The 288358-nt window shown below is 39.2% G+C and overlaps 1 protein-coding gene and 1 long non-coding RNA gene across 2 annotated transcripts; both read left to right on the plus strand.

The window, feature by feature from the left end:
- The first annotated feature begins 8658 nt into the window (after positions 1 to 8658).
- LOC143155930 (uncharacterized) lies at positions 8659 to 29668 on the plus strand. The gene is made up of 5 exons (XR_012994507.1): positions 8659 to 8801; positions 10073 to 10232; positions 11278 to 11357; positions 11457 to 11625; positions 29214 to 29668. It is a non-coding gene; the product is annotated as an uncharacterized LOC143155930 (long non-coding RNA).
- Positions 29669 to 43841: 14173 nt separating this feature from the next.
- ANOS1 (anosmin 1) lies at positions 43842 to 201075 on the plus strand. The gene is made up of 14 exons (XM_076357908.1): positions 43842 to 44153; positions 75575 to 75622; positions 134696 to 134758; positions 137753 to 137975; positions 143941 to 144125; positions 150646 to 150775; positions 160395 to 160597; positions 163391 to 163538; positions 168438 to 168590; positions 188238 to 188332; positions 190549 to 190720; positions 191970 to 192190; positions 194940 to 195081; positions 195778 to 201075. The coding sequence occupies exons 1-14, from the start codon at positions 43953 to 43955 to the stop codon at positions 195834 to 195836; spliced, it is 2043 nt and encodes a 680-aa protein (XP_076214023.1). The 5' UTR covers positions 43842 to 43952; the 3' UTR covers positions 195837 to 201075.
- Positions 201076 to 288358: the final 87283 nt, after the last annotated feature.

The raw sequence follows: 288358 nt of genomic DNA on the forward strand, positions 1-288358 counted from the left end.
CAGTAAAATTTTGCACTTCTTTAAGAGAACTGCAGCTCATTTCTCAATCGGTTGGGATGTGCCACAGAAAAAACGCAGCCTCTGTGTGTGTGCAGTTAAATGGCTTCAAACTGTATTTCTTGACATTTTGTTGGCTGATAAGAAGATACACCTAAGAATAAAATGCACATATGGGACATTTATTTGTCATACCATCCCTGACAAGTGAAATTTCCCATTAGACTATAAATACAGAACAGCTGTGAAAACCTAGACAACTTATTATAAGCAAGTATAGGCTGAACTAGAAAATGAAAAGCAGTTATTTTGGAAATTAAGTCTTAAGGCTCTAAATAACCTCATAGAAAATTTAATGAAGTTCTTTGTACTAATGTTTTTCTAAAATGAGAAATATAGATTTTTTTTTTTTTTAGTGGTACTGGTGTCTTCAAACTTCATCTTTTTTAATCATTCATTAGACAGAAAAGACAATCAGCAGTAAGACATGTTAATTATCTTACACTGATGTATGTTCAAATGTGAGATCAGATCATTCCTAAACATTTAAAGTATTCTTGTAAGCAGCATGCAAGTTGTAACATGGTTTTCATGGTTTTGGCCATGTCAAAATACAGAGGTTAAAAAAATGTTTAGATAAAATCTGCTGCCTGTGACACAATATTAATCAAGACACTTATTCTAAAGTTTACTAGATTATGTGACTGTTTGTCCTATGCAAACACAATGGAAGGTATATATCAAACATTTTATAACCAAGTTACAGTGCAGCACACTCTATTAAACAAGTTGCTTGGAAGTAGGATTTTAGAAGCTTTTCTTTTCAAAATATAGCTTCCGTATAAAAAATTAGATGGAAGCTTTATGTAGTCATCTTATGTCAACAGAGAGGGATATATTTCAGGCACTGAAATCAATGTAATTCCTCAGGCGCATACTACAGAATAATTTAACACAACTGGTGGTCTGTGCTTAAGAAAAGCCAAACACTGGAGCAGCAGGGATTCTGCAGGTCAGGAAACAGCGTGGGAAAACCTGCTGGTACTATGGATGGCGTCCTCATTTCAGTGAACAGCAATTTTAAACAGTCTCTTAAAGTCATCAGTTAATACAGAAAACCTTTCAGATGAATTTTCACTTCAGTCAGTCAGCAGCAAAGATGAGAGATAATGGTTTACTTTGTCTCTCACCTTAAGTAATTTGTGATTTCTAGTGCTAGTGTACCAGGATATATAACAGCATCTGAATACTTAAGAAGCAAAATGTGTAGAAATCTTTTTTATTAATAAAGATCTGCAGTGATAGGTCATGTTCTTAACAATGCTAGAATTAACTTTTTATCACCATAACAATTATAAAAAATTGGCTTTGAAGCTGTGTTAATTTTTAGATTCTTTGCAGTCAAATTGCATAAAATGGGAAGTTAACATTTTATGTCCTTCAGTGTGAAAATTAATTAAATACATTTTAAATCAGTAATTATGGTAGCTTGGTCTGATTAACATGAGTTAAAGCAAGCCAGAGATTATGTTAATCACATTAAATACCGAAAGTATAATTTTGGTTACAGGTAGAAATATTTCAGAAACTGATAGAAAAGCGTTGAATAGCCTGCCTTAAGAATTTCTATGGAAATGTGCTAATTTTTCATATACGTTTTCACCTTCCCCTTCAATATCCAGACAGAAGAAGCTTTCCTCTTCTCTTCTCTACCTCTGCTCGTTTAAAAAGCATGTCATCACAATAGGGGCAAAAGCTGATAATCAAAAGAAAACAGGAGAAATAAAGGAAGACATTCTACTCCTGTTTCACTACAATAGCGATCTCTTACCTTGCATCTTTATTAGCAGAGATCTACAAATTCTCTTCAGATCTGTGGCTTGAACCCAGGAAGTTAGAAGGCCTTTATCCTTTTCAGTAAGTCCAAGCCTGGGTCTAATATGTCAAACTAACATTGAAACATAGCACCACATTATCTTTACCCGGTAATATGATTAATAGACAAAACCCTTCTTTTTGACTGTACTTTTTTTGGATGGCAGGTTTAGTCTGAATCTCTAAAATAACATATATAGTTGACTCAAACTATCCCCCAGGGCTGTCTCTACTCTTGCCAGAATTTGACATTTATAAGTTTATGTAAGGTCATCTTTCTCCACAGGCTAAGAATTACAGCAACGTCAATTTTCCTGCTTAACAAAGCCAGTTCCCAAAAGGGCAAGCAACTACAGGATCCAATTGCTTTCATATCATTTCCAAAAACCTGAGAGAGAGCAAAGAGAGGATGAGATTTAATAATACCTCACATTTATCCAGGAATTTAAAATTCTGAAATTATTTTATCTGTGAAGAATGATGATGCGTATCAGTGCTTTTAGTAAGCATAGACTGGTCAAAGGACTGAGCTAACACTGAAGTCAATGGAAAAAACCCATACATGAGCTAAGGGACTTACCCAAGGTCACAATCAAGTCTGCTGTAGTGACAGCAATCAAGTGTATGTTGATGGAGGACAGTGCTGTGTGCCTAGAAAAGAAAGGTATTTTCCCCATTTCAGGGCTCTGCAGTTCATTACCCACAAGGCACTGTACGAAGTTCTGATGCATCTCCATTCTCATTCTGCCAACAACTGGAGGGACTAATTTTCTCTGGCATTTGTTTTTACAGTACACTCCGCCCCCCCCCCCCCCCCCCCCCCCCGGCTTAATAGCAGTATACAGTGTTTGAAATTTTCCACTACAGTTAGTTTGAATCTTTAAGAGTCCAAATGCAATTCACTTCTGTGTAAAAAAAACACCTTTTGTTTCTTTCAGTTGGATTTATGCCATTGTTAACACCTTCCTCCTCCCTCTTTTTTTTTCCCCTCCTTCCGACTTAAGATTAAATTTAAAAAAAGACCCAACCAAAGAACTTTGTACAACAATAATTCTTTGTTTCTTTGTACAACAATATTTTTTTATTTCTTTTTGCCTTGATTTATTATTAAACTGTCACTTTCCTCTTTTTATTTGCAATAGTATGTTGGGTTTTTTTACTTGGCACAACAACATGGTAGCTTTTCAGTTTTAGAGTATATACAACAGTGTTGTAGTTCCTTATGCTGTAGGAAATCTTGACTTGTACATGATCCACACTTGCAACTCCCAGTTCCTCCTGATCTATTTCCCTTGAGTATTGCTGTTTCCTAGCACAGAACCGCATAAAATACTGCTCTGTTCTGTGCTACAATCTTATTTATAAACTATCTTTCCTACCACTAAAATCAAAGAAAAAAAACCCAGCAAAAACCCCACCAGATTTGCATGAGGCAAAAGCCCTGATGGACATGGATGTAGAGGGTTTTTTACCTACATTTTATCTTGTTCTCAGAATGTTGACTCCCTAACTTCCACATAGAGGAAAAACTATAATCTTCAGTTATTTTTAAACAAGAGAAAACTTCTCATGTAACTCTCTTATAAATTGAATCTGCCTATGAGCGTGTATGATTAGGTGAGCAAACATGGTATTGACACTCCAACAGGACCACCTTACCTTCTTTGTTTTCAGTTATGCCCTTGCTTTACTTCTTTTCCTACTCTGATCAGCTGCCTGTGTTTTCCAGGTGGTCCTTCAGCTCTCAGTGCTTTTGAATCCCTAATACTGTAGTAGCAGTGATGCCAATCCATACCACACAAGGTGTTTGCCATGGTGTGTGCTATGATCCCTGCCTCTGGTTATCTGGATGGGGGAAATGATCAGAGCGCTCCATACCGCTTCATATTTACATTTTTTCCTGCGGAAACCAAAACGTGTAAGTGCTCTTAGCTTCACCAGTTAAGATATAATCCAACATAACTGTGCTATAAAGCTAAGTTAAACATGACCAGTTTTGCTTTAACTCCTGAAGGAGAGCAACTACCAGTATCACGTTGAACCTACAGTCCACCAGTTCTATCAGAGCCACAGAGTTCATCTTAAGACATTTAAAATCTTTTTGACCAGGGGCATCATACAGAAATGCACCTATCCCATCATACAAGGTTTTCACCTGGAGAACCTTAGCAAGTAGGGAGGATAAGCCCCAACTTCACTCCCTTAAATTATCCTCAAATCAACTCCTATATAGTCTACTTGTAGATCTTCTGGGTAACTCTTTCCAGGTTAGGCCACTTAAATCACTCTCTTGCATTGTTGTAAAGTATCTCACAGCAGTTCCCAACACTGACTTGTGCCCAAAGCAAGCCTTCCCCTTCCACTCAAATCAAGCAGCAACCTGGTTTCTTATTCATTGGCACTAACTTCCTTTCTCAGGTAAAATACAGCTTCTGCTCTTCTGGAGCACAGTCCTACACCTGGAGACATCCCTAAGAAGGCACAGGTGAACTCCCTTGAACGGTTAACCTGCCTTCTGATGTTTCTGTGGTGTGCTAACGAAATTTCTATGACTCGTGCACACATTATTGGTCTATTTGCAATTTTCAGTCTTTTACTATGTGGGATATGGGACACTTCAAACATTAAATATGTCATATGTTTGATGTAAAAACATGAAGGGATAACTTCTACTACACACTGCACTTTTTTTACATACCACAATTGAGATATGCAGATATTAACAAAAATATATTTCAATCATTCCACTTATTATATATGAAATCGACACAATCTACATTTTTTAGGAAAAAAATTAAACTGCTATACTTAACATCACTATTACCTAAATGATTCATTAGAAGTTTTAATGATGGAAAATTTTAAGTAGAATCTGACTGGAAGCCAAACAAACAGAATCAAATCCACAAAAACACCACACAAAACACCATCACAAAAAAGTGAATCTTCAGTGACAACTATATTTAGAGTTACTTAACGCTTGCTTTCTTGATATTGTGTACCACAAATTCTAATGTAGCACTAAGTCAAGGGCTTGTCAAAAGTCTGTATCAGATCCACATACCCTTACAAAAATAATAAAATCAGCCCATTTGACACTATGTATTTTTCACAATATTTAGAAACTTTGTAATATATACCTGTCCTTAGTCCAAATTACTTAACATAAATATCCAGCTGTATTATCTGGACCATTGTTAAGAAAAAAAGTTTAAAAACCCCTCAGCTCACACAGTGAACCTCTGAGGTAAACAACACTGTTCACACTTGTAAATTCATTAATGATGATGGTAGTTGTAGGTATGCAAAGCAGTATTAGTTTCATCTGTTCATCGGCACATATTCATATAGATACTGGAGAGTGTATGAAGTATGCAGTGAGGAAAACAACAACTCTTGTACCTCAATCTCGGTACAGTTTTGCTATGTAGCTATGCTACCATTTTTGTCTACAGGGAAGCTGCAAGTCGTGTGCTTTCCTCGTGGTGCAGTTTTGAGAACTAAAGGGGTGAATGAGGAGGAAATGGGAAAAGTTAGGTGGTCTTTCAGAGTCTGTTCCCTAGGTTTGCTGACAATCCCCCATATAAATCACACACTAGTGCCAAAATGGAAAGCTGACATCATTTTATATCAAAGACAGCTGTCTTTGCTCCTCAGGTATTTAGAAGATGGTTCTGAGAGACACCTAAAATAATCTGTAAGGGAGATTTGCTTCGAATAAGAAAACTCCAGATATTTCACTTGCAGAAATAATATTCTAATTTCTCTTAGAATCACACAATCATAGAATAGTTTGGGTTGGAAGGGACCTCTAAAGGTCATCTAGTCCAACCCCCCCTGCCGTGGGCAGGGACATCTTCAACTAGATCAGGTTGCTCAGAGCCCCCTCCAACCTGACCTGGAATGTTTCCAGGGATGGGGCATCCACCACCTCTCTGGGCAACCTCTTCCAGTGCTTCACCACCCTCAGCGTAAAAAATTTCTTCCTTATATCTAGTCTAACTCTACCTCCCTTTAGTTTAAAGCCATTCCCCCTTGTCCTGTCGCAACAGGCCCTGCTAAAGAGTTTGCCACCAAACTTACGCAACAGTGTCTTCTTTGGACTCCGAACCTTCAAACACATACTGGATCACCATCTCAAAGAAATTTTTTTTCTCTCAGGGTGGCGTTTTTGGCCTTTCTCCTTTCTTGCTTTAAAGTAGGTCTTCTCAGCAGGAACTGTGATTAACAGGGTTAAATTAATGAAGTGGAAAAGTACAGCTGATCCAAAATGGACACAGTCATTGGCTCAGTTGGTAACCTGGAGAAACTTATTTAGAGGGGGAAAAATGGGAAAATAAAAAAAAAAATGTTAAAGCTTTCTGAACCTTCTGAAGATAGCGAACTGACTGTTTCTCTCAGTGTACTTTACTGAATAGGTAAAACTAGCAAATGTTATTTGTTACCTGTAGTTGTGACGCAGCCCTGCTGATTCTTATTTGCATGTGTATCTGTATATTAACAGGGCTAATCCAGTATTTTGTTTGGCTGCATGGTATTTGCTTTATTTTGTTGAGATGTCAATAGACATACAGTAAGATGATAGAGAAAAAACAAGAATGAATGCCCCAACTCATGAAAGACCCTGAATGAGACACTGTGGATGTTTGTTTCTGGCATGACCGAAGCAGAACCCTGTAGTGGAACTCCTGAGTATCTTTATCATCCTTTCATTTCAACAATACTGTTACTATCTGCTTTCCAGTGATACAGTCAGTGACTTTTATAGATTCACCTACAGCTGACTTTTAGCAGTGTAAAATGATTGAACTGAGGATCAACTCTATAAGCTCCCTATCATCTCCCTTTGTAATTTCCTAAGTATTAAAAATAGATAAAAAGAAGAGGGTGTTCAAGGGGTCAAAAATGAAATGGTTTCTGTTTTCAATATCTACAATAAGAATAATTTTCATAATTGGAAACCCATGAGTTAGAAAAACTTGAAATGGAATCAGGGTTTACTCATTGTTGTCAGCATGCCACTAAAATGCTGTGGGATGATAAAGGAATTTAGTTACTGGCCTGCTGCTGTAAATGGAAGCAATGAAACATTGATTTTTTATGAAGGAAAAGAGAAAAGTTTTCTTCTTTATTAGGGAGCTATGAAGTGTAGTCACTGTTTGAAATGTGCAAGGAAATGCATGGCAATGACAAACCATCTATATCCTTTTAATGCACATCATGAAAAAATATTTGATGGATAAACTATATGGAGAGCATTAAAGTGGTATTTGTGTTGAATTTCTAAACTCTTACTTTGAATAAGCTTTGGTTACATTGTAAATACATAAAATACTTTAAAATATAAAGTATGTAATATAAAGGCATTAACATTCTTTTGACCAATATGATTTTGTTTTCATTATTAAAATAGCTTACGTGATGGTGATCAATACACAAGAGAAAAGGGAAACAACAGTTACGAAATATGTAAGTCTTTTGGTTTTAGGATAGAAAGAGGAGGAAAGCGGTGAGGTTGAAAATAATCAGTTACAGAAAGAAAAGAGAAATTTCAACCTAAAAAGAATTCTTCTGGCACAAATACTTTGAAAATATAGAAAATATTAAACTATACTTGACAACACTTTTCAACTTGCTGCAGAAGCTGACTCTGAGTGTTTCCATAGGACTCAGAAGCTTCTGGTCCTAATAAAACAAAAAAGAAATACTCATTTAAAGAAGTTTACCACAAAAATTCTCCCTATACTCTCCAACACAATCTGTATGAATTGAGAGCTGAGGGTTTAGAGACAAAAATGTCTTGGAGTCTAAATGTTCAGTCAGAAAAAAACTTCATAAACATAAAAGTTCATAACGTAAAACTTCATAAAACTTCATTTCACCTTTGGGATTATGCTTCCATTAAGGTTGCTGTTTCCTATTCACTCTTTCATTCACTCATTCATTCATCATGTTATAATGAGCTACTTCTGTGGAGTAATATGAACGTCTCTTCTCTTAATCTGCCCTGTGATAGAAAAAACAGAAGGAAAATAACTCTGTATAATGCAATCCATTTTCAGTATTTTCTTCTACTACCATCCTTCTCCCATCTTACTTGAATTTCATAAGAGAAAAGAAACACAACAGCTGCATTCCCCTCATCTTGATGTCCTGGCAGTTTCAGACCAGTGGAAAACTTTGCAAACTGCTCAGTTTTACATTAGCTCTAAGGGACATGATGACTCCAAAGTTATTTTGGCTACAAGAGGCAATGCCTATAAGAAACAAAAGACAGAATAGACAGTGGAGACTGAATATAGTTTCTTAAAAAAGATTAAGTTGAGCAACTCCGGTGTGACAGTAGAGGGTGTACTGAACTAATCATTCCCATTCTGCAGCTTGTCTGGGGTATCAGAGCCCACAGTTCAGAGCTGTAGGACGTTAAAGCAAAACCCCAAGAAAACAGAAAAAGAACAGCAATGAGTGGGGCTAAGGCTGTAGATTACGTAGTTAGGAGACATTAGTTATAATTATGCATTGAGTATTATTACTCTCCAATCAACTACAGACAAGAACTGCTAAAAATTGCATTAAGGCATATAAAAGCTTTACATAACATGGACCTGTTCCCACTTCAATTCAATTCAAATGTGCCCCATCAACTCGAGTGCGTTTTAGAGCATGCCTGCCCTACTATAAAATGATTCAGAGAAAGCACAAACTAGATTCTGATGTCTACATCCTGCAGATATTTTAACAGCTTTGCTTTAATTCTTTTTTTCTTACATTGAAGACCACAAAACCACAAAACATGTGCTTGGATATGCCTAACTACATATGGAGTGAAACAGCTCAGAAAGCCAAAGACACGTCAATATGGACTCTTCTGAAATTTAATTAACAAGTGCTTAAATTCTGCAAGCTGCAGGCAGATAACAATGGAATTGGTAAGTTTGCATCACTGATTCGAGTAGCTCAAAGACTGTATGAATTAGGTGCCATTGCTTACAACAGACTGAGGCAGACCTTGCTGCAAGCCAACACTCTTCATAGAGAGTGAGATATATTTCCTGCTGCCATGAATATCTACAGAATTTTGGATTTGCTTTTCCTTTCTTATTAGTAGTACTAAGCTAGGTCTTAACGCCTTTGTACATTATTCATCTGCTATCAAGGATTTTGCCCTGAGACGTTATTTCACCCTGTGCAACCTTTTCTCTTGTAACCACTGCTTTAATTCCTGTTACCTTTGCAGAGGTATTAATGTGCTGTTAATGTAGTTAACTGTTAACACTAGTTCTTCCTCATTTTCACTACAGAATATTAATGCAGTTCAAGGGAAAACTGATTTAATAGCATTAGGCATTTTGGGAATGTAGAAATAATTGAAGGACAAAATAACTTAAAAAATGGATCTGGAGTGCATGGGTAATTAATACAAGACTTTTTTTTTTGCATCTGGGAGAAGGATTGGTGATGAGAATGTCATTGCAGTTTATGTATTAGTAAATTCCAGTTTTCCTCTGGCTGAGGGGAATCGTTGCTTTTCACAAAAATGATGAACAGTTAAATCAAGTAAGGAGATAATAGATACGAAGATATTTCAACACTCGGTTCATATCTCCCTATTATTTTTGGCAATAACTGCTTCTATAACTAGGGACACTTGCAAAGTGTTATATAAAGGAGTATAGGAACATTTTCTTATTTTAGTTTCCATGGCCCTTGGATTCCACTGAAGGCTTGTTAATTCCTAGAAGTTTAAGGAGGACTAAAATTCTCTGAAAATACCAACACACAGGCCAAATTTTTTCCACTAATGTCAATGAGAGATTTTGTTCAACATCTTGAAATCCCAAGGCCCTTGGAAGGTCCATACTTACCAACAAGCTGACAGCATTCATTATTCTAAATATGTCTGTCAATCTGAAACTTCTGATAAGAAGTGAATTCCTCAGTCTTGAAATCCATGTGGCAGGATCCATTCAATAGGTACAATCTATGCTTGAGTTCCAGTTCAATTCAGAGTAAATTTTTCCACATACACGGTCATGAAGGAAGGATGTGGTTTACTTCATTCTGTAATTACCTTGAAAGTCTATTTTTTCAAACACAGCTAGCTTGGTTATCATTTCCTTCATGATGTTCATCAGTATTTCTCATTTAAGCAGATTCAGTGTCTCATAATTTTGTGTTATCATTTGCATTTCATTCTCAGGTGTTTCTAATCTAGTTTTTGCAGAAGACAGAACCTTCTCGAAAGCTTATATGTCTTCAGAGGTTTTTCCCAATTTAACTGGCAGGAAGTCTTTAGGAGCTGAGGTTGTGGAAAGAGAACTGGCTGCTGCATTGCTGAATCTATCCTGGGACTCCTTTAGGTCTGTTTGCTTTGAAATTCTAATTGTTATCTAATATTTTTTCAGTTACCAGTTTTGTTCAGTCACAAATTAGGATCTGAGATGTGTTGGAGCAAGAATAATTTTTTACTTACATTTCACTGAATCCAGATGATAACAATTCATAAATGAAAGAAAATAACAAAAATGAAGAAAAAAAAAGTTAAAATGTTGCCTGTGAAAAAAGGGGTTTCATTATATGCAAATTATTTTCATTCTACCTACAAATAACAAATAGAAACACTGTGAAATGAGACACACAAAAAACATTATAAAATATTTAAATTTTACGTATGAATTGTATCAGTTGTAACCTTGAGGTAATACAACAACAACAACAATAATAATAATAACAGTAACAATTCCGTTTTGCCTCATGTTTTAAATCTTTCAGAGAAAATAATTTAGGGAAAATTCCAATCTAAAATGTATAACATGATCTAAATAAAAGCTGCTCCAGCAAGTGAAATTGTGGGCTCAAGCATCACTTTTACAACATATAGCTGAAGATGGCAAGGGCATCCAAGTTTGAACGGTACGGATGAAGATTAGGCTGAGGCTTATGATATAGCCTCTGATATGGCCTATATGATATATTGTATATATAGTATAGCCTATGATAAATATATTTATCTACCTATATATTCCTGCAGAAATACATGACTGCACAGTGTCACATCTTACTACCTTAAAGGTAAAACACGGAGAATGTAACAGTTTACATGTATCTGTTTAAAATCCACTCTTGGTTTTAAATGGGCAATGATGTTAAAAACATCGTGTTCTGCTGAGACATTAGGAGGGACCAGCGTATACATATGATTCAATGAGAGAATTGTCATGACCTTTTAGACTAACCAAGTTTGGGGGGGGTGGATGAATTACTGCTAAAAGCACCTAGTGCATCTAAATGTTTCGTGTGTTACCATTAAAATATAAAGTTGTGCTTTTTCTCTTTTCTGACACTTATTTCAAGCATATGTGATTCTAAACTTTCTAAGTCACATCTATTGGTTACATACTGCAGGCCCAGCTGCTCTGTACATATGGATTAAATTATATATTGGGACACCGGTCAGATCTTAACTGTGATGTGATGATCATCAGGTGGGTTTTACCCTTCTTGAGCACAAAGGCCTGAAGTATGCATTAAACCATAAAAATCCTGTTTAGAGTAGCGTTAAAGGTCTGATATATTCCCAGCAGTATTCAAGAAGATGAAAGCTGAAGCTGTTGATGACCAGAAATTATCGTGAAAGTGGAATCCTTACTTTCCAAAAGCAGTATCTTAGAAGAAAATCTGACAAACTCACTGCTAAGAATGGACCTCATAAACTTCATGAACTTCATACGTTAGCAGTTCCATGGATAGCAGGTACTTACATATAATTTGTTTGCCATGTTGTGAAATAATCCTGTGAACATTATTTTTAAATTCTTAATTGTAACTATTTACGAATTGATTTTATATTTTATTGAAAGAGATTGTTTCCTGTCATAATTTTGATGAAGAATAATTTCTGATTTTTTTAAAGAAAATATGTTTTCCCTGAAAGATTTGTTGGTTCTGTTTTTTCTCACAGAAAGATATCATTAATGTCACTGGAGTCAAAATTTGTACAGAGGGGAAATAGTTTTTATGAGACCGATTATATAGCTAGAAAAAAAAACACAAAGGAAAGCTCTTACACATTCAAACCTTTATTCAGAATTTTTTATTTTGTTACATTATTATTTGTCACTTCAGTCTTCTAAACAAATCTTGGTTTTTGTTTGCTCTTAGCTAAAATTTATATTTTATTTCTCAGTGACCAAAAAAAATCTAACCTCACAGCATTTATGCCATCAATCTTCCTTTTTATTGCTGTAAATTCATTGATATCGATGTTATTTTACTCAGTTCTTTTATCTTTATGTTTTTGTTCCTTTTTTTCTGTTCCATAATATTGCAAAATATGCTCAATATTAGAACTTTTATAAAGAGTAAAGTTACCCTCATCCATTTTTCAACAACAAAAATGTCTAACGCCACAGATTTTTTAAAATTCTCTGGTCACAATTATCCTGGAACTGGCTTGGGTCTATGGAACTATTCAAATCAGAGAAGAAATATGAATTAATCTGAATTTAGTTTCAGTGGAAGTAGGCTGATGGTGGTCTTTCATATTAGAGAGAGGGAAAAATTGTCATTTTGTAAAACTTAAAGATTGGAAGAGGAAACAATAGGAAACCCATTTGTTTCCACCAAGGGATATTTTGATACTTTTTGGGCCTCAGTCTGTTCACTGCTAGCTCACTTAACTTTAGTATTGCCAGAAATTTATGGCTTCACAAACTTAAAATCTTAAACTTAGGCTACACAAATAAGTGTATTAAAAACTTCCCTCTCCCCCCCCCGGTGAAATCAGAGAAGAAAATACTTGGTAAAACACCCAAAAAGCAAACCCACCCATTTCAGCACACATCTAGAGAATGAGTGATCAAAGATTGTTTACACATTAACTTACTTAGTCATTTCTTCTTACTGCTTATTTTTACACAATCTGTTCTGTTTAAGGCATTAGCAAAATAAGCATTTACAATATTTAATAGTTTGTTTTCTCTTGGATTAGATGTCACCAAATGTAATTTACATCTTTTCCAACATATGTACGATGATAAATTTTAGTCTGTGCACTACTACTTTAAGCTATTCATGCAAAACTGTCCAGCATTTTATATCATCCTTACTAATAAGTAGACTAATGCATCAGCTGCACATCTGTGGCCTGCAAAGAATATAATTTTGGTGAGCCTTCAATGTTTTACAAATCAGAGCTCTGTGAAAGGAAATTCATTCTTCACTTGAGATATTCTTGAAGAACCTATAGATCTATTTTGAAAACCTATGAGATACTTGTACTTACAGTAAAACTTATTTTACTGTTCATACCCACTTAGGTGTGGCTTTGTTGACTATTGTAACGGTTGTCTCAGAAATGCCTGCTGCTTTGTTACATAAAGATAAGGCCAACCCCTTATCAAGTATGAAGTGCATTTGTGGACTGAAACTTCCTGAAAAGATGAGAAAAGGACCACCTCTTTAGCAATTACATCTTCTAAGAGTGTAGTTCGTCTAAGCAGTGATTATCATAGCATGTTAATCCAGGCCAAATATGATCTGATATGATCTATGTTAATATATAGAAGTCATAAAACAACTTCATTCTAAGTGGCCTACAGCTGCATCATGCTTTGTAAGTACATACGTCCTAAAGTTACTGTAATTGGGTATGTATTTCTTGTTGCTCAGTTTGTCTAACTCATAAAGGTCATGACTCAAGTTGTTTGGCAGAATGACATTTGGAGGGAAAAGCAAGTGTTTGTTATGGAAAGCAGAACCAGATAAACAGGAATATAGAAGAAAGCACTAAATGTCAAGCACTTCAACACCATGCCACTTCGCATGTTTTTTATGTTAAAGTATTTACATACAAATTCGAAACATAGTTTGGAGAAGTGGCTCAACAGTAGATAAAGAAATAAGGTGTAATTTAAAAATAAATATTGGAGAAGAGTCTACATTTACTTTCATTACATGAGAAGACCTAAAACACAGAATGGATGTTACCAGTGACAGGGGGAGAAGAGGAGAGAAAAGAGGGTTTACCCCACCTCCCGTTCCCGTGCCAGGACGTTAGCACTTTGCTAATACAGCAGGAAGTGCAGCACCAAGGTTTTTTTTCTGTTTCCTCAACCCTATGCATCACAGCCAAGGAAACAGAGAGATGAGATGCTGCACAGTCACCAGAAGATGTGTTTTGTGTGATTGCAGCCCAGCGCTGTAAATTCACACCTCCCCACCGTGAACTGTTATGAGGAGAGAAGGGCTGAAGATCTCCTTTTATATTAGGTCTGAGCCTATCCCATACACAGCATACACTGCATGGGAGAATGCGAAGTCCTCTGCACAAAAGCCCTGATATAATACAGTGGAGCTAGAGGAGGCTTCCAAATCAAAGCACCTAGTATGCTCTAAGTGGCATATTACAGAGCAATTAAAATTTTTTTTAGTAATAATATTATAAGCTTGACTTTGTATTAACTGAATCTGAAGTGTATAATCCCGGTTCCACTGGCAGCAATATGAATTTCATCATTGACTTTACTGAGGCTAGATTTCAGCTGTTGCACAGTGACTTGCTGAACCCATGATGATTTGCACCAGTTGAGGATTTGGCCCAGATTTGCTGAGCACTGCTAGGCTTCGCACTATGGACATTTGTCCACTGGGGATAAGGTTAACCATCAGCTTGCTTTACAGGCTAAACAATATCCATCAAAAGGTCAGAACTCCCTGTCAGGACCAGCCCTAGGTGGATTTCAGAGACTGCTGTAAAAGTACCTTAATGAAATGCAGACGACAATATAGTAACCCATAAGCCACTTTACAGAAAAGGAGAATATATGACTTTCATAGTGAAGAACATACGATAGATTATTCTTTCCTCCATTATTGTTGTGTCTTTTCTTTTTTTAATAGTTACAGACATAACTTTGAACATTACTTCATTTAGTTTTGAGGCCAGATTTTAATAGTAACTGTATGAGATACAGTCACAGACCCTTTGTACAGATGATTTGATACCAAATAGATTCAGCATTTCTTTTAATAATTCAGCCTGACCTTTGGATAAAACTCGATCAGCACTTAGAAGTACAGTACATTTTTATCACTCAGAACAACCAACTGGAGTAGGATGACAAAAATTTTCCTCAAATACCATGGGTTCGCTCTCTTACTAGGAATCTTAGTTTCCTTGTCCAGAATATCTCCAATCCATTAAATGTGAGACTTCCAGCTCTTGCCACATGCCTTCTTCCTTCACTTGAACCATCGTTTGCAGACGACACCAAGTTGGGCAGGAGTGTTGATCTGCTCAAGGGTAGGAAGGCTCTGCAGAGGGACCTGGACAGGCTGGATCGAGGGGCCGAGGCCAACTGTATGAGGTTCAACAAGGCCAAGTGCCGGGTCCTGCACTTCGGCCACAACAACCCCATGCAACGCTACAGGCTTGGGGAAGAGTGGCTGGAAAGCTGCCCGGTACAAAAGGACCTGGGGGTGCTGGTTGACAGTTGGCTGAACATGAGCCGGCAGTGTGCCCAGGTGGCCAAGAAGGCCATTGGCATCCTGGCCTGTATCAGAAATAGTGTGGCCAGCAGGAGTAGGGCAGTGATCGTGCCCCTGTACTCGGCCCTGGTGAGGCCGCACCTCGAATACTGTGTTCAGTTTTGGGCCCCTCACTACAAGAAGGACATTGAGGTGCTGGAGTGCGTCCAGAGAAGGGCAACAAGGCTGGTGAAGGGTCTGAAGAACAAGTCCTATGAGGAGCGGCTGAGGGAACTGGGGTTGTTTAGCCTGGAGAAAAGGAGGCTCAGGGGAGACCTTACGGCACTCTACAACTCCCTGAAAGGAGGTTGTAGTGAGGTGGGTGTCGGTCTCTTCTCCCAAGTAACGAGTGATGGGACGAGAGGAAATGGCCTCAAGTTGTGCCAGGGGAGGTTTAGATTGGACATGAGGAAAAATTTCTTTACTGAAGGAGTGGTTAAACATTGGAACAGGCTGCCCAGGGAAGTGGTTGAGTCCCCATCCCTGGAGGTATTTAAAAGACGTGTAGATGAGGCGCTTAGGGACATGGTTTAGTGGGCATGGTGGTGTTGGGTTGATGGTTGGACTCGATGATCTTAGAGGTCTTTTCCAACCTTAATGATTCTATAAAGAATTGTGTGCAGCTATGCAGGAACGGCACTTCATTTCTGATAGTCTGCATTGCCTATGGCATTGTAGAATTTGCTCCATTTATCCTGTGAAGGGCATGACAATCATGCTTTACCTAACTTCTTATCTATTACAAAAAACTTTTTAAAAAGATGGTTCTCATACTTTGTTGTTCGTGGTCTTCTGGCTCTAATTGAATTATGAGTTGAAGACCAAATGTCATAGCTGGAAGCATTTAAGTGTGAGGCTGTCAAAGAGAAAACACTCTTTTCAGGGGACATTACTTCAGTAATCTCCCACATGTCTTTTCTGCCTTACCAGAGAACATTGTACCCAACCATAGTAGTCCCAACTGTCCAGGTAAGACATTTTCCAGGCCTTCCCGCAGGCGCCAGGAGCCTCCAAGGCCAGCTGCACCCACAGCCTCAAAGGAGAGACCGAGGGTTGTTGTTACTTGTGTTGTATTTACACAGCATCTGAAAATGCCTCTGGGCACTGCAGCTCCCGTTCTGGCACCCTCCCAAAGCTCACTAACTGCGAGAGAGGCAGGATTTGTTGCACAGCGTCTGCATTAAAAGTGCTCCTTCTCTGTACGCGCCAGATGAGCTCCATTTAATAAATCAGAGAATCTGAATATACTTTCTTATTAGAACAAAGGACAAAAGGTACCCAACAATGCAAACCATCTCATTTCATGAAACTATCGAGTGCATACCGTAGCTCTAAAATATCAAAAGTAATGAAGAAAAACACTAGGTAGAATCAATGCATATTTGTAAGTTAATTTTGGGCTCCAGTGTGCCTCTGTAGGAAATGCAGTTGTCCGAATTGAAATAAAATGCCAGTGATCACCATTCAAAAGTCTGGCTTTACTCCAAAGCATTGTGGCAGCAGCGGTATTGTTATTCTGCATTTGCAGCATAGGGAAACTTTGCAGAATCTTCAATGCCATTGCAAAGGCTGACTTTTAATGGGTATTTCGATAACAGAACAGAAAATTATGTATACACCAGGAAAAACAGAAGGGATAGTAACGTTAGAGGAAGGAAGTGAAAAACATCATAAATATTTGCAAAGGTAGATCAGAAAGAGTGCTTGAGTATTTAACTATGATATGCAGCTTCTTTGCACAATGTATGTTAGAGGAAAGATTGACAAAAGGAAAAATATTAATCCAGAATATAGGCACTATGCGTAGGTTTAAAGGATTATTATGAGTAGATCTATTAACCTGGCTGGAAAGGAATATAAAATACGGCATGAAATAGCGGGAAATAGCATGTGGTGGAGTGCTCTGAAAGAAACATGAAGAGATCAATTATCACCATACCCGCGACAAAATTTACAGAACAAGAGCATAACTATATTAGGTAATTCTTACATCATTATTTTATATTGAAGTATATAAAGCTGGAAAGCTAGATGTTGGCTATAACAAAAGAATAAAGGACTGTGCCACATCAAAAACTTTTCTTTTCCATTTGACAGGAAATTTCACTTGACATGCAGAAAGCACTGATGGGTATGAATAATTAGACCAGAAAACTTGGAGTACAAAAAGCAAAACTTTAATTCTAATGCTTTAAATTGGTTTGAATCTCATGATATGGCTATGATAGCCTTAACATATAATATTGTTTCCATTAGAAGATACTGAGTCCTTCTGAAAGCAAAATCCACGGGCATTCCTAAATACTGCAGAAGCCTGTTTCAAAGTCATGGCGTCTTAATGTAATCGATGGCAGCATTAGCAATGTTATCTTTGACACTCCAGGTAATAAGATAAGTAATCAACAGATTAATAGTTTTTACACATATTTCTCAGAAGGGCTTAACAGGGTAAAGAAATATTATTGTCCTTGTGCAAACAGCAATCCAAAGCACAGAAAGAACATCAGATCTGATTATGGTCGCACAGTAAATCTGAAGCATAGCTGGGAACAGAGCACGAGGTTACTAACTCCCAGCCTGGGACTCTAACTGCATAAAAACATAACCGTTGGCTGAGATCATATTACTAAGCTACACTGTACTGAGAGCATCGGAATAGTAGCCATCAGACAACCATTATATTTGTACAACACTTGGATTTATAGGATCTGGTCTAAATCTTCTTTATGGACTTGAAATAGAGTGAAGTTAGTGGAGTCTCAGTGGAGCCTGTGAAAGTGCCATTAGATCAGAACATAGCAGGGAACCATGACATGTATGCTTGAGGTAAAACACAGCTTTCTGAAGTAGTATAGGATGAAGGCATAATTTGTTGCAGAATGAATTCTCTGAGAGAACATTTTGATTGCTTGAAATGATTCCAAAAAAGCAAAGCTTTTTCTTCTGTGGTAAAAACAAAAATCCTGCCATAGAGCTTTCACTAAGAATTTCACTATTGTTTGTTATATAATTTAACCTTTGGCACGCTTTAATATCATGCTCTTTGACGCTCTTCTCCTGTGATAGTCAGGCAAAAGTTACATAGCATTGCAGCAAAACAGAAAAGGCCTTGAAACCAACACCAAATCCTTATATGTACTCATTTCAAGCCTAAAATTCCACTTCAGTATGCAGAACCTCTCAGACTGCACCTGCAGTCTAATGGAAAAAAAACAGGCTATAGCAGGTTCAGTCAAGGTTATACCAAATATGTTTTGATCAAGCGGTAGATGACACCAAGCTGAGTGGTATAGTTGATATGCTTGAGGGAAGGGATGCCATCCAGAGGGACCTTGACAGGCTTGAGAAGTGGGCCAATGAAGTTCAACTAGGTCAGAGCAAACACCAGCATCAGTACAGATGGGGTGATGAGTGGATTGAGAGCAGCCCTGCAGAGAAGGACTTGGGTATACTGGTGGATGAAAAATTGGACAAGAGCTGTGTATTGGGTTTGCGTGGCAAGGTTTTGGTAGCAGGGGGGGATGCAGGAGTGGCTTCTGTGAGAAGATGCCAGAAGCTTCGCCCATATCCGACAGAGCCAGTACCAGCTGGCTCCAAGACGGACCCACCGCTGGCCAAGGCTGAGCCAATCAGTGACGGTGATAGCACCTCTGTGATAACATATTTAAGAAGGGGAACCTTCTTAACCTGTGCAACACCAGCAGTAGTCAGAAGAGAGGAGTGAGAATATGTGAGAGAAACAACTCTGCAGATACAAAGGTCAGTGAAGAAGGAGAGGGAGGAGGTGCTCCAGGCGCTGGAGCAGAGATTCCCCTGCAGCCCGTGGTGAAGACCATGGTGAGGCAGGCTGTCCCCCTGCAGCCCATGGAGGTCCATGGTGGAGCAGATATCCACCTGCAGCCCATGGAGGACCCCACGCCAGAGCAGGTGGATGAGCCCGAAGGAGGCTATGTCCCCGTGGGAAGCCCACAGGCTCCTGAAAGGACCTGTGAACCCATAGAGAGAGGAGCACAGGCTGGAGCAGGTTTGCTGGCAGGACTTGTGACCCTGTGAGGTTCCACGCTGGAGCAGTCTGTTCCTGAAGGACTAAACCCCATGGAAAGGACCCATGCTGGAGCAGTTCATGAAGAACTGCAGCCCATGGGAAGGACTCAACGTTGGAGAAGTTCGTGGAGGACTGTCTCCCATGGGAGGGACCCCACGTTGGAGCAGGGGAAGAGTGTGAGGAGGAAGGAGTGGCAGAGACAATGCATGATGAACTGACCGCAACCCCCATTCCCCATCCCCCTGTGCTGCTCGGGGGGGAGGAGGTAGAGAGTTCAGGAGTGAAGTTGAGCCCAGGAAGAAGGAGGGGTGGGGGGAAGGTGTTTTAAGATTTGTTTTTATTTCTCATTATCCTACTCTGACCTTTGATTGGCAATAAATTTAATTTCCCCAAGTTGAGTCTGTTTTGCCTGTGACAGTAATTGGTGAGTGATCTCTCTGTCCTTATCTTGACCCATGAGCCTTTCGTTGTATTTTCTCTTCCCTGTTCAGCTGAGGAGGGGTAGTGATAGAGTGGCTTTGGTGGGCACCTGGCATCCAGCCAAGGTTAACCCACCACAAACTGGCAATGTGTGATGCAACACAGAAGGTCAGCTGTATCCTGGGCTGCATCAAACGAAGCGTGACCAGCAGGTCGAGGGAGGTGATTCTCCCCCTCTACTCCGCTCTTGTGAGACCCTACCTGGAGTTACTGCATCCAGCTCTGGGGTGCCCAGCATAAGAAAGACATGGACCTGTTAGAGTGGATCCAGAGGAGGGCCATGAAAATGAACAGAAAACTGGAATACTTCTTCTCTGAAAAAAGGCTGAGAGGACTGGAGTGGTTCAGCCTGGAGGAAAGAAGGCACCGGGGAGACCTTATTGCGACCTTTCAATATATAAAGGGGACTTATAAGAAAGATGCAGAGAGACTTTTTGCTGAGGCCTGTAGTGACAGGACAAGGGGCAACGGCTTTAAACTGGAAGAGGGTAGGTTTAGATTGGCCATAAGGATTACAATGAGGGTGGTGAGACACTGGAAGAATTTTCCCAGACAATTTGTGGATGCTCCAGTATTGGAAGTGTTCAAAGTCAGGTTGGATGGGGCTTTGAGCAACCCAATCTCATGAAAGATGTCCCCAGGGCAGGGGGGCTGGACTAGATGGTCTTTAAAGGTCCCTTGAAACCCAAACCATTCTCTGGTTCTATGAAGTGGTGACTGTATCACCACCAGAAAACTAACAGAGCAGCGTGGCCCTTCTTTGAGTTTCTGGAACGCATTTCAATAAACTGATGCTAGGATTTAGGCAGAAATTATGTCACAGATCTTGTTCATCATCTGTTTCTTGAGAAAATGGCTTATTCTACTGCCCCCTCCGCTATACTTTTTACCACTTGTACATTGCAGTTCCTAGCTCTTCATATTAATCAGCTTGCCATAAGTAGCTTACAAGAAAGAATCTTTGTTCCAATTTTTTTCACTGTAAATCTGTCACCTTTCTCAATACTATCACACTGAAGTAAGTAGAGCCAGGAACCCATGAATGCACATATTAATTCATAAAACCCAACCACGCTAATTATGAAGTATGAATTATGCAGCAAATGGTGTAGCCCAATTCCCTATTTGTTATATGAAATCTCAATATACTTCTAAGATAAAATGCTTAAAATGAATTTCATCTTTAAAGCATCATTTTAGACTCTAAAGTCATATTGAAAGTTGTGAATGAAGGCTGACTGCTTTTTAAAAAAATTATGATACCATTATAATTATAAACAAATTTCTGGATTTAAAATTTTGTAATTTCTTGCTAAAATAATTAAAGCAATAAAGTAAAAATGTAAACCTCCCACTGTTTTGAACATTTTCAGTTTCTTACTAGGATGGAATGACATCTTGGTTAACTGACACTTTTGAATTAACATAATTCATCAGAAATGGAACCATAAGGCGCGTGGGCTGGATTTTTAATATAGTTTTTAGTAAGGACTCAAGTAAAAATAAGTAGCATTTTTGTTTAGCTTTTTGCAGATGAAATCATTGAAGATCTGAAGTTTTAGAGTTTTAGATGGTTGTTTCACATCTTTGTGTTCTGCACACGAAAGTCAGAAAGTCTAGTTGTTGAATACTATTTTGTAATTTTTTGAAGTATGGAGTTTGACATAGAAATATAGGATAGGAAAGGACTTGTTAATTGACTTCCTTATTTTCATTCTTTACATTAAATATATAAAATGTATTTAAAAAGCAGGAAAAAATGTTCAATATAAATGATTATCCTGTAGTGGGAATGTGGTGGGTTGACCTTGGGTAGCTGCCAGACACCCACCCAGCTGCTCCCTCACTCCCTCTCCTTAGTAGGACAGGGGAGTAAATAAGATTAAAAAAGCTCGTGGGTGGAGATAAAGACAAGGATATCACTTACCAATTAGCATCACAAGCAAAACAGACAGCTAGGGGAAAATTAATTTAATTTATTGCCAATTAAAAGTTGAACTGGATGGTGAGAAACAAAGGCAGAAAATACAACACGCTCCCCCCCAGCCACCTTTTTTCCTCAGACTCAACTTCAGTCCCTCATTCCCAACCCCTCGACCTCCTCCCTCACCAAGTGGTCCAGGGGGGATGGGGAATGGGGGATTGTGGTCAGCCTATAACGGTTCCTCTCTGCTGCTCCTTCCCCCTCATACTTTTCCCCTGTTCCAGCATGGGTCCTGTCCATGGGCTGCAGTCCTTCAGGATAAACGTGCTCCAGCATTGGGTCCTCCATGGGCTGCAGCATGAAGATCTGCTCCCACACGGTCTCTTACAGGCTACGGGGGAATCTGCTCCAGTGCCTGGAGCATCTGCTTCCCCTCCTTCTTCTCTGACCTTGCTGTTTGCAGGATTATTTCTCATGCTTTTTTTTCCTCGTTCCTCACTGCTGTGCAGTGTTTTGTTCTTTCTTAAATATGCTTTCCCAGAGGCACCACCAGCTTGGCTAATGGCCTCAGCTGTGTCCTCTGGTAAGTCCATTGCAGAGCCAGCTGGAAACAGCTGTGTCCAGCAAGGGGCAGCCCCTGATCTCTTCTCACAGAGGCCACCCCTGTAGCTCCCTTCCCACTACCAAAACCTTGCGACCTACACGCAATACACACTCATATTGGAAGGATGCCCTTATATCTCCTACTTAAACATGAAGAAATGCCAGATTTCTGCCATAATTTAGTGTGGCTCCTATTATATGACAGATTATTGAGGGCAAAGTGCTGTCTCACAAAAATATTTGTTAATCTATTGTGGGAGCAGGTGGAATTTAGGTTCCTGCAGATGAATAAGTGGAGCATTTTTTTTTTTTGTTCCATGACCACAGCAGTTACTCAGGCATCAGCTCAGCTGAAGAAGTTTGAAACACACGTTTCCACCCCTCTTGGTGGGGAGGACAGATAAGGAGCATAACCTGGTCTGAACTGTTGAGGGACAGGGGCTCTCCATGCCTCCTATTGAAAATGCACCACTTCCCAAAGAAGACGTCAGTTTTCCATTTGACAGAGAGCTAGAACAAAATAACTTAGCCTGGTATTAGGACATTCCTTCTGGGCAACTGCACCCTTGCATTCTCACCTGTTCTCCTCGACTTGATTATGAAATATGTGTATGGTTCTGAATCCAAGACTCTTTTCTCTTGAATGCCTAATTCAGAGACTTGGTGACCTTGTTATTTCTTCAGCCTCAAAATCAAAAATGCTTTTGTACAGAAGAGCCTTCCACAGGAGAGAGGGTGATTTCTGCCTATCCTAAGCTATATGATACAAACCTTTTTGCAGGGAAGAAGAAAAGTGGATTTTGATGTTAGTCATCAAAACCTCTGATGTGTAAAATGTATTCTGTGTTCAGCATTGGTTACTGGTGAGCTCAGGTATCTACCTACAGTATGCTGGTAGCTCTGAATTTCATATTGTGGTAGCTAACTCTACCTGGACTTCATGTATGAGGTGCCTAAAACTCAGTTGTTGCAACTCAGCCTCACAGTGGTGCTTGAAGGTAAGAAACCTATTTTAAAACTACTCTTCTGCCATGTTTGAAGCAAACACTTGAATCCACATTGTTTAAATCCTGAAAGACCACTCCAGTCACTAATCTACTGGATGTTCTCTTTCTTTTCTCCTGGATCTGTGGTATTTTGTATAAATGATGAACTGTTAATTGCAGCAGAAAGTTTCATCTGTCTCTCTTAAATTCTAAAGAAATGCCCTCATCACTTAACTGTAGCACTTAAACCTCCATGATTTCTTCTTTGACCACATGAAGATTTAATTCATTTATAGAGACAATTCAACAGCAGATATTAAGTGATTGTCTTGAATATCCAACATACATTTAAGATACAGGTATGCTGGCCTAAGCAGCTCTCAAACAAGATAAATTAAATAATTACTGCTTTGAGAAACTTCCTAGAATTAAGGCACCCAAACTCTGGAAATATTAGAGGAAAGGAAATTTTGTGCAATTCTGCTGTCAAGAAGATAGGTCTGTATAGGATTGGTGACATCTAACAATGATTGATGTGTTTCAAGAGATCAAAATGTTCTAGTTGCCAAAGTTGGAAGTTGAGTAACTAAGACTTTGTGACTCTAGTCTTTGTCAAAACATATGCAGGGTGGTATAAAACTTCCTTAAAAGTGTGTAACATTTATCTACTGCTGCCACAAGAGATGGCTAATTTTTTGGACATTTTAGAACTTTTTATCAGGGTATATCCTCCTAATGCTTCTAAATAAATGGCTATATTACAACTTTTTTTCAGTACGTTCTGCCTAACTACTCTTCCCCTCAAATACTTACATCATTCGGATGCTAGGATAAAAGAAAGAATTATCAGACTTCTGTTTGTCATCTAGTCTGCATGCCAGGTAATTGACATCACTTGCAGTGTTGTAATCTCAGACTCCTTCCTCTTTAACACTTGCTAAAAATTTTCTTTTTCTCATATATGCCCTATATAAATCAGGTTTATCTAACAAAAATGGGTGTATTCAGTCTTACTAAGGCCACCTCCGAAGCTTAAGGAAGTTGGAAAAGATCTGTTTTTCCCAGGTAGAATTATAATTTGGTCTAACTGAAGAGAACAATGAAAACAACTGGACTTTCAAAAAAAAAAAAAGACCTCAGGAAGGAGGGAGTGAAAAAGTGTACTAATAGGAATGCTTCAGGAAAAACAGAAAAAAGAGGATGGCATTGTTATGATCTGCAAGTACGTAAAATGCTTCTGAAATGAAGAAAGAAATAATCAGTTCTCTGTGCCTAGAGAGGATGGAAAAAGAATTACTGGGCTTGAAATACAGCCAGGAAGATTTAAGATAGATATTAAGTAAAATTTTCTAATGACATGGATCATGATGCACTAGAACAGATTGCCTGAAGAGCTTTTGGAGTTTCAGTCATTGGAAGTCTCTAAGAACAGGTTAGGTAAACATCTATCAGAGTTGACAGGTACAGTTGATTTTGCCTGCGGGCAAAAGCATAGAGCAGATGACCTCCTGAGGTCTCTTTCAGCCTATTTGTCTCTGATTCTGTGATAGGGAATGATTTAGTCTACAAGTACCCTCATGACTTCAATAGGGGTATTTATAGAAGAAAGTACTCTTCAAAAAGACATTTGCAGAGATGTCAATATTTTTCTGAGAGTAAGTAGGTATGCATAAAACGAGTAGAGCTCCTGGCTGAAAATGTCATCCACAACTTTTTTCTGATCAAAAAAATCACATATTACATAGATTTTCTCAAGACTACAGATAACAGTTGGATTTGAATTTTCAAGAAGGTGTGCATGGAGAGCCACATTGCCTCCCTCAGCATTATAAGTAACCAAGATACTGAAACATATTTAAATGTCTCTCTTCTATATGCTCTACAGGATATGATTTTTGTAGAGCTAATTGCTTTAGTACTGGGCACTTAACTGACACTGAGGAGATGGTATATCTTTGCCTGACTAACTGCCCCATACCTCATCTGTATGGTTATTATAAGGAACTCAGCATACTTTAAGTGTGAGTAATCTGACCAAATATCTGCAGTTACAGACATTTTCACATCTACATATGAGACTTCCTTTGGAGTCAGTGGAGAGGAGCAGGCATTCAGCACATTGTTCAGCTGACTTATTTTTGATGTCTCCTTTAAGATGAGGTGATTTGTGCCCTGGAAGTACTTATTTATTTCCACTGACTATGAAGAAAACAAGAAGTGAGCAGTTGAAAAGTGGACATCTGTATTAAACAGATAAGTAAATGAGTATCACTCTTCCTTGGATGGATTTTGACATTATATATAATCACTTTGTAGTCTTTCGCATACTTTTCCCTCACACAGCTTCTGTGGAATAGGAAGAGCTGTTGGCTTCTTTCTGAAGATGTGGAAGTGAAGCACAGGACATTTAAGAGACTTGCCCAAGGTGACACTAGAAAATTCAACAGAAGAGAGGCCTGAATCTAAGTTTGTGAAGTCTCTGACTGCGTTCCACTGGATTTTCCTTCTTTTTAAATAGCAAAAATTATTTTTTGTAACAAAGCATGTGTTTCTAAGACAGTCATCATCACAGGCCTGTCAGTCTTGCCACTCTTGACTTTATCTCCCCAAATAAACACTGATTTCCTTAGCTAGATTATTAAATGAAAAAAAATTAAATTTGCTGTGTGTGAGCAGGGGTGAGAAGTCTTTCTATTAGGATGCTGCAAAGTATTCGAGAATTACATATTAGAAAATGGTCTGGTGGTACAAGGATGGCAAATCTGCAAAAATACAAATCTTCATAATGAGCATAAACTTGCAAGCATCCATATGGTAAAACATTTTTTTTTTCTGACTTGGAAATGAATAAATTATCTTCCAGGGCTAAAATACATACGTACACACACTTGTATTCAAGTACTATGTGTGTATTCATACTTAAATGATATATATAAGCATATCTTATTTTTCATTAGTTTGATCCAAGGATGCATCAAACTGTTTTCTTCAGAATGCCTAGCAAAAGGGAAACAGAAGTATGGAATACTAGAGCTGATAAATGCCTAGTGCTTGAAATATTTTTTGATCAAGAAGAATTGCCAAGCAAATTCATATGGGGAAAATCATGGTTTATCTTCAGCTATGTGGCAAGTGGTACCATTCCTACCAGAGAAGGTACCAAAGAAGAATAAGCTCTAAGAAAGTATTTTAGAATCTAACTTTTCACTAAATTTAATAGGCCTTATGTCCACAGTTTTGCCATGAATATTTGAGGTAAAATCCTGATCTCATTTGCGCTGAATAACAACAATCCCTTGGTGTGAACAAAAGAAACATTTCCTTCTTGGTTCAGATGGGGATTGGAGCTCTAGAAGCTAGTGTCTGAAATGTATATTTAGTGCTTGAAATGGAGAGATGGGAAGGGAAAGGAGGAAAGAAAGAAGAGAGTAGAGAAAACAACTTTTCCACAGTGTAGAAAAAACATGCAATGAAGAATCTTTAGGACTCACAGAAGTACGTTGTGAAACACAGTAAAGCCCTAGCTTCTTTTCCAGCTCCCATGGTATTATCTCCAAAAGTATGTCTGCGTACAGCCAGCTCTTACATTAAATTCAGTACTCTTACATTGGGAATAAATCTCACATGGGCTAATATACCCTGCTTCTCAATACACAGACTTCAAAGAGCATCAGGTGTAAGTCCCCTGGTAATTCTGATCGTCTAATGTTTACTATGTACCTTGGGCAAGGTGAAAAGATCTTGTAAAGTGTGAAGAAGTACAAATCAGAAATATTATTGAACTTTTCTGAATAATCTAGAAAATGTTACTGGTAAGGTTCTTAGAAATCCTATTTAGACTTGGCATAGTTGGTTTTAAACTGTCCAGCACAGGAACCTCCAGATCAGGGATAATGCTGGCAATGACAAGAAGTGGCTACAATGCACAGATTATTTTTTCTTACTGATATGGGTGAAACCATACGTACATTAGCAGCAATATTCTGTTCCGACTATAAAATCTTACCCAATAAAATTAGTCAGAAAAGTGGCTATATGCAAATACTAATTCATCTTTTCAGCAAAACTGAAGACAGAGGACCAAGGAAAACTGAATTAAGCTTCCTCATGTTAGTACTTCTGGGGACACATATGGGCTTTAGCACAGGCTGGAACAAGCCCTTAGTGAAGTGCAGATGGTGCCTCTGTGATGTGGTCTTTAAATGCATTACGCAATGATTACAGCTCCTAATTTTTCTTCTAATACAACATATGTGAACCTTTTATGTATTCTCAGTGGGCTAAGCAAAACTATGTTCTCCTGGTAAACTTCATGCAGAAGTCCTCCACAGAGGAGGAAACTTGTTCTCTTCTGTACAGAACAACAAACTTACAGCAGAATATTATTTTCCATAAAAGTAATCATTTAAGAATAAATGTATAGAATACTGGTCTTCCTTGAACAGACCTGTTTTCAGTTATCTGGGCTAAAATACAACTAATTTAATTTGTAAGCTTTTTCCTAAAGTAAGATAAGATGGAATTCTAAAATATCTATACTTAAAGTCCAGTTCTTGTTGATAAATACTATGGTAAGTGTAAAATGGTAAAATCAATACGGGTTCAAAGAAATATATCAATAAATGTAAGGATAGCAGCAAACAACACAGATGAAATTCATATTTTTGTTTCATTTCTGCAGATTCTTCCTATGATACAGAAATTTTAAACAGATTTGCAGACAATAACATTATTTCATTTTTCAATGTAAGTTTTCTGCACAGCAATTCTTAGCTCTTTTATGTATTATACATGCCAGATTATGTGGCAAGAGGAGACCCTGCAGCATGTGACTCTGCACAGGCCACATGGCTGGTCTGCAGGAAGTGGGACCCAGTGGTTGGTGTTCTGCATCATCAGCTGTATTGAAAATTGAAGCACTATATGCATGTTGCTTTAGAGCTACGCTAACAAAATCCTGCATTTCATTACTACCTCCACCTTCATATCATGAGGTTTACTTTGTCGTTCTTTTTTATAATTCTGGTTAAATGTACTGTTCAGTGTATTTAAATATCTTTTGCAAGGCTTTATCTTTACCTTATTATTCTACCCCTACTCTTTCTATCACCAATTAAAATCAATCCTTCTTTTTTTTTTGGTACCAATTTCTCTTTTTATATCCACTACAATTTTGAAGGTAGTTTTACTCTAAGAATCCTGGGATGTTGTTTGCAACCTTTTCTTCTTTGCTTTGCCTGCAAATTCCAGATAGAGTTTGCTCTTCTGAATTAATGTGCATGGCTCTTATAAAGTCCTTAAACTCTCAATCCAGTCATTGTCTCTGATTGGTTCCCATAATTCCTTAAAGTTTGCCCTTTCAAAATCAAAATCCTTACTTACAGACATACTTTTGTTTATCCTACTGTTTCATTTAAACTGGATCAGCTAGGGATCGTTAGATTCAAGGTTGTTTTCTGCAGAAGGCTTTTTTATAATGTGACTCTATTGTTGTCATGTACTTCCTATTACATCCATGTCTTATAATTTCTATTAAAAAGTAGTTATTGAAGATTAAGGACAACTACTGTGCAAAGGAATTTTAGATATTAATATATTACATGCCATAAAGCCCCATCTAAAACCAATGGTATTAAAATCACAAGTTCAAGCATTCCAAAACAGGAATTACAATGCAAAATCTAAATTATCTTGACAATTGATTGTGCCCATTTCACATGTACATCCTGTTAAGGTATTTAGTTATGTGATCAAATCTCACTTACGTTTTCCACAGGATTTCTTCCTCAGGTGAAAAAAACATGAAGATGATGTCTACATCATCATACAGCTGTCTACTTCTATTGGAAATACATATACCCCAATTTTGAAAGAGCTGAATCCTTCACCCAAACCTTTACACAAATGTATCACAAGAATGGCAGAAATACTCTAGCCTCACAGGTAGTTTGGGGCTACACTGGTAGGTGTTTCTCATGACAACTAAGGACCATACAGACCATTACAGCTCAAGTTTCTGTGTATTTAGGACAGTCTCCCTACAGTTTCTTTTATCTCAAAATGAAAGCACATTCCAAGTACTCTGAATGTGACTCTTGAAGTCTTCCTTCAACAGTGACAAAACGGTACCATTATTTAGCAGTTGCATAGATTTTTCATCTGTCCATTTCCCAGAAGTTTTTGGAGATGGAAGATTTAGGCAATATAGAATAAAATGGCATGGCTGCATATGTAATAAATACACTACTCCAATTTGATTACTTTAAAATAAAAATCTTTCCTCAGATGGAAGAAGAGGAGCAACCTTTTTCTTTTATAGTCTGATCCTACCACTCACTTTCACATTGAATTAGGTTATTTGGGGTAATTTGCTCAGTTCTGAGAAAAGAATCTTTAGTAAAATCAATGGGCTTTTAGGATGGTTTAAGTCTTCTAAACTGTTACGCAGCACTTTATCACGATGTCATTTGTCACTAGGAAATGACCTTGCTTCCTCAAAGTAATGAAATTTTATTTTAGGAGGGTGAACAGTCTCACCCTTGTGATGATGAGACAATAAAGAAGGTGGGCAAACTCCATAATTAGAGAGCTCTAAAAAACTATAATGTTCATGAAGGGGTTTACTGCTGTCAGAACACACAGGTTGAATTCAGATTTGTTATTTTGTCAGGAATGCCCTGGGCTAAAAGGACTGAAATGGAAAAGAAGACGATGTCATTTCTAATAAACAGAAAACACTGATTTTTTTTATTTGTAAAAATTAAGTACTATTCTTTGTATCCTGCCTTACAGAGCAACAGAGAAACTACAGTATTTTCTCATTATTTTATTTCTAATGGCCATGAAATACTATATTTTAAGAAAGCCACAGTCTGCTTTTTGCTTTTTCTCCCCCCCCCCCCCCCCCCCCGTTACCATGACAACCATAGAATTTTGGTACAGATAAAAGATGTGACAAGGACATTATCTTTCTTCTTTTAAAGTCTTCATGGCAATATAGATGATCAGACAGGCATTATTAAACAAGGCTGAGCATTATACAAGTGTGAAAGCTACACAAATGACTTGAGGAGGTCAAGAAGAATGGTGTTTCCTGTCAAGACCATGATAGAGAACAACACAGCTATTCGTCATTGCAGTAACAAACATTAAAACTGTGATTTGTTTTTTTGCGGGGATGGGGGGAAGGATATTTTCGGCGAGGGTGAATGGACTTGATACAAGTGGGAAAGGGTATACAAGGAACAGCGCAACATCAAGACCGGTTTAATACCAGTCCAACCTCTCAATTGAATTAGAGAAGTTTAAAGAGTAGCACAAAAAGCAAACATTCTCTGAGGATCCATATCTTGCTAAGATCACCAAGACATCAGAGACATGCACCCTTTTTTCTAGATATTAAAACTATTAAACAGCTTTTGACAAGAGTGAGGACAGACTTTTTCAATTCTTGGCATTTGAATTCAAATCAAAAATGCAGCACTTCAAAAAAGGGTTTAATTCTGATTTGGAACTAAAACTAAACTTTAAAAAAGTCTTCTGGAAACAGAAATGTTGAAAATGTCTCACTTTGGGGTGATTTTTGCTTAGCTAAAATAAAACAAACTAGGAATATTTTTTTTGTTAATTTGGTGGATTTGCAAAATTTATACTATGTGTTATTTTTATAATTACTAGTTAGTTCATGGCATATCATCATCAGCATATTCACCTATAGCACTACTACTGGCATGTGACAGTAAGAAAAAATACTGAAATATTTCATTAGTCTTAAAATCAATACCAACAACTGATTTTGGCACATTTGGAACACTGCTCTTTTTTTTTTTCTTGTATCAAAAGGCTTCATTACAAACACAAACAGGAGATGTGTTAATGTAAGTATCAAACTGTTTCACTTTTTCTTTTCAAAGCATTCCTTACCTGAGAGAATTTTAATTACAATTACATCTTTTAAAAACGTTTCCATTCTATATTAAAAACGTGTTTTCAATGACAAACATTTAGATGGGAGAATTCTGATCAGTTCACTGTAAATAACTATTTGGGTTCCTTATTTAACTTGTGTGTGGAGTGGCATCAACTGTGCACAAAAAGTACGTTGGAATGTATATTGTGGGAGAGCCACCACACTGTATCACTATTTCACTATTAAGCTACGACTACTTCAAACTCTGAACTAAATTTTCAGAGTTTTTGTGAAAAAATTAGTTTTTTTTCTCTTAGCCAAGAGAAAATGGGCAGTTCCTATAACTACTAGTTCTTGCTAGTGAAAGCCTGATGAGTACCCAGTATCATAAATACATAAACTGATACTGGGCAAGTTGCCAAACTTCATCTGCTCAGTGACATTTGTAAACACAAATCAGACAAATCAACTATGTTGCTTAAGATACACAGTTCAACATTAGCCTTGGAGGTAATCAGAAGGAATTCTGCTTACTAGTGTAGGGGATAGATTAGTCCACATTTTGACAGACTCATTTTGCTTGTCTAGCTAAGCCATAATTAATTACTTCTTTTAGCCAAATTAGACCATCACGGCCTGGATGTCTGAACAACTAGATGGTAAAAAGCTAGTTGGATGGTGTCCTGGTTTCGGCTGGGATAAAGTTAATTTCCTTCCTAGTAGCTGGTACAGTGCTGTGTTTTGGATTTAGCATGAGAATAATGTTGATAACACACCGATGTTTTAGGTGTTGCTAAGCAGTGTTTATACTAAGTCAAGGACTTCTCAGCTTCCCATGCTCTACTGACCGAGAAGGCTGGAGGTGCACAAGAAGCTGGGAGGGGGCACAGCCAGGACAGCTGACCCCAACTGGCCAAAGGGATATCCCATACCATGTGACGTCATGCTCAGTATATAAACTGGGGGGAGTTGGCCAGGGGGTGGTGACCACTGCTCGGGGACTGGCTGGGCATCAGTCGGCGGGTGGTGAGCAATTGCATTGTGCATCACTTGTTTTGCATATTCTTTTATCATCATTATTATTATTATTATTTTCCTTTTCTGTCCTATTAAACTGTCTTTATCTCAACCCACGAATTCTGCTTTTTTTTTTCCCAAGTCTCTCCCCCATCCCACTGGCGGGGGGGGAGTGAGTGAGCGAACGGCTGCGTGGTGTTTAGCTGCCTGCAGGGATAAACCACAACAGATGAGCAGGGTCAGAGAGTGGTGGCTAGTGGGTAGCACTCTACGTGGATGCCTGTGACAAGTGGATACCACAGGGGTCTGCACTGGGACCTGTCAGGTTTAACATCTTTATCAGTGATCTGGAGGTGGTAATGGAGTGCACTCTTGTCAAGTTTGCAGATGACTTCAAACTGGGGAGAAAGTAAATATGCTGGAGGGAAGGGCTGCCATCCAAAGGGACCCAGGCAGGCAGGAGGAAGGGGCCAACAGGAACCTCATGAAATAAAATAAGAATTGCACCTGAAAAGGAAGAATCCCAGGCACCGATACATGCTGAGGACTGATGGACTGGCACAGTTCACTGAAGTATTTTCTTATAAAGACATCATATTTGCAGGCATGGGAAGGCCCATATTAGTACTGATAGCCCCATTTGCGTTGTCTGGTTGGTCATATCCTCCTAAGCTTTGGCACTGCAGGGAGTGATGTAACTGTCACCAGCCTTCTCTGCTCTTCTGAGCGGCACAAGGAACAGCACCATTCTGGAATTTATTGCCAAGTGAACAGAGGCAAACAAAGCAACTTACCTGGGGTCATTCAATACTCTCATGAGTTTCCACATATGTGCCTGTCTGCACATGCAAAAGCACAGGTACATACTTTACCATTTTTAGTACAATTAATAAAAGATTGGGGATAAAGGCAAATATATTGCTATGGATTTTCATTCTATTCGTTTCAAAATTAATTAACCTTGAAGAGAGAACTGTGAACAATAGAATTCCGAACTAGTCTGTATTTTAAATCTTAACATTTGCAACACAGAGCAGGAAAATCCATAAAAACAAATTTGCAGGTTCAGCTTCTTCTTAATTGTTGTCATTTTTCATTCTATCACTTTCGGTGTTATTTTAGGTTGAAGGACACGGTGCACGAACAACAACCTCTCGAGCACATCAAAAGGTTTCAGCTTAATTCAAGGGAACACAGAATGTTTTTATACACCATGCCTTACCTTTAGCTATTTTTTGTACAAAAATGTTATTGTAGACATTGAACAGGAATATTAAGACTTCATAGTTACTAGCTAGATATATTTATAAAGGATCAATTCATTAGGTTGTAGTTCTGTCTTCCTGAATGCTGTTTTCTTAAATATTTTGCAAATCTTAAAGGATATATGATATTAAAATTATGCAGTGATATGAGTTGAGAAGAACTGGTATGTGTTGTGTAACAGGCTGGATAGTTGCTTAAGATAGAGGCTAATTAAAAAGAATTATTACAATTGTGCCACATATTCCTTTCAGACTCGGCACACATTGGTTGACTCTTTGTACAGCCTAGCCCAAGAGGGCCTTCACCTTGATAGGTCTGCCTCTCCTTGGCAAAAGCAACAATGGCAACTATGGCAGCAAATGAAATTAATAAATGCATGAAAACACTTTTCATACACATATACAAAGCAAATCTGACATTGTCTTTTGAGGCGATTACAAATCTGATTGGCAAAGACAATGTCAAAAGTGTGTCACGGCTTATTATTATGTGACTTTCTAACTAAAATTTTACATTCAGCAATAATAAATGTAAAAAAAGTAAAAATAAAGAAAAGTGTTATCCAGATTGGAAAAAAAAAAATCTTGATATCTATACCATCTCAAAAACTAATTGTAAATGGGAAATCATTACAGAAATTAATGAGTTCAGTGCTGTCTGTTCTTGACTCGGTGTTACTTAGTTTGTGTATTGGTAATCTAGAAACAAATAATAAAATCACTTCTTATGAAGTTTCCATATGACATGATTATTGACTTAAGTGATAAATAATATACAGAGAATTCTGAATCAGTAATCTGAATTCATTTTTAAACATCATGCATTTTAATGCTGCTGTATGCAAGATTGTACATCTAGGAACACAGAAAGTAGGTCACACTCACAAGACACAAAAATGGTTCTTGGAAAGCCTGTATCTGTGAAAGCCTTTGGGGTCTGGTGAGTAACCAACTGAACATGAGCTCCCAATGTAATACAGTGACTAAGACTAATGTAGCTCTTAACTATATAAGGTGAAGACAAATAAGACAGACTATAGATATATTACATCTGTATGGTATTATTGACACCATTGTTAGAATACCATGTCCAATCCTAAGGTATACACCTCAAGGTTGGAAAGTTTCTGAAAAAAACCAGAAGGTTTACAAAATCTGCAATACAGCAAAACTTCACAAAGAAATCTCAGTCTGGTTAATTTATAAAAGAATTTAATTGTGGTCTGCAAGTAACCTCCCCTTATATCCCAGATTTATCTTCAGATGGATCTTGATCTATATTCGGGTGGATTTCAACATGAAAGGCAGTCTTCATTTATCCAAAAGGTGGGAAAAAGTTCAATGTCTAAACACTGCAGTCAGGCTAGAACTAAGGTACCCATTTTTAAAGTAAGACAACCACAAAAAAAATTCCCAAAAGATGTGTTGATTTCTACATTGTTTTCTCTCCTGATACAAAGAGTGGGTGCCTGTTTAAAAACATGCTCTAGTGCAATCAGAAGATAAGTACGGGATATACAAAACACAAGACAAAGAATTATGGTCTGTTTGAAGCAAGAAATCAGACCAAATGACTGGAGTGACAAGAGGCAGCTGGGAACATGCCAGTAAGATATATTTTTATTGGAAAACTTATTTCTGCAAACTAGTTGAAGACACAGATTTGGAGCGAGTGAGGCCTTGGCTTTGCCCTATTCTATGCGACCCTGATGAAGATGAGAGTCCCTGGGAGGAAATAAGTACGTTCATTCAGCTAATAGCATTGTTTGCCTCTGACCTTTCTTTATGAGTGTCTCAAGTTCAATATGTTCATAATTTGTCTCGTTTTGTCTCCTTTCTTTAGTGTTGTGGACAAAACCTCATTCAGGAGTATCATTTGGGCACCATCTTTGATTCTAAGGCTTTCATCTCCACATCTTGAAAATATAAGTTTGTTTAAATCTGCATTCTTTGGCATAATGTCTCTAATATTCAGTCCTTTCTATCCATTCATGCAGCTAAACTCTTAACCATTTCCATCCTAAACCCTGTGACTTCTTTTCTCTGCTCTTGATATAGTAGCAAATTTTCATCAACAACAAAGCAAAGGGTGCTTTCCCAGCCTCCTGTTTTAGTCATCTCTTCTCTTTGTATTTCTGAATTTGCTTCTCTTCCGCATTGCATTAAGACACAGAACATTAGGTTCTAGTTCAACATTGAAAAATCCAATCCTTCTTACAATCAACTGATGATGTCGGCATTTATTTTTGATTTCTTACATTTTAAAATAAGCACCCTCATGCTTTCTGTTATGTTTCTTCTTATGTTTGGGAAGAGCGCCCAGTGAATCTCTCTGCTTCAAACCCCTTCTCAGACCTCATTGCTCTTGTGTTTCTTACACACGCAATGAAGCCTACCACATAGCTCAAAATTACCTACTTGGTTTCCTGCATTTCCCCAGCAATCTTTGGATAGGCATCTGTTGTCTCTTGCTTTACACACAGATGATGAGATTTTTGGAAGGATGAACCATTATTTCATCCTGCCTTCCACTGTGACTGCTAACTGCACTACTAATATTCCTACTACCTACTACTGATTTCCCTTGTACAAGAGAAAACAGTGACTCAGAAAATTCCTATTGATTTGCTCCTGGGAGAAAGTATTATTATAAGGACTGCAATTCTACACCTACGAATAAAGAATACCAGCTATATGAGACACAGAGATAGATTTCTGGATTTTACTCACAGGCTTGAGTTAGGACTGTGCAAAATCCTGAAAAGGAGTTTGAGAAAGTCATTAACTTCAGGGGTCCCATGTGGAAGGAATGCTATAGGCCATCTATAAGAGCCCAGGGAAAAAAGAGTTACTGTGCGGCCCTTACCACAGGAACAGAGTTGTAGTTGGTCCTTGAAGGAATGTTCAAAGCCATAAGAAAGTCTATTTCATCCTCCCATTCACAGGCATGAATGTTTGTCCACAGATGGCATAATTTCTGGCACAAATTCATTCTTTCAATGTCAGTTCTGGATTCCATTGTTTTACTTGCAGAAAGAAAGATTTTGTGGAAGCATCTTTCAAAATCACTTCATTTTCCATGGTAAATGCTTTCAGCTTCCCTTGAGCAGCAGCAAACTACAGCAGACACAGGCTGGATTCAAAGCTCAGACATAAAACTGAAGACCAGTATCTAGCAGAGTTCTAGTTATTGCAGTTTCTTTGGTGGACTGCTGCTAGCAAGAAATCACAATCATGAAAACGCAGGTAAGCCAGCCATCTCCCAAACCTTCGTAAGTCTATAAGTACAGTTAAAATAGATTAAAAATATATCTAATATTACGTCTAAATTATTGTGTATATCATACAGATTACCTTCCCTGTGTATGTCCTGAATACTAGTGAACTAAACATGCAGTGTAGGTGGGACATGTAATAATCTCTTTAATTCCTGGCCATGAATTCACTAACAAAATAGACTACTGCTCTTCAAAAAGCCCATATAGTTCAAATATAAGTTGCACAGCCGCATTAAATAAGTGCTTCTGAAAAAATACGTGCACACTTCAGTGAAGACAATAGCAAGCAATTAGTTTTCAAGGTAAACATTTAATGATTTTCTATTTAGCTTTCTTTATTGGGAAATGCACTTGAAAATACATTTGTTTGTTCAAATTACTGTATTGTTCAAAACACAGAATGAACAACTGAGGTTGGAAGGGACCTCTGGAGGTCATCTGGTCCAACTGCCCTGCTCAAGCAGGGACACCTACAGCCAGTTGCCCAGGACCAGGTCCAGACAGCTTTTGAGTATCTCCAAGGATGGAGACGCCACTACCTCTCTGGGCAACCTGTGCCAGTGCTCAGTCACCCTCACAGGAAAAAAAGTGTTTCCTGATGTTCAGAGGGAACCTCCAGAGTTTCAGTTTGTGCCCATTGCCTCTCGTCCTGTCACTGGGCACCACTGAGAAGAGCCTGGCTCCATCTTCTTTGCACCCTCCCTCCAGGTATTTATATACATTAATGAGATCCCCCCTCAGTCTTCTCTTCTGTAGGCTAAACAGTTTCGGCGCTCTCAGCCTTTCTGCATAGGAGAGATGCTCCAGTTCCGTCACCATCTTCAAGGCCCTTCACTGGACTCTCTCCAGTATGTCCTTGTCACTCTTGTACTGAGGAGGCCCAGAACTGGACACAGTACTCCAGCTGTGGCCTCACCAGTGCTGAGCAGAGGGAAAGGATCACCTCCCTCGACCTGCTGGCGATGCTTTGCCCAATGCAGACCAGGATACCGTTAGCCGCCTTTGCTGCAAAAGCACATTGCAGGCTCACGTTCAACTCGGTGTCCACCCAGGTCCTTTTCTGACAAGCTGCTTTCCAGATGGGTGGCCCCCAGCATACATTGGTGCATGGGGTTATTCCTCCCCAGGTGCAGGACTTTGCACTTCCCCTTGTTGAACTTCATGAGGTGCCTGTCAGCCCATTTCTCCAGCCTGTCGAGGTCACTCTGGATGGCAGCATGACCCACTGGCGTATCAGCCACTCCTCCCTGCTTTACGTCGTCGGGAAACTTGCTGAGGTTATACTCTGCCCCATCAACCAGGTCATTAATGAAGATGTTAAACAGGACTGGAGCCAGTATTGACCCCTGGGGCACACTGCTAGTCACTGGCCTCCAACAAGTCTTTGCACCGCTGATCACCACACTCTGGGCCTGGCCATTCAGCCAGTTTTCAATCCACCTCACTGTCTGCTCATCCAGCCCGTACATCAATAGCTTCTCTATGAGGATCACATGGCAGACACTGTCAAAGGCCCTACTGAAGTCCAGGTAGACAACATCCACAGCTCTCCCCTTGTCTACCAGGCCAGTTACTTCATCATAGAAGGTTATCAAGTTGGTCAAGCAAGACTTCCCCTTGGTGTAGCCATGTTGACTACTCCTGATGATTTTCCTTAATATACATGAGGAAAAATTTCTTTACTGAAAGAGTGGTTAAACATTGGAACAGGCTGCCCAGGGAAGTGGTTGAGTCCCCATCCCTGGAAGTATTTAAAAGACGTGTAGATGTGGCACTTAGGGACATGGTTTAGTGGGCATGGTGGTATTGGGTCGACGGTTGGACTCGATGATCTTAGAGGTCTTTTCCAACCTTAATGATTCTATGATTCTATGATTCTATGGAAATCTGTTTCTGGATTATCTGCTCCATCACCTTCCCAGGGATGGAGGTGAGGCTGACCGCCCTGTAGTTCCCTGGATCCTCCTTCTTTCCCTTCCTGAAGATAGGAGTGACATTTGCTTTCCTCCAGTCTTGGGCCACTTCTCCCAATGGCCGTGATCGATCAAAGATTATCAAGAGTAGCCTCACAATGACATCTGCCAGCTCCCTCAGCACTCGTGGGTGCATCCCATCAGGGCCCATGGACTTAGGTATGTGCAGTTTGCTTACGTATTCCCTTACCTGATCCTCTTCCAACAAAGCTACATCTTCCTTGCTCCAACCCTTCCCCCTGGTCTCCGGGACCTGGCATTCCTGAAGGCTGGCCTTATTAATAAAGTCTGAGGCAAAGGCAGCCATCAGTACCTCAGCCTTTTCCATGTCCTGTGTAACCAGGTCCCCTGTCTTGTTGAGCAGTGAGCTTCCCCAGTCTTCCTTTTGTCTCCCATGTACTTATAGAAGCCCTTCTTGTTGTCCTTGATGTCCCTGGCCGGATTCAATTCCATTTGGGCTTTAGCTTTCCTAACTTCATCCCTGGACGCTCAGACAATGTTTCTGTATTCCTCCCAGTTTACCAGTCGTTGCTTCTACCCTCTATGCTTTCTTTTTGTGTTTGAGTATTGCTAGGAGCTCCTTGTTCATCCACACAGGCCTCCTGGCATTTTTGCCTGACTTCCTATTCACTGGGATGGACTGCTCCTGAGCTTGGAGGCGGTGATCCTTGAATATTAATCAGCTTTCTTGGACCCTCCTTCCCTCCAAGGCCTTATCCCACGGGACTCTTCCAAGCAGATCTTTGAAGAGGGCAAAGTCTGCTCTCCTGAAGTCCCGGGTTGTGAGCTTGTTTTTCACCCTCCTCCTTGCCCTCAAGATTCTGAACTTCACCATCTCATGGCCTCTGCCGCCCAGGCTGGCTTTGAACTTCACATCCCCAACGAGCCGCTCTGTGTTGGCATGAAGTCTAGCAGATCACCTCTCCTTGTTGGCTCTTCTATCACTCAGAGGAGGAAGTTATCAACAATGCACTCCAGGAACCTCCTGGATTGCTTATGCCCAGCTGTTGTCCCTCCAGCTGATATTGGGGTGGTTGAAGTCCCTCATGAGGACCCAGGCCTGCGAACATGAGGCTGCTCCCATCTGTCTGTAGAGGGCCTCATCCACCTGTTTCTCCTGGCCGGGTGGCCTATAGCAGACACCCACTATAATGTCATCTTTACCTGTCCTCTCTTTAATCCTAACCCTTAAGCGCTCAGTTGGCTCCTCATCCATCCCCAGGCAGAGCTCCATGCGTTCCAGCTGTTCTCTCACATAAAGGGCAACTCCCCCTCCTCTTTTTCTCACCCTGTCCTTCCTAAAGGGCCTGTATTCTTCCATTGCAACACTCCAGTCATAGGAGCCATCCCACCATGTCTCCATGATCCTGACAAGATTGTAGCCCTGCAGTTGCACACAGATCTCTGACTCATCATGTTTATTCCCCATACTGCCTCTATTACTGTGCAGGCACTTCAGAGCGGCACCCCAGCATGTTGAGTTCCTGGAAAGGGTTTGGGGGATTATGTTGTACCCAGAGTTATAATAATTTTTGACACAACATAATTAAAGCTGATGATTTAATATAATAAACTAAATCAGTGAGCTAGAATACAGTGGTTTGCATGAAAACAATAAATATTTTTAACATTAACAATATCTCCTTTATTTGTTTACCTGAAACTAGAACCTAATGTTGGTAATTCCCTTTAGAATAAGAAGTAATTAGTTATGATGCCGTCATCTTAATTTAAAATCGATTAAAACCAACTCATTAAACAGAAAGAAATCAGTACAGAGCCCAGTAGCTCTCACCTCACAAAACCAGCATGTGGCGCTGTCTCCTGTAAAAAAGACAGCTCCGAGTTTCACAAAGCGGGTCTTCAAAAAAGCACATTTTTACATTGTCAGACTGCTCTGAAGCACAGGCAGGAAAATAATCCCCGTATTTTTAACATAAGACCAATACTCTGCATTTGCAAGAAATTATTGGTACCAATTCTACTACTTCTAATACCCAAAGATTATTTAATGTCATTTATTGACCAAAAAAAAAAGTCAGTGAGCAAAACATACAAATGTATCTATATTATGTGGTCATGGACAATGATGATCTTTAAAGATTGGTTGGATTGTGTATATCATTTATTTCCAAATTTCTGTATTCTGTAACCAATTTATTAACGTCTTTAAAACGAGTGTATTTACAAACGTGTGTATCTTGTCTTTTGGTCTATCGGATATTTAGCCCATAGTGGGTTTTAATTACCTACTAAATTCTTGAGCTACTGAGCCTGTTTCTTAATCTCCGTGTAAGGGAACAGGACCTGTGTGAATACAGTTTTACTGGAACTGAACAGCCGGTCTTTTGTGTGCTAACCAAGTCAGCCCTCACTAAAAAGGAATCCACCGACTACGCTGATGATCTCTGTAACCACGACCTTTCAAACAAAAGCAACTGAATAAACTGTATTTGCAAACTTTTAAATTATTAAGGGCTCTGTGCCCTTTGCTGCCAGACTTTATAAAACAAAAGAAACAGGAATTGTACCCTTTTACTTAAAGCTGGGGTTTGTAATGTACAACGTAAATTGCATTAGTAGTAACATGGAGGGGATATATCTGTAGAACCATCTGCCCTCTCTAGATTTGCATCTGATTTACAGATAGTTACATATTTTTTCAGGCAGTTTTTATTATCTGCTAAAATATGGCAAAAGTTGAAAGCATTTGGTGTACCTGTAAACACTATGAATCAGTGAAGCAATTTTCTTTTCCTGCCTCAAGGCAAAAAAGGTTGCAAAATTTTTAGTCAAGGCTTAAAAAAACCTATTTGAAAGTTACTCAGTTAGAAACTGGGAAGTCCTGAACTTAGTATCGAGGCCTGAATGGGCTCACCACTGTTTGTCACAATATTGCTAGGTCTGTGCATTTATTTCTGTGCTGTTTTATAATGTTTTTTTTTTTTTCTTTTTAAATCCAGAGGTGCTGGATTAGGCGAAGTAACTGGTTCTCTAGTGGCGAGAAATCAGTCAGAATTGGGAACAGCATTTCTGAGCCACTTACGGCCTCTGCTCACTGCGAGAGGTAGGTACTCACTCCAGCTCCAAAGACGAGGAAGACTTCTGGAGGTGTAGCTGAGACGGTCTTCCTTGCCTAACCGGGGCACTTCCAAAATAGCCGGCAGAGTACGCTTACACAGTGCAATCAGCGGGGCAACTTCTGTGCCAGGACATGGCAGGTGACCTCGTCTGCTGGCAACTGTGCTCCCTCAAGCATGGAAGGGCACGCATACTGTCATTTCGATTTGTTAACACCCGCAGGAGCGAATCTAGCCTACTGGCTTCTTTCAAGTGAAGATTTCTGGTCAGCTGACAAGAGACACTGTAAGCTGCAAAGTAATAGCTAAACTAAAATTTGTCTCGCTATTGTATTTGTACGTTACCAATACTTGTGAGAAGAACTCTCTTCTCTTTTTAATCTGTGCCTTTTGTGGTAAGCTAGTAAAATTATAGCTAGAATCTAAAGCTAGAATTTAACTACTGATTTATTAGTTTGGATGTAGCAAACCTTCTTATACTTTGATTTTCTGATATATATGGGTGTATGCATATAGTCCGGTAAGAATGACATTGGGGAATATGCTTTATTTCACATTTGTGTACACAAGAATATCCATAAAGAGAGGAATTATAGCTATGTAAAATTAGTACAAGCCAGACTGGTCGAAGACCTTGCTGTCTTTTGATGAGATTTTAGGTGACTTTCCTAATGACCACTTAACTGATGCTAAGACTTGTTCCAGTAAAGAAGAATCCTGCAGCCTGTTTAATATAGGCTTTGATAACCACATTAAACTACTACTTAGAGTAGTAACTAATCTAGCATTAACTCCTGAAACGGCCTACAGACTACATATTTCAGCTCATACAACCTTGGGATTTTCAAGTTCAGGAGGCTCAATCCACAGGCTCCAGTGAGAAAAGATCCACTTGCTCTTTCTAGTAGCACATACTTGCAACGGGAGGAGTCCATACAGCGTGCGCATGGAGAGGAATGTAGTACGTAACCTCTGTGCTACATACTGCGGCATGCACTCCCAGCCCTGGAACTGAAGGCGCAGAGAGAAAGGACGCTAGGCTGATGTATACTGTATGGTAGCCATTTTAAAGCTCAAGGCGCTGTTTTAATTTTGCAGCTATTACCCTGAGGTATTTGGACTAACGACTTGTAGATTTTCATTTTTAAGTAACTCTTCAGAGGAGCCTTTATGAGTTTCACCTTGGGACAAATGCTCACCGCAGTGTTTCTCTGTAAGAACCACAGAGTTTCAAAAACTAATTTCCTTGCATTCTTGCCTCCCCGTCCTTTTTTTTTTTAAAATAATAAATAAAAGAGCCTAACGCAGAGAAGGCTTTAAGGACCGGCCCCTCAGCAGGGCTGCCGATATACAAAGCCACGGGCGGGCTGCGCCGGTCCCCTCCGGCAGCGCAAGGGCCGGCGGCGCGGTGTGACCGGGCTGAGCCAGGCCGCCGCGCCCGGCCCCGCGCGGACAGCGGGCCGGGCCCGACGCCGCCGGCTTGCCGGCCCGGCGCTAACGGCCGGTTACCGACGGCCGGGCAGGTCGGGCGCGGGCCGCGGGCCCCCGGCGCCCAGCTCTGCGCCAGCGGGGCGGGACCCCCACCCCGCCCGCGTGTGTGTGAGGACAGGGCGAGCGGCTCCGCGGGCCGCCGCCCGCCCCGGTGCCCCACAGGTGGCGGCGTGCGGCGAGGGCCCCGGCGGCCAGCGGCCGCCCCGCCGGGCCGACCTGCCCGCGGCCACACGGCCCGCCCGCCCCGCCACTGGCGCTCGGCGCAGCCAATGGCGCGGCCGCTGTCAGCCTCGGCCCGCCCGCTGCCGGGCGGGGGAGGGCTGTGGGCCGGGGCGGGCGTGAGGAGAGTTGAATGATTGAACTTTCTTGTGTAGTTTCTGCGGCGCGGAGGTGTCCGTCCCCAGCGCAGCCCGGCACCAGCCCGCCGAGCGGGAGCTTACCCCGGCGCCTGCCGCCCCCCGCAGCGCCCGGCCGCCCCTCTGCCCTCCTCTCCCGCAGAGCGATGGCTCGGAGGGCGCCCGGCGCGTCCCTCGCCCTGCTCCTCTGGGTAACGGCCGCCTGCGGCAGCCCCGCCGGGCCGGGGGCCGGCGCCGCCGCCGCCGCCGCCCGCAGGCAGGACGAGGCTTTCTCCACCGCCAGATGCACCTCCAGGTGCCTGAGCCTCCAGATCACCCGCATCTCCGCCTTCTTCAAGCATTTCCAGGTAGGGGCACGGCGCCGCGCAGGGGGGCCCCGCCGCCGGCCCGCTGCTGCCGCCCGGCCCGCCCGGCGGGTGGGCGTCCCTCGGCACCGGCACCGGCGCGGCGGGCGCGGGGTGGGGGCGGAAGGGACGGCCGGGGCCGGAGCGCCTCTAGGCAAACTTGGGGGGCCGTTTCCCCGAGGGATGGCGGGCGCGTTGCGGGTGCCGCCGCCGACACCTGGAGGCGGCGGACAGGTGGGCAGGGCCCCGCGGCAGCGCCGAGACCCGCCGGTGCGTGTGGGTGCCGGCCGGGCTCCCCGCGTGGCTGGTCGCCGGGAGGAGGCGGCGGATCGTGGGGCTCCCGGCCCGCCACACGCTTGTCAGCTGCTCGCCGGCCGGCTGGGCGGCGGGGCTGAGCCCGCGGCGGGGCGAGGCGGGGGCACCGCTCTGCCCCGGCTCCTCGCAGGTGCTTGGCGCGCCCTGCCGCTGCCTCTGGCACGGCGGGACGGGCCCCGGCCGCTGCCTCCGGCGATGTCCGAGACTGTGGGGCGGGCGGGGCGGCCGCGGCACGGTGCTCCCGGGCCGGGGGTGCGCTTGTGCTTCCGAGCAGCGGGCGGTGCTGGGGCGATCCCGCGGGGCTCCGCCTGCCTGCGGGCCGGGCGAGTCGTTGCGCCCTGCCGCCCGCGGGTGCCTCGCTTCTCCAGCCTGGTGGGAAAGTTTGAGCTTATTTTTTAAGACCGATGATCGGGAACGTGTAATACTTAGTTCCGACCTCCTGGAAGGTGAGGGTGGGGTGACGCTTTTTTTTGAGAAACAGAGGGGCACGTCTCTGGCTAACGGGAGCGGGGAAATGGGGATGAAGTGGGGGGAAATGGGGTGGAAGCGGCGGGAGACCTGCGGAGTGTAAAACGAAATGAGGGAGAGTGAGCCCCGAAGGCGACTGCGCTGGCAGCGGTGCGGGAGGTGGTGTGACAGCAGCGGGTGTCTGCCCGTCCTTTCCCTTCTTCCAGTTACACACGCACCTTTCCCTTCTCCCGTCCCCGCCTGTGCTACACTGTGCAAGTATTAAACCGAGTCGACTCCATCCAAATTATGGAAGCCCTTCTGAACTGCTAGCCCTTCTCCCTCCCTAGCCCCCAAGCCCCTTTTGGAAAGGGTTGGCCAGCCCGGTGTGAAGGGAGCCACCTCCACCTTTCGGGATGGCACGTCTCTGCAGCGCGCAGGGGACCAAGCCGGGAGCGCGCCGCTCGCTTGCCCGGTGCTTTCCTGTCAATGAGAAACTGGAACCGCTTGGACAGATGTTTTGGGTAAAGCAGCGTTCAGGGCTCAGGTGTTGGCACAAAAGGCTGCTGTGAGAGACAGTTAAGGACAACCCGATTTAAAAGGAAGTCAGCGTGAAAGGAAGGCTTAGTGCGTTCGTTTCAACGGCTGCAGGAGGTGTTCGGTGCCTGCACCCGGCTTTGGGCTAGGCTCTTTAGAGAGCGGGGGTGCACCCCGAGGCGGGTGGGGAAGGCGCTGCCCTGCCCTGCCCTGCCCGCCCCGGCGCTGCCCGCGGCCCCGCCAGCTGCCGGCGGGCGGCGGGCGGGGCCGCCCCGGGCGAGGCTTCTTCCGCGGCTCCGCTGGGGCCGGGGGCGGCGGAGCGCTCGCTGTCAACGTGGTCTCCGCTTCACGGGATGGCTTGAAAGGAGGGTACCCATTAAAATAGTTCATTATCTTGGAAGGGGATTAGTATTTTTTATTGCGTTGTCAGGCGGTTGTAACTTACTTGCTTTACAGTTTCAGTGGCTAAAGAGGCAGTTTAGATCAAGCCAATTCCTGGTGAAAGGCTTTTTTTGTGTTTCCTTGGCAAGATTTCTTTTCCGACGTAAAACTGCTGACAGAATGCACATTGCCAAACAATAGTGATTACGTTTTAATTAGCCAGTGTGAAATAGGCTGCAAATTACTCAGTTAGGACTTGATAACTGGCTGGTTTTTTGTTATCAGTTGAAAATGTCGGAGTTCTAACACCAACCTGGTAAAGCACACGGTAATTGATCTAAATTACCAGGGATTAAACTCCTGGTAGACATGAAACGACTGTAACGTTTGGACGATAAAGTGCTCTCGTTTATAAAAGTTAAGCTTTCCATTGTTTTTCAATGAAGGAAAGGAGGAGAGTTTTAGAGTGCACCGAGCATCCAGTGTTCTCACAGGAGACTGATAATACACAGTGGACTGTAGGACATGCAGGTCTGGGCCATATTATTCCATGAGGGCTAAAGGATACCGTCCTCCTTTCATCCCCCTCTCTTCTCCCTCCTTCTAAACACCACCACCACTCCCCCCCCTCCTTTCATCTCAACTGGTAGCAATTTCTGGAGATCTTTTCATTTCGGAGATGCCCACTTATCTTGTAATCTGACTCAACCTTTGAAGCGAACTGAACACTAGCTCGTCCCAACTGGCGCAGGAAGGAACTCCAGTGTCTCCTGCTTAGGACAAGAATTGAAAGAAGACTGACCCACTCATTTCCCAGCCCTGCTTTAGGTACAGCCTCAGCGGTGGCGGTCGGGGAGACAGCAGCTGGATGTTTCATGGGAGGTGGACTCGCCAATACTTCAGAGGGAGTTCATTTCACGTAGTTCATGGTACCAAAACCACATCACTAGCAACCTTTTACAGGGAATGAGGGCCAAGATGTATGAACAGGAAATCAGGATTAATTCTATACCTCCTGGCTCCCTTGTTTGAATGCCAACTGATATTTTTCAAATTTCCAAAATGCTCACAAGAGATTTTCATTCATTTTCCCCCACGGAGAGTTTTCGCCCATTTTTCTTTATCATCCCTATTTGTGAAAGGGTCAAGAGAAGTATTATTTTTAAAAAAAAAGACTATTTGTTAATTTACATTTGGGAAGTAATTCTAAGCCCATTTTAAAGGTGCATTCTCAGTAGGAAATTATTTTAACCTATGCACAGGTCATATAATTTTTATTTTTTTTTTCCATGTAGGCTATTTATGTGGGCTAGAAGAAGAATTAGTCACCTAAATCAAAAGTCTGTGATCTTCAGAACGCCTGTGGAAGAGGCACAGATGCCTGCTTTTTGCTATAAAATTCCCATGGCCAGGGGAGTTTTCCAGTTTTGGGAGTGTTGGGGAATTCTGGGTAGAGATTACACCAAAGGACATTTGGGATCAATATGAGAGATATCGCACCACATGGGTCTTATAGCCCAATGAAATATGTACGTTTTATATCTGTCTATGGCCTACCTACAGGCCAGGAAGTTTCACACAGAACATGCTGGCACAAAGTCCTTTCCTAAAAAAGCAAACAAACAAAAAATGTAAGCAGAATGGGTCATAATGGTTTCTTCTTTTATATACCAGCATATTAATTACATACACATCTACAGTAGAGAATGATGTTCAATCTATGAATGAAGGGACTCCAACATATCTCTTCTGTCTTCCTGGAGTTGAGCTTTAGCTTGCTTTGGACTTTTGCAGATGAGAGAAAACGTTTTTATCCCAACTGTGTAACTTGGGCCACTGGACAGCACTGAATGAAGCATTCATTGGCCTGTGACCAGAAGGAGTAGGGAAAAGAGAACACGGCTCTCTACCCTAATGTTAAGGATACTCGCTTTTAGCTATTTGGGGTGTTGAGACCGGGGTTGTACAATGACTGGTATATAACATGTATAAGGGAGTAATTGGAGCATTACTGGAATCCATCCATGCTCCTGGGTGACTGCATTGACAAGTAGAGTTCCTACTGCTGTGCTTTGTTTCTGGCAAAATTCTCTGCAAATCACTTGAACGTGGGACAATGCCGAGTGTTCTTCCAGCAAGCAAGAACATGACAATCAAGTGGCCTGCCTACAGTGGAGAAGATGTAGATTTGAACCTGATAGTCCTGTATCATAATCAGTGTTGTACCCATTGGGCTGTTGTCTAAAAGAGCATGTCTCTGTGTTAGTGACGAACCCAAAAACTGCCCTTAGAAGAAGGGAAGGGAGATTCCTCCTGTATTTTGGAAGGAAAGGAAGGGTTAAGGGTGCCTGGCTCGACAAGATTGTGAATCCTGTGTGGAAGAAAGCACACTGGTTTAGGGACTGAGGTTGTAGAGAAAGGTGATGTCATTGGATACATTCTTTCCCTCAACATTTTCACATTACGGCAGTTCCCTTCTCAGCGTTTTAGGGGATGTACAGGAAAAAGTCAGGGATTCTAACTTGATGTACCCAAAGTTTTTTTTTATGAATCTAGCTTTATAGTAACCTAGTACAGTAGCTAAAACCCTCATGAAAATGAGGTCACAGTTACTGCACAAGTTTTTGTGTTCCTGAGAAAGGTATGGGTATAAATAGGGACGATGTATAGCTAGCTGGAAAAGAGGCCTGAATACTCAGCTTAGTTTAGCTAGAGCTTTTCTGTATAACCTACCTGTTTTAGTGGAGTGAGACTAAATTCCTTGCATTGCTGTCTATGGGTGTAGCCTTTCCCATCTGTGATATTAGTTGTGGATGAACTCATTCCATTTTGGGGAGGCGGGCATGGCAGTGACCTTTAGCTTTCTATTTTCAAGTTGAGTGAAAACACAGTTTGGATTTTAACCTCTACTGCCAGCCATGTGAGCCGTGTTCAGAAAACAGCATGATTAAAAGCTTTCTTTGTGAATGAGAGCTTGAACATCAGTGTAAGCATATAGGCTAAATGTACAGCATAAAAATGGTATGGAGAGCAGTGTCTACTTGGACCTGTGAACTCATGGATCTTTTGTCTTAGTTGCCATCTGTTACAGACCTCTCAAGTGACTTCCAGCTTAATATGTGCAACTTGACAAGTTAGCTAAAGTAGAGGAGGTGTCAATCTTCTTTACTGGGTCAGAAGCTAAGAGGGTGGTAGAACATGCCAGAGGATGGAAGAATGGCGGCAGCAGGAGGTTGGCGGTAGTTGCCAGTCAGACTGACCGGCCGTGTTTGCTGTATGGCGTCACAGGAACAGAGAGGGGCCGCAGCCACATGCTCTCAGAGTGACAGAGTAGTTAAGGCTGGATGGCACCTCTTGGCAACCTGTTCTAGTGTTCAACCACCCTCACAGTAAAAAAAAAAGTGTTTTCTTATGTTCAGATGGAATTTCCCGTGTTTCAGTTTTCCCCCCTTGCCTCTTGTCCTGTTTCTGGGCACCACTGAGAAGAGCCTGGCTCCATCTTCTTTACTCCCTCTCATCAGATATTTATAAACATTGATGAGAACCCCCTGACCTTTTTCTGTTCCAGGCTAAACAATCCCAGTTCTTTCAACCTCTTCTCATATGAGACATGCTACAATCCCTTAATCTTAGTGGCCCTTTGCTGTACTTGCTCCACTAAGTCCATGTCTCTCACGTACTGGGGAGCCCAGCACTGGACCCAGCTTTCCAGATGCAGAGGAGTGACTAGTACAGAGAATAGGAGTAATTACATTTCAAAGATACAATGCATGCTAAATATTGGTACTCACTTCTAAGTTCATTTTCACTATTTACATTTTTCTTACATTAGTTTATATATGGACATTTATGGTTGTCAACGCATTAGAAACAAAATGCTAATGCTAAATCCAGTCCGATTTTTTTTTACCCGTATTTTTAGATACTGGTACATCTCACTGTGGTTTTCTTTTTTTTTTTTTTCCCCCTGGTGTTTGGGTAGTGCTCAATAGTAAATTGAATCTTAGCAAATCCATTTCTTTATTCTTAAGAGAGAAATCCAGGTACATTTGGGACGTATACATAGAGTGTGATCCAGAATTGTGATTGCTGCTTGAATAGGCTCATGAAATATTGCTTTAAACTTGTTCAGATGGATACTGTTTAAAAGCATATCAGCAACAGTGTGGATGAGCTTGGTCACATAGGGGTTCTGTATTCATACCTAAGGTAACTTCTTTGAGTAGCGGGTGAATTACAGTTGAAACTTTTGATACAGTGTAGACATCCCTCAAGCGGTAAGCCAGTTTCATGATATATGAAGGGAAATTATTGAGAGATTTCCTCTCGTAAGTGTGATTTAGTATAGGTCTAATAGTAATGTACTAGGAATTAGTACTTAGGAATTAGTACTAAGCTAGATCAGCTGAGGCTAACTCAAAATTGTTTTTGAAAGGATGGAAAAATGTTCTTTTAGGCTAATAGATCTATATGTTGCATAATGTTTAATAGCTGTAAGAGGGAACAGTAAGGCCTTAAAAGTTTGTTACATTGAATGACTGATAACTATATGGTGGTAGGAAGTTGTTTTCACTGCTATTTTTTCACTGTTATAGATGGCCTGTCAGGACAACTGAAGTTTCTGAGGAAAAACAGGCAATTCTTTTAAATAAATAATGAAAGGTTCTCAGATTTTATATCTGCAAGCAAATAGTGTGCAAGTGACTACCTCTAGATACCCAATACCAGATTTTACCTACAAGTCAGGCAGCTAGTTGTCTCAATGCCAGCACATCTGCCTTCAAATTGCTTGTAACTCCAAAGTGACTGCACCTGCAAAGATCTGCAATTGATTCCAGATGTAGGTCAGGCTGTAGGCTAGGCTGAGAGTCTAGGGTGCATGTGCTTCTTTGTGCTCTGCTGTAGAGAAGATGGAGATTGTGAAGAAACCATTTATTGTAACTGTCTTGAATAATTCCAAAACCCTAAATTACTTTTCATGAAATCTTTCGAAAAGATATGTAGTACTTTTGTAATGAGATGTAGTAGGTATGTAGTGTGTTATTCCTGGAATGTTTCAGTTCCAATGGATAGGCTGCCCAGGCGCCGAGTTTGCTTGGATCTTTTGGGACATGTTCACAATCTTCTCTACATGTTACTACTTAGGAAATGTGTGCCATCTGCTTGTGTTGCCGTTTCAGTTCTCATCTCCTTTCCAAAAATAGTCCTTGTGTTAAATAATTCTGACTTTCATATGTCTCATAAAGCACACTGCTGTTAATTTCTTTCCACAGAGAAATTTAAACATTTTTCATTACTTTATGATTTTCTCAAAACTTGTTAAAATTCCCAATCATTCTTCTGTTTTTATTGTTCATATGGCGTATGATCTGGATAATTTTTCTGGCATTTGGTGTGCTCTTATTATTGAGGTCTGCTGTTGTGAACAAGAGGTGCACAGATCTTCTAACATCTTATGTAAAAACTTTGAAGACGAAAGGTTCATTTTGAATAATGATGGTTGCATCTAAGTGAAAACACCAGCATTATTCACCATATTGTGGAATTGAGCCACAGTTAGTCTTTGCAGTTGTATCCTGGTCTGGTATGAACCTCCCTGATTTCAGTGGGAGCTATGCTCACTTTCTTATAACCAAACTCAAATCTCTTTGGCATCAGTGAAGGCTTGCACAGTTGATATGAATGCAGGGGTTACAGACCCTGGTCATTTTTTTCCAGCAGTTTTCATTACTCAGATTTGGGACCTTAACCTTGACCGTTGCTTTCCAAAATTAGAATGTTTGGCTGTGCCTCAAGTGTAAGTTTTAAATACACATCAAATGAACTGTATGAAAATATAAACGAATGGTGAGTAATTGTACTGAACAATAAGAGTTGCCAAGATACTTTTCTCGCATTTTACCTGTGGATGCTTACATATTAGAAAAAAATTCTTTATGCCATTTTGCTCTTGTTCATAAAATTAAAATTGCTGTTAATTTGGTAAATGTGCCTGATACCAAATGCAATAAAACCAATAGGCATGTTACTAATATGTTTTGAGGCAGAGGTTTTATGTATAGAAAATATTGGCAAAGCATAGTTTCAATGTCACAGGCATGTGTTGGGGAGGGGGAGGAGATGTTGCTTTTGAAAAGCATTAGAAAACTTTTGAAAGAAAAACACTGGGAGTTCTAAAATGTAAATCCTTTTTCCATTTGAACATATATCCTCTTACTACAGAGTGAAAGGTTATAAGCTAGGTAGTGTTCATGTTAAAACTATTATTAAAACATTATTCATTGTCTGCATATGGGTTGTCTCTGTGATTAACTAGTGCTCTGAACTGTATTTAAATGTGCTTGGTTTAGTAAGTGTCCTATAAGGAAAAAAAACCCCAATACATTTCTGACACAGCTTGAAAACTGGACTGATTTCCCAGATGCTGAACATTTGTCATTTTGCAAAGGGCAAACTTCTTAAGACTGGGTGCTGAATTTATGTGTGTCTACAAATGGAGATTATTATTCACAAGCTGGTCTACATCTCCATTGGCTATTCTGTGTGAATTTTTGCTTTCTGTGATTATCTGGATTTCAGTACATATCCAACTTCTGTAAACAGGAAAAGAAAGTGCTGTTATTTAGCATCCATATTTTTAAAGATCGAAAATACAATTAATGACCGAGTATCAGGAATATGATACAGAAGAAAGACACATTCATATTAATATTAAGTAGTCAGCGCCTAGCAAATGTAAACCTTGCACCAAAAAAGCACTAGGGGTTTACACCAAGAATCTTCATTTTTTGACCTTTCCCACAGCTGAGCCTTATAAGGCCTTATATTTCAAAAACCTTTGAAGTCCATGAAAAGCCTTCTGTTGATTTCAGCTGGATCAGGTCCATGTACGAACACTAGGTCCATGCAGCCCTTGTCAACAAAGAAGAGTGCTGTGAACTTGGTATCCCAACTCTAGTTGTATCCCTTTTTTAGTCTTTTAATGTCCAAGAGATCACAGGACACGAAGACGGAGAACTGGGGGTGTTGAAAGGTAAGTGGACCCTTTAAACTTGAAAGTAGAGTACTGTGCCTTTCATCTCTGATTTAAAAGAATCACACATTCATTTCCATCCACCAAAAAGAATATCAGATATTTCCAGATTTGGGGAACAACCCCAGCCCGAAGTTTTTATCAAATTTCCCTTGACTTCTGTGAACCATATTTTCGTCAATGTGTCTCTAGACTGTCAAAGAGGTATGACATCAAAGTTAGGTAAAAATACTCATGTATGGAAAATATAATACAGGAAAATACATGCATCTTTCACCAGAAAAAAACCCTGTGGCTTATTATACCTCTATGGACACTGCATGTTTTGCTTTGTTTTTTCTTGGTCTGTATGTTACATTATGTTCCTTTACAACAGAAGTGACTTGACTTAAGCTTGCAAAGGGAGCGACTCCTCTAGTAAGGAGCTGAGATTCCTGAGGTAGGCACGGCTCCAGAACTTGCAGGAGAAGCAAAAGAAGAGACAGAGAGTCTCAGAAGGGAGAAAGTTGGAGATAGGTGACCTCCAGCAGGCACACGGTGCTGGGAAGAGAAATTGTCTAGGAGTAGAGGGGACTGTAGATTTTACTGTGACACAATTAATTGAAACTAAGGCTGGAAACAGAGAACAGACGCAATGGGCGTAGGAAGAGTTTTCTGTAAATATTTTTTATTTCTGTTCTTTCTCAGCTGCATGGAGTTTTACTTGGTTTAAAAAGGTTAATTTTTCTTGTTTGTAGTTTAGTAAAAATGTGGTTTGAAAATCCTTTTGTCTTCATTGGAAAGTCCAGTTACAGGTAAAACTTCTAAGAAAATTCACCACAAAGTTCTAGCTAATTTGTGGTCCTGTCATGTATACCAATGCAGGCAAATAAACATTAAGTTTGTTCTAGACCAGAGGTGCTCAAGTGTGCAGCCTGTCCAGGTAATGCTGCTGACCTGTAGCTGGCTTCTTTTCAGCTTGTTTTCATTCATTTCTTTCCTAAAAGTAACTTGGGAGTCTAGAGGCAGTTTATGGGCTGAGGGTGTCCTGGTGATGGGAGCTTGCTCCTCATTTCTGTCTTTGCTAAAGACTTTAACCACATTGATGGATTGTGAGAAAAGAGGGACAAAGGAACAGGCTACTTTGGCTTTCTGAACAATTCCTGCTTTCCAAACATTACGAACATATGCTCTGGAGAGTTCTCAACCAGAAATATGTTAGGGTGATGGCAGCCTCCTCTCTTGAGTCAATACTGTGATTTACTTATATGTATTCTGAATGAAATAGTAATCCCAGTTCTTCAGGAAAAGCTTTGAATCTTGTTATGCATGTGTTCTGTGCATTTTCAGAAGTGCTGGATTTACTGTATTGCACATATATAGTAAAGTTTGGTCATGTGATGAGAGAAGAGCTGTACATATGTTTTATTCCTATACAGTAGAGATAGTGCAGTGGCCTCCCCAGGCAGTATGTTGGGCACCATCTAGTACAAGCATGTTGTCTTTCAAGTCAGAAGTTTGACAAACTGCTGCCACTGTAATTGCTCAAGTGGTCACAACTCAGATTGCAAACATAGCTGAGGTAGTGAAGACTTTGTCTCTTCTGCCTGTGAGGGTTGCAATCCAGCTGCTGTGGATCCTGTAATAAGATAATATGAGGGAAATAATAAGATTGCTTCAGAACAAATGTCTTCTGTCCAGAGAGTCAGAGGTTGAGGTTGATGGTGAAGATTGGGCGAGAATAACGTACTGATTTAATCCAGTGCAAACATAGTTCAACCTTCCTTGCCATGCTTATAAGAATTTATAAGCGTAGTTCTGTTTTTTGGGTTTTTTTTTTTTTTTTTTTATGGATTACTCTTTAGAGGAGTTTTCTTCACATTAACTTATATTAAAAAAAAGAACACAAGTAATCACAGTTCACATACATGAACATGGTTTCTCATCTTGTGATTTAGGCCATAGATCTAGGGCTATACATCATTTGTGGTTAGTTGATAATGCTTTTTAACTGTTAATGATTTCTTTGTACTACTGGAACATTCCAGTCAGGCCTCAGGGCATTTTTGGACCTAGACACTATAAATTAATTTCTTAACCTCAGTTGCTGGAAGACTTTGGGTTTTGTTAGAATTTAGTACATGGATGACCAGATACGTGAGGCAGCAAATAGTTGAATGCTGAGGAAGGGGTGATAACAATAATATTAATAATAATGTGTCCTAATACAGTGACTGTTTGTAAATTTTTTTCAGAATTTGTGTTTCTACACAGAAACTAGTTCAACATGGTGTTTGTTTTTTGTGGTTTTTTTTTTTTTTTTTTTTTTCCAATTAGGTGATAGTTATAGCTCCTTTGAAAACAATGAAATCACATTACTGTGTAACTACAGCTAGACAATAATGAATCACATTGTTACCTGACCCCATTTTTCTTAGTCACAAAGAGTGTATAATATGTTGACATTTGATTCATATCTAGCAATTTTGGGAAGGGAATTGGAACTAGGAGAGCTTGAGACTTTCCTCTGTTTTGAGATTTCTTTCTATGCAGCTATGAACTGAGAGATCATGAATTAGCCAAACAATGGTCAGTCTGGATCTGCAGTAGGTGGAAGGAACATTTGGGGTTAGACAAACTGACACAAAGAGGTAAAAATCATCCAATTAATGAGCTGTGTGTCACTCTTCATATAGTACTTAGTAGCAGCTATGGGACATGTTTGTCAGAATAAATAAGGAAAGAAGATGTAGATTTTTGCAGCTAGCAGCTTATTGTTGGATTTTTTCTTTGAGTTAAAAAATTGAATAAACAGTGTGAAAGACAGCAGGCTTTTGGTAAATTTCATGCATTTTCTATCCAATGGATCCTCATTGACCAAGTGGAGTAGGAATGCATTCGACGCTACACATGCAGCATATTAGCTGATCTTGTAAAAGATTTAGTTTAGTCATAGAACCACACAAATATACATTTGAGCACTGGACAGCACCAAAGCTGTAATTACAGTGGCGATAAATGTGCAACAGCAAATAATAATTATTTCAATCCTCTTTCCAGTGTTCAAAACCTTCCTTTTCTTAAGTAGAAGAAAAGAGCAGCAATGCGGACTAACCTTGAAAGTTAAGCCTATCCTCAGCCATTTTCCAAATTGTAGAAAGGAATGAACATTTAGAGTTTCCTAAAGAATATGCTGGCTGCCTTTGATTTGGGATAGAAAGCATGACTCACAGGTAGTTTTAAAGACTAAAAAGCTTTACACATTAATGTAGTGTAAGCTCATATTGTTTTCTTTAGCTGGAAATCTTTCACCCTTCTGACTGATACTTCTCAGTTCTCCCATTTATATGATTATAGTTTAATACAGGATTTTTCTGGAGCTTTCGTTGCTGGCCTGAGTCTTATATCCCTACAGTTGATAATAATGTATCCAGTGGTTTCAATGGAAATAAGCTTAGGCCAGTGCAAATGTACTGGAAATGTCTGTTCAGAATTTATAGACAAAACCAAGAAAATTCCCAGTATGCTGTTTAAAGACAATTAACTTGAATTCGTTAAATACCATCTTACTGCATCTTGACATCATCCTTTACAATTCAGAGTGGTAGTAAATGATACTGTGCCATTAGGACAAAGTAAAACTGAATTGCCTGTTATTTGCCAGATGCAAAGCACCTTGTCTTCAAATTAAGATATTTTTAGAACAGATTCCTTCAGATGGTAAGGGAAGGTAGAAGCAATTTTTGATGTAACCAGAACTGAGTACCACTAAAGACAGTAAATAAATATTTTTTTAAAAAAATGAGATATTGCCCAGTTACTGCTTGTTACTCTATGTATCCAGGTGCCCTCAGGGATTCCAAAGCATCCCTGTAAGTTTCATCAACAGGCTTGACTTATCCTCTTAATATAGCAGCAGATGTCAAATTTTCATGCCCCTAAGATGCTTACTCATACCTAGTAGATCCATCTGGTATAGATCAAGCCTCAGTCAAGTTGTTCTCATCCATGACCTTCCCACTGAGAAAACAAATCAAGCAGAGCTCCTCAGTCCAATAAAAAAGAAACTTGAATATTATCAACGTATTTGTAGTACCACAACCCACTTCACTTCACTGTCTTTCTTAATTGCTTTACACAGGTGAGAAGGCTGGTAAAATGGAAAGAAACATTATAATTGGGATAGAGTTCCTGGAGCGTGCCACCAGTATCTGAGACTTTCCAAAGATGGAACAACTGAAATATATGTTAGTTCTGCAAAAATAGACGATTTAAGAAAGAGAAACAAAATTTTAATATAAAAAGCTTGCTGATAATTGAAGATGTTGACAACTGGTATTAACCTCAGCTGCCCACATTTTATGAGCTTAAGGCTATACATTATAATGTTTTTCTTTTGTGACTGTTGATTTAGATCAAAGATCTAAAAGAAAATTCTAGGCTTCAGAACTTGTGTGATCCTTGCAGTGGAATTATGTGAAAATTCCATATCCAATTGTTACGTTAACTGGAGGTTTTATGATACTGTGGCTTGGGTAGGGACTTAGGCTGAGCTTTGACACCTGTCATATTACAAGCCTTTCAATAACTTCAATGCAAATTAACCTGTCTTAATTTTTAACTCTTTCACCTGATGCCAGAAATGTCTGAAACGTAATGGACCTGTCAGGAAATGATTGCTCTGCATAACAGCTATATCTCTGGTAACCAGACGTGTTAATGACAAATGCTTCAGTCCTGCCTTGAAGAGAGATTTATTTTCTTTTTATGGTATGTCTTCATTAGCTAGTTATCAGACTGTATTCTAGAAAGCTGGCACATGAAAGGCTTTTATATTTGTGGAAAGTTTTATGACAATATGATGAGGCAACGTAAATCTTCCACTGAAGATTGTTACTGTAGAAAGATCCAGTTAATATCCCTGTAGCTCGAACTGTATAAGTAGTTTTAGTATGTTATATCTTTCTCAAATAATAGAATTTCATGTTGATTCCTCTCATCTGTCCTTTCACAGTCTTAGGTTGGTTGCAGCGTGGTCTAGAAGACTGGACTGCAGCAATTTTCCTGTGTAATATATGTTTCTTGTGGCATACAGTTCTTAACAAACTGGAAAAAGCTCGTAAGAAAAATGGAAGAAATGGATTGTTTCTATTGTAACCTGCATTAACAGGCTGGCCCTTCTCTCAGGAATATACTATTGGTGTTGCAGGGCTGAAGGATCCCAGCTAGGATCAGGTTAGCAGGCATATTAAATTTCAAGTGGAAAGGGAAAGACTCACCCACCCTTCTGTGTGCTCCTTCACTTGATGACTGTTTTCCATCCATTGTCAACACACTGTCATTGCAGCCTTTGCTGTTCTGGGAGCTGTTGCAGTTCCTTAAAATAGGATGGGAGTAAAAATGTGGTCTGGAGAGAAATATGAACGGGGTTTACAGGTCTGGGAGCTGAGGAAAGAGAGCAGCACAGTGCTGAAGTCAAGGAAAGGGGGCCACAACTACCTCTTTGTTACGTGATACAATTAGGAGGAGGACATTCAATACGTGATGTGATATATAGTACCTGACCAGTACGCAACTGGCATCCGCCAGTCTTTATTATTGGCTTAATGTGGCAGTCCTGTGTGGTGGCTTTCTGCAGAAGTGAGAACTGGGTTGGAAGGGACAGGCCGAGGGCCAAACCAATAGGGGCAATGGAGAGAAGAGTGTTAACTTCCTCGGTGTGATTTGTTGTTGGGTTGTGTTTTAGAGATGAGACAATAAAGTTGAGGGCTAATGAAACTGTACCTATTACATCTTGTCTGTCTTTCTGTAATGTCTACGATGAAGGCAGATGTATGGAAAGACTGTAGCAATTAAAATGTGTCTGGGAAAAAAGACTTCTTCCTGAAATGCTGCTTTAACTGTTGTGGTGAAAGCTTTTTTTGTGTGGCTGACATATGTTTCTTTGAATTAGTGCTTTCTGAATGTATGTTAACAATATTGTGCTGTTTTTTTGTTCAGATTGAAAATAGGCTGTTCTGTTTATGAGTCCAAGGGTCATTTTGATTTGGGCAGTTCTTTAATTCCTGAATGACCACAGAACCCTTTTGCAAACGTTTCTAGGAATTCCCAGGTCTGGTGAGGTGCACTTCACTCACTGAGCCAGGTCTTCTATGGAAAAAGGAAAAAATCCCCAAAGACTGTTTTAAACAACTGTTAGAGCTCCAAGGACTGTGTTAATTTTGACACTTGTTGCTTTTGAGAGCTTTGCTATGCACTTCAATAATTCTTCTAAAATAGGATTTTTGTATAAAAAACTTTATTTATAAATATGAATGGGTCTGTAGAACTACCAATGTATAATTATAGTCAAATATTAGACTGCATATTTCATCTGTAGGATCATTATTTGTGCTGTTTTTTACTGCTGAGATTACACTTTTCTGCATGCTTTTACAATATTAAAAGAACTTGGGATAGTGAGACTAAGTATTTATATTGGCAATGATGTTTACTGAGCTTGTTGCCTTTCACAGATCAAAGAGGAGAAATTTTATAGTAATATATCAAGACAATTGGAATAAGATAGGGGCTATTTGTCACAAATATTTTCTGTTGAGAAAGGTACTGCATGGAATTTATTAATTTGTTTGTTTCTTTTTCTTTTAAAGGGAAATGAAAATATATGTATCGGTCAGCTTGTGGTGGATATGGCTGCTACTACTGCTTGAAATATTTAGTATCCTGTAAACTAATAACACATGCCAAAGAGAAAGGAAATATTCCTGAAATTTATCATGTGAATTTCATGCAATTATATTGGAAATATCTAGTATGTTAAGTACAAGAGTGTGAGCATAAAATTTGATGGTGCCTGATATTGAGTCATAATAACATGGGTGCTGAAGAGCTGTTAAGTTTTAAGGGCAGGTGTGTACACATACTCTTGCCAAAGACACAAGTGTAGTATGTGATGGTGTCCCTCCCATACATACCGGAACAGAATAGGAGAAAATACAGTAAAACATCACATGGCTGGTATGTAGTACAATGCATTTAGCAGTTCTGTAATCAGAAATGATTCCATGACAATGCAACCTGCATGGAGTTTCCTGTGTTCATATATAGTTAGACTATTTATAGTGGACATTTTAGATGATCTAAAAATGTGTGGTTGTTGTTTTTTTTTTTTTAATGCTTAGTTTTGTAAGGACATGAGACACCAGAACCCTACGTGTTTTGCAAGTCCAGAAAGCTGCCCTGAAGGGCCCTGAAACAGTGTGGCTTCTGAGGGAAATCTAGTCTAGTAGGAAGCACTGAAATACTACTCTTGTGTGTTTGTGGGAGATGTTAGAAGTGTCTGAGGTGCATCTACATATTAGTGTTTTAATGTGGATCAGTTTATTTTTAGGGTGAATCTCCTGAGCATCATGATCATCTTTTGTTTCACACAATGGACCAGCCTGAGAGTTCATGCAGTGGATTTCTTCTGGATGAACATGACTGGAAGAGATGATCCAGGGGGACCTAATGTGCTTTAGCAACTAATGGGCATCGTGTCCATGGGACCAGGCTAGAACTAGTTGAAGGAAAAGGGAAAGGGGAAGTTGGCATATGTGTAGTGCAGACATCAAGTCTACCAACACCAGTTGTTTTGCTCAACAGATGTGCTCCTGTGGTTCACACAACTTCCTAGTGTGGAGACACCCTGGGGTGTTTGTAGCTGATTCTGGAATGATCAGCTGGTAGGCAGTGCAGGCAGGAGCAGGCGAATGCAGCCTGTGGTAAATGTACCACATCACATGCTGTTGGGAATCACCCAACTAACCAATAATGTTATAATTATACAGAATAGTAATATGGACTATAATTTTCAGTTATAAAGTCAAATCAGGATTAAAAGCAGCATGCACGCATTTCTGAAGTCTGGAATATTACTATTTTTGGTAAATCAGTTGTGTTTTTTTGAGTACACTAAAATAGGTCATGTATGTCTACATTTATATTGTATTTTGCGTAAGTAAACATTACATTTTTAGAATGTATTTTGTTCTTTTCGGTGTTAATTTCCCAGTGGGCTACATTTCTGTCACATCCTTGAGCCGGCATATACTTTTATTGTCTCATTATTTCATTTGTATAGCAAATCTACTTTATGACATGACAAAAAAGGCACATTAGCATTTTGGAAGGGTGGGGGTTTTGAAATAGAGCCTACAAACAAATAGTCGCCAAGCCACCTTTTGCTTCCCATATTAATGCTATTAGATTAGTTTCTGTTCACTTCAGCTGGAATACTTAACCTTAAGAAATGTGTGCAGGATTTGGCCCAAAGTATATGCCTTAGTGTGAGATTCCATATTTAATTTTAATATCTTCAAGTTAGTGTCAGTGTATTTAATTCCTCCTAATGCCTAGTGAAGTGAAGTTTATTTCATCTGGATTCTTTTACAGATTGATAGAAACTTCTGCTGAGTAGAATAAGACCTCAGTTGAGATCAGTCTTAGAAGTGGTAAGAGTGAAGTCTGTGAAACCACAAGAAGGCAGTCATAACTCACAAGTGCGGTGGAGACACAAGGATTCCTGTGGCTCATTTGTTTTTACAGCTTGTGTTTATCTAGTAGTTCCTCTATCCATTTGAGAAGACAGTGCTGTAAAAAGAGAAAAGGTGTTCCATACTTGAGATGCAAATTTAATCCGAGCAATACGTAGTCTCTATTTTCAAAACTACTCATCTCTTGCTGCTTCATTGGTAATGATCTTTGGATTTTGATGACTGTCTTTCTAGGAACCTACTACTGATGACAGCCAGAGAACGAATACTGTTGTGTCTCACAATTTAGGTGATGGTTGCTGATTTTACTTAATTTCTTTTGTAATTACTCTGATCTTAATGTTTTTTCTGTGTTTTCATTTTGGTGCATGTAAAGTTGTGGCTTTAAATATTTCAGTGTAAACTCTAATGAAAACAGTCTGTAATAGAAAGGAGGGTTGAAGATGACTTTGCATGAACTGTTTAGGAAATATCAATGCAAGGTTTAGGTCAATGCAGTTCTATTTGTACCCATTCATCTACAGGAGGTCCCGCCATATCATTGTGATAGGAGTTAGCACATTACAGGTGATGGCAACGTTAGTGTAAATCTGAAAGAAAACCTGACTAAGACTTTCTAAAAATTATTTGTGATATGCATTTTCTGGTGTTAAATCCAGATGTTTAAAATTAGACTGCAGTGTTAGTCACGCTGTTACCAATGAGAATTTAATTTTTGTTTATATTTACAAACTGCAGTTATGGCACCAGAATGAATTGTTAGGCTGATCAGTTTTATAACTATTTCTTATGTTCAGTCACCTCTTTAACTTAATTACTTTGGGTTAACCAGTAACCAACATTTACTTGTCTACAGTTTAAACATCTGTGGTATAGAAATGGCTTCTGCTAACGAGGATGTACATTTGATTTAGCTGTGAGGGATCACAGTGGCTAGTTACAGTAACAGAACTCCAGATGTATGTTCCAAAATGTGTTCCTCCCTTTGGCTTCCTTTTCAGAATACTGTTCCTCAGTTAATTTTTTTTATTAAAACGGTTGCATGTACTTGTAAGATGGCAGAGGAAATATATGTACATGGTTAAGCTTAATGCTGTATTTCTACATAAGTTTTTATATAACACGCTTGTCATAAAGTTATCCAAGTGTCTGACGGTAATATATTAAACAATGTGACTAATACCCTTTAAATACTGTTTGTTCTCTTACCTTTTCTCCCATTAGAGTCCTATGCAGTGATTTTTTTGTTTGTTTTGGTAGGTTTGATATGCTTTGTTGTTTTGCCTGGTTTGGGTGATCTTTATTTGGTTTTGTTGTTGAAATTTTGCTTTGTGCTGTTGTTAACTAGAGCAAAGTCTAAGGACGTTTCTTATGCATCGGGAAAAAATGAAGATGTTGTTATAGACCCCAAAGCACAGTCTCCTGCTGTCAGGCTCAGTGAGGGCTGGCTGCTCCCAGGGGACGGGGAGCCAGGGGCTGAGGGTCACCCTGTCGCAGGCCGTTGCCTCTCCAAGGGGAGCAGCCCCACAGGGCGGGCAGAGCTGGGTGCTGGTTAACAGGGTCATCAACAGCCCCAGGTAGGGCAAGTGATGAGCCAGGGTCAGGGGCAGACAGGGGTAACTGTGGGATGAGCGGGTTCACGGTGAGCTGGGTGAAGAACTGGCTGGAGGGCAGGGCTCAAAGGGTTGTAGTGAATGAGGCTTCGTCTGGCTGGCAACCAGTGACCAGCGGTGTTCCTCAGGGCTCAACTCTAGGGCCAGTTCTGTTCAATATACTTATCAACGATCTGGATGCAGGAGTTGAACGCACCATTAGCAAGTTTGCTGACGATACCAAACTGGGAGGTGCTGTTGACTGTCTTGAGGGACAGGAGGCCTTGCAGAGGGATCTAGAGAGATTGGAGCACTGGGCAGTGATTATTGGCAAGAAATTTAACAAGTTGAAATGCCGGATTCTGCACCTAGGATGGAGTAACGCTGGGCACAAGTATAACTTGGGAGAGGAGTGGCTGGAGAGCAGCCCTGCAGAAAGGAGCTGGGGGTGCTGGTCGACAGCAGGCTCAATACGAGTCAGCAGTGTGCCCTGGCAGCCAAGAGGGCAAACCACATCCTGGGGTGCATCAAACACAGCATAACCAGCCGGCCAAAAGAGGTGATTATCCCGCTGTATTCAGCGTTGGTGCGGCCTCGCCTTGAGTCCTGTGTGCAGTTCTGGGCCCCACAATTTAAGAAGGATGCGAAGGTCCTCGAATGCGTCCAGAGGAGGGCAACAAAGCTGGTGAAAGGGCTGGAAGGCATGTCCTGTGAGGAGCGGCTAAGGACTGTGGGCTTGTCTAGTTTGGAGAGAAGGAGGCTGAGGGGTGACCTCATTGCTCTCTACAGCTTCCCGAGGAGGGGACGTGGAGAGGGAGGTGCTGATCTCTTCTCCCTGGGATCCAGTGACAGGACGTGTGGGAATGGTTCAAAGCTGCGCCGGGGAGGTTTGGACATTAGGAAGCATTTCTTAACCGAGAGGGTGGTCAAACACTGTAACAGGCTTCCTAGAGAGGTGGTCGATGCCCCAAGCCTGTCAGTGCTTAAGAGGCATTTGGACAATGCTCTTAATAACATGCTTTAACTTTTGGTCAGCCCTGGAGTGGTCAGGCAGTTGGACTAGGTGATCATTGTAGGTCCCTACAGGGACCAGAGACAGGGCTGGAGACGAGGCCTCAGCAAGGGGTCCCAGGTCCAGCCATGAGATGGGGCCAGAGACAAGCTACAGGGTACACCCAGGAGATGAGCTGCCTTACAGCATGTGAGATGTCCATCCAGGAGGCAGGGCCAGAGACAGGCACAGCTACAGCATAGCTCACGGAAGGACTGATGGCCCCAGCTGGGCTGTAATGGTACTTCTGGGCTCATGGGCAGGAGGTGAGGGTGGAGAGCCCAGGTGAGGCAGGTCAGGGCTGTTAAGGCCTACTCATGTCTTCAGGGCCCTGACACCTGCACACACAAAATTGAAACATGTGACAAAGGTGAAAATATCAGCTAACTTCTCTGGAGGAATCCAAAGTATAAACTGAAAGTTAAGGATTTTTGAAAAACAATGAAAAAAAATGAAGCTATTATGTTACTGTATAAATTATGCCATGATCCAGTTTGAACACTGCATGCTGTTGCTGTCCTTCCTTCTCAGAAAGGTATAGTAGAAGTAGGAAAATTACAGAGAAGAGTAACAAGAAAGACCAAAAATATGGAATGAGCTTTTAGTTGCTCATCCAGTTCTTACACTTTCGCTTCAGTAACCGTTTTTTGCCACTCTTGGATACATGACATTGGGCTATCTGGAATTTGTTTCAGTTCTCTATGACCGCTATAAAACATTTAGGTATGAACTGTTAGGTTGTGTGATAAAAGCTTGTCTGCAGACCCATGAAAGAGCTCAGAGAGGTGATGGCAGGTGGGGGATCCCAAATCACACCCTGCCCGGCTGCTCCCAGGCCCACCACAGGAGCCATCAGCCCATCAGAGGCCCATCTCCACAAGGCCAGGGGAGCACAGAGTCCTGAAGGCAGACAGGAGCCCAGATTAAGGACGCAGAGGGAAGGACAGCTTGTCCCAGGAGAGCCTAAGCCCCACTGTCCAGCCATGGGACCCATCAAGGTGAATCAAAGCCAGATCCCCTTTTGGACTGAGGGGAGATGCCACCTGGGGTATGGGACACATTATGGGGTGCAGAGGAAGAGCATTTTGGGATTGCACAGGATTTATTATGGGGAGATAAAGGGATAAGGGGATAAAAAGGTCTGGATGTGTGTAAATAGGTGATATGCTTGTCTGGCCATGCCCTGCTCCTGACCAGCACAGTCTGTCCTATCTTATTAAATTCCACTTCTAACTCTTTTCCTGGCTGAAAGGCATCTATTCTGTGTGTGCATGTGTGTGCACGCGCGTGTGTGTGTATGTATGGCGACTTGAGTGCCAGCAACCAGAGTCAGACGCCGGGGCAGAAGCCCGTGTGTCCATGGTGCCAGCGGCTGGAGCGAGCGAAGGTCTGGGTGCTGGCAGCTGGCTGGGACCATTGGCCAGAAGGCCTGTGTGCTGAGAGCCGGTGACTGGAGGGACTGGAGTGAGTGAAACCAAGCGCCAGCGCCTGGCGTGGGATTGTGGGTCACAGGGGCCTATGTGTCTGTGGTGCCAGCAGCTGGACCGAGTGTGGGTGAGTGTGTGAGCACTAGTGAAGAGCCAGCTAGACAAGCCCACGGGTAGGTGAGGTGGCCTGGGAGCTGGGTATGAGTGTTTGCCTCCAGGGGTGAGGGGACGGTAGGTTGGCTACTGCAGGACCAGGGGAGTCCTGACCAGCTCTGGGTGTGTCACAGTGTGTCTCTAAGGGCAAGACCACAGGGGGCTTGGCTACTGGGGGCCGGAGTAACCCCCCCAACTGCAGCGGGGTTGGCTACTGGAGTCCCAGTCTGCTTTGTCAGTGTGTGTGAGATGGGCTGTACCAGCAGCTGTAGTGGGGCTGTGTCCTTGGGAGCTTGTATCCAGGTGCTAGCAACTGGGGAGACTGGGATCCAGGGGCACCTACTGGGCAGTACCACTTTTTCTGCAGTATGTGACGATGTTTTATATTAGCTGGAACTTCCTAGTAGTAATTAGGGTTGTCACATGGTTTAATATAGCTTAGAGTTGATGAAAGCGTGACTAACCAAGGTCTGATCATGTTCTATCAGAATGGGATGAAATATCCCAATCGAATACAATGGAAACTGCTGCTATACATGCAAACACCATTCCTGTTTATCTAAGTATCAGAAATGGTCTTGCTCAATAACATTCAATTTATGATTTGTTGATGCTTGCTTTATTCAGTTTCTTTCCTTATTAGAACTATTATAAGGCAACAGAAATCCCTTACTAAGGAATTAATTATTTCCTTAAGACATAATTTACAATGAAATAAGAAACTTTATAAAAGGAACAAAATGTATGCTTTTCAGTTGTTTGTATGTCCTTCCTGTCTTCTCTGGATGGAAGCCAAGGAACCAGGATATTTCTGGGATTCTGTTGTATTTTATGGGTGTTTTAGTCTCATACTGATCCTCTTCTATCCATGGCTTCTCCAGTGGATGGTCTTCAAACTTGCCATACATTGGACAAGCATGTAGAAGTGAAGACGCTAAAAATATATTTGCATAAATTGTCCTTGAAGGAGCAGTCGTTTCCCAGAGGTGGACCTCATCATTGGGCTTTGTGACCTTGCTTGTTCACTGTCTAACTCCATCTATCTCCTGTTCCTTTCTACAGAGTGGTTCAGTTTTGCTGGCCACATTTCAGTCTTCACTCTAGACTGTTGCTAAGAGTCATTTCAAAATGCATAAGGGCTTAAATTTGCTCTAGCTTGGTGAAAGACTTCTGGGGCAAGTGTTCAAGCTGTTGTATAAAAGGGTATTGTCTTTTCTTTTTTCTGCCATTTTTTCAAAGAAAAATGTGTTCCGGTTATTTATATGTAAAAGGATAACTAAATACCAGAGCCCAGGAGAGGTGGGACTGTGGTTCCCCTGTCCATACATCTACTGCAAGTTCATGTTTAATCTCAAGAGAAAAGCTTTGAGAAACAAATTTTTCTTTGGCATTTCCTATCCGCTGGGCTTGGTATCTCACCCCTCTAAGTGTACAGGCTTTTCTGAAATTCATTCCTAGGTGCATGCTTTGGTATTTGGGAACTGGAAAGCCTAGTTTGAATTTGTTGATTCCATTCTACACCTTAATTCCACACTTTAGAGTTGGGCCTGGGGACACACAGCACTGCCATAGATAAGTCCCTATATTAATTTGTGACTTAGTGAGCATGCAGGAAATGTATGTCAGGCACAGTATAAATTATATTTTACCATTACATATAATTTCATGCTGTTGAGATTTTTGAAAGGTTAAGGAAGATGTTGGGAACCTGTCTCTTTAAATTCATCATTGCAGCAGCTATTGATTTGTCTACTCAAATGCTCTGTTTCATGTCAGTGGGTACTGTTATTTGAAGGACTTATTTCTATGCTTTTTTGTCATTTTGAAAGAATTGGTGAGGTCGTCAGGAGAGGCCACTTCTGAGAGATAATGGTTTCACTCAAAAGTGAATTGAAGATTGGGCAGGGGAGAAAAGACTTCCAAAACTGATAATAGGTATACAGGTATTGTCATAGCAGATTAAATGGCTAGTTCATTTTTCACAGCTGATCTCTGGCATTTCAAAAGCAGAGTTGTATCTCCTAACATAATTATGGATAGAGATGAAAATGAAGGAAATTTTTTTTTTTTTTTTTGCCATTGCCCCAATGAAATTTCAGTTTTTACTTGCTTGTGAAGGTTATTATTTTTTTTTCCCTGGGGCACACTGTAGATAGATGAAGATTGATTCTTCATTGCCTCTCTACATGCATTTTTTTCTTACAAGAGATGCTGCACAACTTTTCTTTTTTCAAGGCATAAGAGGGCACAGAACACAGATGTTCCTATCTTAACTGTTTAGGCCCAAGGACATTTGTGGTTTACCAGAGGAAAGCAAGCGTGCACATATACTTGCTGAAATGAAGCCTAGTAAGACTGATTAGAGATGCCAATTTATCAGTTTCATTGAAAATACTTGTGGCTTGTATTTTCATGAAAAATTTGAATGATAAATCTTGTAATATTTGTCTGATTTTTTTTTTCCTTTTCCTTTTTTTTTTTTTCCCCCTCCTGTCTTTGCTTTTGTAAACTCTCGCCTTATACATGTCAAACAGTCCTGGTCTTTGAAGATCTGATTCTGTTTGTCTACAGTTTCCTTTCTGGCACACTGAAAGCATGTGGGGCTCAGGTGGTGGCCTGAGTTCCTGTTGTCTCCATCTACTGTGTGACGTTGGGGACTGTTTTAGTCTTGTCTGCCTGGCATCTTTCATATGACGTGTCAGTGTTGGGAAGATAGAATATTTGGAGTTTGCCCCATTGAGCACAGTTTCTTCTCCTCTTCAGTATACAGACTAAGATACTTTAAGGTTGCCCTGAAGGTACACTGGTGGAAGGCTTATAGATGGGCAGAAACAGTGGTATTTAACTCGTCCTTGAGGCCATTTCTGCACAGCAGACTTAAGCCACCACTAAAGACAAAGTCAAAACTCTCATTGGCATAAGTCAGATCAGGATTGGGTTTGAAGAAAAACAGACTTGAGGGAACTGAGGATGTAATCTGGGAGCATGTAAAATGCTACAGATAAACCACAAATTTCTGATAGTTTGAAATTACAGTTTCAGCCAGATACACTAGATTAAAAGCAGGAAAAAAAATCACAGCTGAACGTCTGTGTAACTTAGATTAACCATTTGCTAAGATGCAGAATGGAGGAGAGCATTCATTTAGCATTCCTGCTTCCTGCTGGTTGACAGCCGGCTGAACATGAGCCGGCAGTGTGCCCAGGCGGCCAAGAAGGCCACAGGCATCCTGGCCTGTATCAGAAATAGTGTGGCCAGCAGGAGCAGGGAAGTGATCGTGCCCCTGTACTCGGCACTGGTGAGGCCGCACCTCGAATACTGTGTTCAGTTTTGGGCCCCTCACTACAAAAAGGACGTTGAGGTGCTGGAGCGTGTCCAGAGAAGGGTAATGAAGCTGGTGAAGGGTCTAGGGAGCAAGTCCTGTGAGGAGCGGCTGAGGGAACTGGGGTTGTTTAGCCTGGAGAAAAGGAGGCTGAGGGGAGACCTCATCGCTCTCTACAACTACCTGAAAGGAGGTTGTAGTGAGGTGGGTGTCGGTCTCTTCTCCCAAGTAACAAGCGATAGGACGAGAGGAAATGGCCTCAAGTTGTGCCAGGGGAGGTTTAGATTGGATGTAAGGAAAAATTTCTTTACTGAAAGAGTGGTGAAACATTGGAACAGGCTGCCCAGGGAAGTGGTGGAGTCCCCATCCCTGGAAGTATTTAAAAGACGAGTAGATGAGGCGCTTAGGGACATGGTTTAGTGGGCATGGTGGTGTTGGGTTGACGGTTGGACTCGATGATCTTAGAGGTCTTTTCCAACCTCAATGATTCTATGATTCTATGATTCTGATACCCTGTTGTTCAAAGGAAGCCTGTAGAATTTGCTCTTTCACCTTGTACAATGAAAGATCATTCACATCGTGTTAGTTTGTATGAAGTTGAAGTTGCTAAACAATACTTTTATGTTTTGCTAAACTTACTTCTTAATTCAAGTGGTAATAGTTTTCAGTAGAAAAATGAAAACATTTGTAGACATTAAAATTATGAAGTAGAAAAGCCACATATCTGGACATTTATGGCGTTACTGTCTCAAGTAACAGATATAATTCAAAAGCAGGAGTGCTTTTTCTAGTTCAGTGGAAAGCAGCAGCATAACTGAAACAAAGCGGTGAGCTGCTACTAATCTGTTATTGCAATCAGCTACCTCTGTCACATTTTATATGAAGAAGAAAGGGGGAAAAAATTGAAAATAGCACATAAAATATTGTTTTAACATTACTGCTGGCTAGATCTGTAAATGGAAATAATAAATCCTCATACAACATTGAGGATAACACTAAAGTATTCCCACTAGCATATGTTATTTACAGCTGTTCTAAAGTTTTATTTCTTCTATTTATGTCTCTCTCTTTTTGAAGGGGTTGGAGCTGACATGTTGCTCATAAGTAACTATTTTTACGCTAGCAAATCTCAGTTTTAGCTAAATTCTACAGTAATGGCAGATAAAAATGGTATTATAAAGTCAAATAATGGTTGCATTGTAATCTGCTGGGAAGATAAGACAAAATAAATGTTCATAAAATACTGAAATTAAATTGTATGAACTAAAATTCTTAAATTACTCCTAAATAAGCTTACAAGTGGAAAGGAGTGCATATGTCTTTACATTTATCATCCCCAGAGCTCCTTAGGTAATGCAGAAATAGAAATTTTTAGCAGTACAGCTCATATGCAAAAAACCCAAACCCACTATATAAAAGTTTCTGAAATTCAGATTAAAAGTTGAGGGGAAAGCATAAGTATAATTTGCATTAGTTTGGTTCTTAAAGTACAAGAGTAACAAACAAGTTCAATGCTTTAGTTTCAGTTCCTGAATTTCCCAAGGTATCTAATCCAAATCTGTGTTACTGACTTCTCTTTGCATTGTATCAGATTCAAAATATGCTTAATGGTCAAAATGAAGGCGGCAGTGATTTATCTTGCGTGGCTGAAACATACAAGTTTGTAGCCTAGTTACCTTATCCTCTGTCTTTTTGTCTTTCCTGCTAACAAAAGCTTAAGAAAAATTTGGAAGGTGATTCTGAATTGTCCTTGGAAGTGACTTGCCATTGGTATTTTTACAGAACCATGTTAGTGAGCTGTGCTCATCTCTTTAAGTACAGAAAGGACGTGCCCTCAGCTAGATGACTGATATAACCAAAATTTTTTTTCTCCTACTGATCTTGGAGTAGATCTGTGTGTTTTTTGGTTTTTTTTTAATTCAGTTGGTCCATCAGTGCATAGAAAAGTGTGCTTAGCTTGAAGCACAAGTAGCAACAATGTCCTGTTGACATTGTTAGAAGAATTTGCATTTAGGTTATAAGCAGATTTATGTTCTTTGCTGTATGAAGGCTTTAGCTTCCACAAACTATCTGATGGGAACATGTGAGTCAAAATCCATACTGTTTCTGTCCTTTTACTTGCTGTGCTTTCTGGTCCTTTTGGTGTACAGCATTTTGGATAAAAAGGATTCTGGTCTTTTTTGTTACATTTTTGTGTTGGGGCCAAGCTCCTGTGACAGCTGGAAAGATTTTTGGAACAATTTCAGGAGAGCAGACTTTGCCCTCTTCAAAGATCTACTTGGAAGAGTCCCGTGGGATAAGGCCTTGGAGGGAAGGAGGGCCCAAGAAAACTGGTTAATATTCAAGGATCACCGCCTCCAAGCTCAGGAGCAGTCCATCCCAGTGAATAGGAAGTCAGGCAAAAATGCCAGGAGGCCTGTGTGGATGAACAAGGAGCTCCTAGCAATACTCAAACACAAAAAGAAAGCATACAGAGGGTAGAAGCAACGACTGGTAAACTGGGAGGAATACAGAAACATTGTCTGAGCGTCCAGGGATGAAGTTAGGAAAGCTAAAGCCCAAATGGAATTGAATCCGGCCAGGGACATCAAGGACAACAAGAAGGGCTTCTATAAGTACATGGGAGACAAAAGGAAGACTGGGGAAGCTCACTGCTCAACGAGACAGGGGTCCTGGTTACACAGGACATGGAAAAAGCTGAGGTACTGATGGCTGCCTTTGCCTCAGACTTTATTAATAAGGCCAGCCTTCAGGAATGCCAGGTCCCAGAGACCAGGGGGAAGGGTTGGAGCAAGGAAGATGTAGCTTTGTTGGAAGAGGATCAGGTAAGGGAATACGTAAGCAAACTGCACATACCTAAGTCCATGGGCCCTGATGGGATGCACCCACGAGTGCTGAGGGAGCTGGCAGATGTCATTGTGAGGCTACTCTTGATAATCTTTGATCGATCACGGCCATTGGGAGAAGTGGCCCAAGACTGGAGGAAAGCAAATGTCACTCCTATCTTCAGGAAGGGAAAGAAGGAGGATCCAGGGAACTACAGGGTGGTCAGCCTCACCTCCATCCCTGGGAAGGTGATAGAGCAGCTAATCCAGAAATAGATTTCCAGGCACATTAAGGACAAGAAAATCATCAGGAGTAGTCAACATGGCTACACTAAAGGGAAGTCTTGCTTGACCAACTTGATAACCTTCTATGATGAAGTAACTGGCCTGGTAGACAAGGGGAGAGCTATGGATGTTGTCTACCTGGACTGTCTACCTGGACTTCAGTAGGGCCTTTGACAGTATCTGCCATATGATCCTCATAGAGAAGCTATTGATGTACGGGCCGGATGAGCAGACAGTGAGGTGGATTGAAAACTGGCTGAATGGCCAGGCCCAGAGTGTGGTGATCAGCGGTGCAAAGACTTGTTGGAGGCCAGTGACTAGCAGTGTGCCCCAGGGGTCAATACTGGGTCCAGTCCTGTTTAACATCCTCATTAATGACCTGGTTGATGGGGCAGAGTGTACCCTCAGCAAGTTTCCCGACGACGTAAAGCAGGGAGGAGTGGCTGATACGCCAGTGGGTCGTGCTGCCGTCCAGAGTGACCTCGACAGGCTGGAGAAATGGGCTGACAGGCACCTCATGAAGTTCAACAAGGGGAAGTGCAAAGTCCTGCACCTGGGGAGGAATAACCCCATGCACCAATGTATGCTGGGGGCCACCCATCTGGAAAGCAGCTTGTCAGAAAAGGACCTGGGTGGACACCGAGTTGAACATGAGCCCGCAATGTGCTTTTGCAGCAAAGGCGGCTAACGGTATCCTGGTCTGCATTGGGCAAAGCATTGCCAGCAGGTCGAGGGAGGTGATCCTTTCCCTCTGCTCAGCACTGGTGAGGCCACAGCTGGAGTACTGTGTCCAGTTCTGGGCCTCCTCAGTACAAGAGTGACAAGGACATACTGGAGAGAGTCCAGTGAAGGGCCTTGAAGATGGTGACGGAACTGGAGCATCTCTCCTATGCAGAAAGGCTGAGAGCGCCGAAACTGTTTAGCCTACAGAAGAGAAGACTGAGGGGGGATCTCATTAATGTATATAAATACCTGGAGGGAGGGTGCAAAGAAGATGGAGCCAGGCTCTTCTCAGTGGTGCCCAGTGACAGGACGAGAGGCAATGGGCACAAACTGAAACTCTGGAGGTTCCCTCTGAACATCAGGAAACACTTTTTTTCCTGTGAGGGTGACTGAGCACTGGCACAGGTTGCCCAGAGAGGTAGTGGCGTCTCCATCCTTGGAGATACTCAAAAGCTGTCTGGACCTGGTCCTGGGCAACTGGCTGTAGGTGTCCCTGCTTGAGCAGGGCAGTTGGACCAGATGACCTCCAGAGGTCCCTTCCAACCTCAGTTGTTCTGTGAGTGTGTGACTTGAACAATATTTATAGTCATAGAATTGTAGAATCATAGAATGGTTTGGGTTGGAACGGGCCTTTAAAGATCATCTAGTCCAACCCCTCTGCCTTGGGAAGAGACATCTTTCACTCAATCAGGTTGCTTAAAGCCCCATCCAACCTGACTTTGAACACTTCCAATAATGGGGCATCCACTTCTCTGGGCAACCTGTTCCAGTGTCCGCCACCCTTATTGTAAACAGTTTCCTTCTACGTCCACTCTATATCTATCCTCTTTCAGTTTAAAACTGTTGCCCCTTATCCTGTCACTACAGGCCTTGGTAAGAAGTTTTTCTCTGTCCTTCTTGTAAGCCCCCTTCATATATTGAAAGGCTGCAATAAGTGTCCCTGGAGCCTTCTCTTCTCCAGGCTGAACAACCCCACCTGTCTCAGCCTTTCTTCAGAAGAGAGGTGTTCCAGCCCTCTGATCACTTTGGCGGCCCTCCTCTGGACCTGCTCTAACAGGTCCATGACTTTCTTGTACAGGTGACCCTAGAGCTCGATGCAGTACTCCAGGGGGGTTTCACAAGAGTGGAGTAGAGGGGGACTATCACTTCCCTTGACCTACTGGCCACATCTTAGGAGCTTGAGTGAAGGGGTGGCTACATACTTGTTTGAAGACATGCACAAACATGATCTCCTCAAACATATGCTAAGAGGGATCCAGCTTGAAAGCATAGGCTTCACAGCTGTGGTAGCAAGCCACTGTATTCAAGCTTATAAGCTTTGCTGAGATCAGAACAGAGTACTGCTGTTTTGAGAAACTGGTCTAGTTGGCTTAGTTACAGTGCATGCTGTTGTATCTATTTCTGCTTCTTAATTGTAGTTGTTGTACATCCAGAGAAGAATTTTGGCTTTGTCTGTGTGATTTGATACATAAAAAGTTATGTATATATATAATTTCATTATTTGAATATCTCCTTATTAAAACAATTAAAAAAAAAAAAAGAAGAAAGTGTAGTCCTCTAGTCCTTTACATTCTGGCCTTCCTGAATTCCTCTTCCCTGGAGACTGATTTCCAGGTCTGTAGTCAGTGCCAAAGGTGAAGGCATAGTACAATCACATTAATCCATCCCTGTGGAAATACCTTGCCTAATTCATATGAAAGGACATCCTATTACTCCCTCATAGACTCACCATTGTAGTCAGATTGTGAACAACAAGTTTACCAGAATCTTCATCTGTTCTGTTTCCAGAGTATGAGCTTATAAATTATGGAAGAAATACATATATATATATATTTTTTTTTTTTTCCCCTAAGTGCAGGAACATGCACTATGTGTTGCAAAGTTTTACCCCATTTCTTGTGTTCAGTCCACAGAGTCACCTAGATCTTCTTGATGTTGTTTTGATCTTCCACTATACAGAAAGTGAATCAATATTTTGTCTCATCTGTTAACCCCACAAACATGCACTTCTGTTTCCTGAGCTGTGTTTTGTTACTGAGAAATATTGTTTCCAAAGTTGACCCTTCAGAAGCTCCTCTAGTAGAACAGCAGGTTGCTGTTTGTCCCTGTGCCAGTTTCGTATTTATCTTTTCCTTTTTCTTTTTATTTTTCTTTTATCTTTTAAGATATTTATATTTATCTTTTCCTTTTCCTTTTTCCTTTTCATGTTCTCTTTTCCTTTAGCTTAAATTATTATTTTGCATGTGATACTGTATTGGTTATTTTACTGCAGTCAAGACAAATGAGAGCTACAGTGTTTCCTGATCTGGGAAAAGCACTTTATTATCAAAAATATAAAATAAAACTGGCATGGGTGACTTTTGATAAACTCATGTTGCATTTAGTTGATTTTTCCATTTACTTCAAGGCTGTTCATTATCTTTCCTTGATAATTTAAGTATTGTGCAATATTGAAATGTGGTTAATGTGCTTTCCGTTCCTGAATCACTACAGATCCCTATAAATTTCTTAAATACAAGTATTACCTTTGTTTGCTGCCTAGCAAGTCTAGATAGTAAGTGTTTACAAAGATGGACTAAAAGGTGACTTCAGTTTTCCGCCAGCCTTGCCTGATGAAATGCTTTCTTAACTTTCCTCTGGTCACTTCACACTTGCCTGAGCCTTTTACTCAACAGAAGGGAGTTGGAGTCAGGATTGGTTGTGACACAACATCATTCTCTAAGCAGCACTGGAAGGTGAATTCTGATTAAGTCTGTTAGGGTGATCCTGTCTAGTCTTAAAGAAATATTAATATTCATGTATTTTTTCTTTGTCTTTCAGAACAATGGGTCACTTGCTTGGTGCCAGAATCATAAACAGTGTTCAAAGGTATGTCCTTTTTTTTCCCCCCCTCTCATTTAAGTTACCTATATTCTTTCAATCTCTTGTCTGTAGATTAAGTGCTTTTCATCTTAGCCTGTTTTCAGAAGCATCTGTTTATATTTTATTTGGAAACCTCAACCTATAATAAAATAGCCAAAATTAAAACTGAGTGATTTACTCTTTCAGGACAAAGGAATCATGTTTGAGGATAAGTATCAAGCTTAGTTAAACCAATATAATTCTGTGGTTATCAACACCTGGCTAAAATCTGGTGCATCATTTGTGTTCTTTCAGTATTTGTCATCATAAGAGAGTAAAAATGTCAATCACTTTAAAGTCTTCCTCCAATAGCACTGAAGTGTGCCAACATTCAACTTTTCATTCCGTCTGGGTATTTAATTTTTAGCCTGACACTGATACAAATCCCGGTGGCTCTACTGATGCCCTGTCCTATCCTAGCACTTTAACCCTGAAAGCCTAGAGGGTAAGTGAGCTGATTGTCAACTGATTCTCCTGTGCAAGAGTCTTTCTATGGTACCTGGATAGAAGCAATAATGATTTGGGAGCTTTGGCTGGTCAAAGTGGAATTACATACTCTAGTGCTGACTGTTCGTAAACGTCATGGAAGACGCATCCATTGGAAATTTACCTGAAAATGGTGAAGGTAGTATTTTTGTCTAATCTTCCTGAAAATGTATTTCTACAATAACTTAGGTTTTTTAACGTCAATATTTATTCTTCATTCTGTGGAGGTTGTACTGCAAATGGGATTAAATCTAAGTAGCATTGTTCTGTGTTGTTTTAATAATGTAAACTATGTAAATGCTGGTGCTAACGCTTTATTTTTACACATGACAATTTCTTCTTTAAATTTAAAGAGTGAGATTACTGGTTCACTGATCTAGTTTCCATTTAAATGAATGGGATTGGAAATGAAACAGTCAATAACAAAGTTGATTGCTTTTGTCAGTATTAAAACCGCAGTATAACAACGTCAGTATAAGAAGAGAGTGGAACAATTCCTATTAGCTGTGCCATGCTGCTAAAGGTTGCAATTCTGCAATGAAATCTTATGATTCTTAAAAAAAACCCAAACAAAAAGAGGTGCAGAGAATGTGGCTCATGGTAACTGAAGTGCCTTTTAAGGAAAGTGTGGGGGTCTTGCCCAGCACCACAGTGGTCCTGATGTAATTTTCTTTTTTATTCATTTATGAAGCCTGCTGTGGTATCTAATCTGAAAGGTTTTCCAGTGGTTTGTGTCCACCCTACAAAGAAGAAATCATACAATAAAAGTTGTCCAGATTTTAAAGCAAGGCAAAGTTTATAGGAACATCTCTCTGAGTCACTCCCAAGTTCATAGAATCCACTTTAGATGGATATAAGGTATTATGAATTTAAGGTTTACCTTAAGATTGTATTAGTCTCTTGAAATTAGTGTAAGAATGCTACAAATTAATATTATTTTATAATACAAAATGCAAGAACATTTTAAGTTTTAAATTACTTAACATATACTTTACAGTCATGTTACCTTATGTTTTCATTCTTTCTTAGGAAGGTAATACATTTTCCTTAAGAAAGCAGCTTTGCCATATTTAGAAAAAGAAATAAATATAAACTTGGTCAAATTGTTAGCAGAGCTGAACATTAGCAGAATGTTCTCTTGTTTCAGGCACGCTTTGGTTTTCTGTGTTTTGCAATGCAAAGTCAAACAATTGTGTTACCTAACTGAAACTTTCAAAGCAGTGCAGGGGATTGAGTTAACCTTTTAAAAATGCAAATTCCTTTCACTGCTTGTCAGCACCTCAGCGGAGGAGTTTTATGTGTGATTCTGCTAAATATCTGAGATGACATTTTTTCTAAAGGATTCTCCCAGGGTCCACCTTTATTTTATGGCTGTGGTGTTTAGTGATACAGCTTTTTGAGGTGATTTGTGATAAAGTGCAGATGACAGCAAACATCCAGCTACTTTGTTAGTGGGGAGACTTTGAAACACAGAAGCACCTTTTGTTGGCACAAGTATTTGCATCTGATACACAGTGGAGAAATTTTATTTGGAAGTTGCATCGATGTATCAGACAGTAGCTGATACAGCAATGAAAGATGATGTAGTTAATTTAGTAACTTTTCTATTATTTTACTCTTTCATAGAACAATTTATAAGGTGGAAAAGGTACAGTGTAGTCCATCTTCTTGTAAACATAACCAGTCCCAATTTTATTTTTTTCATCCCAAGGACAGACAGTAGCCTGTAAAAGTAGAAGTCCTGGATGGGAGATGGAGCTATGGAGAAGAAAAAATCATCATAAAGCATCCAATACAGGGCTTTTGCATGTGTTTTCTCCTCATTGCAAACACCTTTGATGTCTGTTTTGGCTTCAGTTTGCCTAGAACTGAACCGGCAAAAAGCCATTCTAAAGTCTCTGTCCATTATTCTCTGAGAGTAAGATCAATCTGGCATAAAATTCTGTTGAAATTTTGTGGCCACAATTTTGTACATGGAATAACTGGGAAAAATATCATAATACTAGCATACAATGGAAATTATTTTTTCCCTCATGGAAGCCTGTGGTCTTTATATTTAAGGATACTACTGTAGTTGAAGATAGCTGTTGGTAAGATATTGTTCAAGTTCGTTTGGTCAGTGCAGTACCTCTAAAGTTAATTCAAGCTATTATACCATTGCCCTCTAATACAAGTGTAGACAATAACTGTTAGTTTGAAGATGAATACCTTTGAGAACTACTAATTTTTCAAAGAGCTGCAAATCTAATGAACTAAAATGGTTTTAGCTCTCACAGGAACAGTTGTAGATCACTACCTACATCCCAAACGGCTATTTATTTTTGTTATTTTAATGGAGCAAGTGACAAAATCATGACTGTGAGCAGCAAAATATGCACCAATGATTTTATATGTAATTTAATTTAATAAGATCTCTCCAGAGGTCTATTTTACAAGATAAAACACAAGAGAGCTCTTGAATGCTTGCCCTGTTTTAACATGAGGTGCGTAATTTCAATATGTTAAAAATACTCTATTGTAATTAGGACAGCTATAGGATCGTTAAATAAATTGCCATTTTTAGTTGCAGTAGTTATTTATTCACTGCCATCATGCACTTCTACTTGTCTGCTTGTACAGAGTTGAAGCAGACTGAGGGCTTTTTTGGGATCCTGTCAATTGCCCGGTTGGCTTCCACTGCGAATATGAGTATTGAGGTAAAATTGGCACTGGAGTCAATGGAGTTTGCTGTGAACTTCTTTGGAAATAGATTTGAAACCAAATTTTTTTGTCTAACTTTGTCCATAGCTCTATTGTTTTGTTTGAGCTTATGCTCTTCATACTAATTTATAGTTTTGTCTTTCTTTTTTCTTATGTTTTGCTCTTTTTCTGCTGTGTTCATTCTTCTCATTACTACTTTATGGTGGGTATTTGGTTTTCTTTTTTTTTTTTTTTTTTTAAATCTCGTGGTCTCAAATTGAATGGAACACCACCCCCACCACCCCCTTTTTTTTTTTTTTGGCCCTCTAATTACAGTAGATATCTGGTGTGTTTCAATTTCTTATAGTCCCTACAAAAATATACTTTGTCACTGAAGTTTATTTTAAGGTTTAGTCATTTTTCTACAACTTATCCAGGAGAAAAGTGTTTGGTATTGTTGGTTAAAATTAAAATGCTTGAGAATGATTGTAGACACAAACTAATGCATTTTTATGTGACAGCATCCGTATGTTGTTTATATATTGATAAAAACAGTGAATATTGATCCAGTAACTATTGTGTCCTGAAATTGGTTCTTTTAATCTTAATATATTAAGCATGAAGCTGAGTCTTGAAAACTTGGTGGGTTTTTTTTTGGAAATCAGAGGAATAGAATAGAATAATTTCAGTTGGAAGGGACCTACAACGATCACCTAGTCCAACTGCCTGACCACTTCAGGGCTGACCAAAAGTTAAAGCATGTTATTAAGAGCACTGTCCAAATGCCTCTTAAGCACTGACAGGCTTGGGGCATCGACCACCTCTCTAGGAAGCCTGTTACAGTGTTTGACCACCCTCTCGGTTAAGAAATGCTTCCTAATGCCCAGTCTAAACCTCCCCTGGTGCAGCTTTGAACCATTCCCACACGTCCTGTCACTGGATCCCAGGGAGAAGAGCTCAGCACCTCCCTCTCCACGTCTTCTCCTCGGGAAGCTGTAGAGAGCAATGAGGTCGCCCCCAGCCTCCTTCTCTCTATACTAGACAAGCCCACAGTCCTTAGCCGCTCCTCACAGGACATGCCTTCTAGCCCTTTCACCAGCTTTGTTGCCCTCCTCTGGACGCATTCGAGGACCTTCGCATCCTTCTTAAATTGTGGGGCCCAGAACTACACATAGGACTCAAGGCGAGGCCGCACCAACGCTGAATACAGTGGGATAATCACCTCTTTTGGCCGGCTGGTTATGCTGTGTTTGATGCACCCCAGGATGTGGTTTGCCCCCTTGGCTGCCAGGGCACACTGCTGACTCGTATTGAGCCTGCTGTCGAGCAGCACCCCCAGATCCCTTTCTGCAGGGCTGCTCTCCAGCCACTCCTCTCCCAAGTTATACTTGTGCCCAGCGTTACTCCATCCTAGGTGCAGAATCCGGCATTTCAACTTGTTAAATTTCTTGCCAATAATCACTGCCCAGTGCTCCAATCTCTCTAGATCCCTCTGCAAGGCCTCCTGTCCCTCAAGACAGTCAACAGCACCTCCCAGTTTGGTATCGTCAGCAAACTTGCTAATGGTGCGTTCAACTCCTGCATCCAGATCGTTGATAAGTATATTGAACAGAACTGGCCCTAGAGTTGAGCCCTGAGGAACACCGCTGGTCACTGGTTGCCAGCCAGACGAAGCCTCATTCACTACAACCCTTTGAGCCCTGCCCTCCAGCCAGTTCTTCACCCAGCTCACCGTTAACCCGCTCATCCCACAGTTAGACAACTTGTCCAGAAGGATGCTGTGAGGGACAGTATCAAAAGCCTTACTAAAATCCAGAAAAACTCTATCCACCGCCTTCCCCTCATCCACTAGGCGGGTGACCTTATCATAGAAGGATATCAAATTAGTTAAACAGGACTTTCCCTTTGTGAACCCATGCTGACTGTGCCTGATGATTACATTATTCTTTAAATGCCTTTCGATAGTACCCAGTATGATCTTCTCCATAATTTTTCCAGGCACTAAGGTTAGACTAACAGGTCTGTAGCTTCCTGGGTCTTCCCTCACGCCCTTCTTGAAAATTGGAATAACGTTGGCTAGCTTCCAGTTAGCAGGGACCTCCCTAGACTCCCAGTACCTTTGGTAGATGATCGAGAGGGGTCCTGCTGTAACATTCACTAGCTCCTTCAGCACTCTAGGATGAATCCCATCAGGCCCCATGGACTTGTGAACATTCAGCTGATACAGCTGGTCCCTCAGAGTTTCAGTGTCCACAAATGGAAAGTTACTGTTCCCACACTCGTGGTCATCTGACTCAGAGGACCCAGCAGCCTAAGATCTATCAGTATTATTAAAGACTGAGGCAAAAAAAGCATTGAATGCCTCTGCCTTTTCTTCATCCCTATTTGTCAGGTGACCGTCTTCAACATGTATCGGTCCAATGTTTTTTTTAGACTATTCACAAATAACAAGTCTAGGAGGGCATCTTTCCTAGTTGGCTCACTGAGTACTTGTGACAAGAAGTTATCTCCCACAAACTTCAAGAATTTCTCAGACCTTCTCATCACAGCAGTGTGATATTCCCAGTTGATGTCTGGGAAGTTGAAATCTCCCATAAGGACAAGGGCTACCAATCCAGAAATTTCTCCTAATTGCCTATAAAATGACTCATCAGTGCTTACATTCTGTCTGGGCGATCAGTAGTAGACACCCACCACAACATGGCCTTTGTTTTCCATCCCCCCTAATCCCCACCCAGAGGCTCTTAACCACATCATCACTAACTGTAAGGGCTATCCCTTACGTATAGTGTGACACCTCCACCTCACCTGCCCTGCCTATCGCCCCTGAACAGCCTGTAGCCCTCCATCCCAGCACTCCAATCGTGGGACTCATTCCACCAAGTCTCACTAATACCAATGATATCGTAGCTCTGGGAGCTGACCAACGCTTCCAGTTCATCCTGTTTATTTCTCATACTGCATGTGTTGGTGTACAAGCATTTCAGATATGTTCCTGAGCCCTCCGTGCTCCCAGGAGCAGCGTAAATGTTGCCACTAGCATTGCGACCCTCATTAGGATTGACACTACATAATATAGAACTTACTTTATGTCTTGAGGTTCCATTCAAATTTGGCTAGATAACGAAAGTTAAAATTTAGCATTTATTTTCTTTTACTTTATCAGTAGATTACTGGAAGCCTGTCAGACTTGCTGAGTAACGCAAAGGTGGGCTTATAAACAACAGCATGAGAAAGTGGAGCTGCGAAGTGGAGGGACTGAGAAAAAGCAAAATGGGCTGGTATGGCTGGGCTCAGTATTTCTTGACACACAATCATTGGACCATCACCTGGATCTCAGTCATCTCTACTCATTCCTGGACACTACATGGATCAAAAGCTTATTTGGGGAGGGAACCAGACAAGTAGACACTCCCTTCTTTTCTTCCACATACATGACTACATAAAACCCCAGCTCCTGTAGCCAACAGCTGGCCCAGCAGAGAAATGCAAAGTAGAAACTCTGCAAAATGTATTGTCCAGTTAAAACTGGAATCTGATAGGATCCAGTATACTTATGCAAGTTGGACTTAAGTCTTGCATCATAGCAAAGTGTTTGGCTCTCATATTGCAATTAAAAATATTTTCATGCCTATCATCAGTAGGCTGTCTTTAAAAACAAAAATAAATAATATTTTGACATGGTTTACATGTGTAGGTATGCAAATAAAATCTACTTTGGGCTTATTCCTTCTTTTCCTCTCTGATTAGTCATATTTTCTATGATATCTCATACTCTGAGTTACCTAAGTAATTATTTTAAAGCATTTTGAGATACAGGTTATATACATGAAGAAGTTCTGTCTGTAACGTATTGATCTCATCTAACATATTATAATCTAATCTGTTATTTCAGTTTAAAGAATTCAACTTGTTTGCAACACAGGTAGTCAATTGGCTTTGATACACATTTGTAACCCTTGTTAATACTGGAAAAGTTCCCTCTAAATGACAACGTGTAGAAAAAAACTTCATCTTTTTTATTTTTTAGTGTAATGGCAGCTGCTAGGGAGGGAAGGGTAGGATAGGTCAGTGTTTAAAATCCTGTTGGTTGAATATACAGAGTGTCTAAACCAGAACGTCTAGTTCTGCTGTTGAAATATTCGTGACACTTTGTAAGAGATTTGTTTATCATTTGTTAAAGTGATAGGTCTCAGAACATTTTTCCTTTTTCTTTTCGAAGAGATATTTTATAAATAAAAGTCACATAATGAAATCTGTGTGGATTCTAGCTCTTTCTGCAAGCATAATTCTCATTGACATTAATGAGAAATTCTGAGTAGAGAGATGTACGTTCAGTGTTGAGAGAAGAATTTTGCCCAGATATGGTTGTTATTAGATTTGTGTTTTCTGGAGCTGATCTTATACATCTTTACTCGCAATTCCCAATGTTCATGAGGGTAGAAAATAGTATTCTTGTTTTTATCCTATGTACAGATGTTGTTATCTGGCAATTTCATGATATTGCTTCTTAAAATGAAATACAGTTTACTTAGTGGGTTCAGGAGAAAAGCAGAAAACATCCACCCATTTTCACAACTGTATTTTTTTCTTTTGCATATTAACCCACTGGCTCTATACATATACTGACTGCATGCAGATGAAGGGTCTGTTTCAATCCTCTTGTATACTTTGACCAGTAACTTCCCCTTTATGTAATCCACTTGAACTAAAGCATTACAGTAGCCATTAAATTTGTTGATCAACCTCCCACTAACAGCTATGTGTGGGTTAAGGTACTACCTGATGTGTGAAACACTATTAGAGTCTGGCCCAATAAAATAGTCTGCAAGGACGACTCAAGTACTTCAAGGATAACAATGTCGCACTGGAGGTTTGCTCTTTTTGTATAATGGCAATAAACTGTTTTATGTTGTGTTTTGAATTCCCTCACTGACTTCACCTTTGCTATTGGATTTAACTTTCAAATCTTTACGTAATTCTTGTTTAAAACTTTGCCTCTCCTTAACTTATCCTCCGAAAATCTTCATATGGTATTTTGCCACTTTCTCTCCACTAGTGTCACTATTCTGTATGCCCATCTACCTGTTTCTTACAAATCTACCAAAGAATCAGTGAATTGTTCAGGTTGGAAGGAACCTCTTGAGATCTTCTGGTGCAAGCCCCCTACTCAGGCAGGGTCAGCTAGAGCAGGTTGTCCAGAGCCACATCCAGTTGGGTTTTGAGTATCTCCAGAGATGAAGACCACAACCTCTCTGGGCAACCTGTTCCAGTGTTTGACCACCTGTGCAGTAAAAATGTTTTTGTATTTCCTGTTTTTTAATTTGTGCCCATTGCCTCTTGTCTGGTCCGTGGGCATGACTGAGAAGAGCCTGGCTCCCTCTTCTTCATTGCTTCCTATTAGGTATTTGTAAACAAGGGTAAGATCCCCCTGAACATTCTTCTCTCCAGGCTAAACAGTCCCAGCTCTCTGAGCTTCTCCATGTATGGCAGATGCTCCAGTTCCTTAATTATATTCGTGGCTCTATGTTTTCTTCTTCTCTACTTTGCTTTCTAAGCCCCAAATGACTCCTGCCTACTGTCATTCACAAAGCTCCTGTCCGGTCCTTAAAATCCCACTGCCTTCTGTTGTCTTATTAACAGCGAATCTTCCTAAACTGTATGTAAATGCATGGCATCTGCTGTTCCTGCTCCGTTTTGCCAGTTTGCTTTTACAGTGTGAGCTCCATAGTGCCGAGGAAGTACTTCGAAGCATTGAGCTCATAACAGGTGCTTCCCTATAAAAACAACAGTAAGAGTGAAACACTGGTGAGAGTAACATGAAATGACAAAGCGCCCTACATTGATGCCTCAGTCGCCGAGTCGAGCAGCTCCGGTGCTGGCAGTATCTGCAGCAGAGCGCCCTAGCGCGGTGTACAGGTGGGTTTCCTGAACCAGGGGAACCTCAGGGGGAGCTGAGAGAGCTGCCAGGAGCCCGCAGCTCACCTGACAGTGGCTGATGAGACTTGGGTGGGGCCAGGAGCAACGGCAGCCAAGCCCCCTCCGCCCCACGCATAAAAGAAGCCCTTAGGGAGTGCTAGCGACCAGGAGTGCCGCCAGCAGGGTGGGCGAACAGGGCATGGTGGTGCATCAGCGAGGGCGTTGTATGGCAGCTTGTGCGGCAGTTCGCATGGAAGGGTGTGCAGGAAGGGCGCTGAAGCTCTGCCAGCTTGACCAGGGAGCAATGGTATCCACCTGGCAGAAAGCCATGGCCTCTCTAAGCTCTGCACCCACCACGACTGACGCAGTTGCCCAGTCAGAGCTGTGGTGGGAACATGCTGCCAGCCAGGTGTCAGGCTGCAGGGTGTGCCCTGCTCTTACGCCAGCACCGGAGGGCAGCAGTGAGCACACCTGTGGGAGGTGCGCCCAGGGAGAGGAACTCATCCGCTTAGTGACAGAGCTCCAGAAGGAGGTGGGTAGGCTGAGGAGCATCAGGGAGAGCAAGAGAGAGATAGATTACTGGAACCACACCCTACTTTCCCTGAGATAGGCTGAACAGGCAGACAGGACGCGTGAGATGGAGGATTCCCTATCCTCTCTCTGCCTGTCTGAACACAGTAACTTAAGGGATAGGGGGCAATGGTGACAAGTTCCTGCCTGGCGCAGCAGGTGCGTCTCCTCTGTGACTACCCCACCTTCCCAGGTGCCCTTGCATAAGGGCACAGGGCTCTGCAACTGGAACAATAACGAGGACGATGGTTCATCTAGCTTGGAGGGGTCGCCGAGGTCAAGTCGTCCTACGCCCTGCGTCAAAACTGCTTCCATAAAGAAAAAAGACAGGTCATTGTCATAGGAGACTCTCTCCTGAAGGGAACAGAAGGCCCAGTATGCGGACAGGACCCACTTCTTAGGGAAGTCTGCTGCCTCCCTGGGGCCTGGGTTAAAGATGTGAAGAGAAAACTTCCTACCCTGGTACAGCCCTCAGATTATTATCCATTATTGATTTTTCATGTAGGCAGCGATGAAGTTGCAACAAGAAGTCTAAGGGCAATCAAGAGAGACTTCAGGGCCTTGGGGTGACTGGTTAAGAGATCAGGAGCACAAGCAGTGTTCTCCTCTATCCTTCCAGTTGCAGGGAATGATGAGGGAAGAAACAGGAAGAGCCAGCAGATCAATAGCTGGCTCCGAGCCTGGTGTCACTGGCAGAATTTTGGGTTTTTTGATCATAGGTCGGTCTACATGACACCAGGCCTGCTGGTGACAGAGAGGGTACACCTGTCTCAAAGGAGAAAAAGGATCTTTGCACAGGAGTTAACAGGGCTCATTGAAAGAGCTTTAAACTAGATTTGAAGGGGGAAAGGGAGAAAGCCAGGCTCTCTAGGGATAAGCCTGGGGGTGGCACACCAGTGTTTGAGGGACGGTGTGCTAGCGAGGTCCTTTGGTCTGCCATCTCAGTGGAGGTAGGGGATGGAGATCCATGTGGCAGCAAAGACACAAGGGTTATGGATGTATTAGAAACTATGGAAACACCCGACAATGGTCACGTAGGAATTAGGGTTTCTCCCCCCAGAAAGGTGGCGGGATCAGTAGCCCAACTGAAGTATATCTACACCAATGCACGCAGCATGGGCAACAAACAGGAGGAGTTGGAAGCCATTGTGCAGCTGGAAAACTATGATATATAATTGCCATCATGGAAACACGGTGGGATGACTCGCACAACTGGAGTGCTGCGATGGATGGCTATAAACTCTTCAGAAGGGATAGGCAAAGAAGGAGAGGCGGTGGGGTAGCCCTGTATGTTAGGGAGTGTTTTGATTGTCTAGAGCTTAATGATGGTGATGATAGGCTTGTTTATGGGTAAGAATCAGGGGGAAGGCCAGTAAGGCAGCTATCATGGTGGGAGTCTGTTATAGACCACCCAACCAGGATGAAGAGATGGATGAAATATTCTATAAGCAGCTGGGAGAAGTCTCACAATCGCTAGCCCTTGTTCTCATGGGGGACTTCAACTTACCAGATGTCTGCTGGAAACACAATACAGCAGAGAGGAAACAGTCCAAGAGGTTCCTGGAGTGTGTGGAAGATAGCTTCCTGACACAGCTGTTGAGTGAGCCAACTAGGGAAGGCACTCCGCTGGACCTGTTGTTTGTGAACAGAGAAGGACTTGTGGGTGATGTGGTTGGAGGCTGTCTTGGGCATAGCAATCACAAAATGGTAGAGTTTTCGATTCTTGGAGAAGTAAGGAGCGGAGTCAGCAGAACTGCTACCTTGGACTTCTGGAGGGCAGACTTTAGCCTGTTTGGGAGACTGGTTGACAGAGTCCCTTGGGAGGCAGTCCTGAAGGGCAAAGGAGTCCAGGAAGGATGGACATTCTTCAAGAAGGAAATCTTAAAGGTGCAATAGCAGGCCATCCCCATGTACCGAAAGACGAGCTGGTGGTGAAGACCAGCCTGGCTGAACAGAGAGCTTTGGCTGGAACTCAGGAAAGAAAGGAGAGTTTATGACCTTTGGAAGAAGGGGCAGGCAACTCAGGAGGACTACAAGGACGTCGTGAGGTTATGCAGGGAGAAAATTAGAAGGGCCAAAGCCCAACTAGAACTTAATCTGGCTACTGCCGTGAAAGACAATAAAAGATGTTTCTATAAATACATTAGCAACAAAAGGAGGGCTAAGGAGAATCCCCGTCCTTTATTGGATGTGGGGGGAAACAGTGACAAAGGATGAGGAAAAGGCTGAGCTACTTAATGCCTTCTTTGCCTCAGTCTTTAATAGTAAGACTAGTTGTTCTCGGGGTACCCAGCCCCCTGAGCTGGAAGACAGGGACAGGGAGCAGAATGAAGCCCCCATAATCCAAGGGGAAATGGTTAGCGACCTGCTACATCACTTAGGCACAAGTCTGTGGGGCCAGATGGGATCCACCCAAGGGTACTGAGGGAGCTGGAGGAAGTGCTCACCAAGTCCTTTATCAGCAGTCCTGCCTAACCAGGGAGATCCCAGTTGACTGGAGGTTAGTAAATGTGACGCCTGTCTACAAGAAGGGCCAGAAGGAGGATCTGGGGAACTACAGGCCTGTCAGTCTGACCTCGGTGCTGGGGAAGGTTATAGAGCAGATCAGCTTGAGTGCCATCATGCGGCACGTACAGGACAACCAGGTGATCGGGCCCAGTCAGCATGGGTTTATGAAAGGCAGGTCCTGCTTGACTAACCTGATCTCCTTCTGTGACAAGATGACCTGCTTAGTGGATGAGGGAAAGGCTGTGGATGTGGTCTACCTAGACTTCAGTAAAGTCTTTGACACCATTTCCCACAGCGTTCTCCTGGAGAAACTGGCTGCTCGTGGCTTGGACAGGCATACTCTTCGCTGCGTAAAAAACTGGCTGGATGGCCCAACCCAAAGAGTTGTGGTGAATGGAGTTAACTCCAGTTGGCAGCTGGTCACAAGTGGTGTTCCCCAGGGCTCAGTATTGGGGCCAGTTCTGTTTAATATCTTTATCGATGATCTGGATGAGGGGATCAAGTGCACCCTCAGTAAATTTGCAGACGACACCAAGATGGGCAGGAGTGTTGATCTGCTCGAGGGTAGGAAGGCTCTGCAGAGGGATCTGGACAGGCTGGATCAATGGGCCACGGCCAATTGTATGAGGTTCAACAAGGCCAAGTGCTGGGTCCTACACTTTGGCCACAACAACCCCATGCAGCGCTACAGGCTTGGGGAAGAGTGGCTGGAAAGCTGCCTGGCAGGAAAGGACCTGGGGGTGTTGGTCGACAGCTGGCTGAACATGAGCCGGCAGTGTGCCCAGGTGGCCAAGAAGGCCACTGGCATCCTGGCCTGTATCAGAAATCGTGTGGCCAGCAGGAGTAGGGAAGTGATCGTGCCCCTGTACTCGGCCCTGGTGAGGCCGCACCTCGAATACTGTGTTCAGTTTTGGGCCCCTCACTACAAGAAGGACGTTGAGGTGCTGGAGCATGTCCAGAGAAGGGCAACGAAGCTGGTGAAGGGTCTAGAGAACAAGTCCTGTGAGGAGCGGCTGAGGGAACTGGGGTTGTTTAGCCTGGAGAAAAGGAGGCTGAGGGGGGGAGACCTTATCGCTCTCTCCAACTACCTGAAAGGAGGTTGTAGTGAGGTGGGCGTTGGTCTCTTCTCCCAAGTAACAAGCGATAGGACGAGAGGAAATGGCCTCAAGTTGTGCCAGGGGAGGTTTAGATTGGATATTAGGAAAAATTTCTTTAGTGACAGGGTTGTCAAGCATTGGAACAGGCTGCCCAGGGAAGTGGTTGAGTCCCCATCCCTGGAGGTATTCAAAAGACGTGTAGATGTGGTGCTTAGGGACATGGTTTAGTGGTGGACTTGGCAGTGCTAGGTTAATGGTTGGACTCATTGATCTTAAAGGTCTTTTCCAACCTAAATGATTCTATGATTCTATGATTCTATGTTTTAGTGAAAAATGTATTTTAGCCCTAAGGTGGGGGGCAAAATGACTGGGAAAGGCATTTCAAGAGGGTTTGTGAAGTAGACATAATTTTTTTCTTACAACTCCTTACACAAGTTTTTCTTTTTGTAAGCAACTGAAAGTCAGAAGACCAGCAGGCATAATTTAGAGCTGCATGTGCAGTGGCATTTACGAGGACTGGAGATAAATGGGGATCATCATAATGCACTGTGAATTGCAATACAACTTTCTTGTTCCCAGCAGCCAAGGCAGTGGTCCCTGATTGATTGATTCTGCAAAAAGGCTGAAAGGCTATTTTTTGAGTTTTCAGAACTGAGAGGAAAATGTGAAAATAAAGACAAATAAGTTTACAAATGCTGCAGCCAAATAAACAGACTGTTTCAAAAAGACAACTCTGATTTCCTTTTAGAATAATATATAGTCCTGAATTTAGTCTGTGAGCAATTGTTTCAGGCTTCCAGCTGAGCTCTTTCCAAAGATAATGCAGGTGGAAAGATGAGTTAATGGTTTAAACAATTAGAGATTTGATGCACTCTTCCATCTGTCAAAGCCCACTGAAATGAAAGCTCACAGTTTTAATTTGTGCCTCCAGCATCTAACTCAGTCTGAAATGGTGTCAGCGATTTGCCCTGCCCACAGTACTGTCATTCTTATGGTAAGCATTCTGTGCACACACGCTGGGAGACTTTTATCAAACATATTAGTGTGCATTTGAGAGATCATTAGCCTGAAGTAGCTGGAACATTCCAGGTTTCTTAGCCTGGAAACTCACATCTCTGCTGGAAAGTATGTTGAGCCACTGTTATTGACACAGAAAGCTACAGGAGGATAGGGGTAGCTTGGTAAAATTTAAGAGGAATAGTGGTTCTTGGTATTGTCAATCTATCATGATTTAAGTGCCACCCATGAGAGGGTGAGATAATGGATGTTTTGATTTTTGGCTAAAAAGAAAGAATGAATAAAAATTTCTTTCTTGATCTGCTAGACAGACTGTTTTTCTTTCATCTAGTAAAAGATAAGGTAAACCCATTTAATAGGACAGAGTTCATAAGAATTGATCAGATTATCGGTGTGCTAAATAGGTAAAATAATCCTGAGCATATAAGAAATAAGAAGGCAGATGTAATACTTACTGCTTGCATTCTTATGGATGATTTGATTTTTTTATTATATTCATCTATAAAAAGGTAGAGGGGGCTGAGAGAACCATAGTGGTTAGATGATTAAAGCTGAACTAGCTAGGAAGTAGGTTGACTGAAGTTTCTGGATATTTGTGTTTGGGGAAATAGAGCTTTGTGATTCAGTGTTTATGTTTATACAAAAGCATTAGTGTATAAATGTGCTGTGATGACAGGAATCCCTTTGTTCTGTAAGGACCTTGAGAACTGACAAACAGAGTTAAAATCCAAACAATGTTTACAGTACTTTGTAATCCTCTGATGTATTGCTCTATACTTGTAAATATCAAGTTTTATTTTTCGGGTATCAAAAAACCAGTTGTATTTGAACATGGGACACTGAAATAAGTGGAAATGAAGAAAGTTCATATTCTTCACAGTTGCCATGTTGGATCACATCAGTCATCCTTCCAGTCTAATACTGTGTTACCAGCTAGATTCTCCATAGATAAATAAACCTGCAGGTGTGGAATAACCTGCTGCTAGAAAAAACTTATGTAAGCCCTATTACTTATTTTTGGGTGGTACTGTGAAACATAAAGGGTATGTCCTTTCCCAGACACTAGTTTTGGTTTCTCAGCTCTTACTGTTTATTGGTTTATTCACCTCAAATGTTTTTGTCTTGAAGAACAGACCTCAGGGCTTGATGGAAGTTGTTTTGCTTGGCCTTCGCTCTGAATGGTCCTGCTGATAACTTTCTGACTCTAGAACAAATGGTTAGAATCAAGTTATTTTCATTTTTCATAGAATCATAGAATAGTTTGGGTTGGAAGGGACCTTTTAAGGTCATCTAGTCCAACACCCCTGCTTTGAGCAGGGACATCTTCAACTAGATCAGGTTGCTCAGAGCCCCGTCCAACCTGACCTGGAATGTTTCCAGGGATGGGGCATCCACCACCTCTCTGGGCAACCTCTTCCAGTGTTTCACCACCCTCAGCGTAAAAAATGTCTTCCTTATATCTAGTTTAAATCTACCCTCTTTTAGTTTAAAACTGTAACCCCTTGTCCTATCACAACAGGCCCTGCTAAAAAGTCTGTCCCCATCTTTCTTATAAGCCCCCTTTAAGTATTGAAAGGCTGCAATAAGGTCTCCCCAAAGCCTTCTCTTCTCTAGGCTGAACAACCCCAACTCTCTCAGCCTTTCTTCATAGGAGAGGTGTTCCATCCCTCTGACCATTTTTGTGGCTATTTTGTGTGATCGTTTTTCTTCTGCTAAAAGATTATCACCACTGTTAGAGCCCTTACGATGGGTAGGGAGGAAAGGATCATACTGGTTGTGTGTCCGTGTGCCCCAGGTTTTCACTGATGCAGAATTCTGTTGCATTTCTCATTGATCTTCATCGTGGGTTTATAGAAAAGGTTGACTCTTTTGGAGCTTGCTTTTCTGGCCAGTTTTATCTGGTCCACTTGCTAATGGAAGCAAGTGACTGATCACTGTGCTGTTTGAAATTTGAACTACTGAATACTGAGCAAACTGAGCCAATGCTGAGCATAACCAGTCAAAGATCAAGTAGCCGTCTTTCACAGAGAAAGGACACAAAATTGTCATTAATGTCTGAATTGTGCCAACACTGGCTTTGAGGATAATAGCATAGCAGTCTCAACTCCGGTCTCAAAAATGCAAATGCTGGCTTTAGACCTTAAGTCTGCATACTCTACATTATATACAGACATACACTACAGCTAAAGGGAGAAATGTGTGCATGGGCGCGCACACGCACACACACATACCCAACAGATATTTATTGAAGCTGGCATGCTGAAGCACTAAATGCCTCTTTAACTTAGCTTTATCTGCTTCAGTGAACACTGTTCAGAATCCAGGGATATTCAGACTGCAGAACCCTTTATTTAGAGGTATTTGAGCACAAAAATAATCCCTTCCTAGAAACTTTGAAATAGCAATGGAGCTATGCAGCCTAATCAACTGTAAATTTTTGTCATCTAGAAAGCAGTTGATTAAGTAACATCTAGCAGAAGGCCAATCATCGATGGAGCAACACTGGTCAAACAGTAAAGACAGACAGTACTACTAAGACTAAGGAAAATTAGCAGTAAATCTGTTTGAAAGCAAGCAACAGATTTATGCTTTTAAATCTTTAGAGTTTTCCCAGGTCTCTCACCACTCAGTTTGCTCAAACTTTGTACATATTTTTTTTCTCATTTTCAATAACTTTGCATTCTATATATATCTAGATTTTGATTTCCCAAATACAATCTTAGTTCCCTAAGCTCAGCTCCATGAATTACTATTCAGGAATTTTAATAGCTCACATAAGTCAGAGAATCTGTACAAAATTTATAACTTTGCAATTGAGATCAGAATCTTAATTTTATCTTATTAAATTACATTTCATTAACCTAATTAATTCTTGGTGCAAAACAGGCTGTAATAGTCTGTTTAAATGTATGGTCCTTTTCTCCTCTTGTGGGAGACAACTGCAGAGTTAGATCAAATATAGCTCTAGTTAAGTGACAAAGACAAAATGTACTTGCATTGACCTTTAATATATTCAAGCCATTGTAAAGGGACAGAGCCTGAAAACCACGCATGTCTGTATCTTAGCCTTGACTTTAAAAGGAGTTTTGCTTGACTAGACCCAGGGCATTACTCAAAACCCACTGAGGTAAGGAATACTGACTTTAAACAAGCTTTATATACATCCATAAGGCAAGAGTGTGCTTTTTCAAGTGACCTCCCTTGGAGTTTCTCCATTACCGTAATATTGAAGGAGGTATAAAAATGTGCTTAGGTAGATGAGGATGCTGTGCTGAGAAGAAGGTAACTGTCTTTGAGGCACACAGACAAGGATGTAAGCACCCCTTTCTCCATATACTCATTGAGTTGTAAGGAAAGCATTGAGCTGGAAGTGGGAGCTATGACTGTTTTCCACTTTTGAGCGCCTGCAAAGCATTGGGAAGCTATCTGATCACAGAAGCATAGTCTGTCCTAAAACAGAAATTGGAGATTTTGTTTCATAACACTAAGTGTGATATTTAATCAGGCATTAAAAAGTTAATTGCATTTTAGCACTGTCTGTATATTAGAATAATTCTCTATGCACAATGTTTCTGAGAGGGTGCAGTGTTAAAGAGCTGTGTTTATGCCATGTATTTTAAGCTCCTCATTGAGTTTCCTTAGAAAGTTCTGCTTAAAGTCAGTTCGGGGTATTGTCTCAGGTTAACAGGTCAAAAAGGTAACTGGTTTTGACAGTTCTTCCATAACAATCACACCTACTATATGGATTACAAACATGCATTCTGATTTTTGTCAAATCAAATGTTTTTAGCCTGAAGAATTTAAACACAGAGAGGCAGCATAGAACTATACAGATACAAATCCCCAAAACTGAGATAGTGACAGGAAAACATTCAGGCCTGTTTTCCAATACTGTAACTTTTCTAAGTCACTTATGTGTCTGCAGTTGGGTCTAAAAGCTACTTCCTGCAGTCTAATTTAAAATTGGTTTGTATCCTCATTTTATACAAGTGAACAATTACATGGGTGTAAACTGAAGAGGAAAATCATAGCCATATTTCTTGAATGTTGACACACGTATTTAATGTGTACGGGAAATGTGAAGAGGTATTCCGGGTTCATGTTCAACCTAAGGAGTTCCCCATGCAGGAGTACCAGCAGAATCCATTACACTGAAATGAAAGAAGACAAAGGATAACTATTGAGCTTTGTACTATTTTGATGCTGGTGCATGTATGCATAAAAAGGATTTCCTTTTTCAGGAAGGTGTTTTCAGCTTATGCATTTAGGAATGAAAGGATTGCCATAATTAATTCTGGAAAGGGATTTTTCCTTTGGAGTGTGAACCAGGAGACTGAGTTATGAACAAGGATCTTAACTCCGGAATATCTAACGTTGTGCTTGCTTTAAGATCTAAAACTTGTGGATTCCAACAATGTCAGAGTTTGCAACCTCTGACTTTGGATGAGGAAAACAGGTGCCTATATTTTTTTCTCATAGAGGTGATGTTGCATCCAAAATATATTAAATCTAAATAGCCACAATGAATCAGGGCATGAGCAGGAAAAGAAAATTCAGTTACGGCACTTGGGATTTGAACTGCACCCTCTGAAGATAGTAGGAATTTTCCAGAGTTAGGAATGCAGAATCAGTTTTTTAAATCAGCTTCATATTAGGAATGAAATATCTCCAATTTTACGGTTTATGTAAAATGTTTAGCTATATTTTCACTAACTGAATTTTGAACTCCTCCGGGAGGGAAATAGACTTATTTTTTTTTACGTAAATATGAACACCCTGTTAGCCCTAGTAAACAACGAAGATATTGGTTAAACAGTAGTTGCCACTTTATCATTGTTTTCAACTTATGTCCACTTGAATCAGGCTTTAGCATCACGTGGATTCTGATGTGCTGGTCTTCCTGATGTCTGGAATTCTTTCAGTTTAGCCTGAGAATACAATACAGAGGCCCGAACGCGTCCCCGGCTGGGTCCATGCAGCTGTTGTTAGGAGGAGAACTAACCATGCTTGCTTCTGGGTGGCAGGAGTGCTTATGGGAGGTATGGTCAGACCCAGCAGGCAGAGATCAGTCTGGCTACAGTTGTTAATTTTTGTTTGGATCTGGACCATATTGTTGAGTGATATCTGAGGGTATCATTATTCACTCGCTGGGTGGCAGGTATAAAGCTCCTGAAGGGCTATGAATAAGGGAGGGAATTGGAGTTTTTTGGGTGAGATTTTTGGAAGGTTAGGAGTTGTAGCGGTAAAGAAGCACCGAGACAATGACAGCTGATGAGTAACTATTTAAATCAATAAAAACATTACCAAACCTGTCTTTGCCACCTTGGAAGATCATCAGCTCAGCAAATATTTCTTAAAGAACCACTGGTGTCTCAGAGAAAACCTCCGACATCTTTCTATTGGAGGTCTGTTCTGCTCATATATGATTTAGGGTTCTATTTTCCTGCTATTATTTACCACTGAAGGTATCTGCATGACAGAAGTATTGTGTTTCTTTAGAGTTCAGCTGTTCTTGCTGCACAATTTCCTCATCCAAAGTAATCTTTCACTTTGCGTCATCATACACAACTCCTATGATAATTGTGACCTACGTTTTTTGGTGGGGTCATGATACAGAAAATAATCACCTTTTAATTGCTCATTTTCTTCAAAGGATGAATTAAATATTTTGGTTTCATAACTGAATATTTTAAAATTAATCTATAGTTACATAATACATTTGAATAACAAATTAGTTTTTTAAAAAAAGAAGAAAATTGGTTGGTAGCTTTCTTGCCTTGTTTTTTCCTTTTAATTTCTACCCCTACCATTAAAGAAACTGAAACCAGGAGAAATAAAATAATGTAGCTTTATTGTGTAGAAATACATTTTTTGTTAAAGGATAATAGTGGTGCATAAAATCACAATATGTACTTCATTCAAAGTAATATCTGGCTGTAGGGGAAATAATCTGATTTTCATGTTTCCTACGTTTAATAAGGGTTTGAAATTATTGCAGAAAGAAGAATTTAATTCCTTAAATGACAAGTAAGTAGGTCATCATCATCTTCAGGGAAAGGCTTATTTGTCCTCATTATTCCTCATTATTCCTGGGTCCAACATTATGCAAATTCATTTTATAATACACTTGAAAGTAGTTATTGTAGGGAAGTGGGCGTATCTATATGCAGTTCTTTAAAGATGTCCTTTTAATTTTTTTTATCCAGACATCATCAACAGCAAAATAGATTTGCAAACACTATTCATATACATGAATGCTTTTAATCACTAATACGGGAAGATTGAATTAATTAGGAATTCAGCTCTTCTTCCCCCTTCTTACTGCTTCAGTGGTGGAAAGATTGTCAGATGTAATACTGATTTAAAAGTGTTTGTGAAGTGTATAACGCACTTAATGGCTGTTTAAGCTTCTGCTTTTGGCAGATCATATCGAAATGTTAAAGACATTGGTGGATTTCTGTAAAAGAAATAGTAAGAGGACAACATGGTGGTGAAGGAGCAGTGAACAGGCAGCATAGTAGTGTAGGCAGATCACATAGCCACGTCTTTGCTGAAAAATGACAGGGATCGTTCCTGCCCTGCCAGCAGGATCCTTCCAGTGGAGGCTTGTTGCACCTCTGCCATCTGCCTAGAAAATCTTCCCCTTGATAGGAAATGAGCTGTGGTTTTACTTCTCTAATTTACCTTTTATTAAAAAAATGAAGTTGTACATCATGGAATAAAAAGAAGAAAGAAGAGCTTATATCAAAATAATTTGAAGGGGTTTTCCCCCCTGAATTGTCACAATTTTCTGGGTAGATCAGTGCAATTCAAACAGATGTGTGCGTGGCAAGTGTGTTTTGTGTTTGCACAGAAACTCACTTGATCGATCTGTTAGTTCAGAGTGACATTTTAAGTGCATTACAGTTTGGTTTTTGCTTTTTTTCTGGAGAAAGGCTGAAACACCTCAACACAGTTATACTTTTTACTGTAGTTTTATCAAATAGTGAATTTAGGGAAAAGCTCTTGAGTATGTTTTATAGTTCTGTCATGGAAAGCTAGTGCATTTTTATCTTTATTACTAACATTTGTTGGGTGATGACAGGTTATCAAACAGTACAGAACTGTTTAACACCTTGGAAGAAGACAATAAAGAAACTTGTGACACTTGCTTAACAAGAAGCACAGTGTGTTTTGGGAAATCTGTCAGTGAGAAGGCAGGCCTGTAAAGATGTCAGGCCTATTTTGACCTTTCTGCCCCTTGTTTGTATTCTACTGCTTTAGCTTTGCAAATGACTCCACATTTGGTACTTGAATTGAAAGTAGGCATCATATAACCTGGAAAGGATATGAATAGGTTTCAGAAACATTTTATCATGCAATTGAAAAAACCCCAGTTTTTGTAACATCTGCAATTGCACTCAAAAAATGATTACACCTTCTGTTCATGGCTCCAGAATATTATTAAAGGAAGTCAAAATATTTTCTTATTTAAATAAATTTTATATGTAGTTATTTTGGGGTGGTCTGTCAAAGTGGTAAATGTTGCATCAAATCCAAGTACTACTGATGCATGGTACTATATGCCTACAGTAATCTGAGCTCCTCTGTAATGATGTATGACATTCACTTTGCATGCTCTGTGCTATATTTTATCCAGCATTTGGATAGCATGATATTCTGACCTTGTCTGATTGGTGATCTCATTTACTGTGAATGTTGCAAGAACAGTAAACAAAGCCTGGAAGAATTGTCAAGCTGCCAAGTTGTATTGTAAGCCACAGAAATTTATCTGTCTTGACACCTTTGTCTCTCATATTAAGAAAGCCTTAACTAACTTCTCTTTAGTTCTGTGGTCTACCATCTAAAAATGCCACATCTTATAAAGAGAACAGGTGGAAAGGCTTTTAAGGAGAGGCCTCAGGGAGATGGAATAAGTTAGGAAAAAATAACAGCAGCTAAATTCTCTAAGGGGTTCCAAGATTGATAAGAGTGCATCATAAGAAGAGTGATCACTGAAACATTTAAATAACACTTCTGTATTATAATTTATAAATAACTATGAATTAAGCTACTGTGTAAATATGTTGTACAAATATGTTGAGTAGGAGAATACTTTCTTTGCATGAATCCCACACTTATTTACAAATGTCAGTGATTGCAGGAATTCTGAAATGGTTTTGTTTTATTGTGTTTTCCTTTCACCTTCCTCTCTCACACCCTCAAGAAACCTATAAAAGAGAAATGTTCCACTCTGTTCAAACCATATGGGGGTTTTGCATCTAACTCTTGTAGGCTCTCTGGAAAATTTGAACCTAAATCTGTACGTAACTTACTTTCAATTGAATATTGAGTTTGTTTTATTTGGATTATTTAAATTTTATGTGTGCAAGATAAACACTGGGATATAGAATCACATCTTGATAATGTGGTTGTACTTTAATCTAATTGCTTAAACTGGCTTTTGTAACTACTTCTGCTTTTAATGGGAAGTTGCTATCAACAGTACACATCTTCGGTAGGTATTTATAAACAATGATAACTTCAGAAGTGAAGGAAGTATATAACAAAGTGGCAGCCTGAATAGAAAGTGTGATTATAGCATACAAGTACTGGGATTTGGGTGTAAGGTCTCTAATTTATTTATAACAAAGTTAATCATCTTCTAGTTGAACAGTTAAATACTGAGGACATCTCTTTTTTGAGTCGTCTTATGCTTCAGCCAATTGACAGAAGATAAGCTGCTGTACCCATCCCTCCCAGCACTTTCAAAGCGCAGTGGAGCTTATTATAAATGAATGACTCATACATAGGGTGGAACAAATGCACCATTGGTAGCCTACAGAGATAATAACACTGACCTCCGGTCATTTTACAAGAGAACTCTCTCGTGTAGGTCGACTTCCCACTGCTTTAAACCCAACCTAAATAGACTATTCATGGGGAACTGGATTGACAGATTAGAGATTTATATGCACAAATATAGGCATTAGCAGCATGGTCTCTGCACTTCAGGACACAAGAGGTAGTTTAAATATCTGACCACTAAAAGCAGAGGGACATTTTTCTGTAAAGAAGTAGGTTTGTAAACTTCCTTCAGACTTACTGAAATATGTAGGGCAGTCATAAAAGTCCAATCTTGCAGTCTATATTTATGCAGGACTTCCAATAGTACGAAATTGTTTGGAAATAAGGGTTATAATAGCACTGCCACTTCATAGGTGACATTGGGGTAGGTGAAAAGAAGACAAGATTTTAGGTTCTAAGTCAACATATGCTTAAAAATGCTTTTTTTGCTTTCTCCCTTTTAGTACACACAACATGAGTAGGCAAGAATAATTTTGTAAAAGTACGAAGTTTAACATTTGCCAAATTATATGCGTTTTAGGAGGATCTTGAGATACTAAATTTAAGCTTTAGAATATGAAAGTGATAATGTGCATGAGTTCAAATTTTTACACCACAAAGTATGATCTTACTGTGTCAAATATCTTCATCTTCCAACCATAAGTATTAACGCTCATGTAATGCCATTTGTCAGTAGAACTCATCCACCAGTGTGTACTAGGAAGAAATTTAATTTGTGCCTTTCTGCAGGAAGAGATGTGTTCTTCTGCCTGATTTTAACAAAAGGTTACATTGAAAGGAATGATTTCAAAGCAGATGACAAATTACTGAAAAGGCATTTTTATTGTATAATAGCATTCTCCCACAGAGGAAAGAAAAACAAAGAAAGAGCAAGAGAGAGCGGGGGGGGGGGGGGGTAGAGTGGGGGGTGTGTGTAGAAACTCCCCCCCCCCCCCCCAACATTCCCTAACACTAATTTAAGGAAAAACACAGGAAGAGACAACCTTCTATTGTTTTCTTCTTTTTCTGTTCTTTTCAATTCTTTTAAAGGATGAGAATCTTAACAGGTTCTTTCCTTTTTCCTGGGCCTTTTAATACAGAACACTATGACATGCAGTTGGATGCCTCAAAAAAGGTTGTTTTTTGAAATTATTATTCCAGTTATATTCTAACTGCAGAATATATGGCAAGTGCATCAGTGATACTTCATTTATAGAGAGAGAAATAGTAAAAATACGTTGGAAATTGGTATGAAAGAAAATTGTAAAACTATGAATGGGAGTTTCAATCCAAATGTATATATACCAGCCTGACTCCTTTAGTCAGCCTTTATGTGGGATATAAGAATTTTTGACTAGATCTTATAATGTAAGCTACTGTGATATATTTTCAAGATGTTAATTATCTGAATCTGTTTTGATACCATAGTTTTTGACTTTCACTGAAAGCACTGAAACTATTCCTTGTTTTTTACCTGTTTCTATGCTCTGAACCTGTTCATTTAACCCCTAAGAAAATCATTCTTGTTGATTAGTAATACAGTATTATCTATATATCTATATGTATTTGAAAATAAACAGGTTTTTTTTCTCGCTGAAGCAGATGAATTGGTGTTGGCAATGACATTCAATTATCTGGCTCAGGAGGCTTTTTTTTGAGACCTGAATCCAGAGATCTTTGCTTGGTCACACCTCCCACAGGACAAATCCAGCATAGCAATTTCCTTAGTTTGTACCCAGGCAAAATTTCAGTGAAAGTCAAGACACTGCAGTGACATGAAGTCTTCTTCCAGCAATAACTCCCTTCATGTTGAAGATTTTGCAACTGGGCTCCAAACTTGTGGTGATTTTCTATTTGGAAGTTGCAGGAGACAGCCACGAAAATACACACATATTCATTCTTTGTGACTGGTTAATGATGGAGGTTTTATTAAACCACCATGTGTAGGGAAATGTTCGTTTTTATACAGAATTCATATTTCAAGTCTAGTTGTTTTTTCTCATATCTGGGCTTTTAAAAAATAACATAAAGTAGAAACTGGTGTCTGGGAGAGACAGAACATTTTTACTTGTTATTTCTGCTGCATTATCTATGTAAACCAGCATCTACCTATGCGGAAATGCACAATTCTCAAATATGCTCATTTCTCTTGCTTTTTAAATTCCACTTGCTTAAACTCTGTTTTTAAAGTGCTATGTGCTTGGAGAGCATTTTGATTCTTCAAATATGTGGATTAGGCTTAACCTTTGTTGTGACTTTTGCTAGCATTTACAAGGATGTACCTTTGATTGTTAGAGGGAGTTGCCATGAAAAGGCAGAAAAGAAGCACAAACTTTTGGCATCTTCTGCTTCCAGATGTCCTACACATTGTCTCACCTCATCTTTCAGCTTCCATCCTGAAACATGGTTTCCCTGGAAAAACTTATCTGCCTTCCTTTGGGTCCGGTAGTCCATTCAGATAAGTAGAGGCATCCTCCCCTCCATAAGGGAAGAATTTGGGAAGAATTTTTGTTTGAAAACTGTAAGTTTTAGTTGGATCTAGGTGCAGATTTAAAATTCTATATCTATATCTGTTCTTGTTCTTGCTGCTTCAGAAAATGTTACTTTTACACTAGCAGGGAACATAGGCTATGCCACACTGAGAAAATTGTAGCTTGACACAGATGCTGAAATGTGTTTGGGACTGCTGCCTCTCTTTGAGCTACTGAAATGGTGACGATGAGTTCTTCATCTTGGTGAACACTTTAGTTCCTGTGAGCTTTTTGTCTGTTTGTTTCTTCAACATTACACGATATTTTAAAACTTTTTTCTGCTTGAAATCCAGTTTGAGAGAGTCATCCTGATTTTCATTTTTGGTTTACAGTATATATTTTTATAAAGTATGGCCAGTCAAGCTTATGTTCAAAATGGACGTGTTTGCTCTTGAACATAACCAGGCTTCCAAAATGATGACAACCATCAAGATACTTTGAGAGACAATTCTTTTTAGGCATTTAAAAAGAGACTGTGCAGTGAGAGGTTCCAGTGGAAAGCTAGACATCTTTTAAAAGAGATTTGTGATCATCCATCATAAATTTCTTCACTTGGGCCCCAATTTAGAGGCACTTGTACATGCTTTCTCTATTATGTTTTTCAGGTAAAATCCAGTCCCCAAGGAAGACACTGTAATCTTCTCAGAAAGTGTCAGTGTGGTAAGGAACAGCACTGAAGTTCATTGAACTTGGAGTACCATCATTGCAGATAGTGTAATTCTGAAGCTAAACAGTGGTGCTCTGCTTACGACAGTTCATACGACTTCAGGATTTGCTTTTCCTTGTTGGTGCAGAAATCTTTACAGATGATTACAGCCTGAGCTCCTAGAACCTATAGGGTGCTATTTACAAGAATGTCTAGATAAAATGTCTATCTGCACCTACTGTAAACTGTATCTTACTGAAGGATTATGTCTGTCTAAAATACTGGGACGATACTAAACTTCATGTCACTTTATAAAATAGATTAAATCTCTGTTAGTGACTGATATGTCCAATTAGGCTGAAATTACAAGAAAAAATTACTAAACCCCGAATATTTCTTTAGTTATCTTTTTGTCCGGTAGCTAGCTCATGTCTGAAAGTGCATCCTCAGGTAGTGCCTGTGCCCAAGCATACCCAGGCTGAAGCATACCCACAACGTGCACTTGGCCAACCCTTAAAATGAAGCAGTTATGTAGCTTGTTATGACAGTATCATTTACTTCATCTCTAGTGTTGCTTCTATGCAAAAGGTTATGGTGAAATAGATATTCTGTGAAGGCTGAGCATATTGGTAATTGCAGTTACCTTTATTCTTTATATTGTGGTGTAGTTATTTGTTGAATCATTTTTATTTGCATGGGAAACTTGTCAGGCCACAAAATTATTTCTTAAAGAGCTTTTGTGCATATAGTTACATGTGATCCTAATGTAAGCAGAGCATGGGCCTGCTGCTATAGTATAAAAGAATATATAATAACAACACCCTTTTCTCTTCATATAGATATTGATCAACTTGCATTAGTGGACTCTGCTTTGAGCAGAGGGGGTTGGACTAGATGATCTCCAGACGTCACTTCCAATTTCAACTATTGTGTGATATAGATAGAGGTATCATCATGAAGTAACTTACCAAGAAAAAATTAGACCCTCTGATTGTAATATGTGCTTCTTTGGATAGTGTGTTTTTTACCAGACAAACCAGGTGTTTTAAGATGCAAAATTGAAAAGGGGAGAAATGAAACATGAAACACAAAAGGAAGAGTTGGCAGATACCGTCTTCATTATCCAACATAAAATTGTCATTTCCTTTGAAATGCAGATTTTATTTAAAAGAGGAGAAAGAAGAGAAGCAGCATTTAATTCATATTCAGGTTGATGTGAATTTTTTTAAAGGAACAGATACAATGCCTTGGAGGAGGGGTATGTGCTAATTTTAGGCTTGCACAGGCTGTCTTTTGAGCTGCAAGAAAGTATCACTGCTTAATTTTTAGCAATATCTTCATCACTAAGGAGTATTGCAGCTAGGACTGATGGTGATTTGCTCACTTTATAATTCCAGCTGACTTTATTCACAAGGGGGACACTGCTTGTACTTCTTGTGTAACTCACAATTATAAGAAAAATACAGAAAAAAACCCCATTATTCTAAATTGAGTTGTGATATGACCATACTGTCATTAAATAGCGTTATGCCGGTGTTTAATTTGGGATACTAGCTAACTGGCTAAATAGTTTCCTTGTTTTTTTTGATTTCCATTCACTCTTACTGCTGGTAAGAGTGGGAAATCAGGCTGCTGTAAGTCAGTGGATGAGAATTAAATCAACCTCTTTTTCTCCTCTCCTTTGGAGCTTGTAATTTACCTTCATCCTCTCTGTTCTTACTGTTCCTCAAGTTCAGTTGGTTGGGCTTTCTCACTGTGAGCATTCATTTAACGATCGTTCAGAGTTCAGGTTAGTGCGGTGCTAACTAGGTAAATTCTCTGGCTAGCACAATACATCTATTTCCTTCAAGCTGGGCTGCAGATTCTGGTTTGTGTACTACACTTTTTTTGGTTCTTATAGTACCACAAAAGAGGTTATTGTCCCCAGCTGTTTATCACTTCTTCCCTCTCCACAGTATCCCTGTGGTTACTGCTTCTCCACTCCGCTACTCTAGTGAGCATGTCCTAACCTGCTTCAGTCAAAACAAGTTAAGCTGGATAAATTTACAGTTTTTGCTAACCAGCCCCATTTTGACTGAAAAAAGTCACAGACCCACCGGCCTGAGGAAATCTCAGGGTGCAGTATTCTCTGGTGTGAAGGGAGCACAACAGAAGTCAGAGGCGGGATATGGGGATCGTCACAGCAAAATCTGAACATAGTACTTAAGGCTTGGGGGGGTATCTATGCTGTCATAGACTTTGTTGGAAATAGTTTTTCAGGGTTAATAAAGTACATAGATATCACTAGATCTGCTGTTGTACTGAAAAACAATTCCATTCCGTAAGTTTAGCATTACATACATGGGTCTATCTAAGAACTGAATTTTTTCTTGAGAAGAAAGCTGTAACAGTGTTTGAAATTAAAATATTACTTGTCTCCTACAGCTGTCTTTGTAGAATGAAGTATTTCAGTGAATATAGGAAACATTTGCTGTCCCGTGTCTTTGCTAGGTGTCTGCACCAACTCGAACCTAAGTGTTATGATATTACGTAAATCAATGATGAGAGATGGGGAAGAAAGAAATATGAGTACATGACATTAACAGAATAGCAACCAAGGGCAACTCTGGTGGAGGGGAGGCTTGCTTTCTTGTGAAACTTTAGTCCTAGTTTTATATTGCTTTTTTTTTTCAACTAAGAACAAGATAGGGAAGTTATTTTTAGGATACACGTGAAGGCATGTGGGGTACCTGGTCACTAGTGTCTGCTTGGATAATACCACTGAATTCTATAATAATTTTTCATGACATCTGATCTCAGTACAACAAAGAAAGTGTAGCAAATAACACAACAGTGAAAAGGACTCATTATATTCTCTACCAAGGAAATAATGAACCCTTTTCACAGATTCTTCTAGTTATAACTATGTGTTAATTACATTTCTTTGTGCGAAGTAGGAAAAGGATTATACTGTATTAGCATAAATGGCTTTGCCAAAGTGGAAGCTTTACTGGGATATTTATGGAATAATCAATATGTCATAATGTGATATATGTTCCCTTTGGCTAAACTTACATTTTGGATTAATTCTGATCTTTTTAATTTCTTTTGGATGATAACTCACACCGTGATAAACTGATAGGTGTGAAATAATTCTGCCATACTTTGACTCCCTGTTTCCAGCATCACAGATAAATAGATAAAAAGCTTGATTCTTTTTGCACAACAGAAACTACTCTAATAGACTGTTTTAAATTAGTGTCCTCTAAAGATAATAATGGTTGATGAAATATTTTAACTTTAGTAATATATACTGGTCTGTCGTGAACATTTACTGTGTTGATTTTAGTAAACTCCTACATGGCTAGCAATAGAGAGTAAACTCTTAGCAGTGTACTGGTGTAATGTCTTGTGATAACAGTCGGCGTAATGGAGCAGGAAAATGATGAGTAAATAGGTGGCCTACGTAGTATTTTCCCTACTTCTTGCACCTCCATGTAACTCCTTGCTATTCTACTAGGCACAGTTTGGTCTTTCCAGAAACGTTCAGAAGTTATGACACAGAGTTAAGAACAAGATCTATTATATATGTGTATTAACTTTTGAAGTCAAACTAACTTAGAGTTTCTTGTTAAAGCAAGTATTGTATGCAGAGCTAATACAGAATGTAGTAAAAGGTATTTGCAATGCTATGGGGGACTTAAGAACTGAAATTAAATCTGTTGTCAATCCCTAATCACAAATCCCTATTTTGTTATATACATTTCTTGTTATATAGATTTGCAAATCTAAATTTGCATGTAACCATTACACTTTGGTACTTTAATATAATCAGGTTCATGCTGATGAGCTTTCAGAGCTAGCGTTAGCATAGCCCGGGTGGGTTAGAGTGCAGCATCTCAACATTTGTCCCAAAGACAGGAAGAAAGAAGAAAGAAGGGGAGAGATGAGTTCTAGTTTCCTCTTCTGAATCAACAGAATTCATAAACTTTAATGCTGGTAAATATTAAGGCGGGGGTTTGTCAAGTAAGGAAGATGAGCACTGAACATGTGTCCTTTTCTGGAGTCTCTTCTGAGGAGCGGGTAGCCAGTATGAGGGAGGTAGAGCAACCAAAACCCTCATCAGCTCTCAGTTTGCTGCTGCAAACCCAACACCATTCGTGATATGACCGTCAAAGCAGCATAGCCACAAAAAGAACCTCTCAAAAGGCTTCAGAAACACCAAGCTAATGCATTTATCCATCACACCAGTATTTCTCCATGTTTATATGCAGAATCAAAACTAAAAAGTCAGGTCTCATCCCCTCTGCTACCCACTTATTCTCTCCCTTTCTTTGGCTAAAGCTGTCACATGCTGCTGTATAAATCATCTCACTCTTTTTAGTGATGGTCGTTGAAGTTTGATGACAGAGACGTGAAATGTTATGAAAGTGTAATATTTATTTCCTATACTGTGACCCAGAATATAAAGGATAATAATCTGGTTTATAGGAAATCAAATGCTTTACCTTCTCTTACTCTGTGAAACTAAAACTTTTATACTGTTTTATGTTGCTCTTCTGTATTTTTTTTTCAGCTTTGGTAAAAAACTGGCTTTCCTTTTTGTTATTTAAATCATATGTAAGAGACAAAAGAGTGACAGGGTGAGCCTGAGACAAATTTAATTTCGTGTTCTGATTGAATAATTTCATACCGAAGCATCTAGTATGTCAGCTGAGTGTGGGAAACAATCACAGCTAACTTTTTTGTATGTGCGGGGTGTGGGGATGGAGGAAGCATTTGGATAAACCCATAATGATCATACTTCTAACTTTATTTGAAAGAAATACAGGTCTGGTTGGACATTCTTTAAGCTGTCAATTGTTCTAATGTGTCTTAAAACTACAATAAGGAAAAAATTGCCATCAGAAGCCATCTATGGCAGCTCTTTTGCTTTTGGGGTTAGTGTAGAAGGATGGTTACATAACGAAATAATCTACAAAGTTGTCTGCCAAGTCTTTGATCTGTGGATCTTGCTTTTTCCTAGATGGCATGTCTCCTAAGATCATGACAATATGCAAAACATATGGTATGGCTTAGAAAATAAGAAGTGAAATTGGTATAAATATTGTTGTTTCAGTCTCAGAGAATTTATACTAAAACTGACTTCAAAATTCCTTTACATGATTTCCCATGGTTTTTCACTCAACAGGCTGAATTGTCACAACACCGGTGGCCTACCTAACAAAAATACGCAAGAGGACAAACAAACATGAAATAAAACCACAGATGAAACTTGTGTGCTCCCTGATGCACAAAAAAAGCTATAGCTGTGATGAAGTATAGTTACAGCTTTAAGGTTTCAGGGAGAAGTTCTTGCTGTGTCCTAAGTCCCCAGGAGACTAGGATGTTACATTCATTTGTTCTCATGGCGGAGATAATACTTGAATCCGTTTCAACATGATCAGGAACTTATTTGGAACAATTCTACTCTTCAGGGCAAGATACTTTACCTGAGAGCCGTACAGAAGGCAATCTTCCTCCACTCTTCTAGAGTCTCGTTCCCCATGTGGAATCGGTGCTCTTCTCTAAGAATAGAGTCTCTTTGTAGACACACATAAGCATGTCTGTATCTAGGCATACATTTTCCTTGTTGCAGCATGGTTCTGTTGCCTTAAAATAGTAGATTCCCTGCACCGCATAAATATTGTTAGCAAGCTCTTCCAACAGGCCAGATACAGTTGCAGAAGTTGATAGGTGTGCAGGTGTGTCAGATGAGGGCATCAAGCTAGAGGGGTAGGGTGGGCTTGAGGGGAAAGGGGGAGGGAAAGAGGACTTAAGGTGAAGGCCAAAATGGTGAGCATCTCTTTTGTCACAGTAGACTTGACAGGTCTATTATTTTGTTCTTCGCTGTTCCTCTTCTCCAATGCAAATAAAGGGAAGGCATATCTTGCCCAAATCATGAACAGACCTCATAGGGGAAATCACATTTTAGATTCTGTGAGAACTATTTCAGAAGTTTCTTCATCACTCCCATAAAAGTGCCGTGCAGTGCAGAAATACTACTACCGCGTATTACTTCCATCATATCACGTCCACATATTTCAGACTTCCAAAGACAACCGAATATGGGAAAATGTAAACTGTTGTGTATGTGCTTTTCTATTTTTGTAATAGGAAAGTACTGTTCAGGTTTTTTAAATCTCGTGACTTGTTATGTACCATAAATCCTCATAAAAATGTAATTGCATGTAATTTATGCACATTCAGTACTAGATGTTGCACACAACTATATACTTAATCAATGAATCAGCCGGATTTTTTCTGCATCTGTTATTGGAGAAAACATATTGCAGCAGCTATACTTATAATCCATACATATGTACAGACAAACATTTTGAAGAGGAGGCTGGGGTGTTTCAAATTTACATAAGAGATTATTTTTCTCAACATCTTCTCCTGTTTATTAAACCATAAGGACATTACATCATTTGGAGTCAAAGTAAAGAACTGTTGTAAATATAGATTAAGATTTCATCAAATATTAGCAATAAACCTAGTCTAAATTGAATGTCTGGGAATAATTCCAATTTTTATTAAATCATACACCCATTTTATAATGTTTCACTGAAAAATAACAGGAAACAAGAAAATGTAAACTCGTAAGTTAAGTTTTCAACAGGTCTTGGAATTTTTAAGTGCCAAACATGTTTTGCATGCTCAGAATCTATTGACCAAAATCCTTTTTGAATTACAAATTATTTTCAGCTTGAAAGCCTGTTGTTAGGGAAATGCAGGGTGTGAATGCTAATTTAGATCTGCTTTAGCAATTACGAACTGTAGTTTGAGCTGAACACGTTTTCTTTGAACAATTCTTTATTATAAATGTGTGAATGCAACACCTATGAGCTATGCTAATAAAGTTACTATCAAGTTTAACAGACAAGGTTAGTAATTAGACACAATATTTTTGAAACGGATAAAAAGCTCTAGAAAATTGGTACAGTTGCAAGGTTATGTAGAAATTAATGTCTTCTGTTTTTTAGAAAAGCTTCAGGAGACAAGTTTTGCTGTAAAATCCTGTACAATAATTTGGCTGCTCTTTCAAAGTGATAGACAAGAACTACTAGGACAGATTAATAAAATCACCACTTTATCAACATTTTTACAATAAAATGTAAACATTTGCATACAATGTTTATTGCTATAAAATCGCTGAAGTTTAGTAAACAGTTTTAAGTGGTTCATGTTTTGACATCGCACTGAAAATGTGCTCAACTGTGAAAACAAAGATCTGCTAATTTTTCATTGATAAAATTAAAAATGAATTACACTGCAAGGACAGAATTGCAACTTTTCTTTGAAAGGCAAGCTGCTTCACACTTTGTGTAAACAGAAATACATAAAGATGTTTGAACAATGTAAAACTTTTAGTTTAGAAGTTAAGGTGAAAAAAATACAACCTTGAATAAATATTTCCAAAAAATGTATTCATTCAAACTACCGAGATGGTAAACAAGTGGGGGAAAAAAGGCCCTTTGTGATTAACATTCTCAGTTTTCAACTGTCTATTATTATAATGTACATGATATGGTCACGGGTTATCTTTCAAGACTCAATTAAAGCAATTATAGTCCTATTGAAAACCTGCTGAAGTAAATGCAAAGGTATCATTGATTTCAGCTGACTTTTATTTGAAGCTTTATTGGCTACTTGTGATTATTTTTTTCAGTTTTAAAAATCTTATTTCTTGTGATAGAATTTTCAGAATGCAATTCCTTGCCCTTCCTCTGATTATTTTTCATTATTATTAATTTGGCCAGTATTATATCTTCATTTCTTCCATTTTAAGCTTTTCAGGGTTTGATAAAGATCTGCTCATTTACATTTTTGCTATCTACCAAAATCCCAGTTTCAGGAAAGGTAAGAAATATTTATCTCTCTCCTCCAGCCTGGATTCTTCATGTTGCTGAGAAGCACTTCAGAAGCTCCTGAGCTTTTTTAAGGAGAATTTCTCCAGAATAGGTACTGCAAAATGTTGCATGCACCTAAGACTCTTGTGAAGATCCAGAGCAAAGAACGTGTAGTTGTGATAGAAGGTGAGACATTCTAGAGTGGGAAAAAGCAAGGGCAGTATGCAGCACTGCTGAGATCTGGGAACGCTTGCTGCGGGCAGCTGGGAGCCCAGAATTGCAGCCTGGAAAATTCTTCAACTCCCATAACCTGTTGCTTTAAGAGGGGGCATGTGAAATTAGAAAAAAAGCTTTACTCTGCTCCTTAACACCTGTGCCAGTTTGACAGTGAAGTAAGAAGGTCAGAATATATGATTGCAAATATTATCGTCCAGCCTAAAAGTGTATAAGCTTTCTGCCTTCAGAATGAAATACTCCTTTCTTTGAGGATCATGGGAAGAGTTCACATCTTCTAAATGCAGAAGTAGCAGAAAAAACATTAACACTTCATCTTTTTTTTATTTGGTGGTCACTTTAAAATCCAAAAGTTTTTTCGGTTTAGTAAAAGGATGAGGAAAAAGGAAATTTTCAAAACAGAATACATTTTGTGGTGGGTTGGCCATAAGGCTGTTTTATACATCGGTTGACGTGGCAAGGGGCAGTCTTCCCTTCCCCCAGCTACTTGTTCTGTCCCACTACCTTATGTTGACTTTGCAGTGAGCAAGGTCAGCTCACGTGTCTGGACGAAAACTCCTCGGGGTGGAGGACATGAGCAAAGGGAGAGTTTTCAGCATTGCCAGCCTAAAAGTGTGTTCACTTTTTCAGTTGAAGTGTGAAAGAGCAAACACAATGGGCATCCCAGACAGGGCGGGAGGGCAGAACAAGGACATCTGCCTGTAGTTGCTTTGGCTTATGCTGTTCTTGGACCTTCACCTGCTCATCTCTGCAAAAGTGATCGCTCGCTCTCATCATAAAGGGCAATGGGACTTGAGTCTCCTCTCACTTGTACTACTTAACTTAATAGCAGTGGGGGAGGATGCCATTTCTCAACTACATCTTGACCAATAATTTTGTATGCGTCTCACTTAACCTTCACTGATTGCTTTGTAAAGAAAGCCTCCCTAATTTCCAAACTGGATCCAATGAGTTGGAAAACGCTATTGTTCTGTTTTCGTATCACTTGATTTGTGCTTGGTTTGAATGGCTCTACAAGAAGCAATGCACTGGAAGGTAAAGCCCACAATGGGTCTTGTATTGTGTATCATCTGCATAAAGTTGAATGAAGCTTTTGTAAGGAACCGGCATAACTGGGCAGGGGGACAAAACAAAAAACACCCTGAAAAGCTTTAGGTTCTACAGACCCTCAAGCATATTTATGTGTAGGGAGATGATGGTGAGTATTTTGGACTGATGAAGTGTTCCTTGTGCTTGGAAAGTAGATGCCACTGTTTAGTCTGCTTCTGTTTTCTTTATGTTTTGAAGTCACTGTTTCAAACATGAAATGTCCCTATCTTCTATACTGTATATTGTGTTGTAGTAGTCAAAGCGATACTTTTAAAGCTACATTTCTACCTCTTTTTTAAAAGCAAATCTGACTGTAAGATGGTATGTCATTTAGAAAAATCAGTAAAATGCTTTCATGAAGGAAATAACTTCCAGAGACTTATATAGCAAATGTTGTGGTTGATTGTCCTTCTTGGGGGTAACTGGAGCAGTTTGGATTATTAATGCGGCAAATAACAAACTTCAGAGTATTCTCTCTTTCTTCTGAGAGATTACATGGAGGTTTTCAGAGTACATGAAATGTAGCCCTACTTTTGCAGTGGGAAACAGCAAAATGTGCCAAAACGATCCATGAAGCAAATAAAATAAAGCTCTTAAATGAAAGCTTTAGCTTATAGTATTTGCAGGGCAAGTCAGTTACTTGAGAACAGTTAGTGGCAATAAATTAGTTTAAAATGTGTTACAGATGGGGCTGGCATGTTTTTTCTCTTTAACTTCTTGGATTGGATTTGTGCCTGGAGAGATATAGTGACATTTTTCAAGAACTGAGGTATAATGATCTTTGGCTAGAATTCTTCTTCTCTGTTAAAAAATACTTTAATTGTCTTAACACCTCACCTTTTTTATGCTGTTGTCAGATCCAGGAGAGGGGAAAAATATAAAACTATATCAGCAGCTAGTTTGACAGTATAGACTGGAGAGGTAGAGCTTTTTGATTCTCCTCTAGCAAAATACTTATAGGGGTGCAATTACAATGGCTTTTACAGGCACAGAATAATTTGTGTTAGCTGTGATAGGCTGTATCTTTAAGAGCACATTCTATGATACTGTAAGCTTCATCTAAATTAGAAAAATTTTGTACATACCATGAGTCTTAAAAACCAAAGTAAAGTCTGAAATACACCCAAGAAGTGTAGATTTTCTAACACGGGCGAAGTCCATCTTTGCCTACAGTGATGCCCCTTTTCTGGAAAGGCTCATATCTAAAGTATCTTAATATAGCCATCTCTGTTGGTCATCTTCAGGCCTGGAAAGGATTTCAGTAATTACACTGAACAAGAAAAAGACGCATGAAAGGACTGAGGAAGAAGTAAGTAAATCAACTGTAATGGCCACAATTTAGAAATATATCCTTGTCGAGCTACTTTTTAATGTCTGAAAGAAAATTGTATTCATGGAAGAAAAGAACTGAAAAAGACATAATTTGAAATTAGTTTCTTAAAAATGCAGGTACAGATCAGTCTAAGAGGTTAAAATTAAAAAGAGAAGGATGTATTTGGGCAAAGAGCTGTGACAGCTGTTGTTGCTGTTGCCTTTTTTAAGAATATGAATGGAAAGATTGTTTATGTAAGTGGCTTGGCCTCCTAAATGTTGTTCCAGAATATGTGCCAAATACATAAATTATTCTTAAGATACTTTGGGCCAAACTCTGTCTCCTTGGTTGCCTGGGTGGCTCCTATTGATTTTAATGAGCATTACGTATGTTAATTCAAGCACAAAATTGGCCCTATGATACTGAATCACTGAGGTTAAACCATAAAACAGGTCGTTTCTCTATGAATGTGTAAGGAAATTTTAGGATACTTGAAGAATACATTTGTCAGATGCATGCGAACTTTTATGGCCATTCCATTAGGCAATTGTAAAATGCAGGAGAGAGGTATTCTATTTCTGCACAGTCAGACATTATTAAGATGTTTTAATAGTCAAATCCTGAAATATTCTTCATTCTCTTGTGTATAAAACCCACTATTCAAAAGATTTTGCACTGTTCCTGACAAAGGGTAGTTTTCGTGATTTGAGTCCTGGAGGTATTTAAAAGACGAGTAGATGAGGCGCTTAGGGACATGGTTTAGTGGGCATGGTGGTGTTGGGTTGACGGTTGGACTCGATGATCTTAGAGGTCTTTTCCAACCTCAGTGATTCTATGATTCTATGATTCTATGATTCTATGACTTGTAACAACTGTCATTTACAATAAAGACTATATGTTTATTTTATGTTACAAGGAATTCTGTAACCAGTTTCAGTATACTAGCAGTTTTGCCACTGGGCAGTGGCAATTTTACATGGTGGTAGAAAAATTCTATCTAACTGTCTTGTGGAGGTTAGGGAAAAGAGAGAATTCTTTTTTTATTATACAGCATCAATTGATGCATTTGTTCAGACAAACATAGGATGGTTACCCTAAGGTGATTACATATTAATCTCTAGTCACTGCCCAAAGAAATACTGTGGAAAATATAAAATGACTAAGACAGTTTGTTTGAATAAGCAAAAAATAGTGCCTTGGTGGTTTCATACATAGGCCTGAACATATTTGAAATGCTACAGCAATTCAAAATTATATAAATTCAAGTTGGGTTGAGGGAGTAAAAATGATTAAAATCATGTAACAAATGTGACTGGCGGTGAAACAAACCAGATTATATTTTATGTCTTGTTCAGAAGTCTCTTCATGAGTATTTTTCTATCTACTTTTATGACTGGGTGTTCTTACATTTAAGAAATATAATACAGCCACAAGATTATAAATGTCTACCTGAAGTACTTGTTACAGAAATATTCTGCTTCCAGGAATATTCTGGAACATTACAGTTCTTGGGTAAGAAATGGTTTCTCAAGATGATAATCCCACCATGCTAAGCAAATTAACAGTACTTTGACCAGTGGTGGGACTTAACTTGAGATTCAAACACCTGAATTTTGGATTCTATACAATTTATACGTGATGGAGGTATCCAGGCTCCCTCCTTTGTCAATAGGAATCCAGTTTAGTACAGTCAGTAACCTCCAGAGAGCTACTTATCTCACCCTGTAGGAGAAACATCTATTTGGTCCGCTGAGGGATTCTCCACATGCCATTGACTGTATTGGCTAGATCTCCATCAGCTAAAGGGAATTTGGGTCCCTGTCCACGTGTAGACATGCAGCTTAGGTGTCTGAAGCTGAATCCCACAGTAGAGCTGCATATTGGGTTTGTGTGGCAAGGTTTTGGTAGCAAGGGGGATACAGGGGTGGCTTCTGTGAGAACATGCCAGAAGCTTTGCCCATGTCCGATAGAGTGAGTGTCAGCCGGTTCCAAGACGGGCCCACTGCTGGCCAAGGCTGAGTCCATCAGCGACGGTGGTAGCACCTCTGTGATAACATATTTAAGAAAGGGAAAAAAACTGCTGCGCAACAGCAGCCGGGAGAGAGGAGTGAGAATATGTGAGAGAAACAACTCTGCAGACACCAAGGTCAGTGGAGAAGGAGGAGGAGGAGGTCCTCCAGGTGCCAGAGCAGAGATTCCCCTGCAGCTCATGGTAAAGACCATGGTGAGGCAGGCTGTCCCCCTGCAGCCCATGAAGGTTAACGGTGGAGCAGATATCCACCTGCAGCCCATGGAGGACCCCACTCTGGAGCAGGTGGATGCGCCCGAAGGAGGCTGTGACCCCATGGGAAGCCCGTGCTGGAGCAGGCTCCTGGCAGGACCTGTGAACCTGTGGAGAGGGGAGCCCACGCTGGAGCAGGTTTGCTGGCAGGACTTGTGACCCCATGGGGAATCCACGCTGGAGCAGTCTGTTCCTGAAGGACTGGACCCCATGGAAAGGACCCACGCTGGGGCAGTTTGTGAAGAACTGCAGCCTGTAGGAAGGACTTATGTTGGAGAAGTTTGTGGAGGACTGTCTCCCGTAGGAGGGATCACATGCTGGAGCAGGGGAAGTGTGAGGAGTCCTCTCCCTGAGGAGGAAGGAGCAGCAGAGACAATGTGTGATGAACTGACCGCAACCACCATTCCCTGTCCCTCTGTGCCGCTGGGGGGAGGAGGTAGAGAAAATCAGAGTAAAGTTGAGCCTGGGAAGATGGGAGGGGTGGGGGGAAGGTGTTTTAAGATTTGGTTTTATTTCTCATTACCCTACTCTGATTTTGATTGGCAATAAATGAAGTTAATTTCCCCAAGTCGAGTCTGTTTTGCCTGTGACGGTAATTGGTGAGTGATTTCTCCCTGTCCTTATCTTGACCCACGAACCTTTCATTGTAATTTTTTCCTCCTGTCCAGCTGAGGAGGGGTGTGATAGAGCACTTTGGTGGGCACCTGGCGTCCAGCCAAGGTCAACCCACCACAGGCTGTATTGTTCATTCACACATGAGCACTCAGTTCCATCTGAGCTTCTCTAGAGTCCTGGAGCCATCCATGTGGGGCTGGCAGATGTGACAGATACCTAAGAAAAAGGTGTTTGCCTTTCAGGAGTGGCAGCTGGAGGCTAGTTGCCATACTGTGTGTTATGTTGGATATCGATACCTGTGAATGGGCAACTGAATTAAGCCCTAGATACTTTTCTGTCTGGGGAAATAACTTGCTTTGCCCTGGCACATTCAAAGCACAGTTCCTACTGGGTGTTGTGGCCACAGAGAGTTACAAATTTCCTGAAATAGATGTCTCATGTTCCTTTGAACTTTGAAGATAAAGTTTGCACAGCTTCCTATCTCCTTAGTTGAGGGTACCTGGTGTTGCTGTGGGGGCTACTTAGACCTCAAGAAGATTCTTTATCTTTCAAGAAAGGCAGGTTGGTTCCCCACTGTTGTTTGATCTTCTAGGAAAATGTAAATTTTGATGTGACCATAAAAGAAAACAGACCTGTTTTATCTTAATTTTTCAGTTATTTCATGAGGTAAGACTTGGGTAATTGGGCCTAGATCATACTGAGGCAGGGAAAACCACCTAGTTAACTGCACACAATAATGACTTTCTTGTAGATTTTAAAATACAGTGTTGTTCTTTTTCTGTAGCAAAATCATGGGGTATACTATATTTTCAGTGCTGCATAAGCCCTGAGGGAAAGGGTGGGATGAGGGTGAGACAGAGGTAGCATAACCTATGGAGAATATGAGCTCTTCTCTTCATATCTGGAGGTCCATGAGATTCTACATATAAAGGTGGCACAAGTTCCTACCTAGCTTTCCTGCCTTTGATAAATAGCAAGAGGTTCTTAATTTCTGTCTTTACCTGTGGTCACTGTCTGTCTGTCTGTCCACGACCAGCAAAAGCCTTCTCCTTTTAGCTGTCTACCTGCTTCAGCTTTCATAGTGAATTGTAAGGTGGCTGGGCAGAGGATGGTCTAGGATGAACGATTCAGGAGAAAACCAGCTGTTGGGGCAAGAGGTAGAGCTGTCTTATGTACTTTCTTTCCCGATGTTTGGTTTCAAAGGGAGAGTTTAACTCTTAAAATAAAATCCCTAAAACATTTCATTAAAAGAGGTAGCTCTATAGTAAACAGAAAACTTGGAAGTATCCTGACTGAATGAAAAGCTGCAGTATTTGATTATACATTAATACACCCTCAAGGATGTACAGTGATCCTTACAGATGACTTCATACGGAAAGCTTTGCAGGACTATTTTTTCCCCAACCCCTCTTTTCTATTCCCCTCATCCAGTGCCATTGTTTTCCTTCTTCCTTTTGCACACAGTCCTCCAACCTGCCATCTTACCACTACTGCCCAACCTAACCTTGTCTATATTGAGATGAGTGGTAAAAAATGACATCCGTTAGAGCTGCCACAACTCCAGGGCCCTCGGAGAAGATTTTTCAGGATTGTCAAATTTTGCTCTTTACAATGACAGTGAGTACAGATCAGCTCACAGGTACATGCTTTCTATACAAAACCGAGCATTCTAGTACTCTTATCTAGATATGCGTTACCGTGAGATTTAGGATGCCTCTGAGCAATCACAGGGAGTCAGATCCTGAGATTACTGGGCACCTGCAATCTGTGCTGATTTAATCTAGAATTATGACTTCTGGTTGTGACCCTATGGCTATACTTCATTAACTAATGTGCATTTCCTTGCATATATTTACATAAACAGGCAAGTTATCCATTTCATCTGTCAGCATACAGAGTGCTATGCAAAGAGCTGCTTTTCAGACAGTTGTTCTCTGGGGACTTAATACCAACATGCTTCCGTAATCTTACTCTCTTTGATTCCTCTGAGAGATTGCTCAAGAGTCCCATTAAGATGAATGTCAGAAAACTAGCTGAAGCATTACATATCCCAAATTTCCACTTTACATTTTTGCTGTGCTATAGCATCACCTTTACCACAGTTATATTCCGTTTCATAGAATCATAGAATAGTTTGGGTTGGAAGGGACCTCTAAAGGTCATCTAATCCAACCCCCCTGCCATGGGCAGGGACATCTTCAACTAGATCAGGTTGCTCAGAGACCCATCCAACCTCACCTCGAATGTTTCCAGGGCATCCATGACCTCTCTGGGCAACCTCTTCCAGTGTTTCACCACCCTCAGCATAAAAAATTTCTTCCTTCTATCTAGTCTAAATCTACCCCCCTTCAGTTTAAAGCCATTCCCCCTTGTCCTGTCACAACAGGCCCTGCTAAAAACTTTGCCACCATCTTTTTTATAAACCCCCTTTAAGTACTGATAGGCTGCAATAAGATCTCCCCGAAGCTTTCTCTTCTCTAGGCTGAACAACCCCAACTCTCTCAGCCTTTCTTCAGAGGAGAGGTGTTCCATCCCCCTGATCATTTTCATGGCCCTCTTCTGGACCCGCTCCAACAAGTCCATGTCTTTCTTGTGCTGAGGGCTCCAGAGCTGGACACAGTCCTCCAGGTGGGCTCTCACCAGAGCAGAGGAGAGGGGCAGAATCACCTCCCTCGACCTGCTGGCCACGCTTCTTTTGATGCAGCTCATGATACAATTGGCCTTCTGGGCTGCGAGTGCACATTGCTGGCTCCTGTCCAGCTTTTCATCCACCAGTACCCCCAAGTCCTTCTCGGCAGGGCTGCTCTCAATCCCTTCATCCCCCAGCCTGTATTGATAGCGGGGGTTGCCCTGACCCAGGTGCAGGACCTTGCACTTGGCCTTGTTGAACGTCATGAGGTTCACATGGGCCCACTTCTCAAGCTTGTCCAGGTCTCTCTGGATGGCATCCCGTCCCTCTGGTGTGTCGACCGCACCACTCAGCTTGGTGTCATCTGCAAACTTGCTGAGGGTGCGCTCGATCCCACTGTCTATGTCACTGATGAAGATATTAAACAGTACTGGTCCCAGTACGGACCCCTGCGGGACGCCATTCGTCACCAATCTCCATCTGGACATTGAGCCATTGGATGGCCAATGTCCATCTAGTACCCTCTGGATGCGACCATCTAACCAATTCCTCACCCATTTCATTGTCTTATCATCTGTACATTACAATAGGACACTTTAGGATGACTAGAAGTATATTACTATCAGTCTTTTGCTTTTTGTATTGTAGTCCATGACTGGAAGGATCAGTATGCTTTAATAATGTTAGAAATCAGTGGATAATTAATCAAAATACTCAGCTTCCAAGCTAAAGTTTAAAAAAAAAAAAAAAGCTACATATTCAGCAACAATCCTAGAATGCTTTTAGGAGTAATATCTGCCAGCCAAATTTCATATTTAAGGAAAATTTTGCTTGCCCAATTAACATTCTAAATTTATACTCTAAAGTAATGCAGTGATGCCTGTTTGAGCTGCAGAGGTGAACTACCGCATTCATGAATGCTGAAAGCAGAATGTGTTCCTGGGGTGCGGTCTGGACAGCCGCATCACCTTCCCTTCTGCCCTGGAAGTAGAAATGGCCAGTGATCTGGCCCAGACCTCTTGCCAGGGAAAATGTATCCAGCTTGATTCTTCCAGCACAAGGCTGAGGATTGATTTAACAGTTTATTACATCCTATGATAATTTAATCAGAACTATTTATTTATTTATTAACTCAGCTGCCAGTGTGTCCCACTTACCTATCAACACCATAATGTCAACCTTTATTACTCAGCCTTGGAGGAAAAATGCGATAGCAGTTGTTTTTTAGACTGTGGTTTTATCACTGGCTTAAGCTGCTGTAAGTGCAGGCTATCAATTAAAGAGGTGTTTACACACTCCTCTCTCCTTCCCTTTTGTGCACATCCCAGACCCAGACAGCTAGTTTTTATGAGGCTACTAAGCAAGCTGAATGGGGAAGTTTACTTGGCTACTTTTTCATCGAGGGTGCCTGTTTCAGCACATTTACACCCAAAGGAGTGCTAGTCCCAGTACAGGACTGCTCCTCTTCTGGTGGCATTATAGATTTAGATTCTCTTATGCCCATCACGTAACCATAACCTAAAAAATATAACAATTAGAGAGACTTATCAAGAAATTTAGCATGTAAGTGCAGTCTTTCTTGCCTGTGTGTAGCATGCATTGAAAAGTAATAGGAGGGAAGGGATTTATTTAATAACCTTTGAAAGAAATTCCTTTGAAACAAGATAGCTATTTTAGGTTACTTTGTTTGAATTTTCTAAGGTATTCAGACACTGTATTATATAAATCACAATTTTTTTTTTTTCAAATAATATGTGAAACTATCTAACTTTTAAAGTATTATCCAGCAGTGTTTATTCTATGAATTGTCACATAAACTGATAGAATTTTACTCATTTGGTGTTGCAGTAGACTATGTTAAGAGACATGAAGATATTATTGTGAAAAGGAGTCACATCTCTTTTTACAAAAGATTCAATGGATACAATAGGATTTCTAAACATGGGACAGAAAAACATTCTTTATGTAGTGGGAATATATTTAAAGCTAAGTTTAGAACACTTCACAGAGTTTCCTGTTACATTTTGGGTTTTTGTTCCTGTTGTACTTGGGATTAACAGAATTTTAGCTTCTACTTTTATGGAATGAAGCAATATTTCTTTTACATATGATGCTGGTAATTTTAGAAACAGCATATCTGTTTGTTATTGCTGATCACCTTCACTGCTTTTTTTGTAAATTTGTTTACTCTGAAATTAATAAAAATGCAAATTTATTTTCTTTAGATCCCTTTTTTCCCCCTTCCTCTCGCTTACACAAATTTGTATCATCAGTCTACTTCAGGTCAATAGATTTTTCCATTAAAGCAACAAGTGTAACTTTGAGTACACTGAAAACTTTCTAGACTTGCTATTATTAGATCGGTCGGTTTATCAATGAGGCAGGCAGCAGATATAATTAAAAATATTTAGGCCAAGCAAGAGAATGTAAATTGCTTGCTTCAGAGTAGGGGATGAATATTTTTTTCAAGACAAACTCCTTTTCATTTTTCTGTTCTTTTTCCTCCCCCCTTGCCATAACTGCATGAAGAGGCATGCACAGATGCCTGCTGCCAGAGTGTGATACTTAACCTGACCGTCAAACAAGCCTCACAAAGGAAGGCTTTTCAGGTCCCCCAGTGAAACAACCACTGCATTTTATTACGGCGTGAAATTAGAAGTGAAAAGCCCTATGGCTCTTGCTGTTTAGAAATGCGGAATGCGTCGTTTCTGATGGTGATGGTAGTGCTGGGAGGGAAATAGAAAGCCAGGGAAGAGAAACAAAGTAACGATTTAGACAAAGAGGGCCCCACTTTTTTCCATTGTCTCTGATTGTTAGGTGGTCTATAAAACCATAGTACTGTGGTGGATACAAGCAAAAAGAACATTTAGTTGCGGCTCTTTCATTCAGAAATGTATGTGTGAATTTGCAGGGTGATGTATAAGGAGAGTCATCTGTTATCAGAAGAGTTCGCTAGTTTAATTCATTTATAAAACAGCAACAAAAAACTTGACTTTGCTTGGAGAGAGCAGCGCTGCTCTGACAGACACTTTAAGTTGCATAGCAAGATGGTGTTTATAACAAGACTGTGTGTGGTTATCTGAAGCTGCCTTGTAACAGATTGGAAGGGGAAAGTGCCAGCTTGAAGAGGCTTTCCCTTGTCTGTTTGAGATTAAAAGAATCATGTTTTCTCAATGAAAATTCTGTGCATATATAAAATGTCAAAATATTTATGCTCACTTTTAGTTTAAAAGTATTATGAAATCACTAAAGCAAATAACCAACTATTAGGAAATGAAAAGACAGTTTATGAGAGAGACATTTTAGAATGTGCGATGGGCTTCTTTTCATAGAATCATAGAATCATTTAGGTTGGAAAAGACCTTTAAGATCATTGAGTCCAGCCATAACGTTATCCATCACCTAATCACTATCGTTACTTCTGGAAACAAATTGTGAAAGCCCATCCACAGTTCTAATATCTGGAAGGGAAAAGCTGTTACATTTTGCAAATCCATATTGTTAGCAGTTAATATTACTGTTATTTTTACTAGATTACCTTCTTTGGACCCTATCCGCATGGAAAGAGTGGCAGGGAACAGTGATCTAGAAACAGTAGGGACATACAGGTGGAAAGTTTCTGCCATGTTGCTTACTCTCTAGGTTATAGATGCAACCTTGTAGAAGCTTTAAAAGCAGAAACAAAGAGTTGGCATGACTGATCCGTGATCGATTGGTGGGACAGATGCAAACATGACAAATCAGTTTATTGGTAAACTGCACTGCGGGACTGCAGCCTGAAGGAAGAAAGTTCAGACAGAGAAGCAAAACTGCTACTGTCTTTTAATTCAGGTAGTTCGTTTCATTATTCATTAATAAGGTATCTACACTACCAAAGAATTCCGTACATAAGCAATAGCACAGAAAGAAGCAGGAAGGCACTAAGCAATTAAAGCTATTACCACTATCAGAAAGAAGTCTATTAGCGAAGAGCTTCTTAACCTTTTTAGACTGTATCACTCTTCATTTGATTTAAAATAATTTACGCACTTTGCCACAGTATATATCTTGTGTGCACACTAGTGCTCCAGGCTTGACTTGCTGCTTCATAGCATTTTGCCAGTGCTGCGCCTTATATCTTGACAGGTGAAACCTCAGGATGTGGACATTTAGAATAAGGGCTAGGAAGAGTTTTGAAAAAAGAGAACTAATTGGCACTTGATGCAGCATATAAAAGCAAGGCAATAGAAGAATAGGAAAATGATCTTTGAGGCAACAGTTTGAACAGGGATAATTGGAACAACAATGTTAAGGCCAGAGTAGGTTGGTAGAGGAAACAAAGTTGTGAAAAAAGGAGAGCATGAAAAAGAATATTTTCTCTGTAGCAAAGAAGTGGTGGTGGAATAGCTACTGCACTGAGACATAGCCAGAATATTTGTACCTATTATAAGCATTTCAAAACAACTTCAGGAGGATCAGAAAGTGCTGCTAGGGCATGTCCCTTCAAGGTGAGAGGTTCACATTTAAGGCTGCCCTCTAGAGAAGAACTCGTTTCTTATACAAGACGAAACAGCTTCAAGAGGAGAGAGAAAGCTCCATCAAATACTTTATGTTTAGGTGATTCATCTTGAATGTAGGAGGTTTAAGTTCAATTCCATGTTTTAAAATCAGGCAAAATAACAGCTCAAAGTTGTTTTTTGGTGATTGTGTTAAGCTCTAGGCTACGAGGCAGGAAAAGGGAAGAAAGTACGTGTCCCAGTTTCATCTGCTGGTACAAAACCCTGTAAACAAACTTTGAAAAGAACTGGTCAGGAATGAACTAATGTTTGGGAGCCAATTTTCTGTTGACATCGATGGCCATGATTTTGATTTGGTAACAAAGAATAGAAACATGAAAAGCGTCCTAGGATTGTTCTTCTGTCCTTTCAAACAAACACTTCTGCTGGCAAAGTTTGACATGCCAGACAACTAAGCCATACAGATAGATATCAAGCTGTCAGTGTTGAAAGTTATTTTCACTCTAAAAGGATTGGAGTTGAAACTGCTGCATTTCTGCTACAGTGTGATGATATGACTTCTCTTTTTTTTTAATAGCAATTTACTTTCCAAATATTTTATGTCAAAACAGTTCCTTCATTTTCAACACCTTCAGTGATTCTCACCTTCAGTAGATGTACAACTTTTCTGGTAGCTTTTCCTTTCTGTTTAATTCTGGGAATTTACAGCAAAGGCTACATGGACTTCCAGAAAATTTGACCTGAAGTTCTTGGCAAAGGTCTTGGTCTTTCTGGTGCTTTAATGCAGGGTGTTGGAGCATATGGAGATTTGAAATGGTGGATTTTCAGAGATCAACGCAGTCAGAACTGCTTTTTTATCCAAATTTTTGAAAGAGAGCCTCCATTTTAGGAACAAAGCCTGTAATGCTACACAAAGGTCTATGCAAAGGTCTGGGCAGACTTAACCGATATATTGTGACTAGCCCTTTCCCTATCTCTATTCCAGGAAATATTGATACTGTTCCTAAGTCGTAAGGCTTCCTTTATTTGCTTAGGGTATTGAAAGCATTCAGTAACTCAAATTGCTAACGCTTAAAATTGTGGTATTGGCATCCCTGATGTTGTCTACTGAAATGAACTGGACAATTAAGAAAAGGAAATTATTTTTCAAGCTCATGTTTTTGTTAGATATCCTACAATTGCATTTCTGAAAAATTCCTTTACTGTAAGTCCTGCTTTGATATTAGCAAGTTTGCATAACTGTGGAGAGCAGTAATACCTGTCCATGTGTGTGCTTTTAGTCCCTCCACACCCAAGTAAAATAAATACACATCGAATGCAGCTATTTGCTATAGCAGTTTAAACTATGCTGCTCGACTTTGCAGCCAGTAAAGTTTCTCAGAAATGTTCCATTCTGCTCTGAAATAAGCATTCAAATGACCCGACCACTTTCCAAAGCGCTGGTAACAGATAGAAGACAGTTGCACCTAAAACTGCTGTAGTTTGCTTCAGTAACTGTATGTCTAAGCCTTGTAAGAGGCTGGGTAAACAGAGCTGAAATCAAGGGTTTGTTCACCTCTCTGCTCAAGTAGCAAAACAGAGCTTCAAAGAAACATGTCAGTATATTGTCCTCTTACTTATTTGGATCTTATTTTGAATAGTAATACTTCATTTTTTTTCTATGTCCTTCAGAATTTGTAATTGGAAGATACTGTAGCTATGTTCTGCGTGGTTTGGTGAAGTGGAGGTTTTAGTGGTCTGTTATGAGACACTGACAGTCCCATCTGCAGAAACAATTTACATGTATTGAGATCACACTGCTTGGATGTGAAACCAGAAGTAAAATCGTTTAATGCTGGTTTTGAAATGTAATTTTAAAAAGTATTTCAGTATTAACACCATTTTGAGGTGAATAAGGGTTGGTCATACCTTTCAAGACTTCAGTTCAAGGTGCCAGATAGGGAAGGTCTCACTATGTAGGTTTATATTTAGCATATATTTGGAAGACGTAATGTACCATCTTTTTCTTAAAATATAAAAACAGTGAGAAAAATAGAAAGAATCCAATTTCTGGAAAATTATCTAAAGCAAGTGATGTGTCGTAAGTTCCATATTTCACCTGCAGGTTGTATACATCATCCTACTTAGATAAGAATTATTAAAAATAAATCTCAGCTGCATATGTAATGATATGGTTTGGATCTCTGTTATACAGCTTTTGCTAGTCTTTTCATAAGGGATATACCAACTTCTGCTAGGAAATACGGCTCATTCCTGTTGACTAAGACCGCTTCTGGATGGCTTATATTCCTTCTTACTTTCTGGTGTTAGAACTCAACACAAAATGCTGTATTCTCATAACTTAAACCTTAGTACTTTAATGCCAAATTGCTCTGGATGATGTCACATGTGAATTAACCGGAAAAGTCTTTTAGGGTGTTAGCCTCAGATTAATCCCAACCACTGCAGGTACACCCTCGTGTAATGTGATATAATATAATGTGATGGTGGCCATGTGTCCCCATCTGTCCCTACTTGCTCCTGTCGGACCCCGGAGGTTTGTGCTGCACTATTTTACCTTACAATTAAAGAGGACTCAGAATAGCTAAGGTAGCTGTAACTACATCTTCAATAGAGACACCTTTCCCTTCGTTTCAGTGCCAGCTCCAGGTATTTTGTTGTTACTTTTTTCCAAGCAGTTGACTTCTGAAAAATACAAAGTGGTCATCTGTTCTAAAACATAAGGATGCACTGCCTGAATGTTGATTACAAATGAAGGATTTTTCTTTTTCTTTGTATATATATACTTTTATTAAACAGAATAAATTAGTACTTGCAGATGATAACAAATTCCACATTAGTAACCTGTTACTTGTCATCTACCCCATCACAGTACACGTCAGGATGTCATCAGTACAGAACAACAAAAAATACTTTTCAAGAAAGACTAAGAAGTGCTCCTTAAAGGGATTTTGAAGACCCAGATCACTCTAACCAAGTAGCACATTCTTTAGTGACCATTTAAAATCTAAGACCTGGCTTTCATTCAAAACCAGCTCTACAATTAGCAGTACTTTCAGACAGTATCAGCTGGGTTCCCAGTGTACATGATAATGTCACAGAATAACCCCAGCTGTAACTAATTTAATTAAGACTTGATCCTCGAATACAAAATCACTCCTTTTCACCAAATCATGATGCTGACTGACCTGCAGGAGAGAAAACAGGCAACACAGACAGGGAACCTTTCTCTGTCATTTAACCCATTTGTTTATTCAGTTACAAGGGAAATACATTACTATTGTAATTCTCATGAGAATCTCTTTAACATGAACAGAGGAGTAACTCCAGGTAGCCACATGAAACTGCTTTTTTACATAAAAGAATATGTTTCACAGTTGTTCCTATTAGACTTTCAAAGTTTTAAAGATACTTAAACCTCTCCCAGTCTACATTAAACGTAACTGAATTTTAGGAGCTAAAATGTCACACCGAGTTTCTAGAAAGTTGGTGACTAGTGCTCTGATGGTTCAGTCTGCTAATGGGGGAGGAGAGGCAAAAGAGGCAGAGAAGCGAGAGACTGACCCGGCTTAAAATGGATCTCACAAAATGCTCAAAAGCTTCTTGAGCAGCATGTATCAACCTACAAGCTAATATGACAGCTACTGATTCTGCAGTTGAACACTCTTCTCTGGGCTCGCGGATTTTTTTGGCCCAAGGAACTGACTGATTCGTTAGTGCATCTCTACCTCTAATGGTTTGTTTTAAACAAGATAGATGTGTACAGTGGGTGCCTGACCTGATAGGGTGTACAAGCACCTGAAATTGCTCATACTTGAAGTGCTGCAGTGCCTCATCTTAGGCACCTGGTCACTAGAAAAGGTGCCCACAAGCTTGAGTGCGATACCCTGATACCATGAACCACTCACATGCAAAATTACTCACATGAAGCCTCTGAATCAATCAAACTATCGAGCATGGGTTTTGGAGAGCATCGAGAATGATCCAGTATGGAAATGAGAAAAGGTTTTTTTGCATCACGATTCTGGATTCACTCACCTGCCTCTGTAGGATTCATCACTCTAAATGCCTGAAATTCTCACTGCATATAGTTCTGTTTACCTGAGCTTTTCGTTTTGTAACATACGTTATGAAAGTCACACCTGTGCGTTCTGGGTAGGTAGACAGCCCATACTTTAATGCTGGTCGAAGATTTAACCTGGAGAATAAAAAAAATAGAACAGGGATCTTTAAAAGACTGTGTCTAACTTCAATTTCATAACCAAACACTTCTTTCATTTTAATGTCAAAGAATCATAGAATAGTTTGGGTTGGAAGTGACCTTTAAAGGTCATCTAGTCCAACACCCCTGCTGTGAGCAGGGACATCTTCAACTAGATCAGGTTGCTCAGAGACCCGTCCAACCTGACCTTGAATGTTTCCAGGGATGGGGCATCCACCACCTCTCTGGGCAACCTCTTCCAGTGCTTCATCACCCTCAGCGTAAAAAATGTCTTCCTTCTATCTAGTCTAAATCTACCTCCCTTCAGTTTAAAGCCATTCCCCCTTGGCCTGTCACAACAGGCCCTGCTAAAAACTTTGCCACCATCTTTTTTATAAACCCCCTTTAAGTACTGAGAGGCTGCAATAAGATCTCCCCAAAGCCTTCTCTTCTCTAGGCTGAACAACCCCAACTCTCTCAGCCTTTCTTCAGAGGAGAGGTGTTCCATCCCCCTGATCATTTTCGTGGCCCTCTTCTGGACCCACTCCAACAGGTCCGTGTCTTTCTTGTGCTGAGGGCTCCAGAGCTGGACGCAGTCCTCCAGGTGGGCTCTCACCAGAGCAGAGGAGAGGGGCAGAATCACCTCCCTCGACCTGCTGGCCACGCTTCTTTTCATGCAGCTCATGATACAATTGGCCTTCTGGGCTGCAAGCGCACATTGCTGGCTCCTGTCCAGCTTTTCATCCACCAGTACCCCCAAGTCCTTCTCGGCAGGGCTGCTCTCAATCCCTTCATCCCCCAGCCTGTATTGATACCGGGGGTTGCCCCGACCCAGGGGCAGGACCTTGCACTTGGCCTTGTTGAACGTCATGAGGTTCACATGGGCCCACTTCTCCAGCTTGCCCAGGTCCCTCTGGATGGCATCCTGTCCTTCTGGTGTGTCAACCATGCCACTCAGCTTGGTGTCATCTGCAAACTTGCTGAGGGTGTGCTCGATGCCACTGTCTGTGTCATTGATGAAGATATTAAACAGTACTGGTCCCAGTACGGACCCCTGCGGGACGCCACTCGTCACCAGTCTCCATCTGGACATTGAGCCGTTGACCACTACCCTCTGGATGCGACCATCTAACCAATTCCTCACCCACCGGACAGTCCACCCATCACATCCATACATCTCCAGTTTAGAGAGAAGGATGTTGTGGGGGACCGTGTCAAAGGCCTTACAGAGGTCCAGATAGGCGACACCTGTAGCCCTTCCCATGTCCACTGATGCAGTCACCCTATCATAGAAGGCCACTAGGTTAGTCAGGCAGGACTTGCCCTTGGTGAAGCCATGCTGGCTGTCTCAAATCACCTCCCTGTCCTCCATGTGCCTTAGCATAGCTTCCAGGAGGATCTGTGCCATGATCTTCCCAGGCACAGAGGTGAGACTGACTGGCCTGTAGTTCCCCAGGTCTTCCTTTTTTCCCTTTTTAAAAATGGGGGTTATGTTTCCCCTTTTCCAGTCAGTGGGAACTTCACTGGACTGCCACGACTTCTCAAATACAATGCATAGTGGCTTAGCAACTTCATCTGCCAGTTCCTTCAGGACCCGCGGATGGATCTCATTGGGTCCCATGGACTTGTGCACCTTCAGGGGCCTTAGATGGTCTTGAACCTGATCTTCTCCCACAGTGGGTGGCTCTTCATTCTCCCAGTCCCCACCTTTGCCTTCTGTGGCTTCGGTGGTGAGGCTCGAGGACTTACCGGTGAAGACCAAGGCAAAAAAGTCACTGAGTACCTCCGCCTTCTCTGTGTCCCGGGTAACCAGGTCTCCCTGGTTTCATTCCAGAGAGGGCCCACATTTTCCCTCGTCTTCCTTTTATCCCCCACATACCTATAGAATCTTTTCTTGTTGCCCTTGATGTCTCTGGCCAGATATAATTCTATCAAGGCTTTAGCTTTCCTAACCTGGTCCCTGGCTGCTCAGACAATTTCTCTGTATTCCTCCCAGGCTACCTGTCCTTGCTTCCTTTTTGTGTTTGAGTTTGTCCAGGAGCTCCTGGCATTTTTGCCTGACTTCCTCTTTGTTGGGATGCATCGCTCCTGAGCTTGAAGGAGGTGATCCTTGAATATTACCCAGCTTTCTTGGGCCCCTCTTCATATGCAGAATTCAAGTAAGCTGCCTTGAATCTATGGAAGGAAAATACACATCTTAAAGTTTATGAGAACATGCATTACCACAAGAAGTTGAGAGACAAATGTATAAATAGACTTTTATAAAATGATTTGACAAAAATCATGTACATTCCTGAAGTGGGCAGCTGAAGTCCTTCAGACGGATCCATTGGTCTCATCCCAGGATGCTTTTCTTATGTTTCATTGCAAATTGTTGAAGAGTTTTGATTCTTACCTACTTTTATGTGTAATTAATATTCTCCTATTCTGCTAAATTATTTCCTTATAGGTATAGCTTTTAGAATTACACCATGTCCTCCTAAGTGCAGAAGTACCAAATCAGACTCATGCGTCAAGTTGGAGAATCTAATTTGGTCTTTGATTCAAACAGTAATGGAAATATTGATATTTCTTTTTGGCATTAATAAATGAGATGTATCTTCTAGGAAGAAAATGTTTGAGGATTGTTTTTTCTGTGTATGGATCTTTTGGGAAAATATAATCCAGAACTAATGGGAGATTTTTTTTTTAACTGATGTGCCAAAATTTTTTTCAATTATAAATCTTCCTGATGCATCTCCTCAGTTTTATCATGGGAAATAGTTTCAGTAAACACATCCTGCATCTCATGACTTGTGTAGTAAAGAAGAAAAGTAGTTGTTCAAACTGTATGTTCTATGATGTGATATTGCTCATACCTAATATTGTTCTACCAAGCTAGCATGCTATTAATTGATTTGGACTGGGTAAATATTCAACTGTGCATTTACTGTTCTGAAACCAAAAAACTGTGTTCTTCAGACAACTCACAGTCCAATTTTTGAGACACAGAAAGTAACAATTTCTATTCCTATTGATAAACAGCAGATGTAGATAAAAATAAATCTCAAAATCAATTATTTCTCCCTTGCTGCCTGTTTATGTTTTGCATTGTGTTTACTGCCACTGTGCTAAGATTTACAGATTGAAAATCACTTTTCTCATGGTTCCTTTGGGCGCAGTCGTTTATTTAAGTGTACCCATCACAAAATGATTCTCTCTAAGAGTGATAAACACTATATTCTCCTTTGACTTTGGTTAAATTCCTGACCCCAAGAACGTTCTCTGCTCAGTGCCTGATAGTGAGTACATGCTTTTTTTACGTACTTGTCTTCATGACATGGCAGGTTCTTAGGAGACTGTACACTGAAAGGTTTTTTTTTCCTTTTTTTTTAACCATCTAAGTTCCATTTAATTAAATACCTTAGGACAGCAAAACACTTAAATATATATTGTAAACCTAAATCATTAATTTCTGACCTTGCTGCTGTGAGCAACTGGAATGGTGAATAGTAATGAAAAGAATAATTATTTTCCAGCTATAACTTTGATTCCTTTCTTTTTACAACAGTTTGCATAGGACTTGGTTCCACTTTGGTGAAGGAAGAAGCCTTATTAGACAAAAATACTGTGGGTAGACTCTTCTACTCTGAAATAAATAATTGTTTGCTGTTTAAATAGTTATAAATATGTCATATTCAGGTATTTAATTTAAATATAATATTTGAATAAATATACATTATTTGAATAAATATTTATCTCAATACTTAAATGATGCTTTGCAATTCATTAGACTTTCAAAATTGCTGTGTGGTGTAACTCTCTCCCATTCGGGTCAAAAGCAACATTTCCTAAGCAAAAGTGTTGGTGGACTATTTTGAAAATCCCTTTACTAACTAATGTAAATGGCATGCATCATATGCTAATCTCATAGTTGCTTTATTTATAGTTTAAAAATTAGAACAAAAAAGACTTCTCTAACAGGGCCCTTAACTGCAATTTTTTAAAAAATGAAATTAAAAAAAAAATAAAACAAAGGAGTTATTTTGTTAAAGCAATAGTCATCCTTCTTCCTTGAATGAAACAGTACTTTGCCCTTGTTCCTAATTTTATACAGTCTGGATATTAACAGATCTATAGTAGTGTCTGATAATACATATTTATACCTGTGTGTGTGTGCGTACATACACCCCCCCCCCCAGATTTTGAAGGATGACAAATACAGGGGTGCTTTCTATTAGCACTCCTTTTGGCTTTTGATGCAATTGTTTAGTACTGACTAACAACTCTGCAGCAGTCTGGATGAAGAAAGCAAGCCTACAATTTCCAGATTTAACCACAGGAGATGATAAAACAGGTGCTTTAGGAGGATTCAATTTAGCAAGGCCAGTGTGATTAACACCCACCATCTTCTGAAGAGTGCCACCGGCCCATAATGACTGGTTCAACACTGTGTTTCATATCTCTTCCCGCCCCAGCAGTAGAGCAGCCTTTATGGCGATGCCGGGGCAGCAGTCAGCCGTGGCTCCAAGGGACCAGTGGCATCCGCCAAATGGACTGCCAGGACGCTTTCTGTGCCGCTGCCCTCCTGCCATCTACATACCTAACCTTAGCTTCTGAGGGCGGGTGGTACTGTCTGCAAGGTATTTTTTATTACATAAAATAGAGCCAAAACCAGCTGCCAGCTGCTGCTTGGCCTAGGTTCCTCCTTATCCTGGATAGAGGATTTCAGTATCCTCTTAACAGGCACACACATTTACACTAATCCAGAAAACCTGGATGTGTTTACCTGCTGGGTGGGAATAGTTTTCTCATGGGTGTTTTAGGTATTTCCTTGAAACTCTTCTTATTGGTGAGAAATGCTGTATGCTTTCCTTTCAGATATCAAGACTAAGCTAAACACCAGTGAAATAACTCCTGTTGGTCTGGGGGAGCTTTGGGTCAGGCCTTTGCTGAGTTGCACTGAAATTATTATAAATGTATTATCCAAATTTTAAATTTTAAGATGTATGCTTTTTTTTTGTTCTCTGAAGACTTGGATTTAAGAAAACAGATGTTATTGCCACTAGTTCTGACTCACATTTTCTTGATTTTAATTTTTATTATGCACGGAATGATACCTGTCAGAAATCCTTCAGCTGCTGTCGATGTAAGGCCTGATTCTGCTTTTTCTTGAGAGAATTTTCAACTTGGTGCTTTCCTTGGCTAGATGGACTAAAAATGGGGGAGATCAATAGGGGAGGGAGACATGTTTTACTACAGTACTGTGCAGAGCACTGCAAAATATATGTTCTTCAGTAGAATCATCTTGATGCACATTCATAGCAAAGCATGCCAAAGACGAGAAAAAACCCACAACCCTTTGCAGATAAAAGATACAGCTCAGAGTGACACATCTAAATGGGATGAGAAAGTTTAACAGAACCAAGCAGTCTAAAGCTTATGAGGACAGAGAGTTTATTGGAAAGCTTAGATGTCTGGAAAAAGACAAATTTATGTACACAATAGCCCTACTTCAGAGCTAGCATGTATATAACACATTGGATCTGGAACACATTTCCCTCTCCATATAAAAAACATCAGGAGAGACTTCACGGGGGAAAAAAGTTCTCTCCCTACCTGAGATTATTGCTGTTCAGAGGATAAAGCTCACCAGACGGTGGGGCGCATCTCAAGATCTCAGCTAATTTACAGTTTAAGTCAAGGACTCAAAGGTGAGACCTGGATCCAAGCTTCCAGCTTTTCCAGCTTCCCACTTTAGGGGAACCTCATAACAGAGTAGCTAAAAGGATAAATGCACAAACCTCAGTGTTTGTGAGGTACTCTCATCTTTGTTATTGCAAGCTAAATAACTACCTTTTTAGAAGGACAGTCCAAAACTCTTCTAGTGCGAAGTTATTGGCAACATTTCTGTCTACAAACAGTTTTTCTCCAACCTACAGAATGGTACGGCTCCACTAAAGCTAGGCAATCGGCTTCTGCAGCAGCCCATGCTGCTAGGCTCCATGGCCGAGCAGTCCCAATGTTAGTCCCCATGGTGCTAGAGTCCCAATGCTCTGAGGACTCCTCATACAGCAGGAGTAGGAAGATTTTTTTGTTTATGTATAGGTAAGAGCTGTGTACTCTAATCAGAGCCTATAAAGCTTATGATGGAGGCCTTAGGTCTTGCTACATCATCTGTTTTCCTTGGAGTATTCTGAGAGCAGTCGGATTGCAGGATATTGCTCAGTCCTGGTTCATTTTGTCCATCTTTCCTTTGAAGTGTCTGAGTTGAGATGCCCATCGTCTCTGCCTGCCCTAGTGGCAGGAGATACTGGGGCTCAACTGAAGGTGGGCTGTCCTGAGTGATTATTGAGACAGAGCGGCAGCCAGACAAGGCATCAAGTGCTGGAGCCTACTTACATTACAGGTAAAGACATCCTGGTACAAACGCCTTGAACAGACCCTCTGAAGCATACAGCATCTTGGTATTTCCTTCCAGGAGTACCAACTGTTTTGCTCTAGAGCCTGCAAGGAAGGTGGTCCAGTCAGCATGACCTTGGTCCTAGTTTTCATCTCAAGGTTGTGGGTGTGCTGGTTTAGATATGCTCTGTGTGCTGTGCAGCAGTGAAGCAAGAATTCAGAGAAGGCAAGGATTTGGAAATCCTGGCAGCCTTAGGGATCATTGACAAAGTCCCAGTGTGGTCAAAATATTGCCCATTTTGTCTTTACACAATTTATACCTCTGTAATTTGGGGCTAAGTCCATCAGACAATTAGGAGAGTTGTAAAATTGGCATGACAGTGGAATTGGGCTCACATGTGCAGTAACTATACCACAGGAGGAACAACACTCTGGAATTAATTAAACTTACTGACTTCAGTGACATTTTATAATGTATCCTTCTAATTACTCTGTATACAGCTCATTGTGAATTTTGAAGAGCTAGAAATTGAGTCTAAAATACCAAAATATACATAGATAAAATGTTTGAGTGGTATTTTTCATTCCTGAAATATGTAACCTCTGTGGCTAATGGTTTTATTATATTTTTCAGGCTTTGTTGCTAGTAAGAAAAATGCTTAACTTTTAAAACATTGATTTTTTTAGTACATTAATGGTACAGGTGGACAGCTGAGATACAGCCTATATGTATTTGTACTTGGTTTTGAATAGCATAAATGTATGTGGATCCAATCTAATACTATGTATAAGACAAACAAATTATATAAATGCTAAATTGCATGTCAAAGGCCTTTCTTTTTGGTGCAATAAGTATCTTTCCACTATTACCAGAAGGAGTAGGTGTTATTAACTCCCAACAATGCCAATATTTTCCAAGACCATATGTCTAACAAAGGAAGAGAAAAGGTTTCTGGATGTGAATCTAAATTTATGTTTCAGCTGTTGTGAATGCTTTTAATAGTGTGATTTTTCTTTATGCTATGCTGTGAAGCTTGACTCTGGTTTGCAGAGTTTGAATCTCAACTATCTGTATAACCACTGCGGTAGAGGTTGAAGGTGAAGAAATGATAATATGGTACTTGAAATAAAGTGGTTTTGCTAACAGACCAGTGAACATTGTCTATTTATACAGGAATAGTGGTTAAACCTCTGCTGAATTTACTCCATAGCTTGATGAAATAGTTTCTCGCTTGGGAAGGCAATGCTCCCGTCTAATCTTTAGGCTGGTCAGTGAGGAGAAGATTTAACTTTCTGTAGTTTAGAGTACTGCTTTTGACATTGTTTCTGTGATCCAGTGACATGGTGTTAAATGGTATTAGGACCTAGATTCAGTAAGACGGAAAATAGGATGGCATATAAACAAGTAAGGCAATTGCCTTGTACAGTAAGAAATACTGAAAATATTTCTTGTAATCTAACCATAGCTTGGCATGACCTTGCTCTGACACCATGACTGAATGACACAATCTTATCCTCAGGAGAAGTGGATTTTTAAAGCCTATTATTAACTTCCTATGGGCCAAACAAACAACTGGAGAAGAAATGGGGTCATTTGTGGTTGTTTATTTCTTTCTCTTCCTGACACTTCTCTGCCTCCTGATTCTCCTTAGTGCCTGGAGCCCTGCAAAGAGTCCTGGGACCTGAAGAAAAACCATTGCCAAAGCTTCTGTGAGGTACGTCAGCCTGAGGGCACTCTTTCTCACTTTGTTCTAGCTGTCTCTTTCACTTAAATCATTAGCTTCAAGGAGACAGCTAACAAACATGGCATTCGCCTTCATTTGAATGGATACACATATAACAATTTAGCCATATCAAATTTGAGTTTTAAAAAAAAGATTTTTTTTTCTGACCAAATGATTTATCTCAACCTGAAGTTTTAAGACTTGATCCAGCCACACTTATATAGCTTCTCTTAGAAGGTGCTGTTAAATCCCTCCTGTAAGATGCTATTTCTACCACATGCCTTTCCATCTTTTCTGGCCATGTGTACGAAAGACTGTCTTTGTTTAAAAGATAAAATGTCATTGTGTGAAAATCCTCGTGCAGGGTAGCTAGAAAAGATGGCTTTCCTGTATGTGAAAGTCAATCTGATTTCTAAAAGAATATCTCTCCAGGAGTAACTGGATTGTGGACTCCTAGTTCAGAAGACTACTATCAAAATACATAATTATTCAGGAACAAGTCTTTGAAAAACTGTTTCTGAATCATGTTTCAGAATAACCTTGTGAATAAGCAAACCTAGATCAGTTAAACTAGTACAAAAAAGGAGATGGTTTTATTGGATTTAAAACATGGCTCTTCTGAGTTGGTGGAAGTCAGTTCTTAAGTGGTTTTTAGTACAAAATGGAAATATCATCTCAATAGAAAGCTGCTTTATTATAAATAAATCAATATAAAGATACAACTTTATTCAAGTCTATGAAAGTGTATGTTTATGAAGATTTTCAGCTTTTCCTCTAAAAAAATAGAAGTGACCTTAATTGATATATTGATCTCACTGATACACTGATTTAACTCCTCCCTCATCACTGTGAAAACCAATCCTTGTAAGAGTTCTTTAACCCAGATTAATAATACAAAACTCGAGGGTAGTGTAATAAAGCAGTTTTAGTGGATCTAATTTATGTCATTCTCGTATATCACTTCTCACTCAGGCTGTATGTTTCTAGATATGGGTGAAAATAAGTATAAAATCGGTTTAGAAGGAAAACATTTGTAGAACACTGTTCTATTGTAGTTAAAAACAGTGAGCATCCCGCTTTGATTAGTGTTTTGTGGTTGAAGCTAAATTTAGAACTTCAAAGGCCCATAATGAAGAGCAGCACATTTAGCAGCTAACTGAAAAATGAGCTGTGAAATAGGGTGAGGAGGAGAAGCCTTGAGGACGTATTATGCCTCAGGGAGCTATAAAGTTTTTAATTAAGTAGCTGCAAATTTGTGATGTTTTAGGATTTGAAATTAGCTTCACACACACACACAAAAGCACGGGACCACTTTCCTTTCTCTCAGACTCATGTATGCTCCATAGACATTGTTTGACTGAATTAAACAAGGCTGTTTTCCTCTGAGAGTGTTTTCAATCCTTTTGTATTTTGTAAAAAATCTGGAAGCAACAATTTAGCTTTGTGTTTCTCAAGGTCCCTGCTTGGTATGTTACTTCTTATCTACTGAATGAGTGTACTAATGTTAAAGGAACCTTATGTGTGAAGACGAAAAGGAGAGTTTACCTGACTCCTTTTTTTCCATAAATTCAGTTTCCTGCTGGTTTAGCTTCTTAACTGGCTAACCATGGGATCAGGTGCATTCCAATGGGGGAACAGCAGGAGTGCATGTCCAAGGACCACTGGGGTCAGGAGGAGATATAAGGACCGCTCATTTCGGCAGCCTTTAGGCTGGTTAAGCCGTAACACCCAAATGCATCCTTAAAATCCTGATACAAAAATTCTGGACTGTTCTGTAGGACAAGGTGGGTGAGGTAACATAGTGGCACATTCTTGGACCTCAGTGACTTTGGAGAATAAACTGCCACATAGTCTGTGAAACACCTGGGCCTCCATAATAGTGAAGTCTTTCTTATTTTGCCAGAAATATGAGAACAGTAAAAATAAGAAAGTAGAACATTTGAATATGGAAGGAAGTTGCAGAAGTTACATGAATAGTTGGATAGAGAGTGGGTTATAATTCCTGTGTAGGCTTAGGAATCTGTAAATCAGATCTGTCAGAGTGGAAGGTTTTTGGTTGCTCTGAGATAGAAAGGCAGGCAATAGATAACCCCAGTTACATGGGTTGCCCATCTACAGTTCCATGAATCACTTTGAGGGAATTACTTTAGGTGTTTTTGCACAAAACTAAATAAAGCACCAGATAAAAGAGGAGATGAAATCCCCATGTCACACACAATGTTCTCCCCAGGGTGCTAGATGCTATTTTTAATACAGTTCCCAGTGAACCTTGCAAATCTCTGAGTAGTACACATGCTATAAAATGTCTATGCGTTGAAGCAACCTCTCATATATCTAGGACTTGATTTCTCAAAGAAATAGCATTTACTTTGATCTTTAATAAATATATTTAAGGCTTATTTTAATCTGTATTTTCTACTGATTATTTTATCAGAAATTTAGTTCCAGTTCCATGAAGAGTTATACAATTACTAATATTCTGGCAAGAACATAAAGATGCTGCAAAATCTTCTCTTAGCCAACTCAGTTCAAACAGTATAATGAAACAAGATTTCACTTATTTATCTAGAATGGCATTACATCAGATACTGTGGGTAAAGTGTTATGAAGTACAAAGGGAGGAATGTGGGGTAATCCAAAAAAAAGACTGTCTGACCATTGCTTCCCCTTTGTTTTGGGAATGTTTTTAATCTGTCATTGAGCAACTTTGTAGCCAGCCAATGTGAGGAAAACAAGGGAAAGCTGGCAGATCTAAACAACTTTATTCCATTAAAGATGGTGGTCTTACTTGAGGGAATTCATCATTCTGTACTTGGAATGCTTTTTTAGAAGTGGCTTGAATATATAAACCTTCAGGGATAGTCTTGCAAAAGCTGAAAATCTGAATTTTCCTTTAGGAGGTCTTGGAAAATGTACAACATTTTTTCTTTTTTTTTTTTTTTGTTCCTGTTGAAAACTTTATAAATTCTTTTGTTTTCCCTTTAGCCTCTTTTCCCCAAGAAGAATTATGAATGCCTAACTAGCTGTGAATTCCTTAAGTACATCCTGTCTGTGAAGCAAGGGGACTGCCCAGCACCTGAGAAGGCCAGCGGTTTTGCAGCTGCCTGTGTTGAAAGCTGTGAAGCTGATAGTGAATGTTCTGGAGTGAAGAAATGCTGTTCCAATGGATGCGGTCATACGTGCCAAGTTCCAAAAAATCTGTACAAAGGTAGAGATTATTAATATGTACTCAAACTGGGCTAATAACTTCAGGCCATAATAAAGTCTCCTAGAAAACCAGGACTTTCATTTCATAGGAGTTTGTATGGATGGGAAGAAAAAGGAGAGGCGCCTGTAGAGATTTGGCTGGACACTGAAAGGGTGGAAAGCCAGAGACAAATGTTGCTCAAGTTTCTGAATTTTTTTCCCCTTGTGAAGCCCACGTCTGGAAATCTGTGGAATGTAAACATGTGGCTATTATGAATCATCTTAAGCAGAACAAACTTGCCAATTTAGGTGAAATCTCACTTAATTTGATGCAGATGAGAGAGAATGCAGCAGGAAAATATTTAACGATAAATAGTTCGAGTCCTATTAATCACAAATAACATTTATGTTTATAAGCCAAGCAGGTAGGACTACCAAAGAGGTGTGAGATAATCAGGTAAAAGAACAAATCAATGCAGTATATTTGGCACTGGTGTTTTTAATGACTTAAGAACAAAATAGTGGAAGATTATTATATCCACATATATATTAATTCATTCTTTAAATCTAAGGCAATCTTACTCAAAAATTTTTAATTGATTTGAGTCCTGAGATTCTGTGAAAAAAGGTTTTCCTTGACATCCATCGGCAAGAACATACAGACTAAGAAATTATTTGCTTAGACAAACTCCAGATTTTAATTTGTTGGAATTAAAAAAAGCTTTATATCATGGAAATATTCTGAAGATGTGCTCCTAACACAGAACAATGAGCATTTATGAAAGGCATTTTCTTGTTCCACAGAGTTGGAATGCTTTGTTAGAAATCCATTCTCCTTACTTCAGTGATAAAAAATAAATATTAATCAGTTATTCTTCTGATAGCATGGGCTCTCTGTGGAGAGCCTAATCAGCAGAACTATGAACTAAGCTCCAGGCCTAGGTCCGAATCCAGACTTATTTCCATCTGTGGATGGAAAAATGGTAAAATATGTGAAGGAGACGGTGATTTTATTTTTAAGTTCATTGCTTTAACTGAAATGTTGATGCATCTTTTTGAATGTCCCTAGTGATGAGAATGTATGTCAGAAATAATGCGCCTTGACTTTTGAATCCTGTCTTTGAGTGTAAGGATGGACCATCAGGAAGCACTGTCTTATTTACTTATATAAATGGCGAAAATTTGACCTAGAAGTCATAGAGGTTGAGTAAGCATAAAACTGATGAAGATAGTACTCAAAGTATTTTGAACAGCAGGCAATACTGTGATCCAGATTTCCAGTGCAGAAGGGAAATTCTCTTGCTTCCAAGATACTTCAGAGCAGCCCCTTTAAAACTACAAGGAATGAATACACTCTTACACACAGCACCTTTCAAAATGAAAATTATTAAAATGGATCACTTAGTTATTTCTTTTGTCTTCTTGAGACAAATGACCAGAGCGATAAAGCGGCATTCGTGTTGCATATGTAATGATTTACATGATCAGGCTCGGTACCACAACTACAAAGCATTCCAGTAAATTCAACAGCTGAAAAAGGTAAAAACAAAACAAACAAGCAAACAAACAAACAAATGAAATACGACGACATGCTTTTGGAGAGGACAGAGGATATGACAGGATATGATACATTGTATAGCTGCACACTGGAAAGTCTACTGCTGTTCAGCTTAATTATATAGGAAGAGAACTAACCTTCTCTAACATCTTATCACCTATCTGCAGGAGGTGCTTGCTTGTAAAAGTGTGTATGTCTTGCAGAGGAAGGGCAAGCCCAATACTGTACTGCCTTCTCAGCTGATGAATTCAGCTAATTAGCCTCTTCAACCTGCCTTTCTGCAACAAAGGACAAACAGAAGTGGAACAGGCTTGCTATTCATTTCCTCCAGGGGTAAATGACCTTCCTGTCACTAAGGAAGAGCAAACTCTGCAAGCATGACTAAGATCTAGTGAATAAGTTTAGTACTTATTCTTATCATTTTGACAGCACTCAGAGCTAGAAAATGAACTCAGATTGAAATTAAGAGTCTACAGAAGTTCCTGTAGTTTCACTGTTGATCAAACTCTGGAGATTAGTTACAACAGCAGATATAAAACACCCATCTGATTTGCTGGATTTACAAACTGGATTTGCCCTCTAGTACTAAGTGCTAAAGCCCAATCCTAAAAGAATATTAACGTAAGTACACTTGCATCAAAGTCATATATTGCAAATGTTGCTGGATGAACATAACAAGTCCGGTTACTTGTTATCCTAATTGTTTATTGGCTTGCATTCACTATAATCTTCAAACTGTCCATTATCATTACATTTTTTCATCTCTGTTGGGAGTATTACTAATCAGTTACATAGTCGTCACATTTTTATTTCCCTTTACTGGAGTTATCAAATGTTCTCTCCTACTCTTCTATCATCTGCCTCATCTACCTCCTTTACATTGTGTCAACTAGTGAAGGACTTCAGAAAGTGTCCCTTCTCCATGGCCTACCTCATTTTTTTGTCTGTATGGACATAATGATGTTATAAATAACAGTAAGTGCCTAAAGTAGATTTGGTACTTCAGAGATAGAAATGGGGGCAATTATCTTTGCTTAGAAGTAAAACAGTTTAAAAATGCAGAAAAAAAGGAAGAGAAAGGGACCAAAAATGCTTGATTGGGTTTGCTTTGTCTAACGTGCATGTGTGCATCCCCAAGTAAGGACAAGGACATGTATCTTTTTCTACACTCGGCTGGTGACAGTTGAAGAAATTACCCATCACCTTTTCCTGTTCAGAAATCTCTCAGATGTGATGATACACTTACTTGTGTTAACTTTCCAGGACCCCTTTTTAACAAAGATTTAGGCTTTAGACAGTTAGGCTGTCTAAACCAGCCTAACTAATTGTCGTTTAGCCCCAGCCGGCAACCAAGCACCACACAGCCGCTCGCTCACCTCCCCCTCACTGTTGGGATGGGGGAGAGAATCAGAAGGGTAAGTGAGAACACTTGTGGGTTGAGATAAGATCAGTTTAATAATTGATAATAATAATAATAATAATAATAATAATAATAATAATAATAATGTAATGAAAAGGAAAATAACAAAAAGAGAGAGAAATAAAACCCAAGAAAGACAAGTGATACAAATGAAAAACAATTGCTCACCTCCAACCGATGCCCAGCCAGTCCCCGAGCAGCAGCCACGCCCTGGCCAGCTCCCCCCAGTTTATGTGCTGAGCATGACGTCACATGGTATGGAATGTCCCTTTGGCCAGTTTGGGTCAGCTGTCCTGGCTGTGCCCCCTCCCAGCTTCTTGTGCACCTCCAGCCTTCTTGTTGGCAGGCCAGTATGAGAAGCTGAAAAGTCCTGGACTGCTTAGCAACAACTAAACCATCAGAGTGTTATCAACATTATTCTCATCCCAAATCCAAAACACAGCACTGTACCAGCTACTAGGAAGGAAATTAACTCTATCCCAGCCAAAACCAGGACACTAATTTTGTCTGAAATGTGTAAGGGAGCAATCCATACAGCAGAGCAAACTGCAGATCTGGGCAAGGTAAATTGTGACGAGAAGATTATGACATTTTAAGGGTATGATGGTATGACAATAATAAGATAGCAGGAGCCAGATGGTCATCCACAGTTTACAGACTCTTTTCATGCTTAAAGAAAAATAGTTTTGTATTAAAAAAATAGTGTACAGTTTTAAAGGTGTGCATCTCCGAGTCTTTGAACAACTGTGTTTACAATCGTACTGACACCATGAATGTACCCTTTACTGTCCAAAACCCTTCCATGGAAACTTTTTGAGTTCCTGGGGAACTGACATTAAAGGTACAGATTCTTATGATGGACCAGTGTGCATTTATTTTTCATGGCACGGAGATGCATGTGCCATCTGAAAGACACCTTTAGAAACATTTTTCCTGGGCTCTGGTATTGCACACATACAGCAGTCAGTGATTTGAATTCTTCAGTTAAGCACTGCAGGCTTCAGAGGACTAATTTGTTCCAGCACGATGAAAGGGCTGGCCATTTACATAATAAAAAGCACATTGAAGAGTGATTGGATCTACACATCTGGATATGAAATTGATGGTGCTGGTTCTACAAAAGTATTTTAAAATGCACTTGTGCTGTGCTCTGGTTGTTTGTGCTGCTGCGCTCCATCTGCACGCAATTACGTAACAACGGAGAGGCTGAGATACTTGCAATCAAGTGAATCCAACTGCCCCTAATGCAAAGCAGATGGAAGTTTTCTTAACATGCAAATTGTAGGATTATGGTACATCATAATTAAAGAAGGATTTTCAAATGTGGAAATCCGAACTGATGTGTTCTGTGATGTTCATTATAGTAGACTAAGATTGCTGGCTGTTGAAGGATATCCAGGGTTTAAACTGCTGTGATAACCAGATTTAAGGACTGGATTTTCCTCAGGTTGATTTTAGGTTTCTTCAAGGGCTACAATATCAATTTTTATTTACTTATAGCTAATTGTATAATCAGATTTAGGAGAAGACCTCTAAAAATATAAAAGTGGCTTGTTCACCTAAGGAAATTTTGGTACTCGGTCATCTGTGGCAGACTGAGTAGGAAACAATTTATCGAACCAACACATACAGGTGGACTTATGTGGACACCCACTGAAATGACAAAATAGCTAAAGTGCATGCAATAACTTGCTAACAAGGTTTATATGTCAGCATAGAAATCTTATTTGTCACATATCCTGAAGTGACAAAATGCTGTGCACTCAAATATATGAGTTCCTAAAGGCTGTCTAGAGAAATGTATCTAACACTTGATTTGTCGTTTTAATCAAAAGATGCCAAATTTGAAGAGTTGTTTTTTCCTTCAAGCTACTGCCGATGTTTTCGAAAAGGCGATGTTACCAGCAGTAGAAACAACAGAAATAACTGTCCTTCAGTATCACTGTGTAATGAGAAATTACTGTAAAATTTTAGAAAGACATGTTTGTCTCTAAAATGTAATTGGACAATATACATTAGATATAACATATCTATTCCAAGATGCCTTGGAATTACCTTTCCTACATCTTTAGGGAAGAGTGGAGAGTGGCACATCATACAATACAGCTGCATGTGAGTCAATAAGATGATGCTGCCACGGAGAAGGCAAACAGCTTTCTTAAGTATATCAGACTAATGTAAAATGTGTGAAATAATCCTGCTTCTCTAGTCTACACTGGTAAGATCTTAGACACAGTCTGTGTCCAGTTTTAGGCTTGACTCTGGAGAAGGGCTTTGGGCGAAAGGGAGAGTTTCCAGAGACAACTGCAAGAATGATCAGAGGTCTAGAAACACTGATTTAAAAGGAAAATGGAGTGCACTGTGGTTATTAGACTGAAGAAGAAAACATTCAGAGGCATGATAACAGTCTTGCAGTATATAAAAGGCTCCTCCATAGGTGAAAGAAAGAATCTGTTCTCCACAATCCATTAACATCATGGACAAGTATAGAGTTTAAGATGCAGTGGAGGAGACTAAACAAGGTGAGAAAGCTTTCTAATGGTAAGGGTAGAGAAGTAGTGGAATGGATTACTATGTCATGCTGTGGAAATTCTGTCATTAGATGTGTTTAAGGACAGATTAGGTGAAAAACTGAACAACAGGTATAGCTGATTCTGCTTGGGATCAAAGGGTTCTTTCTCCAGGTTATCAAAGCATATTTGGAAAGCGTTTTCAGTGAGATCAGTTTTAGCTTACAACTTTCAGATCCTTCGTTTTTGAATGAAATAAAGAATTAATTTTGAAGATTTTTTAAAAACAAGTTTTACTGTTAGCAGAGATAGGTCACCTATGACACTTCTGAAACTCCCATGCCCATCAGCCTATCCATTCACCCCTTTTTTCCTTCTGTCTGACCAACAATCTCCTTTTTTTTTTTTTAATTATTTTTTTATACAACTTCATCTACATACGGTTTAATCTCATCTTGTAAATTACTCACATATTTTTGTCTGCACGTTCCTATTACAGGTGTTCCACTGAAACCCCGGAAAGAATTAAAATTCATAGAACTTCAGTCTGGAGACCTGGAGGTGAAGTGGTCTTCAAAATTCAATATTTCCATTGAGCCTGTGATCTATGTTGTTCAGAGGAGGTGGAATCAAGGAATCCATCCAAGTGAGGATGATGCTACTAGCTGGCAAACTGTGGCGCAGGTCAGTTCTTTGTAAAGCAGTATGGATCCCTAGCTTCCAGACCATGATCTAAAGGTCCTCTTCAGATTGGAGAAGAATTAGATCACTTACAGGTGGGGAGGCTCATGCAGAGGGATCCCTTTATAGGGTCTCTCTCCAGATCACAACAGAGCTGCAAACAGAATCCAGATCTCCAAGGCCTCACTTCACTGCTCAATGAACTGTTTTCTAGATTTACTCAGGAGAAATGAACGTCAGTATTTTCACTTGCAGTTTTTCAGTTATAGAAACATCAAATGCTTTTGGTATGTATTGAAAATGACTTCATAAAAAATGTGTGAATATATCAGTAAAGAAGTAAATAGTCGTCTCCTTGTCCCCAACAGAAAAAATACTCAGAGGTTTATGTTTTCAAAATGAGTTTATTTTGTGGGTTTGCTCTCTATAGATAAAAATCTATAGAACTAGCTGAAGGCTTGATTTTCATAAGGACAGTGAGTGGCACTTTCTTGTAAGCACATACTTATGATCTATTCAGATGGGAATTCCAAAGTCTCTGAAAGCCACAAATCTCTTGAAAAATGTAGAATTAGATACCAAAATCCACGGACGGAAGCATGTATGAGACATAGTCCTTCTGAGGTCAGTGGGACTCAGTGCACAGTCTCCAAGGCATGGCTTGGGTCTTACAAAAAATAAGAAATATAATTGGTGAAAAGGCTGTTTAATTTTTTAAAATAAAACAAAGAGTGAAAAAAAGACTAAAACCTTTATTCTTTGTAAAGTTGGTTTTTTTCAGATGTTACCCCCCCAATTCAGAAAAGACTATGATGTCATGCTCTTATCACTCAGTGAAATCCAGGCTGAAAATGTAAGATTCATGAGCAAATGTTTCTTAATGAGAAGCAGCCAACAGAGCATAAATTTTCACTTAGTTCCTTCCCAGTTTCAATCTGTTTTTTAACATGCTGACAGTCCACCTGGATGGCAGAGTTCCAATCGTTTATCTTAACTGCTTCACCCTCATCCCTGCTGACAAGAAAAGTAAAATGCTGATTTTGAAAAGACCTGCAAAATGTCATTATAGCTAGGAAAAAAAGGAAAGAGAGAATAAATAGAACCATCCACAAAATAGAGTAAGGAGTTCGAATTCTGTGACAATCTGTGTTCATTCTCAATTCAGATTGTGTAGGAAAAAGCTACCTTAAAATAATGTCAAGCTTGTGAAACTGAACATTCAGAAGTGAAGCTCTTAGCTTCAAAGTGGTGCTACGGGGGGCTGTCACTATGTTAAGAGTCTTGCTCAGAAAAAGTCACCTGCAGCAGAGCCTGGCGTGGAACCCTGCTTGTGCAAGCCCAAGGCAACGTGCACACCTCCAAACCTGATAAAGTTGCAGTGACTTATTTATTATCTCTCAGCTGAGGTGCAGGTCTTCAATCTGCATTCTCTATATTCAGCAAACAATCTCCTGCCTTTGCTACTAGGAAAATACCATGTAGCAAAAATGAGCCAGATCTGAATTACTCCTCACTGTTATCGTGCCATGTATATGTGCTAGACTGTAGAAGCCCAGCTTTTCTGGCTGGTGGATCCAGACTGCAAAGGTAGCACACTGCTGTGCTTTTTCTCATCTCAGAAACAGACCTCATGCACATTTCTGGAAGCAGGCGCTATATATGCTCCACAGTAGTGGAGCATGTATGAACCTTTACCTTCCTGCAATGGATGTACAGCAGAGAGTGTTTCAGAAATGTGTTCCTGTGCAAGAGTGATAAGAATCTTGACAGTTGCCTTTCCTGGGGGTCTGTTACAGACAGGCAGAAGGGGCTGAGTTAATCTCTGTGGCAGGAGAAGCCTCCTCCAACTGACATCTTTCTGAGAACTTCGCTGTCCCCTTCTGCATCACAAGAGACGCGTGTTTGATTGTGTGATGGACCCCACTGGGGATGTCAGCTCAGAACAAGCTTCCGGATGCCTGACTGGTTTTGTGAACTGCGTATGCCTTATGGGACATACGCCCTTGAGGGGTGCTAGTAATCAGAATTTCTGTCTCTACAGAGTAATGTACCTCCATGGTTTTTGTAGTTTTAGACGTCCCACCAGGCAGTCAAATTTGTTAAGTGTGGCTGCATGCAATAGAATTTATTTTGCAATATCAGCAACAAGGATGGATATCCAGTTTGACTAAAGTGACTGTGTGCACAGCCTCCAGGCTTTTCTTGCCTGTATAACTGGGATTTTTTCTTGTATGATTCCAAAACACTGGGCTATGAGACCTTAATTACAGGCAAAGGCTGCGAACAGCTCAGCCATTCAGCTGAGAACTCCTGGGGCATCTCAGTCCAGGGGAGATGATGCTGGCTCTTTCATTACTCTGTGACTTAAGCTAGAGAGCACGTAAATAGCAGTCGAAGATCAAAAAGGCTGTGGGTGAGGATCTGAATTTCTCTATGCCTATGCCCATGCCCATATGTAGTGTAATTATGCAAAGTTATGTTTGCATCTCCTTACAAGAAATTTCATAATATTTTGTCAGTTCTTCATCCAATATTCTATTTTTATTATCTGTCCAAGAAGAAATGGGGTTCTAATTTTCAATAACTTTATTTCAAGGTGTTTACTTTTTTTTTAAAAAAAGCTGTTTTCGATTGCCTTTACATGAGCTAATTTGCAAGTAATTTCTCATGTCTCACATAAATTTTTACTTGGTATTGAAAAAATAATTTTGAATAAGTTTGCTTTGTATTGTATTATGTCATCAGGTCTTTTTTGATGTTTTCTTTTTAAGAAGGAAGGCTCAACCTGTCAATACGTTATTTATGTAACTCTCCAAGTATATAAAGAAAGCAAACACATTGAAAACAATTTGAGTTATTTGTCACTTCAGGAAGAAGGGGTTTTGTTAACTTTAGTTTTTTACTGCGCATTTTGGGGAAAACTTGACATAACTAACCATTTGACTAATTTCCATTGGTTAATATAAAAACTACGGGAACTAAGATACTAGTTAGCCTAGTTAGCTATGATGTACAGTGTCCTAAGTGGTTATGCCAAGTTTCTTACACTACTGTTTTTTAAGGTTTAAGCAGCTGAGCAGGACCTGCTGCACTATCCCATGAGAATACTGTATATCTTGTGAACAAACTTACAATTCTGTTTGGTGCTAATGCTTTCTAAAAAGAAGAGTATTACTGTTTACACTGGAAACTTAGATAGTTAATCATATTAAGTTAATTAATGAAGTTAGTTCAAATATGCCAGGTCAATTATTTTCGGACAGAACACGTCTGTGTTGTTGAATGGATGTCAAGTGTGTGTGTGTGTGTATATACACACACACACACACATATATATGTATACATATGGGCAGACAATAATGAAGTTTACTTATTAATTTATTCCTTTATTAAAAGAAATAAGGAGCTGTATTCACTGCTAGCTTGATTGTGACAAACCTTAGTGCTTCGCCTTGTCTAAACTCTGTGGACAACTAATCTTTTTTAAAACTTGAAGTTTCTGAGACACCTAAAGTTCTGGTTCTGAGGATCACAAAAAGCTTCTCAGCTCTTGACAGCAAGAAGTCCCTGCTGGAGCTAACCACCAGTCCTGTATAGTAAAGGTTTATTTCTCCATCTCCCAGGGGAGGGCTTGCTTTGGTAAGCATTCTTAGAGAGTGCCCACCTTGTGTGGGATTGCATTCACTCAAAATAGGGGAGGTCTGCTGTCCTTTGATAGAGTAGTGGATGCAGCACTGTCAGGTTTCTTCTGTATCAGAGGAAAAAAACTCAGCTCTTCTGATACCTTGGATGGTGTCCCTTCACTCTCTGAACTTCAAATTCTTTTATCGCTGTGCGTTGTTTCAAAAGCATGTGTAGAGCTATGAACTCAGCAGGGTAAGGCTGTCCTCTCCTATTTCTGCTAAACCTTTGCACTACAGGAAGGAATCCAGGATTGATAGTGTGAAAGAAAGGGAATGAACACAGTGAAACAGTCCATTGATGACTGTAATATCACCAGCATACCATTTAGTGGGCTTACATTAATATAAGACAGATATTGAAAGGACTCTGAATATTATGGTCTCAGCTCCAAATATACTTAAGTAGTGAGAACTAACTGAAGCAATTAAACAAAAAAAATCAATTTACCATTAAGGTAGTATAAGATATCTCAGTATTATTTAGCTCTTTCTTGAAATTTATTAAATCTATGTAAAGGTTGCTTAGAGGTGGCCAAGTAGTTTATAATGCAGGAGTTACACCTCCTGCATGCCATTGAATTTAACAGGAGCTTTGCCAACAAAATGAGTGATGAAAGTAATAGGCCCAAGGCATGTTCATAAATTAAAATAATTTTGGTGATATGGATTGACAGATTATTTGATCTTACAGTGTTTCACGGTTGCCACGGAAGACTGACACAACTGAAATCCTTTCTTTTAATCAGTCCTAGCAGAATAACTGGGCTGATGCAAATGACAAACAAGATTCCTTAGCTGAGGAATTTGGGGTCAAGTCTATTCAGATTATGCTTGCCGTGTAACTAAATTCAGCAAATCTGTTCTTAAAAACCCACAGTGTTGTAACTAGTTAATTATAATCAGATATTGATCCTGACCCTGATCTCAGTTGCAGCACTAGCCTGAATATATCCTTGGGGTATTTTTCTGTTAATATAGTTTATTTTACTCTAGTTCACTTTCGTGTCTTATCTGTAAGTTCTTGAGTATGTGGGCCTGCATGCTGGAAAAAACTAGCACATTTGGGTGCTCCGTAAAATGAAAATAATAGTAAAAGTTGGTTCAGGTAGGATCTTTCTTCCCTAGGGGAACCCCTTCATTGGATGAGATAATTCACTCTACAGGTAACATAAAAGCTAAAAAAAGGAAAGAAGATGAGGCAGACAATGAAAGCATCGGGACTGTTACCCCAGTTTAAGCTAAAAAGACAAATACAGCGGTCTGAATGGAGAAGGTATCTTGAGTAGCAGGGGGTGAGGGGCTCAAAGTCTGCAACACTTACCAGTCTGAGAGCAGCCTATAGTGCATTTTAGAAAGGCTCTTTCCTTTATGTGCACACACAAATGAGATATCTGTTTCCCTAAATTTTGCTTGTCACCAGATGAAGAGATTAAGTGAAGGATAACACCTACAAATTTTATTGGTCAGGGCTCTAAAAATACCATTGCTGGAGAGCTGAAGCAACTTCCTCAAGTTCCAGCTATCTGAGTTAGGTCAGCAGCTGCTACTTTCTTACGCAGATTGGAAAAAGCAAAAAGCAGAAATGTGCCTTTTTTGGGAAGTGCTTGGCATCATTGCAGGTAACGCTGAATCCTATACAAGGAAGGTGGATTTTTGAAGTTATAGAAAACAGAGCTTGTGAAAATAAATTGATGTTACTACATTTTTAATGAGCTTGCATGTTTGGTCAGTAATGATACTCAGTAGTGATTGTACAGTATATTTAGACACATACAGGACATTTGGTTCAGGTTCATGTGTTATTTTGATTAAAGAATTAAATTAAAATGCAATAAAAATGACATCCTAAAATAAATTGAAAACTGGATAATTGAGAGGTAATTGCAAAGGTAAAATCTGCAACAAGTGGATGAGTTTCTGATGAGTTCTACAAAAATGCTACGTCTTCTGTACTTAGCAGTGATTCAGGGGTTACCAGGAGGCTGTGTTCAGTTCTGGTGTTTGTACCTTAGGAAAAATAAGAAACAGTGCAGAAGACAGCTCTTTAAAATTTTAAAGGGAAAAAAAAGATAGAGGAAAGCAGGGCTCAGACTAAGAGCACGTAAAGCACCTCCTACTGAAAGGGTTTAGAGTGCATCTATGCTTATTCCATACTTCAGCGGCTAAGGCACACCCCACAGAAGGTGGAAATTGAACTCATGACACTAGCAGTCTCAGTGGGTGTTGTTGGAGTAAAGGTCATCTCCTATGACCTGAGAAAGGTCTGCAGGGAAGAGTTAGGGCTGTGAGTGTCTTTTTGATATAAGTGCCAGAGATCTGAAGAAGGCTTACATTCATTACCTGGGGGTTTCGTGTTTCCTATGAACCAGAAAAGGCGGCTTCTCACAGCGCTGGATTTTTGAAGCCATTTTGGACTCCTAATTCTCTGAGAATTGAGAATTGGAGAAGAGTCCTGTGACCTGGGACAATGAGTTCCCTGAAATGTCAACACCCGAACAGCTAGGCCCTATACACTGGTGAAGTTTGTGATAAATAGAAAGCTAATTTTGTGAATTTAACACTTCACCAGTTTTCTAAAGGTTACTTTTTTCCAGAAGAGACCTGCAATGCACTGTAAAATTGGGTGGTTATATGATTTTTTTCGCAGCTGTAAATGCTTTGCAGTGCAGAATGATGCTCGGAGTCAGGTGAGGTGGTTGCACACAGCCTGCTGACACTGGTGTGTATTAAAGAAGTGTATCCCCTACCCTTCAGTCTGACTAACCGGTGTTGCATGGAAGATGACAACACAGCTAGCCATGTCAGGACAACAAGTGTAAGTGTGACATTTTCCCCACCAGACTACGGACGAGCGGGTTCGGCTGCCGGACATCCGAGCGAGCAGGTGGTACCAGTTCCGTGTGGCAGCCGTGAATGTGCACGGGACGAGAGGCTTCACAGCACCCAGCAAGCACTTCAGATCCTCGAAAGGTTAGTTTTTGTTCGCTATGTCTGGTGCTCACCTTCCGCTCACTCACACGTAGAACGCAACCTGACCTGCCTACTTTTGTGGCAGAAGGTTTTTAACAGGTGGGTTTTTGGGTAGTTTTGCCACCGGCTTTAGAAATGGTGTGAGTTTTGTTTGAAGTCAGCAAAGGAATTAAAGGTTAAAGATGTCATTATTCTTTTATCAGTAAGGGGTCTCAATGAATAAACCTCCTTTTAAACATTTTCCGCACGGTTGGTATCAAACAACATGACCCTGACCATGAAACATGAAGGAACTGGGGTTTCAGTGTGTTATTCCGAGACGTTTCTCTTCTTTTTCTTTTTACTTATGAGAAATATGTTGCTGCCATATGTTTAGCAGAATATTGAAATATTTTGTTGCCTGTATCTAAATAATTGTAGCAGCATTGTTTTGAGGAGCTGCAGGCTCTCTTAATATAACTTTCCCCTTGCTAGCACTAATCATAAGGGCTTAAGAATAAAAAAAGTATAAATGCTAAGTAGCATGTTTCTGTTCATTAGAAAGGCATGCTGGACAATCCACAAAGTATTGTAGGAATTCTTGTTGCCATTTCTGGATTTGCAAGGGTTTAGGTAATAAAATAACTTTGAAAATTATTTCTGTACCAGTAAGTGGTACTTGGGGGATGGTGGAGATGAAATGGATCTCCCATCCTGTGAAGTTGCTGGCATTGTTCCTGGTGTGCTTTGAGCCATGCGAAGCAGAATTTTCCCGGGTGACTCTCAGGCATAGTATAGGAGATAGCACAAGCCAGAAACTATTTCCGACAGACAGATGGTGTGGATGTGGTCACCCTCTCTTAAAGGCAGTCGATAATGTAGGCATAGCCAGACCATGCTAGTTGACTTTAGTGCCAAAGAATGAGAACTATCACTCTTTACTCTACTAATAGAGGTAGTTCCTAATAGAAAGACTTGTCTTTGTTTTAGTAGTGGCAGAATCTTTACCTTGGTATAACGCATACTTCGAGGAATGCATTTCCTCCTCTTTCTGCAGATAGAATTATCTTGCAATACAGGCAGTTGCCATCTATGGGCTCCCGTGCTAGCTTTTAGCTTGCTGTTTGGCCATAGTCAGTCCTAGAAAAAATCTTATTGTAGATGCAGTTATAGAGGCATGCAAGTGCTTTTGCTGGTATGGATGATTTAACTACTTACTGAATAAGTATACCTTAGATTCAATAATTTTTTGGTGCTATAACCACATTTGTGGTAGGAAGGTTGGCTGGCATAGCTATCCCATTACTGCTGTGACCACAAACCTTTTCAAGTGTAAGAGAAGTATTATTTTAAGAATTTATTATACTTAAGTAGCATATCATTTCAGTCACATCAAAAATGCAGTTCCTTCAAGCTCTGTTGAGCTTACTGCAAGGACTCAGCAGCAGCAGTAGCTTTCTCTTTGCTTTTCTTCATGAGCAGCACTTCAGCAGATACAGCACCGTGTTGCTGAATCAGGCACCAACTTTCTTTTAATCTCAGATCGTTGTCAGTTGGTTTACTGACTTTGAAAAGATTTTCCAACTATTCTGCTTGGAACCAGTATGATTGCAATTACATAAAGGTATATCATGGTATCACTGAGGTTTTGGCTTGAGCGTGACATTTTCAGGCAGGATTTGTATTACTTTCCAAAAAATTCATCTCCTACTGAGTGTGCTAGCCACAGAAGTATATTGTTCAAAATACCTACATTGATAATGAATGTAAGAACATCTGTGGTAAGTCATACGGAAGGTTTCTTTAGCCCAGTATCTGACCCCAGCCAAAAGTGGGTTTTTGGAGAACAGCCTAAGAGCAGGGTAAGGACATAGGGATATTTCTTCAGAATAGCCTCCCAGCTGGCAGTGATTTGCGTTTCAGGAGCTTGTGGTTTTGAAATGATTACATGTTAGATACCAGAGTCCTCTTTTTCTGTGGTCTCTGCAGCTACCTCTGAAGCACTTGCTCTTCTTGAGTGCTGCTCACGGCTGTCTGGTAGAGGTGGGGAGCACTTTTAGGACTTTGTGACAAGGACAGCAGGAGCCAGTAGTGTCTCTGCATGTTCTTACCTAATAAACCAAAGTAATGGGATCTCGATAATGGCAGAAAGTATGTAGCCAGCATTGTTCAAAAGGCTTCTACAACCTTCAAAATAACAATTTTCAAAACTAAACTCTAGCCCTTGGCAGAGAATCGTGAATTGCCAGGCAAACAGCAAGGAGTTCAGTTAGCTATATCAGCTTCATAGCCAAAATCATCCTACTCTGGCAGCGCATTTGACTATTTTAGAGGCTTTGGTATTGTCCGTGGTTATTATAAAGATACCATGTTTGCCAGATGAAATGTGCAGAAGCGCTAGGTGACACAGATGAAGACACTGCTAGGTGGTGACTGTCGGGAATGATACTGGGATGCTTCAATCAGTATCTCTTAGCTTCCATGTCCCTGAGTAGGCGCTCATAGCAGTAACAGTTATAGTGTCATACAGACATTTAATTACTACTTTGGAGCTCAGTGGGAAGTGGTGGCCCCTGCCTGGCAGAGAGGCAAGAACTGCTGCTCAGATGTGCCTAGTTTTTTGAGTGCCAGCATTGACTGGCCCACGCTGAGCTCCTACAGGCTCATTTAACCTCCAGTTTGGAAAAGGAAAGTGGACTTTGGCACATCACCTTTAGAACGTTGCTGACTGTCTGTGCTACGTTTGTGTGACGTGTGGACAGAAATTCACATTAGTTCTTGTACTGTTTCAATTCACCCTGTTGTGCCAAGACCAAGAGAAGATTATTATCTTCATCAGACCCTACAGAAGTTTTCTTCAAAAAGAAACCCTTTGATCAGGAAACATGACAGCAATTCCTAAGACAGTTTCTCACACAAGATGCTGAACTTTTACCAATTGCTCACAAGTTATAAAGAATAGCAAATTATTTGGGTTTGTTTTTTCTTTAAAGAAGGACAAACATAATATATAATCTGAATCTAGGGAGGAGTATGGCACCACAAAGCCTCTGTCACTAAATATTTTAAGCTGTTAAAAAGAATATTCAAAAACATTGCTGCTGTAATTATTTGGAGAGAAAATTTTGTCTAGTTACCACAATACTCTTTTATACTATTTTGTGTTTTTTTGCAAATGTAAAAAATGTGATCTCTAAGTAGACACAGCAAAGTAAGGTTTTGTTTTATTCAAAATAATGTTAAGTCTTTGGAGGTATGTAATTTCCATTAACTTCTATCACTAAATAAAGCTCCTTATTATCCAAATTAGTTTAATTTCCCATTCATGAAAAAGACAAAAACAGGAAAACAAGAGTATTTCATCAAACATTCCAGCTTACAATTCTTCATCTAGTTGTGTTTTGAGGTTTTATCTACTGCAGCTTTTGATGCTCTTATACTGTAAACATTTGAGGTGAAGGTTTATTAACTGTTTTACACTGCCTCATGTGTTCATTTATGGCATTAATCTGTAAATAAATAATCAAAGTGACATAGCTGAGATAATTTATGGAATATTCAGAGCTTAAGCGGAGGGAATTTTCTTATGCTGTTTCTTTCTTTTTTATAAAGGAAATGAAGGGTTTTCATGTGCTTGTCTGTCATGGCCCTTCACAGGGAAAGAAGTGATGCTTCATTTTGCCAAAATACGATTCCAAAATTGCAGGGACCACATATTAGACTATGTCTATCTGTGTGGAGCAGAGTGGCTAGAAGATGAAGCAAATACTGCACCTAGGAGAGTGGGTTCTTTCGTAGAAGTAGGACTCTGCACATGCATTTTCAGATTGATACTGTCAGCTAAGATTGATCAAAACTTTCTGCTATTTTGACAGTGGTTTCCACTTCACTTTTCAAGGTTTTTAAATTGTATGTGCTTTCCTTTTCATCTTCGACTGAGTGGCAACAATTTGCAATAACAGCAATAAATAAAGCTAACAGAATGCCTGGCAGAACATTTTTGATCCCCAAAGGTACAAATATATTTCTCTTCATATTTTGACTGGCTCTCTCCAAGCTGCTTCATTTTTCTAGAAGCAGGAGGGAACAACTGTTCCTGCAATCCGTAAATGAGTCTCCTTGGATGAAAAGCTTCCTGTGCTTTTCTTCCATTAAGCTGGCACGGGATAGCCTAACCCAACTGGTCAGAAGCTGCTCGGCACTAGTAATACAACTTTTAATTTGTTGCATTTGGGTAAGAGTTTTTAGGCTATTTTTTTCTAGCTTTTTATGATTTATGATGAGAGTGAACTCTTAGTAACAGAGACTGCAGTCAACTAGAGGGATCAGCGTTAGGCATTTCCATATAATACATTATCTTGCTGGTCTGTAGTTAGGTACTGTGCCATTTTCTGAGACAAAAAGAGGCTATAAGATGAACACGATGAGCTCAAACCGTCCGATCCTTCTACCTCTGCTAAAGGTTTTTATCTTCAACATGAAGGCAGTTGCTAGCATATACAGAATAAATTGTCAAGCAAAAGGAAGCAGACAACATTGTTTTCACAGCACATAAGTACCATGCTGGATGTGATTTCATGCATACATTACCGAGTGTTAGTAAAACCAGAACAGACACCCACTCTCGGCAATAAAATTCTTTCTGTTGCTCCTTTGGGACCAATGATTTTTTTATGCTGTTGCACAGCTGGTTTATGTGTGCCATTTCCATTGGGCAAAGCGAGTCCCCCCGCTTATGCCTTGGAATTGTTTAATGGTTGGAAACTTGTCTGTAGAGCAGCTTCAGCAGATTTTTAGAGTTGGAAGGTCTAATGTTTAAAAGATAGCAATGGGAGATCCATTTTAAGTCGGGAAAAAAAGCTCTAAAAAAAAGGGTTTAAATTAGAGTCAAACTTGCTATCACTTTTACAGCTCAGAATGAGAATTCTGGTTCCAATGTTATTATCTTCTTCTCTGACATATATTCCAAATCATTTACTGTTTTCATTACAGTTGCCACATTTAAAGCCAAAGTGGATGCATTGCAGCAGCGTATGATGTGATTCTTGTGTATAGCTTGCCCATACTGTTTTGTTAAGGTTGCAAAGTGCTTCCAGATCCTATTGATTGAAAGAATTTCGTAAAATATAAATTGTCTATCACGATGTTTACAAAAATGAGCGTGGGAGGATGTGCATTTTGAAATGGTGATGATGTGAGGGTTTTCTTTTTTTCTTTTATTTGCAGAAAGGAATCCTCCCTTTTGGGGACTGGAGACAGAGTTTTGCTTGTGATGGCTAAGTAGCCAGCAAGACAAGAATTTAAGTCCTTTGGGTATACTCAAGCCAGATACAATCCAGACAAATGCAGTACTTACTCCATGTGCTGGAACAGCAGCTTCAGCCTTGACCTAATGAAGCTATCATTTCTAGCAGCGAGAAGTGATTTACTTGTCAGGCTGCTGAGACCAGAACTTTTTCAGATTTGAGGACAGCTCCCTGTGCCAAATCCTAGAATATATATAATGACTTCTATTTTATTTGAGTGGTAGTATAAACTGCAAAGGAAAAGCTGCAACTAGCATCACTCTTTCTGCAAACCAAAGAATTTGATTTAACACTCAGATAAATTCGTGTATATAAAATTTCAGAACTTTACATTTGAAAAACTGGCAGTAGTTTCCATTCCATTTAATGTTCGTGTATCTGAATTATACATGCGGGCAGTCAAAGGGATCACAGATATATGAAGACTAACAGCAGAATGGCTGTTAGAATTATAGTCAGCAGAATGCCAGTTTAGCTTCATTGTCAGGTTAACAAACACCTCATGTATATAAGCTTTATAATCCAGTACCAGTTATTAGACCTTGAAGTATTTCAGCATGAGTTGTACACTGCTTTTAATGTCTCTATAGACATAAGCATAACAGAGCACCTTGTAGCAGCATGACTTTTCCATTCAATAATGCAGTAGTGAAGGCTTAAAAAATCAGAAAAAAACAACTCATCTGTTATCTGGTAACTGGCAGGCATGCATGATGGAGGAGCATGCTCTTATACTTAACAGTTATTTGGGTTTTGGGTTTTATGGGGGGTTTGTTTTTTTCAGAGGGGGCTTTGGAGAGGTCTGGTTTCTTTTGTTGTTGTTGGGGGTTTTTTTGGGTTTTGTTTTGTTTTGTTTTGTTTTTGAGGGTGGGGTTTGTGTCATTCGGGTTTTTTCGCTGTTAATACCGGAGATCACAATATCTTGCCTTGCTGCTATTCCTTCTCACCTGTTTGTTTTGCTGGTGAAACTCAATCCTTTCAAATGAAAGAAAAGATCAATATTCTTGTTTTTTTGGCTTACAAAATGATAGTTTTGTCAGTTGCAATAGTGATGAGTGTCACAGAAATATATAGAAATAGATGAATAAATTATATAGTTGTATTGAAATAATTAATATGGAATGGATCCTCAGCTGGTATAAAATTCTCACTAAGTGGCTTCATATTTCAGGTAATACACCCAAATCCAGGAAATATTTTACTGTTGTGTATCTACAATCAGACAGGTTTTTTTTCAGATGATTAAATGCAAAACAGTAATAAATTAAGTTTTGTTCATCTTTGACATCTTACGTCCTTCTAGTTTATTATTTTCTCCAGCTAAGTCTATTATTTTTAAAAAAGCTCTTCTAGAAAACGTGGCACTTTCAAATGTCTCACCTTTTCACATCTGTCAACTGTAGATCTCCTTCCTTTCTGTTGTATGCTGCTACTACCACCACTCTTCCTCCTGTTCAAAGGCATTTTTGTGGACAACATTTGCGAGGCTTGCAAAAGAGAGACTTTGAAGAAAGGGGGCACTCAGGAAAATGTTTCTGCTATTGCTGTATTATTTCACGTGTTTATTCCCTTTAAGAGGATGGTCTTTCTTTCCTTAACTGTAGTTACCCAATGATTTTTAATACAATGTTTACATTCTCCCATAGCAAAGGAGAAACACTACTAGGTTTTCTTTTAAATACGGATCAGCGTTTTTTCTGCTGGCTGGACTGTTTCTAGTGAACACAGAATAAATGCTACTGATAAAGTTTTCAATAAACTGTGCAATTACAAGAAGTACAGGGTGAAATGCTGGTGCTATAGAAGTCAGAAGAAATGAACTATTGGTTTCAGTATGCACATAGTTCTTCCTTACTGTTTTCTTTTTCTGCTTATGTTCCTGGGAAAAACAGGGATGTTTGAAGTTACCTTAAAAAAACCCAAATTCCTGTGAGTCTGAGACAGATAAAAGCTCTGTTCTGGTCAATCACTAACTTTATACAAGGAAAATTACACACTATCTTGCATTCTTATGGGGGCAGAAATATTTGAAAAGGAAGAACATAAATTTTGTCATTTGTTTTTAGACCTGTGAAAAATTGGTGAATAGAAGTTTAAAATATTTTTAATTATGTAATACACTTTGTCCAGAAGAGCTATTTCATTTAACTTTTAGATTTTTTTTAATGACTCTCAGAGTCTTTTATAGATGCAGAATAAAGACAAACATGTTTTATGGTTAGAATTGTTTTTGCTTATATCTGACCATTTGTGAAGACATTCTCTGAAACATTTTAATTCTATCCAATATGTAATGTATACATAATACATGATGCATAGTACTTTTGGGAGATAACCTGAATAATTCACCTACAGTAATATGATCATGTTGCACTTCAGGTTATAAATGTTTTATTGCCATAATACATTGTCATATAACATAAAAATACCCTAACATTTTAAGTCAGTGAAGATGAAGGATTTTGGATTTATGAATCATGATTCTGTTTATATTTATTGTACCTAAATTTCAATTTATATCTACTTATTTTGTTAAACTATAGAAGTAAATGAGAAGTTGTGTTAAAGAGCAGTACAAACCATTTAACTAAATTAATCTCTTAAATTTATCCCCTCCGATATAAATAGCTTTGTATACTTTAAGATGGAGTTGTTGGCTACTTCACAGGTAAGAAAATAAGTGTAAGAACAGTGCTTCTCCAAAGCCAGAAGAAAAAAAAAAGGGAACTGGCTTGCAAGCTGATTAAAAAAATGAGTGAGAAAAAATGAGGAATTCTCATTATTTTGAAAATTAAGTTAAATTTCCAGAATTCTTAAACTCAAGTATGCTTTGTAACTTTTATAGGCAAAAGTTAGGTTGAATTATATGTGTGAGGAAACAGGGGCATCCATTACTATTTAACTAAAATGGCATGTGCGAGGAAACAGGAGCATCCATTGTTATTTAACCAAGAGTCCTGTTAAATAACAGGAATAAGCCATTATTTCACATCTGCTGATCTTTAAAAAGGAAATGCTGTCTTTATTAATTCTGAATGTGTCAGTTTGCATGACCTAAATGATGGAATTTTTCACTGAGACCGTTTGCCATAAGGATTATCTGATGAACTTAGTATGCCTGGAAAGTTTATTTAACAGCTCATTTACCATTATAAAAAGGTGTAGGTGAACCATGCAGTAAATGAATGCCTGGTGTCCCCTCTGCCCACCTCCAGTTTTATTTCTGGCAAATAAGTGATGGCTCATTTGGCTAAAAAGTTATATGAAAAAGTTTTTTTCTAAAGTTTTTTCTTGGCTACAGGTTCATAACATGCCTTAATTACTATGAATTTCCTTTATTCTGCCTGATATACTTTTAATTTTTTTTGAGTCACACTGTCTACTTTTACTTAAATTTTGATTTTGCAGTTTCCTTTTATTTTGTCACCAATGTTTGGCTACCATGGGCATTTAAAAAAAAGTAGGAGTTAGTAAATAGCAAATTAGACTTTCAGAAGCTCAGTTGCAAAATTTCCATTGATTCACATTACTCAGGGGCAGGATATTATATAGTAGGTCCACAAGAAGGACCTAACATTCAATACTGGGAAAGGTTCAATATTGGAACCTCTGACTGTCAGGTGTCCTTCTTGACTCTAGGGTCAGAACAAAGACAACTAAAGGAATAAAATCTCAGTTGATATTGACGAGAAATTAAACCAGAATAGGGAAATAAATCACAGGGGTAGCTCATTGCTTTTTGTTGTTCTAAAAAAAACCCTATAGACTTCTATAACTTCATAATATATCATTACATCTTAATTATATTTATTCTCAGGAAGCGTTTATGTCCTATGGTGGTAGATATCAATACTAGAATTTTGAAGAAAGATTCAACAAGTAGAAACATAATTTTATCATCTGAGAATTGTCTGGCAACACCAAAAAAATATTCAGTGTTTCCACCATACAATGCTGTGATGACTATACAAGGCCACTTGTAGAACATGAAAGTTTTACACTCACTATGTATTTAAAGTAGTGAATGACAGAGGTAAAACTGATAGTCTAGTACATTTTGATAAAGCTTCATAATATTTGTGAACTATCAACAACACGGAATAATGACAAAACTAGATGCTAACCCATAATTTTTATTTCAGTAGCGCTTGAATTTCTAGAATTTACAAGAAGCCATATCACTTATGGGAAATTTTTGCCTGAATTTTCTTCAGTGTATTGAGAGTGTTTAATCCAGCTCATATATGCCTGGTAAATACATAAGATGAAGATGATCTTTACCTTATTGAAGATAATCTTTACTTTAGAATATTTTTGTTTGTTTTAAATTCCAGATCCGTCTGCTCCGCCAGCTCCATCTAATATCAGAATTGCCAATATCAGTGCAAACAATGATGGGAGTGTAAATGTAATGATTACTTGGGATCTTCCAGAAGAGCCTGATATCCCAGTGCACCACTACAAAGTCTTCTGGAGCTGGACATATAGCAAATATGTAATCCCAGCTAAAAAAAAGAGAAGGAAGATTACCGATGGGGTAAGAAAGAAAATAATAAATGAGATGGAAATATGGCTTATTTCTGGCACAAAATAGAGTGTAAGTATAAAATATGTGATAAACTGCAATGATTTCAGCAGCTGGTAAAGTAGTGGTCTTAAATTTTAATATCACCAACACCATAGACAATTTTGATCTCTCAATCTCTATCTTTCACTGAGCTCAGGGAGAGAAGTAGACTTCTGCCTTAAAATGCAGGTAAATACTATAAGATTTTTGTGGGAGAGGTGAACAGAAAGTTAAATGCTGTTTGTCCTCTAAATTCAGGCTTATTTTATTAGTGCTTCTTAAAGATACAGTGCTTGTTTTATTTAAAAAGCCTAACGTTATCTGTCACATTGTTCTTTCACTATGCAAATAAAACTTTTGACACTATCATATAGAATAACTATTACATAGTCAGTATAGGTCCAAGGAAAAAAACAACCCCAAAACTCTTTAAATAAGCTGCTGTACCAAAGATCTGACATATTTCCATAGCAGCAAGTTCCTACGAGTTTCTTGAATGACGTATCAAATATTGCTTTACTGGAAAACTATCTGTTGTGATATCCTTAAGCATATTGCATATTATTTTAAAGTAGTCAATAGAAATAGAAATCGATTACAGATAACAGGCTGAACTTAATCCTCAGTGCTCTTAATAAATGCATTGTGAGAATTTGGTCCCATGTCTATGTTAACAGTGTTTTGGCTCTGGCTGCCCACTTGCACTGTGGTGAATGACAGCCGGAGGGTTATAGCTCCCTCTCTGTCCCTCAGTCACCAAACCCTGAGAGAAATAAAGGCAATGAAGGCTGTGTGCTGAGTTCATCTACAGCAGATTGGACACAGCAGAGATGCCACTGTGGGAGCATGCTGGACCCATGCCTTCTCATGGGAACTGGTGGGTGATCAGGGTCCGGAGGCTGCAGAGCCACTACCACCAGCTCTGTGCTGGGCAGGCAGGAAAAGGAAATTCCCCTGCAAACGTAGACAATATGGAGTAATTTCAGGGGCTGAGATAACTTGGTCCTTTGTTTCTACTTCAGTTAAATACTTTAAAAAAAAAAAAAAAAAGCAAATATGCATAGAAAATTAGTTCTTTCTTGCACTTTTAAAAAATCACTTTGGCGAGATAGGAGTAGGGTTGGACTGTGCTAGGTACAACAGTTTGTGTTTCTCAGGAAAGCTGCCATTGGCTAGAGATCTTCATGGCAGTGGCTACAGCCTAAAGACACAGAGCAGCTTTCTCTCCACAAGCTAGTCCTTAAATCACAAAACCCAGAGAATTTTAAAATTGAGCTGGGTTCTTAATGTTGCATTGGCACTTTGCATGGTGGGTACATCCTACATATAATATGTTAAAACAGATCCAATATACAACATTACAGTAATTGAGACCAAGTTCTGACCTTGAACATAGGGAAATCCAGAAGAGCCAAGGCATATTTTAGAGAAAAGGCAGGCTCTTAGAATATCTTTCATATTACTCCTGTCTCATTGGACTTTTTCTTCTGCAGCAAGTCATGAAAGTGTACGGCAATGACAGTGTGATTCAGACTTCCCCCACAGGGCACTCTTGAAGCTGTTGCTAATCAATGGTCCTTTGAATATTATAGCAACTCTTCTGTCTAAAAATTGAAATGGCAGAAAACTTAAAAAAAAATAAAAGGTGTAAAAATCTTCTTTTTTAAAGATCATTGAAGATTTTTTTAACCAGTTTTTACCTTTAGATGTAGTCTAGTCCAAATAATTTTATAATTATTTCCATATGAAATCATTCCAGGTAGACCTTCAAATAATTTGACTACAGTATTAACACAAAAAAATTGAGCATTATAGTCAATGTTATAATTATCTCAACACAAAACAAGTAAAGGTAATTGACGTGAAATGCTTTTGACAATCCCTGAAGTGTTAAATATGCCAGTACGTGGCTATCTTTTTCACTCTGGATTGACTGTCAAGCTTCAGAGGCACAAAGTATTCTAATGGAAACATGGAGTAATGTCTTCTGTCTGAGATATGGTCTAGAAAGGCATTTTTATAAATACATTAAAAAAAATTAGAAATGTAAGAATACTGAGAAACCTTGGCTCTTCTTTGTAATATCATGGGATTTACCTTAATATATGGATTATTGACCAGAGAACGATAACCCTACTCTGGTGTTTCCCCATTTAAGACACTTCCATGACAATGGAAACTGTATTTTTTCTTTTCTGTTTTCCATTCTATAGTGGAAAAGTGTTCTAACCAATGAAGGGGTATTTTTGGTTATGGGTTTTTGGGGGAGGGGGTCATTTTTGTTTTCAACAGTTGAAACAAATAGAAAATATTGACAAATATACTGAACGTAGGATTTTAGCTGTCTTCAGACTGACTTTCTCTAGAAAAAGTTTTCAATTGCTTTGCTAACACAGAAATTGGGGAATAAAACATTTAAATTTCTTTGGCTAAAATAATTTTGGCATAAGAAAAAAACTTGTTATATGTAAAACAAACCCTTTAGTTTTGACCTAAACAATAGGTGTCTGTATTTGCCAAATAATTGCCAAAATTATGTAAACATCAAGAACATTAGTACTTTAAAAATGACACAGAAAAACAAAGTCCAATAAAATGTATTTTTTAAAGAAAGGAAATTTTGCTCTGTTGAAATTTATACAGGAGTTTTCTTTTATAATTTCAAGAGAGTAGTGTGCCTAAGATAACAGGCCTGCATTTAATAAGGGCCTGTGTTTCAGTAATACTGTAACTACGTTGTATATTTATTCTCCTCTATTATAGGCCCAAAATTATGTGGTCCTGGAGGGACTCCAACCCAACAGCAACTACAATGTAGAACTGCAGGCAGTAACACGTTGGGGTCAGATACGCCTAAAAAGTGCTAAGGTTTCTCTCCATTTTAGCACGACTCAGGACACCAGGAATAATAGTGAGTAATTGTATAAAAACACCTGAATGCTTTATCTCTTCTTTATGTGGAATTTGAATGTTTTATATAATGATTAAAAATAATTTAAAAAAAATTCTTAAAGTTGTCTGTTTCATATCATAGTGATCCTGACTCAGTGAAGTTGAGTAACCTTTTAATGTTAAATTTCTTATCTAAAAATTGGTGACAGTTTTTGCCTAATTCTTTATCTTAGATCCTACTCACCTGAAATAAACAAATGCAATGAAAATGGAAGCATTTGCATGACCGTGGTGTTAATATTTTTTAAATGCAATCCAGATATACATACTTACCATATTTGTCAGTGGCTGGAATAAAACCATTTCTGTCTTTGTCTTAGCTGGGCAGTTTTAGCTTGCAATGCTTTTCAAAATCCTGACTATTTTGAGTAGCCCGTTAATTCAGATTCTTGGACCACACAAATATGTATCTACTATGAACTGATATAAAACATAAACTCTTCTATTAGGGAATCTAAAATATTCCATGCCTGACAAGCAATGAATTCTCAATAAATTATTGCACACGTAAGGCCCACATTCAAATTAGAATCTTAAGATCTTTAGATGACAGGTTATTTCTTGTTAAGATCTTCTTTAAAACCTGCTAAGTAATATAATTGAAAAGCATATCTGTATCTGAAAGTAAACCATGATTCTTAGTCTTAGTTAAATGCTATTTGTATAATTACAATATAATACCAAGTTACTGCCCCAACTGCTGATGTGTCTCTGATTAACCAATACAGCAAAATTCTGATAATAAGATGTTAAAGAATATAATTTTAAATATCCTGTCCTGACTCCATTTCATTTTCCATCCACTTACATTCTTTTTTTTAAAGTACACTCAAAGTTTAAACTTTACTTGTTGTCATTTTCATAACATAACTGTAATTACTCTCACCCTAACTAATCAATTGCTGTTGTTGCTGGACCCTTCTGCAAGCATATTCAGTTTGGATATACATAAAATATTTTAAAGTAGTTGTTAGCTATGACAGACCTTCATATCTACAGTTACTTCCCATTTTAAGGTACCAAGAAGATAAAATAAACCTAAAGATGCTTCTTTTTCCCATACTAAGCTCATTTTTACTACCTTTTGGTCCATCTTAAAAGACAGCAGAGGGCCAAGTTTTCATCTCTTCAATACACTGAGTCTTTGCTCGAAATCCATACCAGTATAGGAGCTTGAATCTCCACAGCGTGTACATAAGGCAAGTTTGGGTTAAATCCTCAGTGAAGCCCAATGTAAGTGAATATGAGAGTTCTGCCCTTTCCATACTGGCTCTCCTAGATTGTACCTGTGCTTTCTGTCATCCCCTAGAAAAGTAACCTAGTTTGCAGGATTGTGCATGATATCAAAAGCTTCTTTGAGTTACCACATTTAGTTTTCCTTTCTTTTCTATATGTATACAAGAGATGTAATAGAAGAAAAACTACAGTGGGAACTGGGTGTTTAATTCCAGTACACTCAGCCACTGAGCTCAACCAGGAACATATCATTGGTGTTTATGAGAGAAGTTCTCATTTTGCTGAGTATTTTCCTAAGAATTTTTTGTTGTTTTTGCTTCTTTTTTCTTTTTTTCCTTTTTTTTTCTTTCTTTTTCCCCCACAAAGCACATTTTGCTAGATAAACAAGCAAAAATGTCTTTTTTTTTTTTTTATACCACCACCCCCACCCCCCGCCCTCCCCGCCCCGGTCTTGTCTCTTCTGATTAGAAGTTTCTGTGAAGTTCTGGATCTCAGTGCTAAACTTCAAGGTGTTTAGTGTTCAGTCCAACCATCTTGACTGGCATTTCACCAGATTATGTCACAGCTCTGAGAAAGAACATGTAACTGAGTTTACTTTACATCAGGTCACAGGAAAAGGCTGGTGCCTGGATTTCACCTGAGTCTGAGGCCGAGCTATGTCCTGGTAACTGGGACGAAATTCTAGGTGCCATTATACACACCTAGCTATAGTGACATTGGGCAAGCTGTTGAATTTCTTTCTTTCATTTTACTATGAGAATAGCTTTATAAAATTTCCCCTCTTTGGAGCAGGGATAATTAATCAACTGATGTTTGTCAGGCTTTATTGCTAGTCCTGACATTAGGGCAGATCATCATAGTCTTTAAATATGATAGTAAATAAAGACTTTCTGTATAACAAAAGCCCTCTAAACTGAAGCTGAGTAATTGAGATTGGACTGTGTTGGTTTTGGTACCATTCTATACTTACTGTGAGAAACCCTTTCGCTGGTAGTGCTGTATCAACTCTCCATGGTCTCACTAATGGTCTGTCTCTCATGGCCTATATGACCAATGGGTTTGTTTTGGGGGATGGAGATTTTTGTTTCACTTTTCCCTCTCCAAAACATGGTGTTTTTCAGGATCTGATGCACATTTATTACTTACAAATCCTCTACCAAATGGCGTTCATTTACCCTATACCTCACATGTGACTTTGGTGGTTTCATCATTTTCTGTCCTCTCCAGTGGCACCTCTTTCCTGTCATCATCACAGCTAGATTTAAATTCCTTCCACAATTTTGCTTGGATAATCTGCCCTCTCCTTGATTGCTTTACTTCAGAAAACAGTCTGTCAGTAGTTTCTGTGAAAGTCTGCTATCTACTAATGTCTAATTAGTATAGACTTTCTAATGCCTTGTGCTTTATTTCACTTTACTGTGGTGACCTTTTTGGACTAAAAGGTTCATTAATAGTTGTTTTTTAAACAAGAGTAATACTATACTAAGAGCAATATTTTTGTTTTCTCATATACTTCAAGTATTTGACTGTTACGTTCAAATTATGAACATCCATTTAGTTAACGAGCAGTATTTGCTTTTTAACTGCAAATCAGTGCCTGCGAGAACTAAAACATTTGTTTTACAGTAGAGTACTTCAATAATAAGTTTATAGACAAATCTAGCGTCCTTTCTGTCAAAGCCATGAAGTAAAGGATTCAAGATTCTTTGAGCCTAATCCACTGATATCACACATTTTAGTGGATAGAGCACTCTGCTGAGAAGTGTATTTGGACCTTTTTGGACATTTTAAAAAAATGGCTAAATTATAGTTACATAGCAAAGCAAATAAAACCTACTCCTGTAGGAGATGCAAATTCATCTTCTCAATCTCACTGAAGTTAGTTAGGTACAGAGCCAGTCCTGCTTGAGGTACTTTTGAGAATACGCAGAAGCAGATGGAGAAATATGAAAAAGAAAAAAAATATTGCCTGAAATATTATCTAGGACATGACATTCACGCCCCCTCTTTACCTGGGGACTTCCATGGCCTTCGGGAAGTAGTTCCAGAAGCAACATGCCAATTTTGCTGAAGTCCCACTGTCAGTTGCTCTGCTCTCTGTGGAATTAAGGTCTGGCTTTTTAGGTGTCTGTTCCTATTGTCAGTTCCTATTGTCAGAATAGAGAGTAGTACATAACCCGCTGAAGTAATTTACTCTTACAGACCTCTGTAAGCTTTGACCCTCGCCCTCTGGCGTTATATTCCCCCACACTCAGAAATATGTTGCCTCACTATATTTGTATGCTTCACTTCTGGGAAATGCAGCAAGACTCTCTTGATCTTTATATAGAAATACTCTGAATTGGTGTCCTGGTTTTTCTGGAAGTAGAGCAGACAGAGAACAGCAAAGCAGAGATTTAGTAAAATTAAAATACTTTAAGTTGAGGTATAACATAGGTTTAAGTTTGTACTTCTCTCTATCACTTTTTGATTTCCTTTTAGGTAGTATAAATGTTATGGTTACCTTGAGAAAGAATTTGTTTAAGTTTGGTAGTTTAGTTTAAAACAAGCAAGGAAAATGTAAAATTGTGTCAGATTAAGCAAAGTATTGACAAAGTAAAATTTGGCCAAAAAGCAAGTGGGTTTCAGCTGAAGCTACATATAAGGCACAGTGTTCAAGTTTACATGTTACTCATGGTACTTACTGAAACCTGAGTCTTTCCTTCTTTCTCTCAAGTATGTAGCTAATAATTTGCCACTTCCTAATTATTAGAATCTTTACTTTTCATTTAGGTGAATTAAATACAACTTTTTTTGTTAATCTGATGCAAATACAGCCCTCTTAACCGGAACTGGTATATTTGCAAGTGTGCAATGAAAATGCAGTTTGAATCAGCATTGTTGCCTTTTCAAATGAAAATATCTAGAAATACTGTCAACCCTGCTAAATGTTGATGAACTGTTGCCAAATGAAATGCTTGATGAAGGACATCCCATTACCATTGCTCGTTGGAAGCTAGGCACATAACACCAAGGGGATTGCTCAAAGTTAATTCTGCTCTTACAATGTTTTCCTAAGCATTCGCTGTTCACTGTTGGAAACAGGAAAGTGGGCAAGAAAGATCTTTAACCTGACCAGAGTGTTCTTACGTGGCATACCAAAGGACTATATTTACTTTGATGCAATAACCACATGTGGCACTCTGTGGGTTACACTCAATGCCATCCTTGGGGTTTGTGTATATTCAAACACTGCACAAATATAAAGACCACTACTGCTAGATACTATGCCTGTTTAAAAAGTCAATGTGTTGTTAACATTTCTTGTTCTTGGGGATATAAATACTCTCCCTTTCCTTATTATTCTTTTGAAATTTTACAGAGCATGTTCATATTAAAATATATTTATCTTGTTCTCTTTCTGTCCAAAATATTTTTTTTTGACTGAATTTCAAACAAACGATATGCTTTTGAACCATTATGGACAGTTTGTTCTTTATATTAATTTCATTTAGGTAAGATACTGAAATAAGATAATTTGGATTAAGGATAGTATTATTTTCTGAATTTCAGCACTGTTAACATAGTCATTATATGGCACTGTACTTAAATAAATAATTCCTGATTGTTCTCTGTATTGCAGAGGAACAGACATCTTCTGCTGGGAAACCCCAGAAAGGACTGGTAGATCCTTACCCAACATTTCAAAGAAGGAAAACCACTCGTTTTCTTAAAATTGGAACTCCTTTCTATCAGGACAATCAACTTCAGGTCAAAGTCTACTGGAAGAAGACAGGTTTGTCAAATTTTTATTTTACTATTTTTTCTAAGGAGGAACTCTCATCAACTGCTTCAGAGTTGTAGAACATTGATATGATATAATGAACCTTGTACAATCATTGAAGTTAAATCCTACACCCATCCTTCCTTCCCTTCACCTTTACATTAGAGTGAAACATTGCCTCTCCTCTTTGTCTTACGGATGTGTAAATGTCTGGCAGAGGGAAATGACATGAATCAGCTACCCAAAAAATACAGTCAGTCATGTTGGGACACTGAATCTTCCCAGAGCTGAGATAATTTTTAGTCTGGTGGAAATTACTTCTGTAAAGTTTTAAATAGGGAAGCAGGATTTGGCCTTATGTTCAACAGAGCTTTTGTGGCTATGAATGTTGTCTCCCTGGAGTGTGGTCAGAGGGTCTCGAGCACATACAGTTTCCGGGTGGATTTTCTGCTGATGCCACTGCAGTATCATTTGTTGGACTTTGTCAGTTGAGAAATGAATCAGGAAATGAATGTATAAGGAAATCATGCAGTGGTGTCATAAAAACTGAACTGTAGTTTGAACCACAAAATTTAGTTATACTGGCTCATGTTAAAGCCACCATGGGCTTTATGCCAAACTTTATCAGTCACCTTGAATTAGAACAGGATGAATAGTTGGCCACAACCACTGGAAAAATCTTTAAGTTGGTTTTCTGCTGGGCTGCATGCACCCTTCTGTTTTTCAGAAAAATCTAACAATAATTTTATGTTTATGTCTTCCAGTCTAAAGGAAAATGCCATAAATTTTAAGTGTCTAATCAGATTCAGAAATCAAAAAAGGGATTTTCCTTTCTTGCCCTCTAGGAGCATATAGGTTGTTACACACTGCTCCAGCTTAGCCATAACAGGTTCATATGTTGTTATTTGAAACTATGCTTACACTGTTGATGTTTTAACTTGGAGCAATCTACATGTGTAGTAGTAGCCCATATATAAAATCCATTCAATTTTTGTGTTTGAAATAAAGAGCTACAAAATGGAAAATCATCTTTTCTTCTGGAATTTTTCAAACAATTTTAGAAATATTTAAGTTCTTTTGGGTTTAGGTGTATGCAGCACCACCCTGAATGAGGAAAGGCTATATAAACATTCAATTATGCTATGTGACATACGAATATGTCACATTGGATGGTGTGGATTGTGAGAGCTATCTTTTGCTTCTTAAAAAGAGCCTGCCTGTTTGAATGGTTATCTTTCTAGCCCTGCTGTATCAAATACTTTCAGATCAAATGCTTATTCCTCCATAAAATCTGCAAGCTTTGGCTCAGCCTGACTACATACACATTTTAAATGTTTGTTCCTATCTTGGCTATGCTAGTTTTCTTTTTTCTAGCTTTCCCCATTATATTTCATTTTTGCCTAACTTCATGGAAAGCTGGAATAATTTAAAGTTTCAGTAAAAGTTTAGGCATTTTTAATTGTGAATACTAAGTTTACCTAACAATACGCTTTTGGTTATCCAAAGTGAGATTTATGTATTCTGAGCTTGGGACTGATCACCTTAAGCTTTAGCCTTCTGGAAGTGAGATGTCAATTCGTTGTCCAAGCTCCTTTTACCATCAAAAAAGAAAAGAAGGTGACTTCTGAAGGAATTCATCCCACACAGCAGCTGAATCATTCTCTGGAGATGCCTCTCTTCCTTACTGAGTACGGAAGGGAGCCTAGACAGCTCACTCCTACAAGGCTTAGAGATGCCTAACATCTCTCTGTGAGCTGAGGTTCAATTCTGAGCGCTTTGAACTGAAAAAAATGAGGGACAAGATTCAAAGATGAGGAGACTCTGATGCCTCCCACAGGTGTAAGGCCGGCTTGTGCAACTCACAGTCTACAGGCAAGATTCAGCCCAGTGGAACAATCGATCCAGCTGCAGACCTTTTCCTGCCAGCCTGTTTCCAGAAGAAAGATTATGTGTCCTGTGACCAAAATGCCAGCACCCCTAGTGAAATTCATCTTACGAGTAGTTTTCCAAATTCACTGTTATAGTTGATGGAGGAAAAATCATGACCAGTACAGCAATATTTATCTTGTTCCAAAGTAGATATCTTGAACTAGGTGTCCACTAATTACAATAGTAACTTGGATATCGAGCTTATAAGTAGATGTTACACCATAGTTACTTAAACGTTGACATCTAAATCTGGAGCTGAATCCCACACTGTATTACATACCTGGAAGTAATATTTGTAGCAAAAGTTATAAATGCCTATAAAAAGAAATAAGGTAGTCAACATTCTCATAGTGGCTGAGAAAAGAGGTAATTAAGATTAAATAAAGTCAGGGAATATTTTATAGTTTGGAAATAACAGTATTTGGAAGTGGTGTAATCTTCACAATTGGAGATCTTCAAAGACAGATATGGCACAGATCTGTTAGAAATTACATGGGTTTACATACTGTCACCTCGTGCCAGGGATGGACCAGGTGAGCTCCTGAGTTGCTGACCGTGCAGCTGACTCATCTTGTGCGAATCTGTGTACATCCAGTTGTATGAGGGGGACAGCCAGAGGTCCGTTTTGGTCACGTGGCGGGAGCAAGCTTTGTCACATGCACTAGGGTGTTTATGTATATGCCCCAGCCATGCAGTGGAAGTTGCCTTCATTTTTCTCACATAATGAACAGTGATAGCAAAGGTGTGTGAAGAGGGGCAGAATATGGCAGTTTGTCACACTTAGTTTTTTCTTTTCTTTTTTAAAGAGAAAATATCTGTGTTCTGAGTGACAGCATATGCGGTAACTCAGCAGGAGCCATTGCTTCACGTGGAACTGAAATCTAGCCAGTTACCTGCTCCTGAGAAGCTAGCAGCTTCTATAAGCTCTTACAGCAGTTTGGAGGTTACGTAGTACATGGATGAGGTACTGACTGTAAATTTACCAGTGACAATTTACTGCAGAGCGAGTCTTTTTCACCATGCAAGGAACACAGCAGGAGGAGCGTATTGGCTGTGTCTTGTCTTTATGAAAGACAGCAGTTACTGGAGCCAGCTGCTTTGGGAACTGTACCCACGCGCCTTTCTCCTTTATGAACTGCACTGTCTCAAGTTGTGTTTAGGGAGTTGTAGGAGGTATAAGATTGCAGCAACTATAATAGCAAATACTGAGAGAGAATTTACCTCAGCCTACTCTATGGCCCAGCGTCTAGGTTATTTTCATTGCAGATAGGCAATCAGAGTTCAAATCCTTCCTGACAGGGAATTGACCTCTTTGTCTTCTACGTGGTGGGTGAAAACAGGAGTCCCTGTTGATCGCTCTAATGTTCTCATTATTTTGTAGTTTGCTATTAAAAACAACACTTTTTTTGGTACAGGAACACAGCCATTCTAGAGTCCTAAATTAAGATGTGTGACTTTAAAAAAAAAAAAAATTAAGAAAATATCGTGAAACCATGTGAAATAAGTATATTGATAATGGTATGAGTTTCCATGACATAAAAAATAATTCAAAAATACGAGTCTCAAACTTGAATATGCTGGACATTTGTAATATAAGCAAGTTTTCAATTGGTTGTAGCAATCTTTGCCTTGTCTGGTTTGATTTTCAAGGTTTTCTGTACTTTCTCTGATGGACTTCATGGTCCTAAAAAGAGATGGTTGCAGTGGTGGTGAAATAAATACATTATTTAGATTTTAGATGTTTTTAAGATGTAGACATTTAAACCGGTATGATATGTTGATATAGAGTGTCTTTTAGCTGTAATGAAAACTTTAACAACTACTAAAACAGCAGTCTTTCACTTTGTAGGAATGTTACTCATTTTCTAGAGTAATAGCTGCTCAGAAATTTTTGTTGTATTCCTGAATTCAGTGGCCTTACCATTCTACTTAGACCTGAGATTATTTGGGTTTGGTTTTGTTTTTTTTAATTCTGTCCAAAACCAAAATGGCTCTATAGAAGTGTTTTTTGTTGCCTCCCAACACTGTAGCATCACAGCACACCACAGATTACAGAAACAAACAGAAGGAAAGACTTGTGTGGATTTCTTGCCGTCTCAGACCACTTAAGAAACACAAACGTGTTCCTGAGGTTGCTTTAGAGTATTACTTTACTTTCATTGGTCCCTTCGTTAGCTGAGAAATTGTTTTCCTTTTGAATTGGAACTATTTTACTCTCTCTAAAAAGGACAAAATAGAACTGAATCATAGAATAATTTAAATGAGTTGGAAGGGACCTCTGGAGGTCAGCTGGTCCAACCATCTGCTCAAAGTAGAACTCTGGACTTAAATCAAGTTGTTCAGTCCTATCTGTAAGGCCCTATAAAAGATGTTGTTATTGTTTTCTGAGTGACAGGGAATTTGTCCTTTATGAATATCAGGCTGCAGAGGCCACCTAGCAGTTTATTGCAATGCACCTTAGGGTTGCCAGAATGTACGGTGATGTCTCTTGACATTCAAAGATAGTTATTCCATTACTGTGCAGAAGATATATTCCTCAGTGTCATTTGCAGATGTGCCTCTAGGAAGCCAGTGAAAGACCACAATGATGACATCAGGGCTGAAGCTCTTGGTTTTATATCATCCCTCTGGATAGACCTATATCCTGTGCAACAACTGCAATAGAGGGGGTGTGGCAAACTATTACTGAACTGGCTTTATTATACAGTAAAGAAGTGATTGCTTATCAGTACTCAGAAACTGAACACAGTATTTGAGTTAAAGTCTGAGTAAGTGGATGGAAGATCCTATTTCCATATATATGCATCATAATGCACCACAGTTTGGTAGCAGGAAGGACTTATTTAGGCCTGTTCTTCAAGTGTCATTTCTTAAGCCCCATTAGCTTCAGTAAGCATGAGGCATGAATGGAATGTAGGATCTGGACTTTACATTAAAATAAATCTCTTTCTGAAATAATCTTTCAGTTTGAACGCTTCGGTATGATGGCAATAATAACTTTACTTCAGGATGTATGCTAGCAAAAATAACTCCACACTTCAAGTGGTACAAGGTGCTTAGCAAATGCACATAATTTTGCTAGACAGAGTCATCACAAAAACATATTGTAATTATATGAATACAATAGCTTCTTTCTGAAAGAAGAAAATGTCTTTCACTTGCTGCCTCTGACTTAGGCCTGGGATTAGAGAAACACAGTACATTCCTTAAACAGCATGAATCCCACTTTTGTAAATGAAAAGAAGAACTTGCTTGTGGCCAGATTTTTTGGCCATCTCGACTGTGTGAAATTAGAAATTATGTGCTATTTATGTCAAATAGTGGAATCAACTTAAACAAATCACGTTTAACTATTTGGTGCTGGAGTCACAGAGTACCATCCATTACCAAGAGTGGATGCACTCCGAACCCCCTACTTAAAAGGATTAGCTACTTAGAATAATTAAGATCCTCAGTATCTTGTGCAGTAATCAAGACTGAAAGTGTGAAAATAAAAAGATCCTTATGTTTCCTCTGTTCCTTAGTGGTTTGGCAACTAGAGAGCTGAGTTTTCAGCTGACTTCAACTGAAAAGCCTTCAAGTTTCTGCAAATTTGTCTATCTTCAGGATATGAAAATAAGATATTTCCCATAGACAGAAGGAAAAAAAATATTCTTTATGAGCTCACTGCATCAATTCTCATCACTTGCTGCAATAATTATAATACATGAAAATATTAGAATGTAATTTAGTATGATGCTTTCTTTCCAAAGCAACATGTCACAATAATATTTTCTAACCCATTACTCTGCCTTCACTACTGTTCTCTTAGTGCCTGTTAGTTGAGTATAATGTTACTCTCCTTGCTCAGGTAAAGCTTTAGTTTCCTTCACTTTTCTTCAAATGAAGTCTATGAGCATTTACATCCCCTGCTTAAATTAAACATTTAAAGTACTTCTAGATATTTAAAATCAATATATCTGCCCCTTGGTTTTGCTTAAAAAGACAAATACTTAAAATGCATTAAGACTTGGCTTCAGTCTTCTTTCTTTGTGTTTCTGGTAAATGCTAAAGCAGAAAAAAGAAAAGAACACTTAAGGCAGGGAGAGGCAAAGAATCCTCCATTGTCTGATAAATCAACCAAACAAGAATAATGAATTAAATTACAGGGAAGAATAAAATGCAAGGCAGGGCAAAGCAAATAGAAAGCTGCCACGAATGCTTTTAAAACCAGATCTTAGGAAAACAAAATTAACTTTCACTTAGTTCAGGGAGATAAATGAAGTGACTGTATGTGCTGACTCTTTGTTTGCAATAAGGTATTTCATATGGCAGGTTTGAAAGCTTTCCCCATGTTATCCTATGTTCCTTTCTCACGGAACTAGTGCCATTGAAGCTGATGAAACCCTTCAATGCCAGTTGGATTTTCTAGCTGTTATTGTAAAGAATTCCGCAGTAGTTGCTTAACGCTAAGGAATTATTTAGTTTAGTACTAACTGTTGCGCTAGGAAGATCAGTGTTTGAGCAGCTGGACATTTTCTAATTATAGATATTTAAGCAGTAAAATATTTGTACTTGAAGGTATTACTGTCATCCAGATGGTTCTTTCAACGAGAAGTCCTCGCTGTTAATTATAGTGAAGTATCCACCAATATATTTCCCCCATATTTCTATGTGAATACAGAGACATTGGCTCAGCAGAGGCTGATTGTGTGGGTACATGTAATGTGCGTTTGTATTTAGGGATTTAATTAGTAAAGCTGGCCCCAAGCACAGGAATCTTCGACTAGATCAACTCTTCAGAAATTCACCAGTAGACATTGCATAATTTTGCTTTTCCACATGTGCTACAGCTGACAGATGCCTGTATCCTATGGGCTTCCCCAGCATCCTGCCTGGGAGGTAGGTGATGCTGTCAGCTTTAACTGTTGTGGGAAATTAGTCCAGAGTTAAAAGAATATCCTGTCAGAAGTATCCCCTGTGTGATTCCTACTCCTCCCTAACTTTGTCTTACATAGGCCTAATGTAGTTCCAGGAATAAAATTTTTGTTATCCCACTGCTGTTTTTTAAAATCTTTTTGCCTTTTTGCTGCCTGGAGAGACTGAAAAGGGGAGCATCTGACCATCTCCAGTTGTACTTTATAAACTGACTACAGGTCTTGGACTATTTGGTTTATGTCCAAATGTGACATGCTAACAATACTGAAAATGTTGCTGGTAGGAGTCATGAAAAATGTCAATAATACAATTTGGTAGAACAGATGGTGTGCAACTTCTCAAATAGTATGCAATTGATTAGTGGGACAAATAGTAAAGTTTTAAAATCACATTTACAATAGGGGTAACCTCAGTGGCATCTCCCCTGCAAATGGGACAATATTTGGGAGTCTTTTCAAAGGCACAGTTTACTGCATTTCTTCATGTTTCCACAGGAACAACAGAAAACCGTTACTGAATGCCTTTCACTCGCTTCCAAACCTCTGTACCTTTCAGGGTAGGTGGTTAAAGCTCTTGGCGTGAGAGACTTAAGGGCAAGTCTGTCCAACGATTAGTCCCAGGAATGTAGTTGGAACTGATTCAAAGTCTGCCAGGAAATCAAATATCAGAAGCCAAATCAGAACTGCTCGCTGTGGTCCCAGAGCTCAGACAGCACAGAAGACTCATTTTGCTTAGCAGGCACCCACTGATGTCTGCTGAAGGCAGATTGTGGCTGTACTGGACTGGTTTGGTCCAGAACATTCATCAAACTAGTTCTAATACTTTGTATGGTTGATCCACTTATTGCTTCATTTTAAAATTTACATAGTGTACGCTGTTCACAAGCCCTCAGTATGATCTGAATCATACCCCAGGACACCTTTAATAATTGTGAAAGTCTATTTAATTTGACTTAATTTATTCATTTAAAAGAAGTCCTTTTATTCTTAAACTTAATAACTGAATACAAATTTAAGCTTGATTTCTTTTGAACTTACATTAAAAGATCAAAAAGAAATGTAATTGCAAATTACCTGATCCATGAGTGCAATCCAGAGTTAGACCATCATTATGTGGGATGAGTACTTGCGGTCAGGTTGCAGATACACATTCAATATTGCATTGTGAAATCATTTATCAAGACTTAACTCACTTCAAGGCATTGAAAAAGTTAACTTGACAGCTAATAGATAAACTCTTACCTGATTTTTAATTCTTCAGGAAAAAATACGTTTTCAAAAACATCATCTTTATGTTCCTTCAATAATATCTGTCTGCCCAGTACACAGTTTTCTACATTTCTTGTTACTTCTTGAGTATTACCACAACCTATGAAGTTAATTATTTTAACAACAAATACAAAAATTTATATATATGCATATATATATAATGTCACTAAGATTGTCAGTGGCGATGTCTGTTGTTAGGCAGTCTGAATAACTGAGGAATAAAATGGCAAGCTTGTTACCATCCAATTCTTCCCCTCCTTTCCCCAAACTGTATCACTAGGTCACATTCAGTCAAAGCTTTGCCTTATATGCTTACACTATCATACCTGGAGCAATCCTACCATTCCTACTGTGAGTAAAAAGATACTGAGGTACTGCAGTTTAGCAGGATACCTTTCATCATCTATGAGGTAATAACTGCTCACAAGTGCTCTCTTAGCCTGCCTAAGTTCTGAAGTAAAATATTTAGCTTATGATCCAGAGAAGGCTAAACTATCAGCAGCGAGTCATCATGCTCATGGTGAAGGTGGTTTAAACTAACAAGTGTCCTCTTGTAAATTGGGTCAATTTTCCTCCACATGCCTCTTTTTAACCTGTACTGTTTAATTAGCCCAGTTTATAAGGTGGCCATAAAACCAGTTGCATAAACACTACAGACAGGGAAAGAAACTGGACTATTTGAATGGGTAGCTACAGTTGGGGGGAAAGACACTAAAAGAGGGTATCTGACACTGAAATTATAATCTAAATTTAAAGATGTTACATGTATGCAGCTGATGAATAATGAGTTCTTAAATGCCAGTTGCTTATTACTCCTGTGACCATAAACTGAATATAAAAATATCAATAGTAGTCTAGACCAAAGGTCCATCCCACCATTTTGACAGCAGCCAAAAACAAATCCAAAGGAACATAAGAATAGGGCAAGCACGTAATGATACTTCTGCAGATTACTGTCCCAGCTTCAGACAGCTTCTAGTTCATGGGATTTCCTGAGCCCAGTGTGATTCCATTGTATTTATTCACTTTTGATGCATTTCTGGGGCCGGATGGGATCCATCCGAGAGTGCTGAGGGAGCTGGCGGAGGTGCTCGCCAAGCCACTCTCCATCATTTATCAGCAGTCCTGGTTAACGGGGGAGGTCCCAGACAACTGGAGGCTTGCCAATGTGACGCCCATCTACAAGAAGGGCCGGAAGGAGGATCCGGGGAACTACAGGCCTGTCAGCCTGACCTCGGTGCCGGGGAAGATTATGGAGCGGTTCATCTTGAGGGCGCTCACAAGGCATGAGCGGGACAACCAGGGGATCAGGCCCAGCCAGCACGGATTCATGAGAGGCAGGTCCTGCTTGACCAACCTGATCTCCTTCTATGACCAGGTGACCCGCCTAGTGGATGAGGGAAAGGCTGTGGATGTGGTCTGCCTGGACTTCAGTAAGGCCTTTGACACCGTCTCCCACAGCATTCTCCTCGAGAAGTTGGCGGCTCACGGCTTAGACAGGTGGACTCTGCGCTGGGTCAAAAACTGGCTGGACGGCCGGGCCCAGAGAGTTGTGGTGAATGGAGTTACATCCAGTTGGCGGCCGGTCACGAGCGGTGTTCCCCAGGGCTCAGTACTGGGGCCGGTCTTGTTTAATATCTTTATCGATGATCTGGATGAGGGGATTGAGTGCACCCTCAGTAAGTTTGCAGACAACACCAAGTTGGGTGGGAGTGTTGATCTGCTCGAGGGTAGGAAGGCTCTGCAGAGGGACCTGGACAGGCTGGATCAATGGGCCCAGGCCAACTGTATGAGGTTCAACAAGGCCAAGTGCCGGGTCCTGCACTTCGGCCACAGCAACCCCATGCAGCGCTTCAGGCTTGGGGAAGAGTGGCTGGAAAGCTGCCTGTCGGAAAAGGACCTGGGGGTGTTGGTTGACAGTTGGCTGAACATGAGCCGGCAGTGTGCCCAGGTGGCCAAGAAGGCCAATGGCATCCTGGCCTGTATCAGAAATCGTGTGGCCAGCAGGAGTAGGGAAGTGATCGTGCCCCTGTACTCGGCCCTGGTGAGGCCGCACCTCGAATACTGTGTTCAGTTTTGGGCCCCTCACTACAAGAAAGTCATTGAGGTGCTGGAGCGTGTCCAGAGAAGGGCAACGAGGCTGGTGAGGGGTCTGGAGAACAAGTCTTCTGAGGAGCGGCTGAGGGAACTGGGGTTGTTTAGCCTGGAGAAGAGGAGGCTGAGGGGAGACCTCATCGCTCTCTACAACTACCTGCAAGGAGGTTGTAGTGAGGTGGGTGTCGGTCTCTTCTCCCAAGTAACTAGCAATAGGACGAGAGGAAATGGCCTCAAGTTGCGGCAGGGGAGGTTTAGATTGGATGTAAGGAAAAATTTCTTTACTGAAAGAGTGGTGAAACATTGGAACAGGCTGCCCAGGGAAGTGGTTGAGTCCCCATCCCTGGAGGTATTTAAAAGGCGAGTAGATGAGGCACTTAGGGACATGGCTTAGTGGGTGGTGGTGTTGGGTTGACGGTTGGACTCGATCATCTTAGAGGTCTTTTCCAATCTTAATGATTCTATGATTCTATGATTCTATCCAGTGTCCCATCAGGGTCACATAAATTTTGGGCATCTGAAACATCCTGGGGTTATGGGGTTCCAGAGTTTTAAGTGCTTGTTCTACAAAGAACCACATTTTTTATTTGTTTTGAAGCCACTTCTTCTAGCTTCATTTGAATACTAATTCTTACATTGGAGACACAGAAAACAGTCAAGCTCTGTGCACCCTGCCTGTGTGCACATGATTTTATAGATATTTAACCTGCTTTTGCTCTGTTCTTCTTCTCGTAGACTCAGTAGTCTTAAACTGCAGGTTTAGAAACTGCGTATTAGTGCCATTAACTTTATGAATAACAGTTCAGCAAAGCAATATCCTGATATGGCATGCCATGATGAATGCCATGAAAGTCCAGTTTTGGAACTTGATGGTGCATTGGACACGCTTGCAAAACCACCCATACGGCTTTTGCATAGGGTATGAGAGAGGAGGGAGCAGCAGGTGCATCTCTGCATCTCCTCCCACTGTGGAGTTAAGGGTAAGCTGGGTCTGTACCCTGACTCTGGAATTGGGAAGGACTCCCAGATTACGTACCCTCAATATAGCCTCCCCACCTAAATTAATGTCCAGATTTGTCAAAGTTACACAGAAGGCTAAAGTTGATGATAGAGTACCTAGTGACATTTTCAGTAGATATATAACCATAGCGACCCTTGGACTTGATTTTTTTTTTTTAATTAAATTCAGTTTTGGGATGCTTAGATACCTTTGAAAATCTGGCTATGAGGGAGTAATGTAGGAAGCTTCTATTCAGGCTACAAGCAGCTATTGTGAGACTTGGAGCTTACAAGAGGCAAATTTTCTTGTAATAGAAAACCAGAGTGAGATACTGTTGAACCCACTTTATATAGGATGTTGTGTGTGGGAAAAGAAGTGAGGGTAGAGGTAATCCGGCTTAGAGATGATCCCAAACTTAAATCCTTCAATATAAACAACTTTAAACCTTGAGGCTTCCTAGGTCTAGATATGGACACAAATACTGCAGCTCAGGCCTGTCTTTAAATTACACACTAATTGTTAATATAATTTTTGGAAAGGCTTATCATTGTATTATACAAAGAATGTGTTCTGTAGAAAGTAAGTTTGTTTTAAATGGCATAATGTGAGAGACAAAATCTTTGTGATTTAAATGATATTGCTTATATTCCATGTAAGAGCAGGAAACAGTAGAGTTTGCCTTGTTAGCAAGTGTTTATTGAATGAAGTTTAAATGTCAGCTGAGGATTTTGGTGTTTATTTTAATCATACTGCTTGAATAGGTGATTATTAAAAAGTTCTTTTTCTCAGAGGTGTCACGAATACCATGAATTTCATAATGAATTTCATCATGAATTTCATAACCAAACATTTGACACTTAACCCCATTTTTTTTCCTTTTTTTTTATACCACCGGGTGAATCAATGCACAGGCAGCTAAAGAGCCAGAGCTGTTTTCATTTCATTTTTTTAAGAGACCTTACCCAAAATGCCTGATATGGAACACATCAACAACATAGTTTTTACAGGGAAAAGAGGAGTGCAGAGGGGCTTGCAATGCATTAACGCATCAATGCAGCATTTTATCATTAGTTGAAGGTAAATTGTGTTTACCTGTGTATCCTAAGAGTGATAACTCACTTTGCATTTGCTAAACTACCACAAGTAAAATAACACTTGTTATTCTATATTTATTTCTTGTCCTATCATTAGCTTCAGATTTCAAATGTTAGCAAGAAACGGCATGATTCAGAGAGGCATAGAACAGCTCGTGAACCAATATGTGAAGAAATAAATAAGTGTTATGATCAAGTACTGACTGAGATCATGTTTTGCTTCTCTGCAGTACACTGAAGTATTCCTTCTCAAACTGTTCTTCAGTCGTGCTGTTATTACAATGCAATAAATACCACGTGGATCACTTTATACTAATTGTGTCTTCAAAACTGAAGCAACTAGTGGTAAATAACACTGCTTCATTTGTTCACTTGGATTTTGCCGGTATTTAAGCCTTCCCTGCATATTTTTCAGGACCTCTTCAGAAACTGAGTTTTAGCAGAAAAAGTGTTTATGGAAACTTGCATATTGCAGAACTCTGTGTTGGCATGGAAAAGAATGGTGGCCTGATAACCAGATGAACGCAAGCCTGACAGAGCAGAAGACACTTCGTTATATTCCATCTATCTCAACTATTTGCATAATAGTTCCTGGTGTGGAAATACAGGCAGGTTCTGCTGCAGAGCAAACACTGCTGCTCATCCTTCTGCCGGAATGGTGGGCTGGAGGCAGTGCTGTGTGGTATTAGATCCACAGCTGTAAAGGTGTATCAGGGCTTGCATACTTGGAGGAGATAGGGCAGGAACATTTCTTCAGGAAGCCTTTGACTTGTACACATCTTTGGGCACTTCAGAGGTAATAAAACATTTTTCTTTATGCAAGGCATCATAAATTTCACCATTTACCATGGTTACTTTTACATTCACCATAGCACAGCTTAACCATTCAATACAATGGATAAATAATTTTTGTCCTGGATGGTGTGTTGTTTGACACAGGATTTATACAGAGCTCCCCAAAATCATACTATAACTTTGCCGCAGAAACAATTAATCAGGTGTGTAGATACTGAGACATGCAATTCATGTGTCCTGAGCAGATTCTGCCCTGTGCTGTGATATTAAATATAATCTTTACCCCTCGCTATAGCCTATTTTTTAGAGCAGTAATGCTGCAAGACATATGATCCAGAAAGGAAATTATTTAATTTTGATATATTTACTTCTTCTTATTAGTCTAAGACAATCAAAGACGTGTTCAAGACCGTCTTTTAACTATAGTTTGTATGGTCATTAGTGTCTTGATCTTGGTGGGTACTAAACTTTCTGGCCTGATCCATTAGCTACTTCTAACTATTGAAGTCAACACGACTGTTCGTATGCTTAAGTGCTTTGTTGAATCAGGGCCAGAGTGCTCAGAAGCTTGTAAGATCAACCCCCCAGTATGAGAAGAAAAACAGAAACCATTTGGCCAGTCACAAATAATCATTGCAGTTTGCTGTATGAAATACCAGATTTAACAATATATAATAAATCCAAGGGTTTAGCTACATGCAGAACAAATTCTTCAGTAATTTTTTTACTGAATAGCTTCACAGAAATTTCAGTCTCCTTGTGGCATTCTGTTTGAAGAAAGGTTAGGTTTGAATGAAGACAGCAGGTTTACATATGGCTAATTATCTTCCAAACTTTGATAACAACTCCTTTTGACACACAGTTACCATATTAATTATATGTATATATTTTGGACGGAGTCAGTTTGCTGAGGTAACTTGACAAAAAATACAGAACACCATTTCCTTTTTTACTGAAATACTCATTCAACATATGCTTGTTATTTATATTAAATTAATGCTTTTATGCTGCCAAGTAAAGGTTTTTATATAGGTATGTCTTATTTTATAATCTTTACTTTTTTATCATATTTTATTCTAATGGGAAAATCTATCAGACACTGCTTGTTAATTACTTCAAATCCTGCCACGATACAGAAATCAGCTTGATGTTACTGTGTTTATTGATGTCAGACATTTTTATTGTCATAAACCTTAATTTCAGCTGCTGTTGTTGAATGTGTCTGCTCTGAAATCTTGTTTCCCAGCAAATCCCATTTGATTTTTCTTTCTAATAAATTTTTGTAATTTGGTTGCCTGCACAATAGTGCTGTCACAGCTGGCATTAATCGGCATTTTTATACCAAATTGTAGAGATCCATCATTCCAACAACCACCCACCAAACAGAACAATATAAAATTCTAGAGCTGAAATACTTTTACAGCAGAGACCGTTATCATTATCACCGCTTGCCAGGGGTGGAACAGAGGTAAGGAGCCATGAAGCGCTTTGCCTAAAGACCTCCAGCAAACCAGTGGCAGAACTAGCTCCAGTTCCCAAAACAGTCTGCTGCAATTTTCTTGCTGTAGATCACAGGAATACAAAGAAATACATACCTCTTAAATCTGTTTACCTGGTCTCCTGGAGTGATAGTAGGTTGTTGTTGTATTGGTGGCGTTGGGTCGTGTGAACAAACTTCACTGCTGTTCCTGCCTATGCTATGCCAGTTTTCTAGCTACAAAGCAGACTTCAGTTCCTCATGATTGTCAAGTTGGCACCCTTCTGCAACAATAAATGTAATATAAAGCAGAAAAAAATATTTCAGGCAAAGAAAGGAGCTGTCTGCAGTAGCATGGTAGAAAAAAAGAAACCACATTAGATGAAATTGTTCACATGGCTGGCAGTAATGGAAATGTACAGCAGAACAGAAATGTGGAAAATGTTGGCAAAGATGGGGAAAGGAGATTACTTTTTTATTTAGTTTATTTTCAATAAATTGTAGAACTATTTAAACCAGAAATTCCAGCTAGGAAAAGTTGCAGAGTTACCTGGCATTGTGTTGGGTGATTTTTCTGAATGGGTCTCGAGCTTCAAATTCTGAGGGGAGATGATGAGATTTAGCAAATGTAGAATGTAGGCCTAGGGTATGCCTACCAAGCATCGTGCAGCCATGACTTAGGATGTGTTGCAGTACTTTAAGCTAAACTTTTCAATCTAAGATGCTTAAATTGTGCATACAATGTATTTGGCATTGGCATTAATGAGATTTTGAGCTGCTTTTACAGCTTAAAGCTACAGCATAAATGTGCATTTCCCCAAAAAAAATCTGAAATATATTTATTTATTTTAATTGGAATGGAACTAAAGAGTTTAGGTTGGGGAGGGGGAGAAAGAAGATAAATCTGATGAAGAACATCTTCATAAACACAATTGATAGAGAGAGCGCTTTGTGGAGATACTCATGTGGAGTTAAAGGCTTTTTTGAGTGAGACATAGGAGGGAGGGGATCAAAACAGACATCTTTTCAACATGCTTTAGAGCATCCCCTGATCAATACATTTCGAGTTAGACATTTAAGATTTCTGTCCAACAAAGTTGGCTGCATACCCTTGTTCAGTAAAACAGCTAAGCGTATGTGGAATTTTAAGAACATGCTCATGTGATGTCTGTATAGGAATGTTTTCTTAAGGCTAGGAACTAATTTTATACTTCAGAAAATTTACTTTAAAAATCATAGCCAAAATAATTACCACTAGCTATTAGTTTATTTGGGAGGATTAGTTTTGTGCAACTGTCTGAAACATCAAGAAATCTTTAGCTTGAGCAGCTGAAGGTCATGTCCATGACAGTAACTTTACAGGGATTTTTAAATGTAATTTTTCTGGTTTGCTTTTTATTTTTTAATTTTTTTTTTCTTTTTAAAGAAACTTGAGAATAAAAGTAATTGTTTGAATAAGCTGTCTGCTGTAACAGTCCTTTAAGAAGTTCTTAACTGATTATTATGTTGACTAATTTCACAAGCTCAGAGCTGCTCGAACGAGTGCTAGCACTTAGTATGTCCTTCAAGTTCAGTGTTTCTATACAAATATTTTGAGTTCTGGGAAAGATGAATGCTTGCTGTTTGTGCAAGCGTCAGTCTTTTTAGTGTTAAATGGTATACTTTCTAACCATGAGAACAATGATGTTATAAAGCTTTATAAAGACTTAGAATTCAAAGTACAGGATCAAGAAAACTCCAAACTATTACGAAGGAGATTGATTATACACAAAAAAGGCTTTATAATGTGACATCTGAAATATCAGGGAGCCAGACTGAAGGAGTCCAGCAGTTTCTTTTCAGTGTTATGTACCTATTCTAGAAGGGATAGCAGAGCTTTCTGATAAAAATGGCCAAAATCAGTCCCATTAGATACTGGATATTCTGTTAATATTAACTACTCAAATTACTTTTCAGACAAAGATGTGGCTGTGGGTTATGATGTATTAACTTCAGCTGGGCTTAATTCAGAACCATTAGCTTTGGTGGTAGTGGCTGACATTGAGCTAGACTGCAGCTTGCATCACTTGTCCAGTACCTACCACTGAGTTTGTAATGGACAGCTGAAAACAAAAATCTAAATAAAATTATAGTAGTGATCTCACGAGGAGAATGTATATTGCTGAAAGAAGGCGGGGAGAAGCTTTTCTTTTGCACGTGCTGTAAACACAAAATCAGATGTATAATGTTGCATAAAAACGAAACTCTAGAGCCATAAGCTTTATGAGTAACTTTATAAAACAAATGCATGTCTTCATCATTTTTTTGAAGCCTCTTATGTGGCTTTTTAGATCATTCCATACATCTTGTCTCCTTTTGCTTTTAAAAAATTTAAAGATAATTTCTAAACCAGCCTTGTTATTTAGTATGCATACACATACACTTTGAGGTTTTCATGCTTCTAGCTTTATTTAATCACAAAATGTCCCACCTTTGCCTATTTTTAAAAAAGTTTCTGTCTCAAGTAGGAGCTACTTCCCTATTATATTTCAGTTTTGCAACCCAAATTACTCAGGCTTTAGGCCCTGACAGGATAGATTTTTTTAAAAGGAGAAAATTGTTTTTATTGTTGTCAATTGTTTTTACATTCTTCTTTTTAACAAAAATCAATTAACATGCTTATGTTCAAATCTTTTAGATAATAGCAATCACAAAGGTGGAGATGAGAACTGAAGAAGTTTTAGTCTTGAAAGTAAAAGTTTAGGGAAGTCAAAAAGGCCTGTTGTAATGAAAAGTTTTGGATGAACTTAGCTGGTGCTGTCCTGATGCATTCCAGTTTATAGCAGTTGATGTACTTTTATATATGTATGCAAAAACTTTTTGAAATAACTTTAATTGCATACTGAAAAGAAAGAAAATCCTGTCTTTTCAATATAGGTTGTTATCAGAATACCAGATGTGGGAACTATCAAATACAAGATTCATTTGTTCATTTTGTTTCAATGAAAAGAATTGAAATTATGTTTATTAAAATACTTCATCCTACATTTACAGTCCAAGTTGATAGGAAGTGAAATAACAATTTTTTTTAAGCTCTTCCTGATTTTCTAGCTCAAATAGATAGGTTATCAGAAACCACAGCTGTTTACAAATGGGTTACTAAGGGTTTCCTAATGCAGGAGAGGAGAAGTAGGAAGGAAGAAAAGAACTGCCTGAGAGCAGAAGCTCACATAAGGAATAGAGGCGGAGCTGCAATAAAATCTAAACAGAATTCTACTGTGCCAGGAGCTGGAAATAGCAAATACCTTGGGTTACAACCTCTTTAATTACATTTCTGAACAGAGGCTTAGTAAACCTCTACACTGGTGTATCTGGATGCTGAGCTGTTGTAAGCTCTTGATGCTTGGGATTTATCTTTCCCCAGTTGCCCATGTAGTGATATTCAGTGACCTACCTGAGGTATGTGTCTTAACCAGTTCTTGACGGCTGGATAATGGCAAGGCCTAATTGGCTTGGATAATCTCTAGCAAAGAGAGAGCAATTTATGTATGGATTGCAAATGGAAGTTATTATAAGTGAAAATAGCCAATCTGTAGCTTTACAAAGAGCAGTCCACCTTACATGCAGACAGTTTCAAATAATAAGTTGTGATTATCAGATAATATACAATCAATAACAGATTCACTGTGGTTAATTGGCACAGAGTGTACATCATTAATGTAGCAGCACAAAGTTTTCAGGTCCCAAGAAGCTAGGTGTTTTGTTTGTTTCTCCCAGGAGAGGGGTGCAAGCAGGTGATAGGCAATAATTGAGTGAACTGGAAGAGATGAAATCAGATGAAACCTACTTACAAAGGCATTGTGAGTTTGTGTCTTCATCCAATAGGCACTTCAAGTGGGAAAGCTCAGCAACTAAGAGGCAAGTGAAAGCACATCTATTTCTTTCTTTATTTTTAAAGGAGAGGGAATGATCATAAGGCAGCAAGTTATTTCTTTGTAGATTTCTTTTTGAAAAAAAAATGTTGGGTTTCGAAAGAAACCACACAAATAATTAGCATACATGGTGTTATGAAGATAGCTGCTGCAAAAATCTATTTCAAGGAGCTTCTAATCGGGTTTTTTTACCAGAATACCATTCAGACACTACTTATTTTTTCTTTAGTTTACAATCCTTCCCTTCTGCATCCAAATTGCTCATAGCAGTCTAATGCCAGATCAGCCCTTAAGGCATCAAAGATATTTGTTTTCCCTCCTGAAACCCACAATCAGGCACTTGGCACTAGTGGCTATGTCATACCAAGCTAATTAATAATAACAGACATAATATTGCACCCCCTCTATAAAGGTAGAGGAGAACTAAATCCAGAAAAATGACAGGATGTATGTGCACTACCTGATGAGCTTTTCTTCTTTTGTCTAATTCTTTATTCCCCTTGTTTTGCTTCCTTATGCAATCACTATTAGACAGGAAGCTAGAAGAACTGGAAATTGGTTGAAAGCTTATACTATTGATACTGCGGCAAGTTTTGTCATTGATTTAAATGGGAGCAAACTCAAGCCTTTGGTATTACTCCTAAGAGTCAAGACTAGAATTTTATTTGCACAGATACTGAACAGGTCTTACGATGGATTCTGAAAGGAGAAAGCTCAGGCATTTACAGACGTTTTCACATGTCTTCAGGCACAGATTTCTCAAGCAGTGCCAGGCAGCAGTATTGCAATGCTCTGACAATATAAACAGTCACAGGCAGTTGACACAAAGTCATTTCCATCATTTGCAGGATGTTCAGAAGTAGCAGCATCAAGATTTTCTTTTTCAGGCACAAATTAAATGCTTGATTTTTTAAAAGATGTAAGCAGCATATGCTTACATATCTGAAAATGCCAGTTCACTATTTTTAAAGTTATCTCCATTAGCTGATATAAGGTTTAAATTATGTAAGTGTATAATATTTTCCCCACTCTGTTGAAGGATGCGTAGGAACTGAGGAACTACCAGCTCTGTGATACTTAAAACTCCTTCTATTTTTATCCAGAGAAGCCAGAAAAGTTGCAATGGTGAAAGTATAATTATAAATGTCTTTTCCTCTCTTTTTATACCATTTAGATCTCAGCATGAATCAATTCCAAGTCCACTGGTTACTGGAGTCCTGTGCACACAATGACACCAAAGGACTTGGGAAAGTAACTGAGCTGACTTACGTAAGTCTCCGTCCAGCCTTCTGCTTGACTCTGAATAGCTTCTAAGCAGCAAGAGAAAGGATGGTTCTGTAACATAACACAGTATGCTTTATACCGTGTTTCATAGATAAGTAAGAATGTTTCTTTTTTATGTTCCTCTTTGGCAAAAGATAAAAATGATGCATCATCTGGACTGTTTTGTTTGGTGGGTTTTGGGGGTTTTTTTTAAATCCACACTAGGCTAAAATCTTTTTTTTTTTTGTCGGTGTTATTCAGAAAGCAAGAGCAGGCAAACAAATTTCTTAGCTAAGTACTTATATATTTCTACAGCATATAGAGCATGAAGCTTTATCTACAATACATACTGTAGGACTCTAGCACCGTGCAAATACTGAACAGTAATAATAGTAATTAATAAACTAGGTTTTCTTTTAGACATGCAGGTGGGTTTCACAACCCTGAGGAGAATAATAGAATAAGAAAAAAGGACCATAGGTGAAAAATATTCGACATTAAATCTGGAAGTCAGATAGATATCAGATAAGGAAAAAAGCTCTATGTAAGTACATGTCAGCCCAAATATATATCGCAGTGGCAGTTCTTCGTACTCAATTTGTTTGCAATCTGGTGTCATCCATCTCTGTAACGCATTATTTGAACAACACAGTAATGCGATTGGTACATCACAATTGATTTAGTGGGTTATGGAGAATGGAAGAAATCACAATTCACCTTTCCTTCTTGCCCTGACCTGTACTACTGGATCAATTCGGTGGAGTTAATGGCACGTAAAAGTAGAGTAAATCAAAAGACATAATTTCTCATACAGAAGGCTGTTAGCTTGTAAGATTTACTGCTTCATGGGGTCAGCAAAGCAAATATTAGAGATCGATTAAAAAAATGATTGTGACATAATGTAATGATCAGTCCCAATATTTCAAGTTATGCACACTGAAGATAGGAGAAAGTTAACATTTAAGAAGTTTATTTCCACTAGAGGTCAGGAACGACTCTTTGTACATCTGCCCAAATGCATTGTGGTATTAGTTCATTTATTTCCTCTCAATCATCTTACAGTAATTGGTCCAATCTACTTTGGGAAACTCTGTGTTTCTTTTGAGGAAGAAAATAATTACAAGCAAACAGAAGAAGGTTGATGCTACAAAAGGTTTGGTACTGAATATGATAGGTCAAGGTAGATAAAGGCCTTACGTTTCCAGTGTTGAGCATTTAGGCCCTGTCACAATAACTAAAAATAGTCCTGTCACAATTTTAAGCAGAAGTCAAGCCTATTAGAGCACTCTCCCGGCAGGCGGAAGGCGGGGAGTCAAGTCCATTCTCAGCCCAATCTCTATGTCCCGTCGAAAATGACCTTCCAAGTGAAGGTTAGACTAATCCAGTTTGGGATTAGGAAAAAGAAGGAGTTATGCAGAAGAACGCTGGAAATTATTGATTCGGAAGGGAAGTAAAGATCTAAAAGGCAGTGAAAGACTTTTGACCTTAGCCAGTAAGGTATGATTGGATATTTTCCCAGACCCCCCCATCCCCCCCCCCCCCCCCCCCCGAACATTCTTTTCTCATATATGATTTGTGCTAAAGCTTTCAGGCTGTGATTTTTAAAAGTACTTTTGACAACAGTAAGAATTTAGCAGGACACTTAGACTTTGTGTAAAGTTTTCTTCTCCAATCATTGTCTTTAAACAGAGAATTGCGCTTTGTAGTTCAGCTGTGGAGCTTTTCTTCCTGATAAGAAGGTAGAAGTAGTTAATGTACTAAAGCTGAAAAAATAATGCCATTGCTGTACTTTGAATGTGCTTTTAAAAAGTTAAATGTAGATGAAGCCTGTCATTTACAGCAGTTTAACTCAGCTTTCTTACATTTATTTAATTTGATTAGTATTTACATCCTCACATTGCTACCCCCATTGCCATCATGTCAGAGAGACTGTTCTAAATGTTAGAAGCCAGTTGCTTTGATGCAGCGTGGTGAAGGAACTCTGTAGAATTGAAGGACATATCCAAATACCATGCTAATATATTTTGCTACTGAAAATAATCATAACATAGGCAATGTTTGCTTTGTTCTCTGAGTAAAAGCCATGTTGGCATGTGTTAAGCATATCAGGACAATATTTTATTGGACAAAACTTTTCATCTTCTGCCAACCTAATTTTTCAATTTCTATTTTTTTTTCTAGAGGTCTGTTTGCAGCATGTGATCTTCTTGTTTTTCTTCTAGGAAAACTACATGATTCTGAAGGATCTGTCATTTTCATGCAAATATAAAGTAACTGTTTTGCCTGCAAAATCTAAAGGTCGTTATAAAGCTGAGAGTATTTTCTTTGTTACCCCACCTTGCTCTGCATTTAAAGAAAAAAACCACAAGCACATTAATTGCCCTGCTGAAGGAGGTAAGGCATGATCTAGAGAAGTAGCCAAATAGTTTCACATGCATTTATAATTACCAAAAAAAAAAGTCTTTAAGAGCAATTCTAAAATGGGAAATGAAAGATTCATAACAAATAAAAATATGACTAATGCTTATGAGAAAAAACAACTAAAATACAGAGCAGTATAGATTTTGGCTACCATGTTACTATTTTGTCAATAAGGTGATAATTTTAGTGGCTTGTTTATAAACATACGATGACATTTGTTATTACAGAGTTTTTATTTTTGTAAGGAGGAACAGTTTCCCAGTTATATTCATTATAATGACAGATGATAACTGTAAACATAATTATGCTGGCATGACCCATCTTTTGAATGTTTTGCTACTGATTCAAGCTGCTTTTTCAGTTTGATTTTGTTTAGGTTAATTCTGCTCTCAAATAACAAATAAAGGCACTCTTATACCTTTTACAGTGTTGCCATGATGGTAGGTATAGCTAGAGGGTTACAGAAAATTGCAGAATCATGGAGATGTTGGTTGGTAAGGACCTCTGGGGTCAGCTAGTCCAGCCACCCACTTGAAGCAGGGCTGTTTGTCAGCACTAGGTCAGGTCAGCCGTGGCTTTGCACAGCCAAGTCTGGAAACATCTCTCTTCAGCCAGAGGGTGACCCTCTCACTTTGAGTCCCTGCTGTCCCCAGGGGTACTCCCGTGCTTTGTGTCCTGCTGGCCATCATTGCCATTTCCTGACCGCCCCTCTTGGCAGTTTCCAGCATTACAACCTTATTCCTGGGCTACTGCAACTCAGGCATATGTTTCCCCTAATCAGAGTGCCCCTATTAACTTGTACTACAGTTTTAGAGCATTAATTTTACTTTTTGCCTGCATCATGGAGTTCTGTGCTATCCTGTGGTTTTTCTTGTGGTCCCAAAATTGGAAACTGGAGCTTAGGCATTCTGAAATACAGAGGAGCAGCAGGATGGTTGCCTGTGAATGAAGCACTTATGCCTTTACATGCCATAGGCTTTCCTTTCTGTCGCCTGCAGCTGACAGTATTTGATTTGAAGTTTAAATGTGGCACAAAATGCCAAGAGAATATATCAAAGACAGACTTTGGTTCACAGTGAAAATGCGATGGCAGAAAGCTGTCAGGATCCTGGGTAACACCAGAAAGAGAGCTCTGTCTGACCTTGATTTGTGGAACAAAATGAACATTATTGAACATTATCTCTCAAAGTTTAGCTTATCTTTTTGCTTTCCAAATTTATAGTGCCAGTTCTACCCAAAGTGTTGGCCAAACCCGAGAATCTATCTGCGTCTTTCATTGTCCAGGAAGGTAACATCACTGGTCATTTTTCCTGGAAGATATCTAAGGCAGACCTTCACCAGCCCATGACAGGGTTTCAAGTCACTTGGGCAGAAGTAACCACAGAAAGCCGGCAGAACAGCTTACCCAACAGCATCATTTCGCAGTCGCAGATACTGCCAGCAGTAAGTTGTTTGTTACTTTCCTTTGCTAGCGGCTTCATAAGTGTGTGTGTATGTGGCCTATTTTTAATGTTTAGTGGTGCTGCAGATGTCACACATAGCGTTCTCTGGCTCTGCAGGCAAATTGGAGCAGGAAGTGCTTAATTTTTCCTCCTTGCTGGAGAAACAAAGCACAGCTACTCTTCTTGATGACACATCAAACATTTTAATGTTCACAATTGTCAAATTAGCAACCATTGTCTGAGAAATGCCTGAAGGGAGGAAAAGATCATCTGTGTGGTAATAGTTTTTATTTTCTTTTGATGATCAGGCTGTTCAACTTGGTGGTTACTATAGTTTTACTAATTATTTGGTGTCCAAGTCGATGGATTTAAGAGAATTTTCTCTTCGAGTCATTCATTGCTCTAAGAAAAATAAAAATCACTTCCCCCTCTGCCAATACGCACCATTGTCCAGCAGACAAATAATTAAAGGGTAACTAGGTTTCACTGTTTATTGAAAGTGTGAGAATTAACAATTTGAATTCTTCCCCCTATTTGCTTTAAGGTGGCCTTTGCTATTTCAGTTCCTCCTCTGGCAGAGGCAGGTGAAGAGCACTTCATTCAGACTCTGTTGCCAGATCCACCAAAGTCAACAAAAGGGCTTAAGCAGCTGGCCTTGATCCAAAGTCAGCTAACAACGTTGGGAGTCTCTCCATTCACTTCAGGGAAGTGGGTCAAGGCAATTGTGTCTAGAGCAGAGCTGACTGAAAATCTTTTCACAACATTCGTTTCATCAAAGAATGCGTAAAATGTTTTGTTGGACACATCTTACATTCAACATGTTTTCCACAAATCCAAGGCAAGGTTCTCACCGTTCTGTCTTAATTCCTAGTGGACTGACCTAAGGCTAGGGCACCCGTGTTTCAAAGCCTGTTGTTTTGGGAGAGAGCAACAAAGTTGACCGCGGATGCTCTAAAACTATGGGGCAAGCTACCACGCAGCGTGCAGAGCTGTTTTGTTGCAGCTTAATACAGACTTGGTGTGATCTGCACCAATTCACTCAAAGCTCGACCCACAGTCCAGAGCGGAATCACGGTGCAGATACAGCCGTGGTCTCTTCAGCAAGCCATGTTGCAAGATTATCTGAAGTGGTTACTCAGTCACAGACCTTTGGCTGCAAACAGCCACTTTAGCACAATGATAAGCAAAGTTACAGACCATGAGATGTTACTTTTCACTTCAGTTTTCATCTCTTTTTTTAGGAGCGGGCATACGTTTTATTCAGAATTTCTATTCCTTTTTTTAAGCTTTTGGTCCAGTTAGGTCTGAAATATAGATAAAGTTTTATTTAAAACACTCCTTTGCACTGTGTTATGCTTTAATTTTTTATCTTTGTTTTCCTCTGTTTTCACTACTGTAGAGTCTGGAGATTCCTTTTATTTAATTATCTATCACTATATGTACCTCTCTGTCCATTTATGGCAACTGGTTAAGAAAACTCTGGTTTGAGCTGAAACAGTATCTCCTACCTCTCAGAAACCACCAGAATGCAGGGTATTTTATGGTGAGGATCATTCATTCATTCTCATTGGTAGCCTCTGACTGATAAAAAATTAATATTTACACAGTGGAGGCTGAAACCCACAGGTCCCAACTGCCGGAGGAGTGCCTGAATGAGCAGCGTGAGTGTATGAGTGCAATGTATGCACTCCTCTCTCTCCCCGACCTGTTCAGTATGTTACACGAGGTGGAACAGCTTCAGCAAGGTCTATTAAGAGCAGCCCCATCTCAGAAAATGCGCTAATTTGGCAGTAAAACTACACATTTCCCCCTACCTTTTCTCTCTCTCTTTTCCCCCTTACTGTCTGCTCTGGCAGCAACAGCAGATTTTCAGTTATTCCCACAGCCCGCCTAGGTCCCCCTGCATGGTGCTGGGTGCAGTGCCAGCCAGGGAAACTTGCCCTGCAAATTCCTGGCTGGCCCAGCCTGGCTGGTTGCAGGAGCACACTGTGCCCGCACTGCTGGTGTCACTGCCCAGCTGTCCCCTTCCTGGGACTGGTCCTTTTCAGCTTGGAATAAGGTGAATCAGGACTTCTGATCCCTTAATGCCCTTCAGTCTTTAGTTAGATGTATTCCCATTTGGGAGCATTTATAAACTTACTCTGAAATTATTTTTCACAGGTGTAAGTGACCATGCAAGGTATGGAGCAGTGAAAATTGAGGGCATCATGCCAAAAACGGGATTAAGAATAGAAGGGCAGCTTCTCATGGTGTAATTGGGACAAATATGTTGAAATCTGCATAGCCACCCTTATTTTCACTAGCTGCAGCAGGGGGCCAGACGTGCGAATTGCCATGAATTAATTTACCAATTAGTGGAATTCACAGACAGATCCAAAACAAAAACAAGTTTACATAATGAACATGTTTGTTTATTAAAAAGAATGATTAGGAAGTTAATTTTATTGTTTTTTTAGTGATGAACACATCATCCATTTTCAAGAACACTAAGGAACAACTTGGACCTCTTACACATGAAACCATAACATTGTGGTAAAAAAGTATGCTCAAAGGCAATGGCAAGCAAAAAATTCAGAACAAACCCTCTCAACAAAGTGATGCATACGTTAAATCCTTTTAACAGAATTCTAAGAAAATAATCTGTGGATGCTGAGTGACAGAACCTGTTTAAACCACTGCTTTCTGTGAGTAGATCAACTATGTTTTATTTTTAGATGCTCTGAAAATTAACGCGATTTATTTAATTTCAGGATCATTATGTACTTACCGTGCCCAATTTGAGGCCATCGATGCTGTACCGCTTGGAAGTTCAAGTGCTGACGACTGGTGGGGAAGGGCCAGCTACAATAAAATCGTTCCGAACACCCGACCTTCCTCCATTTTCACCCCACAGTAAGTAGTACCCCATTTTGACATGTGGTTACGTGTTACAGAACTTCAGTCCTCCACATGTAAACAGTTAGCTTGGGCCTTAGAGTCTTTATTGGTTACAGTAGCATTCCATGAATTTAAGATGCATGAAAATACTGTTTTTTCCCCCCCGTAACTGTCCATCAGCAATGATGGAAGCAAATGCAGTCTTTCTCTCACTCAGTTTCTGTGGTCTGACATTTGCCATTCATTCCGCCACAGCTCTTTGGCTTAAGCCTATAGCACCTGGGATTCAAAGATGGTCTGTCCTCCAAGTACCGCCTAGGCCTGGGATTGCTTAGCTTTCAAGATTAGATTTTTCTGGGTGCATTCAGTCCAGCATGGCTAGAGCCTGATCATATCTCTAAAGCAGTGCAGAACTCTTAATGGCCATTTCCAGCATTTTATAAGTTTCTGAAAAGTACAGCTCAATGTTGCGAAGCTCAACAAAAAGTATAATGAATTAGTCCAAGATTCATCTGCTTGAATCCTTTTGTCCTTTCACAGTCACTAAAGTTGTCTGGACTGGACATGCACATAGTTGTCGGCCCAGGCAGTTCACTTACAAGCTGAAGGATTGCAAGCTGAAGGCTTCACGAAGACTTTTTAGTACGGATAAATGATAGCGTTACATATTCAGGGTTTGATATGTGCATATTTTCCTACTCTTTTGTTTAGGACCTCATCTGAAACAACTTCATCCACATCACTACAAGGCACCCCCAGAGAAATATTAGACTGTTTCAGATGATTATGCAAATAACTGAGAGACAAACTGAGCTCCCAAATGGAGGCTAGGAAAAGGCACATCTGTAGGAGCAATGAACACAGTTTTCCAGTGGAAGTCACCATCTTGTACGATTTGTATCTACTTCTCTGTAGTTTAGCCATGACGAATTGTATTTGCACCAAGGCCAGGATGAAACATACAGCAAGTATCATTTCAGTACCACCACTATTCAACAAACTGAAGATCGCATCCAACTCAACGCCTGTGAGAAAATCAAAAATGCGTTCATTATAATGTTTTTGTATTTCTGTGTTTAAAGTAGATTGAAACGGTGCAGTGTATACAGCTTTTTCTCTTAGTGACTTCAACATTAATATTTGCAAGGTTGTCCCGTGATGTATACGTACTTTTGAACACCGAAGGCCACGTTCTTATCAGCGTGTTTAATGATCTATTTTACTTAAAGCTCTGCCTGTCACCAGTTTAAGCCCTAGTGTATTTTGCTATTAAAGATCTCCAGATGTCTGAAATAAGGACATAAGTAAAATAAATACCAGCAGCAGAAACCCTAAAATAGTCAGTATTTAATAATTGCAGTATCACCACAGAGGAGAATGACGATACATTTGTATCAACCATCTGTTCTGAAATGGTAATGTTTTAGCATGTAGATCTTGTATTAACATAGTTAATAGCTAAAAAATATGCAGGGTAGATGTACCATTGTAAAGAAACAAATGGCAAATAACAGAATTGTTGAAAATCTATGGCAATTAATACAATTAATTGATAGGGCCTGGAAGAATGACTTTTAAAATCCCACTTATAATTTTTTCATATATAATATTTCAAGGTATAATAATATCTTGAAATGAAACACCAATTTTCTAGTTAAAAATCTGCATAGTTAACATGAACATTTTAGAAATTCAAATTCTGAGGCACGTTTATTATTCAAGTAGCCGTAGAGCTACTTTTTGGCTTTGGCTTTTGATGCATGTATCTCTTTTCCCCGTGGATCTTTTGAACAGAAGGATGGATGTATTGGCTCCATGCTATTCTGCTTACAGAAAGAATTATGTGACAATATTCTGGCATCTGGAAAACATTGGCTTATAGTTTATTTGAATGCATTTTTCAAATTTAGACAGAAGGGTGCCCTTTTTAACCATAAGGGAATTCATATTGCCTTATTGTGCAATATAAACTGTCTAGAATAATTTGCCACACAGAGAGACATCCTTCCATAGTAAACAGAAACTGCTTGGATTTATTATCGAGAGGGTGGAAAGTATCTGCCAATAAACGTCCATACAAATACTCATAATCAGCTTCTCATGTTCAAGATGTTCAAAGTGCTCCTGCATTCTTTGGCACAGTTTCCATTGCTCCCTGAACCATCATATGATGAGGCTTAGTAGTCAAACTTGACAAGGTGGCCACATTTTCTACCAGCAGATGCTAAAGACTCACCTGTCCTTCTTATTTGCCTGAGATATTCAGTGAGAGGAGCTCAGACATCAGTGCTAAATATATTTTCCTTCTCTTGATGACAAACAGTTTTGGGGAAGGCAAATATGGAGAAAAGAAATACATACCTGAAACTGAGGATCAGAGTTATGTTTATCATAGTAGAGCATTCACAAAATATTCAAATACAGTTTGTCTATACTGAAATTTATAGCTTTTTGTTCCATGGAGGTTGATACCACAAGGAGTGAAGGAAACTGAATTAATTTCTGATCATTTGCTCATTCCAGTTTTCCTACATTTCTACCTTCGGTTTTAAAGGGCTCTTTTTTGCCATTCTCTTTCTGCTTTGCTTGTTGTCTTTTTTCATATGCACTCAGTGACCAAGAACTTTTCCAGAAAATTTCTATTGCTACATGGTTTGGGCCTTTAACAGTAGTTTTAAAAATGTTAAAGGCTATGGTGCTTTTAATTCCTTCCTCTATCACTCTGTCATCTCCCCTTTTCCAAAATACATTAGCAAATAAACAGACGAACTCTTCTTCATAAAATCTGTAGTATAAAGGTTTATTTTCAATTTTGGAAGAAGGCCAGAGTCTCAGAGACTTTTGTCAGGATGGAAATGTTTCATGTGTACAAGTCTTTACAAAGAAAACACAATTTGAATCAGGCCAGCGTGCAGCACTGCTTCGACATTTAGATTGCACAGGGCATCGGTAAAGCTAGAAGTGATCTCCGTGGTGTTTGCTGAGAGGAGGAGTCAGCGGGATCAGGGAAAGTAATTACCCCAGGCTTCTCTGAAAACTTCTGTACAAACCTTTCAATCACAGTCTATTCTAGTTATGCTGGAGCAAATCTGTAGTGACTTGATTAATGTTAATGAAATTATGTTTCATTTATAGTGACATGGTAAAGCATAGAACACGGATGTCGGTCTTTATTACAATGATGCCAAATCTGGCTTGGACATAAACTGGAAGTTAGTAACCCTGAGCGATCATACCCTTAGTCTTGGTTTCTGAGGGGGAGCCTCATTCTTCTGAAATGAATCAAAGTGGTTACTGTTTGCTGATGCCAGTCTCTTTGAAGCATTCAACTTTTAAAAATAACAATGTACTTTTGAAGAGCATGGAGGGGTTTTCCCTTTTAAAGTAGATTCTGGATATAAAAAAAAAAAGTTGATAGAGTAGAATTGTATTGAACAAGCGTATTATATAGAGTCCACTAAGATGTAAATTATTTTTTTCCTTCTACAAATCAGCTTATCAACTCACCTTTAAAGTCACCCTCCAAATCAAAAATGAAAAATACAAGGTCAACAAAGCTCACACATGGATGTTAAATTTCCAACTGTGAGTGACTTCCTGATTATTCTTTGAATTTAGCAGTATAGATTTGAAGTTGTTGGTGCCTAATTCATAAAGCCTTGTTTGCTGAATTGTACAGGGTATTGTCCTAATTTACTAGCCTAAGTCACATTAAACATTTAATTCAGCAATAGAGTTGTAATTCACTACTTGATTCGCTAGTTAAAGATTTATTTTCTCTAATGATGTTGTGTAATACAGAGTTAATATAGACATTGGGATGTTTTTAGATACTCTGCACCTTTACACTAATGTATTATTTGCTATGTATGATTCTGATGGTTTTGACAGTTGACTTCAGGATGCATTTTGTTTATTTCTTAAAGGAGAATTATAAGATTATGCCGTTTTTGCTAACTGCTTTGTGAAGTGGACTTTTTTTTTGTTCATCGGTAATTTTTGTTTAAGAGAATGGTTTGTTCTTGTTATCTCTTTTTTGACCATTTCTGAATTGTTTATAGAGCAGGAGAAATTCAAATAAGACAGAGCTTGTGATGTACTACTATGTGTATCATCCTGAATATTCATTAAGAATATAGCTCACAGACAATAAATAAGAGGTCTGACTTCTGAAATGCTGAACATCCTCAACTTAGTGGCTTCAGAAAGAGCTGAGGACATGGTGTGGCAATGCTAACATTGACATTAATGTTTGGCATGGTCACACACAAAATCAAAGAAATACTCATTGCTAATGTGAATGGGAATTTTACCGTTGGCATTAGCAGAACTGTATAGAAACCTAAATACTGAGTCAATTTATTCCACAATACTTTCATCTCCATGCTCTCAACTGGAGTCAGGGAGAGTTTCAGATAAGCAGGCCCTGATTCAGGAAGGTATGCAGAAGAGGAAACTTCCATATGCACAAAAGAAGTCAGTGGGATGGAAGTAAACCTAAGAATGAGCTTTAGTGATGTCTCGAATAAAGCATGGATGTCAAAATTTTCTTGAATACTGTCTTAAATCAGGGCCTTATAGAACAAAGTATGGAACCCAGGCAGTTCTAAATTCCGTGTACAACACCATAAAAAAAAAAATTTTTGTTCTGTGTATATGTAAATGTAGTTGTGATATTGACTTATTTATTAATTCATTTTCTTATACTATGTGCCAAGTATGTTCCTACCCTTTTGATCAGTACCTGTGAACATCAATTACTAAGAATAATGTTATGCAAACTTGTGCATTGTAACCAGGAATATGATGCTAATAAGCTGTTGCATGTAGTTTTAAATAATTAAGAAAACCCTTTATTTAAAAAATGTAAATGAATACCTGCAGATGTTGATGATTATATATGGTTTTGCATGCCAAAACTCATTGTTCAGTTGTGGGCATGAAATGTAACGACTGTATTACCTCTACTGAATATATTAGTAAGGTACAATTTACAAAGTAATTAACAGAGCTCTATATGTAAAATTTTTCCTTTTTACTTAATTATATTGTAGTAGAGGTAACAGAACTGCTTCTCTGTTACCCAAATTGGCTGTAGAAATTATGTTCCCATAATACTCATTTAAAGTCAATATTTATTTATGTATGTAATACAAAAAGATTGGTCTTATGTGTCTGTCTTGTTATTTAGAGAACAAAAATACACTTCTTGTAAAAAATAATTTGTAAAAAAATGTAAATGTAAATAGAGTCTGATTCCTTTTACTCATTATTTTCATGTTTAGAATTTGTACATACTGTTTAGGTAATAAACTATCCTAAGTTGAAATCTTGCTACATTATCTCCTCCATACAGAATTTATAGTTTTGTTTTTCTTAAGTAGAAGACATAGTCATCTAAGAAAACTCAGTGTCACGCCAAGTACCTTTGCTACATTTACATTTCATTGTGTATAAAGTCATACCATTTTATCCTCCGTTTACTATAGCGTTTTGTTTTCTTTAGAAAGTGATCCAAATAATCTGAAAATAAATTTAGGTATCATTTGAGTCTTTTACATTGAAAAGCAATCCTTGAAGTAAAAAATTAGACTCAAGAACTTGCCATCTCTTTCTCTGTTTTAATGGAATAGTTCACAGCGAAGATTTGTTCACCCTTTGTAATACTAACTTAAAATAATTAAAATGTTGCTGGATCTATGTCAGCAGCCTGATCCTGCAAGTCAAGATTTTCATGACTGAAAATAGTGGTGAAATCTATGTATACACCAGATTTGGAGTGTTTTCTATTTTAAAGTGCCGTATCCCGTGATTTAAATTCTATATTTTTAATAAATATAAAAATCTGTCTTAGTACAAGCATTTAGCTGTTTCAAATTGTCATAGATGTGCTATCATTCTCAGATGCAAGATCTTTAGTTTGGGGATGCACCTTTGACTTACTCTTGACTTACCTAATAAACATTTATGTTTTGTTAACTTGAACATAAACTCCAAAATTTCCTGGTATTGCTTTCTCATTAGAATAACTGCTTAAATTTTTGGTTTTGGTTTTCCTTTTACATAACTGGATAATGTTTAGAAAACCCCATATAGTTAAATTTCTCTGCAAGTTGGACTATTTCAGTAACGTTTGCCATTTTGGTTCAGTAAACCCAGACAAGAATGATCTATCACCATGGATAGGTAAGTTGTCATAATAAATAGTGAAGTGTTCTATATGCTGTAATTCAAAATAGCCGTTAATTTTTTCCTTCCGTAACTTCAAATAATGTTTTATTCAACATTGAATTAAAAGAGACAATGACTGGGTGATGCGAATCATATGAAATAAAGAGAATTTGCTATATATTGAACAGTATTGATAATTTTGGGTTTGGGTTTTGTGGCTTGTGCTTCTGTGCAACTTGGCTTCTGTGCATCTAAAACCAGAATGCACTCAAAAGATTTCATTTCATAAAAAATTTAATACAATGAAAGCTCTTTACAATACAAAAAAACCCCCTCTCTACTTCCGTTTTCTTATTACAGGTGTCGCATTGTCATCGTCTGGTTATATGCCAGCCTCCTTGAGGAAGACCTTGAGCCAAAACACTGGCTGTTAGCCTGTCGATGGCAATGCAGCACCTGTCAGGGTAGAGAAATCACCAGGGAGAACACTGAGAACGTAAGCTTTGAAATAGAGCCAATGTGCAAGACTCCTGCAGATTTGAATGGGGTGCAGTTCAGCAGAAGCGAATTGCTCTGTCCCCCTTCGGACTGTGCTTAATAGCCTTCCTGCTTCTGCTCAAGGTGCTGGCAGGAACATAGATTAATATTTAGTACATGCCTTGCTATAAGCATTTATTGAGAGCGCTGTGTGGCACAGAAACTAAAGAATTTATGAATGCTTGCTGTATCCAGTTCCTCACCTGTGATGGTGATTTATTCATGCTACTTAATAATAAGCTACATTCAGGAGGTCTGTTTCTTCTCAAAGGAAGATCAACTTTGGAAATAGTGGGTTGTCATCTTTCAGGAGAGTTAGGCAAATATACTACACACAAATATCCCTTTATGTTTGTGTGCAAATAGATTTGTACACCAAATAGAGCTTGTTTGTCTTTTTCACAAGCTGTCCAGTAATATCTGTGTGCAATAGGTTCAAAATTGTCAATGATTAAAAGTAACTCTGGGTTTGCTAATTAGTACTGATTAGTCAACATATTTTTCATATTTGTATAATTTTATTTAGAAAATTTTGCCTGATTTAAATGGTTCAGACTGCATACTTATTAGTAGATGCAGAGTGATAGGCTGTAATTTCCACCCTGTCATTTCTATCTAAGTGAAAGGTAGAGGCGGCAGATTGGGGACAGAAAAGCATAGGTGGCACAAAAAGAAGCTAATCATCTGATGTATTTGTTTCTTTGCAGACATCCAATTTCCAGTATTAGTAGTTATCTGCAAACATTCAAAATAATCTTTTAAATTTCTTTTCTGAGATGTGCTGCAATACTGGCTTGAAATATAAATATTTCAGACTTTCAGTGAACATACCTGCAAGCCAAAATCAATTAGACCGTAACTCATAAAACAAGAATACACAAGAAAAGAATAAGCTGGTGGATGCTAATAGTTCTCTCAGAGCACTTAGGGACAACTGTTCTTTTTGCTTGGTGTTTATTGAATCATACTGAAGGCAAAGAAGATCCATATGCATTTTTCTTGCTTTGAGTGAAATACCTCTTATCACAAAGGATCCCATTTAATTGGCTAAAGGTGCTTCATGAATGGCTGAGTTACCAGAGCTATACAGTAGCTTAACACTGTAATGATGCACTAGTGAATGAACCCTGTATTTTTACATTTTTCTGAAGATTGTATTAATTTGTCTCATCTTTTTGCCTGAACTTCAATTTTTTGTTTTGTTTTATAATGGATCACTGTTCATTGCTTTTGTTGTATGTTCAGTGTGAGAGCTTGTCTCATTTATTAATCTTAGTCATACATGACATACTCAAAGCATGTTTCTCTTCACTGCTCAATGCTATAAGATTTAGGTTTATCATATCTTTCCAATAAAAAATAAAGCCATTAAGATAATATATACACATTCATGTATTTAGAGCGGATTTCAGTAAAGGGCTCCTTGACAACAAAATAATATTAGTTTTTAGATATAAAGTATATCTGCAGCTGTATCTCATTTAAATTATTATGTACATAATATAGTTTTGGAGAATAGGAAACCTTACTGTCTTTTTAAACAACAGCCATGCTGTTGCAGGAAATTATAGCAAGCACACAGAAGCATATTAAACTGATAGATATCACTCATATTTGCAGCTTGATAAATGCTGTTAAGACAATAAATTGTGTTCAGGTTAGCTAAATGCATCACTTAAACTGAGCAAAACTGATCCCAATTCATCTGCAAAATAGGATATGTGGATGAATACCAGAAGTCTGGAGAGAGATGTACGAGGAACAGTATAAACTTCTGTGCCTGAATAATATAAAAAAGCACAAAGCTGACACAGCTTAAATTATCTTTATATGTGTTTTTCCCAATCACTAATAGAGAATACTCAATACTTTAATAAAATCCTAAGATGATCCCACATTTATTTTTTAGGCGATTTTGTAACTTTTGTAAGTAACTTTATAAAATATGTGGAACCAATAGCAAGAAATGAATCCTTTTATTTCATTAAATTTCATATAAAAAAATTAATATTTACCTAACTTTGTTCTCAGAATCACTCAGCAGAAAACTTGCATAGAGCAGTGTAATTCAAGTGAACAGTTCAGTTTGGGATTCTCTCCCTGAAATTCAACCTTTGACTGAAAAAATCTTCCTATTTTTAAAAATTATATATACAGTTTTTTAGTAAACTATGAGTCGAATAATGTAGTCAGTGTTTTTGGTAGCTGTTGTCAGACTTTATGTAGGAAATTTGTTCTCTTATCTCAGCTAACCTCAAAATTTCTAGAATAGTTCATTACATGCTATCTTTCATAGATAATAGGTTGCTCAGGGCCTTGCCCTTTCATGTTTTGGAGATAATCAAGGATGGAGGATTCCACATCGTCTCTTACTAATTACTTGTGAAACAACAGTAAGGCAAACAGTGACATCTTAACTATCAAGGAAATTGTATGGGAAAAACCACATGGCATAAACAATTTCAATTGCATGATGGGCCTGTCAAATTACAAAGAAATTTGAAAAATATTCTTTTGAAGCACAAGCTTATAGGTTCTTTCTTTCTTTCTTTCTTTCTTTCTTTCTTTCTTTCTTTCTTTCTTTCTTTCTTTCTTTCTTTCTTTCTTTCTTTCTTTCTTTCTTTCTTTCTTTCTTTCTTTCTGTGATGAAACCCTTCTTACACAGGCCATGGGAATTCAAAGCTAGCAGAAAATGAAACCTGCAGCCTCTCAATATAATTTTATTTTGTCAGATATTAGTTACCTCACAAGCCTTGAGAAATGGGAAGTTGCTCAGCCATATTTCTAGAGAATTCATACTGGTTTCTTAGCTTGCAAAACTGAATGAATTAGGACTTGTGATAGTTTACCATATTAACATATTCAACAAAGTATTAAATATTAAATTGACAATGGCAACGGCCCATTTGTTTTGCCTCTTTTGTATGCCATGGGTTGTTGGTTTGAGGAGCTACAGCTACCAAAATTTTCAGTCCTCCTTGGTCAGGTAACGTGTTACTCTGAGCAGGTTATGGGCTTCTGAGGAGACCACCAAGGGCTCTGGAGACCTGAGCCGAGCTGAGCAGGTCAGGTTGCTGTGGCTGTGGCAGAGTGTGCCTGGCACCCAGCTGGCTCTGCTGGTGCCACAAATGAAACCCCCGTGCTTAGGGATGGCAGGGAGAGAGGGGGCGACTGCCCGGGAGTGGAAAGAAAGGAGTGCCTTCAGTGAAAATGCTGTGGAAAGGCCTCTCGTCCCACTGCAGAACTGTAGGGTGAGTAGGGAAGAAAGATTCAGCACAGAGGCGCCCACTGATCCGAGCTGGGAGAGAAGTGTAACTGATTGCATGAGCATAGCCTCGACAAAAGAAGGAGCAAACGGAGCTTAGAGAGCCATGCTGGTCAGGGGGAGATGGCCCTGCTGTTGAAGCAGAATGGTCCTGAGCTCCTGGGTCCACAGCAAGGGGAGAGAGGAGCACCTCACACCTTCAGTACGCTGCCTCTCTGAGGGGACTAGGTGAGGGTGGGAGGGTAGACAAGATGCAAAGAAGACTGGTACAAAGACCGTCGTGCTGGAATCCACACAGACCTACTTCCATTGAACTTTGGTTTGCAGAAGACCCATAGAAATACCTCGATTTGCTGTTAGCCCAGACATCTGCAGATGCAGAGCTGAAACTGTGGGACCTCAGCGCACAGTATCACCATGGCTGGGGTACCAGCTGGGACTGACGCTGCCTGCGGCTCTGACAGGGTTTTGTGTCTACTGCTGGCACTGTGGAGGGAACTCAGCTCCTCCAAGATGGAGAGTATTTGAGCAAACTTTGAGATGTGGGGTTTGGACCTGTGTGGGAGCACACCTCTGGGCTCCACTAGCCTTCACTGTTTCGTCACTGTGGTGAACACATGTATTGCTATCCCTCCTCTTCCTTTTTTCCCTTGGGTTGTCATGTGCTTCCCCCGCATGTGGTCCTCACATCCATGGGTTTGTGGCCTACCCCATCTCAGACGGTCACCCAAATATCACCTAGTGTCGGAGGGATAGCTGTGTGAGTTTCATCACTATCAAACACTGTTGCTGGAAGGAGAGGGACTGTGTTAGATCATAAGAAAAGCTGAGTAAATCAAGGCCTTACGAGCTAGAAAGGGTAAACCTGGCACTGCATGTAAAGAGGCTGTAGCTCTTGAGCTGGGTAGAGGAAGGGAGCCTCCAAGGAGGAAACCACAAGCATTTTCCCTTGTGTTGTTTCAGCAAGGGAAAATGACTGAAAATGAGTGAGCTCTGCTTTTATGCACCATGAGAGCACCTAAAGTAATGAGGTCCTGAGCTTCCAAAAGCAGGAGCTGTACTGGGTGTCAGTCGAAAGAAGAGAATATTCCTCCTAAAGGCAGGGTTTGAGCCCACCGGGGGGCTCATCACACATCATTTGAAATCCAGAGCCTCACACACACAGTCCTTCTGGTAAGGCATTAGGTCTCAAGCAAAAGTTTTTCTCTCTCTGTAGAAGTCCTGCTATAGACAGAATAGTGAGAGGCAAACCTTAAAAATAAGAGGCAATCTGCATACAAGAGAAGACAGGCAATGAAGAGACCTAGAGACATTATGCTAATTCCTTAACTGTCCTAACTATGGGGAAACTGTGATGCAAGCACAGAATTTCTGCATAATCATCAGTTTCCAGTTTTGCCTATTGAACCAAGTTAGCTTCAGATGAAAGAAAGGGGTGCTGCTCCAGTTTTTAGCAACTTACAGTGAAGCTTTAGCAACAGTTATTGTGAAATATTCTGAAGCTTAGACTTCTGAAATCAATAGGTTTCCTTTATATTTGGAAGACAAGTCTAAATGCATGACTTGCTGCATTACAATTGAAAGAAAGCCATTTCCAGGCATTGTGAAGCATATGCTACAATCATCTTGAATGTGGAAATATTGAAATACTTATAGATCAAGTAAATGTTTCTCTTCCTCCTTAGATAGTTCATGATGACTCAGAAACAAGAAAAAGGGTCAACCTTTAAATGAACCCACAGCCACAGGTAAGAAAATAAAACTTATGGAATTTCTTAAGGGCTTGTGAAGGAGAGGATAAAGATCAGCAAGTATAGCCCACCAGAGGTTTGGTGCCAGAAATAAAAGGAGGCCAGATGTGAATACTTGTCTCCCTGCACATCTCTGCTGTGCACCTTGGCTGCTCGGCAGCTCCAGGTACAGTTAGTCTGCCAGCAAATTCAATAGCTGTACCACTGCCATGGAGCCAGCACGCTGTAAAGAACAACAAAGAAAGCTTCTTCTGGTCTCTGGCAGGCTGCTATCATTATCCTAGTAAACTTTCCCATGGTAGGAGAACACTTAGCTTTCCCTTAAATGAACAGATCCATAGCTTGAAAAAAGATAATTCGATAAGCCACTGTGGGAAGAAAACCATCCAAAAAAAAAAGCACTTAGGAACAAGGAAGATTTTAATGAGGTGAAGAGTGAAAAAAATATTAACAAATATGATTCAAAAATCCTTATTTTTCTCTTAAATATCACCCAGACATTCTTAGAAATGATAAGAAAATATAAAAAATGAAGTGACTAAATCAGTCAGAATCTGTTGGAGAGAACATTTCTGCAAATTCTATAGCATCAATCCGTGAAATATGTTTCTAATGTGTCATGGGAATCAAAAAAAGCCTGTGCAATGCTCATAAGACTTTAGTTGCCGCATTTCAGTGAGGCTGGACATCTTGGAATACTGCATTTAGTTATTAACATTGTATTACTCTTAACACATGTTAATGTCATTAAAAAATATATGTACGGCTTAGCTAAGCGATGACTAGTGTCAGCACTGTAAGGACACACCACGCTGTCAGCTTAATAATGGCTGCTACTTTGTTTTTTGCCATGTTCTTCAGTCTTCCTGCCATATGAGCAGCAAGAATGGCAAAAATGGATAAGCAAAAGGCATGAAATAGGGTCTCTTGTTTCAGTAAATTCTAACACTGATTTTAGGCAATTATTGCCAAATTTTGGCCAAGCTTCTTCCAATTGCTTTTATCTCCTTCTCAATGACTGTGATTTAGTTAGACATTTTAGTGTTTGGAATCCCATTAATGCTGAGTTTGTCGAATGCACACGCCTTCCCTGTGTCGCTAAGGTAGACCTTGCACTAAACAAGGCAACTTATATGTCCCCAGGGCTATTGAGCACTATCCACAACCGCTCCATCTGGTTCCAGGGATCATCTCTTGCAAAGTCTCTTTACAAATCACAGTCACCTCTGCCCTTAAATCCATTTTAAATTTAATAGTAGTACTACCAGATTTGAGATTAACAAACCCAACCTGCTCATCATTGTTGACTTTGAAAACAGATCCTAGGTTATGTGAAGCACTTACCCTTGATTAGGTGATTTCTCTAATTCTTTCTTTTGACAGACAATCCTTCTGACCTTTCATTTACACATCCTGGATATACTTCTGTTGTCTGAGCCTCTCTCCTCTCTGCCGTCTTCTGCCTTGTCCCTAACAGCCATAATTCTGCCATGGGAAATCCACTCTTCTGAAAAGCGTTTTTTATGGGCTTCCTTGTTTCTCTGGGGATTTTGCCTTTGCTTGTTCTTGACCACTGTCCCCCTATTTTTTCACTGGATATCGTGAACTTTGCCTGAGTTGGACAGTGATGCTTCTCCATTACTCATTTAAGAGAAAATTCAATTATTAGCTGCAAGATGTTTTTTAATATTCCAATTACTAAACACTCTGTTATGTGTTCCTTAGTCTCAAAATTGCCCTTCTTGCTTATATGTCAACTTTCCAAAGTTTTTATCTTCTCCTGATCACTGACTATTTTGTGGCAAAAGACTTGCCTGTTTGGGCATAATATTAGGTTGCTTACTTTTTTTAAAGAACAACATCACCATCACTTTTTATAGAGATGACCTAGCAATAGTATTGCATTCCTCATTGCATACATTATGAGATGCTTTGTGCTTCACAGATTTGTGTGAAGTTTCCTTTTTCCAATATTCAGTGTCTTGTTCTTTCTTCCCAGGTGATTCAATAAGTGAGCTATGAGAAATCTTTTAAAAGGCTAGATCACAGCTGATGGTTGATTGTCTGTCTTATTTAGTCTTCTTCAGAATGAGTCTATTTCTCCCATAAAGGATCTAAAAATGATTAAAAAAGTAAATGTTTATAATGATGAGTGATTTTTTTCCATAATAGGTTACTATTTGCACCATAGAATGTTTATACTTTTGGCTTAATTTTAGGTATTTTCCCTAAAACTTTCTTATCCCCACCTGCTTTCTTGTTATAAATTTAAAGAAAGGGAAGGATGCATCCTCACAGCAGCTAAGCCTTGTGTCACAAAAAGATTGATTTGATATTATATTGGGTGTCCCTTAAAATGTTTCAGAAGTATGACTTTGTCTATGGCTCTTCACTCTGTGTGCATAGATTCATTCCACTGCAAACTTGCACTGTTTACAAAAGTATATTTCAGGAAGTATTTCAAGAATGCAGTCAGAGGTTTAGCTAAGGTGAAAGCTTATTACTGAAGACATTTATCTTCTCTTCAACCTCTTACCCCTAAGGATGGATGAGTTCGTATTCTTTTATTCTACTGTACTTTTAATTGTGGTTGTCAAAATAATCCCTGGAATTACAAAACTCATATATGCTTGAAAAATCGTAGGCTTCTCTAAAGAGAAAAAATATGTGGTTTGGTTTTGTTTTGTTTCATTTTAATTTATATTCTGGTTTCTTGCCAGTCAGGAATTATGTTTTTGAGCTTTTCTCTGTAAATAGAAAAGTTATAATTTTACAAGCGTGACAGTAACAGAGGGGAAGAGTTAGAAGAGAAGAATGTGAAATTCTCATGAATTTAAGAATTTAAAGGATTAGGTTGCCACAAAAACGAGTGACACCACTTTTCTGACAAGATTATACGATTTGTCAGTGACAGTGGCGATGAGAGTGACAGTGGGACCCATCTGTTGACAAGACTTGACATTCTGGGAGGCATGCTGCCTCTGAGGAACCCAAATCCTTGGTGTTACTGAAATGTTGCCAAGGCTCCTCCAACCCTCTGAACACTGCCCCATGCTTATGTTCTGGGTGGGTGTTAATAACACTACTGGGAATGAGTTTACACAGATTAAAAGCTACTGTAAGGCTCTGGGAATGGGGAGGTGAAGGGGTCAGGAGCTCAGGTGGCTTTTTTGTCATTTATGCTGATCAAAGGTCAAGGCTTAGGGACAGATGTGACATGGAGATAAATATGTGAGTGAGCAGATGGTGCTGCCAGCAGAACATCAGCTGCCTTGACCATGGAATAATGTTCCATGAACCCTATGGCACAAGGAAGAACTGCACCTCTCTCACACCAATTTACTGATTTATCGAGACAGGTTCACAAAACCCACCAGATCAGTATGAACTATTCTGCCCTTAACAAAAGTCTAAATATTGGCAAGAAAAGAAGTATTTACCGTAAGGTCAGAGGAGAGACAAAAAGGAGAACGGTGGGTTGGTCCACCAAACATATTAGATAATGTAGGGACTAAGTAGGAGGAACTGGAGGTTTTATTACATGGCTAACATTTTGCTGTAAATGACATTTGCTTGATTAAAAACTTGTCGGATGATTCACAGGTGTCACAGCATTAATATTGAAGGGTATAACTTTCTCAGAAAAGGCAAGCAGGAGACTAATGAAGAAGGCAAGAAAATATTCTTAAATGTGAAGGGTGCTTAGATCTGCTCTGAGATGCAGATTACAGAGAAGCATACATTTCCTGTAGGTGTTCAGAGCCCTCTTTATACTGCTTGGAATTAAAGGAGAAAGAAGATGGACACTATCATGGTGATGGTCCTGGAGATGAAAATCAGAGTAATCCAAGCATAGGACTTTGTGGTAATATCGTAATTACTTGGTAGTCACTGGTCACTACTCAAGCATAATCTATGGAAAGAATACAGCAAGGCATGGAGGTAGGAACTCACCTGACTAAGGGTAGACTTCTACAGAGAGGACATCTGTATCTGTACTGGCTACTCTCTAATCAATAGAGACACTTAAAAGATGCTGAGATCTGAGTAACTGTGCATTAAAAAAGTCTATTTTTCTTACATTTTAAAAAAGAACTTTCAATGAAAACCTAAACTACAGATGTCTATGCAGAAGATACTTAAAGTAGGATGATATGAATCCCGTCCAGGCACTCCAACAAGTTTTTGGAACATGGTGGTGTTAGCACCTAACAGACTCAGGAGGCAAAATCCTGCAGAGGAGGATGTTATAAAGAAGCTGGCATCTGTTAGGGAAACAATACCAAGCTGCCCTTGCAACTTGACTAACTTACAAGGTATTGATGTCATATACCAGAAAGCATACTGCCTGTGGGCGGGTCAGTAAAGATGGATGTGGGAACAAAAATAAATAAACAAAACTTATAAAGGAGGTTCACCTAGCGAAGGATGGAAGAAAATAACAAGGCCCAACCTGTGAAAACTTAGAAGATAATATAGGCAACAAAATAATGGCCAACATGAATTTGTGAAGACCAAACTGTAACAGTGGCATAATTTCTTCATATAACATAGCAACAAGCCTTCAAGATAGAAAAGAAGAGCATTTCTGCATATCTTGATTTTAGCAGAGCTTTTGGCTTTGTCTTCTACTCTTAGGATGAAACTCGAAAAATGTTATTCAGATGAAAGTATTACAGTATATGCAAACTTTGTTTCAAAAAAATGCTAAAGAGTAATTACTAATAGTACATGTCAATTTTGAAGAATGTATCCACTCATGTACTACAGGGAGTCTTGCTCTGTCCAGGGTTATGTGCTGTTTTCATCAACATTTTGGAGGATGAAATAAGGAGTTCTTATTCAATTTGCAGACTTGATAAAGGAATTACATCTTAAAGAAAGATTAGAAATTGAAGTAATCTCAATGGTACGGTCTATTTTAAAACGCTAGCTATAACAGGGATAAGCAAAAAAAACTTTGCTAGAGCTAGAATAATCTGCTGGACACTACAGGTTGGGGAACAATTAGCTAAGTAGTCATCTAATAGACAACAATTCATGGGTTGAAGAAAAATTGTCCATAAGCCAACGATATTTTATTGTTGCAAAAGAAAATAAGGCAAATGATACTGAATTATTTAGACAGGAATGTGACATTCAACATTAAAATAATTTTTCCTTCTACTTGGCACTACTAAGGCTTCTGAGGGAGCATTACTCTGAGGATGAACCTCACTTTAAGAAAGGCTGTGGCAAAATTACAGAGCAAAGAGAATGATCAGAGTTCAGAAAACATGGTCTATAGTAAACAAATAAAGGACTTCCGGAGTATGGTAATTTAGAGAACAGAAAGAGCAAAGAAGTGTTATTTACTTCTAAATATGTGGAAATGTGCTGCAGTGAGAAGCAGGATGATGAATATCTAATGGACTCAAATGTAAATATTTGGAAAATATCTTGTATCAGTGAGGACAATAAAGTACTAGAGAACCTTGCCTGAAGAGATTTAATGTGGTTTCCAGGGCTTAAGAGCCATTGAATTAAACTTCTGTCCTAAGCACAATTCATTGCTTTCAGGCATGTGGATATTTAAAGGTCTCAGTCAGCTTTGAATATGTGAGGACCAGGCTCCTACTTCATTCCTGAAGGAGAAAGCCTTGTCTTCATGAGAGCTGGATATCTGGGTAGGTGCAGCACGAGCAGAGTGGATAGTGAGAAAATCCCCAAGAAGTGCCACCAGGTACTCTGAGCTCAAGGGTGCATATTGCCACTGGTTATACTGCTAGAAGAATGAGATTCCAAAGAAAGTGTTCTTTCCTCCCAACTAGTTGCTGAAGTGCTGATGGCAGAATTCATGTCAAGGAACAGGGATGTGGACAGTCTCCCATCTTACGTACAATGCCCTGTAATGCCATCAAGCACAAAACTTTAAAAAAATAATAATTCTTAGATTTTTTTCAGAGTTTTATTAGATTTTTAGAGGTTTTTACTTATCTGTGACAGCCTTTGGAAATTATGAAGTTACTTTGTTTAATTTCCTTTTAATTGTTTAAAGTTCATGGAGAGTTGTGATCATGTTTTTTCTTGTATTTGAAAAAAATGTGTCCTACTAACACCCCATAAAATGCTTTAAAACATTAAATGTCTTTAAAACATTAAATGAAAGAGGAAAATTTACATAAGAAAAAAGCATAAGTTATCAAAAGTTTCAACAAAAGGAAATTCGAATTTCACGTCTTTCTATGTTGTTATAGCCTACAAAATGATGGATTCTTCTAATAGAGAAGTAATTCTTTCTCAGTAGAAGTTTTGTTAAGACATTCCGTGACATGTACAGTAATTATAGAATTATTAGCTGATGCAATATTTCATGAGATTAAATCAATTTCTGTAAAAAACTACTACTGTAGAGTTACCATTTGATTCTAACTTAGTAGGTCTATGTGCAGTGTAGGTTATAATACAGGACAAGGATAATTATTAGAAAGCTCATAAAAGAAGAATGTGAGTGGTATCTCAGCAAGTGTGAATAGCCATACTGGCAGTTTATGTCAGCTTCGTTAGTCAGGGTGATAGATGTCCAGAAAACACTGGAGGAAGAATACTGAAATGAGACATGGCTTGGTTTGGGCAAACAGCCAGAATAACTAACTTGGAAGTAAACTAGTGGGTAACATCATTTCACCTCATTTCATTTGCCAGTCTGTTACTGTTCCTCTAACATTCATGCAGTGGTCACTGTATGTTGACATTCCAAAAAGCTCCTGGCAGGATGAAAATCATAGAAAAGCCTTTCTGCTTTATTTTTACTTTAATCACCTCTATTTTTGCTTTACTCTTACTGCAATGACTTTTGTTTTACATTCAGTTTTGATTTTCATTGTGAAGCAGCAAAGTGATCAGCTGCACACATTTTGTGTCATTGTAATGCATGCACTTTATGTCCTGTCCATGACACATTGTTCTTCATTCAATCATTGTGCTGCATGTTTAAAACTTTAAGAAAAAATACTTTTCTCTCTCACTGTTAAAACGTAGTGTCTTTGACGAGCATTCCTAGAATTGTTCTGGTTCCCAGTTGAAGCCTGTGTGTCACCATTATCTATTATAATTAGTTTAGGATATTGGAGTTCAAGGAAAGTTTCACTGTGAATCACCTATTTAAATGGCTACTGTGTCCTTAGGAAATCAGGTGGGTAAACTCAGCATATGTGTAGTCAAGCCTCAGCCAACGCTTCTGAAACAGTTTTAAAGGAAGCTGGCATAGGGCAAGATGCCACAGAGCAGGGCAGAGGCTTTAGTCAGGGACACCAGCAGCTGGTGTTCCAGGGCAGTGGAGCACCATTTCTCAGTTCAGTACTCACGCAAATCACCATGTCAACTTCACTTAGAAGAGAAAGTGAACACAGCTTAACACCCTGCCTGAAAGGAGCTTTCCCAGTTCTTCTTCTCATTAATGCTTGTATATCTTTTCTGCAACGTTTCAGTGCATCCTTCAAGAAACTGGGAAGTTCTTCTCATTGGTTCCCAAATGACCTGATAGGGAAATGGTGGGATGGAAAGTACAATCTGTCAAATTTGGAGTGATAACAATCATTTAATGGAAAATGGTGATAACTTCATATTGAATTTAACATGGGCAGGACTGGACCATAATGTAAAAAAAATTCTGAAAATTGCCATTTTTAAGATGAGTACCAAACGTTTTGGAACTGGCACTGGAAAAAAATATAACTCAAATTTATTTCTAAACTGGAGCAAGATAACTGCAGAATTGGCCCTTCTTTAAGGAGTTAAATCAATTATTCTCTTCAATTTTCCAACATTATTTATTACTTTTTACTGGGATAATAATTAAAACAAAGAAGATGTAACTGGTTAAATTGAAAACTACTGACTTCCAACATGAGTTTCTATATAGAACTTGAACTCCCAGCTCTGGATACACTGTTATACTTCTCTGGAAAATATGTGAAGTGCTATACAATTCAAACAATTCTGTATTGCTAATACAGGAATATTTCTAATGGCTTTTATAAAGAGTCTTTTTTTCTAAAAGAGGGCTGTTAAAATTGAAAAGGGTTAATAGTATCGCATTACTTATAAGAGCAGTTCCTTTGACTTCAGTGAATGTAGAGTACTTATGTAAAAAGGGTTCATAGTATGAAATGGAGATATCAGGAATAATCTGTCATACGTATGGTAGCTTTTTTAAATTGAGTTTTGTCTGCCTTATTAATGAATTGGTGTTATACAAATGTAATAGTACAAGACTAAAGGCTTGTTTGGCATTTCTCATAAGTTCCAAAGACCATTTTTACATATGTAAACCTGTCTAGGCATATTTCTTATGTCCATGAGTAGTCCTACTAATAAATTATATTTTAAAAATCACTAGTAAAATTAGTATAGATTAATGACCACTGAACCAAAGACTCAAAATAACAGAACAGTGACAGATACCCTTATCATTTACAAGAATCTTGTTGAAAAGAGACTCAGCTGTCAACTGAAAGTGAAAAAAAAGAAACGTATTTTTCTTATATTTTAGCTATATAGGATTTCTTGTTCCAGGATATACATCTACGGTGGAGGGGGGGAAAAAAAAAAAAGAAACGAACAACATAGCTCGATTCACTATTATTTCAATCATATTATCAATTACATCTCATTTTTGTCTAAATTGATGGATTTTTTGACTGCTCCTTATGTCTGGAGTCTAAAGATATCATTTGGTCCTTCCTCCTGCCTCTACAGCCTTGGATTACAGAAGGCAGCCTGGACCTGCAGAACTGAGGGGAACTGCAGAGTGCTATGAAAACGTGCCCAGTCTCCCCTCTGGAGGGCAGGGCCAAGGAAACACTACACGGTGTCACCCTTCCTACAACCTCAACACAAGTGCTGAGTTTTCCAGTCATGCACAACCTACCGGTACACTCATATAGTAAGACAATAAACACTGCTTTTCTATATCATTTCCAATTTTAGAATACAAGAAAAATATCTATTTCTATAAAAAACCTTCCAATCAAATGAAAACATGGATTGTAAACATGACGTGTTCCCTGTTAATTTAACAGAATAAGACATCTTACTGCAGCAGAGTTCACCACTAGTTCAAGAGTAGTTCTGGGAATGTTTTTAGTTCATGAGATAAAAATTGCAGCATTGAATACATGCAGCTGGTGCAAATATGTACTGTGATTTACTTGGACTTGTGGCCAAAATTGTCATTAAACTTCTGTGCAAGTAGAGAATCATTCAATGTCAGTTCTGTTCCGCTGCCCTTAGTCAATTCTGAGTTATACCATACTCTTCCGGGAATGTCATCAAAGCTGGTCATAGTATATTCTCACTGTTTTTGAAGCACACTTATAACTGACAGGTGAAAGGTACCAGGTGTATTTTAAAATCTGTTTGTCACCTCATGATGTAAAACTGCCATTGCAGAAGGTCATACATTAATATTTGCTTTCGATAAAAAATGTCTTGAAATTGTTAATAAAATAAGTAACGCTTTGGAAAAAAAAGTTAAGCTGCTTTCATTCTGATGTCTTTTAATAGATAAATACAGTAGAGGAAGAATAAATATTGGCTAAATGGACAAAAACCACATAGGAAGTCAAAGATTCAGAAAGGTATATATGCGCTGTGTGTATGTCTGCAATTATTCATCACCTAGAAATATTGCCACTTGGGTAAAGGTCAGTATTGACTAGAAGTTTCTGCTATTACTAAATAATTCTCCATGCTTCATCACTTTTGTGTGATTTATTTCTGTCAGATGTGCAAATGACATTTGCCTTAATGCTGTTTAGTGTGTGTGTAAGAAGGAATGATGAAGTGGCTGTGCATTGCATTGTCTTTTAGGATATAGTCAAAGGAGCTTGAGTCCTGACATAGTCCAGTACAGTCTTATTGCAGAAGTCTAAATAGAAATGCTGCTAGACACCTGTCCTGTCAGCAGGGAAGGCTAATCTCTTTCTCAGGACTAGAAGACAGAAAAATTGGGGCTGAATTCAGAGCATCGCAATTTGCAGTATAACCTTTGGCAAATCACTGAATTTTGCTGTTTCCTGATTTTTGTGAAATACAGATAATAGCAATTTCTTGGTTACCTATTTAGGTAATAAATTCTTCTGGCTAGAGATTTATTTTTTACCTAACATCCTGTAATGCATAGATAAATATATCCTCAAGCTGCTAGGTGTTTCTTTGGTAGAAAATAAGTAAAGACATGGAATTTCAAAAGAAAAATACTCACTCTGTACTTTGGAATTTCTGACTTTGTTGGATATTTAAAAAAAAAACAAAACAAAAATTAGTTAGTTTAATAAGGTAGTTAAAGCCTGCTGCTAGGACGAGCCACCTATATTGCAAGATAAATTATTCCCTTCTGGTCTTCTTTTCTCTGTCTTCTGCTTGCTGTCTCTCCTCCCTTCACCAATACTACTATTAGGGATACAGTACAGCTGGTGTCCTCCCACAAATGCTACTATCCGGTTGCATACCTTCAGGAGGAGAAAGAAGAAGTAGATGTGTTGACAAAATTTTAAGTGTACGAAGTCCTAAGCTGCTTTTTCTGAACAGGCCACAGCTAGAAAATCAATGCAGGAGAATATGGCATGTTTGAGGATGTTGGATTGACCAGCTTTTTATGTAGCATAATTGTGTTTGAAAAAAGAAAGTAAAAATGAGGGCGGCATTGTTTATTCAGATCTTTAATAGACATGTGGCTCGTCTGCAAAATTTTGATCCGAGTCCTGATTTAACTTTTGCATAATGTCACAGATATTCGCAACTCTGTCAGTTCCGCTGCTCCGTGTGGAAGCCCAACGTCTGGGATGCAGCCAGTTTTAGTAATCTCCTCACAGCTACTACAGCATCTCAGAATCTGTGTAGACTAAATCCTTCTTTTAATAATGCTCAATATTCATTTTTACCTACAGTAATGTTATTAAGATAACAATGTATTTTATATCAGAGATTTGCACAAACTGGGTTGTTTCTGTACAACCAAAGAGGAATGCAAGTATACCTGGACTGAACATCTAAAACTATAGCTAGACTGACTGCTAAAGGTAGAAAAGGGCACATCCTTCTTGCCACGACCTGGTCAGCAAAGAGTTTGTACTCTTGTTAGAAAGAAGAAAAGCAAGAGAAATATTAAGCTACTTAAGGGGGACAATGTCTTTCATGACAGTTATCCCTTGAGGTCAAGAGCAAATTAATGTTTCTCTTTCATTCCACAAGGCAGGAGCACTGAAGTTGAAATCCTTAAAGCTGAGCTTGCAATCTGAGAAAATACAGTGCAGTTTCCTTTTGGTCAGAGGCATCAAAGATGAAATCAATAAATTCACCCTGTAGCAACGTCCCCATACTGAGAAAGTGTCTTGAGGGAAATAATACTACTTCGGTCCTATATGATTCAAAGCTCCTTGAGTTGGAGTTCTTTGAAGATAAAAGGCTACATTCTCAGCTACTATAAATCAACATAGCTATTTTGACTTTAAGGTGCTACCAATTAAATTGTATTTTTGCAAGACTCCGTTATCTCCTTGCTCAATAGTGACTTTAATAATGGTTTATTTAGTCTCTACTGGTTTATGCTATCTAGTCACACCATAAACAGTGAGGCAGTTCTTTTCCTCCCAGGTGTTACTTTCCTTGGTGAAGGTCTTCAGCCACAAATTAATTTTATTGTAAGGTTGTCTTACAAGAACTGATTTTCACAAATCCTTACTAGGATTGCACTGTTATGCTGCAGTTATATCATTTCAGTCTTAGCAGGTCTGTTTTGCAGTTGGCTCTGGCTTGCTGAACTACATTGCCTTAATTGGTAAGCATTCTTAGTTTTTCTCTTTCCATGCTGAAAGAGTTGGCATACCACCACATTCCTCACAAACCAAACTTTTCCACAGCAGGCAGTTTCTCTGAATATGTTTTTAAAATCTTTTCTAAGACTGAAATCAACATAATGAGAAGGAATGTGTAGGAGGTTAATAAAGGCTCATTAAACAAGAACCTTAGACTACCTCACGCTCTTTCATTTCAGTTCTCTCAGTGTCCCGGAGTAGCTCAGTTTCATTAGAGCATACAGACAGCTAGGTAGGTCAAAGGAAAAAAGGGTGAAAGTTGCTGACAGATGGTTAGAACAAAAATAACAATTCAGAATTTTCCCATTTTTCTTCATAGTCAATGTACACATGGTGCAAAAGAATTAACTTCTTGTGTATATTTTCGCAGAAGTCTGAACTATTTCCACATTACAGATTCTTGGCATAAACTGCCTGTTCCCTGTGTGGGACCCAAGTAGGTAACACCTTAATTTTCATCTTAAAAAAAAAAAAAAGAAGTTAAACTTATCAGTAAAGGTCAAAGTAAGGAAAAACTCACAATATTGGACTTGAAGATGTATTTTCATTTATAATATCATATTGTGAAAGTGTGATCCTATAGAGTTCAAATTTCTCATATAAAAGTTGTGCACATGTGGCATTACAAGATGTCAATAATAACAGAAAGAAGACTCCATATATTCTAAGATATCTAATAATCTAATAATTCCAATATGTGGTATTGAAGATATCACATATTCTAAGACATCTAATATTCTAATACATCTACCAAATACACGGTAGAATTCATTGCCATTCATAAAATGATTATAAACAACACTCACATTTGTCAAGATATTATAGAAGTCACTTTGCAAAGAGAATTAATGAATTTCTAGCTTGAGTTTCACTAATGTAAATTCAAAGGCAATTGGATGAAATCACAGATTCTAAGCAGTGCTATTTCAGAGTTCTATGTACATAATCATGACTAAAATCTGCTGTGACGCTGATGCTTTATTTGGCTTGTAGTTTTATTGGCTTCATTTATTTAATTGATTTGAGGGGTATGCAAATAGTAATAGCATTCCATGTAATCTTAGCATTATACATTTATCTCAAAGCTGCAACAGATTAACTTCTAACTCAGATGCTGCAGCTGATAACATGAAAGCCTAATTCAAAGCAAAGTAAGGAACTGTGAAAACCTCTTATAGCTGTTGCTTCTAAATATATTTCTCTGTGTCAGTTAATAAATACATATGCAAGAGTTGTTTAGCACCAACAGTATACTTGATTCTACATTTCTACACAAGACTAATTTACATTTCCCATCCTGCAAAATGGAGACTGAGAGGAAGTAATCACTTCAGGTAATTTTTCCTTTTTCTTTGATAGTAAATTAACTTATGAACAAACCATCTGCAACCCATGTGAACATAGACAGGTTTTTAAGTGAGATGTAAATGTGTAGCAAGCAGATGGCAACGGTTGGAAAAAAGGGCTGAAAAAAGGCAATAAATAGAGAGCTGGCACTGTTAACAGTGCAAACAGTTTGAAGGGGATGGTGATGGGGTATGTTCATGGCACAAGTCAGGGTAATGCTGAGCAAACAAAACTAAAAGCAAAAAAAGTATCAACTTCCAATGGTTAGGAATTAACTAGAGGAAGCAACTCTGAAATAACTTACTGAAAAGAGGCAAAGGTAGCACGAACAGGGACATGCATTTTAGATAATCTGAAATCAAGGGAGTTGGTTATGATGTATATGCTTTATCTATTAGAGAGTCTTCTCCCATATGCAATTTTAAAATAAATGTCAAGGTTAGGTAAGAGACAAATTAAGCATCTTTATTGCCCTGGCCTTGAGGTAGATGATCTAATGGCATGAGGAGAAAAGTCAATATTGTCATTATACAGCAAAATAGCAAAGACGTGTCCAAAGAATAGATTTTTTGTTCTCTTATCTTCAAAGAAATTGAAACCTTGCTTGTTCAAAACAACAGTAATGTGAAAGGAAACGACTGCTTTTCACTTAATGCCAAATACTCAAAAAGATGTGCAAAAAAAAAATTCAACAAAAAGCTCTGACTGCTGTCGGTCTCACATTGCTGGGAAAGTAGTATTCTGATGCTATCATGGAATGAGAACAGCAGGTGTGTAACTACAATCACATCTTATTTGTAACAAACAAAGGGTGGTGAAAGATGGGAGCACCAAAAGCAGGGCTGAGGAGGTGGGGGATTCAAACAGCAGTGGGTAAATAGGATATTGAGAAGGGAGGGAGTAAAGAGGCACGTAATAAGAAGAAAGGGAGAAGGGGACAAAAAGAAACACAACCCATAAAGGCAGATAATTTAATCCCTACTGTAGAAAAACTCTGCTTTTCAAATCCTTGATTATTAAACCAACCAAGCAACGAGCGTGACTTTTAAAAAAATAATCGAATTACTCCATTAGTATGGACACATGCGTGGGCGAAGCACATGCACAACTTTGACAGTCGTAATCCCTGTGTTGCTACTTCTGTCTTTTGGGCAGACAATCCCAAAAGGCTTTTCTCCATTCAAACACCTACTAAAAAAGCAGCTGCTGGGACCTTAGTGACGTTCCAACACTGGCTTCACTGGAATGCAGAGAAAATGATGAGCTACTCCTACAGAGAGCTTCACTTCTTAGCTCAACTATATAGTGCATAGCAGTGGTGCTTTTTTTGTGTGTGAGGGAGAATTCAGAAGCTTTGCAATCCTGAGAAACCAAAGATCTCCCAGAATACAGTTAGACCTCCCAGGAATTTCCAGAAAAAATATCATTAACCCAAAATATTAACTTCCTTCATTTCTTAAATGCAACCCTTACTTCCCCAGCATGTGTTTACGTTATCCTGCTGAGCTGTTGCTTCTTTCCTGTTGTAACCTTCTGTGGTTGACAATGGTACTGAGAACTTGGTCCCATGTGCTTAAAAACTCTGGCCTGGGCTTTTACTCATCACAAAAGAAAAAGCTTTTCCTTTTTGCCCCAAGCACAGGCAGAACTTTCATTCTTTGAGAGTTCTTTACTTGTATGTGTGAAATAGAGCAATCTTTAGTAAGGGCAAACAGGGCCTTGGAATTTGAGAAACCCCAGTGATAATTTAATGCTTATGGAAAGACCAAAGAATTTGGCTCCCCTCTGATCTTTTCCATTCCAGTTGGAGGGAAAGTATATAACTGAGTGTCTACACTTCGTAGGGATATAATTAATTAAGACTGTTAAATTGATTGATTTGTTACACACACCTCCCGCCCCCCCCAAATCTTTGTGAAAACCCAGTGAGCAAAACTTCTGCAACCACAGATGACTCCAGGTACCTCAGACTTCACTTGCAAATTGTAGCATTAGTATCAGTGTTAATTACCACATTAGTATTCCAGGTATTTCAAGGTGACTGCATATTGATCACATTCCAGCTGGAGGGGCTGCTACCCCCACAAGTATTGCACATCATCTCTCTGTTGACATGTTGGATAAGGAGCTTCCTCATCTCTGCTAGGGCTTTTGAAGAGTTTCTTCTGACAGGTTGGTTTCACGCTGCATGACTCCCTTTAGCTGAAACCAAAACCATCTGGGATCCCAAACACAAAGGCCTTTCTGCTCAAGATGACCTTGGTGAGTGTTCCCTTGTTCCTTACCTCTTGGTCTTTAACTGTCACCTCCCTACCAGAACCAGTTTGTATGGTTAAGAGGTTTTCTAGCTGTGACTGGGAATGGTGTTTAAGAAGCATATGAAAATAAGGCTGTCTAAATCCATGATTTTCCTTTACTCCTGAAGGAATGAAGATTATTTTTTATCCTGAAGGTTCTACTGGCAGCTTACATATAGTTTATTTTTCACCACTCTTCTGTCTTACTTCCTTAGTTACTTTATATTTGTCACTGTAACTCCCATGGATAACAAACTCCAACAACAAAAATGCCCTTCTTTCTGTTGTCCCTTCTCACACATAGCTGAGGAGCCAACAGAGACGCTGACAGTCTGCTACTGTTAATGGGGGCAACATGGGTCACTGCAGGTATGTCAGGTTCAAGAATAAAAGTTTTATAATTATCCACAAAGTCACTGTAGTCTAGAGCCACGGAACTGCTAAAATATCTTTTTTTATCACTTGACCTCCACTCAGTTTTCTCCTCCCATTTCCCATAACTCTTTCACTTCTCAGAACAATTTGAAGAATTAGTACCATTAGAGTTGCTGAGCATATAAGTAAACTATCTTCTACTGGTGAACTGCATGGCTCTTCTTGTAAAAGATAAAGAGAAATCTGAAGTATTTTTTCATAGCAAAATAGGGACCACAAAATTCTTCAGTGTTTATATCTAAGAATTCTGTGTGTGATTTAAAGAATTCTTACTTCTGCTGAAGTGATTCTGTTATCTATAGCATAAAGCAAGCCTAAAGCAATACATTCTTTGCAATTAATGAAAACATGAACAGAACAAGCCTAGAGATATATACATTTGCCTCTGGCTTTGAATGCAAGACTTTGTGTCTGCCAAACTCACCTCCAGTCTTTAATGGCAAAAAAATTAGGGCTTTGATGTAAATGCTTTGAACTACTCCTATCTAAAGTAAGATTCCAGGCACATGCGACTACCCCCCTTAAAGCTTTCTAAGCATGCATACTGAATGATTTTGGTGGACTAAAGATCATCGATCGAATTATGCTTAAAAATACATGTTACTGAATATAAATGCTGTGTTCCTCACAGCTATTAGGAAGCTTGCCTTCCATAGGCAAATTAACTGTAGAAGTGAGAAAGAGCCCCTTGTAGTTAAAGTTGTATTGTTAAGTGTATATTCCACAAAAGCTAAGCAAAAGGCATATGTGCTAAATATTAAAGGTGTGTTCATTGATCAGGTCAAACTAATGAGGCTGGAAGTCAGTTTTGCTATTATAAAAATGGTATTCAAATGGTTGCAAAAAGTTGATACGTGTGTTCGCGGAACTGCAGATGCTATCTTTGAGCAGCATCACTGCCACTGCTCACAAAACAGTATTTTAACAGTAAAAAATCACTCTAGAATGACAAACATAGTATTCAGTGTGGCAGCATTTCAGTATGTTCCTATAGCATAATTAGTTAAGCATGTCTAAATGTTATTACTACACTTTCTAACCTCTTTTACAGGGTACTATCAAAGGATGAGCAGTGACATTCATTCTATAATGGATTAATATATTAATCATATCATGAAACATTTACAAAAATTGCTGCTACTACTTCAGAAGAAATATGTAACATAACTATTTCTGGGCGTTAACAATATGATGGTACTTCAGAGCTATTAAGCTTCGTGATCTGGATAATTTCCAGAGCAGTTTAATCCAGTTTCTGTTATAATTTGTTGCTTTGCATAACCCAAGAAAGGAAAATAAAACAAGAAAGCACTAATCAGTCATTGCTCTCCCCTGAATCCTTGAAGCAGCCTCTAAATTGCATCAGCCTGCAGTGGAATCCAGGGATTTTATGATGCAAGGGAAGATTTTTGGAGTGATTTAGGAGCGAGCCACATTTTCTCACTGAATATTTCCCAAGTTATTCATAAAGAGTCATCTACACTGAGAGGACTGGCTAACACTCAAGTTTTGTATACTCAGCTGAGAGGCTAATGAAGTTTTCTAGTTCTACACAAATTGGTAAAATAGGGCCATACAGGGGTTAGGATTTAATGCTCTGAATAGCATTGAAGGAGCTTAAGAGTTCTAATAAAATGGTATTTCTGCACTAGTTAATATATTCAGAAAAAGAAAAGAAAAAGAGAAGAAGTGATAAGATAAATGATTCGATTCTAAAGATAAATCCTTACCTTTATTCTTCTAGCTTTTTGGCTTAAATACCTAGGGAAAATATACTAAGTTTCTGACTGAGACCAATGAAAATTTTATCACACTAAAGATGGATGGCCAAATATGAAGAGCATGAAGACTCAACTAATAGATGAGGGGTTTAGTAGAAGATTTTTATGGAGATTTGAGTTTATATCTGAAGTGAAAGCTAAACCTTTCTGGCATTCATGAAGTACTCCCTGCACCGCAAGGACCACATTGCCAAATATGGTTCTGTCAGATATAAAATATGAAGGAGCTTTGAAAAGGCCACCAAGGGTCTTTTAACTCCAGGGTCACTTAATCTGAAAACAAATAAACAAGGATATTGCTGATGCTTCAGTGTTCTTTTGATGAGTGTGTCTGTTGTGTTTTATAGTAGGAAAAGGAAGTATCCAGCTTTAGAGTAATAAAATAATGCAATGGAATTGTGCCCCAAACCACAAAAAAACCCAATTAATAATAATAAGTCCAGAAAAATTACTCGTGTCTTATTATGAGATCTATGTGATACACTCAGCATCAGAGTTTGTGTGATATGAATACAACTTCAAAAAATTTCCTGTAAATTTCTATTTCTATGTATTTCTATCAAAAGAAAGGCACTGGTGGTGAAGAGATCCACCAGAACTTCACTGCAAGTCATGACCTCTGGATTCAAACAGCAGCATACTAATATATTAGCATTAATCAGCACAGAGCAATTGCTGCACTGTACTTTGTAATTACTAAGGTTGCATCCCTTGATTGTTGGTGTTTCAGTAAAAAAGCTAAACAGCATTAAATGTGCACACCCGGAGGGTGGATGTTAAGGTTTTTTGGTCTAGCATAGAAAAACCAAGTTAACTTTAAAAGAAACCGCTTTGATTAGTTTAGTTTCTCAAATGCCTACCTTTCCCCCCTCTTTTTTCCTACATATTTACTTATTAATCCAAGGACTGGACATACAGTGTTTTGGAATACTTCTGGAAGAAATGGATTGATCACGTTATAGAACAATTCATTAATATTAGCCAAATCATATTACAATTTAGTTAATGGGAAACTATAATTTATTTCCTTTTTGGAAAGGCAACCAAGATTAAGGAGATACTGAGTGATTTAATTAATATTAATTCAAGATACAACAAACAGCTTGGTTTAGAGAAGAACTGAATACTTTTCAAAATTGTCTCCTTCTTATCAGGTAGATAAATATTTGATTAGAAGAATGTTTTGGTCCATCAGTTGTTACAGTGCCACAGTATACAGTATCTTCTATCTTGCTTTACATCTGAAAGACACTTTTTCCATTTTTTGGCCTGGAAAACCTGCAGAGGTGGGAGTATTATCCTTTCTTCACCTCTTTCCCCCAGTTAAATAGCTGTTTAACTCACAAGTGCCATTTGGGAGTAATTAACATTTACTTTTCATCCAGAAGTGGTTAGATTGACATAAATCTCAGAAACACCTGAGCCTTTGTCTGTTTCACACTAAAATATGCGATGGATTTTTATTACATGTTTTTAAACCAGTAAACTTTATTAGTGCCATGCACATCATTTGCTACAGATGAGAAAGCTTTAAATACTAATGATCTTACTCTTCACAGACCCTGGTAGCTCTGATGTTATCAGCACTGTAATGAAAGCAGAAAGTATGTGGTTTCTGACATCTTTGAAATTCACAAGTGCAGCTGAGGCTTGTGTTGGTACTACTCTTAGAACAAAACATCTTTGGGACTATGTCCTTAATATCTTTTGTAATTAACCTAGTAGCTGGAAGACTTACTACCCCTTATAATTCACCGAGTCAGGGCTCAGTGAATCAATGGGACTGGAATGGAGATGTTCCTACTAGCACAGCCCATATTCTATCACTTCTGGGTTTTGTAAAATTCTAGTTCTGAGACTGTAAAGGCAACATATTTACATAGAAAAATTAACATCAAGATGAATGGAATATTATACTGTGATATTATAAAAAAGAAATTTTTTGAGGACCAGCACTACTGAAGCGGTACAGTACAATTTCTGGCTTTGAAAAAGGGGCAAAAGTAACTGTGTTTGAATGTTGATAAAGTCAGTGTTTGTGTAAAGAACTGAACAGGGAGAAATATTTCCTTGTGAAATGCTCCTAGCAGAAAAAGAAAAAGGGAAAGCTTTGAAACAGAAGTTGCTATGTCTTCCCAAATAATGTTTAAAAGTACATGGAAGTGCTGATTCTGTCTCAGTTAAAATGTAAGTGCACACACTATATGCAAAGAGAAATAAGAATCTTTTTAATGATGATAATTAATTAGGTGCTTTCAGCCTTTCATTCTGTCATCAAGTTTGTGCTTTCTGTCACTAAAGCCAACACCTAAAACAAAAAGTTGGGACATCAAATGAAAGAAGAGATTGTGTTTCTAAAGATCTACAACTTATAATGACATATGTACTGTTTTCATTTTAAATGATTAACAAAAAATTTAGGCAGACTGCTCATATACTTTAATGGCACTTCCCATTGCAGTCTGTGTGTAACTCGTGAGGATTTCAAGAGAGAAATAACGATCTTTTATTCTTTTCTCAAGCTGATAGGAAGAAGAATAATTCTTTTCATAATGCAAAGTTAAAAAAACCCAAACAAACCTACCTGTAAACATCTTTTACAGTGATAAAGCTCAGAACTCATAATGCCACCAGCTATGTTTAGAACATTTATTTTCTCCCTACTCCTGACTGAACTATGCCTAACAAATACCACAAGGTTAAAAAATTACTCCCATTCATGGGGAAAAATACATGGAGCAAATGGTATTTTTTAAAGATGTAGTTAACCAAGGTCAAAAGGTCAAAAGAGGTCAGTAATCCTGCTGCATTAGTCTTTGCAATAAAACATTGGCAAGGACTGTTATAAGCCACTTTGTCTCTCTCCCTATGTTTTGGGAAGCAGATTATTTTTTACTTCAGTGTAGCTAGTGAAGTGCAGCCCAAACTGAAGATCCCACAGGGAACACAATGTTTCTTTCTTTTTCTCTTTCTCAAACCCTCTGCCTAAAAAAAGTAAGTATTTTTCAGACAACCTCCATACTTTATTCTACATGGGAATAAACCTGGCCATGGAAAAGCAGACATCCAGCCCATAAAAAGTAAAATTTTATTGTTCAAATATCTCCTTGCAATGGTGGAGACCTAGCTGCAAGTCTGCTCTGTGAGATAGTCCTTTGTGTTGCTCCTCCTCTTATTGACAATTGTATTCTGGTTTTGATAAACATTTTCATCCTAGATACATAGAAATTCAAAGCTTTTAATGCAAAGATTTCAATTTAGATTAACTGGCATTTTCAGGTGCAGAAATGTTGGGAAAAGTGTCCTTTTTAGGCAAAATATATTCCCTAAATTTCCATTGAGAGTGGCTTGCTGAGGTACAGGAGAAAGAAAAAGAAAAATCAGAATGGGGTGGATATGGAGGTGTTTTGTGAGGCTTTTTCATGGTTCTGCTTTAGTTTTTTTGTACACTAGATGCTTGCATATAGATGAGAAACTGAATGAGAGCTAAGCCAAGCACAAGTTTTTTCTTGCGCTCTGAAAATGGGAGTCTTTCAATCTAATTTATTCTATTGTAAAAATCCAAAGCCTAAAGCCTGCTCTAGTTGAAGTGTAGTCTCTCCCTCTTATGAACACGGCTATACTCTTTATTGTGGACACAGCTGTTAAGGGATGCTAATGTCATGGATGTAACATCAGTCACTTTAGTAAACTGATGAAGAATTAGATTCTCTTTTTCAAAGAGGCAGTAGCTTATCTTGTGAGCCCTTACTGTGGCCGGTGCCCTATGCTATTTAGAGGGACTGAACTGCTCCAGAGCTTTACAGAGCTTTGGATTTCAGATTTCTTCCAGGTACCTACACACAACCACTCTTCCCTTGCACAAGAGGCACCATCTGTTTACCTGCTCTGAACTTTCTGTTCTCACTTTTCATTTTCCAGGCCTTAGGCCATAAGTCATTCACTGTTATTGAAGCACACAACCATCAGTAGAGAACTTTTGCTTGTAAACAGGGCTCTTCTTCATGTATCTTCCCCTGTGAAAGAAGGAAGCATATTTCTAACTGGTGTCTCACACCACAGCTGGTCTTGCTTCCAGCAGACAGTTCCTGGACCAGGAACCCACTCGCTGGGAAAGATGATCTCCAGACTGCCTTGATCCTGAGCAAAGGCAGGGACAGCTGCAGAGACTGGAGACTACTGTTCAAGGGTCATAATGTCTTGACACGGGGAGAAAGCCAGCATACAAAGGTGATCTGCTTGTAGCAATCTGTGCATCTAAACATACAGACTGATGAATTTTGTAGCAGTGATTATGTAGCTCTGAGATTCTGTAACTTAACATTGAAGCCAGGATAACACAAATATCCTTGTGGCCTAAACTGTAGCTGCTAATAGAGGTGCAATTTTCTGATCAAGCCAGGTCAGAATTAAAAGTCATGCCCCTGAATGCTTGGCAGCTGCACTCCTGTGTGTACCCAGCTACAGTGCACCTAAGGCCTGAAAGTGCTCTACGGTATTAAAAGCTAATTTAACAGTCTAAGGCCATTTGTCAGCCTAAGTGGAACATGATAATTGAGAAGAGGCAATTCTTTCAAAACGTTCCCACTTTTCCAGTTCTCATGTCTCTTGTTTTCTTCTCCTTTTTACATAGGAGGGAAATGACATTTTCTGAATCAATGGGTACTAGTAGAGAAAGGAGCAATACAAATCTTCTGAGTCCTAATTCAGTGAAAAACCCTTTGCGGCCTGCTTGCTCAGAAATATTTATAAATATTGGAATTATGAACATACATATACTGTCTTAAGTAAAATCGAGATGCTGATGATTAACCACTAAAAATAGTTATGGTGCCAGATTGAATAAATTTATAATTCATACATCAGTAACATGCATTTCTTTAAAGTTTATTGTCTGTTAATGATTTTAAAGACTACCCATATTTTTCTCATCTATTAGCATTCTTGTCACTGACTTCAATGCTTTTTGGATAAGGGCCTATAGCTACTCCTTTAATGAAATGGTAGCGTGCTTACCCCTCATTCTGAAGCTTTGAAGGGAGGGTCATCTGACTAATGACAGTGTTTTGGCCATCATGCTAATAATTGCTTAGAAACTGCACTTTATCTAGTTAAAAGTATTTTTAAGTATCAGTATTTACCATCTTACAGGTAAGAGACTGTAGCAGTATACTGTAAGTTTCACTCATAACTACTTCAATGTCTAAATACTAATAGACACACAATTAATCCACCCTGGCACATCTAAAACAGTAATTACCTAATGCCATTCATGTGGTGTAGGGTTAATTGAAAGAGGTCTTGACCTTCATGACCTATCAGTTTTGCTTCATCAGCTTGACCCAGGTCAGAGATTCTCCCTGATAACTTTTGCTTATCAATAAAACCTCACTGTATCTAGAAACAGCATGTGTATTTGTATGTGTATGCATGCATATCATAAGGGTGTGTATGTATATGCACAATAATAACAACTAAATAATAGAAATAATAAATATTTGTGATTTTTATCTTTTTTTTTCCCAAGTAAAATAGAAATTATGTAAATTGCAAAGTGAAGACTGTGTTACTTTTCAGTTTGTAGCTTAAACATGATACCAAAGCTGATTTTTCCAGGTGAGACTAGAGCAAATTTGTTGTTGTTTATGTTATCACAAATGCTTTTGAGAAGAGAATTTGGCTGACACAAGGTTTTCAAATGTAAATATATATTAAAATAAGTCCTCTTTAATGTAAAGATATAATTAATCAAACACAGTTCTTGGTGACTAATGCACCTAAATGTTAGGTGAGTGGAAAAACTGAGATACTGGTTGAATTTCATGCTGTGCTATAACTGGAGGGAAATGTGTATTCCATTACGTCCCCCAAACTTATTAAAGTATATTTAAGTTAAAAAGTTGAGTACCTGAAAATTAGGAAATGCCAGAGTTAAAGTTACTTCTGGAGTTACACCAAGAAGTCAGTTGTTTTGTCCTGAACCTCATGTTGTGTCTTTAGTTCATTATCACAGAAGAGATCACTGCCTCTGCTTCTCCCTTCCTAAGCCCAAAGCCACAGTAGGTACAAATGCGTTCAAATACCTGGAGGGAGGGTGCAAAGAGGACAGAACCAGAGTCTTCTCAGTGGTGCCCAGTGACAGGACCAGAGGCAATGGGCACAAACTGAAACACAGAAGGTTCCCTCTGAACATCAGGAAACACTTTTTCACTGTGAGGGTGACTGAGCACTGGCACAGGTTGCCCAGGGAGATTGTGGAGTCTCCATCCTTGGAGATATTTAAAAGCTGTCTGGACACGGTCTGGGCAACCGGCTCTAGATGGTCCTACTTGAGCAGGGGGCTTGGACCAGATGACCTCCAGAGGTTCCTTCCAACCTCAACCATCCTCTGATCCTGTGATAGGTAAAGCAGCGTTAGGAAAAGCATCATAAATTCTCAGGCAGGATATGCTCAGTTGCTTTGTGTAATTAAGGTGTATGTGCTGCCTCCGTGAGACTGTGCGAAAGAGGTCCAGGTAGCGAGATTCAGTACCAGATGCCTGACTAGCCACATTGTTTAATTGTCGGTTTGTTTCCTGCCCTAGATAGGACCGCTCCAACTAGTGAGGCCCAGGACAAAGCCCAGAGTTTGGATAAGTTTCTCTTGGCACTACTCTCCAGAGGCAGTGTGGAAAAGATGGAACCAGGGTATTCTGTTAAACCACACCATTTAGGTCCCCCTGCCTGACACCTTAGCACCCTTTCACGTGGCAGCTCAGGCAGTGCCACTTATCCCCCAGTTTCATTTTATAGTAAAACCACTCTAGGAGGCTACAGCACAATCCTTTTATTATTCCAGAGAGTTCAGTGCAAAAACTACATGGTAGTAATGATGACGCAGGAAGCAGGGAGAACAAGTGTCATGACAGTCCCTCGGCAGAGTGGCAGTGAGCCAGCCACCTGGGGGGCTGACATGGGGTCCTGGGCCCTGGGCAGGGTGGGGGGAGCCCCGGGGAACTGGTGGTGCCCTCCGGTCCCACAAGCAGCCAGTAGAATCACCCCTACTGATCAATCACTCCCAGGCCGCGTGGGGCTGTATGTTTCATCACAGCCATCAAGTCCTCCATTAGCTTACCTACATCGAATTCTGTATTAATCACACTTTAAAGATGCAGCTCTCAATATGAAATGTATAATGCTTCTGAGATGAACCATAATGCAAGCAGAGTTGTTAATGCATTTTCAACAAAGATTTGCTAGTAGGTTACTCTGCCTTCAGAGAAAAGGAGCAGATCCAGGAAACTGACCCGGCGGAGACCCCGTGCATACTTAACCCTCAGTTCTTTATGCATCACATGCACTGTAATCTTGTTTTCTTTGACATTTCTCAGATGCACTAATCCTTTCATCCTGTGAGATCAAATCTGAACCCTCATTGATTTTATGCTAAGGCAGCCGATGGGCCCCTAGACAGTAACTTCTGTACCCTGCTCATAGTAGGTCAGTTGTGTTTTCTGTCTATTGCCTCAGTGTAAATGTATATTTTACTGGTTAGTTCACCTACTAAATATGACTCAGACATGCTGATTTACACCTGTTTCAACCTATTGGCCCATGTGTAGTTATTCTGAATTTACATTAAGCTAAATCACATAACTGAAGAGACATACTTTCCCCCATCAAAGTGCTAAAGGGAAGACTGTGCTGCCAATCCTGTCACCGGAGGATATATCCCCATAAATACTTTGTGAACTAGACAAGAGAACAAGAGACTGTTGTTGATAATGCTAGTGTGTTGTGGCTGTCCATCACCCATGAAGGCAAAGTATCTTCCAGTTCCAACAAGGGCTGAGATTCTTCATAGGCCGAATGAATTAAAGAGCAAAAGACACTTTGTAGTCCACAGGAACATATCAACTATTGGCAAGGTATTAACAAAATCTTTCTAATCAGATACAACTGATACAGCCTTCAGTATTGTTTTTTTCTTTGTATACAGCAATGGTCCCCAGTTCACTCTGTTAACTGGGATGGAAAAGCTTTAGAAGAAGATAGAATGGGTGGCTGGTTTTCTAAAATTATTGTTAGGGAGCTTTAGGGAAGTGAGTTCCTGCCAGTAATTCTTATTTATGAAAAGAATTGCTATGGAATTGATTCTGTTGAGTTTCCTGAAATTGTACAACACTTAATCCTGTGAGTGGTCCCAGGAAAGTAGATCGTGCTTCTGAGACATCCTGGTTTTAATTTCTAACAGATATTATTGGGCTGTGCGAATTTTATTTTGTAATAACAACATATTGCATTGAATTTGTAGAAATGGGATATTTTGTTACTGATGTCTACTTGATATCTCCAGCTGCTCTGAAAATTTGTCACAGAAAATTATTCATTTGTCTTCTGTTCGTCTTTTTTCTGCAGCTTTCACTTCTCAGTTCACCACAGACCTCTCTCTTTCTCACTCACATGCTTTATCTCTGTGGTATTTTTGAACTATGATGCATTAGATATAAAAATGATCTGAAACTGTCAGCAGCTGAAATAAAGTATCTTATGAACATCAGAATATGATGCCTGTTGGTGTAGATTTATACTCCCTACTCAGTCAATGAGATACATGTGTCTCTGGTGTTTGGGTACTTTCTGAACATGTAGTAACTATTATTCCTGGCACGTGTGTGGCTGATTGTTTCCAGAATGAACAAAACATAAGGCAGCATCATTATGCCTGGTAGATGCAGGCCACACTCTCAACAGTGGTCTTGTTTTTATAAATTAGTTAAATGGTTTCCAGAGAATGATGTGCTGAACTATTTGGGACTCATTTCTTTTAAGCAAATGATGAAAGGATTTCCAAGTAGTTCCAAATGGTCCATATTTGCTTTGTTTAACAGTCAGGCATACCAGTCACCTGGAAAGTATCTATAAAAGATTGAGGCTGTGACAGAGTCGTTTACTTTTATTTAATCTTTGTTTTGATTCTAAGCACTACATTTATACTTAATAGGACGTTACCATATTAATAAGAAGTTAATATAAAATCATGAATAGAATAAATTTGTTTATGGCTTAAATTTGTACGGAGTGTTTCTTTACATATATTTGCATTTTAAAAAACTGTATCACCTAATGTTCACAGATAAAATTGTTGCCTCATTCTAACACAGAATACAGGATTTTTTGGTAAAATGGTAAATCTCAGACTTAACTTCATCCTAGTAAAAAGTAAAGTTCTCTAAGGAATGTTAATTTTTTAGTGTAATTAGGAGCTGATGGTATAAAGTAGATATCAGAAGGTGTCTGATTACTCAAAATTACTTTACTTTCCACCAGCTTATAAGAGGAATAAGAACAAAGTGATTTAGAAATACTGCAAAATTATCAAAGTTCCCAAGATTGCCTAGGGCAATGTCTCAAATAATAGAGAAAAAACAGCCCTTGTTTTCATCTTTCATTTTGTATCCTGGAAATAATTTCTTTGCAAGATACCTTCAGAATAGATGTTGCTTGTCCCAGAGGAAACTAGTTTTCATTGCACTTTTAATATCTGATCAGATGAGATTGAGATCTATCATTAATATTGATGATTATAACGGTCCCTATCAGAATCTGAAGAATAAACTGAAGACAAATTTCTTTGAGAAGCTTGACTTTGTGTTTGAGCAGAACAGTTTTTTAAAAAGCCATAAGCAATACAATTCTTAGTGATTTTAACTTCTCTCTAAATGCTCTTGAAAGAAAAAAATGTATTTCTGCCTTGTTGGACTACCCTATCTTCTTCGCATCCTATTCCCTCGTAGTAGTACAGCTGATAACAATATTTAAATAACAGTAAATATCTTCAAAGGAAAGTATTATTAAAAGTGCTTTCCAACGCATTCTGCTGTGCATAAGAAGAAAAGCAGAGAAGTTATTGCAAATATTTTGAATGGGTCTCAGACTTTGGAGGCTTTCATTTGTGGATTCTGCAACAAGACAATCACCTTGTCTTAAATTGAGCTTACAAGCTTCTATGCTGGTGAGGTTCGTTTGATGGTATTATGTTAGCTGAGGCTCTGGAGATCATTTTCATTCAGGTCAGTACGTTTGGATCTGCTTAAATCCTGTCAATGGAACTGAAGATCACAGCAAAAGTTGAGCAGCATTTAACTATGTCCAAATAGAAACGGATTTTTGGAAATCTAAGTCGTGTCTTCATTTGTGCTTATAGGAAGCTGTATGATTTCCTGCGGAAGAAAATGTGAATACTCTGAAAACTGCCTTTTTGTTTTAATCTGACCAGATGGAATGAGGCAATGACAAATATCCTTTTTTGAATATGTAGTCTCTAGTTTCTGATGATCTAGTATTTTTTATTATCCTTAAGGTAGGGATTCCCTAGTATTCCCTAGATCTGCAGTGAATATACAGCAATGTGTCTCCTGTGAATTAGTGCATCCCATCTAAATTCAGAAATTGCTTTATGCAACCTTAATTCAATTTCAATATCTATTTTTTCAGTATGTATTTGTGCTTAGACAGCTGCATAAAATTTAATGTAAAAACAGAAAACAGAAGGAAAAAAGGTGCTGATTCTGGGTGTGACTCATTTACATTGTCCTCATGAACTGCTTCACAAATATTAATGGTTATTGCCCTGATAAAACCCATACCTGGTAACTCAGACCCTGTGCTTTGAGAAGCTTGCTGATTGCCAAATACTTCTCATATATCTAAGCTAACAAGTGACAAAATTAAAAATTCTATTTTTGATGGGGAGAGAAGAAAGTCAACAGTTCATTCAAACTCCAAAGAGAAAACAAAATATAGAGAATCAGGAAATGGATTGAGACACATCTCCAGGAATCAACACACTCTTTTGAAACTCCTTTTCAAGAGAAAATTGCCAACTTTCTCAGAGCTACATTTTGAACCTGTTTTGGGTTTGTTTTGTTCTATTTCTTTTGCAAAGGAAAAGATTCAGTTGTTTTCCAAGATCACAGATGAACTAGCTGTTGTTCAAAGTCGTACTTTCAGGTAAAAGCTCAGCATAAAGCATATCTAGTAATTTGCATTACCAGAGGTATATTCCTTTTGTTGCCCTTGCCACCAACATAGACTTTCATTATAAATCTGCTTCATAAAGTAAACTTTTTTTCCCAAACTACTAATCCAATAGCCTTTCATTAAAATCCCCCGTTAAAAACACAACACTGAAATAATAATGATCAGCAATGCCAAAGGCTGACAAACAGTGCCAGCAGCTTTCAGAACAGCTCAATGTGCTAATCACTTCATATACTTTTCACAATACAGTCTTTCATTTCTGAATTTTTTTTACAGTAAAATCCTATCATTTTAGTTTGCAATGACTATTTCTTTCTGCTTTATGTGGTATAATTTTAAAAGAACTGAAGAGCTTGCAAGCTGAGAAAGGTAAAATTGCTGAAATTAAGCCTATGAAAAGGTTTGGTTTTGTTTTATCATGCCAGTAATTGTTAATGAAAAACAGTCTTTCCCATCAGTAAATGTCTCTTTTAACCTATACATTTCTAAAGGAGAAAAAAAATAATTAAAACATATGTTCAAGTTCTAAAAACAAGTATTGTTTTTAAAATAAAGTCAAAAGGAAGCATCACTTCAGTTGTCATGTGGGAAGGGTTACTTTGTTGATGACTGAGGATCAAGTAGCTGATATGAAACTTGCACGTACTGCCAGAACCATCTTGGACATCCAGCATAGTTATTCCACCTTGTTTTATGCTCAAGGAGACAATTAGCCTCTCGACTGCTTGGAGAGGAAGAAGAGCTGTGCTATCTTATCATATCAATATTTACTCAGAAAGTTCTTATGTCTCTGGTCATATGTTAGAGTCTTAGAAGCTAGCCTACTTTTGCCCAACTTTTAAAATTATTAGATTAAAGCTCCTTTAAGAACTTTTTCTGTGTCCTATATGAGCCTTTGACTAACCTAAGAATAGATTCTGGTTTTCCCATTTCCCTACAGTCCACCCTGAAACAGAGTGGATAAAGTGGCAACCTGTCACAGAGGATGACTCCACCTGACCTGCTATGCTTCACGTAGCCAGAGAATTTATGCACAGAGAGAGAAATGACATTATTATTAACACTGCTGAGTCAGTGCTTTCAATACTGAGATCAGAGAGCCATCTTGGCCATCTGTCTCATGTAGCCTGTAAGATGGATCCCAGAACTGACATCTAACTTCAATGTAAAAAGTCTGGATTACTCAGAATCACACAGAATAGAGATGGATTGTCTAGTCTCTTGGGATTGTCTAGTCCAGCTTCCCTGCTCAAGCAGGGTCAACTACAGCAGGTTGCTTAGGGCAGTCTCTAGTCAGGTTTTGAATATCTCCAAGGATGGTGACTCCACAAACTCCCTGGACAACCTGTTTCAGTGCTGAGTCACCCTCACAGTAAAAAAGTGTTTCCTGATGTTCAGACATAGTTTCATGTGTACCAGTTTGTGCCCTTGTCCTGTCAGTGGACACTACTGAGAAGTGTCTGGCTCACTCTTCTTTACTCTCCCAATCATATATTTACACTCATGGATAAGATCCCCCCGAACCTTCTCTTCTCCAGGTAAACAGTCTCTCAGCCTCTCCTCGTGTTAAAGATGTTGCAGTCCCTTAATCACCTTTGTGGTCCTTTGCTGCACTCACTCCACTATGTCCATGTCTCTCTTGTACTGGGGAGCCCAGAACTTGACCCAGCACTCCAGATGTGTCTCACCAGTGCTGAGCAAAGAGGAAGGATCACTTTCCTTGACCTGCTGGCAATGTTTTGCCTAATGCAGCCGAGGCTGCTATTGGCCTTCATTGCCACAAGAGCACACTACAGGCTCATGGTCAACATGGTGTTCATCTGGACCCAGAGGTCCTTCTCTGTCAAGCTGCTTTCCAGCCAGTTAGCCCCCAGCCCGTACAGGTACATTCCTCCTCAGGTGGAGGACTTTGCTTTTCCCTTTGCTGAACCTCGTGCATTCTTCTCTGCCCATTTCTCCACCCTTTTGAGGTTCCTCTGAATGGTGGCACAGCCATCTTGTGTATGAAGCACTCCTACCAGTTTTGTATCGTCTGCAAATTTGCTGAGGGTGTACTCTGTCCCGTCATCCAGGTCATAAATGAAGATGTTGAACAGTATAGGAGCCAGTAGCGATTCCTGAGGTACAAACCTAATGACAGGATTTTTCAATTCTAGAAAATGGATGATTCTTCCATTAAAAAGAAAAAAAAAAAACTTTTTTTGGATCTGACATGGATATAGATAAAGTCAGTTGTGCACTTTTGAGGTACTTGGTGTTTATTTATGTAATTTGTATCTAGTGAATACACTTCCTGCAGACCATCTTAATTCTTTACTTTTGTAGATGCCTATGAGACTAGAGATTCATTTGAGAAAGATAGTCTTTCTGTTATTTTTCTTAGGGATTTTCAACAGATAAAATTTACACTGCACCCGATTCAGAGGTAGGAAAGAGGGACATTAGCAGAGAATTGTCCTGGAAAGGAATTAGCTGGGAACCTGTAAATCTGTCCTTTCTCAGATGTTTCTGTCCCTACATGTTCACAACTTTTCTATCAGAGTAAAGGAGTTTCCTAATTAGGTTAGAATTGTTCTCACAACAGAACAATAGGAAGAAAAATTTAGGGACATTTAAAAGAAACTATGGCTGTTTGGTACATTAAAAACTGAGCTGGAAAGCAACTTTCATAGAATATTACATAACTAAAGAAAATTTTCTTCAACATATTTTCCTCTTTCCATAGCATTAAAGAGTTGTTCAATACTCAAACCAAACTTATTTAATTTTCAAATTATATTGAGCGGGGTATCTTGAGCACCTGAAAGCACTTCTCAGACCTAGTGATCTTTTGTCATACCATGACAGTGCAACATGTTAAAATGAACCTGTCTCTTGAGTCTACTACCTGTGCCATCCCACCCCTATGCCTTAGATTAATTAGAATGAGATTTAGGAGCTAAACAGAGAGGGCATTTCAGTATATTCAGCAGATCTTGTCTGGGACAGTTGGGGTACCAGCATTGCAGGTGTTACTATGGAGGACGACTGGATAAATCCCAGTGTTTAAGGGATTTAGGAAAACAATTTATCTGAGGAAATAAGGCTAGGCACTCAAGGTATGCTCTGCAACATTGCAATTTGCAGTACATAAATACATCTGGGAACTCAACTTCCAAACACTCAGGCTAATAAAGGGCAAGCTCTCCTCATTTAAAATCCTAGGGACCTTAGAGGTTTATCAGTCTTAGTACAGTGAAAGGGATGGACTATGTTGTGCACTTTTTGCAGTAGAAAGAAGGAAAGAAAAAGTTGTGGCCAAATAGGAAAGATAAGCTTAGCAATGATCAGATAAGTGGGAAGAACTAATGACTCAATTAGGATGCTCTAGATAACTAAGTAAGATTTATATTTGGCAAAGACTCAGCAGAAAATTGTTTTACAAGTTTTGCAGTGGAAGAAGAGTTATGCTGTGTTTGTAGCAAGGGTATGTTGGACATTATCCTGGGTAGCCTTTTTTGCTTACCAGTATTGTTCCTTGATTTCAGTGTGACTTCAGGTCCTTAGCAAGTGAGAACTATTAACTTCGGTAGGAGATATACTGCTCAGAATATGGCATGATTGCTGTACTTACTAAGCTTACTTAATATGCTATTAAAAAAAGCTCATATCTGACTGGATTGTCGCAAAGCATAGCCAGGTCATAGAATCATAGAATCATTAAGGTTGGAAAAGACCTCTAAGATCATCGAGTCCAATCATCATGAGGTCGTGTAGAGCTGTGAGAACAAGTGCCATTTACTTCATTGTATGCACACATATAGACCCTGGTAGGTAGGGAGAAGTGACCCACAGGGTGTCAAAGGAGCTTTGTGTGCTTCCACAGCAGAACACTTTCCCAAGCAGACTATGCTTCTGAAACAACCAAAACAGGTGGAATTACATACTGTTTTCCCTTCAGGAACCACCCCCCGCCCCAACCAACCAACCCCCCCCACCCCCCCGCTCCAAAAAACTCCAAGAGTGGAAATACTATGTTATTCACAGCAGTGTTCCCATCAAGCTTGAGAGACAAGACAGATCCGTGGGACTTTGTGTAGATTTTATGGGGACTTATATACGATATCCTTACAGTGGCCTGGATTGTGCAAACTTTAAGAACAGAAGTTTTATTCAGGGATCTCAAATCACTGTATAAGCAGATATAAATATTACTGTTACAAATGGAGAAATGGGAAAACAGAGGTTTTCTCTCCAAAATTTTACAGTGGGGTTTCCCTCCACTGGGTATTCCAAATGGGTGCAAGTCCATAAGTAAAAGGGAGAATAAAAACACTAAGCACATAAAGCATTAGCATGCTACAGGCAAGTGGGCTGGTGTTTTTAACAGGCTACATCAACCTGAAGTATGAAGCTTGATCATACTAAGGCTGTAAAAGGTCAACATTTTAGTATTATAAATCATACTATCCTAAGCACTTTTAGTCTTGGCCTCCTTAAGAATCTTTGCAGAGCTATTGTAATCACAGAGCTGTGAGCAGGCCAGTTCATTAAATTGCCGTCTCTGCTGCTTGCAGATGTTTGAGGCAGGTGTTCTGTACAGACCAGGGAGTTTGCTTTCTTCTGCTGCATGTTGCACTGGAGGTCAGAGGTTACACCTCAATGGCAAGGCCTCAACTGCATGGCAAGTCTCAGAGGTCTTTGTTAGGGGAGAAAAAGAATTCAGTCTCCTTAAAATTTATGTACTGCAAAAGATAACTGCACCTGCAGGCTGCTGCTCTTATTGAAAACACATGCTGGCTGTTGGAAGAAATATAAAATGCTACTCTGTAGTTCCTGTTGAGAATATGCAGGGACTCCAAATGATCAGTATTAGACCAGAGATACCAGAATGATTCATGATCCAACAGTACACCGTTCTGGTACGAAGTGTATGTTTTTGTCATACACTCAGGGATTCGTGCAAATCCACATGTATTTAAAAATTGACTTTGGGCAGTGTTGTATTGCCATCAAACGGTTGCCCCGCATAATATAATGTATGCCAGCAGGCATTCTCAATGACCCAGCTAGTTCATAATTGGAAAAGGTTAGTCCAGTCTTTCCTGGCCACCTGTGTGTTGGCTTTTTAACTTCCCAAATGCAAAGAGCAAAGATAGATTCTTCTAGATGCAGGAAATCTGACAAAATAGACCACCCTTATTAGGGAATCTTCTGTCTTAAAAAGACCACTATAGGTTTCCAGGATAAAAATCTGCTTTGTTTTTGCTAGAAATAACCTCCAGCAAACACCAAGTTTTTGTCAGTTCATGTTACGTTAGTCAGGTATAAATGATACACTTATGGAAGGGGATGGAGACACCTTTGTCTTTCTTAACTTCTACTGACACGTGGCTGTGGTACTGCTGAAAGAGCTTTCAGCAATGACTGTTGGGGCTGTAATGCTAATAATTGCTGAAAATTCATAAAAAAAAATAAGACAAATGATAGAACAGCATCACTTACTAGAATCTCTAAGGCTGAGGCTTTCATTACCACTTCTTCATCAGAAGGAGCTGTTATCGTTTAATTTCTCACTATTACCATGTAGGAAATGTGAACATTCAGTCCTGAGTTCATATGATGTTCAGAGTGTTCTTCATGAAAATTTTGTGTGAAATAATGATGCGGGTTATGATGCAACAAGAAGTTTATTATGCCAATGTATTACATATGCCCCATACACTATACACAATCGCGTAATCTATGTACAGTAAAAGGTAAAGAATATATGAGGGGAATCCAAACATATTTTTTAATTCTGAAAAATCCATATGTATCACAAACATCTATATGTAGTTCCCTAACATCCAAATTTTTCACAGCTTAAGAGAGTAGAAATACGATAAAGAACATCTAATTTCATAATTTGAAATATTTCTAAACTTCTAACAACGTAAGAGTTTTCCTGTTAATTTCAGAGGTGCGGCATTTTCATCTATTTTCTGTTTTCCTTTCTTTTTCTCCTGAATAGTGAACCTACATAGTCATATCCAGTGATGAGATAACTATTTTCAACTGGTGATGAATAGGGCCAATGTCACAGGCTGGAATGTTTTGCAAGAAAAACAGAGTATCTATAATTTGAGTGGTGTTTTTCAGAACACCTAATATTCGCTTCAGCTGCAATCTGCTCACACAAATTATGACTTAGAGGTTATGCCAACCTCTAAGCCCTGATGGAGAAACAACAGTGAATAGTATTTCATCTAGTTTTTGATAAAGCATTTATACACATATACAGTGTACCGTTGAATGTTATCAAGACTTCTATAGTCATATTTACTAACAAGAAATCTTTCCTTATAATAATTTTTAGATTATGAAAAAAAAATGTTGCCTCAGAAGAGGCAACAAGGATCCCTATACCGCTCTACATTACCTACAAAGTCTCTGATGGAGGATAAAATCCTGCACAAATATTGTCTCTAATTAAAGTACTTGGGCAACGCAGTGCAGAACTGGATTCAGAACTGACAGTCAGCATGCTGAGTGAGGAGCAACCTAAACTAAGCTGATAGCAAACCTTGAGAATAGGGTTTATTTCTTAACCCTATTTCTTTCCATAACTTCTGCTTTGAATTTACAGCAATGAACCACAACTGCTTCTTTATAAATTACTTGAGATCTATGAAAAAGAGAGTGTTCTTCCTCAATGTTGCAAATAACATCAGGGTGTATATAGAGTATCCCATCCTGTAGATTAATTCTGACATGTGCAGAGCCCCTTTTGCATGAACTTCTCCTTCTAAGATATTATGGAAGACTCCCAGGCCAGTCAGTCAACAAGCTCCCCTTTAATTCTGGCAGTACTCTTGAATATGTAGTTCCTTTTTTAACTTCTCTAGATATCTGGGCAGCCTCAGGCCTGCAGGATGAACTTGTGTTATGCCAATATAGTTGTCCCTCACCCCGTGCCTCATTTCTTCATCACACTCGTCATCAGTTCTTTATGCAAAAAAGACCTTAGATGTATGCCTGCTGGTTTTACTTCTTTCCCTGACACCATGAAATAATGGCATCGCTGAGCAAAGGTAGCAAAGAGTAATGTCTTTCAGGTGCTGATGAAAATCTAGCCACATCTTAGATTTTCTGATGAAGGCCGCGGCGTGTAACAAACTACAGTCACCTTCCCAGACACTGCATTTGAAGAGACAGATTGTTCATTCTTTGCCACAGTCTACTGCAAGTTAGCAGGAGCGTAGACTTGCTAAACTGTGAGCATCACACTCCACTAGCAGCAAGAGAGGTGTATCTGGCCAATGAATGGAACTACCCATGATGGAGTAGAGTCAGGCGGAAAGAGACCCTCATCAGGCATTTCCCTCAATTCTAAGACTGCATACAAAATCCCCACACCCTCTGTGTGCTATTCAGTGCACAGTCCACTGGAAAGGCTTATGTCTCAGATGTCTGGTCACCTAGATTTCCACCAATTTGTTTGCTACATTGGAAGTTAAGGTCAGGAAAAAAATGGATGCGCACAGGAAGTGTCCATATGGACACGTTTCCACACAGAACATGGCACATTCTCCTAATTTCTGCCTGCAGTTCTTTCTACCTGCAACTCTACATTTCTCTCTAGTCTTTATTAGTGTCCAGGTCCTGACTAGTCTAGGAGGTCAGTGTCAAAGGCTCTTCATTTATCACAGCCAGCTACTTATGCCAAAGCAGCCACAGACCAGTCTCATTTCTGTCTCTCTCTGCTGGACAATGCAGTTCCCATGCATGTGTCACTCATTATAACTCACCAGATTCAGGCTTTCAGCAACATAACATCTCTTACCAACAGCGGGAGGGAAGGAGGTAGTGTCTCTTGAGTCTGGGTTGTGAAACACGAAAGGTCCCCTGTCTCCTATCTCTGGAAGTTCTCCGGGTAAGCAGGTCCAAGACCACCACTAGAACTAATGCCACGATCTGTGTGTAATTTCTAGTACCATTTACTGGCACAGTTTGGACCTCTTTATCTAATGCCCAGGGAATACTCATATGCTGTGGTAGCCCCTGTTCTTTCTAGCTCCAAAATATCACAAGAAAGTCTGGTTTACTGGGTGATATCTGAGTTGGCTAACTGCATATGCAAAGCTAATCAAAGCCATGCTCAGACATACTGTTTTGCACAAAGCTGTACAATGTAACCTGGAAAAAAATGGCAATCTCCCTCATGCTATCATAGACAACAGATTTCCAGCCTACATGGATTTGCTTATACATTGGTGCAGAATTCACACTCAGCCAAAAGACTGAGTAGATTAGATGGAGACATCTTCCCATATAGCTAGCCCCCGAATTTACTCTTCAGGCTGCAAAGGGTCGGAAGAGTCATGAGGACCCAGATGGGAAGTAGTTCATACTGACAGCTTAATAGCAGTACACATTTGCTTTCTGATTGGCCTTAAGGAAAGATTGGAAATACTTTTGCATGATGAGAGGTCAGATCTGACAGCAGCTGGCGCGGTTGGTAGATGCTGGGAGTAAGCTTGTGGTTCAAAAGAAAACTCTGAAGATACCTTAGAAAAAAGATGTCACAGACACCTGAGGGGCTCAGGGATCATCTACATGGCACAACCTGATAATTAAAAGCTGTTTCCATATCTGAGATCAGCTGCTCACTTTTGCAAGCAGAAGGTGATGGCTGGGCTGCCAGAGCCAATCACCTGACTCTTTAAGGCAAAAAAACAAAGCAAATATGAAGCAAGGACCACAGACTTACTATTTTTCTCATGTTTTATATTTGTTTTTCTTACAATAACAGTAGCAGGAGCAACACAAAAGTGTTTTCCCAGCACAGTAAAAAATTGGTCAAAACCAGTTTGGGCCCAAAAAGATTAGTATCTTTTTGCCACCACCTTTGCACTCTCATGTACATGCTGAAGGAATGTCTGTCTAGAAGTCACATATTAAAGACGTTTGCAGGAAACAGGGTCTGTGTCAGTCTACAAAAAAAAGAGCACAACAGCTCGCCCTTCTTCAGGAGAGCATTTGTCCAGGAAATGACACTGCAGTGACTGTTTCTTGCTTTCTTTTTTACCTCTAGGGTAAAAAAAAACCCACAAAGTAAAACAGGACAGCTGTTCACAGCTATCTCATGTCTGATCTATGTCCTCTCCCAAAACAGCCTTTCCACTTTCCTGGGGTAAATGATATTCCATCACGAGTATGCATGCAGATTAGGTATTCTGGGGGACTTTTTTGGACTCCCTCCAGTTTCTCTAACTGGAGATATGCCATTGCATTACTCAATAAATGTGCTGGCTGATCAATTAATCATATCTCTGGCTTTAGCAGCTCATTTTGCATCTCCTTGTCTGTGCACTAACTCTTACTCTCCTCTCCTTAGCTTGGTCCCTGCCAGTTTTTGAATATTCATTGGTTATTACATACATTGCCTGACTATTATCCCTAGCCTAGCTTCCAGGCAACAAATTATTCCCTAATATACTTGGAGCACGACCTATTTTCCATTTAAATTAATGGTAGCTTGGGGAGGCTATTGATGGGAACAGTATCCTAAAAACGCAACAATTTTAGTTTTTTTTCTAAACACCTCTTTTAAAATTAATTTAAAATTGGATAGCTTTCAGCACCAACTGAGCAAGTCATCTGGACCAAAGGTGATAAGAATGGACATTGGCATTGTAAGAAACTTTGAGCCATGGATAGTTGCTTGTTGCAAAAAAGTGGTCCTTATATGGAAATAAGACCTGCATTTGAAAGATAAATAAAATCATAATTAAGGCCTATCCACATCAGGTATCCCAATATAACAAATAGTACGGTAATTTGCCAGGATAGTCTTCTAATATAACTAACTGCCTTACTATTTAACTCTACATAACATTATAACACAAAACAGCTGCTACTGACAATATTTTATCCCAAATCACAATTTCCAACATACCCGACTTCCCAGCAGCAGCCATTAGGGAAAGTAACCTATGATTAATTTCAACAATATGTCAATCTGTGCTAAAAGAAAGTGAGCCCCCAAACCCAACAAGCTTATACGTTATGAATGAGTATGTGTGTAAAACCTGCCGAGACACATGATTTAAAAGAACTGACACATGGGTGTGCCAGCCAACTAGGAATTGCAGTGTAGGAGGTCTTTCTGAGAGCTTTCAGCAAATGTTATTGTAATACTGTTGTGCTACCTTGGGGGCTTGGAAAAAGCTTAACATATCTTTGCAGAGTGAAAACAGTGATAAGATGAATGAGGTATAACAGAATCTTAAGTGGGAAATCTTTCTCTTGTTTGTTTCATAACTCAAAAAGGGTGTGATGGGGTCTTTCTGTAGCAAGCTTTAGGTTAGAGGTCAAGTGTGAAAAATGCTAACAAAAGAAAAAAAAGACCTTCTAGAAATGGGGTAAAGAAGTTTTGCTTGCATGCTTAGGGCCAAAGTCCTAGTCTGTATGGGCTGCATATAGCATATAGCTGTTTTGGTATTTCTGTTCACGAGTTAAATATATAGCTTCAGTAACTCTGAAATATGAAACTCCAGTAACTCTGAAAATCCATACATGTGGCAAATGCATTAATATTTAGATGCATTGCTACATTTATATGATGTATCTGTTTTGCTAAAATGAACTCGGGAAATCATAACCTGTTTTCCTAAGTTATCAACTTTTTCTTGACAAGGTAAAACTCCTCTGCTTCATTCTCAGTCTGCCCCCATCCTCTGTTTATTCTTACTTCATGGTGGCCTGACCACTTGATCAGCAATGCAGAAGACAACTAGAGGGAGATGGACAGAGCAACTTTGATCTCGCCCCCCCAAAAAAAACCCAAAACCACCAGGAAACGTTAATATATAAAGGGAATTGAGAAACTTGTACAGCTTACTTTTGTTAAAATGATTGTGTGCCACTATGGCTTAAAAATACTTCTTAAAAATTCATAAGTAAAAAGAACAATTTAAAAACCTGAAAATGTTCCAGTAATCTGAGCTCTGGATTTCTGGACGTGACATCTTTTCTTGCGTGTAGAAGCTGAGTATCACTGGCTTCACCCTGTGTGCATATGTGTTGTTCTGACTGTTACAGCATATCACAGAAGGACTGAAACTAACCTCAGCTACAGCCTTGGTTCGTGCTACCACCAGAATCTTTCTTTGTCATCTTGATTGCTTTGAAAAACCAATTATACTGGATTTGGCTAAGCAGAGACCCTCCTGAACCAACATCAGTGTTCTTTCTGTAAGGTGACATTTGTCTTGCAGAGCTGAAATGAGTCATTGTTCTGTCTTGACTGAGATTAGAAACATTCACCTAAGGAACATTTTGAACTTGCTTATCTCTTACATTTGCTGCTTTGGTAGAGTTCCAAGACTATTAATAATTGTATATGTTCTCTGGTTTGATCTTGACTGAATACCAGACATTTCAATATCTGTTACTTTGAGGTAGCACGTGTAAGATTACTTTTTGTATGCTGAATTTAGGAAGCTTGATTCATCAGTATCTCTTTACATTTCTTGGGAACTTTTGTTTTCTGTGGGAAGTTTGGCTTTCTCACTATATCTGGCCTTAAACTTTTCTGATGACCTTCCTTCCACAAGGAATTGTGTTTTCTATCTGATCAGCTGGACTGAAGGAAATTGCCATGCCTTTGCAGTTTGAGACGGTAGGGTAGATAAGCCATGTTTATGTCTTTTTGACTTAGTGCCTTGGAAAAATACAACTTTTCTGTTACATTTACTATCCATAACATTACATATCATATTCTTGGATCCTTAGCAGCCTCCCAAGTTGCACCTAATGCCAGATATTCTCAAAAACTGAAATCAGTGCTCCTGCTTGTCCATCCAGTTAGGCAAGAAAAACACACATCCAGTGATGTGACTGATGTTTCATATTTTATGTCCTGACATATAAACTTTCATTTGGATACTTTATGAACAGTTTCTGGAGTATGTATACACATTGCCATTTTTACTAGATTTCTGGCATATGAAATCCATAGCAATGAGAATATTTACCTCTTGATTCCTTTAGCTGCAGTTTTTTGGTAACACTTGGCTATCAAGCCCATTATTATTAGCTGTATTATATAATGGTGTCTTTGGCAATTGTTGATAGACATATTCAAAGTCAATATTATAACTTTCATGACTGGTATACTTCTGCCAATGTACAAGTTATCTTATACAAGTCAATAAATTAAGGAAAATTAATGTCATCACCCACATATCATAGCCATAAACCCACTCTTCTTGTGTTAGAGAAATCTGTTTTATTTAATCTACCATAATTACATGTATCACTTTCCAGCAATTATTCAAGAATAATCTCTCATGATTTTTCAGAGCCACTGTTACCATTATGTCATTTTGAATGGCAAGAATTTATCTCAGCCTTCTTTCACTCACTTTGAAGTATCATAAACATGTTATCCTTCCTACAAACCAATTAGTTAAATGAAGTGATAGCTGACTTCTCCATTTACTGAGATATTTTCAGTTTATTTAAGACACCATCTTGCAGTTCAAGTCCTTGCTTAGCAAGGTGATACATACTATTTAGTGCATGCACTAAAAATCCTTGTTTTCTTGTTTTATTTTTTCTTTTCTGAGAGCAATAATTTGGGTTTGTTGTTTTTTTTTTTCTTAGAAATATATCAGTTATTCCTTGGTATACTCACTGCTTTCCAAACTATCTTTCCGATTATAATCAGAACAAGAGGGTGTTTTCTATCTGTGCATAGTCATGAATAATTTGTATCCAAAACTACAGCAGAATCTTTTCACAAACTTCAGAACTACACAGTTTAGAGTACAAATGAACGTATTTTCAGTGTCAGGCACAAGGAAAAATGAAGTTATCTGAGAATTACTAGCTAATATAAGATAATTGGAAATATCTTGAAGGAAATTATGTTGCATCTCATTAGGACATCCAGAGGAAGTTGATCTACTTGTTTTGCAATTATTTTCCTTCTCATTGTTTAGCTGTGTTTTAAGTGTTTCAAATCACTACAAGAATATGAACACTGATTCTGTCCTTCAGTTGGTCATTATCCATTTTATCAAATGGCTAAACTGGGACTATAGAATGCAACACACACAACATTCCACAAACTGACACATTTGTCTGGTGCCATGATCTGATTTAGGTCTTTTGGAGACAGTCAAGAATAAGACAGAAAGAATAAAAATGACTTCTGAACTTGATGATACTATAAAACTTCTGATTTTAGGTTTTAGTTGTGTAACCCCCTGTAATAGAGAAAGGACTACTTAAAACCCAAAGTGGTCCTTTTCAAAGTCCGTTTTTCTGCAAGGATTCCAGGAGCTCTATCAAACCAGGGGCAGAGGAATGATAGCTTATTTTAGCTGTAGAAAGACAGAGAGGCAGAGAAATCCACGTATACGGTTAAAAAGATTTTACAACCTTTACAATAGAAGAGAGATCATGAAGAGGAAAAAGTAGGGGAAGGATAGACATGTGATCTTTAGCAAGGCACCTCGCAAAGGGAGCTTAATTTTCTGAGCTATTTCCCAACCATGGAGGCTGAAGTTCCATCTGTATTACTAAATAAAAGTCCAGGAACTGATTTTTTGCTGAAAGGCTGAGTGTTGCCAGCTGGCTCTGGTCCACAGTGTTTAGGACTAACCACCTCTGTAAGAAATTTGTCTTGGAGAGAGCAAGCTGGAGTATTCCAGAAAAAGAGCCAGGAAGTGCTGTTAACAATTAAGCAGTAAGGATGCTATGGTCCAGTGCTGACCTCAGTCTCTGGCCCTTTTTTAATACAGTACAGAGGTACCCAGAGAGATCTTTAGCCTGGCCTTATCCACTGTGAGCCATCTGACTCCAGATGAAAGAGAGACATTTTAAGCAAAGATCAGTATCGGTAGTATGTAACTACCTCTAGTTTAAGAGTCTCTGTTCAAGCTACACTAATTAGCATAAAAATGAAATTCATATATTCTTTTGATTTTAACCTAATCTCAAAAATGTTTCTTGTGCCCTTCCTGATTTACAATGTTCTGTTTTTCCGTGTTCTTATTGTTTTCACTGTTATAACACAGATAATGTTGAAAGCTTTGAGCTGACTCCATGCTTAGGTATATGTTTGATTTTCAATTCTGCTGAATGTAATGAGACTATTAAGAAATATTAAGAGCTTTGCTGGATTGGGGCCAAGATTAACATTGCTAGATAGACTAAGCTATATTTTACATAAGCTTTAACTGAATGTTCATAGTCTTTCTCTGTAATGTTGAAAATAGACTAGACTAAGAGAAAACCAGAATGACAGGTACCCAGAAATCAGCCCCAGCTAAGTAGACTACAGACATTACACAGTGTACCGCAGCAGGAAGGATAAGTTGAAGGCTGTCAGTCTGCCTAATGCTGAACAAAAACAAAAGGCTGCTCCTAAATGCTTGAAATAATAGGACCATCATGGATCTCAAATCCAGTTTAATCCTCTTTGGCAGCATAATACTTTTCTAAAGCCATATAATCAAAGGGTAGGGAAGAAAATTATCAGGTTTAACATGTAGACTAGAATTTGGACCTCTGTATGAAATCTGTGTGTTTCATACATAATTTAGCAGATGCATTTTTCTTATACATGTTCTTATATATAAGAAAATACATGATTTATTTAAGACTTTCCTTTTGTGATTCAGTCATTTTCCTTTCTTCTGTGGGTTTTTATTTGTCCACAAAGAACCTTCTTTTACCAGCATTTTCCTCCTGATGAAACACTCTTTCCAGTGTTTCTCCTGAGGGGTTGTGTTTTATAGTACTAGCTATGTCAAGCTGATTGTAGGCATATATTGCAAAGCTAGAACTTTCAAATGGAGGATTTTATTTTCCAATCTTGAAAATAATACATTTGGTAAATTTTTATTAAGGGTCACTATTTTTATTATTAATTCCTGGTGACTTGTGATCAGCCAGGAATGGGGCCACATTGCATTAGGTGCTATAATGCCTTCCCTAACCTTATTACAGTCCAAATAAACAAGAAAAGAAAGACCAAAAGAACAGAAGCAAAACACACAGAAAGTTTAGGATTGTGGCAGAAAACACCATGCTGGGGTTAAAATTTCAGGAAGGGAAATTGTAGGAAGTGATTAACTAAGTGCTTAAATAAAGTAAAAGGATAAGGGTATGTGAATTAATGAAGAAAGTGGTAAGGGAAAGAAATAGGTCAGAAAGGGACAACTGGAGTGAAGCCAGACCAAAGGTACTCTGAGAAGAGAGGTCAGGGGAACTGGACTGAAATGCCTCAGCACAGAGCGGAGCAGTCCCTACCAGACCCACAGCCTTTAAGACTCTGCTTTAGTTAATCGAATACTCCTCCTCCTAGCTCAAATTGGGAAGGAAATACTTCTTTAACTATTCAGCTTTTGAATCTCTTATGTGTGAAATCAATATATATTTTCAAATGTCTTTGTATTAGAAAGGAAATCATTGAGGTCAATACTCCATAATATTAATTAACTTTTTTTGTTTAGCCATTAACAGTACCAGTACTGCAAAACATTATGCTTGCCATCAATATGTGGACTAGCTTCATTTGCAGAGTTGCAGATTAAGGACTTCATATACACATTGATACTGTTCCTGTTGTAGTTTATTTTGCCAGTGATCCATGTGAGTAAGGTCTCTGTAAACATGAAGTGATATGATCATTAATAATTCTTGTATGCTTTGTAAATGATCCATGGGTAACGACAATTTATCATGTATTTTGATTTGATCATAGAATCATAGAATCATTTAGGTTGGAAAAGACCCTTAAGATCATCGAGTCCAACCATTAACCTAGCACTGCCAAGTCCACCACTAAACCATGTCCCTAAGCGCCACATCTACACGTCTTTTAAATACCTCCAGGGATGGGGACTCCACCACTTCCCTGGGCAGCCTGTTCCAATGCTTCACAACCCTGTTGGTGAAGAAATTTTTCCTAACATCCAATCTAAACCACGCCGGTGCAACTTGAGGCCATTTCCTCTTGTCCTATCGCTTGTTACTTGGGAGAAGAGACCGACACCCACCTCGCTACAACCTCCTTGCAGGGAGTTGTAGAGAGCGATGAGGTCTCCCCTCAGCCGCCTTTTCTGCAGGCTAAACAACACCAGTTCCCTCAGCCGCTCCTCAGAAGACTTGTTCTCTAGACCCTTCACCAGCTAGCTTCATTGCCCTTCTCTGGACACGCTCCAGCACCTCAATGTCCTTCTTGTAGTGAGGGGCCCAAAACTGAACACAGTATTCGAGGTGCAGCCTCACCAGGGCCGAGTACAGGGGCACGATCACTTCCCTACTCCTGCTGGCCACACGATTTCTGATACAGGCCAGGATGCCAGTGGCCTTCTTGGCCGCCTGGGCACACTGCTGGCTCATGTTCAGCCGGCTGTCAACCAACACCCCCAGGTCCTCTTCCTCTGGGCAGCTTTCCAGCCACTCTTCCCCAAGCCTGTAATGTTGCATGGGGTTGTTGTGGCCGAAGTGCAGGACCCGGCACTTGGTCTTGTTGAACCTCATACAATTGGCCATGGCCCATTGATCCAGCCTGTCCAGATCCCTCTGCAAGAACCTTCCTACCCTTGAGCAGATCAACACTCCCGCCCAACTTGGTGTCATCTTCAAACTTACTGAGGGTGCACTCGATCCCCTCATCCAGATCATTGATAAAGAGACTAAACGGAACTGGCCCCAGTACTAAGCCCTGGGGAACACCACTTGTGACTGGCCACCAACTGGATTTAATTCCATTCACCACAACTCTTTGGGCCAAGCCATCACAGAGTCTAGAAAGTGGTGGTAATCAATTTAATACAAGAAATATATGTTTCACTGAAATGTTTCTGTGCTTTTAATTATGTCATGCCATAGAAAAATAACAATAAAATCTGCATGAAAGAAAGCTCGTTTCAAGACATACAATTTATAACTTCACAGCAAATATTCAGTATCTGTCCTTCTTTTCATGATATTTGTTCAACTCTTGCAAGAATTTGGAAATGGCTGTTTGGTTTTATATCTTTACAATCTAAATTATTATCATTGTCATCAAAGGGAATTCATATGAAATAATTTTGTACAAATTCATTGTGATGAATCTGGTAGGGGGAAAATAGGCAGAGACACACACATACAGTTGTGTTACATACATGTATGAAGTAATGCCCATTTTGACTTCCAGTGGGAAATACTTCTTAGGTGAGTTAGTTACTTTTGAAAACGGGTCATATTTTACTGAGGAATTTCAGGACTTTTGAAAACTCTACTCAGTAAAATGAGGACCCCAACATACCAATCTAATTTAGGTTACAACTTCAAAAGACTAAAAAAGCGTACATATCAAACTTCATGCATGACCCAGATCCTGTCTGTGCAGGCTTATTTTCTAGTGGTAGAGATGTTGTGAATTGTTCTTTATGGAGAGCTGTTCAGATCCTCTTCAGCTGCGTTCAAGAGCATTGCTTACGGAGTTCAATGGTTTTGGTAGAGTTTTTCTCATGTCTCTTCTCACACTTTTGCCAGATGTAATTCATGTATTGATTGGATGTGTCTGCTAAGTGAATACACAAAGTTTTATTGTTTACCTTATGTAATACGATGCCCATGTCATCTTTCTGTAACGGTCTTGTCTGGGATTCAAATTATGTGAATTACTGTCATAAAATAAACGGAAAATGCATCCATCTGATCCATGGAGCCAATTTAAGAAATAATAGCTTAGTTGGATGAAATTATCCTTACCTGTGTGCACAGCCTAATGTGGATTTTGAATCAGAACATGAATCACAAAATCACAGAATAATTTATGTTGGAAGGCACCTCTGGAGGTCATTTAATCCTATTCCCCTCTGGAAGCAGATCAAGTTGTTCAGGGCTTTGTCAAATCTTGAAGACCTCCAAGGAGGTAGACCCCACAGCCTTCCTTTTATCTAATCAGAATCTCCCTGCTGCAAGATGTGTCTGTTGCAAGGTCTGTTTCTATCTTGGACACTAAATGTGTCGGGGACTGTTCTCTAGTGCTGAGGACAGTTGAGCTGATGTGGAACAGTCCACATTCATAACATTAAATGATCCTGTCCTGCAGAAGTGGGAGGCTGCATCCAAACTTTGTTATGAATGGCTCCTAGCCCATGTCAACTCTTGTCTAGACCTAGAAATGGTTTAGAAGCAAAATGTGAAGACCAAAAACGTACAAAGGACATACCAGGGATTCTACTTGTTAAACAGTACAGATCGAGTTCCAGTGCTTGGAACTAGCACTGCTTAATTTAAGTAGCTGTTCCCTAGATCAATTTAATTTAATAATGTAGACATGACCTATAATTCTATATGAAATATGAGATTGTAGTGTGTAACCGATATGATGTGTCACACCTACTGATAGGTGTATTTGTTTTCTTCTACGATAGCACAAATGAGAGGACAGTCTTCCAGTGGTATAGTCAACAGATATGGTCACACACCAAACTTACACTTTCTGAGAGTATGTGAAACATTGCTAGAATAAGGGAACACAATGTTGTTTCTTTGTCCTTATCTTCATTTGCTCTGTCACATCATTAGTACCATTTGGTAGAACATATTACAGTTTCTCTGACTTGGAGACTGGGTCTTCACAGAGAAAACTCAAGATCTGTGGAGTAAGATCATCTATTTTCAGCATCTCTGCTTTCTTTCAGGGTCCTTCTTCTCACCTACTGCTGACTTGCTCCTGTATTTTGATCAGATCTTTTCAGGTTTCACAGAGACAGTTGCTGTAGTTGGGCTACGTTTTTAGTGTTTGCACAGCTTTACCTATATCTTCTATCAGACACTGTTACCATGTAGATGTACAATGTTTACAAAACCATCCCCATACTATGCTCTCTTCAGGACCAGATGTATGCTCCAGATAAGGAACTTGGGAGAAATTTCATGGACCGCCTCTTAGCACTTACTAAAATGTTTATTGTAAATGCAGCTCTTTGAGTATTGCCAAACATTAGTAGCTGAGAGTTGGCCAATGAACCAGACATAAATTGTTCTTTTTCAGAAATCAGCCAAATTGATGCAACATATTTTCGCTTAGTGGGAAATATGTCTATTTTAGCTGAAGCCTGGTTTTAAAGTCAGAGGAGTCATCATGAGGAAAGAGTGATTAAGATATATATTGCAATTTTCATTTCTTAGGGGACTAGTCAGTTGTTCAGATCTCAACTAAATAAATAGGTGGTTAAAAATCATTACAATCTGTAGCTTTTCAATGACTGTTGTTACTGAAATGAACTGATGGAAATTATCTGTTTCCTAGTAAGTTTATGGTAATGAGACCAATACCAACTAGTACTTTCATCAGCAGTTTTGTGGGAGACAGACTTGAAGCGGAGCTCCTATCTCAGAACAGAATTCATCTCAATTCTGTCTACCTGAAAGACAGATTTTTTAGGTTTCCTCTTTCAATAGTTTGTCCTTTAGGCACCATTAGTAGGTTAGTCCAATGACCTACAGTAAACACCTATCTGAGTAGTCCAAAATAGGTTATGCTGCACAATTACCTCTTAAATAGTTTCAGTTAGGCAGAAGAAATTCCATGTTCAGTTCCTATGGGTAAGTCACCCAAACCAGATTTTGTGGAGAAAAAAATCTGAAAATGTTTCCTGGCTTTCCAGCATGTCAAGCCAGTTTCCACAGTGGCAATCAGTAAATTTGCCTTAATACATCTCTAAAGATAATCAGGGCTTGATTTTCATCATGGGAAAACCAGAATTAATTTAACTGTAACTTGTCATTCTTTATAATGATCCTTTTTTTCAAGTGACCTTTTTCAAGACCTAGAAAGTTTTTTCTCTGACTCTAAAAGTCAGAGCTCAGCATAGAGATGAAGTGATTGTCATAAATATTTTAATATTTATCTTTTAATATGAGCAACTGTCTTTTAGTAATGTACTACATGTCGCTTTCCATTTGATGAAAAGTAACATCAGTCTAGCACTCTTTTGAGCATAGGTGTTCCAGATTACTCTGCTGTTGCACACAATCAAAATGCATACTATTTAAGATTTATTTCACATATTTTTATTTAGGTCAAGTTCATGCAGAATTTGTAACACGATGAATTTGGAAAGGCACCCAAACTCCCAAATTGTCCAGAAATACTCTATGTTTCAACTATCTCTAGTTATTACTGGAAACATTTTTTTTTTTTCAGTGGAGCATACATTATGAAAATAATATTAATATGTGTCAAGTTCATTTGGCATTTTCAACTTTTTAAACTTCTCAGAAGTTTAACATGTGCATCTTCCATTTTTTTAACAAACTTGTATGCGTTATAATGATTCAAAGAGCTTTAAGCAATACAAATACTAGAGCAGGGATGTCAATTTTTTTACTTTCTAGAAAGTATAACATAGCTAAACTTGAAGCTATTGGTGTAATGAAGAAATTATCAGCTAGGTTCTGTGGTCTATCCTATGCAAGAAGTCTTATTCAATTATTATATTGTCTCTTCAAAGTTTAAAATCTGTATACCTGTGGATCATTCCAAAGAGTAGAGCTCAAGGGCTGTTTATTTCCATGGAATTACATTCAGTTCCATGTTTCAGTTTTTTCCATAGCATTTATATGTCTTCTGGATCTAGAACTGATCCAGAGCCTATATTAAAGGAACCTGTATAAAAGCAGGAACCTATATAAAAGGAAGATTTAAATAGCTGACTTTTAACCTATTTAATTTTTTGTTACTACCCTATTTAATACAATTAACTCTATGTACGTGTCTGTCCTCTCTGTGTGACTTCATTATCCATAGTACTGTTTTAATTTCTGATTACATTGTGCCATGTGATGCATTGTTACCTATGCGTCTCACCAAGCAACACACTATACCATTTGAACATTCAGCAAACTTTCTCCAGTTCTATCTGTTGCAGAGACTCTCTATTGCCTTTCTGCCCTACAGTCGGCCTCTCAAATGCTCTCAGGTCTGAAGGCTGTACACTCAGAGCGTGAGTAAACCCTTGAAACTTAGTGACCATTTTGTTAAAATAGGATTTCTGTCTTCCAGCATGATGGAATATGTTTTAATTTTGTAATTGATGCATTAATAATAACAATTGCTGCAATATGTTCAGTGAGTATGCTTAAAATGTTAGTTACTCTTCCAGAGTATTCTGTCTTTTTTGAAGTCTGGCAAATATAATTTAGTGTGCCAATCAGTAATAACTTTAACCCATAATGAACTTTATATCTGTATATACTGTTTGTACATAATATATAGGTAGAGGAAATATCTACATATATAAATATAACTCCCAATATCCACTCTCTGCAGTGCTTGGTGAGCTTTTGGATTTTAACATATACAAGACACATGACTGAAAACAAGTAGTTCTTCATCCGTGCTCTTTTCCTTAACATTCTTTATGCTCCAAGTGTGTCCATTTGACCTGTAGGTTTTATTTTCTTAAAAGCACCTTTGATCCTCAGCTGTTTAGCTTCCTCAAATGGAATCCCAAGCAGCTGGCCATCAAGAAGCCTGGAACAAAAATTCCATCCACCAGTATGTGTGTGTGTGTGTATATGTGTGTGTATACCAGTGTGTGTATATATATCTCCAAATATATATACATATATATATGTATATATGTGTCTATATCTATCTCCAAATATACATATATATATATTTGGAGATAGATATATATATATTCCATTCATCAGTGTGTGTGTATATGTGTGTGTGTGTATGTCTATAAAAAGTTGTATTTGTACATACAAAATCTATGCCTTAGTCTGATATAACTGACACAAGAAGCCGTAATATTAGGGGTGTTAGAGAGAGGAACTTAACAATTCCACCGTATGGTCAATCATACCCCTAATCAGTGCTTCAAGTTTTAAAAGACTTAGTCATGTGTGAGAGATACAGACACTAGCTAAAAGAAGGGTGTTTTATTATTTTTCTCATATAAAATGTCACCTGACTCTAAAGGATAATACACAATTTTCTAGCTAGTGTAAGCTAATTATTATATAATTAGTTCAACAAATAAAGTTCTTTAGTATGTGTGATTTCAAAAGTTCAGAAATCTCTATCTTACTCCCTTCATTTAAAGCCAAATATTTTTGCCAATATATGTCAGGAAGAAGAGATATTCTATATTTTTAAGATTTACTATGTATAGCAAAACTATCATTATTGATGCAATACTGTGTCATTCCTTGTGTAGGTGGGTGCTAAGGAATCATCCCACAATATAGAGTTATTGCAGATAAAACTGAACTGGAATAGACATGCTACAAAAATATATAAAGGAGTTGTTATGGTCTTTTAGGCATTGTATTTTGAGTTTACTATGGTTAAAAGATGACTTTGGACACCTGCCTTCTTTGTCCAACCTACTTGTTTAGTCATTGTGTCATGACCATTAATTTGATCCTTAAAGTTATTCTCAAAGTGCTGAGCTGTAGGAAACTTTGGAAATTTTGGCACAGACTCAGGTCATTAATAGGAGGATTAAAGTAAGAGTTAGGTGGTAAACTTTTACTATGAGTATTAAAATTCCTAGCATACGGCCTGAAATTCCATGATCAGCTGCTGCCTAACCTTGTTTTTAGGTTATGCACTTAATGTGCATGTTTCACCTCAAAAATGGTGAGGCGTTCAATCATGTCTCACAGCATCCAACAACAGGAATCTGAACCCATGTGAGTATGTTGTTACCAATAAGCCATGCTCACGCTTTCACATGTGTTCGTCTCTCTGGCCCAATGAAAATTTCATTAAAATGGAACACTTCAACATGAATAGTTTGGTGAGCCCATCTATTTCAGATCCCTTCAGACAGAGGGAGAAGTGAACTGGCTTGCTTAACTACTAGCAATTCCCTAAGCTACTAGATAAAAAGACGGCTGTAGCTCCTTCTTATGTACACTATATATGCACTTGAGGTACAAGTAAATTCACAACGGATGTGTATATACTCATACTGCCCATATGTATTTGTATTTATAATAATATGTATTTCTTTCTGCATTTTTTGAAAAAGGACTAAATGGAGGACGTTGATCAGGACTATGCATTGCAGCTAGAAGTATGTTACTGCGTAACCAAAGAGCTGTAAAGGAGAAGAGTGAAAACTAAAGGCATCCTGGTTTCTATTGAAACTGAAATTTCTATTCCTGTCCTCCTGAGTATTCTAGCTGTTCCCTGCTCAGCACTGTTACTGTGGATCCTCTTTCTCTCTATCTCTCTGCATACACTTAAGAAAAGCTTTTGTTACCTAAATTAGACTTTCAGTTTTCATGTGTCCTCTCACACCTATCTCACATCAGCAAAATTAATTTCATTTCATCAGGTTACTTTTGATTTATACTGGAATAAACAGAAGACTGAAGCTTAAATCTATTCTTTTGCCTGCAGAATCAGGTTACATTAACTGAGAGATGAAGAAAACAAATACCTCAGTTATTACATCATGTATTGACTAGACTCCAGTTAGAATATTATGAACCATATTAACTCCTATCTCATATTGATTTGGATAATCCAATCTGGAACATAAATTTGTATATATTATAGTGAAAAAGTAGGCAAATGGTTATTTTCCCTTAGGGTGTAAGTTCTGTAAACTGGGCTGAATATGAATATGAATATCAACCTAGGCAAAAGAAGGAAATAGGTGCAGAACCGAAGTCAGAAAGGACAGAAGATGTGGAAGTTGAAGATGGTTTCTTGCTGTTTTATTGTATATACTCGTGTGCTGGGGGGAAAAAAAAAAGGACACCTATTTACTCTTTACACTCTATACGTCACTTGTTTAGACCTGTTACTGCTCTGCAAAGATGTTCTGGGTAATAGCTGTGCCCATTATTGTTTTAGAAGAGGTTTGGTTTTGGAAAGTGAAGTCGGTTTCTCCTAGAGCTACAATAGTCCTCATTCTGAGTCCTCTCAAAACCTTTGGAGTAAATGTACAAGCAAGGTTAGAATATATGTCTATGTGTACTGATGGTGATGAATGACTGATTTGGAATAATTTTCAGTATTGATTAGAGATAAATATGATTCATATGTGCTTCTACTTGACATAATACGTGGTGACGTTGCAGTCCTGCTAGGAAGGAAATAAATATCCAAAAGGAGAAAGCACACTGTGGATTTTGAATGAGTTTATGATTTTTTGAATGAGTTTATAGTTTCTTAAATGTAATGTGATATACCATTTAATAAACATTAAGACAAATTCTAAAATAATGCGTCACATGAAGACTCCTATTATCTTTGAATATACTTATGCCTATATTTAAGCTAACTACATTTGTTATGCTGCAGGCTGGGCATGACCACATGGACAGCCACTTGAAGAGGATATTTTTCTCTCTACTGAAACACCAAGTTGCAGTTAGGATTATATATCTTCATTCTCTCTCCCTTGCTCTATTACAAATTCATACTAAGATAATTTTATTTATTTTGGCTGCTTTCATTACAGTTCTGTCACATGCTTTTTCATTATGTTTAGCTCAATTTGTATGTAATGGTAAACTTCCTCTTTTACTTTTTTGTATTGTTATTCTGGCAAGAAAACATGATCAGTTCTGCAATTTGCATGTTTTTATTCTGATAGAAATCTTAAAACAATTTTTTTTTCTGCAGTTTATAATTTTATGGAAATTTGTAACAAATGCTACCTGAGGTTTTTTAAATACATAACTTTCATGTACTTTTATGGATGCATTACTTAATGCATTATATCCATGAGTACACAAAGCAACATTTAAAAACAGTTTTTTAGGTAAAGACTCAAATCCTTCCGGGTGTACTGACTGCAAACCCCCCCCCTCCCAACAACCCTCCTCTATTTTACTGCTAAATCAAATAAAAGCAAGAACAAAGACATCGAGATTTAATCACTTATATTAAAGAGATTTACTAGAAAACTTTTAAATTCATGAAGTATGGTAAATTTCTTTGCATATCAATTTAATTTGTCAGGGCACCTCAAGGCTGGTGAGGGCTCCCCATGGGGTGTCAGGGCAGGGCCTGGCAGCCAGGGCCCGTCCCACCCCCAGCCAGGAGCCGGGCAGCCGGGAGGCACCGGGGCAGCCCCAGCCTCGGGCATCGGGCACCTCCCCGGGGACGGGCCGAGGCCAGGCTGGGACCTGGGCCTGCGGGTGGGCCCGGCTCGGCGGGGCCCATGGCCGGGAAGAGCAGGGTGTGGGCAGCTGGAGACGGGCCCTGCTGCGGCGTCGCTGGGGCAGGGGCTGACAGCCCCGGGGGGCTGACATGGGGTCCTGGGCCCTGGGCAGGGTGGGGGGAGCCCTGAGGGGACTGGGCAGGGACAGTCAGGGCTGGTGGTGCCCTTGGGGCCCAGGCCAAATGCATGGCTTGACATGTTAAAAAATAATAGTAAATTCATGTCATTTTTCAACAATTTTTTAATCATATCTGTTTAATTATTTATACCATTGTATTCACCTTGAGTTTTGCTGCTGTCATATTGATTTAGATGAGGTTGCAGTAATACGGCATTTTTAGAAAGGTTTTGGAAGATTCTACATTTGTTGTATCTTTTTGCCCCTTATCATCTGAAGCTTGCCTTCCCTTTCTCCTAAATCAGTCAAAGAAAAAATTAGTGATTAGGTCAGTAGAAGCAGGATTTCACCAATAATTAGAGCAAGTATGGACATGCTTTGTATCTGTGACTGTATGAATGTGCATGAAGTTAAATTTAATGTATCTATCATAAAATGAAAATTGAATTTTCTTTGCATTGCTGATTTTGAAGCAGAAGCCGAGCTGAGGTGCTGTTCAGTCAGCACAATTTACAGTTTTGGCAACAAAAATATACAGGGAAGTCAAGACATGGTCTATTTTCTTCATTTAGGTTTTTCTTTTCCCATAACAGAAAACCTTCTATTTTTGTTATTACATTAAAACATACAGAGTTGGCACATTCATCAAAGCTATTAACCAAGAATTGTCTTTGACAGATTATACTATGGAAAGATTTGACATGAGAACAAAGTCTTGAACTGAGAGAACAGTTATAAATTAAATGAGCTGAAGGCTCGTGGTCGGAGAGTGAATGTGAGGCCTCTCTGATCAAGTCAGAGATCTACGCAGAGTTTGGTATAATGCTTTGCAGGACCTCAGAAAACAGATGTCTCCACATTCCTGTGAGGAGGAGCAATCTTTCTGCTCAAACACCGCAACAGAATGGTAGGTGGGATAAATGGATCTTGTCATAAAATGGTGAGAAGTCGAAGTCGGAGGGACGGCATTTAACAGCAGGGCTACAGAAGATGTGCTAATTACCAGGTTTTAAGACAAAAGGAACATTTTTTTTTCCCCTTCTTAATTTTGCCTTTCCATGTATAATGCTAAGAATCTTACCGTTTGCTGTGCATATGGGGGATTGAAACCGAAGCCACCAGTTCTATTTTAAAGGGATTAATAAGTACCTAGGAAAAACTAATGGTCTCAGGCTTTTAGAATATTACTGTCGGGAGGCTTTATTTGAAGATTTGTCTTTGTCTATATCATGATGCCCCTGACATGTAAGTCACATCATTTTTGTCTGTAGCTGTCATTTCTAAAGAATTAATGTCTGGTAATTCTAGCATTTGTACATTAATTACCAGACTTCTATTTAGTTTACAATATCTTTTGTACTAGTTTCCCCATGAATACCTGCAGGAAAAAAGCTAGAAAGATGTTTAGAATATATAAAGGTTGATATGCTGAACCACTAAAGAATATTGATTAACAATCTTTCCTGCAACTATATTAGATCTTGGGCCTTTCTTTAAAAGCAAGCTAACAAATCAGCCTAATACAGATTTATTTTCTGCTACAGTGTAGTGTAATTTGAATGTTCTTAAAACCTCAATTTCTTATACATAGGGCTCATATCAAATAAATTTTACAAGATAATAGTCATGTAGCTGCTCAAAACTTGTTTAAAAGTAGTGGGACATACTAAGAAAACAAGGAATGTACAAAGGCATAGGAGTTACATGTATTACAGTAGGTGTCATCTGACTAGGTAAAAGCATAGTTTACATTTGAGCTTGCTGTCTATAATCTCTCAACAGTCAGTAAAGAGGAGTAAAGTGGTATATTTAGACACACACAAATCTATGGGGTTGGATGGGATCCACCCAAGGGTACTGAGGGAGCTGGAGGAAGTCCTCACCAAACCACTTTCAATCCTTTATCAGCAGTCCTGCCTAACCGTGGAGGTCCCAGTTGACTGGAGGTTAGTAAATGTGACGTCCATCTACAAGAAGGACCAGAAGGAGGATCTGGGGAACTACAGGCCTGTCAGTCTGACCTCGGTGCCAGCGAAGGTTATGGAGCAGATCATCTTGAGTGCCATCACGCAGCATGTACAGGACAACCAGGTGATCAGGCTCAGTCAGCATGGGTTCATGAAAGGCAGGTCCTGCTTGACTAACCTGATCTCCTTCTATGACAAGGTGACCCACTTAGTGGATGAGGGAAAGGCTGTGGATGTTGCCTACCTAGACTTTAGTAAAGCCTTTGACACTGTTTCCCACAGCTTTCTCCTGGAGAAACTGGCTGCTCACGGCTTGGACGGGTGTAACCTTCGCTGAGTAAAAAACTGGCTGGACGGCCGGGCCCTGAGAGTTGTGGTGAATGGAGTTAACTCCAGTTGGCAGCTGGTCACAAGCAGTGTTCCCCAGGGCTCAGTTTTGGGGCCAGTTCTGTTTAGTATCTTTAACAATGATCTGCACGAAGGGATCAAGTGCGTCCTCAGTAAGTTTGAAGATGACACCAAGTTGGGCGGGAGTGTTGATCTGCTCAAGGGTAGGAAGGCTCTACAGAGGGATCTGGACAGGCTGGATCAATGGGCCATGGCCAATTGTATGAGGTTCAACAAGACCAAGTGCCGGGTCCTGCACTTCAGCCACAACAACCCCATGCAGCGCTACAGGCTTGGGGAAGAGTGGCTGGAAAGCTGCCTGTCGGAAAAGGACCTGGGGGTGCTGGTTGACAGCCGGCTGAACATGAGCCGGCAGTGTGCCCAGGTGGCCAAGAAGGCCACTGGCATCCTGGCCTGTATCAGAAATCGTGTGGCCAGCAGGAGTAGGGAAGTGATCGTGCCCCTGTACTCGGCCCTGGTGAGGCCGCACCTCGAATACTGTGTTCGGTTTTGGGCCCCTCACTACAAGAAAGTCATTGAGGTGCTGGAGCGTGTCCAGAGAAGGGCAACGAAGCTGGTGAAGGGTCTAGAGAACAAGGCTTCTGAGGAGTGGCTGAGGGAACTGGGGTTGTTTAGCCTGGAGAAAAGGAGGCTGAGGGGAGACCTCATCGCTCTCTCCAACTACCTGCAAGGAGGTTGTAGCGAGGTGGGTGTTGGTCTCTTCTCCCAAGTAACAAGCGCTAGGACGAGAGGAAATGGCCTCATGTTGTGCCAGGGGAGGTTTAGATTGGACATGAGGAAAAATTTCTTCACCAACAGGGTTGTGAAGCATTGGAAGAGGCTGCCCAGGGAAGTGGTTGAGTTCCCCATCCCTGGAGGTATTTAAAAGACGTGTAGACATGGTGCTTAGGGACATGGTTTAGTGGTGGACTTGGCAGTGCTAGGTGAATGGTTGGACTCGATGATCTTAAGGGTCTTTCCAACCTAAATGATTCTGTGATCTATATGAACTGATGGCTAAAACAGGTCAGAAGACTCAAACTGTACGGCTCCTTCCTTTCCTTTTTTGTCTGTACAGGGAGCCAAATGTTGCTAGTGTGGATACAGATATTATGTGAGTGTGCAAAGATAAGTTGTGCTACAAGATTAAATTTATTTCAATAATAATCAGAAAACTTCTGAAATGTTTAATGTCTTTCAACAGTGGTTAGTTTTTTTGATTTTTTTTTCTTTAACAGTAGAAACTTTTCATTTCTAGAACTCATTCCATTTGAGCTTTTCAAAGAACACTGAGTTTTGAGCAAGATCTAAGGCGGATTACCACAGATAAAGAAGAGAGAATTTGGTCCTCAGATAGGTTGTGACGGATGGAGTGAGACTGCACTTCACTCGTAAGAGAGAAGCAACAATACTTTATTGATAGGAAACAGTGAGTTAAAGTGTGAATTAACAAAGTTCAATGGTAAATGCGACAGTGAACAAGATTCGATGGCAAGGTACACTTGATTATTTACTGCATAGAGGACAGGGTCAGACATTACTGTCAGGGAGACCCTCCCGTTGAGTCATGAGGTTCAGAAAGGACCCCCTTGCTTTCTAAACTTCTCAGAGAGGAGTTCAGGTGCGGCTGGATCCAATCCTAGTCCCAGTCTTGGTCAACGGTTTATGTCTAAAGGATTATATATGCACAATCAATCCTTTATATCACTTAGCTAAGATTTCAAAGTTTAGCATGCTGTTAGTCACTTACCGAGTATCTGTTGCGGCAAGGAATCTCTCAACCTTGAGGAGTAACCTTGAGAGGCGTCCCTACTCACGGGGAGATCCTGGTGTGTAGCCCACTGCCGTGCAGGAGAGCTCAAAGGGCTCTTGGGCTGCTCACTATTTACAGGGGCAAGATGATTGACTCATAGACATATTTACGTACTGATAACTGTGGTTAGGTGGGCGTATTTCTCACAATAACGAAGGGCTATTGTGTTGTTATCTGGCTCCTGAATCCACTTCGTTAATGGACGAAGTATCACCATCAGCATCCATTAACGACTGCCCCTGGTAGTTATCACTTGAGCAGGGTTACAGGAGATAAAGGTCAGGTTGGGCAGGGGAGCGCACCGTCACATAGGTAGCATCTAAAATGCCAGATCATGAGTAGGGAGCCATTACAGTTGATAGGGAACATTAAACCCAAAAATGTGTTTGCTGTTTTGGCCACCTCTAAGACACCAGAAGAAAGAAAAGATCTGTAAAGGAGCAAATAAATACAAACCCAACTCTCACAATTTCATGATTAGGCACTGAGTTAAACAAGGAGAATTTGTTTTCAGTTCTCTGTTGCCAAGTTTGGCTTTGTTTGTATTTTGTGACTGGAATGAAAAAGTGGAAAATTTTGTGTGAGTTTAGGACACAGAGTACTACCAGACAACTGACCTGCCACTGCCAGCCATCCTCTCCCAGTCCTGTTGGCCGTGTGTTCTTGGCTGATGTTTACTAGATTGACATCTGGCTCCTTCCATATATTTTGTATGCAGGTAATTAAAGCATTCTCCTGGGAAATGAGCCACATGTATTTCAATATTCTTAGACTGTTTGCAGTCCAGGACCAAAAACGTGGTTTTTTTCTGAACAGTTTTCTGCCCTCTGTCACAATCATCTGTCTTCTCATTTGTTCTCTGCTGTAAGCAGGAATGCAGAAATGTTTTTCTGTGTTACTTTTTGAAATCAAAATAATCTAAATGACCTGGTTTACATTGTGGCCTCATAAGCAATTGTATTAAGGATGGTGAACAAAGCATTAGCTTGAGAATGAATGCTAGAACAGGAAGGGAGGAATGGGACTTCTTTAGCTAACTTCTCCACCAGAGAGAATATATTGGGTAACTGCACCCTTTGTTACAGTAAATGAAGATTTACCAAGCCAAGGATTTGAAATATTTGGCTAATAATTGAATTGATTAGCTGTCTAAAATAATTAGCTGTTGATAGATATAGAAGGATTATTTTACAAGAGATATAGTGCCTAGAATATTAGAATTCCCTACCAGATGTGGTTTTGATGCTATGGGATCTATTTTGACTGGACTAACACATCATTTATGGTCAATCAAATTAATACAACATGTAAATAGGAAATATCTTGTGGGGTTTGATTACCCATTTCAGTTGTATAATAGTGGCTATTAGCAGAACTTTATTTGTGTATTTATTACTTTATAACGCAAAGCTCTAAAACAGGAGTAGACCATGCAAACTCCTTGAAGTGAATGATTTATTCAGTATGTTTAACCTTTTTAAAATTTATGAAATATCCACATGCGAGCCCTATAAATTTGTTCATGATAGACTGGATCTTTTTGACATGAATATAGTTTAAAACACACATCAACAATTTCCAACAGAAACAATGAACAACTTTCAACAGGAAAAAAAAAAGGAATTGTTTGCAATAATTATTATTCCTCCACTGGATAGCTAAAACATTTGGAATGAAGAGGGAAATCAAAGTGAGTTCAAGATGGCTGATGCCAGTGAAGCTGCAACACTTCATGCAGTTATTGTGTTATTGTTACAATTATTCCGTTAGAGTTCTCACAAATAATGTCAACAAAATGCATACACACAAACTTATACACATACATACATACATACATGTCTATATTCACATCGCTAGTCACAGAAAATGAAAAAAGGGGTTATAGATACCATGGAAGTAAATTCACTCTGGCTGTTTTCACCAATGTTGACAAACGTTCTCATATGTACACATATGATAAGAGGTACATAAGAAAGAACTAAGAAAATGAAACCCAGATTATTCCTTAATAGCTGATTGCACTTGAGCAGCAATCTGCAGGGATTCACTGAACCCCAGAAAATCCCATTTTATAAAACTGATCACAAGATCAGAGATTTCTCCAAGCAACTTATCAATTTGCACAACAAATATGAAGTGGTAAACATGCCAGGATCCCACTGAGCTTTACAGGTAGAACCGTTGCTACATACAGATATGCGGAGTACTTTTTCAAAGTGGCTGTGCACTGAGTTTGATATGCGGCCCTATGTGCTTTACTTCCATGAATTCATTTTCCTTTTGTGAGTATTTCTATTAAAGTTGAAAAGTACTGATTCTGGGGGAAACCCTTTGCTGATTAGCCTGGTTCACAGAGCCGTAAAGTGTCTCTTCTTTAATGTGGTAGTTTACATATATGCTTTGCCTAGGCATAAATGGCAGTCCTGTGATTTAACCTGCTGCCGTCTGTGTCCCTGTTACTGGTGCACTGAGGGAGACATGTCCCTAAATTTATTCCAAATTCACATCTGTTTCTCCAGTTGGATAAACTTTTAAGATTCAAACGTGATGGTGCAGCTGTTGGCCTTTTGCACATGTTGTCTCCTCCTTTGAGGACCAAGAATTAATTTTCTCCTTTTACAGAACAAAGGTACAAATAGTTTTCTTCAGGGGCTAGTTTGCATTAGGCTCTTCAGCACTCTCAGCTCTGTGGAAAGGCAATTCACAGAACACTTTTCCATCCCTGTGCAAGGTTCAGTCACTGCTCCCTAGCTTAACTTCCGAAAGAGGGAAGAACCACAGAAGGTCAAAGCCACAACCATCCGTTCCCATAATTGTGGGGTAGGCCAGGTGCATCGGAGGGTGGAAGAGCAGAAAATAGTTTACATAGTTGCCTGCACATAGAGAACTGTGTATTTATGATGTGAACCTGAAGTACATTTTGCAGACCATACTTCATTAAAATACTACTGCAAGCATTCATGGTCGTACAGAAAAATGTGTTTATATATGCCATTTTTTGTATCAAGCCCTCTTGTATATGTGCCTGATCCTTTAGCTTTCTTCACTTTCAAATATGTGGTGACTTGTGTGCATGCGCGAGGCTTGGGGAAGCAGTTTTCACAGCGAGTCACTGGAAAACTGAAAACAAGAGGGAAAGTTAATTACAGTAATTCCTTCACTGAAATGTTCTAAAGCAACAAAATAATATAAATGATGATTTCACCTTCTTTCAACTTATTGGTAATACATAGTAATACTTTCCTATGAAAATTTATTCTAACAGTGCAGTTTGAGAGTGAAATTTTTTACTGCCCTTAATACAGTTTTATAACATTCCTTTGTGTTTTAGTGTGTATGCCAGGACATTGTTGGAATTAGGAACGGATGATTTCAGCACCCTGAGAGAACTAATGAAGATTAGTATAAGTAGTTCCATGAGGCATGAAAAATAGTGAGATTTTGGAGAGAAGAAGACAAATCAAGGTTAAATTTTGTCTCCACAAAAGAATGAGGAGTGTAGTCGGATTATCTAGCAAGGGCTGTAGAATCCTTTTTGGGGAAAAAAAAAGAAAAAGCTTCTTCATTACATTCCTGTGATTTGTTCTAGTCCTGCTGACACAGGCTATTAAAAACATTGTTTATGTTTTAGAGACTTTTTTAAAGAGCACTTTGGGGCTTTATAGTGTTTGTAGAACGTTCTTTATAGTTAAAATTACATGCTGAGATGGCAGGCTGCTGAGCTAATATATTGTTACACTGATTAAATTGATTAAAAGCTTCATTTTTGACAGGCAAATTGTAGAGGCTGAGATCTCTTTATTGCACATTTCGGTAATTCAGCTCATGTCTTGTCCTATCTAATAATCACTTCTCTGCCTCCCTGTTTAGGAATCATCTCAGCAGCGGGTACATTTTCAAACAGCATATTAGCTTCAGATCTGAATTACATGAGTCACGGTGCATTGGCATGACAAAAGTCTTATTCAAGGTAATGGCTTATTCAGTGAAACACTTGAAATATATTCTTTTTTCTTTTTTTTTTTCTGTCTTGTTATACTGTGGACAAAGAAAGGCACCCTTGATTTCTAGATTAGAAAATAAGAGATTGCTCTTACTATAGCCGTGGATTGACAGGAGAGGTCATACTGCAGAAACATTTTATGTCCTACTGAGAACAACATATGCTTACTTACAAAGGTGTGACAGAGCAGAGCATAAAACCTCACAAGAAATCAGTGAAGATAGGCAGATAAAGAAGAGGATTTGGCAACTTAAATCAGCTGCAGAAGAGCTATTTTGCAATAAATAAGGTGAGTTTTTTCAAAAAAACTGAGGAAATCTTAAATTGCTTTAAATAAATGTAGATGCCTACAGACAAATCTGTAGGCTTCTGATGGCTGTGCGAAGTACAAAGTGTTCACAGCTTGCCAACAGGAGAGACTGAAGGCAGTCCAGAAATGTGAGTCGGCTGATAGTACTACACAGATATAGGTAGTCAGTGCCAGACACAAACTGCACTTCTGCACTGCACGTTCCTGATTTGATACAGTCATTAAGCATTTTTCTAGGTAAAAGCAGACTTGTTTAGCCAGAGATCAGTGCCCAGTCCAGTGACTCTATTAAATGAAGAATACATTACTTGCCTATATTACAGCATGAAAGGTAAGAAGATGAAGTATGTCTACCTGGTTCAGACCGAAGCTCCATTAGCTCAGTACCCTGAACTGCTGATTCCGCTCAATGAACCATACAACCCAGCTTCTGGATATCAGAAGTTTAAAAACTTCTGGAGTGGTGGTGACGTTCTGCCTACTCTATTTGGATGCCACTGATGAAGCTTATCTTTGGATTTTACTTTTTGAAACTATTTACAATGCAGGCCACGTAGTATCCTGTGACAGTGAACTCGGTAACTGAATTATGTTCCATTTTAAACCTGTCATTTCATTTGGAGACCCATTTTTCTTTTATTGTGAGGGATGATAATTAATCATTTCACTTCTTACTTTCTTCCTACTATCCATTATGTCAGAGAGCTCTGGCTGTCTCCACACCTTATGCTGGTAAAGCACCCCAGATATAGCAGTTTCCAAATCTGCTCTAACAACACTGGCAGCTGACAGAGAACTTAGTGCAGGTATAAAGACAGTTTAAATATTGGTATCTTGCGGTCTGCAAACAGGAATCTAAAAGGGGAAGTGTCAAGGAAAACTAAAAACTTTGGGGTTGGCTTGGAAAGAGGTAAGGAAAAGCGTCGAGGTCATATAGGACTCTCAGCCACATAAAAATCTGGGAGACTGCGTCTCGCAGCAGCTAGTAGTTGACATCCTTTGGTCTTAACATCTATAAACACCTCTGGAAAGAAGGATAGGGAGGTGTAGTACCTGATCATGCTTGGGAGGGCCTGCTGTGAAGCACAGGTCACTGGGATCTGATGTGCTTGCCTGACACTAGTAGAATAGACACTGCCCACAGAAAGTCAGGGAAGGAACTACAAAGACTTCTGACTTTTTTTTTTATTGTTTTCTAATGAGCAATGAAAATTACAAATACCTGTAAAATTAAGGTGGGAATCCTATGTCATAAGTCTACATTAGATGTGTTATACAGGTCATAAGGGGTAGCATAATGAAAGCAATCAGTTTAGATTTCATACAGGGCAGAAATGGGGACATGTAGAGATGACGGTCACCCTAGCAGCATTTCGACTAGTACCAACAACATGTTACCAATCCTCAGAGATGTAGCATCTAAAATCTGTCCTACACAGTGCTGGGAATTATTTATAATAAGTTACATTATTTTCCATCCTCATCCCTAATCTGTACATCTATGTAAACAAGCACGTCAGGTATTTTTGATCCTATCTGCAAAAGATGTCTCCACAATCCACAAATTTGGAAGTCCTTAAATCAGCCCAGCTCTCAGCCCAACAGTGAATTACATGCCTTTCTTTTCTGTGTCCCTATGAAAGAACTTGCTTGGTATCCTGTAAAGCAAATAAGAGGTTGTTTTGGAATTACTTCATCCAACAGGTCTTCAGCAGGCCATTTTCTGGTAAGTCTGATCCAGGATACTGGTGCATAAACTCCTGTTATATATCTCCTTGAGTGAAGGACTTTTGGGTGTTTCTAAGGGATAATTTGACCTGCTATATAGCCCTTGTCACAGCTAGAAAAACCCTTACAGTGTTTATCTCTAGTTGGAAATACAGCACCAGATGAGCCTAAGGGAAAAATACGAAGTGCAAAGAAAATATATGTCCAATAAGGCTAATTCTTCCTTCATCAGCCGCTATAAAAGACTACACATTGAAGCTTTTTCATTTAAAGAGGTAAAGATTTCACTCATTACCCATGCTGGATCATCCCATACACTGGGGATTTGTAATTCCTATTGACTCTCCACCCTTCCCCTCCCATAATCCACAGATTTTCTTCACCAAGGGTCTCCTTGTGAATAAGACGTGGTGTTTTAGCCAATGTTTTAATTTCTACATTTTGTGCTGTTGCACACCTGTAAAAATACATTTATTATTTCATTAAGGAGACTCAAAGGAGAGCCAGGGGAACCTGTAAGCAACAGTTATTAGAAATTCTATTCTTCTGTAGCCATTTAACCCTCCTCTGCATTTTTCCATGTTTTGTATTATTACCTGTCAGTCTACTTTCAAATGGCAAAGTTTACAGAAAATGCAGGCACTACAGAATCAGGGCCAGAAGGTTTGCTGTTATGTTCCTCACCAGAAGTTTGGTACAGCAGCTAATTTTAAGAAGAGCAGAGGCTCATATTCAACCATAAAATTATTTCAAATTATGTTTTTTTTCAGTTTCACCCAATCTAATTTTTCTAAAATCAGAAATTTCACCATGTTTGTTTTGGATATTCAGGCTACGTTCCTTTTGATTGCTGTGAGGAATCCCCACAGCCTAATTTTAGATGCCTAACTTTGGCTTTCCCTTGCTTTCCTCCAGATATGGCGATTCAGGGCAGGAACATATTTGAAATAGTCTACCTCTTTTCAGTGTCTGTGTATGGATACTGGTAAGACTGACCTCCTGATTTAGACCTATTAATCAGTTTCCTAAAGGTAGATGATGTAAATATCCCTTTCCACAAAGGACTGGCTTTCTAAACAAGTGCACAGTTACTCTGGGACTTGGGGACCTACTGAGGATCTCACTGGTATACAGTAATGTGTTTTGGATTTAGGCATGGGATAAGTGTATGTGTGTTTGGTTGATCGCGCCTTGCTTTCTGTTGTGCTGATGTGCACCTATTGGTACCCTCTAAAATTTTGAAATCTGGACTCAAATGAAAACATTTCCACAATTCCTATCTGCTCATCACATTCCCTACAGTTTGGGCCCTTGCCATTTTTAACTGATGCTAGTCAATGTAGAAGAAATACTACTTTGTCTTGGGATCTTTATGATTGTTAATATTTACAGAATGATGAATATATTATAACAAATGTATATCCAGCTGGCTCTGGACACCTTGGGAAACAACCACAGATGTGTGGAAAAATGAGTGCAAAGACAAAACAGAGCAGTAAATTGTGCATGACATTCTTCTGAAATGGTCTCGCTTTCTGAGGTCAACTAATTGGAAGTAATTTTTGGGACTGGGTATGACAGAGCTGGGGAAGGATATGGGGAAATTCAAATGAAGGAGATAACATTCGCAGAGTTCTCTGGAGCTGAAGTGACATATTGTTTCAGCAATACTCTAAGATGTCATTATTAATGAGCCCAATGACCTGGACACCTACTAATCAGTTTGAAGTTGCTGGATGAGCTATTGGAACTTTCCTTAAAAAGATATGTTTCTTATCAAGAAGGGTCTGACACCCCCGGATCATAAAGCTTGCAAAGATACAAAAAACAAATCGGTGTCCCAGATTATTTTGGGTCACTGCTGGCATCCATGTACTTTCTCTTTACCTACCTATTTCTCAGCGGAGCTCAAAGGCTTAAGAAAATTACCATTGCTATGTATTTATCAGTGTTGAGGCAGGGCACTATGGAAGGTTCCAAGATTCCATTCAGTTAGATATAAGGAAGAAATTTTTTACGCTGAGGGTGGTGAAGCACTGGAAGAGGTTGCCCAGAGAGGTGGTGGATGTCCCAACCCTGGAAACATTCAAGGTGAGGTTGGACGGGGCTCTGAGCAACCTGATCTAGTTGAAGATGTCCCTGCCCACGGCAGGGGTGTTGGACTGGATGACCTTTAGAGGTCCCTTCCAACCCAAACTATTCTATGATTCTATGATTCTATGATTCTATGATTCTATGATTATTTACAGTGAGAAACTGAATTATGCTAGTAGAAGCACTATGACCATTAATTTCTACTGTGATTCTTCTTCCCATTCTGAAAGATGCAGTCAATTTTCTGATTCTTGGCTAAAGAGCTCTGAAACATGGTAACAAGCTCAATTTATGTACCACATAGCTACCTCTGAGAGCTTTTGATGGGTTTTTGGTGGAGGATCATCAGCCTACATTTAGGGCAGAAGTCCAGCCCTGAGGAGGCCCTTAAGTCTTGCATTGCTTACGAATCCCAAGCCACTGAGAAAGATCTAGAAAGATGGTTTCAGAGACAGTGCTGAATAATTGGAAAAAGATATGGACTCCTATTAAAGTTCACTAGTACTTTCTCATCTGAAGCTATATGGTACACTCTTGTGGATAAATAAGGATAGAAATTTCCTTGGATTTTGTACTACTGCTTCCAACCTAAAAACCTGGCCAGAATTAAGCAAAGATCCGGAATGAGTACTGAGCCACTGAAATGTCTTTTCATTCATTGCAACAAAGTTGTCTTTACTCAGTTCTTCACAGAAACACAGTTTGCATTTATAGAGTACTTGTAAAGTAAAGAGCCAATGTTTCTGAACAAACTCTGTGAAGAAAAGACTTCAACCATACACAAATTTAAAAGCAATTGGAATGTGTTTTCAGATTAATGTAGTCTATCTAAAAGAAATGCTGTAAATATTAGTTTGTTCCAAGTCTAATAATGATTTTATCCCATATACTTACTGCAGTCTTAAGACTATCTCTACAAGGACATTATTTGGTTTTCATTAGCTTAACATATGACAGATACAGAGTTGACAAGGTGGTCATGACACAAAGTAGAATTATGTTTTTATGTGGGTGAAGCTTATCCCTGCATGGATCAGGAACTTCACGACAGTGAATGGAATGGTGACACTTCAGCAGCAAGTCACAATAACTGACTAAAACATCTTAAAATGTTTTCCAGAATGCATATGGTCATGATTTGCAATGATCAGATAGGTAGCAAGAAATTAGTATAAGGACAGCCATATGCAGAAGACTGTGAAATGCAAAATAGCATATAAACAGAGAAAATAATGACTGCAAATCTAGCTTAATTTTCAAGAAAAGAAAAAAAGCTTTACTCCTATTTATATTATTTATATTTATATTTTTATATTTATATAGATAACTGTTCACACAAGAGAATAACAAGTGTTTTCTAAGATTAACTTAACGCTAAAACTGAGGTATGATGCTAAACCGAAATCTGCATGTCTGGAAAGCTATTCTTCAGCGACTGAGTACTGCTTACTTTTCTCTTAGAACAGTGTTAGAACAAAGTTGGTTTTTTTTTCGTGATACAGGCTAAAAATCAGAATTACTTGATCTCATACATGTCAAAGTTTATAACAGAATGCATAAGGGTAAACTATAACAACAAAAATAATGAACAGTTAGTGAATGTAAATCTTATCTAAAACTATCATGGCAAAGGATACAATATGGAAAGGTATGCCATATATTTGTTCTCGTATTCCTGACTTGATATTTTGATTTCATCAGGCATAATTACTCTAACCAGATTTAGCTGTATCTCTGAATAAAATGCTAACTCTACAAGAGATCACAAGCACTGCACTGTTGAAGGGTTGAGTCTTGACAAAAGGCTGGGTATGAATGGTTTATATGAGGAATATTATATACTGAGATTTTGTGTGTGTGTTTGTGCACATGTGTGTACATGCACTCACACGTTTGTGTGGTTCAGAAATCTTTCACAGGAAACAGAGTACAGGTCTATCTCCTAATCCAGCTTCTCTGAATATCATTGAATTTACAGAATTTATTATGTACAGAACTTATTATTATTACTTCAAATGCAGCATTGGAAAGAATATTGTGTAAACAGACTCAGGCATATTGCAGAAAGCTGCTAAATATCAATTCTATTAAGGTTAAGCTTTAAATTCAAATCAGTTTAATTATGTTTTTTTTTCTTTCTATTGCCATCATTTTGCTTATTTACTTGCAGTTAACAAAATGTGCTGCAGTGAAAAAAATAATTGCCTTTTCTTTATGGCACTCATAATTCAGAAAAGTTGTTTGCAGCAACTATACATGTAATGGGTTATATGAATTAATGATAAAGTGTATTGAAATATATTAATTTCAGTATCATTTTCAGTAAGAAGCTGAAGGTTATGATAATTGAAGTATATGGTTGTTGGAAGTAAAAATGGACACTTATGATATACAAGTTTAAAACATACTAAGGGAAGGTTTTTTTTTTTCCCCTGTAAGGTGCCATTTTATCTAAAGTTTTGCCATTTATTGTGTTAGTTTCTAATTTGCATTCAAGAAAACGTGGTCACATAGCTTCTGAAGTGGGAGTTGACTACCCCTCTTTTGAGGAGAATGGTGCTCTCTGCTGTGTCATCACGTCATGATCTGGATGGGTAAAACACTCTGCAAACTGTTACCCTTGAACTGTGTGTGACAGTGAGATGGCATCTGGTACCTGAAGATGCCAAGAAGCAGGAACCAGACAGCGCTTCTCTGACTTACTTATAAACAGTGATTACAGAGAAAGCTGTTTTAGAGTCAGGTGGTATAACAGACCAGTAAAGGGATTTAAGCTCCTTGAAGTGTGGCAGATATCTGGAATAAACTTTCTAGATCATGTTGCCTTGGGGAAAAACCCCTAGGGTAGGAATTTCCCCAAATATATGTCAGGTGACTGAGAATAAGAAAAGACTTAAATTAACTGGATTTTTCTCAGGTCTTGAAGAGAGAAAGGCCACATCTTTTCTGCAAAATGGGAGAGGCCATGAACCATTCTCTGGCTATGAGGCTGAGTGGCAAACCATGATTCACACCCACATACCTAAAATCTCTCCCAAAACATGGTAGAAACATTTGAATTGCCTATCCAGAACCCTGAATGCACAGGCATTATCTGGGACAAGTTTAGTTGCCAGAGAGGCCAGAAATGTACCAGAAAGCTAATCCAAAGGCAGGGTAAGATCTAGTGTGTTAGAATTCTTCTAAAGTAAGCTGATTGTATGAAGTTTGTTGCTGTCTGGCTTCAAAGAAATAAAACCTCTGCAGAGATTACTCTTGAGAAAAATCTCTCACTTTACATCATTTATTCCTTCTCTAAATGAGGAACAAATCTTTTAAGTCTGAAAAACATTCTACTTTGTTTTTATCTTAGCCTGATCCTGCAAACAGAGCATAGTGACAAAAGAAGTGAATCCAGACTCACAGTGGGTTCAAATTTCCTACATTCTTTTCTTTGCTAAGTTTACGCCATTTTTCATTTTTGTAGCTTACCCTTATGCATTATGTCATAATTCATTCATAAAATTCCTTTCCAGTTAAACATCAAAGGGTACTTTAGGCTAAAGAATGTGTGTTTAATGGATCATATATTTAGATCCAACTGCAGTTATTGGGAAGCTCACGATTCAAAATAACAGCATAATCTTCTGCTTTGGTTTGTGGACTGGTCTCTTGTCTGTTTCGACAATGAGATGTTGATTCACAGGGTCAAGACGATGTTGTACCCTACTAAGGAGGAGTAGTTGTTGGTTAGTTCTCCAAGCAGCAGACTGATATTGAATGGGTGGGACCTGAGACAAGGACGATGATACAGCATAAGGTAGATAATTTTGTGTGGTACTGGAAAAGATTGAACTGTAGAGACATTTATGTTTCTAGACTAAGACAATAATTAGTAATTGTCTACAAGAAAAAGTCAAAACTGAGATTGCAATTGTTATGATGGAAATATCAAGTGTGTTTTTAGAAAGCTTATTTTCATCCAGGCCTTTTAGCAATTCAGAACAGTTTGGAGCAAGGCTGTTTTAATACCTGTGATCAGTATAAATAGCAGATGCTGGAAGGAAATGTTGTCTCAGTTGACCAATGCTTTTATTTTATTTAGCTTAGTTTAATTTAGTTTCTTGCAGTATCTCATTCAAAGTGCAAGTCAGATGTAATCTCTTTGGGTACATTCCTACTCCTGCCAGACGGGAAGAAACAAGTAAGATCTTCTCCATAGCAGCCAGAGTGGTTATTGATAGAGTGTCACTCGGTTGCTGTGCTCCCACTTCTGAAAGGTGGGAGGGGAGGCTTTCACGAATCAGACAGTGAGACACCACACTGGAAGAAAAGAAAGAAAAGAAAGGCAAAATAAATGAACTACAGGGAAAAAGGAAAAGAGAATTTGTGAAACTTCTTCAAAAAGTTTCTGGCTCAGAATTATTTGGAAATGGGAGCTCAGGAGACAAGGAATCATCCTCTCTAAGCTGCTGGGAAGCACACAGAGCTCTCAGAGGAAAATAAGTTGCAAAGCTGGGAAATGTCACTAACAATATATCGGTCTGTTTCCCCTCTCTCACTCCTACTTTCTCCCCATTTCCAATGATTTAAAGTGAGCTGTGATTAGCCTGGTGACCCTGGTGGGTGATTTCCCTGAAGAGAAAGTAAACTGCAATATTTAAATGTAGCGTTTGATATAAGTGTGAGCCAAGCCTCACCTTTTTATGGCTGGAAAAGAAGGAAACACAAGAGACTTATGATTTCACTTTAACAGTTGTGCTAATAGCCAGATTGGCTGGTGTCAGAGTGTGCCTGAGACAGACCTCAGCATTTTTCTGGTGTAAAGGAAGAAATCACAAGAGACGTTCTTTTTCCCTGTCATAACCAGTTGTTTGTTATTTGATCCCAGTAGTGGATAGAATTGTGTATCCTCTTTTTTCCCCCTCTTGCATGTGTTGAGTGTTTGATCTCTCTCCACTGAACTGTGTTCTTTAAGTTTTATTCTGGTGTCCATTGAAACCTAGAAGAGAGCAAAAAGACTTTTAGCTGAATACTAACTATACTGCACAAGTTGTAGTTTTGTGCTCCACAAAAATTAATTGCCAACGGTCCTCAATATACTCACGAATTTTGAAAAATGAAGAGAAGTATTTAGAAACGTAGGGCTTGCCATAGCGGGTCTGGCTTGAGATCCATATCGTCTAGTATTTTGTCTCTGGGAGTGGCCAGAAGTTAATTAAAGAAGTGCTTTTACAGAAAATTTAAACATGTGATTCCCTGCTCTGTTGCCAATGTAACATCAATTTTGGCAGAGGAAATACATGGCATCTGTTAATAGACAAGCAAAAGAAGCTTCATGGAGGAAACTAAAATAATATGTGTTTGGATTTGTTTGTGTAAAGTAATTCATGGCTAATTGTAAGCAGATACTACACTTAAATACTGGGTTACATCCTAAACTGATGTAAATCTTATAGCTCCATTGCTATCAGCAGGGCTATTCTGAGCAACATATGCTAACGGTGTGATTCATAGTGAGAAAGACCGATTGCGATAACAGAAATTCCAATTCAGAGTTATCTTTTCTTCACTTTCTCCCTCTTTTGAAGTCTATTTTAATGTCCTTTTCTCACTCAATTCAAAAAGTTATACTTCATTTGAATTTATAAAGCAAGCTAAACAGAAGCTTAATCTTGGTCTGATTCTCTGCTGTCCTGTACCCTTTGTAGCCACTTCAGAATAAATGTGAAAGGTTTCCACTTGTATTTAGTGGCATTTGGTATTCATTTCACCCAAGTATAAATGACAAAAAGGATAGAGGGCAACATATGATGGAAGTACAAAGCCGCAGAAGAACCAAAGGAAAGCAGTGTGTTTCTGTTCGTGATTCTTTGATGGCAGTAGGTTCATCACGAAAAATAGATATGTGTTTTGTGAAAAAGAGGTGCACAGTATGTTCCATGCTATGTCAGAATGCTCTCTCTGTAGGACTGTTAACAACAGATAACCAAAAGAGGCATAAAACTGTATCAGCCTTGCATGTAAAACGTCAATGCTAATTACATGTAAAGTAGTTTATACTTCCATTCAAATTATGCAACCAAAATTCAGACTGGCTTCAAAATCCAGAAAAGCAGAGTTGTTCACAGTATGACCACAAGTGCTTTAATATATTTAACAAGACTTTTAGCTATATTTATGTTACATCTGACTTTAAAGATATTTTCTAGCAACGCCATACAGAAAAAACCCACCAAAATATGAGATACAAATATTCATGAAGATGAGATACAAAGTTAACTTTTGATTTCTTGGTGTCTTAAGCAGATTATGGTTTCTATCAAGGCTGAGCATTTCTAGCAAAACAAGCTAATTATCTGCTGTCAGCTTTCAAACTATAATTTTGTATTGTTTTTTGCATTGTGTACCAAGCATATCAGATATTCCACCACATGCTAACATTACAAATTGGTTATTTCAAACCTGTTAAGATATGTATACTTTGGCAAAGGAAGAGAACACTGCTAGTAAGAGACTCAGCAAATATGGAGAACATTTTTCATAAGATCTGAAGAAAAGTTAATTAACAAACCGTATGGGAGTAAATAGGAAAGAAAAAAGATGCTGTGCTAGCATGAAGACAGCAGACTGAATAAAGGCAATCATATGTACATTCCAGAGGAGAAATAAAAGCAATATCTTTTTACTCAGAAAGCACCTCTGAGTCTGATACAATAACTCTGGTAATAATATCTTAGTGACTTATGATCAAATCCAAAACAGTGTTAAGCTTTTGCATTGAAAAGTATGATCTAGAGAAACTTTCCTCAGTAACTCCCTGATGAGGGAAGCCCTCTGTCAGCGGAGTTCCCCCTGCCCCTGCAGCTCAACTCTACACACATTACCAGGGCTGCCTGGCCTCCAAAGCTGGTTTCCTAGCATTCATCTAAATCTGGCTAGCTCTAAACCAAAATCTCTGAATCAAACTCAGTCTGGTCACTTGGAAAAACATCATCAATAACAGTGACATTATGCCCTGCAATTGAAAGCTCACAGAAAAAAAGGATTCTTCTCAGCAAATTGCAAAAGAGAGGGGAATATATGTCATTGCATAGCTAATACTAGTGAGCTGCTGCTAGAGGATCAGCGTGCAAGAAGAGATATGCTGCCCCGTCCAGTTAGAGCACTCCCACCAGAGCTGGGGTATCTAGCATCAACAGCCTTGTAATAGTGTTCAGCTCAGGTACAAGAGTGCTTGAGTCTGGTTCCTGCTGCCAAGGTTGTGGGGGTTTTGTTGTTGTTGGTGGTGGTTTTTTTGGGTGTGGTGTTTTGTTTGTTTGTTTGTTTGTTTGTTTTTAATTAATGCAATGTCTAATTCAGAAAAAAAACAGGGAACTCATAGGTGGGAGATCTGAGTATCCATAAGCTGAATCAAGAACTAAACCCAGATTTTCTACTTTCTGGACAAAAGGTCTAAAGAACAAACTAGTATATAAGAAAGGTTTCTGCAAAGCTGCATTTTAAGTGAAGGAGACAATAATAACGATAAGCTTTTCACATGTGGTTAGGAGCCCAACTACCTTTGATTAATTCCCACGAAGTCCTTAAATCCTTTTGAGGGCTAAAGACTGAAGATCCCAGATCCTATTAAAAGTCAGTAAAATGTAGCTTCCTAAATATGCATCAGTTCAGTAGAAGGGATTGCTGTTCCCCATCAGAGACACCCAAGCCTTCCACGTGCTCATTCCTTGCAAGTGACAAGTGAATTTCAGCACAGAGATTCACCTGGAAACACAGACAGCATTTGCAGTATTATATTACAGCAATTACTGAAAAGACTTTGTGAGTCATATGGTATTCATTTACGGTGTTGTTACCTATGTGGATATGGAAAGGAGCTCATATAAATATTTAATGTATACCACTAACTAAACCTATAGAAACTCCGTAAAGCATATGTTTTACCTGATTCTATTATGAGTAATTAGAGTAGTGCCTAGCAACCGTAATTGAAATCAGGGCTTGTTTGTATGAAGCAATGTGCAAGCATATAATAAGAGATGGTCCTGACCTCTAAAGAAATGATAGAAGGCATTATGTAACAGGCTTCTTGCTGTATATTATAATGTCTTATGCAAACTTCTCAAGGGCCTCTTTGGAATTTCAAGAAAGACAGAAAAGAGTATTTTAGAATTTTTAAAACTATTCTATCCAATGCCAAACCTTAGCTGGGGCATAATTAAAGTAAGTTCTACTCCATGATATTTATGACTTAAGTGCAAAGTTTAATGTTAATACTCTCCGGCACATTCACGCGAGGTAAAAATGTGTTCATTTGCAGCTGTGTCTATGAAATATGTAAGTCAGATCTCTTTTTGGAGCCTGAAATTGTCTTTGAGACAGTGCACTGAAAAAGTGTTTTGGGTACAGTGGTCAACAATCCATTTGATGTAATCTGTACCATCTTTATGCAAATGTTTGTAGTCAGTAGTTTAATGTTCCAAATCTTAGGAACTATTAGGGTAACTTCAGGTTTACTTCCTGGAAATATTGCTACAGGAGAAACTCATCTAATGTTGAAGCAAAAAACCCAGGTCAGGTTCTTTTTTAAGTTCAAAGGCACATAATATATTTTGTAGTTCCAAATCAGCTCTGAAATTGTATCACAAGGTCCCCCAAAACTTTGATATAGGGAAGATTTCTTTTGGTGTGGTTTGGAAGGGAAATGAAAATTCCTGTGCTTTTTTATTTTTTTCTTCTTACCACCTAATTCAGACATGCACGTTAGAAGAAATAAACATTTGCTACTGCAGGATCAAAGATGAGACAGAAAATACATTAATGTTTAAATTACATATTGAGGGAGCATGAGGAAAGAAAGCTTTGAACAAACTAGGGCAGATACTCACTTTGGGAACTGCTGTGAGTGTTGCTCAGTCAATGTCTCAACAACAGACGGTGGTCTAGTTGGGAAGGTCTGTAGAAAGGCTGGAGCAGAAGCCATTCCTGCCCAGAGCAATTGCTGGAGGAGGAGGTATCACACTGTGTGGCTGGAGTGCTCTAGCCACCTCCTGTGCCCGTGGGTACACTACCATGCTCCGGCAGCGACCCAGCACAGGCCAGGGGGAGTGAGAAAGGACATTGCATCAGGTCAGCAAGGCACTTTACTTCTCATCCAGCCCACACCCAGAGACTGCAAGAGGCAGAGTCTAAGCTACTGGTAAACTGGGAACAGAAGCAGATGTATGTGCAATTCACATCCCTGTCAGGTTTTGCTAAGCTGTGGGGTGGGGAAACACTGTGCTGTACAGCTGGCATTCAAAGAAGTTTATAGCCGGTGTATGTAAAGAGCAAGGACAAGGCACAACAGGGTTGCAGCAAGATTACAAATGCAAAACCCTCACTAGCATTTCTCTGTACTCCTCTGTAGTGTCTGTGCAACAGTTCTTTTTGTCTGGCTCCAGTGTTAAAATATCACATACTGCAGCATCAGGGAGGAGTCAGGAAACCTGCAAGCCACATAATTGGGAAGAATCTTACCATCCCGGGTCTCTGCATTTCTCCCATCAGCTTGGCATCTCTTGAATCTTGGAGGCTTGTAGGAAGGCCTGGGGTTAAAGAGGCATACGGGTGCCACTGTGTCTCCTTGATTCTGAACTGCAGCTTTCAGAGCAGAACAGAGCTCGGAGGAGAAGAATTTATCCTGCTGAAGTGGATTTTTCAGTTTAGGTTGAGCACCAGCTGACTGCCCCCTAAGTTTTAAACTAACCAGTTTGAGTATATCTACACTTTGCTATTGTAACCACCTGGGAGGGTAATTTGGGAAGATAACAGTGTATCACAACTGTGTAATTCTGTCTCATTTTTACTCAATTTAGGTAAATGCTGATCTAATTCTTCTGAATGTTGTAAGTATTTAAAAATGCTGAGTGGCACATAAAAATAGTTTTTAAGGCCCAATTACAGATAAGACTTTCATCTCATTTAAAGATCAAAATTTAAACATATAATTACACTTAAATAAAATTTTGCTGAATATGGTTGGCTTGCTGGATAGGTGTCTAAATGACTTGACTGAGGCGTCAGGTGATTAATTCTTTCAGATGCTGCAGCATAACTTCTGCTGGCAGCAGTGCTGCCAGACCAGTGCTCTGTTTCTGTTGCAGGCGGGAGGCAAGATCAATGCCACGGGTACCTGTGCGGCATCGTTTCAAGATGAGCAGCAGAAACACAACCTAGGAGTGCTCTGGACAGGAATGCCAGGGAGCATCAAATGCAGACAGAACACTTTGATCTTCTCTTGTGGTTTAACCCAGCAGGCAACTAAAGACCACGCAGCCGTTTGCTCACTGCCCCCACCCCAGTGGGATGGCGGAGAGAATCAAGAAAAAAAAGTAAAATTCGTGGGTTGAGATAAAGACAGTTTAATAGGACAGAAAAGGAAGGGAAAAAAATAATAATGATAAAAGAATATACAAAATAAGAGATGCATGATGCAATCATTCACCACCTGCCGACCGATGCCCAGCCAGTCCCCGAGCAGCGGTCAGCCCTCCCCCGGCCAACTCCCCCCAGTTTATATACTGAGCATGACGTCACATGGTATGGAATGTCCCTTTGACCAGTTTGGGCCAGCTGTCCTGGCTGTGCCCCCTCCCAGCTTCTTGTGCACCTCCAGCCTTCTCAGTCCGTAGAGCATGTGAAGCTGAAAAGTCAACTCTATCCCAGCCGAAACCAGGACATCTTGTCACATTGAAGAGTAGTAATGCAAGCCACTTCCCAGAGTAATATGGTATCCAACTTGGCAAAACAAAAAAAGAGTAAAATAGGCTTGGAGACAAGGAATTCACAGGAAATTGTTGTCCAGCAGGTTTGTAAGAAATTATTTCTGTCTGAGGTATCCCGAAGGAAAGGCAGTCTCATGTGGAATTTCTGGACTCAGAAGTCAATGGTGAGATGGCTACTGATTGTATTGGGCTCTGCCTGAGAACCTAGGCATAGTATTTGCTCAAAATAAACAAAAAGCTGCTTAGAAGTTTATACACCTTAACTGCAATAGTTAAAGGATCTAAAATAATAATAGGGGAAGAATAAACAAGAAAATAACTCCCAAATTTCCAAATCATTCCCTCTGAAATATCACATTTTTTGTCTTGAAAAGTTAGGATTTTTCTATGTATACTAAAATATTGACTAGCAAGAAGAAATTCAACACAGAAATATAATAAATGGGAAGTCAGTTGGTGCTAGATTATAAATCGTGACAGAATTTGAAGGCAACAATGACATAGAATCATAGAGTCATAGTATCATAGAATCGTAGAATAGTTTGGCTTGGAAGGGACCTCTAAAGGTCATCCAGTCCAACACCCCTGCCGTGGGCAGGGACTTCTTCAACTAGATCAGGTTGCTCAGAGCCCCGTCCAGCCTCACCTTGAATGTTTCCAGGGATGGGGCATCCACCACCTCTCTGGGCAACCTGTGCCAGTGCTTCACCACCCTCAGCGTAAAAAAATTTCTTCCTTCTATCTAGTCTAAATCTACCCCCCTTTAGTTTAAAGCCATTCCCCCTTGTCCTGTCACAACAGGCCCTGCTAAAAACTTTGCCGCCATCTTTTTTATAAGCCCCCTTTAAGTACTGACAGGCTGCAATAAGGTCTCCCTGAAGCCTTCTCTTCTCTAGGCTGAACAACCCCAACTCTCTCAGCCTTTCTTCACAGGAGAGGTGTTCCACCCCCTGATCATTTTTGTGGGCCTCTTCTGGACTCGCTCCAACAGGACCGTGTCTTTCTTGTGCTGAGGGCTCCAGAGCTGGACGCAGTGCTCCAGGTGGGGTCTCACCAGAGCAGAGGAGAGGAGCAGAATCACCTCCCTCGACCTGCTGGCCACGCTTCTTTTGATGCAGATGAGGATATGATTGACCTTCTGGGCTGCGAGTGCACATTGCCGGCTCATGTCCAGCTTTTCATCCACCAGTACCCCCAAGTCCTTCTCGGCAGGGCTGCTCTCAATCCCTTCATCCCCCAGCCTGTATTGATAGCGGGGGTTGCCCCGACCCAGGGGCAGGACCTTGCACTTGGCCTTGTTGAACCTCATGAGGTTCACACAGGCCCACTTCTCGAGCTTGTCCAGGTCCCTCTGGCTGGCATCCCGTCCCTCTGGCATGTTGACTGCACCACTCAGCTTGGTGTCATCTGCAAACTTGCTGAGGGTGCACTCGATCCCACTGTCTATGTCATTGATGAAGATATTAAACAGTACCGGTCCCAATACGGACCCCTGCGAGATGCCACTCATCACCAATCTCCATCTGGACATTGAGCCATTGACCACTACCCTCTGGATGCGACCATCTAACCAATTCCTCACCCACTGGACAGTCCACCCATCAAATCCATACCTCTCCACTTTAGAGAGAAGGATGTTGTGGGGGACCGTGTCAAAGGCCTTACAGAGGTCCAGATAGACGACATCTGTAGCCCTTCCCGTGTCCACTGATGCAGTCACTCCATCACAGAAGGCCACTAGGTTGGTCAGGCAGGACTTGCCCTTGGCGAAGCCATGCTGGCTGTCTCAAATCACCTCCCTGTTCTCCATGTGCCTTAGCCCATCTCCACTGGGGCTGTAAAGTTAAATCTTTATTTAAGATTCTAAGTTGAGGCAGCAAAAACAAATGCATGACAAAGTCCAATCAAACAATATTGCTAAAGATTATTTATTATAAAACCAAAATATCAGGGTAAGTGGTTCAACTTCACAGAGACTCTTTTTTTTTTTCTTATTAGTTTTTACCTTCTGTAAGATTATTATGTTGCTAGCACTTATTACTTTTCCAGACCCAGGTGGATTACTGGTATGCTTTGTTAAGCCTTATTTGTATTGTATTTTCTCATAAAGCTTAAGTAAAACTGAGAAATGAAGGCTGCAGACAAATCTATAAGTTGTTGTCTACTGCTGATGTTCTTGGAACTATGACCTTAATAGTGGCCAGCTACAATAATTATAATTGCTCTTTTTATTAGCTCTGCTATTCTCATTTTGCACCTACAGCACTGCCAGGCCTTCCATGTCTTCAGGAAATTGAGGAAGCAATGCACACTGGAGTCAATTAGAGCTTTTTGGCACGTGTTTCTACAGTACGTGTACTTCTTAAGATGGGGTTTGGGTTATTTTTCAGGCAAACAAATACTGAGAAGAAAAAAATAATAATTGAACCTCCATAGAACAGACAGGAATATTCAGTGCGAAGAGTGAGAATAAGTCAAAAGGTCACTGATCAGTGAAATGAGATATAAAAAAAAAAAAAAAGGACATGGAAGGTGACAATAAAAGAAGACATTTCAATACAATTGCAATGCTTTAGCAGAGGGAGTTTGTTAGCATTAAGGCCCAGTCCTCAGCAGCTCAGTAACTGTGAAGTTTATAGGAGATCTCTATGAATTCATTCCTTCAGCTACGTGCTGTGTAATCTTGGTGGTTTATTTTCCATGAGTGCCAAGACAAACGTTGTGAATAACAATGGCAGTTTAAAAGCCCATCTGGTCAAAAGATAAAAAAGATGTGTTATGTTGAGTGTTAGTGTACAATAACCCATTCAGAGAAGGTATGTATTGTTACTGCTCTGTGCTTACATACTCATTCCTTATTATGGTTATGGCCAAGCTTTTTCTAGGAAATACAACTTTCTGCCACACTTACACTTCAAATTTACTCAGAACTAAGTAGCAGGTATCCAGAACAGATGCATACGTAACTCTGCTGGTAACTTCCCTCCACTGTAGCCATCTATAAATCAGTGTATAAATTTGATTCTTATTTATTAACTACCCAGTTTCCATAATGACCTTTAATCAAGGTCTGATAAATGACTTTTGGATGCTCAAGTAGGTTATATAAACTGAGTTTTCCTTATAAGCACTAATGTTGACCTCTTTGAAGAATAGCAATACATTTTTGAGGTAAAAAACGAATGAGAAAGACTGCTCACAATTGCAAAGGAAATGATTTTTTTCTGTGTCCATGGTTTCTAATTTTACTATGAAATTCCATATTTGTCAGAGGTTTATTTGAATTTGAACTTGTTAAACTTCTTCACAATCCTTTTTTATTAATATTATTTAATGCTGTTTCTGTTTAGGAATCATCCAGTAAAAATTTATTTCCAGATTTCAATTGTAATATATAAGGATATATTTCCACTGGAGAAACTGGCTGCTCATGACTTGGATGGGCATACTCTTTGCTGGGTAAAAAACTGGCTGGATGGCCCAACCCAAAGAGTTGTGGTGAATGGAGTTAAATCCAGTTGGCAGCCAGTCACAAGTGGTGTTCCCCAGGGCTCAGTTTTGGGGCCAGTTATGTTTAATATCTTTATCAATGATCTGCACAAGGGGATCGAGTGCACCCTCAGTAAGTTTGCAGACAACACCAAGTTGGGCAGGAATGTTGATCTGCTCAAGGGTAGGAAGGCTCTGCAGAGGGACCTGGACAGGCTGGATCAATGGGCCAATTGTATGAGGTTCAACAAGGCCAAGTGCCGGGTCCTGCACTTCGGCCACAACAACCCCATGCAGCGCTACAGGCTTGGGGAAGAGTGGCTGGAAAGCTGCCTGTCGGAAAAGGACCTGGGGGTGTTGGTCGACAGCCGGCTGAACATGAGCCGGCAGTGTGCCCAGGTGGCCAAGAAGGCCACTGGCATCCTGGCCTGTATCAGAAATAGTGTGGCCAGCAGGAGTAGGGAGGTGATCGTGCCCCTGTACTCGGCACTGGTGAGGCCGCACCTCGAATACTGTGTTCAGTTTTGGGCCCCTCACTACAAGAAGGACGTTGAGGTGCTGGAGCGTGTCCAGAGAAGGGCAACGAGGCTGGTGAGGGGTCTGGAGAACAAGTCCTGTGAGGAGCGGCTGAGGGAACTGGGGTTGTTTAGCCTGGAGAAAAGGAGGCTGAGGGGAGACCTCATCGCTCTCTACAACTACCTGAAAGGAGGTTGTAGCGAGGTGGGTGTTGGTCTTTTCTCCCAAGTAACAAACGATAGGAGGAGAGGAAATGGCCTCAAGTTGCACCAGGGGAGGTTTAGATTGGATGTGAGGAAAAATTTCTTCACCAACAGGGTTGTGAAGCATTAGAAGAGGCTGCCCAGGGAAGTGGTTGAGTCACCATCCCTGGAGGTATTTAAAAGATGTGTTGATGTGGCGCTTAGGGACGTGGTTTAGTGGTGGACTTGGCCATGCTAGGTTAATGGTTGGACTCGATGATCTTAGAGGTCTTTTCCA

This window comes from Aptenodytes patagonicus, chromosome 1, assembly GCF_965638725.1.
Source record: "Aptenodytes patagonicus chromosome 1, bAptPat1.pri.cur, whole genome shotgun sequence".
NCBI classification, from domain to species: Eukaryota; Metazoa; Chordata; class Aves; order Sphenisciformes; family Spheniscidae; genus Aptenodytes; species Aptenodytes patagonicus.

Excerpts from the sequence above, each read along its gene's own strand:
- ANOS1 (XM_076357908.1), top strand. The coding sequence starts at position 43,953 with ATGGCTCGGAGGGCGCCCGGCGCGTCCCTCGCCCTGCTCCTCTGGGTA. Across the intron at positions 137,976-143,940 it reads TCCAAAAAATCTGTACAAAG|GTGTTCCACTGAAACCCCGG; the intron begins GTAGAGATTATT and ends TTCCTATTACAG. Across the intron at positions 190,721-191,969 it reads TAATTGCCCTGCTGAAGGAG|TGCCAGTTCTACCCAAAGTG; the intron begins GTAAGGCATGAT and ends CCAAATTTATAG.